At 55.6% G+C, this 280,071-nt stretch overlaps 1 protein-coding gene across 4 annotated transcripts; it reads left to right on the forward strand.

Moving 5' to 3' along the window:
- Positions 1–64,902: 64,902 nt before the first annotated feature.
- CADM1 (cell adhesion molecule 1) lies at positions 64,903–223,350 on the forward strand. Of its 4 annotated transcripts, XM_082493718.1 has the most exons (12): positions 64,903–65,031; positions 170,307–170,453; positions 171,563–171,715; positions 175,333–175,470; positions 177,284–177,439; positions 187,966–188,065; positions 191,010–191,182; positions 194,968–195,039; positions 205,711–205,743; positions 211,669–211,722; positions 220,636–220,767; positions 222,004–223,350. In XM_082493718.1, exons 1-12 carry the CDS (start codon positions 64,926–64,928, stop codon positions 222,120–222,122), a joined length of 1,383 nt encoding a protein of 460 aa, XP_082349844.1. In that variant the 5' UTR covers positions 64,903–64,925; the 3' UTR covers positions 222,123–223,350. The 4 variants fall into 4 exon arrangements, with proteins under 4 accessions (XP_082349844.1, XP_082349845.1, XP_082349846.1 ...); XM_082493719.1 differs by lacking the exon at positions 211,669–211,722; XM_082493720.1 differs by lacking the exons at positions 205,711–205,743; positions 211,669–211,722.
- Positions 223,351–280,071: the final 56,721 nt, after the last annotated feature.

Raw genomic sequence — 280,071 nt, forward strand, 5'->3', positions numbered from 1 at the left:
TTTATTTATATTCTGTACTTCCATCGCAACTGACGTCCTTGTGTGGCATCTTCAAGCTGATATCTCTTATAATTAGATGGAATTGTCATTTCGTGCCGCTAATCTGAACTGCCTAATTGCTCCATGAATATTTAGCTCCTGGCCTAGGCGGGCTGCGCTGCCCGGGAGCCGGCTCGGCGCGGGGATGAAGGCCGGGCGGGCGCCGGGTCCCGTCCCGCGGGAGGATGCCGAGCCTGCCGGCAGCCCAGGGAGGCGGCGGGCTGCTTTGGCCTCCGACTCTCAGCTGCCCGGAAGACGTCCTCGCGTTAGTACAGCCACAGCGGCAGCCTGGAGAAGGAACCGGAGGGAAGCGGCTTTCTGCCGAACGCCAGAAGCCCGAGGGGAAAATCCCTCGCAGAGACCCTGAGGCGCCCAGACGCTGCTCTGGACCGAGGGTCTGCAGGTCCTGCGGCCTTCGCCGTGCGGTCCCCGTCTCCCGCGGCAGCAGCCCGAGGACAAACCGCCTCTCTGCGGAGCCTGCTACCGCCCTACTCTCATCTCTCCGACGGCTGCTTTTTCTGCTCTGTTTTGGTTTTTCCCCCTTGTTTTCTGGTGTAATCCTGCACGATTCTTCAATTTTTTTTTTTTTTTTTTTTTTTTTAAATCTCTACCCGATAATGTAATCGCTTGAAAACGTTTATTTACTTAAGGGACTCTTTACTGAAAACTCCAGGCTCTTGACTACTAATATCATACATTTACGTAATTGTGTAATTAGAACTCAAATGACAAACGTTTATTTAGGCTGCATTTTTCACTCGTGCTCTTGGTTCGCCCCGTTCCGAGAGCAGCGCGTCGCTCCGGGCTTATTTCTGTCACCCTGTGCTCTGGAGCGCCTGGCCCCGTGCAATGTCACCCTCTCTCCAGCGCAGCGACCTTGCGAGGGCCCGCACTTCATTTCTCCCCGGCCTGTACTCAGGGCCGATGAATTATTACTCGGGCAAAACCTCATTAAAATGACGGAGAATTTGCACAAATGAAACACCCCGGGATCTGGCAGAGTAATCCTGCTCTGTCCTGCAGGGTGGATACTGGAGCCGCATCCCTGGCCCGTGTCCATCGCTGGTGATATAGGCTGCTGGCTCGACGTGACTACCCCCCACCGCATCCCACGTACGCTGCAGCCCTCCTCTATCTCATTTCGTGTGGCGGGATTTTTCCCAGCAGGATTGATAACGATATAGCCTCGTAAATAATGTTCCCCAATGGGATGCTGTACTGGTGTCTGGCTATTAACGGTCGTGTATCCTTCTTCATAATGTTCAGCTGCCGTATTTATGATTAATGGGACTCACTGTCTTTCTAAGGAGTAGTCGAATGGCTATTACTGGCTGGATTGGTGGTTTTTAATATATATTTTTAAATTGTTGTTACCATTATAGGTCTCTACGTGTCCTTAAAGCCAACTGGGAATGCCCGTTTTTCACTCTCTGGCCGTGTGTGAAGTTTATTCCTGCAGAGGTGGGTCCCTCCTCCCGCGTGGCCGCAGCATCCCAGGTTTTTCCCCCTTTGACGCCCAAACGGCGCCGGCTCCGGGGCAGCCCGGGTGCCATAAAGCTTCAGCCTGGGCTCCGCTCTCAGCTTTGCTTCTCGCCACATGAAGGTCTCTGTATCTGGCATTTGATGGCCTCAGCCTTATAAGCAGCCATAAAAATGGAAGGGCAACTACACCTTAAGGTATTGCATCGCCATCGCCTCCCCCCGCTCCGCGCCAGCGCGCTGCCGTGTGCCACCAGCCGCTCCTGCCTGGGGAGAAGTGACGAGGATCAGTTACGAGCAGTGGTACGGAAGGGAGATTTAAAACTCTTCTCTCTACTCTTCATTAGAAGCCACTTTGACAAGCAGCCTCGCTCGCATCATTCGGCGTGGCCGCGCTGGGGTTGCAGCCATCAGAAAGCCTTCGGAGACGGGTGACGGCGCGCGGGTTGGCGCTGCCCAGGCATCCCTCCGGCGCGCAGAGTGGGGAAGAGAGGCAGGTCCCTGGGTATGGACCAAACCCGCCGGGTCCCCGAGGAGCCATTCGGAGAGCCTTAAAGCCGGTGGGTATGTTTGATGTCGGCTTTCATCGTTTCGTGAATCCCACTGAACCTACACCCGTCAGACTTTCAAAGTGCAGGGGAATAAAACTCCTCATTTATAACGGCCCCAAAAATGCCTTTTGGCAGCTTTATTGCCTGTAACACGCCGGGAAAGGAGCAGATGCAGTTTAAGAACCAGCAACGGCTTTGATAATTCCATTAATAACCAACCAAAGGTAAGGCGAGGGGAGCTTTGTTTTCACCACGGAAGCGGGAGCAACCCGGGCTGCCGGAGCTCTCCGGCGGAGCGCTGGCGCGGGTCTCGAGCTGGATCTCAATGCCCCCGCCGGGAGCCACAGGCGCCACCGAGGGGAGCCCGGTGAGGAGGAGGAGGAGGTGTGTACCAGCCAGGAAACCCGGCCCTGCCTGTCTCCGCGGCAGAAATCTCCCGAGCTTGTGCGTTACTCCCAGGAGGGAGGTGTTAGACCCGCGGGTGCGATATCCCCATCGGGGTGCTGTGAACTTCACTGCCAGTCTTCAGGGACACGGGAAAGGGCCTCTGGGTCTGCTGGGCGGTGGGCATAGGCTGGAGGCAGCACAGCAGGTCTCTGCCGGACCTGCCCACGCCGCCAGGATGAGCTGGCATCACCTCCGTCCCCGGGGCTCGGCATCACCCCACCGCCTCACCCGCTTCGCTGCTCCCGCCGGCACAAGGCTTCAGACGGCTCCCTCCAGACCGATGGGTCCGCACCTCATTGCCGTTCCCAAACACTGTGAAAAGAGGCAGGGAACTCACGCCTGGGACGGCAGGCTCGGTGTGCAGGCTGCCGGGGCTGCGGACCCTGCCGGCCCCCCCGGGGCTGCCGGCCCCAGGCTCCAGCAGCGGCCACGTCCCCCTGCCCGGCGGCGGGACCGTGCTGGCAGATGGGCTCCCGGCGTCCAGATGTTGTCACCGGGAAGTCCTGTCAGGGGTTGCTGGCCGGGGTCTCGTTCTCGCCTGTCAGACTTGACATCTTCAGCGTATAATTAAATGCCAGGACGCGAGCAGCAGAGCAGGTGCATGCTAATGAGGAGATCAATTTTAATTATGATTTTAATTAAACACCCAATCCGGTAGGAAATATGACAAGCAGGCTAAAAATGCAAAATTTATAATGGGGGAAAAAGAATGGTGAGAGACAGGGAGGACGGAATCGAGATGTGGGCATAAGCAGGGCAACGGGGAAACCGCTTCGTTAAGCCTACGCAGCTAATGGGCCAGGGCACGGGGCATCCCGCTCGGGCCCCAGGAGCCCGCGGGCTTTCTGCCGGGGCGGGCAGCACGTTGCCAGAGGCTTTACTGGAAATGGGAGATCATAACTTATCCCCCGGTCAACGCAGGGCACGGGCGAAAGCCCGCCGGGTCTTCATTTCCCCTCGGCAGAGCGCTGGCAGCTCCCGCTCCCCGCAGGCCACCCGGCCACCCATGCGTCGGGTGGGAGGAAGGGCGGCTTGGTGGCTACCAGCCAGGGCTGACACGGAGGCCTCTGGGCGGAGGAGGTGGGCCATCCGCGGGAGGGTCAGGGCAGCCCTCCGCCGTGCGCCGCAGGCGGGATGGGGGCTGCCGGGGAATCACTCCTCTCGGCAGGATGCTCTCAGCACAGTCAGAAGACAAAAAAAACCCAGCTGAAAACGTCCTCTCGTTGCCGTAATTTGATGAGGAAAGCTCACCCCCCCTCCCGCCCCCCCTTTAACATTCTGCTGTTGTTTTTTCCAACTCCTGTGTTTTGCAGGCCCTACACAAACACGGTGGTTGGGGCGGCCTGGCAGCGGTGCCGCCAGGAGAGCGCTCGGGCATGGCCCGCGCTGCCGCCTGAGCCCCGCTGCGGGGGCTGGATGCCTCGCGCTGGAAGCCAAAGGCGATGCTCCCGCTCCTCCTCTTACAAACAGATGCGTCGATTTAGAGTCGGTGGCAAAACACAGGAGGAGGGGGAAATCAGCTCGATGGGAGCCAGCTGAGAAAGGAGCAAAACAGGGTGAGGAGAGGCTGCCTGCCAGCGACTCGCATGCTCTTGTAAACCACGGGGTGTGCAGGGTAGAAATCAGCTATAAAAAGAATCACCGCTAAAGGGAGGTCTTTGGCAGGCGGCTTTAGAGAGGCCTGTCTCGCGGGGGGGCTGCGGTTTTGGATCGCGGATCAGAAGGAACCTTTGGGATCCCTCAGTGCTCAGCCCCGGACATTCGGCGGCTGCGGATTAACCCCGTGAACTCGGGCGTGCTTCAAAAGAACAAATCCCTCCCCGATTTACAGTCTCCCCAGAACAGGGAACCCTCTGTCGCTCCCCCCGTGGATGGCTTCCGCTGCGTTCCTCATCCAAGCCTGCCTCTCCAGCTTGTTACCTTTGTGGCATTATGGGATGTTTCTAATGGAAAGACTGGTGAACCATTTACATCATTTTTTTTCTCTTCCCGGCGCAGTTGGACCCAAGGCAGCCTGTGCTCCCGCGCCCCGGGCTGCGGCCGGGCAGCCCAAGCAGGCTGGCGGCGGGAGGGCAGAGGAGCCGAGGATGCTCTGCCGGTCGGAGGCAGTGGGAGAGCTGTGGGAGCGGTGAGTGCGGGCTCTCTCACCAGGACCGACTGCGCAGGGCGCATATTTAAGACGAGCCCGGATGCGGGGAGTGGGGTTTCAAAGCTCATCAGTCATCAGAACTCGCCCCTGGGCCCCCTCCCTCCCCCAGGTCTCCCCCTGCCTCTGCAGAGGTATTGATTTGGCTGTTTTTCACTATTATATATTATAAATTGACTTCAGCAACCCTTTTCCCTAACTAATGAGGCCATTAGCGATAGGGCGTGGGCGGACAGGCAGCTAACCCCGGACAGGCAGCGAGGGGACCTGTCTGCGCAGAGAGACGTTGAGGAGGTGTGGGCCCCCGCAGAAACGCAGCGCACCCCGTCCCCACCGCCTCCGTAATCCCCCTGCGGCGGGGGGCCGGCCCCCGCCAGCCCCGGAGGGATGCTGCAGGCAGCAGCGCAGAGCCCGGGGCCATGGCAGCGAGTGCCAGCCTGGGGAGGACACGGGGCCCGGGGTGGCAGCGAGCCGGGGCAGCAACCATTGGGCTCTGTGGGTAAATGAGGAACCGGAGGCGGGCGTGCGGGGACGTGCCGCTCGCCGGTGCGGCTCTGCCTTTGATGGCACCTTCCCCTGTGGTTCGGCTCCCGGCCTCGGCGCTCGGTGCCAGGGTGAATTGTTCGCGACTGCGAATTGGCTGCCATGAGCACTGCTCCCCACTTTCCCCGAAAGAAGGACGCTCAAAGGAGAAAAGCCGGCGTCCTTCCCGTCCTTCCCGCAGCCCCCTTGCCCCCCCGCTGGGCCAGGCTTTTATTTGCCGCCTTGAAGTTTGCTTTATGGATTTGTCCCTCCCGTTTAATTAGCTGCTTCCAGAGCCCAGGCAGAAACCGAAAAGCCCCGGCCTGTGTTTTTTATAGAGCATGAGATCCTTCCTGCATTTTTACCTTTCACCCTTTGGAAATGTCAGAGCAGCGGGGAATCCGCACCGCTTTGTTGCCTCTACTGTTTTAATAACTTTATGGCTCGCAGTCCTCCGGTGGCCCCTTCTGCCCACCTCCCTCTCGGAAGAGGAGCGCGCGGGGAGATAACAGCCCATCTGATGTAGAGGAGGCAGCGAACAAGAGCACCGCGTATATCTTTAACCCTGGGCAGCGGCGGGGTCATTTCACTTAGGCAGCACGGTGTTTTCTGCCGCCTGAGCAGCAGAGTCCCGCGCACTTTCACACGGCGGCCCAGTAAATCATTCCGGCCAGATAAAAATGAAAAGGATGGTTAGCTACTTATCTGGGGCTCAATTTAAAAGCCGGCGGCGGGGGGGGGCGAGGCTGGCGAGCGCGGGGGCACCGCGGCTCACCTCCGGGAACGGGTGGTTGTTAGAGCTGAGCCACCTCGGGCTGCAGGAAGCAATTTGTCTCCTGGAGGCTGACAGGGGCTCCTTTCTTCTCCACTTACTCCTTGCTCAGAAATAAAAGGGGCATCCGCTCACATGAAAAGCGGGGAAGGCTCCAGGTTTCCCTTGTAAGGTCTCTCCCAAGCTGGCACGGACGGGCAATTTGTACAAATGACACTTCCCCGGGAGGGAAAAAAGCAGCAGCAGCAGCAGCAGCAGCCAGACCCACCCCGGCTTCCAATTTGTGCCTCGTCGCTCCGCTCCCCTTCCTCTTCTCCCCCACTTTCAACCTTATTTGTGATGCTCTGGCTCTGGCCCCCGTCTCCCTGTGGCTGGCTGCCCTCAAAACCGGCCGGCCCTCTTCCCCGGCCAGGGTTGGGGTCCTTGGGGCGAGCGTGGGTCCCGCCGCGTGGTGCCGAGGCCACGCTCCCGCCTGTGCCCCCGCCGGCAGCCGGCTCCCGGTCCAGCGTCAGGGACACGTGGGCCCGTGCATCCAAATTACCTCTCGAAGTGGATTAGTTAAACCTTCGCAGACTCCTCGGTGGGTGTTTTTATTCAGTATTAGAGCGGTTCTAATTCGATTTATCTTAATTCACTTACAATTTGCTTATAATTAAACTACAGCGAACCAAGGGATCTGATTTACCCAGCGCACTGAAATCTGATGAGGATTGTGAATCAGCCATCTCAGTTCACTGCACAGTGTATTAATATAAATTGAAATCAATGGTGGTTTACATTAATGCTTTCTTGAATGTCCATATACGTGCACGTCTGGGAGAGACCACAGAAGACGTTTGTCTTTGGGGAAAAACAGCGTCTCCCGGGCTTTGCGCTCATCCGTGGCACCCAGGAGCAGCTCCGGGCTTCCCGTCCTTTCCCCCTGTTCCCCCGCACCTTCCCAGGGACTGTGCAATCCCCAATTAACCTGAAGTGCAACGAGAACTCCCGCTTGGCTGTCACGCAGATGGCACAGGGTTAGGATGGGGAAACCCGAACCCAGCGGGAAAGGTGCTCTGGGTACCGCCCGTGGCGGCTTCCAGGGAGAGTTGTGGGTGTAGGAGCCTGCCCTCCCTGCCCCACGGCTCCGTTCTGAGCCAGGCACCGGCAAACAGCCTCGAAATCCAGAATTACCGAGTTAGGGAGTGACTGATTTGCATGTAGATGCCCTCTCGCTCCCACCGTGCCGACGCCAAGCCCCAGGCCGTGCAATAGCTCTACCACATGGCAGCACTAACCGGGCAGAGGCGGGGGCAAGGAACAGCATGCTTTGGAAGTGGAATCGCATCCTTTTGCCTCGCAGATGACCCGGGATCTCTTCATTTGCGGGCAGCTGGCTGAGGAGGTGAGTGCAGCATCCCATCCCCATCCCATCCCATCCCCATCCCCATCCCCATCCCTGTGGGGAGGAGCGAGTGGAGGAGCTGCTGCCCCCCCCCCCCCCCCCCCCCGCTGCTCCTGCATCCTCCCCCCAAGGATGCAAACATTGCCTTTGATTTGTAAAGCCACCCGTGTAATCGGACACAGGAGTTAGGCGAAGGATTTATTCCCCCCCAAGTCTCTCCTAATGGCCCCGGCACCTGACAAAAGGGGGGCATTATCACGGCACAATGGACCTTGTCAACATTAAGCTCTCTTAGGACGCAATTCAACACACTCAATTATCTCCTCATCAGGGCCGTTTTGTCAGAGGTTATTGCCCTAAGGAGTCAATTAGATTATATATACGTCATTAATATTTTATGGAAAATCATTCCCACAAAAGTGTTAAATGCCTTCGCAAACTTCCATCCCCCTGCACCCTCCCTCCCCCCCACCCCCGGGGAAAGCACACTCTGAAGTGACTCGGTGTCCCCAAGGCAGGCGGCCTGGGCAGCGGCTGGGCGAGCGGGTGCCCAGGGAAGGCAGCTAGCCCTGCTTGCCCCTGCTGGGCACCCTGCCCGGCCCCCGGGCGACGCTGCCTATCGCCTTCCCCGCCACCGCCCGCAGCCCAGCCGCGTCCCACGCCGGGCCAGGGGTGCCCTCGGCGGGACGCGGGCAGGATGGTGCTGCGGAAGAGCTGCAACGCTGTGCCATCGCCATCCCGCCGCGGCAGAGGTGCCCCGTGAAAGGATGCTCTGGCCTCATCCTGACCCTTCGTATGCAGGTCGGCAGCACCCGAGCACGGCCAAGCGCTCGTCCCTCTCCTGAAAGCCCATTCCCCGCCTGCCCGCAGAGGGGACGCGCAGCACGGCCAAAGCTGACACATCTCGGCAGCGTCGAGCGCGCCCCATCCCCGCCTCAGGGCAGCTGGGGTGCTGCCGGCAGGGCCCTGTCTCCGGTCCCGGGCAGGACGTGAGCGTCGGAGGTGTCCTCGCACACCCCTACCCTGCCGGCCCCCTGTACGGGTGCGCTGGAGTTATTTTCATGCTCCGAGTTATATTTAACTCGAGCCATAATAGTTTGGCACTTAGAACCCTCTCTGTTTTATTAAGTGAGGCATTTGGATACTTGCAAGCAGAGCTGCTTGGAAAATGGAATGCGGAAAATTGCAGAGAAAGTGATTTATTTTCGTGACCATTTTTTTTCCCAAAAAAAACTTGTTCCCTGCCACCTGGCCGTTACCCCCTTCCTCCTGGACGTCTTCTCTTCCGGAGTGGAAGGTGGTGGAGGCAAAGCCTGCTGCTCGTTGCGTGGGGGCATATCACCTGCCGTAATGGGGCTGTGGCTCAGTAAAGGCTTCTAAAATGTACCTCAGTGGACCCGTTACAATAATGATAATGATCGTAGAGGGTGCCAAATGTCCTTAACATCCACAGAGTTCAGCTCTTGAGCAACAGCCATTAAAATTAATGCCTTTGGGAGGCTTTTTTCCAAACATTTCCTTGGTGGGCTCATGCTGTCACCATTCTCTCAGGTGGATTTTCACGCTGCAAGAACACAATGAAAAGAGTGAACTTAATAGAGGAAAAATATGTACAAAAAGCTAGTAATGCTACAAAACGTTGTGATATTCCTGCCTCTTCCGAGATTTCTGTGTGCAAATAAAGAATCCGGCTTTGCTCCCTCTGACAGATTGGTCGGAAGCGCCCCCAGAGCAACGCAGCTCCTTACGAGACAGCGCTGCGGCCTCAGGACGAGCCCCGCGAAAGGCGCCCGGGCGCCCCCGGGACATCGCGGAGCACAGCCTTTCCCAGGGCTCGGGGTGCAGAGAACTCCCCCCGCAGCGCCCCGCATCTCCCCGCCTGGCAGCCCGTCTCGTAGAGGCACAAGGCAAGTGTTTCACATTAATGGGGATTGACATATGGTAGGGTGTGGGTTTTTTTTTTTCTAAAAAGTAGTTCTCCTCGTTCCCTAGGCAGTTTTGATGTGAATATTAATATTAACATAATTTCATGATGATTAGAGAACACAATTAGGGGCTATTAATAATGACACAAATAATGACATTTAAGGCCTCATTTTCATGTGAGTAATACTCTGTCTGGTGGTATTTAAGCAGCTCTGTCTGGCACAATTACTGCGGTGCCACGGTGCAACGGCATAATCGCGGTATCAATCGCGCGGCTCCTTGCCAGCGCCTGCCCCCTGCGAAAGGCACTGGGGGCTCGGGGTCTCCCGGCACCTGGGGGGGACGGGGGCTGCAGCGAGCGGGGATGCTGCAGCAGGAGAGGCTGGAGAGAGTCGGGGAGTGCCCCGAAGTCAGCCCACCGGTTCAGCGAGCCGCTGCCGGGCGGCATCGAGGGCATCGCCCTCTCACTGCAGCAATACGGGTTATCGCCAACCTCCGCTCCCGAGAGCGCAGCCGAAACACGAGCGACCTGGCAGGGCACAAGCGGAATCGAAGGAGAAACGATAGGGCAGCGCTGAGGGTTGATGGGGCGATGGGGACGCTCAGGGGAGGGTCTCGGTGGCCGTTTTCCCGCTCGAGGAGCTGACTCCCCTTTGCAGGGCACCCCTGGCCAGCCCCCAGCGCCCTGTGCCTTTGTCTCCTCAGCCGCAGGGATGCAGAAGGGAAAAGCTGCCCTAGTATTAGCCGAGCACTGTCCCGGTGAGCGGTTGATCTTCTCCCCGCTCTCCAGAGGCCGTCTCCCACGCCCCACGGTAAAAGCAGCCTAATGGGGTTGCTCCAGCTTAACTCCGCTGAAGCCGGGCATTGAAAACGCCCCATTTCTTTCACAACACGCTCACCGCCAAGCTCAGCCCTTGAAAGTGGCCGTGCTGTGCTAATGTGACTTAATGGAAACCTCGGAATCAATTTTTCGCTCCCCGAAGAAAATCCCCCTGGTTTATGCAGCCAAAGCTGTAATACTGAAAATGGCTTCAGATTCTTTTGGGAAAAAAAAAAAAAAAAAGAAACCAAAAAAGAAGAAGAAGGGGAAAGAGAAGAAAGGTGTATTGTAGTTCCACAAAAAGGGGGTCAAGTGAAACTTTGCCGGGTGAGCGACGGGGTCCGTGTGCGCTGCCCCGGGGCGGTACAGGGCTGCGCCGTGCTGCGGGCTGTCCCCAGGGCTCTGCAGGGAGGTGGCACGTCCCCCCCGGCAGCAGGAGGGGGATCTCTGTGGTAGCTCCCCATTACAAACCCCCATTTACCTGAACCCCCCGAATCCTGGTGAGCCGTCCTGTGCCACGGAGAGGCAGATGCCGGGGCAGAGGCGGGGGGTGTTATCGCAGCCCGGGACACGCGCGGTGCCCAGCCTGCGGCCCCTTGCCCCCCGCCACCCCCAGGGACCCCCCCCGCAGCACTCAGAGCATCCCTCCTGGACACGGTCGCTCATTTTACATGGAGGAGGCGGGCGGCTGCACAGCCAGAGCCCTCCTCAGTCCCACCTATGCACCAAGGTGCTCTGGAGGTCTCCCGGGAACAGCCAGGAGAAGGTCTCCCGACCCTGAGGATCACCTCCAGTGACCAAAGATTGCTGTGCTGCTGCGGAGCTCAGACTGTGTTTTACCCGGCTCCCGCCTTTACTGTCATCGCTACCAGTAGGTGTGAGCGGTACCCCGCAGGCAGCGGACACAGAAGGGCGCTCCATTTGTCAGGCATTGCGTACACCTATAATTCACCCCTACAACACTCCGCAATAAACAAAGCGTTTTCATTAAATTCTTCAGACAAACAGCTTCGGGCCATTCCGCGTTCCAATGCACATGCAAACGCCTCGGCGAAGCTCTGCTCATTCAGACTTAACGTTTACCTTCCCAGCATCCGATGGGGCCTCCGCGGTGTGCGCGGAGGCTGCGCGGGCGCGGAGGCGCAGGGATGCACCCGGGAAGGTGCCCCTGCCCGCCGGCAGCCTGGTTTGCAGGCAGACATCACGGAATGGCGGAATCGCGGCTGACAATGGCCACCAAGAAGGGAAAGGACTTTGCCAGCAGGGCTTTCAGAGCCCTGGCAGTTTGCAGGCACTGCCAGAGAGCCATTCCCGTGGTCCCGCTGGAGCCGGGGGGTGTTGGGGCAAGAGGATGAGCACGACCCTTCCCAGGAGAGCCGGCCGGAGCCGGCGCGGATGAAGCAGGCAGGGGAGCATCCTGGAGACAGGCAGCCCCCGGGGGTCCCTCAGACCTCTGCAAACCTGCCGCCTCCTACCCCAGAGCCCCCCAAGGCCGCCTGCCCCCCCGGTGAAGGCAGGGCTGCAGGCAGGAGGGGGCAAGGCTCCGCCTCTGGTGGAAAAAGCCACCAAACAAGTTATTAAACTTTAATCAAAGAATGCAGAAGGCTACAGAGATAATAGTAAAATTTAATGAGCCGGTCTCGTTGGCTTCCCAGAAGAACCACACGACAGTACAAGCGTGGCTCCTGAAGGGTGCCTGACTTCCAGAGACTGTCCACAAACCCTCCGCACTCTTTGTTCACCAGAAGAAACGATGTGTGAAGTAGTTCATTAGGGCCGGTTAAATGAGGGTTTGGTTTTTTCCCCTCCTCCCGCAGGCCAGATAGTGATTTGTTTTTTTCTTTCGCTTTCTCATCTTGCCACAATTTATTTGTTCTGGAATCTTGTCTCTTTCTTCAGAGCCCAGGAGCAGAAAGGCTTCGCGGTCCAGCACAACGCGGACGCTCTGACTAGCGGGGACGTTACACGGGTGTGTGTCCCCCCCCGGCCTGCAGCGATCCTGGCTCCGGGTGCCCCCGGCTCCCCCCGCGCTCCGCTCCCCGGTCCCCCGTGCCCAGCACCCTTACTGCCGTCGGACCACCCGACGCCCCGTGCCCGGCAGGTTCACGGCGGCTGACGGGGGGCTGTCGCTCAGCGCCGCTGCGCTGGGCTCTCCCAAAAGCACGTGGCCCGCTCCCGCAGCCGCGCCACCCTTCGCTCCCTCCCTCGCAGCCTGCGGGGTGCACAGACACCCCCTGCCTTCGCCCCACGCTGCTGGACAACGGGCAAAGCAATCTGTACTGCGGCTGCGGCCAACATCACAGCCGGGCTCCTGGGGGGCTGGAGGCTACAGGGTAGGGCATTCCCTCCCCAGGACCTTTCATCCCCCCGCCCGTGCCTCCTTTGCCCCCACGGCTGCCGAGCCCGGCCTCCTCCCGCCACGCGTCACCGAGAAGCAGCACGCAGGTTCTGCACGGGCAGAAAGGACAAAACCAAACCAAGACTGGTTTTTTCAGCTGAGAAGATGCTCCACCTCCCAGTTTAGGATGCAGGCAGCATAGCGCCCAGAACTGCACAGCTGCATGGAGCAATTCAAAAATTGTCTTGTTGGACTACAATGTGCCAATTTTTCAAATTTACAGCCATTTTCAGTATTACAGCTTGTGGCACTGGAGCCAGGAGGCTTTTCTTCAGGGAGCAGGAATCGCTGCTGAGGTTACCATTACTGCACAGTACCGCAGCACGGCCTCTCCTCCGGCTGCCGTGGGGCGGGGGGCTCGTGGGCGAGGGCAGGGGGGGCTTCAGCGGCCAGATTTCATCGGACCGTGGAGCAGCGGGATGGCGCCCGGCTCCCGCAGGAAAGGGGAGCGCCCCACGCCAGGTCGGAGCGCCCCATCTAGACCAGGGGGTTGGCAGCGGTTCCCGCGCCGTTTTAATATGCCTGGTTGAACTCCAGGCTTCCCAAAGTAAATTAGCCCCTGGGCTGGAGCCAGGGCCGCGGTTCTCGCTTGCGGCTCGCAGAAACACGGTTAATTGAGGGGCTGTCTGCAGCGATGCTTCGGGGTACACGGCAGGGGTGACGGGGAGGTGGGGTCCCGGGGGCACTTGCAGCCGCGTTGCTCCGGGGGGGTCGGCCGGGGGTGTTTGGGGAACAGCTACACCTGCGGCAGTTCCACGTGCATCTCTGCGTGGGTTGATTTATACGATAGGAAAATGCCATTCACTGTGAAGGCGGGCTTTCCCAAAAATCCCTGTGGACAGCATTTCCAGGCAGTACCTGGCCCAGAGCTGCTGTCATTACCCGCGACACCCACTGCAGCTAACGGCTGCGTCTGGCACAAACCAACACCGCGGCAGCGCCCGGTGCGAAACCTGGCACGGTGGTGGGGTTTTCCATTCCCCTCCCCAGCCAGTCCCACTCCCCAGCTCCACGAGTGCCCCGCAGCCCTGCCTTGCCTTTACTACTAATTATTTAGCGAGTATTTATTTTTACTTGCAAACTCTGTTAGTATTCCTCAAAAAACCCCAAGCCCCCCAAAGAGCCCTGCGTGCTGTAGAGCGGCTTTCCGATGCGCCGGGGGGCAGGTGGGGCGGGGGGGTTGATTGGGTGGGCAGGGAGGGCTGATGGCAATGGCCGGCAGCTGTGGGGCAGCCGGAGGGGCTTTATAAGGGGGTGGCCGAGGTGGGGCCAACTCTTTCCCTGGGAGCTGATGGCCGTGAGCGCTGTGGGGAGCTGCGGTGAGTGCGGGGCAGGCGGCTGGGCTGGGCTGGGGGGGGGCTTGTACCACTAAGTGCTGACAGGACGTCGCTGTCAACACAATGTTCCGCCTTGATGAACCTTCATCTATAAAGATATTTAATGAATTAGTTAATTAATGAGCGGCGTTTGATTGATGGATCATAGGGAGTTCTCAGCAGGGTGAGCCTGACCCTGGGATATTGCTGCTGTTGCTTAAATGCATCCCCTCGCTGGTCCGAAGCACTCTGTGTTCTGGCAATTTGCATGCATTAAATGTAGCTCCTTAATAGGATGTAATGTTAGCGAAAAGCCAAAAGCATAGCAGCTGTAACTTAAAAGACAGCCCCATTACTGCAAGCCTTATAATTAGGGTAAGAGGGAGACTTGTGCTGCCATATGTTAAACTCTTTTGAGGTTAATAGCTCTGTAAGATTTTGCAATTTAAAAAAATTAGTCTTGAGGAACGATGACAAGGCTCGTCAATGAGACCGCTCAAACGGGGGGCCGGGGACGCTGTGCCCTGCCGCAGCCTCGCCACGCGACTCGCCGGGCTCGGGAGACGGAGATGCTCGCGGGCATCCTGTGCGCTGGGTCACCGCTGTCCTGCCCTCCTCTTCCCCAGCCTTTCTGCAGAGATCTTTATTTCTGTCCTCTCTTCCCCTCGCCTGCCCTCCGTGCCGCCCCGGCTGCGCCCAGGAGGTGCTGGCGCCTCGGCCCTTCCGGCAGCGGACACGGTGTGCGCGGCCCTTCTCCCTCCGCCCTGCTCTTTTGAAGGCAGCTCGTTTAAATGAGGGGAAGCAGCCGATGCCTCTGGGCCCCGGCCCCCTGTCTGGCTGATACGCTGCTGCAGGAAAAAATGACCCCTGCGCAATACTTGTTCGTTAAAGCCCTTTTCCCACGCAATCGCTGCAAAGTGCCCTCTTGCTCCTCGTAAGGCAGACCCCGGGTGCGCGGGGGCTGGCGAGCGGGCAGGGCTGCTCGGGGCTCTCGGGGCTCGCGGCTGCAGAGGGGGGGGCGCCCTGTGCCCCCCTGGCAGCGAGGCGGCTCCCGCAGCCTTGTCCTGGGGCGGGGGGGGCTGAGACACAGCTCTTGGCTTTTTCCTTCCTCGCCGCCGCCGCTGCTGCTTTTCTTCCTTGCCGCTGTCACGCGGGCAAATTATTCCACCTTCCTACCCTCGATTTCCTCATCCATAAAACTGAGACTAAAAACGTACTTGTTAGGGGTGTCACAGGGCCTTCTGAATCTCCAAGGGCTTTGAAGTCCTCTTGTTAGAAGTACCGTGGAAGTGCAAGTCGTTTGTTATTATCATTACGTGCGGTGGGTGGCTATCAGGCGGCAGCCGGGCTGTGCGCTGGGCTGTCCCCCGGGACCCCCCGGGACGCTCCGGGGGCGCACGTGCTGCTGCAGCCCCTCGCGGTGGCCCCGGCACGGGCTGCTCTGGGCGCTGCCTCCTTTTCTCCTGTTGCCAAATGATGAGTAAACAGTCTTTATAAGTAGCCAGGAGGAAAAAAGATGGGATTTGTGGGTTTGGGGAAGGTCCTGCGTGCCACTGGGGCGCAGAGAGCACGGCGAGGCTGTTGGGGGCTCTGCCCACCTCTGTAGGGCCCCCCGGGCGCGCTGGGTGCAGGGTGGGGGTGGGCGCCGGTGCTGTGATCAAGTCAGCCCGACTTGCTAAATGTTAATGCTCTCAGCTACAATAGTGGAAGGCTTTAAGGTCATGCTGAAATCACTTGAATAGTTTCCTTCCTGCCCCCTCCCCCCCTTATTACAGTGTTTAATTGCTTTCTTATTTAAATGCATCAAGATTCCCTGATATGCTGGTCCATTTGGCACACTTGTTCTCTTTAGGGAGGCTGGAGGAACTGAAAAGAGAAAATTAACTTGAAACTCCGGGTTATTGGAGGGGGGAGGGGAGGGGGTACAAGATTGTTAAATCCTCTCTGCCAGAGCTGGAGTATCGTGAAGTTTAGGGACTATTTTGATATTGAACCGAGTTTCAGCTTTGCAAGTTCATGATTTTTTCTTTTGCTACGTGGAGAAAGAGGCCTCAGCTCCCTGAGCAGTTTGAGCTGCTCAGTTACTGTTGCTCCTGGGATGGTTCTTGTGTGTTTTCCGAGGAGTCTGGGTGCCACAGCTGTGGAGATGCACTTGGGAGATGCGGTTTCAGGGACGAAGAACCCGAAGCGGTCTGACATCTCGGCAGGGCTTGGTTCAGTCTGGTGTGGTAGCGGGCACGGCAGAGCCCGGGTCTGCTGCGGGGTGGTGGCTCGTGCGAACCCACAGCGGCAGCTGATGGACGTGGTGCTGGGCAGCCAAGCCCTGGGGAACGGGCTGCGAGCTGCCTCTTTCCTTTTCCCTTCGCATGCTCCGATGTCAAAGGCAAAATCACCATCTTCGGATCAATAGCAAAGCCATTAAAGTGCATCTTCAATTTCTGTGCGGGATGCGGCTCTGTTCATCACTGCATTGGCAACTGTTTTATAACAAGTTCATCTCTTCTTGTAGAGGGAAATACTTCACTGTCCTGTCCTCCCTTCTGCAGGCTGACCGTGAGATGGTTGATCCCTTAGCAGGGAGAAGCGGGGCGAGAGAGATTTTTGGAGCCCCGTAGCTACACGGCTGCGGATTTCCAACATGAAGGAGGAGCTGCCAGCCTACAGCTCGCTCGCACTTCAAAATATAGCTGCACTCGGGGCACGAGCTGTGCCAACGCATGAATAACTTGCTTAGACTGCTTTTGCTCAAGGGGACTTACGCGTTTGCAAGCATATTCTAGAGCACGACTCTCCTACGTGGGAGCACGAAAAGCCCTTCGCTGCCCTCTTTCGCGTTCCTTTTGGAGACCCGCCTCGCCTGTCACGCCAGCGGGGACCGAGGCGCATTGGCAGGTCCCGGCTCCGGCGGCAGCCTACGGATCCCTTTAGCACCGTTCCGCTGTCGCTCCCCGTTCAGCCTTTGGGATTTGCCGATGCAAAGCGCGTGTTGGCTGCCTGCACAGCAACTGGGGTGTTAGGAGATGCTCGAGGTATTATTTGCCGTAGCCCTCGGCGCCGGGACACTTTTCAGCGCTGTGTCGAGAGCTGTGACAGCTCACCTGTGACTAAACCTCCTCCGGCTTCCTTTGATTGTCTGTGTGGAGTGGGCAGGTGGGGACGATGTGGTCCTGCCCTCCCCTTGTCCCCTCTTGCTGGGAGCAAAGCTGACCCAGCAGCTTGCTTGGGTTTCATCTGCTGCTTCCACGCTGGAGGAGAATGGTATCTTAGTTATCTGAGGAGAGACTACTTTTTAATCATTTCTGGTCTGCCTGGGGTTTGGGCCTCGTTGCCAGCTAGCAGGAAAAATCAATAATGTTTAAATTATTCAATTAAAAGCACTGGCTGCCAGTTCCTCTTCCTCCGATGCAGCCGGCTCCTGCTGGAGGGAGCGTCTGCTGCGTGCGTGCCCCTGGGTGCTGCCGGGGGGCGCTGGGGACCGTCCCCCTTCCCGGGGGGGCTGGTAGGGCCCCCTGCCCGCAGCCCTCTGCCCAGGCAGCACCTGGCCACCGGTGCCCTCCTGCCCTGTGGGATGTCCTGTTTGGGCTCCAAGGGGATTTTGGCAGTTGAGGAGAGCTGAGCTCCGGGGAAATGTCTGGGGAGAGACGCCAGTGTGCAAGGATGCTCCCTCCGGTCGTGCCTCGTCTTCCTCTGCTGAAGAGGTTTTGGAGGGGTGTGAGCGTGGGATGGCCTTCCAGTAAGGCTCAACAAAGATAGTGGAGTAGGGGTACGGGGTACCCACCTGCTGCTGACGCTGACGTGCGTCAGCTCTGTCCCCACTGCTGCTCTCCGGGGTCGGGTGTAACAGCCGGTCACGGGGGGATATAGATCTTACCCCGATCCTGCTCTGACGGATGGGAAAACTCGTTTCGGGAGCGCGGGACTCGCAGCCGGCACAGCGAGGGGCTGACGGGTGTGTGATGAGTGAGGACAGTGAGTGTAACAGGAGGAAACACAACGGAGATCCATCTTCCGGCACTGGCTAAATAATGATGGTGGTGTTCGGACAGCAAAGAAATATCCTTTGGAGAGCGTGACAGAAAACCTTCTGGAGGCTGTCAAACATGCCCTTAGCTCCTCTGAGCACATTGTTGATCTAGTTGCTCTGCGAGGTGAGACAAATAACCTCTGTGGCGAGTGCAGGTCCAGTATCCTCCGTCCCTCTCCCAGCGCCACGGCAGATGCTGAAGCAAACGGGGTTGGCAGAATTCCTGTTGGGAATGGGGGCTGGGCCGGGACAGGAGGGCCCCGGGCAGCTGCCGAAGACCCGGGCTCTTGTTGCAGAGACGGGTGTTGTCATCCCAGCTGTCCCATCGCCCCGTGACGTGCCAAGGGCCCCTTAATCTCCTCCATGTGCCTCTCTAAAAATAGGGGACGGGGCACTTGGCTAAGCTGCTCCCGGAGGGACAGATGTGCAGGGGCCGTGCTGCCAGCGATGGTGGCCCTGGGCGGGGGGGTGGCAAGCTGCGCGGGGTTTCCCAGCTAGCGGTAGCTCCCGCTCGCTGTTTTTCGTTCGTGCCCTCCCCCAACCAGCGGTGTCCTGGCATTGCTGAACGCTGATGAGGTGTAAATCCAGGTCTGACCTCAAATTCCATCTACATTTCCTCAGATACGCTATTCTGAGCAGCGGTTTGGCTCTCCGTTCCCCCAGCAAGTGGGAGGGGGTGGGGGGGGTTGAATGACGCTTTTCACTATTTGACTCCTCTTTGCACCGGGAGGTTTCCAAGCCCTTTGCAAACATGAACGAAGGTGGCAGGTGAGGATTAGTGTTCCTGCTTCACAGACGGCCGTAAACCCAACGCTGCGCAGAGCCAATCCAAGGTCACGCAGCGCGCGCACCGGGATTCGGGCCCTGCAGCACTCCTTCCCGCGCCTCAGCCCGCTCCCGCTCCATGGGCGCCGGGTTTTCGGGCAGCGTGTTGCCTGGCGGCTGCCCCGCGAGCAGGGACGGGGCTTCCAGGGGTCCCGGAGGCCGGCGGCGCCCCAGCCATCAGCTCGCAGGCGAGCCCAGCCTCCCAGCTATCTCCTGCCTCTCGGAGCAAAGCATCGGCACCGAGAATCCTAAACACAGGACAACCTGTTGTGTTGCGTTCCCCGAGGTTTTATTGCACTGTTTAAATTATTTAATTGACGAGCCCTTTCTTTTTATACATCCACGTTAAGCTGGTTTCCACAGTAACAACCAAACCTGGAACCCAAAGCTTGAAGTCCTGTCTGAGTAAATAATGCCAAAACCAATCTTTGAATATTGAATTAAATTCACCGTCGTGCCCCTTCTATCTTTATTTTTTGTGGCTCTTCCGTAAACAGTTTTCACGGAAACACGGACTTTAAATAAAATAGCAGAGGACACACTTCAGGGGAGATGCCCAGAAGTGGGCGCAGAGCCCCTCGCGGCCTCGGCTCTGCTGCCGATGTCGTTCCAGGGCAGAACGGCTCCTTCGTGCCTTGCAAAGCGCGTGTCGGGACAGGCATCCCGCGAGCATGCCTTTGTGCAGCGCCGTGGTGCTCCTCGCTCGTGTTCAGTGTGCGACTCGCGGTAACCCCGGGCTCCTTCCGCGGTCTTGTTTTTCAAGCCGTACCTTAAAAGTTCATTAGCTTCCCTGGATTTTCAGATTGTATTTCCAGCTTCAGATCCCTATCGATCCTAAACTCATCCTCTGATGTACTGCCACTCCTCGCGCAGCGTTGTCTGCAAATCTCATAATTCTTTCTACCCCGTCATTTTGGTCATGAATGAAAATACTGAGTAGTGCTAGACCTCGGACCTCGGCAGTGTCCCCGGCAAATACATCCTTCGGGTTTGACAGCAGACCATTAATAAGTACTCTGCATACAGTAATTCATCCCATGACATAAATGCATTCTCCGGTCAGAGCCTGAATGACATGCTTTTGTACCTAGAGCTTCGTCGCAATGAGTCGCTCCTCCCAAAAGGCTTCTCCAAGCAGCGGTCAGCCCCACGGAGCTCTTCGCCAGGAGCTCCCTTGCTGCCAGGAGGCTGGCGCACCTACGGGGTGGCTCCCGCCAGGAAACACCTCTGTGGGACTGCCCGTCCTTTGGGGTGGGCGGATGCAGGTGGGCTTTCTGATGCTAGTCCCGGGCTGCTGACTTGAGTCACCGGGGATGTGCCTTGAAGGCACGTGGAACAAATTGGAGCAGCAGCATCACAGGCGTTGGCTGCAGCGGTTAGAGCCGAAGGGAATTCCTCCCCACTAAATCCTCCGCTGCAGGGAGAAGGAGGATGGCAAGACCTGCACCTTTGGAGGGGGAGGCTTAAGAAATAGCGAGGTGTGTTCTGTCCCAGATTTACCTTCCCACGCACGGGTCAGCGGATGCTGCTGCAGATATGACGTCAGAACAAAGAACAGCGGTTGGATTTGGTTGCTCGGGGCTAAATGTTCAAAGATGCTGGTGGGTGTGTAAATACCTGGCCCCAAACTCTCCAAAGTAAAGGTGATTAGTCGCAGCATCTGGCCTGGTAGGAATGATTCACAGCCAGCTGAAAAAGCCTGGTTTGTTCTTCCCCCGCCCCCAAAGGTGAAAGAATTGCAGGGATTTATTTTTAGAGAACCTCAAATCAGCTGTTCTTGAACAGCACTTTGAGCAGAAGTAAAGGTTTGAGAACGGGGGAGAAGATCAACAAGGACTCAGGGGCTTTGTTTCAGGTCAGATGAACGGCGAGGTTGTTTCAATAGTACCACGTACCAGGTCTGAAACACAGGACTGTCCTGGGGCACGTTTCTAGCCTCTTTTAGCCCCCCCCCCCCCCCCTTTTTTTTTAATTTTCCTCCCCCTGATGCTGCTGCATGGAGCAAGAGGTTCAGAGTTGACAGCGTTGTCAACTTGCAGTAATTATCTTGGTTAACCTCTAGGCAGATCAATTATCCCTTCTGACAAGGAATATAATATTAATACCCAGTTGTGTTGGTTTACTTACAATAGCTCTTTGGTGCTTTTCCATGGTATCACAACACATCTTAATCAGATGGTGAGTGGGCTTAATTAGCCGAAGTATAGGTTTTATTTTTGATTTCTATGACTACTTAATCTAATGGAAACACATTATCTGCTCCGAGGTCTGCAGTTTTCCATTTGTAATTATTGCTGCTCTTAATTGATAGTGCATCAGGGGTTGCGGCTGCAATATGGGAGTCGAAATATGTCTCCTTTCTTGAGTACGGCTCCTAATCTGTTGCCGCGAAAGTGTCTGTGCCCCGATGTGCTCGAGCAGATGGACTCCCGGGTTTGAGTCGCTGGATACCTGGCTTCTGTCAGAGGAAGGAGGAAGTTCTTTGGAACTGCGAAATATTCGGCGTCTGTGGTGCGGGAGCTACGTATCGTGCAGCTTATCGTGCCATTTCGCGGCGGAGTTCAGAGAATGAGAATGCCTGGCTATAGTATCTGGAAGCTGTTCAGGTAATGGAAGCAAAACAGCTTATACATTTCCAAAATGAGGCCTGGCATTTATGACTAAAACCTCACATTTCAGGACGTGCAGATGGTTCGGAAGGAACAGCTTGGAGGGATGGGCTAATATAAAATCATTAATTGTAGCGATTTTTGCACCTTTTTTTTCAACCGAGGGCTATGGGCGCCTGTCGGTGCGGTTTGAGGTGGCCAGAGCGAAGGGTCGGGGGCCTGGGGGGCATGGTGAGGCTGACTCCGCGTCGCTGAGCCGGGCCGGCCATCCTGAATGCTTTTCATGGACAGAGCTCACAAGGTGATGCGGTTATCCTCGCGCATCTTCCCTGGAGGGAAGGGACCAGGCGCGGTGCTGGTGGGCACCGGCAGTGCCCACATGGCCACGAGCAGCCCGTGTGTGCTGCTGCGCTGGGCAGCTCCAGGGGTACATGGATGTATATATTTGTAGATGTTTTTTCACAAGTCCCAGCATCTTCAGGAGGCTTTTGGGTGGTGCCTTTTCCAGCTTCTGCCAGCAGAGGGAATATACATAAATGCGCCAAATGCTTTTTTGTCTCTATTTGCTTCCATTAGGAGGACCCTGCTTAGCTGGAGAGCAGATGCTCGGCACCCTGTCGTCATCTCCTGGGGCGGCTGCGCCTTGTTCTGGGCCATGCCAGCCGGGGCTCGGGACCCTACCGAGGGCCTTCCCGTGTGCAGTGTGTTTTACAGGGTACTTGCATGGATTCCCTTGTGCCCGACCCGCTTCGGTGGCAGGGAGGAGCTGAAGCCTCTTCCCCAGCCTCTCGCGGGGTGACTGATCAGATAATGTTCTCTAAGCAAATGCACAAATAACATGAATTGGGGTTGGCACTGAGCAGTGAGGTGTAAAAAAAGCAATTTGAGGTGTTCTAAGAAAATGCCAGAGCCTCCAAGATGTGATTGCTTGTCGGAAAGCCGTGCCCACGGCGCGGAACTGCGGCGGGCGCCGGGAGTGCCGCTGGCGAGGCATCGGCCGCGGGGAGATCGGGAGGGCGAGCTGCGGGGACAGCGCCGGAGCCGCCCCGGGAGACCCAGTGTACAGACTCCCTCTGTGATCCTGAGCTCATCATTTCACCTCCTTCGGCTGTGGCGCCGCGGCAATTTGTTGCTGGACATTGTAAAGTGCTGAGGGCCGGGAGAGCCGGTGCCGCAGCCGCTGGCGCGATGGGGGATGCAGAGCAGGGAGGGGACGCGGGCAGGGCTGGCGGGACGCCGGGGTGAGAGCCGGGATTCCTCCTCCCCGGCGGAGAGCAAACAAAAGGCACCGGCGGAGCTCAGCAGAGCCAGTATCGCCCGCTGCTTTCCAGTCAGGAGTGTTGCCGAACACGGATTCCTCGGCGTGCGGCTCTGAGTCTGGGACCGTCCCTTTCGGGTGCCCGCTCTGGCCGGTTCTTCCCCGGCCCCTGCTCCAGCCGAGCCCCGGTGCTGCGGGTGCTGCTGTGCCGCCATGGCCGTGCGAGCCTGTCTGGGGAGAGGCAGACGATATCTGAGATGGCAGCCTTAATTTCTGCTCCATTTCCCTCCAGCCTCTGCCTCCTCCCTCTCCTCCTGTAGCATTCATTAGCCGCAGAGAGCGCGAGGCTGAAGCTCTGCACAGAGCCGGTGTGCAGCCTCCCCGTCACCTCGCTGCCCGCGCCCCCGCCATCTCCTCTCCCTGGTGGAGCAAGGCCTCGCCCCCGTGCCCCGGCCGCCCCGTGTAATACCGGTGTTGCTCGTTAGCGCACCAGAATCGACATCTGTCTCCTTTATGGTGCCTGTTTACACTGGGTAACTTCTGGGGGAAGCTCGCTATTGTTCAAAGTAAAAGCAGGGTTACAGGACCCGGGAATTCCGTATTATTTAGAAATTGCGCATCTTCCAAGTGTAAGAGCTGAGCTGCTTGCCACCTTCAGGGCGTTACGGGCACCGGAGTGGCCATTCACGTCAATGGCCGTGTTATGTGGGGCCCCCGGGGTGCAGAGCGCTGGGGCATTTTGGGGTGACCTCCCTGCTCCGCTGACCCCGGTGCAGATCCAGGAGGGTGCCACAGCTCGGGGCTGTTACTGATGAGAGTTAGACTGTGGCTGCAGACCCTGCAACTGGCTTGACTGGTTAGTGTGGCTGTGAGGGATTGGCTTTTGGTGCCATGCTCTTTGTTTGGCTGCAAAACTGAAGGTGCCGGTGAGGTTTCAGGTGAGCAGCTGAAAAGGTGCCTTCCTCTCCATCCCCTCCTGAAGGCTCCCGGTGCCTTCCCTGCATGTCTCTGCTGCCGCTTGAGCGCGATGCCAGGGCAGGAGCTAAAATACTCTTGCAGATAAGGATGCGAGGGAGTTATCTGGAAGCCCGCAGATACTGTATGTGAGGGGGAAGGTCACGGGAAAGAGGGCGGTGGTGGAGATGGAGATTAGGTGATTTGGAGATGGCTTGAGGGATTTAGTGGAGAGGCAGAGCTCCCGCGGAGCCCAAATGGGCAGCAGCACCTCTGGATTACAGAGAGCCTTGTTCAGAGGCTTTCCGTGCCGCTGCAGACACCAGGAGGGAAGAGACGGGGAAATCTTGCACTGAGAGGGGGCTGCAGAGCTCCAGATAGCGACACCCCTTGCGATGTCCCTCCCCACCCCGACAGCACGCTGTCGCGCAGGCAGAGCAGCAGCAGCCGCCTCGCGGCGTGCCAGCGGGTGCTGCGCCTGCCGGCTCGGCACGGCGAGTCCCCGGGGCAGAAGCGTGGCCGCGGGAGGCAGGGAGGGGAAAAAAGGCCTTTTCTTGCCTCTAAGAGCTCGTGGTGGGATGCTCCTCCCGCGGCAGGGTCCCTGCAGGGGACTGAGCCCCGGTCCTCCATGCCTCGCCGTGTTCATCTCCGAGCAGCTCGCGTCCGTGAGCTTGTTCCCGGCTCCACGGAGAAACTGCAGCCTCTCACCTCCTCTTGCTGTGCCTGCGCTCGGGATTTGCCCCTTCCTATCCTATTTCAAACCCTTTTCTTTGAATGAAAGCACGGTTTACAGTGATGCCCCTACGGGCAATGTCTTGATTATATTGTACCGGGGCTTTTCCATGCCCCTTCGCTGCCACAGAAAATACGCGGCAAGCTGATACTGCTGTGCAATTGCTGCGGGGGATGTGAACCTCAGGTAATCAGCAACGAGATGGTATCTTTCCAGCTGGACGTAAGCAGCGAGATCCCCCCATCACAACTGGGCAAGCTATATCAGACCTTATCCCCTATTGTTAAGGACAAAGAACGGGGATTTGTGTCCCGGACTTGAGCTTTCTCAAATCTCCGTGTACATTCCCCACACGTTTTTCCTGGCTGTTTCCGGAGTGGCTTTTTCTCCCAGTTGCTTTTGTTTTTGACCGATGTTGCACTTTGTCATATGTATTTAGTAAATACCGTCAGTATCTGCTGCAACTTGGCACCTGTGCTTCTGTTCCCGAGTGAGTGCCTCCCCTGGGATGCTCTGCCCTCCCCCGGGGGAGGGGGGCAGCCTGGGGGCCCCACGGCACCCACTCCCCGCGCTGCGAGCCCCCGGGCTGCTGCCGGCCTGGGCTCCCGCCGCCTCTGCGTGCGGGAGGTGCCTGTATCCTGGAGAGCGTGTTAACATTTAAATCAGTGCAATGGTCTGGGAATAGCACCGAGTTAAAAGGACCTCTCCTGAAAAGAGCACAGCAGGGACTTGGCTGAAGAGTTCTCTTAGCCCTTTAAGCGTCCCCGGCTGCACGGATTTTCATCAGCAGCCGGCTTCACGCCGCTCCATTAGGGCTTGATTTAGCCGCTTGGGGGTGGGGAGGGACGGGGGAGGAGCGGGCATCTCCCCCTGCCGCGGGGCGGAGGGTGCGGGGGCTCCCACACCCGCAGGGTCCCTTCCGCTCCCCCGCCAGCCTGGGCCACGTTCTCGGGCCCCTTCCCGCTCGGCAGGATCGCCCGCGCGGTTTCCAGTGGGCTTTGGGCCGCTTTTGCGGTCACCGTTACACTTCTGTCGTGAAACTCGAGGCCAAGTTAATAAATGTGTAATTATCTGCCCCGTGCAGGAGGCTTCGTCCTGGTCTCTTAGCAGTCCAAGGTGCTCTTCAGCGTGAAAGAGGCGGTTAAAATGCTTCTCGGCAGCGTTTTGCCATGTGTTTCAATGAGCCGGGGTGCTGCCGGTGGCCGTGCGAGCAGGCCGTCCCCCCCGGAGTCCTGCTAAGCTTTTGTCCTTATTTCCTGTGGCAATAACGTCAGCAACTTAATTACCCTACTGGAGAAGTATTTCTTTTTATCAGCTTGGACTTTCTTCCCGTCCGACTTTATTGAAAGCCCCGGTTCTCGCATCTTGCGAGACGGTGGAGAAGTCCCAGTTTCCCTCTTATGGATCATCCATTGCCCTTTTCTGGCCTCCTCTTACCCGTTGCCATCCCAAAGCCGGAATCTCGCTTGTTTTAAACCTGTCTTAATTTCCGAGTTGCCCAGGGCCTTCACGCTCTCCCCTGAAGGCGCCCGTCTCTTTGGTCCCCATTTTGCGGTGGGGAGAGCAGGCAGGGTGCGGTACCGCCGGCGGGGTGCGGGATGCGGGAGCCATGCCCGCGGCACGGCCGTCCCAGCCGCAGGAGCCTTCCTCCCCTTCGCCGCCGAGCAAGAGCTTTCAGCGAGCTGTCTGTAAGGGTGGCAGCCCCTTTGGCTGAGCTGACAGGATTAATTTAAAATCCCATATGGTGGAAGAGTTGGCTTTTCCTCCCAGATTGCTCCCCGCGTGCATGGCAATCCACACCGGCGCCTCGTTGCCACCTCACCTGAGCGTCTGCCGGTGGCTGAAGCGCCTCGGTCTCCCCCGGCCCCGGCGCACGGCAGCAGCTGTCCTGCCCACGTGGCGCTGCCGTTCTCGCCTCCTCCTGGGGGTAATAAACCCCATCAAAGCCTGCGATCGGACACTCTGGGCGTGTATGGGGTGTCACGAGCCTCCACGTAACGGGTGGAGTGATTTCGGGAGTTTGAAGGAAGGGGGAAACTTCCGTCTCTGACCCGAGACCTGACAACAGCGGCTAAAAACATCAATAATGGCGCGGCTGGGTAAAATGTGCAGGGCAATGCTCTGTTCTAAGGGGGGGCAGCCGTGGTGGGGGCTGCGTTCCCGCAGGCGGTGGGGCTGCCGTGTCTGGGGCTGGCAGCACCGGGCAGGGGCGCGGGAACGGCTGCGGCTTGCAGCGGGGGAGCCGAGACCGGGATTCCGCTCCCGAGTTTGGCTTGATTTAATATAACTTGGGGCGAGCGAATCAATCTTGCTGCATTTGTTGCTTTCGCAGCTCCCAGCGCTGAGGTTTTGTTGGTTACTGTTTATAAAGTCTTTTGAAATGTGGCTGTTGGCGTGCGGGTCCAACAAAGAGAAGCAATTGTGAACAATAAAAGAATATTTTTCCAAAATACAGTGTAGTAAAAGCAACCGAGATAAGGTCTGCTCTCATTAATTTAAAAAATGATATTTTCCTCCTTCTTTCAATAAAAACTGTCTGCACGATAAACTGACATCTTTAACAATTGTTTAAGCTGCGCAGGTTTAAATATATATTTCCTGCATAGGCTGCTGATGAGTCACTAGTCAAAATTATTTATCAGAAGTGATCGCTCCGTGCTAGACGGCGCAAGACTGAGCTCTTTCTTTTCTTGCCAGAGCTACGTGGTTGCCGGGGACGGTTACCAGGGCTCTAAAGTTCTGCCCGCAATTAAATGCTTTTGAGTCCATTTTAGCGTCTTTGGGAAGCTGGAGGGGTTCTAGAGAAGGGCGGAAGGCCGCCGAGAACGCGGCATTTTCCACAGTCTGAAGGACCAGGCGAAGCTTTAAGCCATTCTCGGGAAATGCCATTAGAAATGCATTTTGGGAATCTCAGACGCTCAGAGCTCTGCTGTCAATTTCTGAACACTTACAATCCTATTTCTTTTGATTGCAAACACATAAACACTCTTCAGCTAATGTAAGAGTAACTCGCTACGTGAGAAAAGAACAAACAGACCGTACCGGGGGCTGACAATGTATACGGTGAGAAAACAGATTTAATAAATGCATATAGACACGCACACTCCCAACAAGCGTTTATTTGTGTCAACGCGGAGCGGTATGTAACGAGTATAAACATCTTCAGGAAGGTGGCCCGTAAGCCACCCACCAAAAGCGAGCTCTGAAGTATTGCTGGGTCGATTTAGGGACTTGAAACGACTCGAGCTGTTGGCATTTGTGATTTGACTTCGCCAGGGCCAATGTTTGTAATTGCGGTGAATCTGGGAGGACATCGGCTTCAAAACCCCCGCAGGCTGCCTTGATGGGGAAAGGGCTCACCCGCGCCCCGGCGGACGCGGCTGAGGCGGGCGGGATGATGCGGAGGGTGCCCGGTCACCATCAGTTGTTTATGCGCGTCCTTTGGCAGAGCGCCGAGAGGAGCTGCGGGGCCAGAGGTGGTGGGCACCGGCCCCGGCGGTGCCTTGAAGCCCTGCCTGCCTCTTGGCTCGGCGTCTGCCGGCGGCGAGCTCCCCGGCGGACCCCCGGCCCTCGCCCGCCGCAGGAGGGGCTGGCTTTCTCCCGGCGTTCGCGGGGCTGCTCTCCCGCACAAACCACCTTTCTTCGCTTTTAATCAAATTGTCACCGGGAGACACATCTGTTCCCGCTCGCCTGCCCGCTTTCATCAGGGGCGAGGATGGAGCCGTCCTTTTGCGCGCGCCGCTGCTTATGCAAAACACTCCAGCCAGGCAGGGCCACTGGGATATCAAAGGCAGAGCGGGGAGAGGTGGCCTGCTGGAATTTGCATATAAAATTGCAAGCTGAAATCCAAACACCGGAAAGATGTGAAGATCAGTGTGAAGGGTGAGCATGAAAAGCAGTGGCAGGACGGGGAGGGGGGAGCGAGGGCAGGTAGGGGGAGAGAAGCGGCGAGATATGAAAGAGGAGGAAAATGAACACACAGAATATTTTAACTAACAGAAAAGTTTCTTGTACTGCAGACAGATGATGAAAGAGAGACAGCGAGGAATTATTAGGACAGAAGATAAGGAAACAGCAGAGATAGGAAATAATTATTTTGTATCTGTCTTTATAAATGAAAATGAAGGGCATTAACTTAAATAGGATTTAGATTTTCAGGGACAGAAGGGGATGAATTAGGAAGTGTTCCGATAACGGCAGAAATGATTATTAAAGGTCGGGGGCTCTTGAAACCGACGCCGCTGCTCGGCCGGCACAGAGCCTGCACCGGAGCGTGCCGGGGGCCACCGGGGTGCCGCAACGGGCCACCACGGGGTGCTGCCCTCCCGGGGGCCGTACCCCCCTCACGGGGGGGTGCCCAGTGCCCACGGGCCGCCCGAATTCCCTGGGAGGGATGGGGGCGGATGCGCGGAGGAAGGCTGTCGATGGCCTTGTGCCGTCCCGCCGCGCAGCGCCGTGGTGCCTGTGCCATACAGCGCCCTGGCAAAGACGCCGGTGTTTAGGATGATGATAATTAGGACCACTCTTTAATATTTCTGTGGGGAGGAAAAGCCCACCAGCCCCAGCGAGAACCTCCCGGAGGCGTGTTTGCACTCCCCTCGCGCCCGGAGAATGAAACTCAGCAAGCCAAGCGTTTTCAGTCCGTTCTTAAGCCAAACAGCCCCGGGCCCTATCACATTTCCAGGCACTTAGACGAGCACTTGCAAAAGTCTTTTCATTTGCACTTAGTTTAATTTCAGATGATGCATTCATAAATCAGCTTCCCCACTTTGCATGCGTGGTTTCGTACCTGCGGTTATTCACAAGCGTAAAGCCTGATGTATGTAACTAAAAATGTTTGTTTGCCTGGTTTAATAGGACAAATGGGCGGCTTTGATTGTGCCGGTAATCGCAGACGTGGAGGTTAGGCTGAACGATTCATTTGAAACTGCAGGTCAAGATTTTGCAAACAGACCAGCAACATCAAGTTTAAGGTCTGAAACGGAGCTATCCGAGCAACGCCCGACCTTCGGGGGCTGCACGCTAACTGCTTTCTAAAAATGCTGTTGGAAGCGCTTTAGTTTGGACGACGAACCTCGTGAGCCACTTGTGAAAATCCCTGCCGCTCCTCCGGCACAGCCTGATACGAACTTTTAACTTTTGCCCCGATAAACAACATGTAATAGGCTTGAAATAAACCAAATAACAGTAATTTCTCTTAACCTCAGACTCTTAATAACGCTTCTCTCTGGAATGGCTCTGACGTACTGAACTTCAGGGGTAATGGGTTTGGGTGTGATGCCGTCACTGTCTGCACGGGATGAGAAGACGTCTCCTTTCAGCGGGTCTATAGGGTTTTCCATGCGGCCCTGCCGGTGGGTCCGCACACTCCGCTTCCCCAGGAGAAGCGGGGGCTGGATTTGGTGGGGGCTTTGCGGGTGGGATTGGGCTGACCTTAAGCTCATCTGCCGACAGCCTCAGGGAACCGACTAGTGCCTCGGTCTGCCACGGCTGGAGAAGTGCAGATGTGCAGCTTGCTGCCGGTTTGTGCCCTGCGAGAACTAACGGAGCCTGTGCCACGCGGGGAGCGAAGGGAGGGCTCTAATCCTCCCGTGAAATCCTGCACGGGGAGAGCTAGAGGAGTTCCGTGTCTCTCTTGCCTAAGAGAGGAGCAGGATCAACCTCTTGAGTGGGCGAGTCGCTTATTTATAACTCTCCCACTGAGCGTGAGTTTGTTTAATTTTCTGGAGCAGCGCAGCGCCGGCGAAGGAGGCTGTATAAATTTGCTAACGGTAGTGTCTCTGCCTATACACAAACCTGAAGACACTGCAGTCCGCGGTGCATCCCAATTAAGGGGGTGATGCATGATATATGGCATCTCTCTGGGACCGCCGCCGGTCTTATCAGGCCTGAAACTCCCTGGGGGTGAGCGTTATGCCTCCCTCCTTTATCTCGCGTCAGAAGAGTTTCAATACCCCCGGTCTCCTCCTCTGCCTTGCGTTGTGGTGCTGCCTGAGGTGTTCAGACCCACACGCCGGGGCTGCCCCTGGCTCTCTCGCATCCAGTTCACTGTTGCGCCCGGTGAGCAGTTGCAGTAAGTCTGTGTGGGACGTCGGCGTGGGTCTGCGCAGCCCCTCGGTGGGGACGGTGACACTGCGACAAGCAGAGGGCGGAGGGCTGCGGGGGAAGAGGGAGATGACACTCGGGGCGAAAGGCAGCGCTTCCAGCCCATCAGCGAGCAAACTGCTCGGGGTGTTCAAACAGACATCACTGGAAAGAGGTGGTTGGGTTTTTTTTTTTTTAAGAGGTGTCCATTATACTGTTAATTGCTAATTGATAAAATCTGACACAGAGTCAAGGCCAGAATCTGCGTGAGGGAAGCTAAGCTTGTCCTGTAAATCACCCGAACGGGGCTCGAGTTTCCTCCTTGGCTATTCTGTCAGCAAGAATAGGTCTAGTCACCTGTTAAAGTGGAAAACCATGATTGAAATGAGATTTACGGCAGGGTTGTGGGAAATAATCAAAACGAGCGGCTGCCTTTTCAAACCAGTAACTCCAGCAGAGAGGCGGCCGCAGGAGCGCGGTGGCGGGAGCTGTGGCCGCTGTGAGCGGGAGGGCCGGGGACAGCACTGCGGTGGCCGGAGCCCGCGGGAAGGGTGGGGTGCCGGGGAGGGACGTGGAGCACGTTATAAGGGTGGGATGTCGGGATGCGGAGCCAGGGCTGTGGGGAGGAGGGGGCGGGTGCACCCCCTGGGGCGGGTCCCGGGCGATGGAGACCCACAGAGCAGCTGAATGCGAAGGGAGTGCTGAGGTGGGGACCTGCCTCGGAAACGTCTGAAGAGCAGCAGAAATACCCACATGGGTGAAGTGCCTGTAACTGCAACGTTACTCCCGCAAGGCCTTCTATAAATCAGGTCAGAAATAAGCACTTGGCCGGAGGGACCCTTCCTCTAGGTCGGTGCGGTGTGTCCGTTCGGTCCGTGTAGCGGAACTGGTTTGAAACACAGCCCGAGCCGCAGCGGAAAGCCTGGGCGAGCAGACTTGCCTAGATGGTCTAAGGACAATTTATACCCTGAATAAGCTCACCGGGCACAGGCGCAGCCTCCGCTCGGAGCGGCTGTGCCGGCTGTTTGGCATGCAGCGGCCATAGCGAGTCCTGCACCGTCTTAATGGAGCAAAGTAAATTCCATCAGCTCCAGAGGCTGTAGACTGGACCTGGGGAGGGGCTGCTCCAACCTCCCGATAAACCCAGTCGCAATATCACCACTTCATGTCATGCAAAACAAAAGGTGCAATTTAAAATACCGTCCTTCAGGTGCATTGAGCAGCGTTTGGTTGTCAGAACAGGAGTTCTTTGAGCCACTGGTCCAGAATAAACTGGTAATGAAGAGTCATTTGACAGCAGGCAAGCTGGAAGCATGTATATGAAAATAATACGCGTCTTTCCAGTTTATCGTACATTTAGCTGACTTATTTTTTTTTCATGTGCCGCTACTTACCGCAGAAAGCGATTCGAGCTAAGGGTGTGTTAGGGAAGGAGAGGCGGAGGCAAGCTGCAGGCATAGAAGGCGCATGAAAGGACATTCCAGCGGCAGCGCACGCCTGTGTCTGCGGCAGAAAGGAGATGCCTGGGCTCAGTTCACTGCAGCACCGCCAGGCTCGTCGAGCTCCTTCTGGGCACAACTTACGCCCCGGTTTATTTCGTATCGGTTGCAGAGCTTGGAAACAAAGGTGTTTTCTTCGATACACAGCTGTGCTTGCGTTGCAGCTGCTACAGAAATGACTTGCATTCCCTTGGCCGGAGGCTGGGCACGGCGTCTTCCATGCCGAGCCAGCGTTCATATTGAGAAATCGCATTTCTCATCTAGCTAGCGTAGAGGATAAATGCCCGATTCCCGATTTTTACATCCTTCCCCTGCAGTCTGGAAGAAGTGGCTGACAAGACCTATTATTTTTCCAGTTATCCAAACTGTCTGCATCTTAACAGCTTCCTACTTCAGTCGAGACAGTCTGAAAAGTTTAATATCATTTCAAATCAGAGCGCCAATAAAACTTGACGTTATTAATATGATGTCAAGGGGTTTTCCAACTGCTTAGGGAAAAACAACGTGTCCCATTAAACCAAGCTCCCTGCATTGTGAAATATTAAGTGACTTTTCAACGAGTGCCAGCTGGAGCTATTAGTTTTCCTTTGGTGCAGTTGATGTGGAGAGGAGGTCTGGTTGAGAACCTTTTATGAAGACATTAGCTGAATCCGTGCAGTCGGAAAGGCTTTTGCTTTCCGAGGGACCGCGCTCTAGCCGGGCTGCATACGCAAGGATGAATTATTAAAGGCGGTAAATACATCTGGCGGGATGTGCTTTCTCCCCCCCTCCTTAATGCACTTGTCAGGCTGGGGAGTCTGGATCGTCTACAGGGAATTTGATCGGAGATTTTAGCCAACCGAACCCACTTCTTAATCTTCTCCAGCATCTTCCGTGGGGAGCTGGAGAGCAAGGGAGCGTTGCGGGCTTTATCTGCCGCGCTCTGACTCATGGCTGAGGGCGGCCGTGCCGGGCGCTGCCGCCGGGCGCTGCCGAATGGCAGTCCCACACCTTGGCCTCCACAGCCTGGCCCGGGGCCGGGCCTTGATTTTCCAGAAGGGACTTCCTCCGGGTAAACCTGCTGCCGCTTTCCCGGCCGGCCTGCTTCCCTCGGGGTGCCGGGGCAGCGCTGGGCAGGCGGGAGGCCCCACGCTGCCGCCATCTTTCCTTTGCCTCCCCCTTTCTGTAAAAGAAAATCGCTTCGTCTCTTTGTCCAGACGAAACATGTTCCGTGCAAAAGAAGTTGAAACCTTTTGATTGTTTTTGTTAGAATGCCTTTGGTAACGCACCCCGGGATTGAGCAGGTATGTGGTGTGCTTAAGGCTTTGTACAGCACATTAAAGCCTCATCTATACTACGTGTTTACAATGGGCATGTGTTTGTGCATGTTCTTAAACACGCCTCTGAAATCTGGTCGTGGCTCTGCCGCCGCCTCTGCTTTCCCCACTCGCACAATAAGTATCGCTTTGATGTCTCACAGGGGAAGTGTAAGTATTTAATTTAACTTTTATGAAGTTCTTTGACAATGTAAAGAGCACTGCGTACAAAGGCGAGTTTCAGGGAAGTCGAGGCAGTGATGTCCCACTTTTGTCTCCGAGAGAGTTCCCGCATCTGAGCCCGGAGCCCCCGACCCCCAGGGCTTCCAGCACGCCGCCCTGTTGCCTTAAGGCCATGACTATTTTTGACGCTTTTGGCCAATGAAGCCATAAACCCCCTTTTCACATTCTAATGCGCCGGGACGGCTTTATTATCCCAGCAGCTAATTCTGCCGCGGTACTGCTTCCGCCGGGCACGGCAGGGATGTTCAGGGCTGGAAAATTCCCGAGGGTACCGCTGTCCCGTGTGTAGACCGGCACCTGTCCCGGAGCACCCCCCCGGGCGTCCCCGGGGGCTCTGATCCCTCCGGCGGCGGCGGCGGCTCTGCCTGGCCCTGGCACCTCTCGGCTCTGGCCAGCTGCCGGGGACCCTCCAGGCAAGAGTGAGGGGCTCCGGGCGCTGCTCGGGCTCCCCGGTAGCCGGGCTCCTGGCAGGCAAGCAGGCAGTTGTTACGCAGCCTTCAAGGAGGAGGAAGCCTGGCGCTGCCTCCTTCCTGCTGCACAACCTTCCTTCACCTTCTTCCTTTGAATGTCTTAATCAAGTGGCTGATAAGAGAAGCGATCCATGAAAAGGACGGGTATCTTGACAAGGCACAGAAGCTTGTGGCAGCACTTTCCCCACAGATCAGCATCCTCCGCGAGAGGGAGAGACAAAAAAGGCAGATTTTTGTACCCTTAAGCTTCCACCACTGCAGTTCAAAAGACCAATCTTTACAGAAAATAAATTTAAAGGAGAATTTTTGATGTATATGATGGTCTCTTGTGGTCGACGGGAGTGCTGCTGGCAGTATATGGAGTTATGCAAAGCCAGAGTTGGGATTACTTAAAAGTGTCTGTAGTTCTTTGATTAACCAGTGTGTATTTTATTTTTTATATGGCACAATCACAGCCCTACATTGATAATGTCTTGCTATTATTGTTCGATACGCAAACCCGCCCTTTTTCCTGCAGCGTGCAGCTGCTTTTTGGGGCACTTTTTAAAGAATTTACTCTCTGCGTATTAAAACTGGAGTTTTGCGGGTGGGTTTGCGCGCTGGGGTGTAACGTTGGCGTGCCCTCGCAAAGGGCGGCTCCGGGCTGGGGAAGCGCGGGAAGGGAAGGGACCGTCTTGTGACAAGCGCGAGGCTGGACCGGGGGGCTTGCGGCATCCTCCTCCCCCGCACCCAGGGCGCAGCGGGAGCCATGCTGAGAATCCTCGGCGCTCTTTTTTTAGGGCCACCCTCTGCCCGTTTGACAAGAAAGGCAGGTGAAGCGCCGAGGGGGGAGCGCCGGCCCGAGACGACGTGTGGGGCCAGCGGCACAGCCAGGGACAGATGCGGGGCCCCTCTTCTCCGAAATGAGTGCGTCGCCTTTGCAGCCCCCCCTCAGCTGCCGTGTTCAGCTGTTTCCTGGCTCCGCGCTAAAGGCGCGCGCGACGTTTGCAAAAGAGGGAGACGGTAATGGCCAACTGCGAGAAGGCAGAAGTGAGCGATCTGAGCCTGGGGTGGCTGGAAGGGGAAGTCGGGCGGCTGCAGCGAGAGAAAGGAGCGGAGCCCGCTCGGCGCGCGTCGGGGCGGGCGGCTGCTGCCTTCTGCTGCCTCCGGCAGCCCGCGGCCTCCACACGTCTGTCCTGCCCGGGGCCGTGCTGGGGAGAAGCGCAGAGCACAGGGAGACCCAGCGGGGCGGGGGGAAGCTTGTCCCTACCCAAAAGTCCTCACCATCTTTGCAGCAAATGCAGAACTTGAAGCGAGGCTACAAACTCAACCCGAAACCAGAGCCAAGCTGCTCTCTTCTGCTTTTATCCCGTGATTTGATTTTTTTTTTTTTTTTTTATTTTTTTGCTTCTGGCCTCTCTGCCGCCTGCAATACCCGTTCCTGAACTGGGACTGAGCTGGTACAGCATTGATCCACACGATCCTGTGTGATCTGTGTGTTCCGTAGGATGCGATGAGGCTCCGGCTCTCCCCTCCGCGGCTGTACTGCCTTTGCAGCACCGATGGCCCTAATGGCTCATTCTTGCCAGTCGGCTGAGCAGACAGGACTCCTGGGGTATGCGCGTAGCCAGAGATGAGCTACATCAAGGTGTCTTATTTCCCCTACAGATTTACCTCCGCCTTCCTTCAGGAAAAAAACTGCAGGAAGGTTATTTAGCCCATTGCTGGGGACCGGAGAGCACTCGGCATCGCTTCGGCTTCAGTGAAGGAAAGGGCACCTTCTGCTCCCGTGTGCTGAATTTACGCAGGGGCCGTGGCGGTGTTAATAAGCCGTGTGTGACGGCCTCGGGTCGCCGCCCTCGGAGCCGTGCCGGGAAGAGCAGCGGTGCCTGTGGGCGCAGCGAGAGGGAGCGGGTGGCTGCGGGGGCGGCAGCCGGTGCGGTGCGGTTCCTTCGGTGCTGTGGAATCAGACACGAAGGGGAAAGGGATGCTCGGCCCTTTGATTATTTTCCTCCTTTGATAAAGCTTTCACTTTAAATAGAAATGAAGGTAGAGAGTAAATTTCACATCCGAAGATGGGTGTCTGCTCCTGAATGGGATCGATTTAGGGTCAGCGCTTCAACAGCGTGCCGGATTTGGGTTTCAAAAGTTCCCAACCATTACTGCAGTCAGGTTTTTCTAAAAGGCCCAGCGTGGTGACATTTACAGCCAGATTTTTCAAAAACAGCGTAGTACTTCAGATGCTGAACTCCTGAAAATCTAGTCATTTAATTTGTTAAATGAGAGCGAAGGTCTCTTCAGATAATCTCCCCGTCATTGTAAGAGTTGAGCTCTTCTGCGGGAAAAGCAGCCTGTTCCTAACTGAAGCTCCTTTCAGGTTCGAAACACATGAGCCTCGAGTCACTTTCAAGTACGCTTTAAAGGCGGAGAGCAGCCTAAAGAGCGCAAAACGCGACCCGATATCAATTAGCTGGAATTTGCATGGCTTGTCACTTAAATTGGGAGATGTTTGGTCTGTGACAATGATGTCTGCGCTCATCAGAGGCGTCTCGCTGGAGTTAAGTGTGGCGTTTTCCACGTGCGTGTCTCTGCCGGAACGGGGAAGGGTACTGCAGAGGGCTGCACGAGTGAGCGATGGGTCTCCGAAGGCAAATAAAAATACTTCTGTGACAATTCACTCCGAAGATTTCGGGCGCTGCTTTTCCTTAAGAGACTCCAGTGGGCTGAGCACCGTCTGGGGATCCACAACTCTGCGTTCATTGCTCCTCCAGCCGCGAACTGTGCGAGCAGGGCAAGACCCTTCGCCCGCCCGCCTGCCCCACGCTGCGGCACGGGGCCGGCGGCTCCGGCAGCCTGCGGGGCGCCGCAATTCCTGCCTTGCCTCCGCGTTCCGGGTCAGATCCCAGCCCTGCGTCCTGCCCGGGGGGGTAGAGGTTCATTCCGGCTGGCGGGGGCAGCTTTCCCTCCACCGCGCTCGTAATCCCACGGGGGTGAAAGAGCGGCCGGTTGCTGCCCTCCTTCCCCCCCCCCCCCCCCCCCCCCAGCCCTGTTTGCTCTGGACCGGGAGCCCCGGGTGGGATGGCGGCGGGATGCTGCGGCCTCTGCGGGCGCAGAGTGAGCGGGTGCTTCCCTGCCCGCCCCTGGTATTTACATCACCGTGCAAACACCGACTGATGGGCTAAACCTCTTATTGACCTTTAACTACTTGGTAACTGATTCTCTCCCATAATAAATATCTCCCGCAATTAATAGCCAATTGGTACTTAATTAATGAAGCAATAACAGTGGAACAGAACATTGTCACAGGATAATGGTCTCCTGCAGCCATTATACTGTAGCTGTCCCACTAAATCAAAATTAAGTGTGGTATTATGCCGGTTTGGAGGGGGAAAGCGGAGCGGCGTGGCGCTGGCTGCCTTCCTGCCGCTGGCCCCGGCCCACGGCTCCCGCAGGGCGCTCCGGGCGCTCGCATCCTTGCGCCGCTGTGAAAGAGGCAGGTAATCGCAGTGAAGGTTAAGAGCACAGAACAAATGGGATATTTAAATAATCTTCCCCGAGGGTTTTGAGTAGCCCCTCGGTACGGCTGCCGCCGCAAGGGGGGCGGGTGCCGGGAGCTGTTGCTGTTGGCTACGTGGGGAGAAAAGGCTCGGCTCGTGCTAAGCCGAGCTGAACAGCATGGACGGCACGGATCCTGTCTCCTCTGCCCTCTCCTTCATGCTGACCTTCTGCTCCGGCTGGCCAGAGCGAGGCGGGATTCTCTGGCACGCGGGGCTTTAGAGAGCGATGCAGGAGCCTGTTCCTCCAGGGATGGGGCTCTCTGGGAAGGGCGCCTGGGCTCGCTGTGCCGCAAAACATCCCCGCACGGGGTGCTGCGCCCCGTCCGTCCCTGACGTGCAGGCTGTGGCGTTAGAGGTGACTCAAAGCATGCGAACACCGGCATCCTTTTCGTTTGTGGTTTTTTTTTTTTTTTTTTAAAGTCCCATTTTTCTGTCTTGTCAGGTCTATTTAAGCATTTAATGAGGTGAGATAGTACCAATAAATTTAACACAGCACAATAACTCTGATGTGGGCCACAGCCTAATAAACTTCCATCCTTGGGACAGGAGGGCGATCCAGCCGGCGCTGGATCGCCTCTGGTGCGACTGCTGCGCTCAGGTGTTCCCGAGGTTGAACAAGGACTGGGAAGGTGCTGCCACGAACCTGCGGGTGTTCACCGAGAGGGGCTGGAGCGGCTTTCCTGAGGGCAAAGCTGGTGGTTGTTAACTGGTAGCGGGGACACAGGGGACAGGACTCATTCTGCCCGTTCCCAGCCCCGCTTTGTCCCGCACCCCTCTCGTCACTGCCCTCGGAGCGGCACGGGGGTCTCTGAGGATGCATCAGCTGATGGTTCTGCTGCATCCAGCCCCAGATGAAACACTGGGAGGTTTCCGCAGTGCGTTGCAGAGCGTAGAGAGATCTGTAGCTTGGCTGTTTTGAATGTCTCCTGAATGAGTAACTTGACAGATTTCCTTCCTTTTTTTTTTTCCCCCCCTCCCTCCCTACTTGCAAATCTGTTTGCAAGCAGCTTGCTTTCTCGGGGGAGGACTTGGAAGCATCAGCTGGCTCCTGCATCCCGTTTACTGAGGCATCCCTTCCTCTGACTGGCTTTGGCAATGCCTTTTCTCTTGATCTCAATGGGTTTTTTTCGGTGGAAAGAACCAGGGAAGCTGAGTTTAAAGCCGTTTCATACAGGGCCATCTGCGAGTTTAAGGCTTATTCTGGCATTTGGCCTGTGCATTTGTGGTTGAAGCAAAGTTATGTTGAAGTCAGAAACAATTGTCTCTGACTCTGAATCTGCCTTGGGATTTTCATTGCATCGGTAGTCTGATATTGCCCATTCAGTAGGGGCCGGAGCTGGAGTATTAGCTGAATTACCCATCTTTACGCGGGTCCTATCCATTACAGCAGTATACAGCAGGAAATTATACGCAGCCCACGATTCTCCTGCTTTTTTCCTAAGGATACCTAAGATGTAAACCAAAAGTCATCGGGCACTGACACCCTCCGCTCCGGGGGAGAGGTGAGAACAGCATCCAGGCTGTCCGTCGGCGGTATCTGGGCACACCAGTGGGCCCTGTTTACGCCGATCCCATACGAAATCACTTTTTCTTCTCTATTTATAGCTTTCCAATGGCAGCCTGTACCAAACCCCATCGTACCCTATAACTGGCCAGACACAAATCTGATTACCCCGAAAGGGGAGGGAGCGGAGAGAAGAACGCGCACAGGAATTTCAGCCCCCAGCCTCGTGGAAACATGCGTGACCCCGACCCCAGAGCCCCGGCTTTGTGGCGCGCGGCTCACCTTGGGAAGCACGGCTTCCTCGAGCACGCTTTTGTTGAGCGGCTTTTCTTTTTCCTGCTCTGTGCGCTGTGCTGAGGGATGTACTGCGAGTAGGTTATTACAGCTTTCTGTTTGGTTCTGCTGCAGTACAGTAGGAATAACGCAATCATGCCTCGGCTCCGTATGGTCTCGGGGGCTGAGAAGCAGAACAACCTTTCGCTTTGTTTGCGTTGCCGGCGCCGGGGAACGCTGCGGGCACGGCCGGCTCTGCCGCTGCCACCCCGTCACCCTGCGCGCTGCCCGCTGGCATCCCCGGGCTCAGCCACTGCCGTGGCTGGAGAGGAAACACTGTGCTTGGAAAACAGCCACCCTGTAGCTAAATATTTGTGTTTGTGTGTGCGGGCTCCATATTGCCGAGCACCGGCGCGATGCTGTAGCCTCTCTGGCGCGGCGGGTCAGAGCATCCCACCCGAGGACGCCTGCCAGGTTCAAACGCGCCAGTGCCTTCCCTCGTGCTGTGGAAAATAGCCTCGTGCTGCCCGCTGGCTTCAGTCGCTGTGGCCTTTGGCGCTGCTCTTACCCCGCAATCTCATCTAGGGCCGTGGGAAATTAGGGGTTGCCGCCCGGCTTCGGCAGCCGTGGGGGCGGTGGGGCCTTAGAGAGGAGCAGTGCGGCGGTGGCCACCGAGGGCCACCGGGCCAGGTCAGGGTTGCATTCGGCGCAAGGGCAGGACACAGAAATTAGGTGCGGGGTGTTGGGTGCGAGCTCTGCGCGGAGCATCCCGGGGTGCGTGCGATGCTTGGGTTTATTATCAGAGCGAGCTGCTCCAAGCAAGCCCAGGGATAGCTCGCTGCTCAGAGCGGGGAATCTGTGTGTCAGCTAAAGAAAGAATAGAGCGGCTCTTTGAGCGAAGCGTTGAAAAGCGCGAGTCCTGTCAGGTAAGAAGCGATTCAGTACACAAAAAATCCCCGCAGTGCTGGGTTTGCTCGGCTGTAGAGGTCGTGAACTCTACTAAATTCTTCCAGCCTCTGGTTCTGGAGCTCCGTGAAACAACCCTGGGGGAGAAGGAAAACATTCCCGGTGCCCCCGTGGCTCCGCAGAGCTGCGGCAGCAAATGTTTCCAATTACTGCGCGGAGTTTGCATGCGCCGGGTGATCCCACCCAGCGCCGGAGGGACTGAATTTCCTCACTACTGTGGATAGAGTCTGTCAGCCAGCATCTACATTCATGTAAAAACATAAACCCCAGCCTTGTCTTTCATCATAAAAATAAACTCTATCCCGCAGAAGAGACGAGCAGGGGGAAAGCGAGCAGTGCAGGGGGGGCGGGATGTGGGGGCGGGATGCTCGGGACACCGACCCCACTGTGGGGCACCTGTGGGGCACCGGGCATGGCGCCGTGCAGCCAGGGATGGGTGCAGGGAGCCGTTCTGAGGCCATAAAGCAGCTTGCCTGACTCGCTGCTCTTGCGAGAAAAACGGGCAGAAAGGCTCGAAGGTTTTCTTAAACCTACCGAAACCCAACTCTGCACGCAGAGTTTTCCTCGAGAGGGTAAAACAGTAAACGGCGCGTGTCAGGTGTCTGTCACATCGTTTAAATACACCGCTGTTGGACACGGGTGTCTGGAGAGACCTCGAGGAAAGGTGTGGGGGAACAGCTTGAAATATCAGGAAGGCTTTTGCACAACGATGGAAAGCAGCATGGGAAACTGGCCGTTGCCCGTGGAGCTGTGCAGGGGGACGAGACCGAGCAGCCCAGCTGCCAGAACGTTATCACGCACGTGAAAAATAAGTGGGCTTCACCCACTGGGACCTGCCAGAGGTGGGAGAGTCTGTCTGAGTGCTTGAGCGGAGCAGTCCCGTCCTTGGGACGCTGCTTGTCTAAACTCTCTGCGACCCACAGCTGGAATGGGGTAGTCGTAACCCTTCCCGACTGCTCTGAGCGCGCTTAAGCTGTCTGTGGGCAGAGCCATCCGTGGGGGCGCGGAGGCGGCTGCTGGGGAGGTACAGCCCCGCGGTGCGGTGCAGCGGCTGCGCTGCGCGCGCAGGTCTGGCCCCGGCGAGCGCGAGCCCCCGGCGGCCCCGGGAGCGGGGAAGGAGCCCCGCAGGGGCTGCGAGCGCTGCTCTCGCAAGCCCGAGCAGGGTCGGACCCGAGACGCGCTGGAACGCGAGACCTGCGCGGGAAACCCGGGGGGAAGGACAGCACTTGCCGCGCACGGAGCGTTTTGTCGGTGGTTCACCAGCGTTGGGTGTGACGTGCAGGACTGAGTCTGTGAGGGTGTCCCTCAGCAGAGCAGCAAAGCTCGCGATGTAAGCACTGAAGTTCCCCAAATCTGTGGCCTCTTGATACCCGAGGGGAGGCTGACGCTTGGAGAACCCTCGTGGCGTTGGTGTCGCAGCAGTTTTCCCCCTCCTGAAGGGGTTCGTGTTTGACTTCCATTGCACTGCCCGGCAAAGCCGGCACAGCCGGGAGCGGGGGGGTCTCCAGGAGAGAGCCAGAGAGAGGAAAAACGGCTGATGGGTGGGGAGAGGGGGTTAAATGATCCTCCACGAGGCGGAGAAGCTTTGGGAGGGTGGCAAAGTGCCGACTCTGTTCCACTGGCTTTGGCGCCCAGCAGAGCGGGAGCGCCGGCTGTGCGGGGACGGCTTCAGAGGAGAGCGAGGTTGCTGGCAACTCGAGGAGCCTGAAACGCCCCGCAAAGCCTGCGCGCCGCTTGTTTGCCTCCAATAACAGCTTCCTGGTGGGCAAATCGATAAAATGCATGTAGTGAGTATGCAGTATTTCACTGCAAAGCGGGAAGACGGGTGAATGGTGGCAAAAGGAACGCTACCGGGCCAAGGAACGGGGCCGGGCTCGGGGTGCCAACCCGCTCCGGCTGCCTCGCTCGGCGCCCGGCACGGGCACCGGTGTTTCTTTAAAGCCTGTACGAGTAAGCAGCAGCAGCAGCAGAGATCCTTGGCTGCCTGACAACCCAAATGTGGTAGAAAACGCCATATGTTTCTGGCTTGAACCCTCCGCGGAGTGCCCCGGTTTCTCCATGTTTTGATTTATTATTTTTTTTTAGCTCCGACTTAAGCAGCTCTTCCCGTCGGCCCTGTGGCTGGCGGGGAGCGCGCTCCTCTCTCGGCTTTTGTTGCTGCGGCAAATGAAGCAGCGCCTCGGCTCCCTTTGCTTCCCCCACGCTGCCAAGTGAATCCCACAACTTTCTTGGGTGACGACATAAATTTGCAATGGCGTTCTACAGAAGCCCCCCCCCCCCCCCCCCCCCCCCCCCCCCCCGAGCTGCCTGGCATCCGTAACAAGCTTATCAAAGGGTTCCTTCGCAGGGAGATCTGAGCCCTCCAGGTTTTGATTCGTAGCAGGTGAAGGCAGGATGTGCTGAAGCCTGATTGAAATGTGCGAGGTCAACAAAATAGAGCAGAGAGTGCACAATAATTGGGGAAGAAGCAGCAGCCTTGCTTTCTGCGTGTGTTCCTATGATCCCTCGACTTTAATCTCCCATTTCCAAAGGGAAGCCTATCTTGCATACTTTATTATAGTGTTCATTTGCACAGGAGGCCTCTTCTTGCAGGAAAGGGAGAAAGCTCCAAACTAAAACCATCGCCGGCTTTATCCCCCCCCCCTTTCTTGCGCAACCCAAAAGGGAGGCAATCTCGAGAAGGGCGGCGGGGAGAGGAGCCGTACCCGGCTGTTGTTTTAAGGCATCTTGCTTCTCCCAGAATTTGAGCCTCTTTTTCTTGCCGCAGCCCTGGCACTCGCTGCAGACCTGAAGATGAGGAGGGGGTTTCTGTGCTCTTTTAAAAGTGAAAAAATCTTCTGAAGGACGAGGCATCAGGGCTGAAACAGCCGGGCTCCTTAGGGCAGACCGCATTTGCTAGCGCAGATTCTTGCCTTGGCACGGGAGAATTTACAGTTTGGGGGACCTCCGGCCTTTCTCAGAGATTTGGGGAAGAGGTAGGAAGAGCTTTATTTTAAGTACTCATTTTCCCCCGAGGCTGTAACACTTTGTTGGAAGTGCTCCGTTCCCCAACATCTGTGCAAAATAAAACCTTCCTTTGCCTTTGACTGTGCATTTGGGGGGTTTCCCTTTTCTTCTGCATTCTCTCTCTGAAAGGGGAATAGATTAAAAACAAAAAAAAAAAAAAAACAAAAAAAAAAAAAAAAAAAAAAAACAACCCACAGCCGGGGAAGGGGGCAGAAATCTGTCCCCTTTTCCCTCCTTCCCATCTGTTGTTTAATCACCAGCTGTTTGTCCTTAAGCTTGGATTACCGCCGCTCACCAGCCGGTGGGTACAGCACCCGGTGCAGCGGGGGCTCTGCGTTACGCATGCGCCGCCGCCGGAAACAGCCGCGGCAACGCAAACCCGGGGCAGGTTTCGAGCCCGTCGCCGTCTCTCCTGCAGGAACGGTGCTGTCTTCTCTCTGCGTGCTCCCGCGCGAGATGTTTCTGTCGGAAATGCCCGTGCGGGGCACGGGTCGCTGGCGGTGTTCAGGGTCACCGTCCTTCCTCCTTGCATTAAGAGTGAGAAGCCGTCAGCCCCTATAGTGGTAGCAGGTACATACGCAGCGTAGTAAATACTGGCTGTTATGGCAGCGCGTTATTTACTCCACACCAGGGAGCGGATAAACAAGGCTGAGGTTTTTTTGGCTGGGAGGCGATGCCTGGCCAGCAGCCGGTGTGGCTAGCAGGAGCCGGAGCGGCGTGCCCTCGCCTGCCTCCCCGGGGCCGGGCTGCGGGAGCTGCGGGGGGCTCTGTGCCACCCCACCGCCTTCCCAGACGGGGCGTCTGACTCCCGGACGGGAGCTGTGACAAGCAGAGGAGCTAATGGTGCTTGATGGAGTAAGAAGCCAAGAGTGACGCCGGGTTTTTAGGACGGGTGCCAGCTCTGCCGCCATCTAGAAGAGCTGTAGGAGAAGTCAGCATAAAACCCGGGGATTGCTTAACAAGCTCTTTAGCGCTGCTGAATGTGCTGAGCTCATCCAGGGAAGCTGTGGGTGCCAAGCCTCTCTTACTGATGGATGTAATGCTGGAGGACAGGGAGCCGTCAGCCCGCTCCCTCTGCGGCCCCGGCCCCGCGGCCAGCCCTGTGCCGGCACAGCCCCTTAGAGAGGGGGAAAGGCGCCGCTTCGCCCCCGGCTCCCGTTCCCGGGGGTGCTGGCTGCTGGATGCGGCACTTCCAGACCCGCTCCGAGCGTGGGGGTGCGGCAGCGCCGTCCCTGGCATCGCCTGCGTGTGCCCAGCTTCGCCGGGTTCGTAGTTCAGGGCCACGGCCGGCGACCGCAGCGGCAGCAAGGAGGCTTCGCTGCCCCACGGTTGCCTGAAGGCGTAGCTGCGGGAGCCTGGTTATCACCAAATCGGATGACTACCTCGTTGCGGCCACCAGCCTGAGTAACAAACGCCCCCCGCCAGAGAGAGCTCCCCACGTAACCTGCGCAGAGACCCTCTGTGCTGCGCAAGAAAGGAGCTGGAGGTCCAAAGAGGCCATGTCTCCCTGGGTGTGCGGCAAAGCGCCAAGTGGCGCCCGCTACGTCGTTAGTAATGATACCGCTAGCAAATGTAAACTATTCTTGTCCTCCCCGATTGACACAGGCATCTAAGAGAAAAACAGAAGTCCAGGGCTGCCAAACACGGCAGCCAAAATATTTTTATAGATTAGCCCGGCTACTTTTTCTTTGCGAGCAGGGAAGGTGCAAGCGGGGCGCGGGAAGCGGGCTGGCGCAGAGTGCTGGGGAGCGATTGATTTAGCTCTGACTTCGTACTCGCGCAAAACAATCGAGGGGGGAGAGGGGGCGAAGGTTTTTGGGACGCAGCTCGCAGCAGAGGTCGGGGAGGGGGTGTTCTTGCCGGCGCAGGTGAAGCAGCTGCTGGAGACGGGATGGACGTTGCTCCTGTGCCCTGTATGGGACACCCGGGCTGTGTTATCACCTGAGGCACTCTTACAGCGAGCACGGTGACTGCCTCCCCGCGCTCCAGGCGAAGCCTGTGAAGGGGGGCTTAAAATATGAGCTTTTCATCTCGGATTTCCTGGGAAACCCGACAATGCAAGGGTGAGGGGCTGTTTGGGGTCAGGAAGGCCATATGTTCGTTGGTTAATGCACCACCAGCGAATCCGAGCTTCATTAGGCGAGGGCTAATCATTTACAGGCTATAGGTTGGGATGTGCGCCTTGAAGCTCCTTGCGTCATGCCCCGAGTATGTGCGCCGGTCCCCTGCCCACAGGGTGGTGTGGGTGCGCGGGCCCTTGTGCCCCCGCGCAGAAGAGGCTGCCCGTGCGGCGCGTGGCAAAGCCTCAAGCCTTGCCGGGCTCGCTGCCCCTCGTCTGGTAACCATCAGCGTCAATCTCTGTCTGGAAAGAAAAATCATACCCCAGTGGCACTGCGAGCGCGGCGACTCTCGGGGCACTTGAGCTTTTAAAAGCTTCTCTCCTTTGGCTTCTGCATTTATGAAAAGGGTGGCAGTGAGCAGGAACCTCAGCCTTTGACTCGGAGCGGGCCCAGGAGAAAGCCTAAAGCTTTAAACTCCAAATAACTCAGAAAGTATGCTTGCGTGCCAGACTCGCGCCTCGAAGCCGCAAAGTTTGCTCGCGACTCCTGAAGCTGTGGGTTTCGGTACAGGGGAACGGTCCGATTGCCTTGGCGGTGCCTGGCGCGGTGGCTGCCGGGCTTCAGTGCCGCAGGCTCGCGCTGGCCGCCGTCGCCGTGGCCCGGCACCGCTCTGCCAGTGCTGCACGGCACGCTGTGCCGCGGGCAGCGGGCGCCCTGCCGGAGGGTCTCTGCCGCCCGGCCCCCCGCCTCGCCTCACCTCCCTTCCCCGCTCCTCTCGGCTCAGTCCCCGCGTTCGCCTCTAAATTTCCCCTTCGAAGCGGCTATTGATTTTCCTGACTAATGCACCGGGCTACATTGTGCACCACACACCAAACAAAACAAAGAGAACTCAATCAGCCACTTAAACAAAAAAAAAAAAAAAAAATCAAACAAAACCCACCGGCTTCCCATTATAGGCTGGGCAGATCATGCAGTTATAACTTGAAAGGGTTCCCATTGACCCATAGCACTCAGTTAAAATGAAGGCAGCAGTGCAAATACAGGCTGGAGATGCAGGCTCAGGAGAGCTCTTTCCTTACATAAAAAAGATGATTTTGCTTTTTTCTTTCTTGTTACCTGCAAATGAGAACGAAATGCTGCTCTCCTCCACTCGATGTAGCATTATTCCAAGCGTACCAACTCTCAGCTCCCGTTTCCCTTAGCTAATAAGTAATCATGGGGAGGTTTGTGGCCTTGTTTATTATATTTGGCCCAGAAAATGCTTCTCTTTTTTTTTTTTTTTTTTTTTTTTCCTCTCCTCCTCCCCCTGTCTCTTTCAGCAAAAAGCTTCCTGAGATTTATTTGTAAGCCTGTAAATACACAGTAAATAGCTTTAATTTAATTTACCGGGCTACTGTAAGAAACTGTATCTGCAAGCAGGAATTCCATCAGCCTCTGCTGAGCGAGGACGTGTCTGTGGCTGCTGGATGGTCAGATCATTCCTGCCCCCCTCCCCCCCCCCCCCTTTTTGCCTCCCCTTCCTAAGGAAGAAACTGTTTCCTTGTCTTCTGCTGCCTTCATCTAGAGGCCCCAGGAGCGCTGCGTGCAGGATGCTCTGAGCGCAGGCCGGGCACTCGGTGCCGGCTGTGGCCAGTCGCCGCTTTGACCCCGAGAACGAGAACTGGGCGGCAGCGCCCTGGTCCTTCGCGAGGCCCACGCGGCTGTTGGCCCGGCTGGCTTTGGATGAGAGAGCCGGAGAGGACATCTTCCCGCCGCCTGCCAGCCCGCGCTCCCAAAGAGATTATTTCCGTGTTTTCTCACGACTCTTGGAGGCTTCCCGGTTTCTGGAAAATACTTGGCAGACAGGGCTTGATGCCTGGCTGTTTCTATAAACGGCGTCTCTACGGAGATGCGAGTGAGGTGCGGAGTTTTATGAATGGGGAATATCGGTGGCATATGGGAAGCAGCACTGAGCCTAAAATCACTGTGAGAAAAAGGGAGATGGCGGGAGCCGCCACTCGCGGGCGGCTGCGATGAGTGGGGCTCCTGCGCGGCTCCGGCCCGGGATGGGCGCCTGCCTGTGACGGGCGGCTCTTTCGGACCAAAGCTTACGCTGGCTGCCACCTAACAGAACCGCTGCCCGAAGCTGTCTCGAGCTTGTGGCTTGTAAAAGGCCAAGGACAGTGCCGAAAGCCGGGTTAGCAGCATCCCTTCCCAGCCCTCCGGTCCCTCCGGAGCCCTTCGCGCTGGGTCCCCGCAGCTGAAACGGGAACAGCAGCCCCGTGCGTCCTCCTCTGCTCATCTCAAGGGGCATAATGGGGAACTGCAACCAAGTCGCGTCCCTTTTTAACCCGCGTTCCCAGCACCAGCATGGGTAATAGCCAGTCAAGGGGGTTCCCGCGTGGCTTGACCAGCTACCTGTCCCTACGCAGGGGCAGCAGCGGCACAATCCCAGCTGCTTTTGGAAAGGCAGCGCTGGTGATGAAATGGGATGGCCGCGCCGCTTTCCCTCCCGACTTCCAGCGCTGTCCTGTCCATCCCGCCTCCCTCCCGGCCCTGGGGAGAAGCTGCTCACCCCCGGGAGCTCCGTAAGGTGGGAGTGCTCCGTGGCCAGGAGCCCGGAGCAGGATGGGTGGGAATACAGGCAAAGCCGGTGGCCTCGGCACCGTAGCTGAGAGCGACCCTGGAGAAATGAGTCACTGAGGCAGGAGGTGTGCTGCGCCCCGTTTCGCCCCCGTAAGGGGGGCTGGCTCCCTCCCAGTTAACGCTGTGCTGCTGCAGGCTGGCTGCTCTGCCGGCGCCGAGCCCGGGCTGAGGGGGAGGCTGAGCCGCGCGTGTGCCCATGTGTGGTTTTACACTTCCAGTTACGAGATTTGCTGGCTGAGCTTCCTTATTTTGCATCGGTTTGTGAGGAGGTTACCCCCCCACGCACCTCTTCTCTTTCGTTGGCTGCCTGGGTTCAGTCTGACACCTTCTTCAGAAGGGGCCGCTGCCCAGAGGTAGAATTTGCAAACAAACAGCTTTCACCTGACAGGAGAGCGCGCGCGAGATGGTGAAAATCCTCGGCGATGCTCGCTGAGGTGACAGTGACAATAGTTTTGTTCCCATTAGTTTGCCCAGCCCAAAGGCTCCCTCCCGGCTCTGCCCGGCCCTCGCCGCAGCGCCGTGGGAAGGGGCCTCCCCACCGCCTCGCTGCTCCCCAACCCGCCGCTGCTGCCGGGGGGCGCGGAGGGCTGCGGACCCCCGGTCCCTGCTCCGCTGGCCCACCCCAGCCTGGCTGCTGCGCCTGCCGGAGGCGGTTTGCCCTGTGTGCAACGGCAATTGGCGCCGGGGGGGATCCACGCCGGGCTCGGGAGGGAGAAGGGAAGGGAGGAGGGCTGCCGTGCCCGTCGCTGCTCGGCGTGGATCTAAGAGCTGCAGCGAGTGGTGTTCTCTTCTGTGGTCATAGCAACTTCTAAATTAATTTTGCTTACTTTTAATCTGAAGTATTTGCAGTTCCCGTGCCAGTTGTCCTCTCCAGAGCTGATCTCAATCCCCTCGTTACGATGGGAGGGTGCGTGGTGGCAGGAGACGAGGAGGAGCACATCCTGCCCCCGCTGGGATGGATGACGGGAGCGCGGGGGCTGATCTGCCTGCCCCCTGGGGGGGGCTGAGCGGGGCGAAGGGGGATGCCGCTGTTTAACACAGCTTGTCTCTTGGGCAGCATGTCCGATGATACCTCTGCCCTCTTACGACCACTTTCCTGATGGAAAATCGAGTTATTCTACCGTTTCATCTCCCTGATTTAAGCCTCGGGGTGTGGCGCTCTCGGGGGACGGGGGAACCCCTTCTCCATCCCTTCCGGCTCCCGAGCTGCAGCACAGGAATGCCTTGGGGGCAGCTGCTGAACGTCCAGGGAGAAAAACCGCCGGTTTCCCTGAGAGCAGGAACTGATGACACTCTTCCGCTGTGGGGTGCGAGCGGGCCACCATTTTTCCTAATTAGTCATGATGTCTTGCCCATCACAGGAATAAATAGCAAGCTTTCCCTAAGGATGTGAGATGAGAAGCGCTATTTATCGTTGCTCTCAGAGGAAGCTGACAACATGACAGGTGAAATATCAGGAATAATTAAGAAAAATAAGGGCTTATGTACTTTATTGCACCGACAGCAGGGCTGCATTGCCAGCGACTCATGCATCCTCATGGATGCCCCAGCCTGACATCAGCCGTAAATATTGTGTTGTCTGCGCCGCGCTCCTGTGTGTGTGCGGCGCCTCTCGCCCGGGGCCACCGCCGACCGTGCCGGCAGGCACCCGGTGCTGCTCGTGGCGCCCGGGCTGAGCGGCTCAAAGGCGCCGCAGGCACCGCTCGCTGCCTCGGTGGTGGGCTTCGACCTGCCGTCGGAGGTCCCGCCTCTGAGATGCGAACGCGTTGGGTATAAATGGCTGTTTAGGAAATACCACTTTCCAGTGAGCTCTTTGTCCAGGAGAGAGGAAGGAAAAAAACCTCAGTAACCTGTGTACGACGTGGGGATTTCAGACTCGATACAAATTGCTGACTTGAGGAGAGCGGCTGGGAAGCAGATCCCCCCCCGGGATGTGCCGTCTGAAGGCGCTCAGCCCCCGCCTTCTGCCGGGCGCTGCAAGCTCCTGGCCGCGCCGGGGAGAGCATCTCCTGGCTGCGACCCAGAGCTTGTTGTGCCGTCCCCGCCGGAATCGATGATGGATGACGCGCCGGGGAAGGGGAGCAGCTCCGGCCACCCGGTTTTCCATTACAGCGTTAGCCTCGGCCCCGGGGCGCGCCTGGCTCTGCTGGGCTCACGCCGGGCTCCGCGGCCTCCTGGGGAACGAAGTTAAAGCCGCGGCGGTGGGAGACGTGTTCGCTTATGAGGCAGGACAGCCGGGGAGCTCAGGAACTGTATCTACTCAAACAATGTGGAAATCTGATTCCAGCAAGTGTCACTGGGCATCACCTACCTCCTCCTCTGCAGGCGCGGCCCCGCCTGACAGGCATAATAGATCTCCCGCATGCGTCTTGCGCTGAAATGAAACGCCTAGTCAAAAGCGCTTAAAGCCCCTCAAGTTTGGAGCCTGCTCACCGCGCCGCTCGTCGGCTGGCCCCGCGTGTGCGCGGAGCCACCGGCCCGCGCTGAGCCTCACGAGGGCTGCGCAGCAGCGTTCCCACACCCGGTCAGTAAAACGCGTCTTTTTTTAGGCACTTGGGAGAAAAGCCATTGTGCGTCGCGGTCCTCATCTCGTCCCCTTTGACCAGGCGCTCCGAGTGCTCGGTGGCACTTTTTAGGAGGCGCGTGAAAGGGTCCCTTTGTCGGGGGGAGGAGGAAGGCGGCAGCAAACAACTCCCGGACGGGCAAAGGCGGCTCTTGGGGCGCTTATATTTAGCTCGCTTGCAGCACTGTCCCTTCAATTTACACTCACCCTTTTGTTCCCGTTAACCACCAGCGCAGAGGGTCTGAAAGAGAAGGATGCCAGCGAGGAACAGGCAGCAGCTCCTCGCGCAGCTGAAGGTATTTTTAACACAATGCCCGAGAAAAAGGAATTTGTTTCCTCCAGCCTTCAGTCAAAATCAGTGCTGTGAAGGATCTCTGAAGGAAAGCAGAGCCCGGGCGCTTCCAGCGCGTGCAGCAGCGGAGGCCAAATCACATAGAAAAGCTGAAGAGGTGCGTTGAGAAGCAAAGGCAGAGGTTCACCCCTGCTTCGTGGCCTGCGGTGACTCCCTCTCGAGCGCGAGGTGCTGCGCGGGGGGCAGGCGAGCCACGTGCGTCGATTTAAAACGTGCAGGGTGGCCAGATCCCAGCCCGGCAGGAGGAGAGGATGGTGGCTGAGCTGCAAGGAGAGCCAGGTCCCTGCCACAATCGAGACCGGGTTTTGTTCTCCGAAGTATTTATGGAGCGCGGTAGTGCCTTGTGCTACAGCCTGTGTTCCCCGAGGCTTTGGAATAGGAAGAAATGCCCAGAGCAGGCTTTGCGTCTTCCGCGAGCTGCGGCTTCAGAGCCCGACCTTGAGGGTTCCTCACCGCCCTCCTCTTGATTCGCGGACCGACGGGTCTCGCCTCTGCGCCCGTACCCCCCCGCGCCCTGGGGGGCAGGCTGGGAGGCCGTGGCCAGTGGGGGCCTCCGCTCAGCCCGGAGGCTCGCCGTCGGGTGAGGAGCAGGGCTTGCGAGGTGTGCGGCATGCTTCCGCCGGGCAAAGGACAGCAGCGGGGTGCGGGACGCACGTTCCCCATGGAGCGCACCCAGCTTTGCCCCTCCGCTCCCGGAGATGGTCCGGCACGAGCCGCTCCCGGAGCATCTCTCTGAGCAGCGTCACTCGCCAGCTCTTCTTCACCAGTGCTCTGCCCGGTTCTGGGCTTGTTCTTGCCCATCTTTGCCGAGCAAAAGGTTTTTTCCCCACAATTCCCCGTTTTTAAAATATTTGCTTCCTTTACCAGTAGCCGGCTGGTATCAAGCCCGACAAGTCTCGGCTTTAACTGCCTGATTCCTCAAGTCTCCAAGCAAATAAGCCCAGATAAAACCCAGACCTTTGAAGCCAATTGTAATTTAATACAGCTTAAATTGTAAACATCGAACAGTTGCAAAGGAAATATGATCAAAGCCATCGATTTTTTTGTAGCGACACGATGTCTTTTTGAATAATTCCCAATAATGAGAAAATCTGAGAAAATTGAAACCTGTTTGCAGATATTATAAGCCTAAATGGTCAAATAAATAATTAGCGAGCTAGTCATTTAAGCTCCACACATGAAAAAGCAAGAATATCCTTACTTTTGAGTAGAAATACTAGACTAAGCATCTTTTTTGAGTAAAATGGAAAAAAAAAACAAAACAAAACCAATCACTCTGGGCAGAGCGGAAGATGGATTTCTTGCACTGGAAGAGCAGGATGCCCACTGTGGAGAACAAACAGCTTTTTCCAAACTGCGTCAATATTGTCCTATACATTTTCCATTGCGCGGCTTACATTTCTCTTCTGGTCTGCCGACTAATTGGAGGGCGCTAATGAGCTGGGCTGCCACAGCATCTGAGCCTAGAGGAGGACTGGGGTGTTGTCGAGAGTAGTTACGCGTCCAGTGTGCGTTTGGAGGTGGGAAAAACAAGAATATGAAAATATTATCGTCCCTGCCTGGCGAGAGCCCGGCGGGGCGGCACGGCGGGTTTCCAGATGTCCGGCGGGTCGGTGCTGCCCCCGGTCCCCGCGTGAAGGGGGCTGCCCGTGGCCGGCCCCCCGCGGCGTGCCGTCCCTCCCTGGCGCTGCTCTGCCACGCGCCGTGGGGATCGGCCCTCGGGGAGCAAAAGTCAGTGCGGCGCTGGTGGCAAACAGCGCGCTTTGAAATATTTCTCGCTAATGAACGCGTCCTGGGAAGCGAGTATTGGGCCATTGCTGTTAAGGAACGCGTTTGTAGTTGCATTTGTTTAATATGGGCTGTCTGTGATGCCACAACAGAGGATAGTTTTAAAGCGCTGTTAGTGCTGCGCTGACTCCCCCTTTACATTTCCAAAGGGCAAAGTCCACCAGTGAAGAGGTTTAAAGAAATAGAAGCGATTTGTTACCGCTTCCCTCTGAGCGCGTGGGGAGGAGATGCTCCTGCTCAGGCCGAGCTTTGCGCCGTTCCTGCCCTTTCCTGCCCGGGCTGGAAGCGGCCGGCGGCTGTCGTTGCCGTGGCCAGCTCTACCGACACCGTCCAGCCCGCCGAGCCACCCCCCGTCCCCTCGCAGGCAGCCTGCGCTGGCCGGCCTTCTGCCAGGGCACACGTGTTCTTCTCTGCACGGCGAGGTTCCCTTTTTCTGCCCCCGTGCGTAATCGAACCTTTGCTTTCCGTAAGGAAAAACCCGTCCCAGGGGGTCCTGCCCGGAGGGCACGCAGACCCCGAGCCCCGCGCCCGCCTCCCTCCCGGCTGCCCTCCCTCCGCCACGGCGCTGTGCCGCACCGCGTACGGCTCCTCTGGCACAGCACCTCCTGCTCTGCGGTCGGAGCACTGATCCCGCCTGTTAACGTTTCACTGGGAGAAAATGGTTTCTGTTTTAATGTCTGCTCGGTCTAGGAGAGTGACTTTTGCTTCTAACCTAGAAAGCGGGGGCACAGGGCATGGGATGCCATTGCGCTTGTGTAATTCACGGTACGATGCTCTGTAACGCGGTGGACGTGGGATTTCAATGGTGCATCTGAGAATTATATACTGGAGGGCGAGAAAGGGAGGCTTCTAGTTTCCCCAGTACACAGAATACCTGCCCGATGACGGCCCCGCAAAGGCTGCTAGGCTTTCAAAGCCGCGTCTTTCCCACCAGGCACGTTCAGTGGGATGCTTGCCTATCCCCTGCAGAGACGCCCCAGCTCGCAAAATTCAGGTTTGTCTGGATTTTCACATGCGGCCGCGCCGGCTTTCAGTGCCAGGACTTCACTTGGATCTCGCGGCTGCTCTTCAGAGCACAAAAATAGGGTGGCCAAAAAATCAGGATGCGGCAGATAATGCTGCCGGTCGCATTGGGGCGACACTGCTGCTCAGGGCACGAAGCCACCGGGTACGGCTAATGCCAGGAGCAGGCTCAAAGTAGATGTCCTCAAAACACAGCCGCGCTCTTCCCCGGCCCTGCAGACAGAAATGAAAAGGCTTTCATGTTCTGCGGGGGTGGAGAGCACAATTTGTGATGACCTGGCTCTGGCTGGTATTCGAAAGGTCACTTTGAGTACGACGCTATCTAAGCCCATTGATTTTTTTTTTTTTTTTTTTTAAAAAAAAAAAAAAGCCCCAGCGCTGGAGAGAGGGGGAAAGCGGGGGAGAGGAAGCAAAAATAGCTCTGGCAACAGTCGTTGTCTAAAACCAACAAAGAGGCACTGAAAGGCTCCCCGCTCGCCGCTGTCAATAGCCATGGCAAGGGCACTGGCTGGCACGGCTCGGCCCCGGTGCTGCGGGCAAGCTGGCGGAGGAGCCGGGCTGGCGGGGAGGCTGCGGAGGGCACGGGAAAACTACGGCTCCCTCCTGATGGCCAGGGGCCGGTACCCAGCCCTGCTCCGGGGACGTGGGGCTGTCCCATGGGCGATACCGCCGGTTAAATCGAAAGGGATATATATATTCGCGGATGGGCAGTGCTGGCGTGTACCCGCCTCGTGCCACGGGTCCTGCTACCGGGGTGCCGAGAGCCCGGCAGCAGCGCGTCCCTCTCCCGCGCTGCAGCCATCGGGGGACCAAGCTGTCCTACAACCCAAACGTGGTCGGAGGGGCCTCACCCCCCAGCCGGGGCCCGATGGCTGCCTTGCGAGCATCCGAGGCCGGGAAGGAAACGATTTGCCCTACAGAGCTCGGCCAGCTGTCAGCGGGGTCGGGAGCATTAGTGAATCATAAGGAGAGAGCGCAGCCTTAGCCCCGCATCCCTGCAGTCATCTGTCATGTAACAAGAAAAGTATTGGCACGTTGTCATGTTTCAAACACTGCTGATCGATGTTTTAAAAATAATAATAATCATAATACGGGAGCCGTGCCCGGCGTGTGCCCAGAGGCGCGCTGTGCTCGCCGGGCAGCGGGGAGCCCGGGGCAGTTCCTGCCGGCGCAGCGGGGCTGTACGGTGTGGGCAGCCACGGAGACGGGGACCCTGCTCGCCCCCCCGAGCCTGCGTGGCGTGCGGGTTTGCAGTTTGTTGCGGCCAGCGCGGGGGCCAAGGGCGAGCTCTGAGCGGCTGCCCTGCGAGAGGGCTGGTCCGCCCGCTGCGCGGCGGGGAAACCCCAGAAAGGGCCCTTCCTGCTCTCCCTGTGGGGCGTAGGAGAGGATATCTCCTTTTCCCTGTGGGCACTGGGCCGGTGTTCGCAAGGGGAGGACAATCTTGCATCAAATACATTCTTCCTTAACGGAGGTCCCAGTCTTTGCACTGGAAAAACTGGGACGAGTTGAGGGTAAAAGCGTGGATGCTCCGGAGACGGGGAAGTTTCAGCGAGGGAGATGCAGCTGCCACGTGTTGTATTGCCGTAATTTCTATTTGGGTTGGACAAACTGCCCCCCAGCTCGGTGCCCTGCCGGTGAAGTGGGGATGACAGCATCTCCGAGGCGCTCCGGGGGCGGTACGCGCCTGTGACGGTGGCGGGCGGCTCAGCTGCTGCCATCCCGGGGGCGCCGAGAGCAGGGGGTGGGGGAAGCCTAGCAACTGCCGCCGCCTTCACTTCTGCCTCCGGTAATGGATTGCAGGAGACGTGTCGGTGGTTGAGAGGGGAAAGGCAAGACTCAAACTTGTAGCTAGATGAGTCGGGAGAGAAGAGCTGGTTTTTGGCCTGGCCAGCGGTGAGAGAAGGCGGGCTGCGGGGGGGGCAGCATCTCCCAGAGGGAGAATAACCGGAGAGCAGAGGTGCCTCTTCCAGCGGGCTCACGCTGGCAGGCGTTTGGGAAAATGGTACCTTCTCCGTGCCTCGGTAGGGGGAGAACAAAAGGATCTCCGCCATTAAAGCGAGTGACGGGACCCCCTTTGCTCCGGGCACGAGCCCCGGTGGGGGCCGTGTTCCGAGGGAGGCGAAGCTCTGCGCTGGCAGAAGGGGACTCGGCAAAACCGCTTAATGGGTTTATTCTTCCGGTTTCCCTCTGCTCTTCCAAGCCTTGGGTATAAGCAAGGAGAGGAATTGAGGCACCGATTATAAAAGCGATGGGTCTGGAGAAAAAGGAGAGGTTTGAAGGGCTGAAATTTACTGCAAAGCCTGGCCCAGGAATGACCCTCTTCCTCCTCCTCCTCTGGATTTTTCCGTCTCGTGCAGGAAAATGCAGCTGGTCAGCTTGACAAGTGGAAACTGCAGCTTTGTCATTAACGTGCAATGCCGAAACAATGATGTATGGCCGGCGATAGATCATGTTGGGTTTCCGGAGAGCAGGGAAGACGAAGGCATGAGACTAATTCATGATGCATGAACGCATTGATCTTCCTGGCTCTGAAAATACAATGTAATGAACCCCCGCTAACACATCATTTTTATGCCACTGCACCTCACTAATATCTAATGATTTCACCTTGCTCTGAGATAAAATATAATTGTATGGGAGTTCCAGCTTTGTTCTGTAATACTCGAGTAGAGTTAACGAATTATGTTTTGCTCTGTAGCTGTCGGCAGGTTGAGACAAGCTTACAAAAGCCCCGCAATTATTGGGCTAAGGTGCGCGTTTAAAACACTGTGTGTGCGTACAGGTGTGCGCGTGTACCTCCTGGGGACATCACGACTGCGTGCGCAGAGCGTCCGCGTGTGCGCTGCCGGGAGCCGCAGCAGGTCAGCAGGATGCTGTCGGGAGGCTGAGGAGCCGGTGCCCGGGCACTCCTGCCTCCCGGCCGGCCGGCGCCCGGGGCAGGGCGGCAGCTCGGCGGTGGAGACCGCCTGCGTCCCAGCCGGGGGCTTGACAGCACAGCGGTCCTCTCGATATTTCCAGAGTCCCCAGCCCTTTTGAAGCTCGGGCCGCCCCGGTTTGCCCTCCCCCAGCCGCGGCCGGGCCCTGTTGCCTCCCCAGCCAGGCGCAGCCTTCTGCTTAACAGAATTAGGTTGGGCTCCTTTTGCTGACGCTCTCCCGAGCTCTTTGTACTGCAGCCCGATGAAGGTGCACACCGGGATTTTTCCTGCTTATTATTTGTCCGTAAGCAAAGGCTGTCTCCCTTCCAAGCCTGCTCCAGCGCCCGCGGTCTGGAGCTGTTTCTGATGATGAAAAGAAGGGTGCTTCTCGCTGGAAGCCAGGGCTGGCGGAAGGGAGCGGGCGGGTAAGGGCTGCGAGCTTGGCGGAGCTGCGTGGCGCTGGTTCGCGGGGCTGCGCGAGCCGGCGCGTGTCCCGGCACCGGCGGTACGGGCGATTCGGGCCCGTCTGCCTGGGCGCCTTACCTGCGCTCCCCCGCTGCCTGCGCCGTCCTCAGCGATGGGAAGCGCTCTGGGGGCGAGCGAGGGGCAGAGTCCGGCTCGTAGCGCAGCGGTGGCCGCAGATGGGGTGTCGCGGCCGCAGATGGGGTGTCCCGGCCCCCGGCGGCGGCTTCGGAAGCGCTGTGGCGGTGCGAAAGAGGAGCGGGCGCTAGCAAGCGTCAGCTGAAGGTGAAGATGTTTGTGGAGCCTTCAAAGGCGAGCCCCGCTCTTACAAAGGGAGTCAATGGGAATCTAACCACTCTTGACAGTGAAAGCTGAAGTAATGTTGTACCTAATTTGAAATTCCCTCTAGGCGAAGTAAGACTCTTCCTTTCATGTGCGATGTTTGTCTCCCTTCTGGGAGCCCTTTCCTCTGTACCTGCTTGGCTACATGCGGTGTTGACAGATGATTAAGACATGAAGTCTCTCAAATCAGAGGAACAGCCAAAGTTTTGCGTTGTGTGCTCAGGTGTTTACCCACAGCGGTTTCAGCCTCTCGGCCTGACCTGGAGCTGTGGGACTGGCCGCCTCTCGCAGCCGAGGTGTCCCTGGCGAGGGCCATGCTGAAGGGAACAGCAGCCGGGCTCGTCCGAGCGAGGCACCAGGGGGAAACGCTCCTTTAGCGGCAGCAGCGTGTTTATAGTGGATGATCCTACTGGATCTGCTGGTGTGCCTAGAAGTTACCCGACTGGCTTCGCTTTGTGGAGACGAGGAGCAGAAGCTGCGACAGGACTCCGGTCCCTGTCCCCACCGAGCGAGCCTTGCGGGGGGACTTGGGGACACTCTGGTTCCTGCCCAGGGAAACGGTGCCTCTGCATCTTCTGGATGCTTCCAAAACCCACGGCTCGCCAGCGCCGCTGTGACGGGCTGCTGCTCTGGAGCCCGGCCACCGGCATCCACGCTGGGTTTTTGGGTGTTCAGGTGGGGCAGACGACACCCACGAGGCTCCTTGTTGTGGGGAAGATGCTGCTTTTGATGGGATCAGAAGGGCGCTTTTCCCAGCGGCTCGTCTGAAACAGACAAACAGAAAACCCCAAACCCCAACTCATTTGCCATGGTGCCTGTGTGGAGCGTGCTGGCCGGGTGGGAGCTGCCCAGTGCCTCCCGGCAGAACCCGAACCCTCGGCTGCTGCCGCGACACCCACCAGCGTGCCGGGCCGGGAGCGGGAGCAGCGCGGGCGGACCGAGCGCAGCCCATGGCAGCGGTTCCCGCAGCGCCGGAGCCGTCGCCCGCGGCAGGGCCGCGCTTGCCCATGGCACTTGTTTTGACGGTTGCTTCCCCCCCTCCTCCTCCCCGTGATCTCCCTGTCTTGACTTTTGCAGGCACTTTTCTCCTATAAGAATATTAAACATATTTAAAAAACACTTAAATGCTAATGCGAAACCTGAAAAGAGGATGTCAAATGCGAGAGGCGCTCTGAAGACATGATGTCTCTGTGGAAGGGTTTGACCCCGGTAATCTAATTTGCTTTACATTTAAAATGATACTTCATTCTCTTATTATAAGGCTCTGTGTCATTGGCTCATAAAGATTACAATTTCTTGTCTTCCAATTGTAATAAATCCAATTCAAGCACCCTCTTGATTTGAAATTTGTCACAACAACATGCAGAGGGCACAGTTCCTGAGTTTTATGGCGCGGGTGCATTAGAGACTCATCTGCAGGAAAGATGATGCAAGACTATAAAATGATTTGTCCCCTTCCTTTCTCAATTGGATCTGTGTTTAAAAAAAAAAATAAATAAAATCTAAATTATAGCTTATTTCTCATTACCCAGTAGTAAAAAGGTTAGACCGGCAGGGGAGCCAGGCTGGCTAGATTTTTCGTGCTTTATCCTTACGCTCGGGAATAATGGGGTTTCTTTAAAACCATCTGAAAATATTTCATCTTGTTTCAGCAGACTCGGGCGCTTCACCTTTCCGGTTGTACTTATCGCAGATGATAGAAAACCGATCCACATTTTGCGCGTACATCTTAACAGGCGCTAAATAATACCGCCTGAGCGGCTGATGCGCGCAGCAGCGCGCGGGCCGGGCGCACCCCTCCCAGTGGAGGGGCAGAAGCACGCCGTTCCCCTAAAATTAGGTTTGTATTTGTACTGCAGTCGTGCCGAGGTGCTGCGGCGGCCGCAGCTTCGCTGGGCGCTGCGCTAAGCACAGGGTGACGTTGGGTCGGTGCCCACAGTGTGTCCCTCAGCAGCGGCGGCGCGCCGGGCTTGCGGCGGGGAGGAGACCCCGGTGCGGCGGGGCAGAGCGTGCCGGCAGCGGGCACAGGGCGGTGATGGCCCCGTTGCCATCATTGGTGCCACGGAAATGCTTTTTTCTTTTTTTCTTTTTTTTTGGACAGTCTCGAATAACTGCATGCGAGAGACTTTGCTCAGAGAGAACTCTTATACTTTTAGTGTCTGTTGTTCCTCAGGGTTTGTGTGTGTTTTTTGGTTTTTTTTTTTTTTAACAAAGGTTTTAGCCCAGCAAAAATCCCATCTGTATGGCTTTTTTATTAAAAGATAAAACGCCGGAGTTCACAGGAGTTAGCATTAAGTCACAGTCCGCAGCAATCTGAGGTATTCACTGGCTGGGGACTCTCTCTGTTTATTTCAAATACCCCTTTATCATTTTGTTGAAAGAGCGGTGTTCTCTGTAAAGCTCTGCCAATTGAAAAAAGAATCAGATAATGAAGACTGATGCTGCACTGATGACAGCCCTTCAGATCCTCAATAGGATTTCTCCAAAATCAAAAGACTTTTTTGTTTTATTGTCACACTTGTGGCTTAAAAATAATTAAATTTAATCTTTTAGCTCTCGAAACAAAAATGAAAATTTAAAAACAGCCCCCCCCCCCCCTTACCCCCCCCCCCCCCCCCCCCTTGCATGCAGGAAAAAGACAAAGCAAATGCAAATATCCAGTGGGTGCTGGAGAAAATTTTGTAAATTATAAATGAAAATATTGTATTTACAGCGGGTGCCCAGCATACGCGCTTTGCAAAGACTACACTATTGCTCTCAGCAAGCGCTCGTGGTCTCTGTGAGTGCCCGCGGTGTTTGTCCCAGGGGGATTAAAGTCAACATATTATACTCTGCTATAAACGTTGCTTTCGTTTATTACTTTGGCACCAGTATTTTTTTTTTTTTTTTGAATCATTGTGAAATGTACCGTCTTTTCAATACGAACCCCGAACAGCCAGAGGTGCCGGCAGGCTGCAGGGAAACCCGTGGGGTGCCGGCGCAGCCTGCGCTTGGGTGCCTGCCGCCCTGGCGCCGCGGTTCCCGCCCCGTCGCGGGGGCTGGGGGGGACGGCCGCTCCGCTCGGCGGTGCCAGCGCGCGCTCTCAAGTGGCTGCGGCACCTCGGCCACGCTTGTGCTTCTCCGCTTCCTTGCCTGCACGCTGTGCTCCCCTCCTCCGGGGCCCTGGGGATCACCCAATGGTTTGGGCTGCAAGGGACCTCGAAGACCACCCAGTGCCCCCCCCCTGCCCCGGGCAGGGCCACCTCCCCCCAGCCCAGGTTGCCCCGAGCCCCGTCCAACCCGGCCTTGGACACCTCCAGGGATGGGAGATGCCGTGCGTTGGCCGTTTGGGACGCGTGTGGCTTTGTGGCAGGGCAGCCCCTTCCAGGGGTGGGGGTTTTGCTGCGGGTGGGTTACCGCTTTGCCAGGGGGGTGTGCGGTGTGCATGGGGAGCGCGCAGCCGCCTGTCCCCAGGAGCGCGCTCGGCGCGCCCCGTGACGTGTCCCTGCAGGGCGCGAGGGCCGGGGCGGCGCTCGGCGTGGCTGCCTGCGCCTTCCGCGTCCCCCCAAAACGCGCAGCGGGAGCGGGGTGCCCCGGCGCCGGGCCGCGACGGGGCTGGGCGGCAAGGCGCTCCCTCTGTGCTCGGCGGCGGTGGCGGCAGCCGTTCTGCGGGGTGCTCCGGCAGCCGTTTCACACCTTTCACAATTTTGGACAAATCTGTTCTTCGCGGCAGTGGAAGGCAGATAAATAAATATATTGGGAGCTATTTGTACTGTAACTAAAGCCCTAAATTTATAGAGGGAGAGCGTAGCAAATGACAACTTTGTCACAGTACATGAAAGACTGGAAATTAGGCTTTGCATTTTTACCCGATCTTTAAGGAGAGCGCGGGGGTCCTGCCGGCTGGGGACAGGTATGGGGCGACGCTGGCGGGGGGAACGCAGCCCACCCGGGACGTGCCGGAACCTCTCAGGCGAGCCCTTAAATCTGCAATGCTATAACTCGATTATTCCTCCTCCAGATTCCCTTTGACAAACTCCTCCGTTTTCAAAGAGTTACACAGGATTTCGCCCCACGCTGGCTTTAGTGTGAATTGTGTGGCTCAAATCGCATGCGGCTCTTTGAAAATTTCAGAGCCGCCGCTTTCCCCGAGATCGACAACTGTTTTATTTCTCTTGACAGAATACGTAGCACGAACAAACACTGCCATTCGTGCAGGAAACTTTTTGGTCTCAGTCTCGATACCACCTTTAATCTGAGGCTCAAAGAGCTGCATAAGAACAGAAAGTCCCACAGTACCCGCAAAAGTTAGATGCCTTCTGTGTTACCGTCCCTTTCTAGGGCGGCACACTCGGGCTTCTTTAGGTTCTCTTTCTGCCTTTATGTTTGCGGAGGGAGCGAATGGCAAAGCTAGGGGACTCGGTGGAAGGCCATTGTGGCTAGTGAGTCATCTTGGCTCCCTTTGCCCCTCTGCGAAACTAAGAGGAGGCAACTGATGGTTGGGCTTGTAAACCCGTCTGAAAACAGCCTCCACTGCAGCTGCTTCTGCGATGGACGTCGCTGATGTCAGTTCCTTACGTTTAGCCGAAAGTCGGGTGTCGTGGCACCCTCTAAGGCCGTTCCCAGCAGCGGGAACAGCAGGAGCGGCGCTGAAGCGCGCCGGGACCCTTCCCGCGCCCGGCCTGCTGCGGCGGCAGCGGCTGCAGCTCGTCCGTCCGTCCGCGCGCCCGGGGCTGGCTTCTGCCGCCGCGCGGGGCACCACCGCCCCACGGCTGCGCCATGGGAAGGCAGAGGAGAAGCACGATCGGGCGTTCCGCACACACCTCTCGAGTGTGGTTACATCCGTGGGGCTCGGCTCTGTCTCTGCAGCTATACCACAGATTGGAGTTCTCGTTTTTAAGTTCATTTCTGCTCTACCACAGATTGGAGTTCTCGTTTTTAAGTTCATTTCTGCTCCCGAATTTAAAAGCTGCATTAGCAAACAATTGATTATCGGTTTTAAAATGCAAAAACACCATCTGGTCTTTGAGATGTGCTAAACTGCGGCTGGGGGGGAGAGGGAATGACACATCTGAAGGATCTCCGCAAGTGGCGCGGGCGATGGCTCCTGGGAGAAATTCCTGCCGCTCGTGACCCCCGTCAGAGCCGAGGAGGAAACTCGATCTTTCCCGGGGGGGCCACGTGAAACAAATCCGCAGCCGGCGGCATGCCGCTGGGTCCCGGGACGGGCCGGCTGAGAGGGTGCTGTGGCATTCCAGCCCGGCGCGCCAGCAGCACGGACCGGAGCACGGGGCACACCGGGGCTCCTCGGTCCCCGCCGCCGGCGCTGGAGAGGCGGCTGTAGGTGTCGATGGCCCTCAGGCTTTGCCAGGGCTGCCGTCAGCCTCATCGCCCGACGGCATCCCTCGAGGGACGGGGCATGGCCACCCTCGGCAACGAGTGGCCGCTTGTCAGCGGGACGTGTTGCTCGGGGAGCAACCTTGTCGTGTAATGCCCGCCGTCGTATCAGCCGTGTTTGTGGGTCAGGTCAGCCCTCGCTGCCCCCCGGACCCTCCTTCCCCCCGCCGCTCCCGTGTTAGCGGCTGTCCCTGGCTGCCTGTGACTTGATTTAATGCAGCCTTCAATCACTGCCAACGGGGCTCGCGCTTCCATATCATAACTGCTAAACACGCTGTGACAAATAATCTGAGGCTAAGCTTCCAGGACAGAGGAAATCGTTTTCCTCTCGAAATTAAAGTTGATGCATAATGGAATGCAATAAGATGTTTCCAGCAGGAACCTAGCCAGTTTTAGTACATCTCGAGTCCCTTTTTGTCTGCCGAACGCGGCGGAGGAGGTTAGGGAAGTCATTTCCTAGAGTTCAGGATTTGCAATTTGCATTCTATAATCTCCTGGTCATTTAGCGGCAGATAATTTGTCATGGTTTGTTTTAGCTGTTGTGATATTGATATTTATTATGCAAATTGTATTTCCTACTACTTATTGTTTTGCACCCTATGAATACTTAAATTATTATAAACCTTTTTAGTTAATACGGGTTGTCTTTCAATGCGATGTTTGAGCCACAGTGGGTCATAACGTACGATATTGCACAAAAGGGCCTCACCCACGTAATTAAAAAGAGACGAAGAGGGCAGCCGGGTGCCCAGCGCCGCAGCGCCAAACGGCGCTTCGCTGCAGAGCCGCTCCAGCCCGAGCGAGGTGATGTTTCGCCACACTCGGGTCCTTCCGCAGAGACGGGAATTTGGTGTCCCGGGCAAAGAGATGCTTTCTCACAACCCCGGGGGTAAATCCGGCTTAGTTAGGGAATCGTGAGGATTACAGTGGCCCAAAACACTTGTTGGTCGGGAAGGAAGGAGTCGTTCGGCGTCTCTGTGGGGCGGCGAGGCTTGCTGTCCTGGGAGCGTGCCGCGCTCCGGCGCGGAGGGTCCTGCGGGAGGTGGGGGTACGGGGCGGGAGCGGGAACACCCCGCACCCAGCGCGAAGGAGCAGTGTTTGACGTTCTCTCGGGAGCCGTTGGTGTGAAACCGGCCCGGTTTCGCCATCCGGTGAGCAAGAGCTCTTCCCAACCGGGCGATGTGACTCAACGCTCGCCCGGAGCGGTTTTAACTTCAGGCTTGGCAGGAGCAGGATGATAAGTTAAACTGACGACTCACCTGCCTCAGGTTAACTCCGAATAACCTAATTAATAACCTTAGAAATATGTGACATCCTCAGCGTTTCCTCTGCTGGCGCTGGTGCGGGCCCCCGGTGTTTCTGGCGCGCTGGGTGGGAGGGAGGGAGGCGGGGGGGCTCTCCCCGCTGGGATAACCCCCGGCCCCCCCCCGGCCCCCCCTGCTCCCCACGCCTTGTGGCTCGGCTCGGCAGTCGGGGGAGCCATTGGGCTTTACCGGGTAATTCTCTCAGTTTAAACCCTGTCAAAACCATTGCACGGACCAAAATCAGCAGAGAAGGTTGATTTTTTTTTTTTTTTTTTTAATTTTTTTTCTTTTTTTTTCCGGGCTGCGGTTAATGAGCCCCCCGCGCTCCCGCTGGCCGCCGCCCCCGCGCCCGGGGAAGGCTCAACACCGCCTCCAGCGGCCCGGGGGCCGCCCGAGCGGGCGGGGGGGCACCCCGAGAAGGGGGATGCTTGGCGGGGTGCTGCTCGGGGGGACCCCGAGAGGGAGGACGCTGGGGGGGAGGCCGGGAGGAGGATGCTGGAGAGGGGACCCGGGAAGGACGGAGGGAGGATGCTGGGGGGACAAGACGGGACACACAGCCCCCGGGGGGAAGGATGCTGGGGGGGGGTGCCGTGGGACAGGCACCGAGCGGCTGATGCGCGCATCCTCCGCGGTGGCCGTGGGAAATGTGGCTGGTTTGGGTTTGTTTTTCTGAGGCGGTTGGTATTTTTTGGTTGGGTTTTTTTTTTTTTTTTTTTTGGCTTTTCTGCTGAAGCGCCGTCTCTCCCCTCTCCCCCCAAGCCTCAGCGCCGCTGCTCGGTGGGGTGCCCTGTCCCGGTCCGTCCCGTCCCCTCCCGCCCCGCCGCGGTGCGGGGTCCCCCCCCGCCGCGCCCCTGCGCCCCGCGCCGCGCCCGGCACTTTGCCCCCGGCCCCTGGCGCCGCGGCGGGGAGGGGCGGGGCGGAGACTGGGGGAGGCGTGCCCCGAGCGTGGCCCCGCCCCCGCCGCGCTGACGCGCGCGCATCTCATTAGCGGCGCGCGCGGCGGCGGGCGGCGGGCAGAGCCGAGCAGGTGCCGGCGATGGCGGGTCGCGCCCAGCCCAGCGGCCCCGCGGCCAGCGGCGGCGCCCCGGGCCTCCTCCCGCTCCTCCTGCTGCTCCTCTCCGCCGCCGCCATCATCCCTAGAGGTAGGAGGCGGCCGCCCCACCCGCGGGGGGGCGCCCCGCAGCCACGGGGGGGGTGGGGGGGGCGGCTGGGGGACCCTCGTGGCGGGGGGGGACGCGGCGGGAGCGGCGCGGCGGGGTCCGGGCTGTGCACCCCCCCCCCCCCCCGCCGCCGCCGCCGCCGCCGCCGCCGCCGGACGGTGGTCCCGGGGAGCGCGGCGGGGGCCGGGGCGCGGCGAGCCCGGGGCGAGCGGGCGGCGGGGAGCGGAGGGGAGCGGAGCGGCGGGCGGGCTCAGCCGCGCGTGTCGGGGCGGCGCGGGCGGTCGGCTGCCGGTTGCCATGGAAGCGGCTTCTTCCCGCTGCCCGCGGGCTCATCAAGCGGCCTCCCAATTAAAAAGTAATTGCTCTGCGCGCCCCCTCCTCCCCCTCCCCCCCCGCTCCCCCCACCCCGGTGTTTCCCTGCGCGGCGGCTGCCCCGGGCGGCGGTGCTGGAGCGGGGCGGGGGGGCGACGCCGGAGCGCGGGGAGCTGCGCCGCCGCCCGCGGGAGCGGGGAACCTGTTGGAATCCGAGTGCAACTTGCCCGGCGCTCGCATCGCCTCCCTCCCCGCGGTGGCTAACGGGCGCCTCGCCCGAGTCGCCTCCAGCCCCGGCGCCCCCGGAGGCGAGCGCTCGGCTGGGCGGCTTCGGCCGCAGCGAGCGTTAACGAGCGGCGGTGCGCGGCGCCCTCCGCAGCCCCGGGCGAGCCCGGGCGCCCCTCGGGCCGGCGCGGCTCCCGCGGGCGGCGGGCGCTGCCGTGTGCTGCGGGGGGACCGCGGCCCTCCGCACCGCCGCCGCGCTGTGTGCGCGGTGCGTCGCGGCGGGGGGGGGGGGGGGGGGGGGGGGGGGGCTGCGCGGGGCGGCGCGGCCGCGGGAGCCGGCGGTGTCTGCCCGCGCCGCTTCGGGAAGAACAAGAGGGCCATTGAGCCGCGCGTTGAGTGTCGCTAATAGGGGAAGGGGGGATAAAGGAGCAGGCGGCCCGGCCGAACAAAGAGCTTTATTCACGGGCGGGCTGGACGCGCTTTCCCCGGGCTTCCCCAGTGCCCCTTCTGGTGGGATGGTGGCGGAGGGGGGGGACGGACGGGGACCGGTGACATTTCCAGCTCGGTGTCCCTCTGCGAGAGATCGGCATCCTCCCACCGGTCGGGAGGGCGGCCCCCGGGCTCGGCCCTCGACGGCAGCCGGGAGCCGCGGAGGGCGGCCGTGGGGCTTGGGTGCCGCTCGCCGGCGCCCAGATGTGCGTGCGCTCGATGCGTTCCCTCCCGGGGCTCCAGATGTTTCCTCGCAAGGTGCTTTCTGTGGAGTTCCCGGCGGGCGTAGCGATCGGCCCCCCGCTTTGGACCCGCGCCCCCCGCCGCTTAAAGACGCCCGGATTGAAAATAAAAGCCCCGTTGCGGGAGAGCCGCCTTCCTCCTTTGTTTTGCTGTCTGCCTCTTGCTACCTCGCCTGGCGGGTCCGGTCCTTTTCTCCAGCAGCGGTTTTTAACTCAAGGCTGGTCCGGTCCTCCGGTAGGGTGAGCCTGTAAATCGCCCTCCGGCTGACGGGCAGGACCAGGCGACGCGGCACAGCGAAGCGGCTGAAGAGAAACAAAAGCAGGGTTGGATGCTGAATTCGAGCGACTGTGCCTGACCCCTGCAGTTGAAGTTTTCCAAGGGTGGAAAGCACTGCACGGTGTGAATTGAGATTGCGACGGCGGTGGTGGAAGATAACTATCTCGTGGCTTTGGTGCTCTGTCGTGAATCACAGGATACAATCCCAGACCTCCTGCTTTCGTGCCTTTTAGACGAGATTTCATTAAGGCTGAAGAACTCTTCTTTTTTTTTTTTTTTTTTTTTTTCTTTTTTCTCCCCCCATCTTTCCAAAGCTATCAATTTGTTAGCTCCGTCGTCTTGGAAGAGAAAAGGAGGGTTGTGGCAGTAACATCTGGTGGTGATGGCAGCGCCTTCAGTTTGCCACCCGAGGCACGCCGGTGCAAGTGCCGTATCGCTGCCCTGGCGGCATCCCGCGGCCCAGAGCGTGGTTTGGAGCCGGTCGTGGGGTTAATTGGAACAGGGAGGGGCAACGCCTGGACTCGGTTTCGACTGAGACGGTAACTCGAGATGAATCTGTGCGTTTCTGTGGCACCTTTTTATCTGATCTCAATGCTTTACGGTTAATTACGCTTCATAACACCCCTGCGAAGTCGGGGGAGAGCCGAGCAACGCTTTCGGCTGATACTGAGGGGCGGTCAGCGCTGGGGTGGAACGCAGCATCTGCCTAACGGTGCAGAGCAGCGTCGCCCGGCAGTTTAGAAAGAATAACTTTCCCGGGGAGCCGCGGGAGAGGCGTTCCGAGACGGCGTGGGGCTGCGGCGCGGCCGAGGCACGGAGGTGCGAGGGGCCGGCCGAGTGGTGGTGGCGGCGGCGGCTGCCGTCCCCCCCACGCGCCGACAGCAAAGCAGCCCCGTGCGGCAGAGACGGGCCCTCCCGAGGGCGGCGAGCGCTCCCACCGAGGCTGCGTGAGCCCGGGCTCCTTTGTCGACGCGGAGCGAGTTTCCAAGGAGCGCCGGTATGCGAGCGCGAGAAGGCTTCTGATCGGCGGCGGCTGCGCTCGGGCTCGGCTCAGCTCTTGCCTTGAAAAACGCCGGGTCGCGTTCTGCGCACAACGCAGACGCCGGAGGAGCGTTGCAGGGAAGGGGCTGGTAAATAAAGTAATCCGTCTGGGTGGCAGCTTGGGCTCATTTGTCTTGCGTGTAGGCAGTTGAGCGCAGGTTTGTAAGCACGGCAATCTGGCCGGGAAACCACTGCCAAGGAGGCTCCCGCCGTCCCGGGGATGGGGAGACCGGGAAGCAGCCGGGCTCCGCGCACGCTCTGCACGGGGGGGGCGGCCGCCAGCACCCCTGGTGGGACGGACACCGCCACCCTGCGCTGCCCGCCGGGATGCTCCTTGCCACGGGCGGCCGCCGCTTGCCTCGCGGAGGTGGCCGGAGAAGGGAGGCTCCCCCGGGAGCCCCGGCCTCGTCAGCGGCTGCTGCGCCGATGCTGCCTTGCCGTTGGCTTTGTTTGCCTTGCGCTGTCTGTCCTGGGTGTGCAAATAAAGCGGGCTTTGTCACGGCGCAGCTCTGCCTCGGTAACCCCCGGTGGCTTGGCGCGCCGCACCAGAGCTAAAGACACGTTGGTGGGGCGATGGCACGCGGAGCCGGCGCTGCCCCACGGCCGGGCTGGAAATGGGTCAGCGCTTTAACCCTGCCTCCGCCTGAGGCCAGCCGGAACAAAACCTGTCTCTCAGCCTGGATGTGCCCTCTGTTTGCAGTGACCGCCTAAATGCTCCTCAGAATGCGTTTGCTTAAAAAAAAAAAAAAAAAAAAAAAAATTGCTTCCCGACATTGCACGTAGGCAGATTTTTCTGGATGTTTCTGTTTAATCTCTAGAAAAGCCGGCATTATTGTCATACTTTTAAAAGGGGCTTTGGCAACCTGTACCTCTTCTGGTTTTTTTTGGTAGCATCTGGCTGCGCTTCTGTCCTGCCTGTACCCAGCAAGCGGAGTTGCCGTGGCTCCGGGAGCCGGCATTCCGGCACGCTCCGCAGGCTGCCCCTCCGCAGCCTTCCCCGCGGCTGGAACCCGGCCAGGACCTAAATACTTCTGCCCTGGTTTAAGAGCACAGGCAAAGCTGGACGTGCAATCTGTATCTCCTCTGAGAAATTGGATGCTACAGGGAGGGGGGGCGGGGGGGAAGGGGGAAGGAAAAAAAAAAAAAAAAAAAGTTGTGTTTGTTTCTCCAGGGAATATTGTGTGCCGTTCTCTGGTGGTGCAAACCCACCAGCGCTAAGTAAAGAGGCTGTGTTTGGAAACCTGCAATGAAGGAGAGACCCTAGGTGGAATGTTGTAATTAGGAGTGGTATGTACTTGTTTAAGTTTCATAAATCAGCTGCTTTCCTGGGGATTTAATTGCAGGCTGCAGCCAGCAGCTGCTGTTGCGGTTAATGGGGAGCTCCGCCGCAGAAGGCTTTGAAGGTCGCCCGGTGCTGGCTCGGGGGCTCCGCTGCGCGCGGCCTGGAGGGGAGCGGGCTGCTGAAAGAGGAGGCTTTTTGCATGTGTGGCAGGCGGTTTTGGAAGGAGAACCCACGAGGCTTCAATCAAAACTTTGGCAGTTGGGTGCGTGGTGGCTGGCCCATGCGGCTCCGCGATGAGCTGGCGGTTGCGGTTGAGCCATGGGCTGAATTTAGATATTGCAGTTTTTAATTTGCGAGCGCAGAGGGAGCGCCGGCCGCGGGTGGCGTGGGCTGGCTCAGCCAACGACCCCCCCCCCCCCGCGGGCAACTAGTAGCCGCCCGCTTTCACTCAGCCCTTTTCGCCATAATAGCAGTTTTCCTCCCTCCTCGCGTGCTCGTTACCCGTTGAACTTGGTTCTCCTGCCCTGTTGCGCAGCGGGCTCCTGCCCGAGGCGGCCGTGCGGCAGGGGAGGTGGCTGCGCAGAGCCCTGCAGGCTGTGCCGCGCGGCGCTACGGGGCGGCTGGAAACCCGAATTGCAGGTCAATCCCATTCTCCCATCCCAAATGCATTACTGTGAGTGATAGAAATACGGGAGGAGCGGCGGTGGTTCTCGCGGTTGGTGCTGCGCGCCTGCCGCCTGCTCGCCCGCCCTACGCGGTCGGGTCGCTGCTTTCTTGTTGGATTTAAAACGCCGGACTGGGTTGTGCCGGGAGCTGTTATTGGCCTGCACGCCTAGTTATTTTAAATCAATGATGTCCCCTCATAGGGTTGGGCCAGAGGGCTATTTTTACCCTATGGTTTGGTTTTAATTGATTACGTTTGTCTGTGGTTTCAAGGCTTGAGTATTAAAACCATTCTGACCTTGCTGGATTCTCAAGGTGAGTCTATTATAAGACTCGAGACCCCATTAAGATGCCGGTATAAAGGATCAAAGTGACACTTAAGCACATCTCTCTGCTCAGAAATGTAAAACTTTTGTGGGCCGTAGCTGAACTGTAAAAATCTCGAGTCTTGATTTTTTTGGAGTGTTTTTTTTTCGTCAGGATAAATGCTGGCAGCCTCTCGGTGTTGTCCGTGTGCCGGCAGTCTCCCGTGTAGGTGCTGCCTTCTGGCAGGTTCGTGATGGGTTTGGCTTGGTTTTTTTCCGTCTGAAGTAGCGCTGCCTATTTTTGTGGCTCCTGCCTCGACAGCGCATCGCTCCCTCCCCTCCCTTCCCCTCCTCTTCCCTTCCCTCCCCTCCCCTCAGCAGCAATGCCGCTCAAGTGCAAATATTGAAGAGGAAATCGGCCCGTGGCCGGTGCGTGGTGGCGAGCGCTTTGTAAAACCCAGGTGTACGTTTGGCAGCGGGGAATAGTTGTGCGAGAAGCGTGCTTTGGCCGCCACGGCCAGCTGTGAGGTGTGCCCCAGGCGGTGGCATCGCTGGCTTCCTCCTTCGGTAGGACGGCACAGCTGCGGCGCCTGTCCCCCGTTGCCTGGAGCGCTCGGCCGAGCGTGGGAGCGGTGGGGGACGGCCGCCTCTGCCGGCGGGGCCGGGGAGATGCCAGCCGAGCTGTCGCAGCCAGGGACGGCCGCGGGGCCGGCGTTGCCTCCGACAGTTTCAGCTGGGCTCGACAAGCGCTGGGTCCCCGAAGCCCTGGGTTCAGGTCACGGCTGCCAAGGAACCCCCTTCGTCTTGTTGGGCCCTTCTTTAGGGGGGTTAGTAAGCGCTTGAACCTGCCTTACCATCTCTTCAAAGGTCTGCTGCCAGAAGGGAAATGTCATCGCCTTCCCCAAGCCATCAGCAGGTCTCTGGGCTTGGTCCCCTCCGGCAGTGGTCTCCCCATTCCCAAAGGTGCCCTCACGGGCTGATCCAAAACGTGACGACGCTGGTGAGCTTGGACCTAAGGCGCCTCAAAATGTGATGCAGGAACACACTGTTTCGTAGCGCAGTAGTGCTCTTTATGGCTGTGATCTCTTCATGGGCAGCGTGAGACCAGATCGGGACGCGGCGAGCTTCGGCGAGAGCAGTCGGAGGCCCCCGTCGCTGCGGGCGGTGGCTGCCGGGGCCCTCGGTACCGCCAGCCTGCGTGACGTCTCCACCCGGGAGGTGGCTGCATCCCGGACCTCTCCTCCGCCTTATCCCAGCACTCCACAGTGTGTATCCCTTCTCCGAAGCGTGACAGGGAAGAAAGACATATCAAGCGGCAAAGTGACATTCCTCTCCCTCCCCTGCTCCCCCCCGCAGTAATAGAAGTACGAGTTGGAGTCTGCGGCATCAAAAGAGAGATCAGAGTAATCGGATCAAGCATGAGAAACTGCTTGTTGCCGCTTTTCTGTTTTTAAATGAGGCTGCCTGGCAGCTCCCCTCGCAGAGCACTGTCGAGTATTGGTGATGCTGAGCTTCGGCGCGGGGCTGCGGCAAAGCCGGGCTCTGCTCCACTGGGGCCGGGAAGAAAACTTTCTTTGCACAGCCTGAGCCGTACGTGTCGCCTCTGGGCTAATACAGCCAAATAAAGGCGTCTCGTGCCCTCCTGGCCCTTATTTTCTATCTGAGAAGAGGAACGTTCGTCCCTAGCGAACTGCAGAGAGCGCACTCTCGCTTTGTGCCTTTTATCGCAGTAATACTTCTCCGAAATGCGCTCCGTGACACTGGTGCATCCTTGACCTTGGGAAGGCACGGTGGCTTTCTGGGAAGCCGTTGCCCACCCCGCTGCCCCGGCGTGGGATACCTTTGGGGCAAAAGCTGCCCGTTGTCCATTGACTCGTACGGCTGGGTCAGACCGGGGGGAAGAGCCGCCGCTCTGGTTGGTGACTCGACCCCAAAGACTTCTCCTCGTCGCGCAGGGACGTCCCTGCGGTGGCTGGAGGCGCCTGGGTGCCCACCCCGGCTGGTCCTCGATGCTTGCGGCGCTCCGTAGCATCGGAACAGGCGCTTGCCCCCACGGCCGCCACGCTGCAGTGCCTTTGTGTTTGCTCAGGCGTTGGGCATGGGCTCGCTCAGTCGGTTGAGGTTTGGAGAAGAACGGCAAGTATTTTCTTTGCTTGCCTCAAGCAGGAGGCGATGCCGAACTTGTTGCTGGGCACTGCAGATAAGATGGCTCGCTTGCAGCAGTACCGCCCCGGGAGGTGCTAAACCGCGTCTTTTACAGCACTGCTTCAGGTGAGGGGGTTTGTTATGCCACAGACGGCCGTGGACGCGGCGAGGCTGATGTTGGACAAAGACAAACCCCAGCTGCTTCAGCGCACAGGAGAGATGCCGAAACCTTTATCGCTCCCTGGAGTTAGCCCATGAGGTCGGCCAGCTAATTCTGACCGGTTTCATTGTCATGAAGACCTGAAATACATTTAGAAAGCTGCCGTTGGAGCTTAGTTTGGTTCGGATTTGCATTCTGAGCTATTTTGCTTGAAAACGTGATTTGGGCTATCAGTTAGCGCTCCCGTTACCTGCCTCTTTGGTACCTTCTTCCACATCAGCTAGCGTGGACGGAGGTTCCCACACTGGAAGCTCGGTAGGAGCAGGGAAGCTCCCAAGGGTTGCCCCTCCTGCTTCCCCCAGCCCGTACAGAATGAGCTGCTGTCTTCGGCTGGTTTGGGGACAGGCGCTGCCACGCGCCGCACAGGCACTTTTTAACGCGAAAGGATGCCGCCGTGTGTCGGGTGTCAGCAGCTCCTTACGCGCATTGGTGCCCGGATCGCCTTTCCTGCCGCGCTCGGGGCACGGCTTCTGGCTGGCGCGCTATCTGGTTGGTGCCGAGATCCCGAGCGATGCCGCCTTTCGTTATCGTTTCCCGATGACAGCCTGACCGGGCTTCGTGGCGTTGGGTGGAAGGCCGTGACTGCCTGTCATCGAGCGAGCGTCAGCTCTGTCAAACGCCGCCCGTGGAGGACGGCTGGCGTTCCTCAGCGCTGCCCAGAGCGAGCCGCCCTTCCGGGAGGGGTGCAGCGGGAACGAAACGACGCCAAGCCCTGCTTGCCGTGGTGTCGGGGAGGGTCTCGCTCGGCTCGACAGCAGCTCCCGCTCTCGAGGCAGAGGAAGTTTTTGGCCGTCCTCATTTTTTACGGTGCTGCGCAGAGTCCGGAGGAACTTTGGGCGGTTCCTTGGCGCCTCTCGGCCAAGGGGGGCTGGAATGAAATCGATGGGTGGGAGCGCTTGGGTTCGTGGAGGAGGAGGAGGAGGAGGAGGACGCCCGTGCTCGGGGCCGGGGGGAAGCGCAGGTCCCTGCCCGGGGCAGGGTGGTTGGTCTGGCAGCGTGGCCTCCCCGGCCCGTGCCGATGCTTACAGCGCCTCATGGTAGGGAGGGGGCAGGACCCATCCGACCGGCTCCTGCTTCTTGGCCGTAGTCGCCACTGGAGCGTGGATGCACGGAAAGGTTCTTCTGGGTGCATAAAAACTGAGCGTTCCTTCTGCTTTCTCGCTTAAGTTTTCGATTCCGACCTTTGATTCCGAACAGTTTACCCGCTGCTCCAAATGAAGGCTTGTGCTGTGTCGTTAGGAGAGCGTATCTGTAGGGTCGTGTACGCGACCGCTGTTTTCTGCCCTGTGGCAGTTAAGGACCGTTTTTCCTCCTCCTTGCTCAGCTTCTGCTCTGAAAGCGGCTCCAAAGCGACGTTACTCATTAACCTGGTAGACAGAACTACTAAAAGTGACTCCCACGCTGAGGTTTCTGAGCTCTGTCCACATTAACAGCTTCCCCTCCGATTTACGGGTCTTAGGCACTTAATCGTTCCATATAAGCTGTAAGAGAACGCAGACGTTTAATCAACTCTCCCTGAATCCGTAACTGCCAGGTATCGCTGCTTCAGCAGGTGAAGCGCAGTCGCATCTTTTCTCGGTAAGAGCAAAGATTAAAGCGGGATAGATGGGAGATTAACACTCTTCCCTTTGGACATCTTCAGGGAAAGGGGGAGAAACGTGTAGACAAGGTATAGAGAAAATACGTGGAGGCAATTCATGTATTGCTGTGTAGGAACATACAGAGCCTTGTAAACAGAGGGTTTATAGCAAACCCAACGATGTCGCTTTTAAATCACTCTGGGAGAATTTCGGATGCGCGATTACACGATGACTCTCTCCTCCAGGCTCCCTTTGCTAAACGGGACCTCCGGTTTTCAAGTACGCTAACGTGACGTGACATTTGTGAGTGCGGCTCTGGGGGGCGGGGTGGCGTCTCGGATAAAGCTGTCTCTTTCGGGGGTACTTTTTCGATTTTGCCTTGAGGTCAGATAGAGCTATCCATCCCATTCCTCTTTTGAGGTGGGGGAGGTTGTCTTCGGTGAGGTCTCCCCGTAAGCATGATGTCAGTGTTTCCTGGACGATGCCCTTTTTTAATTCCTTGCGAGAATAAATATTTCGCGGGCTGCCCGTTGTGTTCGCCCGCCGCCGTTTCTTCCGTTGTGCCTCCGCCCCTCCCCCCCCGCGCGCCGCCCCCCAAAGCTCTGAGCTGTTTGGCGTTCTGGGCAGGGCTGGACCCACATAGGCGAATCCCTGCCTGAAGGGGGGAGCGGCTGAAGCGATCCCGCGGTAAATAAACAAGGATCACTAAGCTATTTTTAGCCTGGTCATCTGGCGCCTTACCCATGCCATCCAAACAGTGTGAAAGTTTTAATAACTCCGTGGTTTTGTTGTGCCCAAACAATCAGATTGCTTACGGAATAGCTTTTCCCTGCTCAGCTGATTTATAAACGTCTAGGAAATTGTTTGCCTAAACCTCGGCAGAAGTTACCTTTGAAGGAACCAACTAAAGAGTCATTTTTGGCAGTTTCATAAGCACAATAAAGGGGTAAATCTTAGGCAGAAAAAAAGCACCTCTGAAAGTGGTCTCTCTTCGTTTTACATCGGTTCCTAGGATTATAAGGAATTCCAAAGGCAGGTAGAGCGTGAAGAGCCCTGGGTAGGTATTGAAGCAACTCGTCCCTCTTTTTCTGGAAGAGGCGGGGATCCCGAGGCAGAGGGGCCGGGTGCAGGGCAGCTGCCGTGCGCGCGCGGCGCGGCGTGGCGTGGGGCGCGGAGTGGGGCAGGGCGGCCCGCGGCGCCTCCTTCGGCTCCGCCGGCGCTGGGCTTTCGCGCTGCCGTCGCCGGTTCCGGAGTGCTCTCCGCACTCCTTTCGCACCTCACGTGATTTTGTGTGTTTAGCCGCCTCTTGGAGTGGCTTTTTTCTCAGCCTTCACTTGTCCGGATTATCAGCATGCGGAGGAGAGCTGACTTGTATTTACATGATTTAGTTGTAAATATGTAAGTGTTGATAGATATTGTTGTCATAAGTGCTTACAGCTACTGGACTGATTACTGAGTTTCTTCTGTGAGAGTCTGTACAAGCTACGCGCGCGAGCGGCTTCCCGGGGGAGCGCGTGCGGCGAGCCCGTGGCTGCCGCGCACACGCCAAGCCCCCGCTGGCGGGCGAATTTCTCGGGGAAGGATTGTCTGGCGACAACTGGGGTTCCCGTCACGGAGCGAAGGAAACAGAAAAGGTGGTTCTTCCCTTTTTTGAGGGGGGGAGACAGATGCCGGTGCGTGGAAAAGGCCGTTGGGGATGGTGCGCGTGGGAAACAGCTGTGGGGTTATACACCGGGGGCCGGGGATGGGAATCGCTGCCACTGGGGTCGAGGGAGCAAACGCGTTGTTATTTGCTCCTCGTTTCTTTTTAATTGACTAATACGCTCTGCTTGAACTGCCGTTGTTTAACAGCACCGCTTCCCGAACGCTTCGCGTACCTGCCTAGACCCCTCGCATTTGCAAGCGACTATTTCTAGGCAACGTCTCTCCGGGTGCGAAACGCCGGGATTTGGCCAACCCCTCTGCGGGGGGGGCATTGCTGAGGGCTCTCCACAGCCTTCGGGCACGTCTTCGCCGTGCTCGGCATCCGCGGGTCTCGCACATTCGACTGATGGAAATGAAAATTTGGGGGAGTGTACTTTGAAGTTTTAAGGTACTTTAAGGTGATAATGGGTTATTGCGTGAAAAAGCCCCGGGGAGGGGGGAGCGGGTCGCGTGGTGTGTGGACCTGCGGGCAGTGGCTCGAGGTTCCCGCGCACCTCGCCGTGCCGAGGGGGTGTGCGGCCACCAGCCACGCGCGGTGCACTCGATGCTGAATTTAGGGCACAGATTAAAAGCCTCTCTTCTGCTTTTCTGTGTAATGCTAACATTTAAAGCCCTCTACATCTCGCTGGGGCTTAGGCTAAGTGAGGAATACCCGGGAGTTGCGTCCCAGTTCTTACGGCGCTGGTTTCTCCAAACAGCACGGTACGCGTGAACTGGGAAGCGGCGCTCCCACGCCCGCTGCTCGGTGGGTGTATTTCTGGGTTTGGAGCCGCTTCGGGGGGAGTATGGAGAAGTTGGAAGGAATATCTGTTCCCTCCCAGGCAAAAGCTGTCCCTCTGGTGGGAGGCGGAGTGGCTGGTCTGGATTTGCAGCGCAGTTTGGCAGTCCGTTTGCCTTTCAGCCCCTTGATTCAGGAGTGTTTTGCCTTAAGGGGGGGAAAACCCCCCCCAAAAATCTTCACTCGTGGGGCCGGGAGAGGAGGGAGAATAGGAACTCCCAGTACTTAGTATGGGCCGTGGAAGCTTTGCAGAGTCACACGTCCAGATGGATTACATGAGGAACTTGACATCTTGTTTAAAAACAAATCATTCATTATGTAGCAATGAATAATCAAGCATTACAGTTTCATCTCTGGAGGTTCCTTTTTTGGTTGGAATTTTGATAGTTCAGTAATTAAAAGCTGAAAGCTATTACACTGTCTACATGTTGATCAATTGGTAATTAAAAAGTTGATGATAGATACGGTATTTCACGGGACTGGTTTGTTACGATCAGATCTCCTTAGTGTGTTTTGAGTGTTGTCATCTAACTTGGCACTTGAGTGTTTTTTCAATATTCATGGACTCTTTTACTGGAATTTAGTAAAAGCCTTTAAATTATCACAATTTGCATACAGTAATTTGAGGTCCTAACGATCACAGGATTGCAACGCGATCCAAAAGGTTGGCTTTCTCCCTGTCTACTGCCGCGCGTTTCAAGCCCGTGTCCACCCACGTTCCTCCTCTGGTCACCGTCTCGTTCTTGGGCTGCTGTAGCGTTAATTTGCGGTGGCAGATGGCTGCGGTGGGCTTCATCAGCCTCAATCCAGGGCAAAGACCTAAGCGCTCTTCAGGTACGGCCCTCGTCGCAGGGTCCGTGCCTTGTAGGAGTCATTCAGCTTTCCTGCCGGCTCCTTAGTCTGCACCTGCTGTGACGGTGCTAATTGGGGCAGGAGGGACTCGGGCTCCTGAGCTCGTCCTAGACCGCCCGCAGCTCCCTGCAGCGATGGTCCCTCCGGCCGGGGCGTAGGTGGGGATGCGGCACGAGCATCACGGCTCAAGCACAGCCCCGGTGCCGTCTCTTCTCCAGGGTGCTCCTCTCGAATGCACGGCTGGGGTTCTGCCAGGGTTCAGGGGTTTTAAGTGGAACAGCTTTCAAAATGCAGCATAGTTCTTGTCGGTGAGCCCCCGGCGCAGGCTGCCCAGCGGAGCTGCGGCTGCCCCATCCCTGGGGGTGCTCAAGGCCGGGTAGGACGGGGCTGGGAGCAGCCTGGGCTGGGGGGAGGTGGCCCTGCCCGGGGCAGGGGGGGGCACTGGGGGGGCTTCAAGGCCCCTTCCAACCCAAACCGTTCCCTGAATCTATGAATTTAAATTGGAGAGACCTGTCAAATTCATTAGCAAAGGGACAAATAATACGGACAAGTACCGTACCAAAGAAAGCAGAGTACGGTGGCGCAGGGCGAGAGCGGCGGGTTGCGTAGGACAGCTTGCCCGGCCGTGGCAGCTCCCGCTTGCTGAGCTGGGGCTTCGCTGGGCGGCAGCGGTGAATACTGGAAAAGGCCGGAGGTCTGCTGCAGCCGGGGGAGGTGGGAGATGAGTTTGATAATACAATCAGGGGTGAAGCAGCCCAAAATGAAGGAAAACTGTGTTGGTAATGGCCTCGGTGATGGAAGATTCATTGCTTCGGGAGTCTAATCGGAGACCAAGATGAAGCCTGAACCTGACACTCTTCAGAGCATAATGCAAGATTTACTGCTCTGCCACACTCCAGAGATTAAAAAAAACCCAACCCCCACCCTCCGAACCACCCTTCCTTTGCCTGCAAAACTTAGGGAAAAACAAGGATTTTTTTTCTCCTCTTGTGAGTTTAAAAAAAAAAAAAAGGATGTTTTTGCAAAGGCGCGCGGAGTCCTTGTTCTGGCGCTTGCGGCCCCGCGGCTGGCGGGGCGCTGGTGGGGCGGCCTCCCCGGGGCGGCTGCGGTGCGTGAGGCCCTGCGGGCGGCGGGGCCGCTCGCCCGAGGGCTGCTGCTGCCGGGGGTTGGGCTGGGGTGGCCGTCCTTCGGGAGCAGTCCCGGGCCGGGCTGGCGGCCTGCCCCTCCGCAGCCGCAGGCCTGGCACCCGCTCGCCGCGTTTGGCTCGGAAGGAGAGCGCCGCTCGAGATCCCTGCCAGCCTTGTCTAGTGGAAAATACCTTCCCACCGCTTCCTCTGGCAGTCTGGAACGAGCTTGGGCAGGCGGGCCAGGCTGCCCTAACGGGGCACCGGCGAAGATGCCCCGTTCAGGTCGTCCTTCACAGTGCTGCATCTTCAGCGCCGGGATGCTTCCGAGGGGCGGGAAGGGGAAGGCCCGGAGGCTGCATCCTGCAGCAGGGCGAACCCTCCCCGGCTCTCGCCTCTGCCCATGGGACGTCCTTCTGCGCTCCCGGACGGAGCGATCTGCGTCCTCACGATGGCGGCGGGAACGCCGGCGGTGGCTTCGCCCCTCCTCCGGGACAGGGGCGGCGCGTGAAATGGCTGCGTTCGGCGGGAGACGGAGACGTGCCGTCGGTGCTAACGCTGACGCCTTGGACGCGCTGTGGCAAGCCCCAGGTTTAAGAAGCGCTCTGTCCTTCGACACTTGTTGCTTTGTGACAGCTGGTTCCAGTAATTTGTTTTTATGGGGCAGTTTGTAGTAAATGAATGACACGTTGAATATTTTACTGAGATTTTAGATTATCTAAAGAATACTTTCCGGTTTACTAATTGGTAGATAATGCCGAATACATTGATGTTGACATGAGCAAATGGATTTAAAATGGTTTTGAAGTGAGCCTCGTTAAAAGATGCTTTAATTCAGTCAACAGGAAATGTCAACTAATGTGTCGGCGCGCTCAGACCGGGCTGTGGCAGCCTTGGAGTTTTACAGGTCCCTGTTAATTACGGGCAAACACACCGCTGCGAGCGGCTGTTGGTGAGTCTTGTTAAATTCCGGATGACAAATTCTCTGAGTCGCATTCCTTAGAAGGCGGTAAGTGTGAAAGCCGAGTAATTAGTGATCTTACAGAGTTCCTTGTGGCCTTTGATGAGCCAGCCTCAACCAGGCGAGGGGGGGGAGACTTCTTTTGATGGGTCTCTTTCTGAAAAATACCGCAGACGAACGAACCCGGCTGCAAGCGTAGGTAACTGGAAGGCGTGCTCAGGTCGATGTGGTGTGCGGTTGGGTTTCCTGAAGTTCTGGGGGCAGGCAGCGGTTCCGGAGGGGTCTCTAAAAGCTGTGTTTCGGCGCTGTTAGGTGGGGGGAGAGGCGGGCTGGCCGCCCTCCCCCGGCGCAGCCCTGGCGGGGGGCAACCCGGGGGGCAACCCCGTGTTCCCACCCGAGCTGTGGCCCAGGCGGAGTGCGCTGCTTCGCCCGTGGGATACTTATCCGTAGCGGAGAGAAAAGAAAGCAGGAATCCCCTAAGAGGGCCAGCTAGCGTTTGTATTTTGCCACGACGTACAGGGCTTTTGTTGGCAAAGGCGATGGCATCTTCAGAGTAGCTTCTGATGAGCAGTGACAGTCCAAAAGCGTCTTGGATGTAATCCGAAGGAAGGAGGTGGATTTCGTTGTCTCCTCAGGTTTGTAATAAATCACTGTAGTGCCACAGTACTGCAGGTCCCATTTGTTGTAGACAAAGAGAGTTGTTTTTTACTCGGCCAGATTAGGATCTGCCTTTTTGGGGCCTTCCATCAAAAAAATTACCTTTACCCTCTGTCTGTGAATCTGTGGAGGATGTTGCTTTGCTGTCTGGCGAGTGGCGTCTGAAGTTTTGAATTCATAAAACCGGATTTGCTTAAATCTCTTGTTTTCATTTCCTCGGGACAAATGGGGAAATTAGTGCACGTGTAGCTCTGGCCCAGCGTTAACCCTTTTGTCTTTCGGGGAGAACGAGCTTCTCTGAAGCTTGGGAGAGGGAGGAAGGAATGCTTTGGAGACATGACTAACATATCAAATATGCACTGTGTTGCATAAACCTATTATGGGTGTAATGTAATGTTCTCTCTAAAGAGATTCATGGCCGTTGGGGGGAGCGAGGAAGCGATCCTTTTCAGTGAATTGTGGCTGGATGGATGCATTTTTAAAGAAAAAGAGAAACCGAAATGTCTCCTCCAGCATCCTTGTGCTGCTCTGCCGTTGAGTCCCTCTGGTCGCGGCTGCCTGGCGCGCTCCGGGAGCGCGGTGTTGGCTGAGGCAGGGCTCATGGTGAGACATTTGACTGTGCTAACTGGTTCAGTGTGAAGGGAAAGGTTGGCTATAGCCATGGTCAGCAGTCTTTAGATCGGGGCGACGGAGGAGCGGCGCACTGCGGGTGACTCGAGAAATCGCAGCTCCTTCTCAAGCGCGAGGTGCCTGCAGGAGCAGCGCCCGGGGTCGGTGTCCGCTGCCGCTTTTCCAAGCGGGTTGAAACCACTGTGGCGTTGGGACGAAGCTCCTGTGCTCCCTCCCGTGGAGCCCGGTGCGGCGCAGCGCTCGTGCTTGCCGAGCCTCCTGCCTGCCGGGCCGCTCCAGAGCAACGCCATCCCTGCTCCCGCGGGGAAAGCCTGCCCGACCCAGCCTGAGTGGGGCAGCGACGTGAAACGGCGGGGATGGAGCGGCTGCCTCCGTGTTTCTCTGCTGCCTCCTTCTCTTCTGGCACCCCCCGGCCAACTGTCGGGAATTCCGGGTGGGGGTGTCGGAGGATATGAAAATACATTTGTATGCCAAATACCACATCTTGGCTAGGAGGGAGGGTTTATCAAAGATGATAATTCGGGGAGGGGGGGGGGGGGGGGATCTACCTCAGCTCTGGTGTCTTTGGAAATACCGAAACATTAAGGGATTCCTGATTCGTTCTGAAAAGATATTGAATGCAGCAAAGTATAGGCATGGAGATGAGGGGAACTGTAGGAATAATTGACAAAAAAACCAATCCAACCACGCGAAACCAACCAAGCAAAACATATGTCTGACTTTTCTAAGTGGAAACGGAGCAGTTTTGGGTTAACTTCTTTGGGAGTAACTCTTCAACCTCCAAAGCTGATCTCTGCAGGCACACAGCGGATAAAAGCTGTGGATGAGCTATAGGAGTCCTTCACTCTCATCGCCTTCCCAGGCGAGGGGCGATCACGAAGAGCTCTTCTAAAGGGGGAGAAAACTTCAAAACACCCCAGAAGATCAGCTTTCGGCTTTTCACCGTCATCGTGGGCTCGCCAGGGTGCTCAGATGGTGGCCTGAGCCCCTCTGAATTCTCATTCCGGTCTAAAACTAATAAATAGGAACGTTATCCCTTTAGTGCGTAATCCCTTCTGTAGATTGCATGTAGGCATCATCAAAGGGCGCTTAGTGTATTACATTACCTGGGATGTTTGGGGATATTTTTATTATACTCTGAAAGTAATCTGCGGGATCTGATACGAAGAGACACAAAAGGTTAGTTGAAAGCAGACAAGAACTGAATCATTGAATTGAACAGGAACCGCATTGTGCGAGCTGTAATGCTCCTTTCCGTTCATTACCGCAATTATAATTATGGAACCCGAAGTATTTAATTGGCCTCACAGACTCTTCACTCTGAATAGATTGCATTGTTGCCATTTAAAAAAAACATCCTCTTATGCATTGCAAATACATGTACGTGTTGCTCTCTGGTTCTCAAGAGGTTTCTTTGTTTATATGATGAGTGATTAACTGAATTATGGATCTTTCCCGTGTTGTGCCAAGCTAAAATCGAATGGACGAGGAATTCTTCCCGTGCATCAGATGAAATTAGATAGAAGTTTTAAAAATATACCTTCGTGCGTTAAAACCACCAAACCCCAGTGTAACCTGCGCCACTAGAAGTGTTTCCAAAGCGGGAAAGCTGGTGGTCAGCAGGTGGGGCTGGGTGGCCCGGCCTCCTCCCGCCGCTGCCGGTACGTGCCGTGCCCACCGAACCTCTCCGGTGCGCCCGGCGTTCCCAGCCGCGGCGGGGGAGGGCTGGCTGGCGGGCTCTGCTCCCGCTTCAGTCGCCTCCAGAGGGTGTCCCCGCCGGGGATGGCCGGTCGGCGCGCCGGTCTGGGAAACCAGTAGTTTTGTCCTCCTCCCCCTCCCCTGCTTAAAGCTCTATCGAGATTTTCAAAGTATCGGCGTTTCCAGCCGGCGGTGGCGGTGGGCTCTCGGCAGAGCTTCCCCCTGTTTGCTGGCGGGGGCAGTGCTCCGGGGGGGGCTGGGGACCCCGCCGCGCTTCCTCCAGGGTACGCTGCCTCGGCCGCTCTCGCGTTCTGCAGCTTCGCTCTTTGAGTACTGCCTGGGAAACAAGCGGCCGAGTTTAATTACAGGGCGGTAGTTCCATCAGCGGGGCTCTGGTGAGCCCCTCACCTGTAGGGAGGGGCTCTTTGTTCTCCATTAACAGCGGAAAGGTGCGGAAAGGTTCGGTTTTCCGCCCCCGTTGCGGCATCCCTGTCTGCTGCCAGGCAGTATTTGTTGCCCTTTCCCGATCTTTTAATGTTTCCACAAATGGAAGGACAGTGGGTTCCGATATAGCCAGATCGTAACTTCCCATTTAAATGGCTTTTTAGGGGGAGCGTTCTTTCTGAATTGCCGTTTCTTCTCGTTGGCTGCTCTCCGCGGAGGGGCGGTGGGGGACGAGGGCTGGAATCGTCATACACAGAGATGCTGTGTGTAACACTTGGCAGAAGGACTTGAAATTGGATTACAAGCTACTATTCCAGCAAGTAAATGTCCGTGGTGTTTTTATAGCTTATCTCTATTCATCTATGTTTGCAGGGCTTTGCTTGCCAAGCGTTAATGTAAACACTCTATTTTGAGACATCGGTCCATTTGCCTTCTGGAAATCCTTCTTTTATAAGGTGGCAGTAAACCTCTGTACATAAAACCAAACCAGCCCTGCGGCCATAGCCGCACACAGACCAATGCCGCCGAGGCAAAGCGTCTGACGGCACTTACCACCCGGGTCAGCAGTGCGGTGCCCTCTCGCCGCTGTCTGGGTTCGGTAGGACACTCTTGCCGTGGGCGCCAGGGCTCGCCGTGGTGGCTCACCAGCGTCTCCCGGCCGTGGCGCTGCAGCCCACGCCGCCCGTGTCCAGGCTCTCGGCCCCACGAGCGGGTCCCCACAGTGATGCTGGCGGCCCCGTGTGTGATTTTCCCGGCGGTTGGCACTTCAGCAGCACATCGCTCCTGCCTCCGCAGGTTCTTCAGCCTTTGCACGAGGAGCTCCTGAGGCCCCTCTCCTCTCCTAACGGTCTCTCTTAATACCTTTGAACTTTCTGTCTGCCTCAGAGCTTGAGCCTGACCAGTGAATCTACAGACCATATAAACGTCGCCGTTGAGTTGTACTAATTGGTCGTCATCTTCTGTCTAAGTGCAACCGAGGGTCCTCCTGGATTAAGGATGAACCTCCTTTGAAACAGGAGCAACCTGGGGAGATACATACATATATACGCTTACATGTATTTATTCTTCCCTCTCCCCCCAGTGAGGCTGGAGATTTCTTGTAGTTGAGTTTGGAAGAATTAAGTTGACTTTCCACAGAGTTGCTTCTGATAGACTCTCCTAGAACGAGGTTTCTGGAGTTGATGCTCAGTGTGAAGCGGATAATAGTTCAAACTCTTAAGGGGATTTAGGAAATGGTTTTATTGTTGGTTTGGCTGAAAAAATCGCGTAGAAACATCACCTGAAACTTGGACAGAAAAGAGAAAATGAGCAAATCTTGTGTGTCCAGCCAAGCAGTTGATTATTTCGGTGGTATAATGTGTGGCACAATATTTTGGAATAAACTGTGCAAACGCTTGGAAATGTGGCCTGGAAAATGTGCGAAGAATTACAGTGCTCTGTGAATGTGCAATCTGGGTAGTTCTTAGAGGGAACTTAATGTCAAGTACTTAAGAATATTTTGTCGTTCAGAGCCTTCTCATGTTTATTTTGGGATGCTTTGTGATTGGAAAAAAAAAGAAGTCAGCGTTCACCATACCTCCTCGCCTCCTTTGAGAGCGCAGAGAGAGGCGCATGAGGAGATAAAGGCGTAACTTCCCAGCGGAGAGCTGTCGTTGCTGTATTTGTGTGGGAACGAAATAAAAAAGTGCCTTCACAGCATAGGGAAATCTGCACATAAACCCGGTCGTTTTCTTCCCCTCCCTTCGCTCCAGTCCCCTGAGAACTTGTTTACGTGTTAGAAGGCGTTAACTGACCTTCTTTGGTGTCACGTCTTAGACGTGGGCTCAAGCGATGGGGCCGGGTGCCTGGAATCCCCGCGTCGGGGAACGGGGCTCGGCCCGGGCGAGTCTCCGGGAATTCGCTCGGCAAGAAAAAGGAAAGAGTCTGCATGTGTTCTGGCGTTGCCCCGGGGTCAGGGAAGGAAGGGATGGGACACGCCGAGTCCGGGGGCGAGCGTTGAGCGGGGCGCCCTCCGCTGCGGTGAGCTCGCAGAGCCCGCCCAGGCGTGGCTCTGGGGCTGTTACCGGTGGCGCTGTAGCAGTGGCGGCGGCGGGAGAAGCTCCTTCTGGTTCTAACATGGCATTTTCCCCCATCGGCCGCAAGAAAAGAGGGATGAAGGGAGAGATGCGGTAAAACCATGAAACGGCATGAAGTTTGGGAAACCGTTCTGGTGCCTTCTGAGAAGGGGAAGGGTCGGGCGAGAGCCTGCGACGAGTGTGCGACGGGGGTGTCCAGAGCGGGATGCAAACCACACAGCTCCGTCGTACCTGGTCTAGTAAACACCTTTGTACTGGGGTATAATAAAATACTTTTATACTACATTATTCTTACAATTAAGACGTGTATTCCGCAGTGCCTTTTTCGGGAGGGGGGAACGGAGGATCAGCTGTGCGCTGCATGGTTTTATGAGAAATGTGTGTGATCGGCTTCCGTGGTGACAAATGGCAACTGTCGCTTAATTTTTATCCCCAGTTATGTAGCTCCAGGACCCATTTTTCAGGTGGGATGTTGGAGCCATTAAAAAGAAATAAGTAAACTATACTGTATTCCATCATTTTTGGCAGCTACCCAGCGGTCTGTAGCCTTAATGTGTGCGTTTCTGTAAGGTATTTTTCGTCAGGCTTCTGCGCGGTGGCTGTTTACGGCTTTGCTAGTTGACTTAGGGAAGGTGCCCGTGTTAGGAGAACGTTGGGCCAGGCTGCCCCGTGGCTCTGTGCCAGCGCTCCCGCACTTGCGGGTACCTCGGCGGTGGGTACGTCTTGTACTTCCAGCTGCAATGTTTCCAGCCCCAAGTAAGGCAAACTCTTCTCCGAACCGTGGAAGTTGAAGGGAAGTGACGTGGTGTTGCCCTGCTTGCTTTGCTTATCGGATTAGAGCTAGGTAGGCCGGCGTGGGCTCCTCGCTGTTTGGCGGCGCGGCGGTTTCTGCCACGCGGCTGCGGTTTAAAGGCTGGCAGACCCTCGGCTTCGTTGCAAGCGTTAACACAGCGCGCAGCGGCTTAAGCATTATCAAGCTTTGCCAGCTGCTCTTAGCGTTTTCCTTAGAAAGCAGTAAAGGTCGTGGCTTTGGGTCGCTACAACATTCAACTAAGTCTTCGTAAGTGTTCTTGCCCCCTCTGTTACGGGGACGAAAGTCCTGTGCCGCCTGAGGATGGGGGGTTCCCAGCCGTTAGCTTGATTTCCGCGAGCAAGCGTGACGGTGTGGTGCGGGTGGTCGGGCCTTTGTGCGGTTGTTTGAGGGAACCTTAGGAGAAGTTGACAGTCCCCTCTTGGCGCGGGCTTGGCTCTTGAAGGCCCTTTGGCTTTGCCGGGAGATCTGCCCTCGCGCAGGCGGAGGCCGTTTCCTCACGAAGCTGCGCATGATCGTAAGAGCGTATGATCTGTGAGCGCAGCGATCTCGTGCTCGTCGCATTCTGCCTTTTCCTCGGACGGTTCATCAGCTGTTTCGGGAAGGGAGTTCAGGTATTTTTATCGCGAGCGACTAAGCTTTACATTCGGTACGCCGCTCTTCAGTGGCTTATATGTATTTTTTTATGACCTTGCTCAGTTGCAGGAACTGTTTATCTGTTTCTTCGGCAGGTTGATACGTGTATATGCATATAAATACATATGAAAAGGGGAGCTGCTTAGCAGCTGCAGCGCTGGACGCCTGCTAGGCTGGTTGGAGACGCGTGCCTTGCTTGCTGCTGTTGACATGATGAAGATGCTCCAGTTGGCTAAGGCAGCTCCTTCAGAAGAAACACTGGAGATGAACATGCCTTAAATTTTGCTCCCGGAGGGGATTTTTTCACGAACTTGCTATCTCCTTTAAAGCAGGGTGAATATTCTTAGCACGCTGTTGTCTGTTGAGCGTCTCCCTTTGCGTGCTTCTGCCCGTGCCAGCGTCCTGGCTTGCCCCTGCTTGCGCACAGGGGAGGAGGAGATGAAATGTGGGGTTCGGAGTCCGTCTCGGAGCACAGTGACGTTCCCGAGCATCTTCTGGCTTTGTAGATCTTGGTTCTTCCCCGCGTTCTCCTAGGATGCGGATATTCCTTAATTTCAGTGGGAAATCTGGTGGGGTGGTAGCTCTTCAACGGCTTTCTGCGTGGGTAATGGAGGGGTAAACTGGGGGGGGTGGGCAGAAACCCACCCCAAACCAAACATCCCAGGTGTGTCCTCCTCATTCACAAACAATGTGGTACCACGCGGTCGAGATGCAGTTCCAGGTTCGGGATAATGATATTTACAATCCCTGAAGCTGCTGAAATTGCTATTTAGGAGAAAGCCCTGGCATGAAGTTGGAGAAGGATTATTAAAATATATGCACTTTTCAGTGAAGGTGCGGTAGGATTTATTTCAGTGCATCGAATTTTCCTTAGTGCTTATTAGTCACTGGGGTTAGAAGAGGTGCCCGCTGGGCCCGTTCCACGGCGGGTGCCGGTGCCCACGGTGTCCGGGTGCGTTCAGCACAGCTCCGCTGCCCGCGTCGCTCTGCAGGCAGCAACATACAGCTCCTGTTCCCTGGGAAAATTGGACCCCTTGAAAAACGGCAGAAAAAATGATCAAAACACTTGCAAGGTTAATACCAGTTATAAACTGGCTTTTAGAACTGGGCGAGCTTAGCGGGTGGCATTTTTGGAATAAAATACACTTATGCCTTTGAAAAAATCCATCTGAACAAATGAAATTCCTTCTGGTATAAGCACCCGAGGTAATAGAAAGGGAGCCGAAAACTATTATCTTTATTTCTGAGATAGGACCAGGCGTATTTCAGATAATTTCTAATTTAGTTTTGAAAATCCTCCGCTCGCAGGGACCCCGAAGCGTTCCTTGGCAGCCTTTGCAGGTGCTCAGCTGTCCCGAGCAGGTTTTGTATTTTTAAGTTTTGCAGCTCTTAGGTTTAAACCTTCCTTGCCGCAGAGGCGCCCGCTGCAAAGTTGCTGGGTGGGATTTGAGGGGATGTGCCTGTCCCTCCCTTCCAGAGACCTCGGCCAGTGAGGCGAAGGAGTTCAGCAAATACCGGCCCAAATAATGCGATTTGCTGGAAAAGGATATATTTTTAGGATGTTTACTACAGAGGCCTAAAATCACATGGACAGTGTGCCACCCTCAGCAAGAAAATAAATCTCTCTGGTTAAATTTCATAGCGACAGCAATCTTCTGATAGACCTCTTCCTTAAAAGCTGAAGTGTTGTAATGTCATTGGCTTCGCTGTGGATCAAACCACTTGTTGCCCTGTGGCCACAGAGTCGGACTCGGGCCACCGTTTCTTTTGTCCTGGCGAGCAGTTCTGACACCCTACCTCTGACTGGTTCCATTGTTTTCTTTGAGTGCAGTGCATTGTCTGCCGAGGATAACTCCCCCAGCGTCAGGCTGTGGGCCCCCCGGGGCGGCCGCGTTGGCCCTCTGCTCCCTAAATGACTGGCCGTGCAAAGCTTTGCCTCCCGGCCTCCTCCGCGCCCCGGCCAGGTGTTGTGGTAGCCCCGTGGCCAGCACGCCGTCCCCGGCATGGCCGGACCCTGCTCCCCCTGCCCCGGCCCGCGTCTCCGGGTCGGCGGTGCTTTTGCCGTGGGCCGGGTGCCGGAGCACAGGAACGGGCTTTCACGTCCCAGGGGCTCGCAGCGACAGCGAGCGTGCTGGAAGACGTTTGCTTGGCAGTCGGAGGCATTAATAGTGGGTTTTGTTGACCACCTGTTCAGGGGGAGGTTTTTAATTACCTTTTTGGTTGCGGGCCAGCGGGATAATGCCTGTGCATGTTTCTTCTCCTCCGTTTGGTTCCCCCAGCTTGAGCACAAAGCGAGCATTAAATTGCCTCTCCAGGAGCGCCGCAGCCTTTGGAAGGGGTGGCCTGCTTTCCCCCTCTCTTGGTTGTGTCTCGCAACCCGGGGTGCCGGGAAGCGGCGTTTCGAGGGGAGAAAGCTCAGAAGAGGCTTCAGGAGCAGCTGGCAGCCTTGCTGCTGCTGGCGTTGCTCAGAACGTTGGCGTGACAGAGGGTGGCCTGGGAGAGGCGCTCCCTTACCCCCGGGAGGCGCCGGGGCTGCCGCTGCCCGCGGCAGTCTTTGGACGCGGGCTTCTCATCCGCAAGGTGGGAGCTGTGGGGCCGGAGGCCCGCAGCGCGGTTATGGCAGTGTGGGTCGTGGGCCCGCGTGTCTTTGAACTGGGGGTGGTCCGGGGCAGTTAGGAAGGTCCGGTGGTAGAGGGGGGGTGATGTACGGTGAGCAGGGGCGGCCGGAGCCGCTGTGCCACCGTCGGCACCGGCGTCAAAGGTTTCTTTGATGCAGAAAGAGGACAACGCTGTGCCCCCCTCGGAGCGCTGGTAAGGTCAATGTTTGCACAGGGCTTTGCGTGTGTCAAGCTTTATGTAAACAACGGTTAGGACTTTTTTATTAATTCCCTTCCCCCCTCGACTAAACAACCTGACTCTGCAAGAATGAGCGCGTCCCTCTGCAGTGCCACTTCTGGGTCTAAACGTACGGCCGCGTTGTGCCGTACTTTGTGCCATTTCTTGCGCAGAGGAGCTGCACTAGTCCCTGTCACTTTGGACTCCGCGTTCCGTTAGTTTATGACTCGGTTTACTCTTACCGTGGGACGTTTAAAGGGGGAGGACTAATCTGCGGTTTTCAGCCCCTCTGCCCTTGTGTTTGTGTGTCTGTAACGGGCAAAACGGTTGTTGGAAGGGGTACGCAGGGCAGGGTAGAGGTGCGAGGCGGCGTTAGGCATTTTACTGCTGAGTTCGGGAACTCGTTTCCAAAAGTTAGCGTTGCGCCTAAAACTGTGGAGGGTGGGAGTTGACTCTCTGCCAGTTACTTACTTAAACTTACGAGGTCTTTGCGTTCACATTACTTACCCGGAGTGCTGGCGGGCTAATAAATCCAAGGGACTCTTCTAAACATTGTCAATCTCAAACGTAATCCTATTAAAATAATGGAGTGTTTTCAGGGGAAAGAATTCGCGCACCCCCTGTCCCCGGCAGGGAGGAGACGACGCCAAAGGCCGGCCGGAGTGTCCTCTGCGCATCCTTGAGCCGCGTTCGCGTTGCCGGCGGCCGGGGCTTGGCCGGCTGCAGCGTGGCGGAGGGGCAGGAGGAGGTTCCTCACGGAGCGCTGGTTCAGCGCCGTCCGTGTTTCCGTACTGTGCCTTTCTCGTGGCCGTGAGCGGGTCCTGTCCTTGCTCCGCGTTTGGATTGGGCTAGCGCACCTTGATTACGACTGGAGACCGCCGCTCTCCTCCGGGCTGTGTTCCCGGGATGCGCGCAGTGCCAGAGCTGACCCAGCGGGCTCTGCCCAGGCTCTCCCGTGCCATCCCGGCTGCGGCGCGGTGCCTTTAGCGCAAACAGGAGGCTGCTGGGCCCGCAGCACACGGCTTTTCTTTCCCTTCCCGTCCTCTCCAGGTGCCAGCGATCCCCGCCGCCTCTGGTTTTCCCCCTTTGCGAGGCAGATCGTCAGTGCTTTGCTTTGTGTTGTCTGAGCAGAGCGGGGACAATGGACTCTCCTGGTGGTGGTGCTGGCGGTGAAGCCCCCAGGACATGAAAGCGTCGCCTCTGCCGCTTTTGTAGAGAAGACGGTTTCTCCAGTTTGCCTTTTGATAATCTTCAAATGCAGGCATGACCTGAATTTACAACGCGGAGAAAGAAAACGAGAGGAGAAATCTCTCTGAAAGCTTTTAAGGTGTCTTTGACAGCAGTAAACTAGAGAAAATAAGCACAAGTTCTTCCCTCTCCCCTTTGCTTTTGCAGGTCACTTCAGGGGAAATCTGAGCAAATCAGAGAACTTCAAAACAACCTCCAGCCCCATCACTTCCACCAGCTACCCGAAAAAATCTCCTGCCGCACGACCCATAACCCACAAACCTCAAATTCTCTTTGACAGGCTCGTGTGAAAACCATCTTTGAATAGCTCGCCGCAAAGAGGACATGACGTTCCCTTGATTTGGGAAAGTAAACAGATTCGCTTTCGTTTGCGGCAGCTTCGAGGTGGCACAGGGCTGTGGCGCAGGCGGCTGGCTGGTGTCTCCTCCTTGCTGGGATCGACCTTTGGAGCCAGCAAGCGCGGAGGACGAGGTCGCTTGGCCGGAGAGGGCAGGGTGGGCCGCGTGGGTGACTCCTGCCGCCCGTGCCCTCCTGACCGTAGGGCGCCCACCCCGCTTTCTCCTGTGGCGAGCGGTCCGTAGCACGTGCCCGTCTCGCCTCGTAGCTCCATTTCCCCCCGAGCTTGCGTTACCTTCAGTCGAATTGGTTTATGGCACGCCGTGCGCGGCGAGGCGGGAGGAGGAACGGTCACATAACTCGGCAGGGCTTGCCCTTGGAGTGATTTAGTTAGGCTGGATGACGGCCGAGGAGCCGTATTGATTCGGAGCTCCCGCTGGAGCTGAATTCGGAAAGCGCTGCGGCACCTGCGAGGCGCTCGCCTGAATAGAGCCACTGAGAAAAGCGCTTCAGCTATTGGCATCGCTCCTAATGCGTTTTGTATGTGTCTGTACCACAGGGAGGAATGTGTGCTTATTGTTGAAATATTATCTACATGGGTTTCCAGAAGATGAAGAAAAGGCACTTTGCTGCAATAACTGTTGTGGACACGCTATTGTGATAATGCTTTGGTGTTTTTATATTGAGATGCGGCTCGGTATATTTTCTCTTCGCTCTATACGTTTCTCAAAGCACCGGGCAGATCTATCTGACACACGGTACTCTGAAGGCTGCTTTCGGGTGTCCGGTGAATTTTGGCTTGAAACGTTTATCTGCTCGAATCATTATTTTAGTTTAATCTGCTCGGATCTAGCTGGTAATAGGTATCGGCGGTTGTAGTAGCTGCGCCGTGTATTGGGTATGAAATAGTGTTGGTCATAGGAATACAAAGGAATAAATGAGCCTCCCCGAATTGCTTGAAATTGATGCGTTTGTCGAGGTGAACTTGTGGGAACAGATTTTGTTGTGCCACGCTTTGCAGTGTATGTTGCAGTCTGCTGGAAATAGCTCTACATGACCGTCCTGTCGTAGCCACCCGATTCCTGGTGGGAAATACCCTTTGCGTGCCATGACTTTGCAGGAAGGTGCTGTGACCGTCCTCCGCAACTGCGCAGATCCTGGGGCTTTTGCTCTAAAGCCATTTCAAATAAAAAAACCCAACCGTTTTCGGCGCGGGGGGCCTTTGTGCGAAAGGCATTTCGGGACCGCTGGCCTGGGGGCGGGTGTGCGCGGGGTGGGAGAAGCCGCCGGGGAGAGAGGGAAGGGGAGGGATGCTCCGTCTCACCGCTTCCGTCGCGTTCGCTCAGCTTCCCGCATCTTTTGTCCTTACGAAGCAAAATGGGGTTTACTCTCTAATCGCCCGAGTTGCAGAGTAAGTGCTTGTGTCCAGGGTGATAGCTGTCAGTGCCAAGAAACAGAATTGAGCAAAATTAAGCCCAAACCTGGTTGGTGACCTACTTCGAGGGTGCCGAAGGCGCTGGGGTTCCAGCTTCAGCAAACTCAATCCCCCTATGTAAGTTGTTTTTCCTTGATTAGTAACGCGCAAGTGAAACATCAGTCGAGATTTTTAAAACAAGGAAGCAACTTTAAAACGTTACGGGCATTTTACCTCGGGAGAACTTAATTAGCCGTCAGCAGCACGACACGTGAATGGTGACTCTTGAATGAAATTATGAAATCTCTGCTCCCGAGGCGTTTTTCTCCCTCCTTCTGAGGCAGAGGGGAACTCGGCAGATTTGTTTAGATAGAAGCAAAGTAATTTTTGGAAAATGGTTTTGCCCGTGCAGTTTTCTTATGTTAATTACAGAAGCGTATAACCCTCCGGTTCTTATTGGAAAGCCAGCAACTAACACAAAGAGGTTATTAAATCAGGTTGGAAGTGCACTTCCAAGCAAATCCGAGATTGTGGTCTTGTGGTTCTCCGTTTAATGGGCTAATTTCTTAAGTGATTGAACTTCTATCATTCAACTGGATACCATGGTAATTTACCTATTTTACAAATGCAATAAATAAAACACAGCCAGCAAATCACTCGAACGGCCCTAATTTAGAGCTCCTAGCTTTTGCTGACACGTGATGGAAGCGTGGCACGCTTTTCAGGGACATTGATGCACCGGGCGGGCGCCGCGAAGAGAGCTGAGGATGTAGCGGCGAAGCGAAGGAGAGCAAGGCGGTTTGAAGTATTAAAATATCTTAATGTTTTGATGGGTTTGCAGTGATGTGAGTTGGTGAGACGGTGCGCCAGTATAAACAGCTTTGCTGGAGCATTAACGTTATATTTAACTTCCCTGTTTCACCCAAGGTTGTCTCATGACAGGATTGAGCGTACTATCCAAAGGAAGCCTCTGAACCTGGGTCTCCAAGACCAGCCTTTAGACCTGATGACATTCTTTAATGTGCTTGGGGTTTTTTTTCCAGAAGTCTTCTCTTAATACCCTCTTTAAAAAGGTGGCAAACAAAACCCAAAGCAAAAAAAACCATCGTTACAGTGGGGATAGCTGAGTCTGCTTGGGAAATTTGGTGCACGGCTACCTTGATAACCAAAGAGCCTTGATTAAGGAAGGAAGGCGGATGGATGTAGGTGGAGGGAACATCTGCCAAGAGGACCGTCGGATGATTTGTCAAGCTCTGTGGTAGTGCCCCCTTGAGCTTGGGCTTCGCGAAGAGGCGAGGTGACGTGGCGCTCCGCGGTGGCTTTCTCCAAAGCTCAAGAATACGCCTTGAGGTGCGTTCGGTTGGTGAGGCACCGAGGGGCTTTCTCCGTGTGGTATTCTGTGTCTTCTACGAAATACCTTCTGTCACGGTGATGCGTTTAGTTGTTGCTTGGCACTGCGTTGTAATCCGTCCATGGGTAGCGATGCTTCCGCTTTGCGGGACACCTCTGCTGGAGCCCCACCAGCGGCCGCCCCCCGCAGCGAAGGCAGTCGGTGCCTCTGAGGGCACGGATAAAAGCCCGTCCTGACTTCGTCCCCGTAGTCGCCAAGTCAGCTTTGAGCAGCTGAAGCCGTAAGAGGGTTTTCGCACCGGATTCCCGTTAACTTGGTGGTGGTCCCTCGCGGGAACTGGCGCCTCTGCAGGCGGCCGGAGTTGGGCCAGGACTCCCCCGCGGCCTCAGGGGGACGCCGGCCTGCCGAGCAGTGTGCTTGCTGCTTTAATACATCTGCAAATTCTTCCGAATCTGCAAAGAAGTGATTGTGTCTTAGATCGGATTGGTAAAAAAGTATTGTTAAATGACCACAGAAGACTGTAATATACGTATTTGTCCTCCCTGGAGCTTATTCCAGGGGGCTTTTCGTCTGATTTTATATATGGAATTGGAGTTCCTGAGTGTAAGATTATTAATTTTTTTTTTTTTTAACAAAACAAGAGGCAAGCACGTCAGTTATTTAATTATGAGGTATTACGGGTATTGCAAAAAGCCGGTGTGTGCCGCCTGGTGAAGGCAGAGGCTTCGCTCTGGGGGGGCTGGCGGCGGGCGAGAGGCCAGCCTCCCCTGCCTTTTTTGGGTGGTTTCTCCCTGATTAAAATTTGGTTTGACTTGAAGACGAGTTGGCTTCTTACTGCCGCGGTAGCAGTGCTTCTGGCTGGGGTAGGAACGGGGGCAGTTGGATGTGGCTGCCGGTGGCCGGGGTTTCGGAGCCGGCGCTGGGGCTCCTCGCCTGCACCTCTGCGTTGTCGGCCAACGGGCGGCCGTTTCCAGTGCGGCGCGGAACGGTGTGCCGGCACTGCCGCCGCTCCTCGGGGCGTCCCACGGTGAGGGGGCAGCTCCGTCCGCGGCGCGGCTGCCCCCGTAGGACACGTCGCGCACCGTCCCTGCCACCGCGCGTTTCACTGGGGTGCGCCGGCGCCACCATCCGTGGGGACAGACGTTTGTTTGCCCTGCTTGGAGACGGGGACAGGCGAGACGGAAAGTAGGATTGTTCTGGCAAAACCTTTAATATATAATGTCAGAGCTGTTTTTTTCAGTCCAGATCTGACCTTCAGCTTCCCCGTCCCCGGTCGCTGTAGACTTTGGACAGAGACTCCCCGCTTCCCGAGGTGACATGGCAAGAAGAGGTGAAGCGCTCCCCACCTATTTGTGGCAACTTGTGACAAACAATTTCAAATTTGGCAGATGCGACGAAATTGTTAGCTGTATCCTGACACCACTTCTGGGGCTCAGGAATGTGTTTTTGTAGCAGATGGAGCCATTAGTTAGCTGTGCTATCTTGAAGAATTGCTTTCCCAGGTAATCAGCTCTGCTCATTTAGGATGTCGTTTCCCCACCTCGATATGTCAGCCGAGGAAGCAGGAATGATTAATCACTGCGGCTTGGACACTGCACAAGAAGAACTGCGTGGAGGGAATCGTTCTGCGGAGCGCCAATGCCACCGGGAGTTTAAAGTGCTCTGATGCAAAGCAAACAAGATGGCCAAGATGACCGTGATGCTTCCCGACGGCCGCCCGTCGGTCGGCCCGCGGAGCTGCTGGGGCAGCCTGGAGATTTGCGATTCACGGGCAACCGGGCGCGAGGCGGGACCCGGGAGGCCCGGCCATGCTGCCGGGGGAGGGCTGCCACCCGCACCGGCAGGCTCCCGCGGCCGCCCGCCTTCCGCGCCGGCGGGGCGACTGGCGGGAGAGCGGCACGCGCGGTAAACCCTGCCCCCGGTGCCCGCGCCTGCCGCGCTGCCCGGGAGTGTGTACTAAAGGGAGTTAAAGGTTTGTGAGAGCTACGTTAAAAATGAGCTATTGATCCTAGCTGCAGGCTGTTGTCGGAAAGGCTTTGGTGGACGGAGCGACAAAAGTACTGTACGAGAAGCACAGTTTTATTCCTCCCGGGTTAAAGGCTGAAAATGAGATTTTGTTTTTTTCAATTACTACTATTCTTAAATTGCCAATGAAGAGGGTTAATCCTTCTTTTTTATTTTTCTCTGGCAGATCCCGGGCTTAAGTCTCCCGGTGGCTGTCTCTATTTTCATTTTACCCCTCTGAAAGCAATTTGGAATATTTTGCAAGACTTAGTGTTGCCTTGTACCATATAAACACCGGGTGCAGAACAGGGCAGCCGGGAATTTGTGATACGAAAGGCTACCGGCTTTAGCTCTGAAGTACGGCCAAGCAGTTTAAACTTGTTAGGCGGCCTCGTCTTGTGACGAACGTGGAGGACTTTCAGCCTCATCCCCTCTCGTAACGGCCTCCACCGCCCGCGCTGCCCTTGTGCTGAGCGGGTCGGGGCGCTGGGCTCCTCCGGGCCTTCGGCCGCGGGTGGGGGTTCTCCCGAGCCGGGATGTCTGACACAGGAGGAGAAAGCCAAAGGGACTTGTGGTGCCCCAGAGCTTAATGCTGGAGAAAATAACAGGAAAGGCTTTTGCTTTGTGCTGGAGCGAGTCAGACCAGCTCGCGTGGGTGGGAACCGCTCCGCCAGAGCTGCAGTAGCCCGTGCTGAGCTTTCCATCGCTTGCAAAGCTGCCCCGAAACACGGCCATTGGAAGCTTATTGGGAGGACTGTGGTTTTTAACCATTGGGCTTCATCTTCATTTCGGATTGGGTTGTACAGCAGCCGGCGAGCTTTGACGGTAAACATTACAGCAGCGTTAAACCTTATGGCGAGAGTTTTATGGAAGGTGAGTAGTCTGGTGTCAAACCTAAGGGAATGCCTTGTCCGAGCTCGCCAGGGGCATTCCGTACAACCAAAGCAGCTGGAGCCGTCTCGGTGGACATCGAGCGTGTTGCTCAAAGTGCTTCCGTAGCGCTATGGCTTTAGTACGAAAGCCTCCTCGGCGGGGGGGCTGCCCGGCGGGACGCGAGCGTCGCGGGGGCGGTGCAGTCCGTCTCCGGGCCGGGCTTCGGGCGCTCCGTGGCACCGGCGCCGTTCCGGGGCTGCCCCCGTGTCTCGGCGGTGGTGCCCGCGCTGCCGGGGGGGGAAGGGAGGGCGTTCCTCGGCAGAGCTGGAGTGCCGAGGCGTGCTCTGCGGTCCCTGCGCCCCGTCCCAGGTGCTTCCAGAGTTGAGTATAAGGTCCCGTGTGTTTTATGCACCTGACATAACTGCGCCGTTCCGCACCCACATAAAGCCGGGCGGAGCGAGCGACTGCAGGCGGCGTAACGAGGATGACCAGCGGCCACAGGCGGGTGGTGTGCCGGAGCGTGTGCCGGAGCGTGTGCCGGAGCGTGTGCCGGAGCGTGCGCTGCCCCGGCGAAGGGCTGAGGGCAGCGTCGGCAGCGCCGCCGGGATATTTGCCTTTGATCCTGTTTGTGAACTCCTCCCCTCCTCACCTGCCTTAGTCGTGTCTGTTTCTGAACGTGTATTTGTTTATTTTCAAAGCGGCTAATGCCTGTAGCAAAATCCTGAAGGTAATTGCCTGGATGCGTACTGCGGGGAAGACAAAGCGTTCCGCAAAGATAGCTGTAGACAGAGGCTGCGAGAATAACCTCGGGGCATCTGCCTATGAGCAGGCATGTAAAAATATTAATTTTTGAACTTGTGACTTCAAATGGTTTGTGTAAAAAATGTTGGAGTGGTTTTTTTTTCTATCAGATTTGATCTTTTTGAGTCACCAGGCCTTTTTGCGGTTGGCAGGGCTCTTGCAACATGTTTCTTTTTAAAGGATCTCTGAAGTCGTCAAGTACGTCGGTATGAAAGTGCTTGATGGGAAGCTGCACGATTTGTTCAGGCAGGAGCATCGAATGAGGTTTTTTGAGCGGAATCCGGCTCGGCTTTCTGAAGCGCCGCTCGTCGGGTCGCAGAGGCGGTTTGGCGTGCGAGGGCTGGCAGGGCCGGCGGCGGCGCTGCCCCTCGGCCGGCTCTCCCCGGCGCGCCTGGGAACCTCCCGAGGTGGAAGCGCGCGCGGGGCTGCGCGCTCGCGGGTCTCGTTTGGGACAGGGGGCTCCTTCTGCAAACGGGGACGGCTCCCCTGAAGTACAGAATAAAAAACGCGGGGACGCGGGCCTCGTCGTTGGAAAGGTCTCCACGCCAACTTGAATAGTGTGCCTGTGCCGTCATCGTGGCGGAGGGGTTTCTTGGCTCCCGGTTCCCTGCTTGTTTTGACTGAGTAGGAGCATCCTGACACACGGAGCCGTACCAGCCTGCAGCTGAGTCAGAAACGATTGAACTAGTTAGATTATCACTTCCTACACGCGCTCGCGGAAACCGTCCCCAGAATCCAAATGAAGGGAACCTCCGCTGGCGGGGGAAGAGCTCTGAAGACTTTTAGGCAAGCGTATAGCAGAAGCAGCCCCGAATCGCTGACCGTTATGTCTAAATGTCAGAGAACCGAGAACCCACGCGGCCCGAGCCAGCCTCCCTTGGGGGTGACCTGGCAAACCTTCCGTGGGTGGCAGAGCTTGTGTTTCCCGAGCGTTGGAGGCGGCTTTGAGGACCACGTACTTCCCGCTGCGACTCCAGTGGTGTCTTGAAACAGGTAGCCGAGTGCTGCTCGAAGCTCAGTCTGCCGCGAGCAAGCAGCGTTCCTCCTCACCATCCCCCCTTTCGCTGGGAATAACTCGGAGCTAAGAAACACAGCCTTAAGAAAAGCATGTTTTCATAAACCCAGAAATACCTCCCGGCATATTTCATAAACCCGGGAGGAGCGGACCCCTCCCGTGGCGCTCCTGCGTTTCGGCCTGGAGGCTCGTTCCCCGGGAAATAGCAGCGTATGCCAAAGCATCCTTCCCTCGTCCCGAGTCTGGGTTTGACCTTAATAAGGCAAATGGACAAGGAAAAAAGAGCAGCAGGGACGTGTGTCATCTGAAAAATTAAATGTTTTGAAATTGATTATGCTCTGCAGAAACACGGTCGTCTTTCTGGTAGGAAGCTGTAAACAAAACAGATTGGATCAATTATCCCTTTCTTTGCAACAGCCATTGCAATTAGCGAGCGTCTGAGGGGCGAAGCGCGTTTCCCGGGTGCAGGCGGTGAACTGCGGGGCAGTGCAGACCTCGGGGTGCCGGGGGGTGCCGGGGCGCAGATCCGCCACGGAGCGGGGGCGGCGGGTTGCCCGCTCGGGATGCGTGGGTGGAAGAGGGATTTCGTGCGTGGGACCTTGCGGGCTCCCCCCGTCCTCAGCGCGTTCCTGCGGCGTTCTCCGGGCTCTCGTGGTGAGGCTGAGCACGTGGCAAAATGTTGTGGTAGTCGAGGGCTTCCCGAGGTGCCGCGCTGGGAACGGAGCTGTGCTCGCGGACCGGAGTTCATGCTGGAGCGTACCTTTAATGTGAAGTGACACTTGTCAAAATAAATGAGCAAGATTTTTATTGCATGTTCACTCGCTTGTAAAATTTGCTAGTCTGCAGTGGCTCTTAATCATTGATGTGAATTAGCCAGGTTCTCCTGCAGTTTAATTACTGGTATGTCATGTTTAAATTCTCCCCTGATGAACTAATGGCTGCATTATACGCGCGGTTTCATCATAGGCAAAACACAAACACGGGAGGTGAGGGTAGATGGTGTAAAGCGCTTCATCTGCCGCGGACGGAGGTGTCGTTGCCATTGCCGTTGGGAGCAGAAGGCCCAGTGGGATCTGGGTCGTCACCACCAGCCCGGCCGACTCTCCGCGTCGGGTTTGGGGCATGGGCCCGTCCGGGACACGCTTCACCCTTCTCCGGGAGTTGCGTCTTGCTACAATAAAAGGGGCAAACGCTTCGGGTCCCCTCCGCTCTCCACTCAGGTCCATCGCTGGCTTTGGACTCCTCTTTCTGCCGACATGGTGCTGCTTCACGTCGCCGTCTGAGGGTGTTCCTTCCGCCTTCACAGCCGGTTTCGTAGCGAGGTCCAGTTATTTTGGTAGGCACGGCAGGAATGCTTGGTAGCGTTCCATACGTCTTTGTTCCGGGGGGATTAATGAGGAACGGGCGGAGGATTGACCAAAGATGCAGACTTCGGGAAGGATTTTCTCCTCCTGGGCTGCTACTTGCAGCTTTTCGATAACGGAGAGCGCTCCCGAGCCGTGCTGTTTGTGGAGATGTTGCCTGCTAATTGTTTGACCGGGTTCTCAGAAGACGGCTGGGCTACAGTGTTTAAACAGGCGGGCAGGTGGAGCGATAGATAACATTAAAGTGAAATTCTCCGCGAGAGATGTACTCCCGCAGACCGTCTGAAATTCAGCGGTGGCTCTCCTCGTCGCCGTAGCTAAAGGAAGGAGCACGCTCCGGTCGGGCCGGGGGCGCGCAGCCTGGCCGGGCGCTGTGGGCTGCTGCGAGCTGGTCCTGCTGGGGGCAGAAATTGTCCCTGCCTTGTCCTGACCTCTTGCTCAAAATGAACTTCTTAATTGCTAAGGAACGTGATGACTGAGGCGTACCGCGTGTTGTCAAGGAGACAGATAAAGCCTGTTGAACCCGTAGAAATCCTACTGCGGAAACTGGCACGTTTCCTCTTAGTCCTGGGAGCGCTTTGAGGCAGTGAAGTTCTCCAGATGCTACGTACAGCTGTTGCCTTTACAATATAGGTTTCAGAATTACATAGCGGCATACAAAAAAGCCAACTCATTCTGCCGCCTCTTACCTGTGCTGCTGGGAAACTCTCTGTTTACCTCGAGAACGCGGTTTTCTAAGTAGCCACGCTTGATAATGACTAGGGAAGATGAGACGAGATGTGCAGAGGTTGTACCTGGAAAGGAAATAACATTTAAGAAGTGAGAAATCGAGGATGCTTTCCGTATGGAAGAATATATAATCAGCCTTTTAAATCCCAGGGCCGCCTAACTGCTTTCTTTGGGGGGAGCATCGCCTGTAAATCACCTGCGGTCCACTGGAATAGGAGGTCTTGTTATAACTACAGAGGAAATTTGGCTTCGCTTCCAGCGTTGATTTACGGCTTTTACCTTTTCCCTTATGTTGCAGCTGCGAGGGTAAAGGGAGCCGAGGGGACGGTGGTGTAAGAGCAGTTCTGTGCCCTTTCCCGCGGTGCTGAGGACGAGCAGAGGTCCGTGGCCGCGCGGAGCGGCGGTCCCCAGCTTTGCGGAGGTGGGACGCCAGCAAGTGCAGGGGCGTACCACCTCCGGAGAATCGCTGCTGCTGGATTTCCTCGCTTCAGAGGATCTAAAGGGTTTCCACCACGCTGCCTTTGGAAATCCCAGCGCGCGAGCAGTTCGTACTGCTCTTCAGCGGAAGAGAGCCTGCCGTAAAAGCGGTGGATGGCGACGCGGCCCCTGGTCCCGCCGCCCTTGCGGGCGGGCTCTGCCGTCCCCACCTCCTCTTACGGCATCATTGCCCTCCAGAGAAAATTGCGATTGAGGGCGTTAACTCCGGGGCCGTCAACTTCACGCCAAGGCGCTGCGAGCGAGGCGAATCCGGGGCTCGGGTGGGTGTTGCCCGTCGCCCCGGGCAAAGGACGGTCAAACCACTGCAGGTGTTCAGCCCTTCTGCCGCAGTTTGCTGGGACTGCGCGGGAGACGCCTTCCCGCGCGTGGCTCTGCCTCCTGGCTCGTGGCTCGGAAGGATCCCGGTGCGTGCCCGTCAGCGCGGCTGCCTAAATTAGCGGTGACAAATTATTGATAATTAGCACTGCTTTTTGTTTTACCGTTGCGAAAAGCAAATTTATAAAAGCCAATTTATTTTTATCTTTGGCCTCGGGAACTCCAAAGCAGTTGTACTTATTCTTAATTGCTTGTTTTATGGGTGAAAACGAAGCCGTAATGTAAACGGCGGCGCGAGGAGGCTGGGGTAGAACCGCTGCGGCGTTCGCACGGCGAGGAGAAAAATTGGCGCTGAGGATTGCCTAATACTTCGCAAATTCCAATTTTTATTAAGTTTAACAATGCAACCATTTCCAAGCGTTCTATAACTAAATATAGTAATGAAATTTTATTTGAAGTCAGGAACATTATCCAGATATGACTGGATGTGTGTAAGATACTGCACATCAACGGAGTGGTACAGATTGTGTTAAATGGGCCTGAAATAATCTTCAGGAAAGAAAATCGTTTTCTATTCTTCTTGACACAAAGTGTTTGTCACAGATATGCATTCTTATCCACGTCTTGTTAGTGAAATCATTATACTTTGCGTTACAACTTTTATGCAAATACGCCGGTTTTCCTTGATTAGGTTTACACGAAGAAGTCGTAATTACAGGCTGAGGTGTTATTAATGCGCAGCAATTAAATATGTAATTACTATGTGTAATTGCGGCGCGAGAAACGAAACGCGTGGCAGCAGCCCGCGGGCCGTCGGCGTCGCTGCGGCGGTGCCGCGGGGCGGGGGGTTGGGCGCTCCCGCGGGGCGGGCGGCAGGCCCAGGCTCACCGCGCCGGCGAACGCGGGGTGCCAGGAGGAGCTTGGTGCTGGGCCCCCCCGGAGCTCCTGCTGAGCCTTTCTCTGCCGCCGCCGCTCGGAGCTTTGCCGGAGGGAGTGACTTGGGGTGGCCGTTACCTGGCGCTGAGGACGGCCGGGGGCGGGCTGCTTACGGGTATCTGGAGGTGAGATCTGTTTTCCTCTTGGTGTGTTTTCCCTCTGCTGCCGCGCGGATGAGTTTGCTTTAGCTCCTTGCCGTTGAAGTGTGGGGCGGGCAACAGGGATGCCCGGAGGGCACCTCCGGAGGAGGGCTGCCGGGAGGCGGATGAAGGGGTAATACTGGGTGCGCTGGAGGCGTACCGGTGAGGGGCTGCGGGGACCACCGCGACTTAGCTTTGCCCTCCGCTAAAGAAGCGCCTGAGGAAGGATGCAGGTGGCGCAGAGGTACAACAACCCGCTGTCTGCGTGGCCCTGAGGACACGGGCTACGGCGCCGGCGGTACCCCAGGTGCGGGAAGGAAGGAGGCGCGAGGCCGCGGGCTCGCAGCGTCCCGGGGCTGCCCGGCGCGAAGCCCTGCAGGGGCGCGACGGAGAGGTGGCGCGGGGGCTGTTCCCCCGGCGGGCAGAGTTGGAACCGACCTCCGGGGCGATTTCTCTACAAGGAAAGCGAGAGGAAGCATCATCCCAGCATCCTCCCAAAAGCACCAACGCGTTGCGCCCTGTCCCTCAGCGTCCGCAACTCCCCCCATAGGTGTTTCGTCAGCCTTCCGACTGCTGGAAGGGTGAGAATATCCTCCCGGTGAGGGGGCTTGGGCTGGACACGCGCCTGCCCTGTCCCTCCCTCCGCGTAGCCTTAATGAACGCAGCGCCTTCGCTTCGGGGTTGGCCTTGGTTTGCTGTCCATGCAGTCGGGTGATTGCCAGTCGTCCCGCTCGCCTTCCTCCTCTCGCCCGCTGAAACACACGTGGCCTTTGAAGTATTATATTTAAGGAAACTTTTGTCCAGGCAGCTTTTTATATCTGCTTTAATTTCTGTTAATCTCTTTGTGCACATGGCTCACAACGCTTAAGCAATGGCAATTTTTCCTCTGCGTGACGCACTTTGCTGCATTTTCCGGTGGTTACTTGCAGAAGGAATGCAAAAAACCCCAAAACCAAAGCTCCAAAGGAGGAGACCTCAAGGTACCTGCCAAAGTTCTCCTCTTGGCTAAAGGTCAAACAAGCTTTGCCAAGAGAGAACGCATCTAATGGATGAGGTATTGAGACGTTTTCCGATACTGAGGATATCCGAGTCTTGCTCTGGGAGCGTTTCGCAGGGTTCGTTACCGTTCGCCAGCGTCCCCGTGGCGGGAGAGGGGTCTCAGTGTCACCAGCCATGGAGACGCGCTTTTGGAGGTGATTGCGAGTGACGAGAAGGTGTGTTGGCAAAGGCATCTATTTAAACGTCTTGGCGTTTTTCAGAGTGTCCTTAGCCGAGAGCTCCCATAACTGTAATTCCTTTATTTCTGGTTTTGAGTGGATTTTTCTGCGGGCCGTGAGGCAGCGAGCCCTCCCCGGGTGGCTCCGCTGCGGTGGGGGGCGCAGCCTCTGCCTGCGGAGCCGCCTGCCGGGGCTTGGGGCGGGCGGGCGTTCCGAAGGCGGGGGCGCAGCTCGCGCTCGGCGCCTTGACGCGCGAGTTATTGTGCCGGTAAGAATTGTTAGAAGAATTAAAATTGACCCGTTTCCTTCAGGCACAGAGAAGTTAATACTCCGGAGCGTTAACTTCGTAGGAGCGATTTGAGAAGTATTATTCATCAAATCCCTGTGCTAATATGTATGTAGGTATAAATAAAAAGGCCTCAAAGGTTGTTTCAGTATTTATTAACCTCTCCTCTTCTTCAGGGGCTTACCTTGGCTGCAAAAGCTTGGTCCTCAGCGCTTTAAGCAGTTAGTTGTCCGCTTCCGAATTCGTGGAGCTGGAGCAGCAGGAGAAGGGCTGCCGACTCGTGCCGCAAAACCCCCTCGCCCTCTCGGCGGCCGCTGCTACCGTCCCCTTCCCTTGGGAGGAGGTGTCCGGTCCTGAGCGCGTACGGGGAGGAGCTGTCGTTCGCCTTCCTCCGGCTGCTCCTCGCGCAGCCGCGCGGCAGGGAAACTGCCTTCCTCCAGGCTTTTGTGCCCAAGTTGCTACGTCTGTACTAATTTTCTGTTTTCCCTGCTTGCTTTAGGTAAGTGAACCCGCTCAGACACGTAGTTTGAATGCTGATGTTCTGCATCGGAGAGCTGCCGGGCGCGGACGCTGGAAATCAGTCGTAAGCCTGTAGTGAGCCGAGCGGTGCTTCGTTAGTAAGTGGGAAAGGACGGAGGCGCGAGCGAGCGGCAGGGTGCGACGGCGAGGACGGGGACACGGGCTCGGGGGCGCCCGGCTCCTGCGTCTCCGTCACCTTGCCTCTCGCCGCAAAGTGCCCATCACCTACTACGGCCACTTGCCGTTTGAAAAAACAAAAACAAAACCAAACCCATGAAAAATACACTTGGACGGCTTTGGGAGGTCTTCTGGGAGTCTCCCATCCGGGGGCAGGGACAGGAGGAGGACTCAACCACTTCCCCTCCCAACCCTGTGCTGAAAACCCACACGGCCGTTCCCCTTCTGTGATTTTTGTTTCTGAGTTTCTGGCGTATATTTAGAAGTGTTACGCTCCAAAGAGTAATTTTTAAATACAGCGTGATTCCTTGGCTCGGGAGCGTTCTCCGGTTCCGCATTGATTGGGGGCAGGAGGCAGGAAGGGGTGTTTCTTTAAAATAATGCTTAATCTAGAATTCAATTCAGAGGAGTGCCTGGAGAAAAATAAGATCTCACTGATCAGATTCTCCAAATACTTTTTGTCTTATCTGCTAAGCAAGAAAAGTTAGTAGAGGGAATTATATGCCGGAAGGGGAATTTTCATAGCAACAGATATGCAAAGAGGAAAGTATCTCGAGTGAGTCAAGACTGCAGGCTGGCAAACGACGGATCCTTTCCCTGCTTGAAGAATGCAACGTTTTGCGGCACAGACACAAAACCTGCCCTTCCCCGGCGCGGTGGGGGGGGGTGCGCCAGCTCCCCGAGCTCCTGGGGCTGCGAGCACCGTCGTCCCTGCCCGGTGGTGGGAGAGCCTCCCCCCAGAAATCAGCAGGACAGAGGAGCGGTCCCCGGAGCCCTCTCGGGGTGTCCCTTCCCGTTGTACGGCCGCTGGGCGCCCGGACGTGTTCTGCAGCTCCGCCGCCCGGCGCCCCACTCCCTTCACTGGAGAGTCTCGGTAACCCCGCGGGTGCCCTGTGTGACAGACTTCCCGAGCTGTAGTTAGGGGAGAGGGTGCTGCATTTCGGTGGGGGCGCAGAGGTGAACCTCCTCCTTTGACGAAGGCTACGGGAAAGCGTAAGCAGCTCGTAGTGCGTGCCAGACGCTCCCGGAATCTTTTTGTCTAAGAATCCGGTGAAGTACCGCAGGATTTTGTTGTGGGTGCCGTTCTGGGTCAGTTATTTGGTGGCACTGCAACTAATTCTGGTTAAAGCAGAAAGCCTTTCGCATCTTCCTAAAAAACAACAACGTTAAAAGCTTTAGTTTCCTGCGGTGAGCTGCGGTCGTGGTCCAGGCTGGGTGCAGGCGTGCAGGACAGGTTCCTTACGGCCCTGGGGCACGGGCAGCTCCACCGTGTGCCGGGGCCGGTGGTCCCCGCGGGCGCTGGGCTCCCCATTCCCGCGAGGAGCCGCGCCTGCGGCCGGGGGGCGCGTAAGGAGAAGAGGGGAAAGACGGGAACGGGAGCCAGATAAATTACCCTTCCGGGAGGACCCGTGTAGTCAAAAATACTCGTGCGATGTGTTAGAATCCCGTTTTTTCAGCAGTAACACCCTCATCGTTGTGTTCAAACACTGAGATAAATGCATCAATCTAAATTCATGATTTGGAGTTTTTTCATGGAGTTGCTAATTATCGAACATAACTAGCTTATTCATAATTTCTTTTCTCCTTCTGCTCGATAGCCGTAATCCTGCATTTGTGCGGCTCATTCCCATGGTAACAGACTGGTGTCTGAAGCAGGAGATTATTAAATACAGAATAGTACATTAAAATAATGTTAAGGTTCTGACTTAGAGACTTTCACATGGGGGCAAACTTCAAAAAAAAGGAGAACGTTTTTACAAAAAGCAATTTACTTTGCCAGTAATGTTCTCTATTCCCACAGCTATTACCGAGGAGATTTGTTTGAGCAGCAGCCCGCTGCCTCGCAGCCCGTCTTCTGCTCCTCCCGCTTTGCGGAGAAACCCTAATCTGATGTTGATGTCGTCAGTCTGTTGCCATGGAAACTTTGTCACAAATGTATCGTGACCTCACGACGGGGTGGCAAAGGAGGAGAATGTGGGCTGAAAGACGGTATTAGAAATGATTATCAAAAGGAGGAAAACAACCCCGAGCCGCAGGAGATGTAGCGAAACAAAAGGCAGAAGAGGAGGAGGGGCTGCGGCGTGTGTCTGTGGTAGCCGGTGCGTGGCCGCGTGCCACCGCGCTCCTCCTGTCTCCTCCTCTCGCTGCGCTGAGACTTGGCTACCACGCCGCCCTGAAGCCGTAACTTTGCGGTTCAGCCCGCGGGGCGGGCAGCGGAGTCAGCCCTCGCAGGCGGGGGCGCGGGACGGAGGGCTGGGTGGTCGCACCGCCTCCCGAGGCTGCCGCGAGCTGGTCTCGGAGCTTCTGGAGTCTCTTCTTCTCCGCCACGTGTCGTGTATGGGCGAGGAGGGAGCCCTGTGGTTCTGCTGCGGCTCGGTTTCCCGCTAGAAGGCGAGTTCACGGTGATCCGGAATCACGCGTTTCAAGACGATGATTTTTTTGACGCTTTTAAGGCATTAGACTTTCATTAACGAGAGCCGCAGCTAAAATTTCAAAGAGGATTAAGCAAGGATTAATAAAGGATAGGTAGGGAGGAGGTTTGATTATCTGTGACGGAGATATCAGCCGAGTAATGTGTCGTTGGAGTGAGATGAAACAGAGAATTCTTGCGTACCTGGGGCATATTGATCGGTCGATGTTGCAGCTTAGGATGCTTTTTGCCTCTCTGTGCTGACCAGACCGATGCAATAAATTTCCCGGAGAGAGGGATCTGCCCCATAAGCGCTGACGCCCTTTCCCTGGGTGCGCAGGCGAGCCGGGCTCCGCTGCAGGGTGAGGTGGGACCTGCGCCGGCACTGCCCGTGCCAGGACGGGTCTGTGTCTCCCTTAGGGAGGAGGGACGTGGCGGGGGGGTGGTTTGGGTGAGCCGCTCGCCGGGGGACTGCGGAGGGTGTACTTGAAAGCGTCTCCCAAAGGCTTTCCTCTGCACAGCACCCCAGAGCGGTGGGGGTCGGGAGGGCCCTCTGGAGCTCCCCCAGTCCCACCCCCCGCCAGAGCAGGGGCACCTCCAGCAGTGGCACAGGACACGTCCAGGCGGATTTGGAATGGCTCCGGAGTGGGAGACTCCCCCCCTCTCTGGGCAGCTGTGCCAGTGCTCTGCCGCCCCCACAGGAGAGAAGTCCCTCCTCAGGCTGAGATGGAACTTTCTATGGTCACATTTGTGCCCGTTCCCTCTTGTCCTGTCACTGGGCACCACTGGAACAAGACTGTTCCCACCCCCGGCACCCACCCTTGAAGGAGTGATAAGTGTTGATAAGACCCCCCCTCAGTCTTCTCTTCTCCAGACTGAACAGCCCCACGGCCCTCAACCTGTCCTCAGCAGAGAGATGCTCCAGTCCCTCCTCATCTCCGCAGCCCTTTGCTGGACCCTCTCCAGCAGCTCCCTGTCCTCCTTGACCCGGGGAGCCCCGAACTGGACACAGTGCTCCAGATGTGGCCTCCCCGGGGCAGAGCAGAGGGGGAGGATGACCTCCCTCCACCTGCTGGCCACACATCTGCTTGATGCCTTCTTGGCCACCAGGGCACATTGCTGGCTGGTGGCTCTCTCGCGGCCAGCGTGAGGTGACGGTGCCTGCTGGCCCGGGTCACCTTCCTCTGGCCGTGCTCCCGAAGCGGGCGGCAGCACGGAAATGGCCTTACGAGTTTGACGGGCGTTTCCCTGATCCTTTCCAGCGCCGTCAGTTAAGACGTGGCGTTGGGAATGTGGCGTTTGTCGAAGCAGCGTGGCTGGCGGCACGGAGGCCGGGCCCCAGAGGGAAGGTCTGGGTCTCGCCCGCTGTGCCGGGTCGGTGCCGGAGGCTGAGCAAGCCGCCCAGCAGGGCTGAGGAGGACCCAGGCGCGCTGCCGCTGATGTGTAGGAGTGGAACTTGGAGCGAGTGCTTGTGTTACACCGCCTTGCAGCTCCACCGGTCCCTAAACATCAAGCCCGTCGCAAGCCAAGGCGATAAAAAGAGAGACCCGCATACAGAAAGTTGCTTCTGCTCAAATGTTATCTCCATTCGCAGGTGCTTAAAGCAGTGACGCCACATAGAAAAAGTGCGATTGCCTGCATATTTCATGTATTTTTAATGCAATCCTTTATAGCACTAATAAGATCTTTGAGCGGCCGGAACTGCAGCGGGTGCCAGCGGCCGTAGCAGTATCATCGTGGATAAGTGCGGCTCACACGTCGCAGAGAGCTGCGCACCTCTCTGCGCGCACTCCGCGGGGACGCGGCACGTGGGCATCACCTCTGCCCACCACCTTCCCCCGCCGGGCGGCTCGTGGCCCGAGGGGCCAGCAGGCGGGCAAGCGCGGGAGCGGGGCCGGCCGGCGGCAAGGGCAGGGCGAGTTTGCCGGCGTGAAAAAACCCGGCTGGGGGCATTCCTGGTGGCGTGCTGGGATGGTGCTCGCCAGACCGGCCTGCCCTCACCGCTTTGTCCCGTGGGGGGTTGCTGGGAATAAAATGAGGGTCTCGGCTGATTTGTGGAGCGTGTGCTTCGGCGTTGCCTTTCTCTTTGAAGCGGTTTCCCTGTCCTCTTGCTTCTAAAGAGCTTAAGCATCATTTTCCACTTGCAGTTGGTAATGCGAGAAGAGATGAGTAAGTACAGATTTCTGCGATCCATAAACCATAAAGTCCTGCCTGCAACTTAAACCTTTGCCTCTTTATTTGCTTTGTTATGGCTTTTCACATGTGTTAGGTTTTAACAAACAAGAGTTTTCCCTCTGGAGGCAGACTTAAAGAAGAGGCTATAAGGCAAAGTATTGTTATCAGAGCATCTTGTCTCATGCTTAGCCTTAAGAAATCTGTGACTTCAAAAGAAAAATAGCAGCAGGTCCGCTTGGCTTTTCCGACTCTTCCTTTGTTGGGTTTGCAGTGTGTGCCGTCGCCGTTTGGTTGAGACTACAGCCTACGGTGGCTCTACACGACGGCTTTGTGGAGTCGTAGCGCCGTTAACCCGTTCTGCAGGAGACTTGGGTGTTTCTTCCCGCGGCTGCCCGAGAGGGTTCCCGCGGCTCGGAAACTTCTCCCGCTTCTTGCGGGGGTGCGCATCCGCTCTGAGAATCCTTCACCGGTGCGCTGCGGGCGAGGGGAATGGCAAAGTTAGCGGGACAATAGGCTTTGACAGCAGGGCATCCTGGCGGCGGCGGCTGCTGGTGTGTAAGTGCGGTCCGGACCCTCCCTCCCCAGCCCGCTGCCTCCCGGGGATTCGTGACCGAGGTCACGCCAATTCTGTATCGGGCTGATATATTGAAAAACACATTTGCTATCGATGAGTTCCTTTAATGTAAAAGGAAGTAGGTTTATGGGAAGAGGAGCGCTGGCATCACACGTACCCTTTGTCTTCCGTCGGTTTGCCTCTGCCCTGGGTCTGTTTGGAGCTGGAGTGTTGTTCAGGAGGATTCAGATGGGAATCTGTGAGCATACCGTGGACTTCCAGCTCCGGGGAGACAGCCCGAGGACGCGGGGCTGCACCTACAGAAAACACTGAGATGTATTCCTTTCTGCGCTCTTCCCGTTTGTAATCTTTTCTTGAGCTTTTCCAATGGAAGATGGAGGGGGAAATGAAAAGAAACGCGAACTGGGAAGCAGTGATTTTTGCTTTGAACTTGACTCCTTTCCTGCTTGTGCCCGAAAGTGTGACGGTGCTTTGAAGTGGTGCAATAAGTGCCTTTTTTTGAAGGAGGTGATCCAAAGTTAGCGGAAGTCACGGTTACGTCCTCGGAACAGCAGAGGTGCTTGGGGCGCGTTCGCGTTGTGAGGAGCGGCCCGGAGGGGGGCTGCTGGCGGCGAGGGGCTGAGCACAGCCCCGGGAAGGATGTCGATGTCCTGGCAGCCCCGGCCCGGACACTGCCAAGGGGCCATCCTCAGGTCACCTCCTCTGCCGGCCTCGTCAGCTGGGTGGCCTGGCCGGGCGCCGGGGGAGGGCGGGGGGCTGCGGAGCAGCGCGGCAGGGCGAAATCGGGGCTGGGCACGGGAGATCCGCCTTTGCTCAGTCATTTGACTTCTAGAACAAATGAGCTGTAGGGAACAATCTTTCTAGAAAAAAGGGGTAGAAAAGCACTGAGGTTTGCAGCGGAGTGCTCGGTCTAAAAGCATCGCAGTGGGTTTTGTGGGAAGATCGCTTCCCACGCCAAACGACGTGCAGTTTGGCTCAAAAATGATGCGGCTGCGAAGCGCCTGAGGCGGCTGGTTTGCAGGGCGGCCCGGGAGCCGACTCCGCTTATTTTCCAAAGTCCGGGGAGCGCAGAGGTGAGGTAGGTGCTGCTCAGATGGAACGTCCGTGCTGAAGTCTGTCCTGGCAAGCGACCTGCGACTGTGTGCCGTGGAGCGCGGGGCACAGGGGGACACGGTGCCGGTGGCCGCAGGAGGTGGACCGGTGGGAGGGGGTGGGCAATGAGCTCGGTGGGTCATGACTTACTGGGCGCAAGAAGCGCGATCCGAGCTGCCGCGCTGGGCTTGGCTTCAGGAGAGCGCGAACTGTATCGTGCTGCAGACGGGTGGGCGCAGCGGATTCTCAGGCTCTCATGATGAAAACGCGCAGGCAATGGCCGACAACGGCGATGGATCATTACCTGCCAGTCTGGTTTTAAGTCGGGGTACGTCAGCTGCTCGCCGGTGTGTGTCCACGCGGCTCCTCGCACCCGGCGGTGGAAGCGGCGTTTCAGAACCGTCAGTCTGCGGCAGGAGCCGGTGGTTGACTCGTCTCGGAGGGGCGCCGAGGAGGCTCGGCGTTTGGCAGGGAGCTCTGTCTCCGCGCGCCGCTTCACTCGCGGTCCTTTGTAATCCCTTCGCTGATAAAGGCCTTGAACACGGGCAAGAAATGGCGAAACGCGAGGCTGCGGTAAAGGCGATGTCCTTCTGAAAAGGAACGAGAAGTAAATGGAAAATGCCTTTATTTTTGTTCATTTTGATGAATTCTCTGAATTGTATGTCTAATTGTGCTCAATTATTACAGCCTAGCGCAGATAGGTTAATAGTTTCTCGGCAGTGATGTACATTGATTTCTTCCGCAGGCTTTGAGACAATAGTCAATTTAGAAAGAGCGCCTAACTTTGGGTTACTGTCAATCGCGGGGGGTTTTGCATTTCTGCTGCCGTGTTATTGGCAGCCTTTAAATTGATTCAATTTGAAAAGTGAATGAGAAATTAGTGTGTTTTCCTGTGGACGTGTCTCAACTAAATTATTAAATGACGTGGTTGACTCTTCTATCTGAATTAAACCAGTAGAAAAACTATAATTAACTATTTCATTGACTGGGGAGAAGCTGCAAAATTGATGCAAGACATTGACCCGATGGATTTTCTTCCCTGCACTGTGGAAGCGAGGATGAGCTTTTAGGGGGATGAGAGGGGAGAGCGGTCTATCTGCTTTGTTCCCAGAAACAGCAACATTTTTGTTTCGTTCTTGCAGCCCTCTCTTGCTTTATTTCTCCTTCCCCTCGGAAACGTTGCCCGGCGGTTCCCGATGCTTGCCAGCGCGATGGTCCTTGCCGCTCGGCGTCGTATCGCTCACCCTCGTGACGAGGTGCCTTTGGGCGTCCCCGGGGCACGGGCTCCTTGCGAGGTTTGTGGCACAAGCGGGTCTTCCCGTTTTTCTGTATTTCAGCCTCGTGTCCGCCCTTCCAAAGGAAGAGGGCGATGGTGGCGGGGGGCAGCAGCCCCGTGCCCGGAGGTGCCGTGCCCGGCGAGCGCGGCTGAGACGGTGGCATCTCCGGTGAGGGGCATCCCCCTGCTTCGGGCACGAGCCTGCGCGTGGCGCTCGCCGCCGAGGCGGGGGGAATCCCGGGGCTGGGGGTACCCTCAGCTCTTTTCCGGAGGGTGACGTCATCGTGGTCTCAGTAGCGGGAGTTTTCCTTGGCTTTTTTGCATGTGAAATAACATGCGCTTGGTGAAAGCCGGGAAGGTGAGAAAGGAAGGGTTGCATTTCTGCAGTGGCGGGGGCTCGCGTACCGCGGTGCTCTGAGCCCCTTTGAGACGGGAAAATACATGCTTTTCATCAAGAATATCCAAGTCACACTCCTAATAGAAAATTACATTGGCTACATGAAAGCGCGCTTCCGGGCAACGTGTGGCATTATTAATGGGTTTGTCGGTTCAAATGTAATGCTTTTTTGCTATCCAAATTTTGCATCTAAATACATAAAACAGTGTTATTACCTCTACTAACTTCGTACTTAAGGTTTCGTTAGGAATTGCTCAGGACTTTGTGGGGTGTGTTGTAGTTTGTCACAAGGCGGGTGTGAGAGGGGCGTTTGTATTTGCCTGATTTGAGGAGTAAACAGAGAACGCTCTTTTATTTAATGTCATTCCCCCCCTCCCCCTTTAAGGCAGCCCAACATACCGAGATGCTGGGGACCTGCTGAAGGTCCTTCGCTGTAATGGGCCTACTGCCAGCACCGAGGGGGAGCCCTGGGGAGCCCTGGGTGAAAGTCTCCATGACGTGGGGTCTGTTAAGCGCGTTCACGTATCCCTGTCTTGTGGCAGCTCCTTTATCTATTTTTAATCGTATAATACTGTAATAAGTACATACGATGGCTAGCTTGGTAGGAGAGGCTAAAATCACCGTGAACGCTGGTTTTCTTTCTGTAAGGTTTCTGAGAGCACCGCGAGGACGCGTTTGAGGCGTACTGCTCAAAGAAGGTGAGCTATCCATCAAACGCGCAATCTTGGGTTTGAGTCTTCTATTTAGATTAAGCACGTTAAGAAAGATGGATGGTAAATGTATTTCAGCAGCATTGTCCCCAAACCAGAACGGAATATAAAGGCTCTCGAAGAAGGATTCAATTACGTTGGCAAATGGCTTGAACAAGAACTGGGCAAGAAGGGAGCTCGGAGGGCAGTGGGATGCCAGTTGTGGATTTATATAGTTTTAAGATAAAAACAGTATTTTCCTTAAACCCTCCCATTCACGTAACGTCCCTACAGGCTGCCTGCTTGTTGGGTGTGTTTTACAGAGGGGTACCTGTAAGTTCCTTTAGGTAGTGGGCGTTACGCTACTTGACGCCTGCTGGTACGTAGGCAACAGTTTATGGCGCGCCTAATTAATACTCGTACGAAACTCGAGAATTTTGTTTGAATGCCTTTTTGTCGGGAATCACTTCTGTGCTGGCGCCTTTTGGGTGGTGTCCCAGCATTTGGCATGCTTGGAGCCGGGGGACGCGTCCTGCGGGCGCTGCTGGCCGCGTCCCCGAGGCTGCCGGTGCCTGCTCTGCGTAGCGCTGGCACGCGCGGCACCGAGGAGCCGGGGCTGCGGGCAGCTGCTTCCAGTGGTTGGCTTTCCTTAAAATGACAAAACCATCTGCCCGTTTAACGCAAGCTCCGCTTGTTCTTTTGTCTTTGAATATTCTTTTCCTAAAGCGAGATTAGGTCAACAGCGGGGAAGGTGCTGTAACCGGTGACTGAAAGGTGATGCCCGCGCTCAGAAGGGCGGGTGAGCAAAATCAGGAGAGCTGGAAAGCTGACTGAGGCCTTGGATAATCCCAGCGATCGCTCAAGGGCTGTGTTCCTGGGATGCTTTAATGCACCCAGAAGGGGGAGGGTGGCTTTGCTGCTTCTGCCCGGAGGGCAACAAGAGAAAGAAGTGACTCCCCCTCCGGAGGTGCAAAGGACGTGCTTTGAAAGGCAAAGGCAGGAGAAGCAGCTGTGTTATATTGTTTGCTTGTAAAACTAACGAGTGCCCAAGACCAATGTTAACAAGAAACTGTGCGTTCTGCCACCACCGAAGGTTCGGGGCAGTGAGAGAACTCGCCGCGGTGGCATTGCGAGCTCCCTTTCCTACAGCTTTGGCCGGGGAGCGGGAGTACAGCTAGCGCTCGCGGGTGACATGTTTTCCCCCTCTCGGCGTAACCGCAGCAGCTGAAACTTTGTTCTTTTCCTCCCAGTCTAGCACTGGGCAATTAGGGAAGCCGGATGATGCCTCTACTTTGATCTTCTGTACCTGTTGCTAAAATCTCTAGCGCTGCTGTGGTTTGCAAGAGGGAAGGTATCAACCGTTGCTCAGACCAAAAGCCAGCGTGGCATTCCCTTGTCAGGACAGTGTTTGGAATCGTTGCGTCTGTTCTTTTACTCCACGTGCGCCGAATTTGCAAAATAAATAACTCCCAAAGCCCACTCAGGTCGACCTCCCGTCTTCAAGAGACTCGATTTCTCTGCTGACGCGCCCCTCGGAGCGGGATATCTCCTCTATCTGCCCTATCCTCTCCCTTCCATACACCTGTCCAGTTTGGTAGTCTTTCTCCAAGATGGAATTTCTCGTGTCTTCCAGAGGTGGGGTTGTGTTTTAATTTCCTTACAGCTTTGGATGACCTACGAGCCGAACATCCAGCGGAGCTGCGTGTGTGCGTTCGGGTTTCAGCAAACCTTCCCGTGTTCCTTTGGGTTGTGGGAATACCCAACATAAGTACCATCTCTTCTAAGCAAAAAGTTTTAATTCCAGTCGCGCGGGTTTTCAATGTCGCTTTTCCAACCCGTGCTTTGGTGGTCGTTACTCTGCACGTCGCAGACTCATGGAGGTCGGGAGGGGCCTCTCGATCCGCTCCCGCAGCTTGAGGCGGCCTTTGCAGCCGCGGTAGAGATGGTAAAGTCCGGTTGATCGTGTAGCAGTGGGAACTGGAAAAACTCTTCCTGCCTTTTTTCCGTCTGTGGCTTGTCAACCATTCAGACTTTCTTTCTTTCCCCAGGTTCCGTGGGCAGCTAATGTCCAAGATGTTTTTTCCCTTCATTGCCCAAATCTTTTTAGTTAGTACTGTTCCTGGTGTGATTTAGGAATGTGTTGGAGTGCGGGGGACACTTCTGCTGTCGAGACGCGGTCCGTGCCGCGAGCCAGGTCCCACGCCTTCCCTCCTGCTTCTTGGAAGGGGTAGGGAAAGTTGTGTAGGTCAGCTTGGAATCATCAAGCTTGCAAGGAAAAAAATGAAAACTGACTTCAAAGGACAACTCTGACACGGTCAATTAATAATTAAAACAGTTTTTTAATGAGCTATGCAATTACCTGTGTGTCCCTGGAGATGATAGTTTATGGTATTATTGCTCAGTGCCCTTTCTTTAGTCATGGCAGATGACATCTGTAATTTAAAGCAGGCTAGACATTAAAGTGACAGAACTTTCATTAACCTTGTCTAAAGTTTGTTAATGACAAATGTCTCATAAAAAAGCGATTGTCAAAACACCAGCTTAGCAAAGAGAGAAGCCTCTGATCCTGCGGCTTGGGGGGTTCTTCCCCGCTGATGGGCGTGCGTGAGCCCTCCTGATGTCCCGAGGGCGTACGGGCATGGAGGAGACACGGGGTTCCCGCCCCCTTCCAAAATCTGTGAATGGAGCGTCTCTGCGTTGGGGTGCGGTGGCGGTTACGTGCGTGTTCTCCCTTGTGGTTTTGACTCAAGTGTTGTACTCGAGTGGCTGTGATTAATTCAGGCATAAAACGTGACGTGTAACTGGGTTTGGTTTATCAAACGTAAAACCGCGGTGTCCTGAGCGCAGTGGAAAGACCCTTTTAAGAGCGGGACCGTGGGGGCCGCCTTGCGGTGCGGGTCGGTGCCACGCGGTGCTCGGTGCCACGCGGATCGCCCGGTTCTGCGGGTCTCGGGCGCTGGTGTCAGCGGCGGGGCAGCGGCGGAGCGGTGCGGTGCGGTCCCTGCGCGGCAGGCGGCCCGGCCGGGAGCGGCGGGTGCTCCCGTCAACACCTGCTTAGCAGAGATCGGTGAATGTGACCACCTTAACTCCTCGACCGCGCGCCCTCGGACGCAGGGCTTCCCGGTTTTGAGGCACTGAGAGGCTAATTGGGTTTCCACTGGAGTCTAGATTAAAGATGGAAATTGTCTGCTTGAATCACGAGCGACTTTGTAGGGGAAGGGATCAGCCCCAGGGAAGGCCGGTGGGAGCGACGCATTAGCGAGGAGATGGCTTTGAAAGGGGTAAGTCGGATCTTAACATCTCAGCATTGAACGTCAGGCTGCTCGGAAATGGAATTTTTGCGGCACCGCATCGGTGAAGACACTACAGAAGAAAAACATTTTGTTTGGCATTCTCGTAGTCTCCAGTACGGAACAGGTAGGAAGTGCCTTGTTAAATTATTTGTTACCTTCAGATGAACTTGGAAGGGTTTACAGCAGCACACTATGGCCTCAGACTTTGTTAAACTGGATTAATTTTTGCTTCCAATCCTGGGAGACTTAAAGACCTATTAATATTGACTGCAGTAGTTAGGAAGCGTCTTTCATGCGGAGCCACCTCTACTTCCACCGTATTTCGGGACCGCGAGACCTCTGTTTCATCTGCCAGACGGAATTGTTGTTTCCCTTTTTAAACTAACAATAAGGACTGTAAATGTCTGAGTGAGGGTGTCGATGTCTTTCGTGCCTTTGTTTGTCGTGGCAGATTGGATTTTGAAAACTTGCTCCTGCAAGAGGGTTTTATTTGCCCTGAAGAAGGGATTTGCCATACTTGCCGGGGCCCTCCGCTGTTGGAATAAGTGTCTCTCTCTGTACACATGTGTGTATGGGCATGTTTGTGCATCGGGACAGAGACGACAAGCGCAAGCGTTTGCTTGTTGTTATGTCGCAGGTGTGTCGGGCTTTAGAATCCCAGAACGGTGTGGGTTGGGAGGGACCTTGAAGACCATCTCGTTCCACCCCCCGCCCTGGGCAGGGCCACCTCCCACCAGCCCAGGTCGCCCCGAGCCCCGTCCAGCCCGGCCTTTGAGCTGCAGGTTGCCGGAGCGGGAGTCATTGCCAGTTCCAGCGTCTCCTCCTGGTCTTCTCGGTGTGGGTTTCCGGTTGGTGTCTCATTGGCGTGAGATGGACATCAGACCTAATTTGGGAAGGAGACAAACATCTCAGTATTCATAACGTAGTTATAGCAGATGTAGCATTCTTTCTATATTCACTTCAATTTCGCTGTCAATAATTATCCAATAGAAAAAGTCCGTTTCTTGGATGAAGGCTGTTCTCTGAGGAGGGCGATTACTGTGCAGCTTTTTACTAATTTACTAAAGCAATCTACGGAAGCCTAAGGATTGCCGTAGCGGTGCGAGCTGCTCTTGTCAACTGCTGCTTCTTAATAAAGACAAGACAAAATGAAACCGATCCTATGGATTACTGTCATGGAAATGCAGAGAAAAAGGGCAGAGGGGATGCTGAGGGCGGCATTATTATTAGTGGATTTTGAAGGCAACTCAGATTACTTACAGCCTCGTACGTGTGCCTGGTGTAGCCCGAAAGACTGTCGAAAGCCTCTGTACGCGAAAAGGTGAAACACCGTTTCCCGCGCGGCCGGTCTGACCTTCCTCCCCGAGAAGGCAGCGAACCTCTGCGGTTATTAGTCAGTTCAGCTGGTAATGGAGGCGCCGAAGAGGGATGGGGAATAGCTATTATGTATGTTTATCGAAGTAAGACATAATGCGTATTCCCCGGATAAATGTATCATGTTGCCAAATTTTTGTCTACAAATTGCTAAAACTGGTTAAGCAAGCACGTTTGCAAATGCACATGACTCCAGGGAACGTGCTTTTGTATAAAATAGCCCATTAATTTGAACAAAACGTTTTAAATAGTTTTAGATGATTTATTTCTAAAAGCTCGGTTGCTCTGACGTAACCGGCAGCAGGTGAGCAGATGTGCCGGTGCTCGTTCCCGCAGGCGGTAGACGGGCTTGAGAGGAGACTCGGCTTCCACCGACGTCGTTCCGCGTCGCGTCCGTCTCCGGAGCGGAGGTGCGGAGCCGCGTGGTGTGAGCAGCACGCTTTCCAGCGCGTTCCGTTGCCGCTTGGCTAGCGATGTGCAGAAAGGTTGGAGAACGCCTATGGCTTGACAGTCGGAGTTTCTCAGCCTACTTGTATCAGCTGCTAAAGGAAAGTACGCTCTGCGAGCGCGCGCCCCGTCGCGCTGGGGCCGGGGTGGGGAGCCGGGCTCTGCCGAGCCGTGCAGGTGACGGCCGCTACTCGGCGGTCTTGAAGTCGGAAGGTGCATAAGCCGCTCGGTTCACGGGCTACGCCGCAGCAGCTCCTAACCTCCGCTCTGAAGTACGTCTGGGCGAATGGCGTACTGAGCCGACGGTGACTCTTGGGTCTCCGGGAGCCGCCCGGTCCCTGCCCTTGCTGCCTCGTCCATTCCTACAGGCATCGGCTGCCTCTGAAGCAGCCGGGAGTGCCTTAAGCCATCTATTTCGGCGTTTCGCTTCTTTCTGCTTGCATAAACCTTCCGTGCCGGGGCTTAACCTGCTGCAGCTTGCCAGGTCTGCGCTCTATGTGCAGAACGATGGAAGTCCCTTTCCCTGGCAGCTGCCTCTTAGCTGTTTGCGGAGCTTTCTCTTTTCCCACGTCCTCTCCCGAGCGAGCAAGCTCGGTGTGCTCAGTCTTTGTGCACAGGTAGTGTCTCCCCGGGGGCGCGGGGAGCCGCACCACGGCACGGACCCGGCCGGGACGGGCGCCTGGGCCGGCAGCTCTCGCCGGGCTGGTCCTCCGCCGCGGCGCCGCGCCGAGCGCTGGGGCCGAGGCACGAGCAGGAGAGACGGGTGACCAGTTCTCGTCAGTTTAGCCAGTCTCGTGACTGGTGGGCATAGCCAGAACAGCCATTCCAGGACCCTTTGGTTAACGAAGACGACGTAATTTGGGGGGTGAAGGAGTGGCAGGTACAGGCTGGCTTGGCGCGTTGCTCACTGGGTGCCTCCTCCTAACTGCTGCTGGCGATCGCGTGGCTTTATGGTTCAGCTCTTGCCAGGCTTGAAGAAGGCTAAAATAAGAACAAACTTGGTTTTAAAGACACCGAACTAGCTGGTGCGTAGCTAACTTGTGATTATCGCAGCTCTCGGTGTTTTATAACCACAAAAATATCAAATGCTGTACAGTTCAAGACTTATGATGTTGGGGGGAAGCAAGGTTAAATAGCATCTCGCACCTTTCACTTCACATCTCATTATTCACTGCTAATAGAAGCCTAGACCATCTGTCTCCGCACAGAACATTTGGATGTGACAGGCATAGTAGATGTTACAAAACTTTCTCCCCGAGATGTTTATTTCTGGCGTGTTCTGCGCTCGGCGCCCCTCTTTCTCCTGCCGCTCCCCGGCTCGCGGGGACGCGGGACCCAGGAGCCTCGGGCTGCCGCGGCTTCGCTGCATGCTCTCGGGGCTAGCAAGAGCTGTGGACGTTGCTTCCTTTCCTCTTATGTTCTCTTGACTTGCAAACCATCTCCCAGAAAGCCTGGTGAATTTCTGCCGCCCGTTAGAAGTGTGCGTTGGGCAACGGGGGGTGTCTTTTCGCCGGGAGCGGGCGGGCAGTGTGGTTTCGCCCCCTGAAGGCGTTTCACCCCTCGGCGCTGGGTCTCTGCCCGAGGCTTCGGGATGGGAAGCAGAAGACCCTGTCAGGTTGCAGTAGCGTCCTGGTCGTTAGCCGCCGTTAGCGCCCGTTCCAGCCCCTGCCTTTGTCGGGGGTCCCCCGGCGTGTGGATGCCCGCATGGGGGCAGCCGGGGCGGAGGGCTTCCCTGGGAGTGCCGCCGCCCTGTTTTCCTAAAGTCTTCCTGTGGAATTACGTAGAATACCAAATGCCCGTCTTCCCTGGAGAGAAGGAGCTGCTGTGGGATTGTTCTATTCTTTTATGCTTTTTTCTGCAGCGGTGAGGAAGAGTATCTGCTTGGGTCTGTCAGTTAAACTGATGCTCGTAAAAGATTTAACAAATACCTTCTTTCCAGAGGTTTATCAGGCTTCCGGATCTAAGCAGTAATTGGAAAACAAAACGCAAAGGGGCACGTCGAGTAAAACATCCCTTCTGTTCAGGTTTCGGTCTTCGTGGTGGTCGTGGCGCAATTCAGTTATTTTGGCGGTTGTTTGCAGCTCTCTTCCCCCTCCTCTCCCAAGAAGAAAAGAAAGGGGAGCAAAGCTGACTTTTTTGTGGGGCTGGGTAATAACTGCAACACCTAAATCTGGATGCCTTGTGTTAGACGCCGGCCGAAGCCCCGAGGCACGGTGCTGCTGCCAGCAGGAAGGGGGTGCGCGGGGCGGCTGAGCGGGGTCCGGCCGCGGTGCGCGGCATCCCCGGGGATGCAGCGGAGGACCAGCGGAGCTGCTGGAAGCGGCACATCTGCTGCCGGGAGCGAGCGCCGAGCATCACCGCCGGGATCCGCATCGCTGGGCACCACGCGTCTCAGCGTGCGCAGTTCTTGCGAAGGACGGGGATCAATTTAACTGCTGAATAATTTAAGGCGAGAGTGCAGCGGGCTGGGCGCTGAGGCTGGCTGCCTAAGTAGGAGATGATGGATTCCTGCAGAATCCCTTTTTCTCACTTTCTGAAGGCATTTTAGGGAGACGGTCTTCCTGAGGGGATTGAGGTCATCGCTCTCTCCTTTTTAAGACCTGGTGAATTGCCTCTCGCGCACTTTGTCTTACGAATGACATGGTGTTCAGTCAGGGGGTTCTGCTGACGGCAGGAACCGCACCAGCACGGCGCAGTTTGTGAACATCAGCAGAATCTGAGATTGAAATACCACCGTAGCCTTTATGATTTAGTCATGGAGCGTAAAGAATTTTCAACAGTAAAGGCATCGGGTTTTGAAGTATTTTTATCCTCTGCAGAGTTTTAACTTAGATGGCGATGGGATATCAGTATTCATTTTATAGAATTTTTCCCGGAAGATATTTTTCCTATTTTTTTTGCCAGTCTGACGCTGTTCGCATTCGGTTTTTCTGTTATCAATAACTGTAGAAGCAGCCCTAGCAGCGTTTCCAGAAATTGCTTGTCTGTGCTTTACTCCTCCGGTATTTATTGGTTGACTCTGTAATATGATTATTTTCCTGTGTCCCTGTTAAAGATGCGGCTTTGAAAGGTACTATCCCAAGGTGCAAAATCTGCAGTTTTCTTCTACTGATGAATTTGTCGGAGAAGAACTGTTTTTATTACGGGTAGCTGATTTGAAAATTACTCCTTTGGAAGTCAACGGTTGAGGAGCGTTGAACATTTTTTTATATTTATGCAAGGTAGGTCTCAGATACGTGGGGAAACAGTAGTAATATTTCCTCTGAGGTAAGGTATGCGATCAAGACTCTGTATTTCGGGCTGAGCAGGAGCAGCGGCGCCGCGAAGCTGGACTTGCAGCGCTCTGTCTCCGTTGCTGCCGAGTTCCCTGGGAGCGCTGCCTGGGTCTCTGGAGCACCGCTCGTTCCCTTGCTCGGCAGGAGGCTGAGCCGGTGCGTCGTTTTTCTTCCCGGAGAAGAGTTCCGTAATAGACCTAGCACACCGTCGTGCCGGCCTGCGGCATCGCCCCAGGTGGACAATGCGCCTGGAGGTCCCGCCACGCGCGGCCTCGCTCCGCGCAGCAGGAGGGCGTCCCGGCCGGAGGGAAGGGCTCGCCTCTGAGGAGGACCTCGAGGGGCCTTATGCGATCAGGCGAAGTTCCGGAGTGGGCTTTCGGGTGGGATTTGAAATCCCGGAGTCCTTTACTTCGGTGACGCTCACACAAGACGGTAGGAGAGAGAAGTTTTAATAGGACAAGAAACGAGTGGCTTAGCTTGCCGTCTGCCGTGAGTCTCTATTGGCAATACATGCCTTTGAGCAGTATATTTGGCCACTGAGCTGGAAAATTGTTATCATTTGCGGAAAGGCTATTTTTAGTCAGTAACATCTGTGGAACACCATTTCCTCAAACTTTCGCTATCTTTTGACAAGTCAGCCAGATGTGACTCACTTGAGCATATTGGATGGAGAGGGAAAAACAAAGTGTTGTGTTTACCAGAAATGCAAACATGACCTTTTTCGGATGAAGGCAGCCTTTATTCCCATCCCGTGGAGGAGGCAATAAGGAAAGATTGATTTTCATCATCAGTATTAAACGTCCTTACTGTTTAGTATTTTGGTGTCACGCTCGCGCGGAAGTCGTGTTGAACAGACTTCTGCAAAAATGCAATTTTCTCTCTCCTGATGTCAAAACTGAAAAGGGAAGGAGGTGGCTGACAACCGTGTCCCTGGTCTCCCCTTCCGTCAGGAGGGGAGCACTTTGGCTGTGCCGTGGGGAGCTGCTCTCGCCTCGGCGGTGGGTCCTGCCTCCCCCCAGCGCCCGCCCCGGGAGCAGAGCGTTTCCTCTCGCCTCGGAGTCGCCGAGGGCCCCTGCCCTGAATGAGATGGAGGGGTTGGTTTTCTGGCCGTGTCGTGGATGCCTCGCTACGGAGAGGCCCCTCTCCTCGCCAGGCAGGGAGCGAGGAAGCTGCTGGGCGTTGCTGGCTTCTTGGGAGTGACGAGCGCATCTTCTCTTGCCTGCAGCCGCTTGCCCGTCCCCAGCTGGGAGGCTCTTCCCCTTTCCCAGGGCAGTAACGTCACCCACCGAAGCTGGCGCGTGGCCGGCACCTGCAGCGCCTCGGCTCCCGGCCCGGGGGGCCCTGCGGTCGCCACACGGGCTCTGCACGGAACAGAATCGCACGGGAGGAGGTCAGCGTGGAGCCTGAGGTGCCAGCGAGCGAGAGCGGCTCCTCGACGGCAGGCCTCGAACCATCTCTGGCTTAAACTCAGGTGCTAACCGCTATAATCGCAAGCAGATTTGTTTAAGCAACTTTCACAATTTGATGGTGTGAGTTAACTTGCAGCAATCTGTTCCTCGCGTGCGTCTGCTGGTGGGCAGGTGCCCAAAGAGGAGAGCGGAGCCTGAGGCTCGTGGCAGCTCGTTGAGAAGGTTCGGTGGAGCTCTGGTGGTGCCGGTGCTGTCTCTGAACCATGGCGAGCCGAAACGGAGTCACCGGGGTGGGCTACGCGAAGTTCACGGCGCGTTCTACTGGGTGGGAGCACGTGCTGAATTAAGGGCATCTTCTCCTTTAACGCGGCTTCGCCAAAGCAAATGACCCCGGGGAGGTCTCACCTGCGGGCTGCCGGCTGGGCTGTGAGAACAGGAGTCAGACCTTGACATTTCATGTCTCCGAAACAGGTTTTGGCTTAAATTCAGTTGTTTACTACTGCAGTCAGGAGCAGATCTGTTAGACGGGGCTAATTATATGTGCGTGTTCCAAAATCGTTTGGAAGCTGTAACATTTGTTGCTTTTCAAACACTTTAAAATATGCAAATATTTCACGCGATGAAGAGGACCGATTTTTGCAAGAATCGGCAAACGGCGTTAAGGCAAAAACGTGATTTTAGAGGTGGCCCAAAGGGAATGCGTTCCCGCCCCGGGCTGCGTGCGGCGGGGGGACGTGGTCCCAGCTGGCACGCGAGCCTCTGCGTACTCCCCTCGGTCGGAATTTGTTAAACAAGTAGCGGGGGATGACCAAGAGCCGAGAGCACGGGGGGATGAGGCGGCGTGCGGCGCGGTGCGGCGCGGCGGCTGCGGGGGAGGCTGTCCCGCCGGGAGGGGGCAGGGCGCCGGGGCCGCCTTCAGCAGACCCCGCGGTTCCTCAAATCGCGGTATTTTAAATGTTTGCGGCTGGCTGCTTGCCGCGTTCAGCCGCTGCCGGGCGGGCGCTGCCTGTGTTGGGGGAAGCACCCCGAGCGTCTCCGGCGCGCGGGAGCACGCAGCCTGCCGACCCCCTCCCTCCACCTCGGAAACCTGCGGATTTGGGCCTTCCGAATGTTCGGCTGAAGGTGCCTTCCCAAACCTTCCCGAACCACCAGCCGAGAAAAGACCGGTGTCGTCCCGCGGGTGTTGGGGTCCACAGTGTTTGCTGTGGGGCAGGAGCGAACCTCCTGAGGAGCTGTCGCTGCGGCCGGAGCCACCGATGCCTTGCGTGTTTTAAGTCTGGCAAATTTTTGTAAAAGCCTACTTACTTTGTTTGTTTCTTTGCTGGAAACCATGTCTATCCGCCAACCTTTCCAAAATGTCACGATGTAATTATTTTAACAGGCAGCCTGTGCTCCTTTGTTTGGGGGATATTAACCTTTCTAAACAAAAGAAATGTTAATATACGTTGGAGACGCAGCTAATGGGATTTCATTTTTCTTATTAGAACAGACTTGAGTTCTCTTTTTAAATTATTGCAAAAGAATTCAACAAGTCAAGTAATTGCCTTCAGCTAATCCGCGATAGCAAATTTGAACGTGAATATCCAGATCATTCTGTACGGATTGGAAAAAGTAATGTGATTTCCTTGTTTTTTATTTGCTTTGGCTGAACGGCGTTGAAGGGTGATATAAATTCATTGAATTCGAAACAAAGCAAATGCTAATTATTAATGCGCCAAGTTCGGATACGCTGTAAACCGCGCTGTGTAAGTGGCAGAGCCTGTTGTGGCCTGTTTGTGTTTCATTGCGCGTTGGTTGAAGGTTGGCGTTTGTATTGGGTTCGGCATCTTTCCCCCGTAGCCCTGAAACCTCCGCTGGCTTTGTGGGCTTCTCCCTGGGGCTGGGGCGGTCCGGCGACGGCTCTGCCGCCGGCGGGCACGGCTGCGTTGGGTCCCCGGGACATCGGGAGAGGTGCCCGTTGCCTCCGGCACTGGGGAGCAGAGACGCCGGCAGAGCGCGGCGCGGGTCGGCTCCGCGGGTCTGGCTGCGTTTGTGCGCCGCTGGATGATGTTCTCCAGAGCCTGGCTGAAGCTGACTGCATTAATTAGAAGTTTATATATGTGCAATCTATACTTAAAGCCGTTTGCTGCGTACCGAAGAGCCATTTGGCTTGCAGTGTTATTTTCGGTGCAAACACTATTGCTTTTATGAGCTGAGGCTGCATTTAAAGTCGTTCTTCTTTCCCCATGGTGCCTTGCGGTTGCAACGCGTGGAGATAAATATCCCGGACTCTAAAGGATTTATCTTTCAATCTTGATTTTAAACGAATATTTCCAAGCGCTCTAATCACCTTGCCTTATCTGCACGAACCTAATGTATTTTGCAGTGCTGTAACTGCTTCAGCACCTCTGCTGCAGCTATAAAGGAGGGATGCTTACGGTTAACAAAATACGTAATAGAATTTAATATAACCCCTCGATGCGTAAAGGAGGATAAGTGGAAAGCAAAGTTGATTGCATGTCTGGAAGAATGTTGGTGCCTGATTTATGTTCTAATTTTAGTATTGGGTTTTCTTCGCGATAGTAAAATGTCACATTAGCATGGCCCTTTCCATCTAGTGCACCGAAAACAAATACGGGCGCCGAGGCGCTCGTTTGGGCTTCCCTGAACTTCGTCGGCCGATGACTTTCTTGCCACGTAGTCTCGGTTAAAGCAATCTTTCGCCGTACGTGGTTTTAAGAGATAGCTGGCAGCGTTCTCCCGTGCCCTCGGCAGCCCCAGGAGCGCCCCGCCATCGCCGGCCCCTTCTCAGCTGCGCGGGGGGAGCGCCCGCGGCGGTGGGTCCTGGCGCTCCTCACAGCACCCTCCCCAGCTCCCACCGTACAGCGCTGCGCGAATACGCTCGGCGCTTGGCATGCGCGTCGCCGCCTTTCTGCTGTAGATGAAGCCGTGCAAGTAAAGCCGGCGTGGTGGCCTCCTGGGTGCCGCGACCCGCGACTGGGAGCTCCGGCCGTGCCCGGCGGCGCAGCCCCGGTGCCTCCCCCTGCCAGAGCTGCTGAGGGGAACCGCCGGGGATCCGACGGGCCGCGGCATTGCTGAACTAACTCTGAGACGCAGGAACTGGTGATTTATCTTGTGTCTGTAGCAGGAAAATGAGTGTTACATGTGATTAGTAAATGACGGGTTTCGGCCTGGTAATTTGCAGTCTTTATTAACAAACTTGTAAAACTTATCAATAGCACTAGAAACCTCTTCATTTGGGCAACTTTATTGCAGCTGGTATCGCTTTTCCGGGAAAAGAGGTGCTGGTATTCTTATCTAGAGGGAAGCTCATTAAGGCTCTAGGATCCATTTCACTTTTACAGGCTGCCTTTCTCTCGTTATATGCCGCAGATGAGTCACGAGCCTGTTCTGATTCCCGGTGGCTCTCTGGGTGCTGTGCCAAGTCCCCCAGGATTTCTTTCTGAGATGGTACTCGGTGGTTAACCACGACTTCGAGCCCGGCCGCAGATTTTAGGTGGGATTTTTGGGTTTCTATCAGGCGGCGGTACGAAGCATGCCACGAAGAAAATAGCAGCCGTATGTAGGAGACTTGTCAAAAGTTGGGCGAAGCTGCGGAGCGAAGATTTCCCAAGTCCCGTTCAGGTTCGCTTGGACCAAAAGCCAAAAGTGCCGCAGCGAGCCGCTCACGGCGAGCTTTCCCCGGCGCGGCACGGCTGCGGGGCAGTTTGTTGCCGGCGTGCCTCTGGACCGTGCCGGGAGGTGACGACGTGACCCCTCATCAGACGGCGAAGTCACTGGATTGGGCAGGGTCGGACGCGCGCTGGGTGCCGGGAGGATTCCCGCGAGAAGAGCCGCGCCGGGCACGCCTGGCAGAGGCGGGGAGGCTGTGGTTGCTGCCGCCCTGCCAGAGGCTCGCGCAGAGAATGCGGAGATTTATTATGCAAATTTGCAGTTCCGAGCTGTGTCGCGCTCGCTTGGGATGATGCTGTTAAAAGTTGTGCTGCTTTTGTAGATAAACACTGAGACATCCGCTTTCAACTTCACATTCTTTAACCTTGTTTTATTCCTTGCTGAGTGCTGACACTTTCAAGGCAGATGAAAATCAGACTAAATTTAGCAGTGAGCGAAGCCCCCTGTTCCCCCCCTCCCCGCCGCCCCTTCCAGGCGCAGCGTCTGCATCCTTTTGATTAGTTTTGCCCTTGGTTTCCGCTTCAGATGTGAAGTTTTGCAAAGCGCTGCCGACAAGCAGCCCGATGTTTGGCTGCGACGAGCCCTTGGCAGACCCAGCGCGGCTGCCCGGTGGCTAGCCCGGGGCCGGCTTGGGAAGCCACGCTGCTCGTGGCCCCGCGCCAACGGCTCGGCACCGCACGGTGGGACCGCAGCGTGCCCGGCAGAGGGGTTACCCTCTGCTCCGGGTCTTCAGCCATCGGAGTTCACCATCCCGCGCTGTACTCCGTAGCGGGGTGTTTGGGAAGGGTCCCAGGTGGGGACGGGACACTCGAGGTCGTCTTCAGTCCTGTCCAAGTGTGACTCTGGGGACAAACCGCTGCGCCCCCCTCTCTGCCTCGCCTCCCCTGGGGACTTCTGCTTGGTTTCTGCTTTAGAGAGGTGGTTTTTGTGTACAGCGCGGGGCAGGACGGAGCCGCCGATCTCGGGAACGGTGGTAACCAGGACGTGCGAGCATCAGGCGCTTGGCTGCGGTGTTGCCGGGCTGTGTGCACGCGGGTCTCCGCCGCTCCTTGGAGAACCCTTCCTCAGATCTTCCCCAACCAGCTCAGTCCCACGGTTGGTCGTTTGAGCAGAGATTAATTATTTTGCCGTGCTGTGATGGCTACTCAAACTTGGGCCCTCAGGGGAAGGAATTTTTTAAAGCAGTCGAGCCTCAAGATGGAATTTGAGCTCTTGTCTTTCCATTTGGACAAGCGAACGGATTGCCGCTTGCTCGTTGCAAGCTCTGCTCCGGGCAGGGAGGTCTCGGCTGGATGCGGGCAGGTGAGCCGGGGGATGTGCGAAGCGGGCTACCCAACTTCCCCCTTGGACCACTGCGACGGCGAGCCCGGGGGTCTTGAGATGAGTGCTCGTCTCGAGATGAGTCTGGTTGTCTCGTTCCACCCCAGAGAGGTTTTGTTCACAGCCGGCGGGGCCTTTCCAAAGCCCGGTGAAGAGCCGTCTCCGCTCCCGGCCCTCCCGTCTCTGCTGCCACTTGATTGTTGGTTGTTCTCCAGCCTTCCGCCGGGCACCAGTGGGTTTGCATTTCTCATAAGGAGAAATTGGTGACATCTCGGGATTCAATAGCCCCCGTGGGTTGTGAAATCAAGCCCTCTTGAGTGTTCAGATGCTGCTTAGATGGCAAGCCTGCCGGTCCGTTAATGGGCTTAGAAGGGGCGCTGAAGAGTGAGTCCTCCTGCCTCCTTCTGTAGCCACTTGAGCTTGCACGCATCTGCCTTGCGATGAACGCACCTGTGCAAATACCGTCCCTTTCACGCGCGCAAGGCCACGGCTGGCACGGAGCCACCCTGCCGGGGACCCGCCGTGCCGGTGCCAGCACGGTCCTCGGGCGAGCGAGGAGCACACCCGCGGCCGTTGCCATTTCAAAGTATATTCCCCCTGTTAAAAAGAAGGATTGAAACTCGAATTTCCCCCACCCAAATCTCATTTCCTTATTACTATTTAGAAGAAAATTGTGACTTCGGTAAATTCTCCTACGCGATTGGTATGTTTTTTAGCTACTGCACTGGTAACAGTCTTAAGCAAAGCATAGCAGTGGCTCTCCAGCGTGATAAATTGGCACTCGTTTTTAGGTCCTCTATTAACTTTGTTCCCGAGTAATCAAATTAAAGTAATCTTCTCTTATAGCGTGGTCGAACCTGCGCATACAGCTATTTTTTATGGTAGCCGTAGTTCCTAAGGTAAGTTAAAGTTATTTCATTTGTTACTTATCTTTGGAATGACGGTCGTGACAAATGGCTGGTGTAATTTCTTTCCTTAGTAGATGGATATAAAGTGAAGATATTACATGGGCTTCTCGCTGAATTCATAAATTTTTCGATTGGGAACATTGAGTTAGATATTGCAACGTTTAACTTGACAAGAAGATGGAGAATTGTTTTCTGATCTTGTTGGTGCCATAAAGTGAAACTCGGCTGACGAACTTTATGTCGGCAGCTTTTGGATGCTGGGCGGTTTAGGTGGGAGGAGAGATCATAATAATAGTAATCCGAGAGGCAAAGATTGCTTTGTGGCGTTGCCCTTCCTGCCCCGCGAGTGGGCCGTGGGTGACGGGGGGGGATCTCGCGGGGGGAGCGGAGGGGCTGATCCCCCCGAGCGATCCCCCTCGGAGCGGGGACCGCGGCTGCCGGCCCTGGCAGGGACGGTCCCTCTGGCCTGGCACGGGCTGCGCCGGCCGCTCGCTGTGCCGGGACGAGCCGTGTGCCGGCACGGTGGGGCCTGCGGGATGCCTCCCTATAGAAAGCAAAGAGCAAAATGCTATCTGAGCATCTTTTCGAGCCGTATCTGTTTTAGCTACGTGTCCGCTGGCAGAGAAGGATAGCGATGTTTGGTCTGAAGCCCAGCCGGCAGGAGGAGGCGAGCTGTCGGCTGGCTGGTGCGGACGGCAGCAGCACGAGGGGCGCCCAGCAACCGAAGCGACTTGGCCTGGAGCTGCAGAGCGGCGTCTTGAGCAATGCCAGCGGCGGTGCCGGGCTCAGACCCCTGCCCTGCCTGCCGGGCTGGCTGCGCGCTCTCCGCACCAGCTCCTCTCCTCGTTTCCCGAGGTACTAGTGGATGCGCTCAGCACGGAGCTGCGGGTGCGGATCCAGCCTCTCCCCCTCTCCCACGCTATTAATTACTGTTTGGATTCTTCTGGCTTGGTTTTGCGCCAGGCAGTATCCGTGCGAGGTCCGTGAGGTTTGCTGATGTGCACCTTTTTTTCTGCACGAAGTGAAGTTCTATTTAGCATGATGTTAATTGGGAACTGCCCTTCAAAATACGTCGTGTGATCCTTTGAGTTTGCGAGATGGGTGAGGAAGGAGCGACTCGGCTGAAATGCCGAACGGGCGCTTGTGGCTCCCTGACTGCCTCTACCGCACTTATACACTTTGGTTTGTAAGAGGGAGGGAAGACTTGGCTGCGGGTTTTGCCAGCTGTAGGGAAAATATTTTGATATGAGCTCGTGAGTCATGGGAGATAAAAGGGAGGAATCCTGAGCGCTGGAGCTGCCGGTGGTTTCCCCAGCAGCAGAGGGAGAGGCCGAGGGTGAAACTGGGGGCCGCAGAGCAGCTGGGGGGACCCGGGGAGATGCGGCTCCGTGTCGCTGCCCGTCCCCTTCCCAGCGAGCGGGGCTGTGGTTTCTGCCGTGCATCGCGCCGCGCTGTCCGCATCGATGCGAGCGTCGCTCCGTTGTGCCCCGGTACAGACTCCTTTCCTGGACAAAGGCACAACGCGGATGCATTGTCCGGAGAGGACGGGTGACCCCCTGCGGTCCCCTCTGCGGTACCGGCGTCGGTACAGGCGTTGCGCTCAGAAGACACGGCCCATCAGCTCCTCTGGAACTGGAGGGGGATTGCAGTGGGACGGGCGACTGGCAACGGGCACGGGCCGCAGTACGGCCGTGGGGACCGCTCCCCGGCAGCGCTGGCGCGGGGATGCTCCGCCGCAGCTCGGGAGGAGCATCAGGGGAAGGGGCTCCGCCGCTGACAGCGCTTCCGTGCCCCTCTGTCTTATTTTGAAAGAGCCGGCGGCGGGGAATGACGCCCGTGAGCGCCTTTATTTCCCCCTTTGAAATGATGGGCTGCTGCTGAGCCACCGCGCTCCTTGCAGGGCCCGCTTTCCCGTCGGCCCCGTGTGAGCACCCGGGCGGGCGGCAGGACTGCTGCCCCGGGGATAGCTTTTTGGCGCCTTTTATTTTATTTCTCTCCCCTAGGAGGTGGGTTTCCTTTGAACCCCGAAAGGCTAACCCGTCCGCTTGCAGGAAATGATGGAAATTTGCATGTTTTGCAGTGCTCCCTAAGGGATTGCGTGTCTGAACTCGAGTAAAACTTGGTATTTTTATCCCGTCGTACTCCAAATTGGCTGGAGACGGGATCTTATTACCCAGACTGAAAAACAGATTGGCATGACGTGAAACCAGAATTTATGATACGCGGAGGGAGGAGGCGGTGAGGTGCTGTGGGCATTGCTGTTGAAGTAGCTCGTTAATAAAGGTTCTGGGAAGAAGAGGGAAGCGCCGGGGGAGCGGCTCGTTAGTGCTGGGGGGGTTGTTGGGGAGGTGCCGGTGTGCGGGAGAGCGGCAGGGTGACACGGTGTACGAGGGATGCTGAACAAGCAGAAAGGAAATTCCACGACCTGGCGATGCTGTAGTGACTCCGCCTCGGGAATATTGACCGACTCCTTTCCCGGAGAGAGTGGGAAAGGGTGCTGGGCTGGCAGGCGGCGAGGCTGCAGAGCACGAGATGTCTCTGCCGCTTCTATTCTCGATGTGCCTAGTTTTTAAGCTATGCTAATTTACTGTTCGTCTTTCATTTGTTGGGGAGCTAGTTCAGAAAAGGTGATTTTTTGCCTTTTTCCTGTGCTCCTGGATGGTGACCATCACAAAAACAAGCTGCGTGCCTCGTGAGATGGTTGCAGGAAAAGTGGCTCTTAGAATAAACACAATAAATACGTGTACATCTGAGGCGGTTCAGTAGAGGAGGAAAGGAAGGAAGGGCTGTCGCGTGCAAAGCAGGTAGTACGCGTCTCCTAATGTGTCCCTTAAAGGTGGTATCTACTACATACGGAAAGGCAAACGCACGCGCACGCGTAACACCACTTATTTTCTTCGGTACAGAATTCTGAATATTAATTTGAAACCATATCGGTGTGCTAGTTATGTGGTGACGTGCAAAGGAGTGGAATACTTTGGTCTTGTGGTGACTGTTTGTTCAGTATAATTGCGGCTTTAAACAAATTCGGTGGCCAGAAAGCTGTAAAACATTTGCAGGCAAGAGCATGCTTTTAATATTCATCTTCTTTAAGTGTCACCGAGTGACATCTAAGACTAACTGGGCAGAGACGGGTGCCAGGCAAAACAGAGAGCGGGGAGTCTCGCTTGCTCATTTGTATTCTCGATGTAAATCTTAAATTAGTTTGAGATTTTAAAATGGGTTTTTAAATGCCAGGCACATCAGAGGCGGAATCGATATTAATATTAATAGGCTTAAAAAGATATTTAGTGAAATATTTGTGTAATTTAATTTTCTTCATAATCAAGTCGGAAGAGCCTCGGCTGACCAGGGGGCTCCGAAACCCCGGTTGCGCGGTGCCGCCGGTACGCCTTGCCGTGCTGAACGCTAGCGGGGAGCGCCCAGCCCTCCCTCCCTGTCACAAGGGTGAGCCGCGCCGGCAGCCGCACTGGCACCCGCGCACCTCGCGTCTCCCTGGCTCCTCACACGTTGAAGCGCCCACAGAGGCAGAGGCGCCCGGTCGGCCCCGCTGGTGTCGGGGCAGCAGTTCTCCCTGTGCCGGAGGAGGGAGGCGGCACCGGGCGGGAAGCGGTCCCTCCCCGGCACTGGGAGCCACGCACCCAGCGGGGCGGCCGCGGCGGGTCCGTGGTACGCCTCTTAATGGGGCGAGGAGCAATTAGCACAGCTTACCCCAGATGGGGGGGGGTTGCTTCCTCGAGAGCGGGCAGTCCCGTGGCCGGGAGCGTTTCTCCGAGCAAAGTAGAACTCGGAAGAAGTAAGAGCGATATCCTGCGGATATAAATAAAACGAGGACAGTTGCAGGAGGAGGAGGAGATGGGAGAAACTGAAATATTAATGAAGATATAAAGCACTGCACCTACACCGAGAGCACTCTGATGTTCTCGCTCATCTATTCATGTTGAGCTAGCTGGAGCTTTAAATTTTAAAGCCTGGGTGGAGAAGAGGGGCAAGGTTAGGCGGCTCGTTAGAGTGCTGGAGTTGCGCTCGCAGCCGGCTTAATCGCTCCACGGGGGAAGAAGCCTTCGGCGCCGGGGATTTGGCCGTAGCCACGCGCCCAAGCCTTGGCTGTTAAGCATCAGTTCCCCCAGTGCCGCGGCTCTGATGCAGCTCCGCCTGGTCGGAGGATGGGGCTGGTGGATGGGACATCTCTGCTGCCACAAGCCCGTCCATGCCGGGGCCCATCCATGCCGCGGCGGCGAGGGCAGGACGCCCCGAAGCGAAAGGGGCAGAGCTCATCGGGCTCCGAGGTCTCGGGGAGACAGAATATGTTACTGGCGGTGGGGTGAGCGGGGAAACGGTGTCCGCCCGGGTGGCGTGATGGCCCATGGGCTTGTGAGGCAAACCCACCATTTCGGGTCTTCTGCAGCGCGTGCTGGGGGGGAGCTGCCCGGCGGACCGCGCCGCGGGGGCACCGGGGAGGATGCTCTTCGGCACGAGATGTCGTCGGGGCACAAGGGGCTGCGCTGGCGCTTCTCCCACAGCTGCTGCAGGTACCTCTCAGCTCTGCCTTCGGCACGTCCTCCTCTTTTCAGCAAGGAGTTTGCCTCCACCTACAGGAAGCAGAAAGCAAGAAAAAAAGCCCCCATAATCACACAAGACCATCTGTTAGTCCTCGTCTCTCAGAGAAGCTCCATAAAGCCGCTCATCAGTCTCCGTTGCTGCGTAAAGCCTCAGATGCGCCCCTGAAAGGCGCCGTGGCAGTCTGAAGGCTTCTTACCCATTAGACAGGTTTTAATTCACCTTTCCTTGTAACCCAAGCCTCGGAAAGGAAACGCGGAAAAGCTGACAAGCTAGTAATTGAATTTGGGTTGGCATTAGCGAGGCCTCCGCTGGGGTTCATGGTTGAAAGACAAAGCAGAGATTTCCGAGGAGAGCAGTGATGGTGCTGGAAGGTTTTGCAAAACAGCAGCTTTGGGGCAGGCGGGGTGTTGCGCGTGGTCCGGCGGGAGCCGTCGGCAGGCGAGCGGCGCGGGAGCGGCTCCCTCCGCGCGGGGAGAAGAAGGTCGGGGTCGGTTATTCGCATCTGTCACCCCGGGCAGACTGGTGGGGCCGCCAGAGGAACGAATGTGCTAGAAACCTCTTTTGTCATAGAAACGATGACCGGAGGGGAAGATGGCCCCTCTCCTGTCAGTCCCGGCGGCAGCGCTGAGCCGGACCCGGGGACGCCATGGCGCCTGCCGGTGCCGCGCCACGCTATTTCAGTGGCGTTCCCTATTTACGGTTCTCTTTCCCCTTTGCACGCGGAGGCAGAAGCAGCAGTGAGGAAGCGCAGGCGACTGCTCCGTGGCCTCTCTGCCGGGAGCCTCTCGGTCCCCGTTCTGTTCCCGCAGCGCTGAGTGCTCGGAGCGCTTCCACCCGCCCCCGCCGCTGCGGTTGAGCGGCCGTTCGGGCACATGCCCGGTGTTCCAATGGGAATGTCGGGATGGTTTTTCAGCATCACAGAGGATATTGAAAAGTCCTCTGGAGAGAGGGCTGGTAGGACATAGCGGGCTGAAGTGCTTGGCAACTTTGACATCTCAGTGGGACAGCCCAAAGCTCTCGGTAGGACGTTGTGGATAGGCACCGTCTTTGGTCCCGGTGTTCCGGGTCCTTGTGCCGGTGCTCTCCGGCTGCTGGGAGCCCGAGCGAGGGGGGTGGTGCCCGCCATAGCCCCGCCGAAGGAGCGAGCGACGTCTCGGGCATCGCCATCCATCTGTTCCCGCTGTCAGTCCAGAAGTGACACCGTCCCCCCAGCGTCGCGCTGCTGGAGTGCTGCGTCCGTGTGTCGGGCGGGTGGCGCGGTGTGTGAGGGGCGGCTGGGCGAAAGAAGCTCCAGCCTCCCGTTTTATATACAGGCTACCTGACAGTGAAGCGGCGTGATGACCTTTATCTTTATGAGCTGTGAGAATTAAGGAGTTCTGTATTTTAGTTTAATTAAGCAATAAGGCATAACAGATGGTGCTTTTCTGGGTGATTATTGACTGTCTCTGGTTTGACTGAGAAGTGCAGTAACACCGCGGCCGTGAGCGTATTGTGATTTGAGATATTTGAGATCTCGGAGAACGCGTGTCTGTAGCTAGATAGCTGTCGTCAGTCGTGCCATCAACCGGGCGCCTGCGCCTCTCGGCTTCCCGCAGCGCTTCCCGAAGCGGGTGCCAGTGCTTTCAGTCCTGTTTGGCCGCGGTGTGTGGGCGACGCTGGACAAACTGCCGGCTCAGCCCCCGTCCGGACCGGCCGAGTCATCTGCTTCCCCATCCCCTTCACCCGCAACGCTTCAGTATGACATTCCACGGGGGAAATACCCGTGTTTGATTAACTGCCCTGAGCGAGGCGAGTCTTTGATGTGCTCTTCTAATAAAACAGACAACTAAATTACCCTCGAATTTTTAGAACGATACAGATGCAAGTAAACCCCCCAGCTCTCAGCCTTTAGAAAGATGTTGCCGTCGGAATTCCCAGCCTGCCGAGATGCCCTGTTACCAGCACAGCGAGGAGAGGCCAGGACAGCCAAATTGGCCGTTTGGCAGTCTCTGTGGATCAGGTACACCTGGAGCGTCGAAGACTCTGTTATTGCAATATCTGCGTACCTCACCCGGGTCAGACGTGAAAGATTCATCCTCACGCGGTGGGAACTGGGACGCGGGAAACCAGAAGAGCTCAATTCGTAGCAGGTTGATTTACCGTCTGATTTCATTATTTTTTTTTTCCCAACTGCGTGTTGTGGTTTGGGCTGGGCTGGCCCCTAAACTGGGAACTCGGCACGACATTTTCTGCGCTAGGTGTTTCTCTGCACGCTTGCAGCTGCCATATTTGCTCCAGAGGATGGTAAAAAGCAGCAGAAGCGAGGGGGAGCCTGGAATTGCTGGGCGGGACGTGGCCGGCCCGTGGCTCCCGGAGCAGGGTGCCAGTCGTGGTTCCTCCCGCTGGCGGGTCGTAACCGGCCCCTTGTCTTGCCCCCCACGCCACCGGGGATGTGAATTGCTTCCAACCTGGCACTGGGCTCGCACTTGCCCATACTTTAGATCACTGACTAATATGCCTCAATTTTTCTCATTAATGGAGTATTTGAAAAGATCAAAATGAAAGAGATTCACTTACTGGCTGTAAAGTTGTTGTAAGGATGATGTATGAGGAGTTTTTAACATAGCTGTAGTCTTTTCACAGAAAATCACCCGCTTGTCTCAGTCTCCCGCTGTTCTGAGGAGCTCCGGGATCGCCCTTTAGATCGTGAAAACCAACAGTTGCGCCAGAGAGCTTTAAGTTCGGGTTTCGGAGGGCCTTTGTCCCTCCTTGACCTTTCTGCTCGTTTGATGAGCCGTTCCCTCGTTAGCCCTTGTCACGCGGTGGTCGCCGGCGGCGGGACGCGGTGTCCCATGGCGGGCTCTGACCCCGGCGCGCAGGGGGAGCGCTCCCCCCCACCCCCCGGAGCTGCCGTTTTGGGTGCGCATTTCGGAACCATGCAACGCCACTGAAGCAGATTTTTGGTTGTAGATGAGTTGGCTTTACGCCATTTTTGGAGACAATATCCCACTTAAATAGCCTGGATCGGGCTGAGAAGAGTAATTGCTGCTACGAAATAATTTTGCAATTACGGCTGTAATTAAGGGCAGTTTGTTAATGAAAGTGCTTGGTGAATAATGGCTGCGGGGCGCTGCGTCCTGCGGCGTCGCACCAGAGGATGGGTGCGGGCGGTGGCGGGGGACTCGGCGACACAGCTGTCACCCTGGCAGGACGGATGCGGGTACCCGCCGCTGCCGGTGATGAAGTGCCGTCATTAGCCCTCTGCCCTGGGGGAACTGGTCAGACAAGGAAAAACAAACTTAAAATATGATGGGGAGCGCTACTGCTTGTGGCTGCGGAAGGGCCCTTCTTTCCCCGGCGCTGGTGGTGTGCCATGCAGATGCCCTCGCCCGGCCGAGCCCCCGCCCCGCTCTGAGCCTCCCGAGCCGTTTCGCAGGACCGCGAGCTTATTCGGGCTGTGTTTTTGTAGCTTTGCTCGTTCGGAGCTTGCTTTTCCGCGCCGTGTTTCCCTTCTAGAACACGAACCGTTACAGTTTTTTCCTTTGTGTAGGTTAAAAGCAAAGCATTGGAAGGCATTGCCGTGTTCGGGTGTTTTGGTGTACGCGTCGCTGTTGGCTGTGAAGCCTGGCCCGGCGTGTCCGCAGGTGAGCAGTCCGGGAGATGCTTCCCTGTCTTCAGGGGCAAGAGCAACCTAACGCGGCGCTGTAAAGCACTGGGGGGGGACGGCCGGGGATGGACCGTCATCCACGGGCTGGGGATGGGTGTACGGTAAATACAGCGCCTTCAGGAGCCTCCGGCGTTCTTTCTGTGTGACCCAAGAGCCTGTTATTTATTACTCTTGGCTCTTCGCGGGGCTGCCGAGCAGATTTTCCAGCATGCGAGAAGGGTCGGGGTTGGGGGGGTCTCAGTGTCCCCAGCACAGGGGTGGCTTTCCCGAGAACTCCGGTACCAGGTCGCTCTCCTGGTGTTCCAGATTCCGGATGGCAACAAGAAAGCCAAATTCCCGGGGGGTACTGCTTTATGGACAGCCCTTAAAGTACTTCTTCCCCGGAGGTCAGGATGGTCGCCTCTTCCTGCGGGGAGGAAAAGTGGGGACCTTGTGGGGAGATGGGAACGGGACGGGTTTCGGATGTCCTGAAGAGCAAAGCTGAAAGGGGGCGGCTTGGCTCGCGGGATGCGGTCCTCAGTGCCCACGGCAAGCCCAGCGGCACGCGGCGTGCCGTTCAGGGTTTGACTACGAGGTAGGAGGAAAAGCGGGGCTTTGCCCCATTCCTTTACTGCCCGGCAATCTGGGCAGGAGAGGGCTTCCGCGCCGAAAGCAGTCCTCCTGCAGGGCAGGGACACTTTTGCTGGTGGATTTTAGGGGACTGGGGCGACCGGGCAGCGCTTGAATGTCAGCCTTGGTGTTTAAAGGCACTCGGCACTGGAGAGTCCTTTTCCCGACTGCATCGCCGTATAGCTGTGCCTTTTGTTTTAATCGGGTCCTGAAGAGGCGTGATTTACAAGGCCTGCTTGCGTGTGCACGGCAAGGTCCGTGGAACTGCTGAGGCCTTCGTTTGGCCACCAGCGGGAAGGGAACCGGTTCCGGCCCCGCAGGCTGGGTTTGCTCCGGCAGAGCGGGGGCGTGCGGCCGCGGGGCTCGGAGGGGAACCGTCCTGCCCTGCCGCCCCCCGGCGCCCCTGGCCGCGCGGGGAAACAGCCCGTCCGCCTCTCCACCAGCCGCCGCCAGGGTTTCGTGCGTCTCCATAATGAAGATGGATCAGGTTCATCCTCATTGCCAGTCGCTCTATCAAAATAGTACTAATTACCGCGGGCGCACGTGTTGCGTGCTGCCATCTTCTTCCTTAAAGCTTAAAAGCACGTTTTGTACCACTTACAAAAGATAAAATTGAGGCAACTTTTCCCGTTCTATTTTTGGAAAAGTAGTTAGTAAAGGAGAAGGAAATTGATTTTGGTGTCAGAAAGGACATTTCTGACAGGAGCACACTTTGAAATGATTCAAGGCATCTGTTTCTGTTGCAGACACCCAGCGCTGCTAAAAGCTGTACCTAAATTAAACTGTTTAAGATGTCAGCTCTGGGTACGAATGCAATTTACATCCCGGTAGCACGGTTGGAATTTTTATCGTTTAATGAACTTTCTCGCTCGATTTACGAACAGTCTCTCCCACGGCAACTATTTTTGTAGCGTGTGTAGACGTGCAGGTGCGGCGTCGGCGCTGGTGGGACGGACGGATGGATGGATGGATGGATGGATGGATGGATGGATGGATGGGGCAGGGCTTGAAGGTGCAGGCAGGCTTGCGGGCGCTTCGGGCGGGCTGCCGGAATGATGGCTGGCTTCGGGGGGCGATTTTGTTTCCCTTCTCTTAAAATCGGGATTGTTGTGCAGTTGAGCGTTGGGAAAAAGCTGTGCCACTTCCCTGAAGGTGGTCCCCCCGTCCCCCGCGCTCTGCTGAGGGGCTGAGGAAAGCTGGCGTTTCAAGGTGAACGTTAAATTAATATGAAAGGCTTGTAGAGCTCTACAATTAAAAGGTCTTTTACTTCCCCCACTTCAGAAGGGATCCGATGGTTTATTGCCGGAGCCTTGGCGCCGAGCCTGGCTGACCTTGGATCCGTGCCGGTTCAGTGTCAGCGGGGTTTCTGGTGCGCTGTTGCGGCCCTTGCGCGAAGAACAAGCCGCTATTGTGGCTACCGGCTTTGCAGGAGAATTCCTGGTACGGGGTGGATGTTGGGGGAGGCGGATACTTGATCTTCCCTTTCGCACGCGTCTCGCAGTTGGTGCTTTTTGTGAGGTATTTGCGAATGTAGATGTTTTCTATTTAGATAGTTATCTTCCTGAGCTCTCCTAAATGGCTCTGGGCAGATGAGGACTCCAGGGAAGCGCAGGCTGCCGTTGCCTCTTACAAGCCTGGAAATTCCGTGTCCGGTCGCTGCGGTGCCCTTCGCGTTTCCAGCTCTGACACACCTTTGGCAAACGGTCCGGAAAGGGCAATCAAGCTGATCCGATCCCCTGGAAATCAGCTTTCCCTGTCCCTGCTCCGCGTGCTTGAGTTACAGCCGGGGCTGCTAAAGCCAAGCGTTCCGTTTGCATTGAAAATCCCAGCATATAATCTTAAAATGGGGCGTTAAACCCGCTTCTGCTGTTTGGGGCATGTCCGGAGGATTGCACTAATGCGGTTGAGGTATTCCTTTGCCCAAAGTAAATTTTCACTCGACTTGAGTCATCTGCTTGAAGGGGAGAATAAATATTAGCCTGCTAACATAAGGAGCGTACTTAAGAGGTCACGGGTGACATGTCATTATCATTTGTATTAGTTTATATTGGCTGAAAGGATGAAAGGGGAAACAAGAATATTGACTTATGTTACTTCAGATTGAGTTAGCGTCCCTTTGCAAAGGGTCTCCGGCTTAAGTCGCAGCCATAAATAGTTTCCCTTCCAACAGGCGTGGGGCGGTCTCGGGGCAGGGATGCGTTCGTCCCTTCCGACTGTGTCTTTCTGCCTTCCACCATCGCACCGAGTATCTTGAAATTTGTAAGAGCTCGCGGTGCTGTAACTGAAGGGGAGTTTGTTTAAGCTCGGACTTCAAACAGTGGATTACCTTTTATCATATTATATAATGAATTATTGATCCACCGATTGTGAATATTTCAGCAAAGGCGCACTGACAAAGGCTGGCGCTGGCAAATCCCGCTCCTGCTCTGCCCTTGTCCTCCCTGCCGGCAGATGCGCAGACTCTCGCCAGGTCCCGCCATGCACAGAATCACCGAATGGTTCCGGTTGGAAGGGATCCTCAAGACCATCTCGTTCCACCCCCCTGCCCCGGGCAGGGCCACCTCCCCCCAGCCCAGGTTGCTCCCAGCCCCGTCCAACCTGGCCTTGAACACCTCCAGGGATGGGGCAGCCACAGCTTCTCGGGGCACCCTGCGCCAGGGGCTCACCGCCCTCAGAGTGAAGAATTTCTTCCTCATATCTCATCTAAGTCTCCCCTCTTTCAGTGTCAACCGTTCCCCCTCATCCCATCGCTCCCTTCCCTGACCCAGAGTCCCCCCCCAGCTCTCTGGAGCCCCTTTAGGCACTGGAAGGGGCTCTGAGGTCTCCCCGGAGCCTTCTCTTCTCCAGGCTGACCCCCCCACCTCTCCCAGCCTGTCCTCCCAGCAGAGGGGCTCCAGCCCTCCCAGCAGCTCCGGGGCCTCCTCTGGCCCCGCTCCAAGAGCGCAGACCGCCCGGGTCTCAGACCAGCGGCAGGTCGGTGTGCACCGTCCCTTCAGACACAGCTCCACACGCACGGCAGATCCTCAGCCACCCGTCAGGCGGTGGCAGCTTTCCCTGAAATACAGCATCACTTTGTCACTGAGAAGGGAAAGATAAGATGGTCAAACCGGGCAGCTGATGAAGACGTCGGCGGGCAGGGTGGCAGCGCGGAGGGGGAGACAGCTCCACAGGACGGCGGCCTGGGTCAGTCCCAGAGCATCCTAGGGCTTTTTCTCCTTGTAAACGCAGCTTTTGTCTGTGCTCGCTTGTGTCACAGGGACCATAATTTGTGCTTATTGAGTTGCTGACTTTGAGGCGATACCGGTGCAAATGTGTGCTATTCTGAATCTCGGCTTCATTAGGTACGTGTAGGTAAACGGCGCCCTTGAGGGACCAGTTCCCATTTCAGCACGCCTTTCCGGGGGCACTGAGGGAGCCGGCAAGCGACTGGAACGCACATTTCCATTGTCCTCCCTATAGCAATATGGAAGAAAGAGATAAAGCAAAAAACCATACGTATTTCTGGCTTAAAGCTGCCCAGACGAGATGTTCAGGAGCTGTTTGCACTGAAACTAAGGTGTACCGTGCATGCAAGAAGAGGTCTGGCGTCCGCTCCCCATCTGCAAACGCAGAAGATGGTATCGCTGGAAACAAAAGGATTTCAGGTCTTTGAGATGAGTTTCTGATTGTTTTGCTTCGTGCATGCTCCGCAGGTCTTTCGGCGCACCGGTGCGGTGCCGGGGCCGTCGTTGGCATTCCGGCGGCACGGCGCTCGCTGCGTGGATCGATGGCAGCCGCGGCCCTGCCCGCCGTATTGACAGACAACTTCAATAGTTCTCATTTTAAGAAGTGCAGCATGGATAATTAAGCAATGCACTCCACAAGTTGGTGATCAGCTTCTTGTGGAGGACCAATAATGAATAAAAAGTACATTAACTAAATTAAACTCGCAGCGCCTGTAGGTCTGTAACCGTAGAGTTGCCTTTATGAAATTCATTACAGTTTATAAGGGTTCTGTTAATCAAAAGACTCCTGCAGAAAACATTCCGGGGTTTAAAGTTTATTTTAATGCTGTATTGTTTAGAACAGAGAGGTTGTCAGTCGTCGCTGTTCAGACTGAATACCGAACCCTGCCCTGACTGTGGGCCCATCCAATGGGGAGGAACCGAATGCAGACAATTAAATGGTCTCGCCCTCCCCCCCCAAATCTGCATAACAAGAGTTTATGCCGTTTCCTAATGACGTCTTGTCTTTGAACGCAAGTGCTGTGCTTACTTGTGTGTTTAGTGCAAGGAAAGGGGCACCCGGGCGGACTGTCCCAGCGCCTGCAAGCCAACGGCCGCGTGTGCGCCACGACGCGGCGGTTCCGTGGTGCGCGCCACGTGAGTACACCGGCTCTGGCAAACGGCGGGAATTCGTCCCGCGCTTGATGGACATACAGTTATCTGGTGGTTCATTAGATTTCTTTCTCCGGAGTGCTGACTTTGCGTTGCTTTCCGTACGTTAAATATAGAAGTTGGGTCTCTTGCTGGACCGAGCAGGGCCGGGGCACGCGTGTGCTTCCCGGGCCGACGGGGTGCCGAGCCCCGGCGCTGGGTTTCAGGCATTCTTCTTCGTGCTTGAGAAAACAGCTGGATAATTCTTAAACGTCTTTGAAAAAATGCACGTAGGGCAGCCAAGGTGCAGGAGTGACGAACAGACGCAGGAGGTGTGCCTGCGGCTGGGGTTTTGCAGCCGAAGGGCGCGGGAGCAGGGGCACGTGCGGGATTCGCCCCCTCTGGCAGCTTCGCCGCTCCTCGGGGTGCTCAGCCCCTGGTCCAGTCCTGCCCATCTCCCGGCGATGCTGCGCGATGATAATCGCACGTAAGCGCGTGCTTGCCGTGTCCCTCTCGGTGCCCTGGAAGCTCGTTATCTGCAGACCCCTCGGCCGAGCAGATGCTCCTCTTGCCGTCCGGATGCAGAAATGTTTTCGACCAACAGGACCGTACTGCAGAATCCGTGTTTGCTCTCCCAACTTTTCTCTGTGAGAGGCTGCCAACTGCAGGCTTGGATGGGAGCCATTTATTTGTAGCGCAGTCAATCTTCCCTTAAAGAAAACCACCAGTGAATTAGCTTTTGCATAGTGTTTCAATCAAAGCATTTGATCCTTGTTTCTGCGAGATAATCCTAAGAACTTCTTATTTGGAGAATAGAAGACCGTGATGGATTTAATTCATAAAGGGAAGCAGCCGTAAGGAATGTAAATGTAAGAGGCAGATAAGGTAGGATTTCCTCGTTGCTATGACAACCCCTGGGTCATGAGCCTGAGAAAATATAAAGTAAGTCCTGGAGCTGTGAAGATGATTATAAAATTTAACTGTCATTCTTCATTTGGAGTTGATGGCAAACATTATTTACTTAAGTTTATCTGCAGGCAGGCGAGGATCCTTTCTTCCCCCTTTAAATCGGAGGCTTGGATCACGAGTGAACGCGTTGTGCGCGTCCGACATCACACAGCGAACCCGCTAGTGGTTATTACAGCCGGGCCATTTGCACGCAACGTCCCCGCCGGTCCGGGCGGTCTCCTGGCGAAAGCGGAGGTGTTACCGGCGTATCCCTCCCGAAAGCATCCCTGACGGTGCAGGGGGGCTCCCCCGCCCCGGGCATGCCCTTATTCCTGCTTTCTTACCCCGCAGTCCAGCTTTTGGCTTCCCTAGGGGCAGGAGTGGGCAGACCCAGTGGCGAGCGAAGGGGCCGGCGGCGGCATCCGCCCTCGCCTCGCCTGCGGAGAGTCGGGCTGGTTCGGTGGTGGTGTCCTCCAGTTCGAAACGGGCAGATGATTCCTCTTCCAGCCCGTAAACGTTTCGGGGGTTGAGGGCTGAAAGAGCAGTCGCAGCTGGAATAGAAGAAAGCATCAAATATTTCCCGCGGAGCTGCTGACGTTGCCGGGATTAACCGCGCCGGAGCTGGGCATCGCCCGGGCGCGCGGCAGTGGCGCAACAGCCTCGTGCCGGCCTGGCCCGGCCGCGCCGGCGGCTGCGTAAGCGCAGATCGGTTTGTACAAGCGTGCCTCAGAGCTCTCCGCCAGGTGGAAATCGGGACTCCCTGGCTTTCTAAAGGACCTTCTGCCCATACAGCTAGGTTTCAAGCGTTTCTGGCGTTGTACAACAAGAAAACCCCGTATCTGATGAGCAGTGGCGGTGTGTGTAGCTTGAGGACTGCCTCTGGCCGTTTCGGGAAGGCGGGAGCCGGTGCTGCAGGGAAATACAGAAAGTAAATTGTCCTCTATGTAGCATTAACCCTTCTACTGTTAGGATCGCCGCCTTGCTTCTGCCTTCTTTTGAAAAAGAAAGGAAAAACTTGCAATTACTTTAAGGGTGTTCCGGCTCGGGTGACGGAACATCTGACCCAAATGAAGAGCGCTAAAAATCATCCAGAATCTCACTCTGAACTTTTTTTACTGCATTTGAAAAATTTTTCTATTGCTGCTCAGTCTTACTTGAGGTGATAAAACGTGAAGTCATTTGATGTTCACATAAACTAAATTCCTTTTAAGGCTTTTCACTGACTACCGGAGTTAACGCGATGCTATTTTTGAGGCCGGTCTTACAATTTCAGTTGGGAAACTCTTTCACCTTTGCGGCTTTCATCCTGAAATGAAGCTGGTGCGGGTGAGCCAGCGAATTCTGCTAAAGATCAGAGTTTATAGCCGTTACTAAACAGAAAGTAGCTCTTGTGGAAATGGAGCAGAGAATTATCGCTGTACTAAGAAAACCAGAATTGAGTATTGCTTTTCCTCGGATGGAAACTTTCTAAAGGCGCGTGCCTGAGTGGAAATTGAAGCAATGTGAAGTTCTACTGGGTGCCCAGTTTTTTTGTATCGGCCCTTAATCCGCATGACCCCGGCACTGCTAACGCCATCTCTCGCTGCGTACGTTGTGGGGGGTGGGGGTTAAACACCGATTTTGTTCGTTATCCTGCTGCGCTCTGGTGAGAGCGCGAGTATCTGCAAGCAGAGCGAGGGAAGGGTCTGGGCGACGGCCGGGCGAGGAGGCGGCAGCGCTCATGCCGCGTCGCCGGTGCTTTGGGGTGTCCTCCGTTTGCTCCGTGCTGCCGGCGGGACGGGCTCGGGGTCGGGGGCGCCGGTGCGGGATGCCATCGCTCAGCTGCGCCGGCCTGGGGCTGCCTCGCTCCATCCGTGCCCGGGCCCTGCTCCGAGAAGCGCCGCGGCTGCGAGCGGGTTCTGGGCGCGATGGCAACGTGTGCAGGTGTCCTCGACGTGGGAGCTGGCCTCGTGCCCTGCAGGGCCACACGGGCGCCGCGGGACTAGGCGTGGGTGGTCAGAACATTACGGTAGCTCGTTAAAGGCGGAATCTTTATTCCGAGAGAAGTTTTTTCCAGTCTTGTACCGCCGCATCTTGGCCTTTTCAAGATAGTGTTTAGCTGTGCCGTGAAAAAATGCATCTTCACTCTTTCCATCACTCAGGGGGTGCACAGCACCCTGCGGACGGGAGGCGCCTCGGGATGCCGACTCTGCTGGCTCCGTACCTCCTGCCGCGCTCTTCCTCCAAGGGGGCCCCGTGGAAGCGATCGCTTCGGCTCTCTGCGGGTTCCCAACAGCCATCGCCTGTTCTCGCCGCTCTCCGGCCTGCCGGCTGTGGTCCTTAGCTGTAAGTCAGCGGTTAGCGGGGGCAGGGGCTTTTATTCCCACCACCTACGCTGTGTTTGCTTCCAGCAAGGACGGCCTGTGGCGATGTGGGTCCTCCCCGCGCCTTCGGGCATCCATCCGAGCAGGGGCGGCTGCGGCCCTGCCTCCCCCCGGCAGCCGGCTTGCCGCTTTCACCGTAAATCTGCCTAGAAAGGGTTTCCGATGAGCGCGGAGCGGCGCGGCAGGCGGGAGCTTGGCCTGCCGACACACGGCGCGTGCGGGAGATCGGCATCGCCCCCCTCGCGCTGAGGCCGGTGTTACGGATTGCTCTCACCCGGTGTTTTAAGGGGGAGAGTCTGCGCTGTGGTAGCTGCGGGGTGGGCTTTGCGGCTGAGACGTCTCGGCCGGAGAATTGGGGTGGAAAGCGATGGGACACTGGAGAAGGAGATCTGGTTGCCTTAGCTGTTGCTATCCGTGCTTTTAACGTTTGCTCTGGGGGTTGAAGACTGTTCTACTGAGCGTCAGAACAGTCTCTGCAAACGCCTGTGAGCCGCCTCCTCCGGTCAGGCCAGAACAGAAATCCCCAATTTATTCCCTGTGCCCGAGCGCTGGACCGTCTTCTCCCCGCCCCGGCTCTCAGGTGCTCCGGGCCTCCCGGTCAGCGCTCCTCCCGTGTACGCCGGTGCGTGTCTGCCTCTCCACCGTCCCCCCCCGTTACCATCCTGAGGGCAGGAACATCCTAGGGAGAACCGGGACGTCGCAGGTGCTGAACGGGGGAACGCTTGTTAAGCAGCTCTCTTCGGCGAATACATCCTGGCCAAAAAATTATCAAACGTAAACCATGTCACCCATCTTTTTATGTGTGGAAGAATATGTTCAGGCGGGGAAGAATACTACCGCGCACGCTTGTGTTTCGGTTTGGAGTCCGGTACAGCTTCCTGCAATAACATGTTTTCAGAAATTTTTACTCGATACAAAACGGGTACTTTCCTCCCTGGAGCAGTTGAGGTGTTAGTTTCCCCCCGACCTCCTTTGCACAGGCGTGGGCGAGCGGTCCTGTTTCTCTCGGCTGTGTTTAGGCATTCAAGGCCACGGTTTGGGGAGGTACATCAAAAAGCGTCGTCCAAAAGGCGTCGGCGGGACAGGGTGTTGTGCTGGAGCTCGCCAGCGCAAAAGAGAATCGAAACGTCGGAGCGTACCGGGTCTGAACACAAAAGAGCATTTTTATTTAGTTTCTCATCAGTTCTCCTTAAGCTTCGCGATGTCTCGGAACTGGTTGGAGGTTTAGGTCTACCGCCCTGGTTTAAGAGGGAAAATACTTTTTTTGCAACTGCGAAGGCGAAAGCCTTTTGAGTTAATTAAATCTGCAAAGAAGCGAGCCGTGAGCTGAGCGCCGCGGTGATTAGCCCCGTCCCACGGCAGCCGGGGCCGCCCCGGCGCTGGCACAGCCCGACCGGCCAGCGGGCAGGCAACATCAGCTCCCTCCGTAAAATGGAGGTCTCGAGCCGTACGCGGGAGGCTGCGCATGTAAATCCGCGGCAGAAATAGCTGCTCGTGCAAAGACTGACAGGTACATGCCATTCTCTTCATCTGGCACGTGCTGTCTGCGCTGCCGCCGCGGGAGCTGGCAGCAGCCTGGCGGCGGTGGGTGGCGAACAAAGGCTCTTCTCAGAAATATTTTCCAGACAAAGTTAGAATTAGAAGCGCGGCGCTGATACAAAATAACAGCGATAAAGATATGGATGGAGGGAGTTGCTGGCAATAGGCAACTGAACTGAAATTTGTGAAACGAGACTTTTTCTCTCCTTGCGCCGAGTTCTGCGGTGTTGCTATCTCCTCCTTGCGAAGCGCGGATTGCTTGTGATCTGCTTTGCCCGCCTGTTATCGACACAGCAGCAGAGATCAATAATTCATGAACACGTGGAAGGGAATTAGCTCTCGAGGTGAGGTCGCTCGTTGAGTCAGGACAGAAGGTTTTGCCGGTGCATCCCAGCCGAGTGCGGTCCTTAGGCGGGATGCTCCCCTCTGACTGAAGCCTTTGACTCATCCTTGGCTCGCCTCCGAAGCCCGGGGGTGGTGAGAAACACAGTCATCTGCCAGATCTCTTTCGAGAGCTCGCAAAACTTGATGCGAATGCATCCCACAGCCCCCCACGCGCTGCCTTGAGCTCTAATCTCGTCGCTCATAAACAGGCGGATAGTGTTGGTCCTGATAGCTCAGCAGAGCCCACTCACCGCCCGCCGCTGCCAGGAGGACCGAGGGAGGGCTGCTACTAGTTCCCCATTTTTGGTAATAGGAGGAATACGGGATATTTTTACGGGATCCGCTTGTCGGCAGAGCGGGAAGAGACGCAACCTGCCGGTCAGCGCTGTTTTGCACAATCTCTGCTGGTTTTGTATCTCTTACCCCGTTTTTCTTGGATGAAAATTTTGCTGGAGGCGGAAGCGGCCAGGAGCAATCAGGATGGGTGCTTAGGGCTCCGTTACATCAACCCGCAAAGGGCCCAAGCGACCCTTCCATGCCATCGTGGAACAGAACGTTTGTCTGTCTGTCTGCCTCCCATTCCTTGGGCCGGTGCCTGCGATCGTAGGTGGGTCTGCCTGTGCCCCCTGCTCTCGGCAGGCCCTCCAGCGGGGGGTCCAGTGGGACACCCGCAGAAGCTCATTCATTGACCGTGACTCTTCGTTCGTTGGAGTACTTGGGAACTTCTCACTCTCGTTACTGCAGCACTCGGGTTTTCATAGCCGGGGCCCAGCAGAGACGCAGGCGGCTGGCTCAAGCGGGTCTCCCGTTCCTCCAACTCTGTGAAAGGTTTCCCTTACGGAATGTAGGCTGAGGGACTCTTTCTGGAGTTTTGCATGGTAGAGAGGATCTGACTCAGCTCCCGGGAAGCCAATTGACCTCGTGGCTAGTAGTCAAATCCCGTTGTCACGCTAGTGGCAGTCATCAGAAGGCAGCAGCCCTGCGTACTGCTGCCGCGATGCCTTATAAATTGGCAAATCGTACTGGCGTTAGTCGGGCGATGACGGTACGTGTCAGAGAGGGGAAGAGCACGCGTAATGCTCAGAACAGACCTGCGAGAGCAGCAGGGGAGCGTGACAGGTACTCTTCACTTCGGTCTCCCTTACAAGCGTGCGAGATGAACGGTGTACTTCACTTCGGTACTCCACCGGTGTCCAGCCTGGGACGCGCTGACCTGGCGTGGCACGTTTGCCGGGGGACGGGGAAGGTTATGCCGTCCCTCGGGGACCCACCTTTGATCACCTCCACGCCGCGGGACGGTTTCTAGGACGGTGCGAGCTCCTTTGCAGGCCGACGTGTCGGGCGGGAGGAATCGCGAGGCCGGGTGGAGACGCGTGAGGGTTTCTGGCCAAAGCGAAGTTGGGCAGCAGCGGGTGTGGGTGGAATCCCATGCTGACATTTCGGATACCTTCAGCTAAAATAAGAGGTAATTGCAAAACAGCAGTGGTAAATGTCGTCTGCTCTGCTCCCGTAAAAGAGATGAAGCAGTGCAAACAAGTAGGCAAAGATCACACAAGCAATAAAGATCATTATGAGTAAGCGCAGAAGTAGAAGATCAACCTATATTCGTTTTGCCAACTTTTTTAGCTGCCAAAATGTAACGATTATGTTAAACGTGTGGCTTTCCAAGCAAATCACATAAAGCCTGTTTGTGGGTGTACTGCATTGTAGGAGGCGATACCTCTGTTCCTTTGCCTCCTTGGATGGGAACGCGGGTTAGCACCCCCACCCCAAAAGGGACTCCGGCTTTTTGGGCTGCTTCTGCTTTGGGGTCTGCAGTCTGGAGTGGTTAAAATCGACCAAGGTTGAAAAAAAGCATGCTGCCATCTCCCCGGGGGCTCCGTTTTGTCCTCCAGATGGTACTCAGCTCCGCTTCCATGTATTTTCCAGCTTGACTCTGGTTTTGATTTGCGTTTTTTATAGATGTTGAGCAACTGAGAGGTTTCGAGAGGACAGGTATTGTTCTCGTCGGGAAGTTTCCTTGCTTTGTACCGTCTTCATAGATACCGGGTACCATTAAAAATTCCCATTCGGAGAAGCCCGTAGCATCCTGAAAGCATGTTAACAAACGCGCAAGGAGGATTGGGGCGGCGTCCAGGACTCTGTGGTTACCCACAGAAAAGCGCACGTTTATACTAAGGCACCTGCCTGTTGCCCATGCTACGTTAAACCTCTGGGCAGGTAATTGTCAGGGTTTTGCCCACAAACTTTGTGCGTCTGCATTTTTTGTTGCAGTTTGGCTTTTTTCTGCTTGCCCGGGATTGTATGGGCTCAATACCCTCAGCAATCGCCAAAACCGAAGCGGCTTGTGGAAACTTGCGGGGGACCGCTGGAAAAGCGTGTTCTGATGGTATCAAGACTCTGTTTAATTTATGGAAAAGAAGGGAGGTTAACACATGAGAGACAGAAATCCGCTGTTCTCTTTGTAAGTGAAAGGTCATGTTACTGAGCACTGCAGGGTGGATTTGTGAAAAACGAGCTCCTGTTTGCAAGGAATTAGAATGAGTCTCTGATTTTTTTTATTTTTTTTTTTTCCACTTGTGACCTTTAAAGATGCTGCTCTTAGATTGATGAGCAGACCGATGCTTTTAGCAACCCAGTCCAAAATTTCGTTCTCGTAGAAAGACTGTCGTTGAAAGGCCGCGGGCGCTAGTGCCAGCAAACGTTCCTTTCTGTAACCCCCTCCGGGGAAGGGGGTGCCGGGAAGGCGTCTTCGCTGGCAAGCACAAGGAGAACTCGCATTTGTGTCAAATGAATAAAAAGGTAAACTTCCTGTGGTCCAGAGCCTCAGCCCTAAGGACTTTCCATACCTCCTTTTTTTTTTTTTGGCACTTCTACTTTATCCTGTTCTCATTTCGTTGCCGGCCTTGAAGTGCTCCTGGTGGGATGGTAGATGAAGCTCAGAGGGAGGTGGACTCTGCACCCTGAGCCAGGAGATGCTCTCTTCCCTCCCGAGGTCGCCGAGGAGGTGCGTTTTGCGGCCGGTGAGAGGGGGAGCGGGGAGCCCGGGCCGGTTGCCGGTGGCATGCTGTGCCTGTGACGCATGGGCGGGTTTCACGTGGGTTGTGTGGGTTCATGCTAGCTGGCGGAGTGCTTCCGCTCCTCGCTGTGAGTATTGCTGTGAGCATCCGTGCGTTCTCTCGGCTTCCGAAGCCTCGCAGCGCTACCCTACGGGGTTTTTTTTGCCAAATCCACAGCTGCACATTGTTTTTTCTGCTGCCCGCTCGCAGCTCTGGTGGGCAGCGGGACTCCGGGAGCAGGGGATTTCGGGATGCTGCAGCGTGAGGGGCAAAGATAACGGCGGCAGCAGATGCGCTGAACTACGAAAAATCCTTCCGTTGGTGGTGGGCAGCGGTTCCGTGCCCGTCAGGTGCGCTGCTGCGTCCCGCAGGTGTGCAGAGGCAGCTCCCGCTGCTGCGCGGCGCCGTTCCTTAGGCGGAGGGCTGGCTTCTCCAGCGTGGCGGTCTCGCTGAGAGGCGTTCGCTGGCTGTATTTTATCTTCCCAGAGCGCTTTTGGCACCGAAGCGATGCCACTGTAGACACCCCTAGTGTTTAAATTCCCGTAGCGGGGCTCGCCCGTGCTGTGCGTTCCGCCGCGTGTACCGCACGGTCGGTCCGTGGCTGCCCTGGACGCTCCGGCGGGAGCCTCTTGCCTACAGGGCCCACCCGTGGGGCAGGGAATAGGCGCTTGTCTGGCCGTGTCTCCTCTCCTTGCCCTGGCTCGTCCCTCATCGTCCAGTTCGGGCAGAAACTGGAAGATGTGTCTTCTCCCCAGACTCTGCTCTCATCCACAGGAGAGCAATTAATTCGGTGGGTAATTCCACCGCGTTGCTTTCTTTCCCGTGGCTGGGGGGCTGCCGATGGGCGAGTAGCTCTCGCCGCAGTTCTGAGACCGTCCTCTCGCCTGTTTCCCTGTTTCTCAGCCTTCACATTCATACTCGTGCAAAATTTTAGCAGTAGAGGTGCCGAGTTTCTTTGTGGTTGCTATAGGGGTTGTGAGACAGCAAAGGCTGCGTGCAGAAATCTGAAAACGGTAAAAACGCATTTGGAGACCAACGCTCGGAGCGTTGCCTTCAGCTAAATGCTGCGCTGAGGTCTGATCCATCCAAGCGACGTTATAGAATCATAGAATGGTTTAGGTTGGAAGGGACCTTGAAGACCATCGAGTTCCCACCCCCTGCCGTGGGCAGGGACACCTCCCCCCAGCCCAGGTCGCCCAAGGCCACGTCCAGCCTGGCCTTGAACGCCTCCAGGGATGGGGCCTCAACAGCCTCTCTGGGCAAAAGAGGCGTGAGCGTGTGCATCCCGTGAGCTGTGCCTTTCCCGAAGAAGGTGAGGTATGGATGACGCGTACGGCCTCACCTGCAGAAAGCCGCAGTTGGGCGCTGGTCAGAGGCCGTTGCCCAAAGCCGAACGGCGGAGCTGGCAGAACGCGGCAGCCATCGCGCTTTGTTCCACAGTATTCCTGTGTGAGTGCCGCCCTCGCAGGAGCGCGACGCTGCGGCAGCACGGTGCCAGCGCGATGGAAACCTCTTTGGGCCAGCCAAGTTCCCTGGTTTGGGGCCAGGCATCTGGCTTTGGGGTTTTCACGGCTTTCTTCAGTAGCGTTCGGAGACCTCATAAAGCAGCCTCTCCGGGGTATTGTGCGAGAACCACATTCCCAACCAATTACAGAACTGCTCTACATCAGTAATGAGCCCTCGCTTTGGGAAGGGGCGGCAGGAAGACAAAAGCAGAACTTTCAATGGAAGCTGCAAAACCTTTTCCCGTGAATAGACGTGGGCTTGTTAATTGGGTTCTCCATTCGAAACGTTCCCTCTCGCTCTGGCTGCGTGTCCCCAGCTCCAGCCCGGGGGGAGAGCGCCGTTCGCAAGGGAAAACGGCTGAGAAGCTGTGGCTCTTTGGATTTCGCCGTTAATGGTTTTTGGCGATGGCGATGAGGCACGATTGAGCGTTTTTCAGACCAGAAAAGTACGCCAGGTCGTTTTCTCAGCTGGGTGGGTCTCATCAGAGCAAAAAGATCACACAGTCCTTGGGAAGAAGGTTTGCTTTCTCTGCCTTCGGCCCCGTCCTCATTAGCTGTGACGTGGTGGGAGATGGAGGAGCTGCTCCGGCCGAGCTGGTTGCTCCCTAACGCCCCCGCCGCGGCGGGGCTGCGGGCAACGAGCAGAGGCTGGACGCTGGCGATGGGCGCTGCGTCACGTAGGCTGGTGGCCGTCCTCCATGCCTCGTGGCAGAGTTCCCGCTCCGCTTCTTGCCGTGCACAAAGGCAGCAGCTCTCCGGCCTTGCCGGGAGGTGTTGGGACAGGGCTCCCCAGGAGCCGAGCCGAGCCGTGCCGTGGGTGCTGCTCGCGGTGGGAGCCCGGTCCCGAAGCACCAAAACCTCCTTGTTTCAGATCGGTCAGGAGCGGCTGGGAAAACCTCGGAGTAAGGCGGGAGCTTCGCACGTGGGTGGGCGCGCGGTTCCCGGGTCGCGCTGCCCTTCGCAGAGTCCCAGGCAGAAGGGCAAAGCTGATGTCAGCGTGTGGCGGTGCCATAGCGGAGCACCTCCACATGAGAAAGCGTATTAAAACGTACATTTCATAAATGAACCACCCCCCTCTTCTGTATAGGCGTTGGTGGCCCGGGGTTTGTACTGGGGGGGGTTCCAGTTTGCTGCTTCTGAATGTTTTCTTTAGAGTTTGGGAGGTGCCAAACAAGAAGTGAAGCTTGAATAAGGACTAGATGATCTCTAGAGGTCCCTTCCAACTCCGATAATTCTGTGAAAAATCTCTTTGGCTTCTGCAGTGAATTATTGCAGGTCTGCTCAGAGACGGCCGTCCTTGTGTCTACGCGGGTCACTTGCCGATCAGCATATGTTTTGCTGATGTTTCGTTAGAAAAAAACCCAAAAAACGCTCTGAGCCAGCATGAAGACCTCATCCCGCTGGGATTTTGCATCAGATGAGAGGTGCAGGGTATACAGGGGGTCAGTCTGACACAGAGCAGCAGTGCGGCTCCCGTACCAGCGCCGGGCGTCCCCGCAGCTCAACGGGCCGCTGCACGTTTGGGGTGAGCGAATGCAGACTCGCAGTCGTGAGCTGGAGGTGTCTGGTCGGAGGTTCGGGGGGATGAGGGTTTCCCGTCCTGCAGTCCAGCGCTCGCAAAGCGCCGGTCGGCGGTGCCATGGCCGAGCCGGCGGCGGGGAGGGAGCCACGGGCTCGCGGTGCCGGTGCTGTGCCGGGCGGGCGCCGAGGGGCCGCCCCAGCTGCAAGTTGGCCGCATCGCCCGGCAGCGGCAGCCGCCGGCTGAGGAGTGACAAGGTTAGTTCCTTACGTCGCGTTTCGGATTAAAACAAAGAGTGTGGCAGCTGAATTTCCTTCTTTTCCAATTCCCTGCCCCCGTTTGATGACGCTATTGTTTCTTTGGGCGTATTAAAATGGAATTTGACTTCAGTCATTATCCGTTGTCCCCCGCGCTGCCGCCCTGTAATCGGCTTGCTGTGTGCTCTCACAACCCTCCCCTCTGCGCAGAAAGGTTTGCTAATGAGCAGAATGTAATTTGGGGTTGTTTTTTAGGAAATTACATGAAACAGCAAACCCATAAAACCTTATGATTCATGATGGTTTGTTTTGTTCTCGTAACGCAAGCCAAACGGAAGAGCCGTTCGTCCGCCGGCGACGGCTGCTGGTGGCCGTCCCCGCGGCAGGCGACGGGTAGCTCACCCCGCCGGAGGAGAGCGCGGCTCGCTGGGCGCTCCGCCTTCCGGCTGCGCACGGGAGGACGAGCGGCTGCCAAAGCAGAGGGCTGCGGTAGGAAAACGGCGTTTTCCTGGTTGAAGTCACCGAGCTCACTTTCAGTACAGTGACTGTGTCAAAGTGTTTTTCCACAAAACCCGAGTGTTTTAGCCCATCCGATGAGCTTAATTAAGCGCCCCCCACGGGATGGGTACTCCACGGCGCGGAATTTCCTTCCAGCAGCAGCCCCCGGAGGTGAGAGGGGCACTCGCTGCGGAGGGGATGGTGTTCCCGGGGTCTGGGGGAGGTACGGACCTAACGGTGGAGGTGGAACCTCGCCAGCGCCTCGCAGGGATTAAAGGATTTATGGTACCTGCAAAGTGGTGTCACTCTTTCAGCCCTGCTGAAATCGGTTCAGTAATGTACAGCCCTGGCAGGTTTAAAAAAAAAAAAAGGGAAACCAAAAGCACCTTCCGTATGGCAACCACCCAAGTGGCATTTCAGCAAAAGCCCTTTCAAAGTTTATAAACTGCTTTTAAAAGGCAGATTGAGCCGGGCTGCCATTTCAGTGGCTCGCTGTAGAAATACCCGCGATGAATTGCACTTAATGTTTGTAGCTCTGAAACGTGGGGCATCGTATAGGTCGTTGACAGCAGCGCTATTGAAAGGTCGGGGTTTCTGGGCTTTAAGGAAGGGGATTTTTGACAGACCTCACTGTAAATTACAGGAGTTTATATACAGTGTTGTTAAAAGCAAGTGAATGAGGGGGGGAACTTCTTGCTCTCCGACGCCAGCGCGGCTCCCGAATAAAGCGGTCAGCTGCTGAAAACTCCAACTGCCACGGCTGTGCTGCCGAGCTATTTATTGTAGAGTACTTCCTTTAAAAATGAGTCTTGTTTTTAAGTATTCTGCCCTTGATGCGCTGAGCACGAGAGCGAGAGGGCCGGTCTTACAGTTCCTGAAAAGCTGGCAAAACTAAGCAGACCTCTTCAAACTGTCGGGGTTTGGGGAAAGAATGGTGAAGAATGTGTATAATTTAAATTGTTCTTTCAAGAAATGCTAAGCAAATGTCTAGCAGATTTTCAGCTGCCGTCGGCAACATCTGTAGAAGGTCTCGTGTCTCTGGTGTGACGCGTCAGCGGAACGATGGGACTGTGCTCGGCTTTGAGAAGAGGAACAGAAGGAGAAGCTGCGCGAGGGTGTGATTTTGAAATACCATTACTGCCTTTACGAATAAGAAGAGGGGAGGCCGTGTACACACGGGCGGTCTGCTTGCGTCCCGGGGAAGGCTGCTAGCCCTTGTTCTCCCCAACCCCGCCGCCGGTGCGGGCTGCCCGCCACGCGAGCCTCGTGCTGCCCGAGCGCAGCCGTCTGCCCTGGGGAGTCACGGAACCGGCAGCACCGAGGGGCTGCTCCCTCTTGGGCGCTCCCACCACGAACGCCCCGTTTTGCGCGAAACCGCAGCAAAAAAGCGGTTTGTCGGATTCCTCTGGCTTGCGCCGGAGAGCCGGTGGGCCGTGGCGGGGAGGGAGGGAGGGGACAGTGGGACGGCAGCGTGGCCCGGGCTGGGACGCCGGTGTTGGGACGGGAGCGAACGGTGGCTCCCTCCGGCCGAGCATCCCTCCCTGGTCCCCGCGCTGCTCTTCCCGGGGGTGTCTTGGAGAGCTCATCCGCGGCACCAACCGGCTTTGGGTGGCACCGAGCGCATACACGTGTCTTCTCGCGTCGAGGAGCCTTGTCGCTAATCGCCGCGATCGTCTAATCCTGGCTCAAAGAAGTAAACCCCACCGTGAAGCCGGGCGCGGCGAGAAGCTGCGGGCTTTTGGAGGTCGCTTTGTAATGCCGGCCACATTGGCGCTGCGTGCAGGAAGGGGAGGCTTTATTTAATTCTAATAATGGCAGAGATAATGTTGGCTTTGTGATAGTCCCGGGCACCGCTGTTCCGTAATATCCACGGCGGCACGCGGTATGAATGGCTAGCAAGGTATCAAGCCTCTAGGATGTTTTCCTTGCTTTTCGGCGCTTGAATGGATTGCCTTGGTTTATTGGAATAGCTCTGACTTTGTGCTGGCAGTAATTAATTCCCTTTTCCGGGCTGGGGGGGAAGGTTGGTTATAATTTCCTGCATTCTTTTATCATAAGGCCAAAGGAGAAACTCGGAATAGCAAACAGATAGAAGCGCTGCGTTACACGCATTTGAAATTCAGCTTCGAGCAGTTAGGAAGATAGATTTTTAGTGAAGTGGTCTCTGTATTTGCACACAATTTTAAAACAAGGTGACCCAGAGGACTGGTGCGAGGATGTAGTGTGCCTTTCCGAGATCACGGGCGGTACTTCCAGCTGGCCGCAGCTGTAAATCTGTCCCCCCTCCCCTTTTTAAGGGCGGTTTACCGGGCTGGAAGACAGGAGTTTAATCTACGAGTGGTTTTCGTGCTGCGGGGTGGGCAGGAGGAGGATCGTTGGGAGGGAGCACAAATTTATACACCGCGAACTCCTTTCATCTCTGAAGCCTGGGCTCCGAGCGTCGAAGCGCAGCGAGTGAGCGGCACGGAGAGCGCGCGCTCCCGCGGCCCTCCCTGCCCGCGCCGTGCTTCGGGACAGCCCTCCCAGGGCCCCCCGCAGGCTCGGGCTGCAGGGAAAACGCTGCCCTAAGCGGTGGGGAAAACTCACTTGAGAACCAGAAACTGGGGCGAGAATGAGTTTCTTGGATGTTTTCGCTGATTTGGGTTTGGTTTGTTTTTTTTTTTCCTCCAAAGATGGGAAGCACCTCGCGGCTCTCAGGTCCTCTCTAGTAACGCTTTTGCTTTGCGGCCGTTGCCATCCGCAGGGCGCGTTCCCATCGGAAACGGGGTTGTCTAAAGACAGGCAGCGCGGGCAAAGGCATAAGCCAAGTGGCCGGGGTGGTCATTGCTGGCAAGAGCCGGATTGTCGTTCCAGCATTTGGGATTTCCCCTGAGCACTGCCAAGGGCTTCCCGGAGCCGCTCGGAACGGTCCCCGGCCACCAGCTCGTTCCCTGTGAGCGTTGTGGCAGCCCCGTGCCGGGAACGGCTTGGGACCTTTCAGTCAGGGTAGGAATGCAGAGGGGAGGACAGGCGGGTGGCGAAGGCGCTGCCTGGCGGCTGCGGTCCTTCCCGGCTCCCCTCGCCGCAGCCTTCACGCCTGTTGCCTTGCCAACGCTGTGCGGAGGAGACGGCGCTTCTGCTGCAGAGCTGCAACGCCGGGCGCACCGGGGCGGCGGGGGGAGGAGAGCCGCGACCCTTGGAAACGCGCATTTACACGGGGGCGGGAAGGGGGGGTTCACAAACACTGGCAGAAACACGCAGCATTCTCTCCGTGCTGCTGCTGGAACTGCAGCAGCGTAATGGTTTAGTGATGGGTAACGATGAAACGTCAGCTTCAGATCTGGGGGGGTTTTGCCTTTTCGTCTGTCTAAGGCGGCGAAGTCGGGGAGCTCGGCGCAGCTCGCAGCCGGCCGGGTGCCCGCCAGCCGCGTCGATGGAGCCGATACCTGCTGGTGTTTACCGTGCCGGTGTCAAGGAGGAGCAGTCAATTGAAAATTGCTTCTCGTGGGCTCAGTTCGCACGTTTTAATGTTTCTCCGGAGAAAACAAGAAACGTTGAGATTTTAAAATAGAACAGGCACAGCAGCATCTGGTGATGCGCGTTGCTCATGTTTGCCTTTCTTTACACTTCCCGTCCCTTTTGCGGTAGCTCGCACGCCCCCTTCACCGGAAAGCAGACGCCCAAATGCCATTGTACGTCCAGCGGCAGCGCCGCGTGTAGGGACGCGGTGGGGACCCCTCCGCAGCTCTCCCCCAGCCCGGGCAGCGCGCGCGGTCCCGGAGCAGCCTGCGTTCACGTGGGTGCCGTCGGGAGCGTTGTGGGGATGCTGCTCGTCCTGCCCCCGCGGTTGGGGCTCCTCGGGGGTCCCTGTCCCGGCGTTAGTCAGCCCCACGCAGGAGCGCCGCAAAAAATTCACATTTCGGTCCGAAAGATGAAAATGTGAAATGTGAAGGCTTTTCTTGCTGCGGTTGTGCCTGGGAGCGCGCTGCTTCCCCGACAGCAGCGAGTTGAAGTCAGTAGCTGTAGCTGTCTCGTTCTTTCTTCAGGCAGTGTTTTGATAAATGTTGATGAGTTTAACTGTAAAACTAAATGACATTTATAGCACGATGTATGCTTTACCCATTGCTTAATTATATCTAATGGTGTTGCGTGTAAAAGGCATTTACCATTTTACTTTTGTGTAAAACGACGATCTAAACCTCAAGGCCTATGGGTTTTTGTACGAAGATGAAGACTTAATTAAAAAACAAATACAATCCATTTTTAAAAGGCAACTGCAACTTTAAGAAGTATGTGATGTAATTTGCCGAGCGCTTGCTAAGAGAGAGGGGCGCTCTCCGAGGGGTCGGGCTCCCGTGGCTCGGCTGGTTTGGCGAGCCGGGCGAGCGGCAACCTTGGCCCTTTGCCCCCTCGCTCCGGGTGCCGCCGAGCCCCCGGTCCCCCCCGGCCACCCTGGGCCCCCCCAGGCTGGGCAGCCGGCCCCGCTCCAGGGACCTGCCTTGGGATGGATGGAGCCTTGGGGCACAAAGTCATTTGAGCAAGGTGGGATGAGGACCACATCCAAAAATGTCCTTTTTTCTCATCGTTTCTGTATGTGTTTTGTGGCCTCGTTGCTGGAACCGCAGAGGCAGTCGGGGGCACTGGGCTAACGCAGCGCGTGAAATCGTGGCCCTACGCCATTCCTCTTGCCCTCCTTCCGAGTTTGCCTTTGCCTTGTTGGGCCGCAGACAGACACGGCTTCTCGCGGAGGGCAAGGCAGGAGGAGGAGGTGTACCCAGCCCGCTGCGTCTTTAAAAATAAACACTGGGTCAGAGCTTTGTGCCTTCCCCTCAGCTGGCAGCGCTGACAGCGGGCGGTAATGCGCGCCCAGCATCTGCCCGTTCTCCGCTTCTCGGGGGTTTAGTCAAAGCAAATCCCGCAGATGGGGGGGAGGAGGGGGGAATAGTACAAAACTGCGTTTTCTTTCCCCCCGCCTGCAAGAACTGCCGGGCGGAGGCGGAAGGGGGACGCGCAGAGTCTGCAGCAGTAGATTAATGCTTAAAGACATTAGCGCCGGTCTCTTACGAACATTTATAAATCCGATGGGTGGCAGATTGAGGGCCGGTTCCACATTTTTTCTTCCTCTTCTGGAAAATAAAAAATATGGTAAAACAGCTCTCAGAACTGCCTTTATCGCGGGGATGAATCAGGGCAGTTGGTGTTGCGAGAGACTTAAAACTTACAAATACGTTGCCCTTTAGGCTAGCATTCATCACGCTGTCTGATCTGGGCTCTAGACTAAAGGCTTTTGTTAGAACACACCTTTTCATCCCTTCTTGGAAGTAGAAATTGGAAGGAGTTCTCGCTTTGATCATTCTGCTGCTGCTGAGATGGGGTCCGACCCCCCCCTCCCCCCCCGCCCCTTTTTTCTGGGGGAACGCCTAATCCTCACTGGTGGGGTTTGTCATTCTCCCTTTGACAAAAGATAGTACCTCTGAAAGAAAACTAAAAAGGGGGTGAGGGGGGGCTTAAAAGAAGGAAGGACGGGAGAAGACCCCTGAAGGCAGTGCCCCCTCCTCGCGGATGGTGCGCGATGGTGAAGTGCGGCGTCTGCTCCGGCCGGCTCTCCCCACCGCGGCAGCGCGGCTCCGGCAGAGCCGCAAACTGGGAACTTTCTCGGCTCTCTCATGGCAGCCGGCGGGTGTTCAGAGCCGGCGAGCGGCGCCGGCGCTGCCCGAGCGTCCCGCCGCGGCCGCCCAGCTCTGCCCTTCGCCCCCCCGCCGACGGGCGCTTTGCGGCAGAAGTGCCCCATCTGCGAGGGCCCGATGCGCAGGAAGGCTCGGGGTTATACGAACGCCTCATTGGAGGCGTGAACCGCGCCGTGGCCCCGGGGGCTCGCGGGGGGGTGAACCTTCCCGTCGTCCGCCCGCCGGGGAGTGGGCTGGGGGGCAGAGTTAGGCTGCGCGTTCGGGAAGATGGAGCACTTCGTGACTGTATTTTGCTTTTTGCGCTGTTTCCGCCGTGTGGGGGTGTCTTTGGCTTCGCGTTATTGAGCCTACTTGTACGTGCCGTTTCGGGGAAGCCCCCAGCAACTGCCATCGCTGCCTTCCGTTAGGAACCCGGCTCCTCCTGTAAAAGATAGCGGCGGCATTTTTTGCCCTATCGTGGGGGAAAAGGGCCTGGAAAATGTTAAATGCATGAATTCTAGGGGCTGGCAAAGCAGGAGGCCCATCGCCGCTTACTCTGCGGCGTTGCCCCCCGTCGCCGCCCCGCAGCACAGCAGGCATCTGCTCCGCGCCGGGGAGCCGGGAAAGCGGCTGGGATGGGCCGGAACCGGGAATCCCTTAACTTGCCTTAATCCTCGTGCGTTCGGTGTTCCGTGGGGCCGCGCGCGGAAGGGGGGGTCAGATCTACAAGCTCTCGGCTGCGGGAGCTGGTGGGTATTTTGCCCTCTCGTTTTAGGTAACGGTAAACGCTTTGGATAAAAGTTCTGCGGGTGTTTTATTGAAGGCTTACGAAATAACTTCTGTGTATAATGCGGCAAGTAAAGCGTTGTCATTTAAAGCTGACTGCACGCTGTCTTAGCCAAAGAATGGGAATTGGCCAGAATACCCCAAGAAAAATAGGTATTCCAATTTATTATCTATTATCCCATGGTGCTTCGGGACATTTTCTACAGGTTGGCACATTTGTTATTGACTCTGTCGGTTACTCCTTGCCTGCTGCAGTGGCAGAACTGAAGATTTCAGAAGGGCTCTAACTTGCACGTGCGGGCGGTTAAGGGAGATCCTGTCTTTAGGAAAGAGATCAGGCTGGTGTTGATCAACATTCATCCCGGGTGCTTTATGCACATAAAGATTTCTTGGGTTTAAAAGAGATTATTAAGCTGCACGTTGTGACAGATGCTACTGACAGTGAAAAAAAAAATATGTCTTAGAGTAACATGAAACCCATCAGCTGACACGAAACGGTGTCCCTCGCTGGTGGAGGATCCCATCGCTCTGACTAATCCATACTGGCGTTTTTGGGGGGCCCAGAGCAGGGGCCGTAGGCTCTGGGAACTGAGTGTATACCAAAACGAACTTTATTAGGAACGGCGTCTTCACCCAACCCTTGGACATCCCCAGGGGCGTCTCGGAGGTGAGGGACGGGGCGGTTCGTGTCCCTGCAGGTGCTCCCCGCTGGCGGCCGTGGGCGGAGGATGCCGAGGGACCGTCCCCCGCCGCGGTACCCGATCTATGCCCGTGGCAGTGCGGGTTTGGCGGCCGCAGGGAGAGGTGGAGGGAGAGCAGATGGGTGAGTTTCCTGCAAAGGTAACGCTTGCCAATTCAGAGCGTGACCAGTGCCGTGCTAAATCCGGAGCACGTGGCTGCTGCCAGCCTCTACGGTGCACAAATAGAGGCGACAGTGCAGGTGACAAACCCGCAAACACGTAAATCCTCTCCTTCCGTGCCGCGGGTTGCGGCAGAGGCTGCCGCGGCTTTGCCCCCGTGGCAGAGAGAGAAGCGCCTGTCAGGCAGCCGGCGCTGTTAAATAACGGTGCTCCGATAACGTACATGTACCGAATGCACTCATTGCCTGTGAAAGCGGAATATTTCATCGACGCTCCCTCCTCTGACCTGCAGCAGCCTGCCGTGCATCGGACTTCAGCTCCCGATGGAACGCGTCAGGACAGAGAGAAGGAATTCCACCTGCGTTTTACACTCCAGATTGATCGCGGTCTCCTTCCTTAGATCCGGGCTGCGTGTGTCCTCGCTGGCGAGGTAGCTGCAAGATAAAGTGCAGATAAGGAATTCTGTATTAGGGAGACGTTAATAATAGATGAGTGTTGATCCTAATTGAGTGTTATTTAACCACAGCGAAGGGAGGCAGCAGCCTGCTGGGACCCTCCCGCGTCGTCACGCTGCTTCTCCCCGGCTGTGCTGTTCCGAGCGACCGCCTGCGGCGGGGAGACCTGGCCGCTGGGTTTTGGGCGGTGTCCGCGACGGGTGACGGCTTGCGGTGCCGGCCGGCTGTAAGGAGGAGCACGAGGGGAAGGTACCCGCCTTGTAGTCCTTCCGAGGCTGTGCCCTTCCTTCACTGCGCTGCTGCTCGCTCCTCCACGCTCCTCCTCGCTTCTCCCTTCGCGAGTGCCCCGTCAGAGCCCACAGGCGTCTCCCGGGGGCGGCGTCCTCCTCCTGCCTCCCTTTCTCCACCCTGCCACAAAGAAATCTTCTGTCTCTCCTGTGTGCAGCGGCCGAGGAGCGATGCTCACCCAGATCTCCTCTGGATGATGCTCCGATAAACCTCTGACCTTATGAGAGCAAGACAGTCTATTTGTAAGTGACCTTTTATCGTCTCACAATGGACCATCACCTTCCAGAATAAACGCGAGAGATCAGCTGCTTCGTCTCTTGAAAGCTGCTGTTCTGGAAAGTTTGTTAAACTGTTTGAGCATCCCTTCGTAGACAGATATATAGATATAAATAAAATAAAAAGCTGCAGTAGCACCATCTTTTATTTAAGAATTGTCAGACGGGTTAAGAAATTAGTTCTAAACTAGGAAAAACATACAGCACACAGCTTTCCGACTTAGCTGCGGCAGCAAAACGTGTAAATTTGCTTTTAGACCTCAGAAGCTCCATTGTGGTGAGCGTGACTCGTAGGATTTCTGCTTCAAGTGGTCCGAACCCATTAGCTTGAAATATGGCCGTCCTCTGAAAGACTAAATTTCTGGCGATTGGTATGAATCGCTTTCTGTCACAAGATTTGGTTAGAAATGGGGAATAAAAGCCGGAGACCTGCCGCAGAACGGGCTGCGTTGCAAAGCGCGGCACTGGGGCTGCGAGCGCTGCCAGATCCTGCCCGGTTCCCGGGAGCCTCGTTTGCCGTGTGCCCCCCGGCAGGGACAGGGGAGGCGGGTATCGATCCTCGGCACCCGCCGGCGGCAACCTTTGAAGGGACAGGCCGTGTATGGCCCTGGAATTTTATCTATCAATATCTGGGTAGATATTGATATAGAATAGAAAGACAAGCGTGACACCTCGTCCCAGCAGAGGTGACAGATCGTAAATCTGGGCGGCTGTGGTTACTGGGAACGGCGGGAACGGCAGGGGACGGGGGGCGGCGGCGGTGAGGGACTCCGGGAAGTCAGGAAACGCTCCCGGCTGGAAAAGTGCCGAAGGTTTTTGTTCTGAAGAGCAAAAGAAACATTTTCATTCCATCATTCAGTGGGATATGGGTTAACTGGTTCGTTCTTGTCAAGTGCTGTGCCGGATGCGTGCGGAGCCCCGTCAGTGCTCTGCTCAATTAGCTCTCCGCTCAATTAGCGCTTTGTGGTGGGGAGGGCTGCCGCTCCGGAGGGCTCCGCTGGAAGTGGGGCGCTCCCGGCAGCCTCCGGCGTCAGGAACGCCGAGCATCTTCCGAATTGAGGGGAGCGTGATTCAGCCGAGGCGCTGCTGCCCCTCGGACCCGGCGCCCGTAGCCGGCTGCGGCGCTGCCGCAGTGTTTCACGTCAGTTTTCTGTCTCTGCCATCTTGGTTACAAACCAGTAGAAAGAATTCCCCGGTGCCACTTCATCACGCAGAACTCCACAGACGTTTAAAGTAAATACAGCCTCTGGTGTCAGTTCGGAGCTATTGTCATCTTTTACTCGAACTCTTTAAGCAAGGAAAGCTGTAAAGGCGTTTTTTCTCTCTGCAAATTTAAAAGCTGTGCACGACTTGCTTGAATTTGCAGTATATTTTTCCGAAGTGCGTTTCATAACGTAAACACGCTGCCTGCAAATAAGTGGTGTTTAGCACCGTGTCGCACGTTCTCTCTGCACGGCGGGGTGATTCGGCGGGAAGGGGGAGCCGGGGCTGTGCCGGGGAGAGGGGCCGGCCGGGCACGGCGCTGCCGAGAGGTGCCGGGGCCGTTCACGCGCTAAAGTATGTCCTGAGAGAGAGGGGAGACAGGTGCCTGCAATGGCAGAGCTGAGTGAAGCGTGTGACCAGGCGACGAGACAGCCGGCGCTGGGGACGCGGGGCGGCGGGAGCGGGTCTGTCCCCGCTGAGGGCGTCGGGGGACCGCGCGGCAGTTGGCCAGAAGGAGCCGGGGCCTCGTGGTGGCCAGTCCCGGCCATGGGCTCGCTGCTGGGCACCCGCTGGGATCGCGTGGTGGGTCGTCCAAAGCTGCGTCCGGGCGCTTCAGCACGGCTTTGACGGTTCTGGGGACACGTGGCGAGGCCGGTGGCGGTCTTGGCGGCAGTGGTGATGGCGTGAAGCTGTAGTCTGGCACCTCCGTCCCTTTTGCCATCCCCTCTTCGGAGAAACGCTGAGCCTTTGCGCAGGATTGGTCTCTGCTGTGAAAGCTGAAGGCGTTGCACCTCGCGAAGGAGTAGTTCCTCCCTTGGCAACAACGCGCTTCATTAGCCATCAGCAGTACCTGTGTTTTTGCAGATCCACAGTACTGATGTTTTGGGAATCGCTTCTGGGAAGGTTGATTCCCCCCACCCCATCTTTTTTTCCCCAAACGGAAACTGATGCTTTTAGCATCGTCAGGTGATACCGGAATCGGTAGCAACAGTCTCCTTTCTCAAAGCAGTTCTTTTAAGCCTAGCTGTAGCGGCACGGGAAGGAGAGCACGCGCTAAATTTGAAAGTAAAAGTATTAGTACGAGGTGAGCATGACCCTATCAGTCAGCTGCAGTCTAAGCTTCGGAGAGCAAGGTGGAGCTGTGGGTTGGAGTTGCGTTTTGGCCACGCCGAGTCGGTTGCTGGCCGCGGAGGAGGTGCCGAAGAGGGAATACGAGCTACTGGCGTGCAGGAGAGCCTCGGGGGTGCTTGGCTCAGGGGCACAGAACGGGTAACTACGTCTTATTCGAAGCGAAGGTTGCCGTTTCGAAACATGAGTTGTAAATCTTGGTGGAAACCAAAGTTTTCCTCTGCGGATGAGGACCAACTGAAAAGCGCGTTGTTCGGGGAAGGCCCCGCGTGGCTCCGGCCCGGGAGGGATTCCCTTGGCGGCTGCGCGGGGGTGCCCGCAGCAGCAGGCTGCCTCCGCCCCGGCCCTCCCCTCGCCCTAAACTTTTCACAGTAAGCTTTGCTTACGCAGGTGGGTGACAGCGTCCCTCCTTCTGTAGGCTTCAACACGCGTTGAGGGATGCGGACTGGTTTTTACTGCGTGTTTTTGAGCATTGCTCTCCAGACCCCATCCTTTTCATCGCCGCTGCAGGACCGTGTCGTGCGCCGGCATTTTGTGGGCAATCTCATCCGAAATTGTTATCGCCCTGTCGTGTCTGAAAAGATGTCATGAAATTAACTCTGTAGAAAGCAATTGCCTTTTCTCGCCGGCACAATTAGCGTGGGTTGTCCGTTCTTCTCAAAAGTGAGCGTGAGGCCCGCGGCTCTGTGGGACGCTCTCTCGGGACCCCCCCAGCAGCCGCAGCAGCTCCAGCACCGCCTCCCAGCACCGCGTTCTCCAGGCGCTTCTCCCTGCTTGAAGCAAATCTGCAGAGAAATTACATAGCGATGTGGTTTCCTCCTTTTTCCTGCTCTGAAGGGTTCCCGTATCTGATCACGGCAAAAAGTCTCTCTGGTCGCTGCAGCGTTCCCGCGCGGCGGTCGGCGCTGTTCCTTCCCAGGGGCTGCCGTCTCCGGGGCGGACGGCGAGCGGGGGGAGCTGCTGGGTGAAGAGAAGCGGCGGCAGGGAGCCGAAGCTGGTGGAGCAGGTGGATTGCGGGGTGTTTATCAAACCTGCTTGGTGTTTGTCTCAACTTTGGCTGGTTATTTAACCACCCCGTTCCTTTCAGGTAGCTGGAATTGATAGATGAGTTTTGACATTCAAATTACATTAATTCTGCGGATTGATCATCGTGTCATTTTTTCCTCGAGCGCATGAACAAATGGTTTGTGTAGCCGTGTGGGTTGTTTCCTTTGACTCAATTTATTAAGAGGAATTTTGTTTAAGTTTATGGGCTTCCATAGTTCGGGTACCGTGAAAATTACTCTTCCGTGGAAAGCGCTGCTGTCAGTATCCTGTAGACTGAATCGGCAGTGCTGCTGCTCCTGATGGAGTACCCGGGGCTCGTGTTTTGTTAGAGATTGAAGAATCGTGCGCACGAGCACGTATTTTTAATCTTCCCCTCTTTTCTCCCTGACGCTTCACTCCATCCTGGTGTGCCACAAGCGGAGAAAGAATTGATTTTGAATGTGACCGCTGCATGTGAGCCAAGGTCCCTGGGCTGTGTCCAGCTAAGAGGAACTTGTTTGAAACACAATTTGCCCGTCTACGTCTTACTTTGCAGCCTTAAAAGCAAATACTGCAGTGGTCTCAGGCAGAAAGACAAGTGCGAAACTTAATTGTCTAGGCTCTAGCCAAAGCCGTTCCGCAGGCGTCGCGCCCCGCCGCCGTGCTCCCCCTTCCAGATAAGGATAAAACGTTTTTGGCGTTGCGTGGAGAGGCTCGGCAAATGAGGCCGCAGCATTGCTTTGGGTAATAAAGGAAACCGGCATAGCATTTCCTCCTCCCCATCTATCTCGGCTGTCTGTAGTCGCTCCCCACTGTCGTGGACGTGCGTTGCGGCGGTTCGGCCCGAAGGCGCCTCGCGGGCTGTGCGCTGCCCTGACCGGCGAGAAGCTGTCGTCCGTGCGAGCACGACGCGGGGGGCTTCTGCGGCCCGTTGACAGGTGGCAGGTGAAAACCTGCCCCGGGTCATTCTGCCGCCGGGGTTTGCCCGGGGGCCCTACTCCTGCCCTGTCCCCCGCAGCGTGGCCGATGGGCGGGTGATTGCCGCTGGGTTTCAGTCGCAGCCTTCCCTGGCTGCTCCCAACCTCCGGGGTTCTCTGTTGGGTCCTGACGCTTTGTTTGCCCCCTGCATCTTTCCTTTCCTCTTACAACATCGTATCGTAGTGCTGTCAACGCGTCTGCCCTAACGCTCCTCAACATACTTACATGCTGCCAGGAAATATTTGCCAAGAAACTTCCACTTAGATGGGTCTAACGAGTTCGCCTTGCGTTTTCATTTAATTTAGAGTTTGTAATTGAGGCCGTTGTCGGAAATAACTTTCTTGTCCTGGTAAGCGGGAGCAGGCGTGAATGCAGATACCCAAAAGCGTTAACCTGTACGGTCTGGTGCTTTTACTTGAGCAAGCAAATTTAGGTCAGCAGAGCGGGAGGAGCTCTGCGGACAGCGGCCGGATTAGACGCCCTTTGGTTCGGGATAAACAGGCGCAGAGCGGGAGGCTGGAGCTGCTGGCTGCTCCGGGCCGTGCGTTCCCCGTGCCCCTGCGCGCACCCTGCCCGTCGGTAGCCCCGGGCCCGCGGGGAGAAGAAACGCCGTCTCGAGAGGGGTGCTGGTGCCAGCCCGGGCCGGGATGCTGGACTTGTAAAGCCGTCAGTCAGCGGGCTTAACGCAGCGGCGTCCCGGCATGAAAGGCTTCAGTGGCTTGAACTTCAAATAATTTATTTCTAAATTACTTCTACTGTAATTCTTATTAATTCAAATAGGCTTCTAAGCTGATGTAAAATTCAGTAAACGCAAGGAACAGTTTAATGAATTGAAAATAGGATTGAGTCTTTTAAAGTAAATGTAAAAAAATATGCTAGCAATAATTGCTTAGATGGAAATCGAATCTTAATAGCTTTGTTAATGATTTGTAGTGAATATTGCGTTTATGAGAACATATCAAGCTGATCCTTGTGCAAGAGCCTTGTTTTGAATGGGTTTGATAGAATTATTCCCCAGAAGCAGTTAGTAACGTTTAATAATTTTGCTTGCGCTGCTTTTGAGATATTTGAATGTTGTTTACGCCGGAGCCCGTGGCTGTTAGGCATCGCCTCGGCGCTGCTGGACACGTCCGGGGTTTCTCTCTGGCACGGCGAGACGTGGCACCGGCGCCGGCTGTGCCCTGGGGGTCTGCGCGGTGGGCTGGGGACCGGTCCCCGAGTGCGGGAGGGGACGTGTGTGCCCACAGCCCCGGTGCTCCGTGCGCCAGGTCCAGCGCCACGGAACGGGCACGGCGACGTACGGTCATCCCGCTGTGGGTTGCCCTGCCCGCCACTGACCGCTTCCGCTGCAAACCCCCTGGGGCGCGTATGAAGCTGTGGAGCGCGCAGACGGTACCTCTGTTTTGATAAGCAGCACAGTTGCATCCCTCACCTCTGGTCATGTAGATTAGGAAAGACACGGAGCTGTCGGAGCGGGGCCAGAGGAGGCCCCGGAGATGCTGGGAGGGCTGGAGCCCCTCTGCTGGGAGGACAGGCTGGGAGAGGTGGGGAGGGTCAACCTGGAGAAGGCTCTGGGGAGACCTCAGAGCCCCTTCCAGTGCCTAAAGGGCTCCGGGAGAGCTGGGGGGGGACTCTGGGTCAGGGAGGGGAGCCATGGGATGAGGGGGAACGGCTCTACATGGGAAGAGGGGAGATTGAGACTAGATAGAAGGAAGAAATTCTCTCCTGTGGGGGCGGTGAGCCCCTGGCCCAGGTTGCCCAGAGGAGCTGCGGCTGCCCCATCCCTGGAGGTGCTCAAGGCCGGGTTGGACGGGGCTTGGGGCAACCTGGGCTGGGGGGAGGGGGCCCTGCCCAGGGCAGGGGGGTGGAACGAGATGACCTTTAAGTTCCCTCCCAACCTAAACCATTCTATGATTCTGTTATATTACTTGACAAACTCATGTATTGTGGTGGTTAGAGATGTTGAGGGACACTGCTGAGGGTACCGATAGCGTGGCGGGACGGCTGGACGCTCGCCTGCAGTCCTGAGGGCTTCGAGCACAGTTGGCTCGTGGGAGGTGGAGCAGGAGCCAGAAAATATCCGTGACGGGCTCTTTGCGCCCCTTGCGATGGGTCTGGGGGGCTCTTCTCTGGCACGGGTGTTATTCTGTTCGGTAACAACTTTTCCTGTTGCTGTTTAAACTTCATCAATCTGGAGAAATTAAATTTATACCGAGAGGGCAGAAAAATGTGCCGAGATGTCAACTCAGCGCCGCCAGGCGTGGAAAGGTGTCTGGCGGTTTATCAATCTCTTTTTTTTTTTCCAAACGATGCAAACTTTTTGTCAAACACTTATTTCCAAGGCATGTCAAATACGAAACGCAAGTCAGAAGAAAACCAAAGAAAAATGGAGAGAATGCAAGACGAAAGAAAAATGTGCCCAGATTCACTGCTTGCAACCTTCATCAAAAACTTGCATTTTTGCGTTTTTCGTGGCCGCCTGGGGAGCGGGCCTGTCTCCCCGCCGCTCCCCGTGCCGTTCGTGGCAGAGGGCTCCTCCTGCCGCCCACCCTGGGCCGCGTACCTCCACCCCGTCTGGCAAATGGGCAGGCAAAGGTTCCGACTTTCTCCCGCCTTGCCGTGCTTCCTTCTCCGTAAGGCCGGTGTGGTCTGAAAGCAAACCGAAGGCGTTACCCAAAGGGACTGCAATTAGCGTTCCCCGGGCTGGAGCCCCTGGGTGGCGTGTCCCGGTCCTGCCTGGGCTCCGCGCTCCTCCGGCTCCCTTCCTCACCCGACGGACGCTCGGTAGTTATGAAAAATTGAAATGCAGAGCGCTGTTTTCCAGTCCCCGTCCTCTGCATTCTTTACCATGTGAAGCAAATTTCTCGGTGCGCATGTGATGGAATGATTCGATTCATTAGGAGGAGAGTTTTCGAGGTGATGACCTGTAAATGATTACAAGGCTCCCGCAGCATAATTGCATCGAATTCTTTTTTTCCTGCCTCTGGACATTAATAGCGCCTACTGATTACACGGAGTGAGTAAAAACTGGTTCCCTAACGTCTCTCTGCTCAAGTCAAAGGATAAATGCTTCTTAGAGCGAATTGTTCTTTCAAGGTAATTTAACAAAATCCATCTTTTGAGAGAGGAAGGGAATTTGCACGGTTTCCATGCGTGGCACTTGCTCCCCTGAGGCCGGTGCGAGTACCAAAGCGTGGAGGGGCGGGTGGCATCCGGCGAGACCCTTCCCTCGTCCCCTGCCGTTGGCGACGCCGTGAAGCGCGGCAGAGCGACGGTACCGGCAGCAGTGGCTCCCGTGCACTGAGAAGCGTGCTCCGTGCCGAGGTCGTTCTACCAACAGCTAGCCCCGGAGCGGTGCTTTTCCCGGGATCCCCCTGCAGAGCTCCCTTCCAGTTACTCCTCTTTAACGTGGTGGTGGCCAGTACAGGTCCGGGGGGGGTCGGTCGGTGTTTGTATTCGCTGGCGTTGCTGTTTGGAGCCTTTGTCGTGCGGGTAATTGCGGAATTACTATCGGCCCCAGCAAAGCCCGGATGTGGCTGGGCAAGGGATGCGTGCTTGGTTACTGGTGGGGTCCCGCTTCGTTACAACCCCGCCGGCCGGGGGACCCGGGGTGAATGCCTCCCCGCTGCCCGCCCGAGGCTCCTCCTGCGGAAAACACAAGTTTTCCCTCACTTCAGCTGGTGGGTTATAAATCCAGGAGCGCTTTGGCGGAGCGGCCCCTGGGTCGTGCCCTGGGCAGGTTTCGCAGGAGCGCCGAGCCTGCGGCGGTGGCGGGGCTGTTCATCGCCAAACGGAGCCCGCGGAGGTCATTTCTGCTCCGACTGCTTCATCTTTGCTCTCTCTTTAAGGTGATGGCCAGAATCTGGTTACCGAAGACGTGACGGTGGTCGAGGGAGACGTCGCCACCATCAGCTGCCGCGTCAAGAACAGCGATGACTCCGTGATTCAGCTCCTGAATCCCAACAGACAAACGATCTATTTCCGAGATTTCAGGCGTAAGTTTGATCTTCCCTTGTGCGATGAAAACTTTCCCCGCGCCTCGCTCGCACTCGGGAGAGAGCGTTTGCCGAGATCTCTTCTTTTAATGCAATACTAGACACTAGACACAAGTTTAGGCAGTTCTTTAGAGGGTGGATGAGACAGGCAATCATAATCTTTCTCCTTAATGGAAACCTTGATGGTCCCCTTTAAAAGCCAGACCGGCTTACTTTGCAGTAGGAATTGATTGTAGTAATTCAGGGTGAATTGCAATTGAGTGCCAAATATTTAGCTGACACAAACAAATTGAATAGGGCAACGCCGAGACAGTGCAATGTTCTCAGAGGTAATCTGTTTGGTTTGAAGACTGAACATTTCGAGACAATCTGTGCTTCTTTATAACCAAAACAGAACCTCCCGTCACTGCCGTGTCCAGTGAACGCGTCTGGCTGTGTCCCCTGTTGTCACACTGCCACGGAGCATGCTAGCGGCAACCAAACGCCTGAAATTGTCCGCATTAACGCCACCGCGGGGACGGGACGCGTTGTGCCCTGTGTTGCGGAGACGCACGGCGCGCCCCGCTCCCTTCCCGGCACGGTGCGGTCTAACGGTGTGCGGGGCGGCTCGCTCCACGTGTGCCGCTCTTCCAGGCCCTGGTGTTCCGCTGGTAAGATTGAAAACGCTCGGTTTCCACGTTCTTGAAAAGAATTTGGGCAGCTGTTACTGGTCAGGAAAGGGATTTTAAGCTCTATTTTCCCCGATTCTTTTCCCTTTCACGCTGTCCCTAGCCCATCGACTGCATGCAGTCGGAAGCGGGTCCCTGTAGAAGTGTATTTTCACAATAAGCACTACACGACCCTCAGACATGTGATAATAAAACCGTGTCCAAAGACGTGATGCTGTGCCCGGTGATTTGCTTATCGTGATTCTTTGTAATGATCCGAGAACAGAAATATTTTGTCCGCCCAGACTTAGAAGCGAGAAGCAGGTTGGGGGCTGCAGACGGGAACCCGTGGGTGCTTGTGGAGACGCTGCGGGTGTTTTGGCAGACCTTTGCCTATGCGGTGTGGTGGGAGGGGACGCTGCATCTCCCATCGCGGTCACTAAGGGTGTGCTTGCTCCGCAGCGCTGAAGGACAGCAGGTTCCAGCTGGTGAACTTCTCCAACAGCGAGCTCCGCGTGTCCTTGACGAACGTCTCCATTTCTGATGAAGGAAGGTACTTCTGCCAGCTCTACACTGATCCCCCCCAGGAAATTTATACCACGATTACAGTGCTCGGTAAGGAGCGAACGGGTGCTCGCGGTGAAGTTTGTAATCCCTGGACGCACGGGCTCAGCGGGCCGGGGCGCCGCTCGGTGCTCGGAGAGCTCCGGCCACCCAGGGATAAAGCACAGCCCGGCTCTGCGCGCCGACTGCTCTCCCTGGAGAGCAGCGCGGCTCCTCAGTAGCTGCAAGGGCAGGCACGCGATTTGCCAGCAAACGCCGAGCGGGCTGTCCGGTGGCGCGCCGTCGCCCTTGCCTCACCTTCCGGCCTCGCCAGGCCGCCCTGGTCGCGCCCGCGGCCTCTCCTTGTAGGTTACGTCCTATTTGGTGGGGTTCTCGGGTCTTCTCCTTTTTGTTCTCGGCCTTTTTGTGGCTTCGGAGGATAAGCAGAGGTATAAGCGTGAGGTCTTCTCCACTTCCAAGCCTCTCTTTTACTCGGGCAGGTCGCTTGGAAAGGCGGCGAGGTTTTCCTGCCCTCTGTGGAGTGGGGCTTCACACCAGCCTTCCTTTGCAGACAGCCCGCGAGGGTTACTTCTTTGTGCTGTCACTGCTCTGTAGAGCGCCCGAGTGAATCGTTTGGCTTTTCGGGCAGGTCTGGACCTGCTAAGAGCCCGGAAGGAGTGTCTGTCCGGCGCAAGGCTGGGCAGAGCGGCAGGGGCTGCGCGCGACGAGCCCTCCCCCGGCTCCTGCCTGTCTTCTCCAGGGCGAGTGAAGGCACGTTTCGTAGGAAGAAGGGCAGATAAGCCGCAGTGGTTGCGTCTCGTTTGGTGAAGTGAGAAAGAAGTCAGCCAGAAAGTAAAAGCTGTAGAAAATGTCTCTCGATAATTATCCGATACGCGGAGGGAAAATAAATTAACGATGACTGCTTCGTAGCGCGGTGGAAGCGTTCAGTTTATGAATTGTGTGTTTTCCGTAATCAGACTCCTCTGATCACATACTGAATCTTTTCTTCCAAAACTTGGTGATTTGAGAGATTACATTTTAATGACAAACGACAGCGTCTTTGCCCATCGATGAGATTCCTTGAGGGCAGACACTACTACCGGCGTCGCTGGTGAGCCTCCTGCCCTTGTGAAGATGCGTAAGTTTTCGCGTGTTTGTCAGTTGACTTATATATTCCGTGAAATCTTGCGTTCCCCTAATGGAAAGTGATAGCTTCCTATTAATTTTAGCGAAAACTTGTTTCATATGTGAGAGACTGTGAGATCTCTCATTTGACATCGTCAGCTTGCTCATTTGCTTAGGAACGGCTGTTTGCAGAGCTAATTCTGCCCCCTCCCCTCCGTCCCCGTCCCCCCCCCGAGATCTGCCGAGGAGCTCCTGCCTTCCCTTGGCTCCCCGGGGCTTTGCCCCACCGCGGTGACGTGCAGCCGCGAGACCGGGGCGGTTGCCATACGAGCAGCTCCTGCTATCACCGCTGTTCCTGCTGATTAGCGGCAGCTTTTAAGACCCTATTAATAGGAGAACCTGAATCACAGAGGGTGACTTAATGCAAGATCTCGCTCGCTGATTAGTTTAAATCTTCATTCTCTTATTTAATGAGATTTCGTTCTTAGGTTTTTATACGTTGTTTAAATAATGTTTATAAGCAGTTCTACCGTAGCTCTTGCGCTTATCAACATCTTCAAAGTTTTAATGCACTTTCTGATATTCGTACGAGTTGGAAGCTCTCTTCCAGCTCTTCTCTCTAATCATACGCACGCAAAAAGAGTTTGTTGGATTTCGTTTCACTGCTAACAATGCTGAGAAGGTCTTTGAAATAATAGTACTTACTTTATTCACCTATAAGCCAGCACTGCGTCTCTTTCAAGTGGGAGACAAAATGCAGCTGTTTGTTTATTTTTTTAGACAAGAATCCTGCTTCAGAAGTCGGGAAAAGTCTGTTTTCTTCTTCACTTGTTCTTGAGAAGGTCTTGCAGCACGGCCGGTGCGTGCCGGCCCCGACGTCCATAGAGCAGCGGACCTTCATCGCTCGCTCGGGCCAAACCAGAGTCCACCGCGCAGGCAGCGAACAGGGACGCTTCTTGTTAGAAGGCTGAGGAGGGGAGTGCTTACCTTAGCCAGCGCTGGGACGGAGCGCTGGGGTGCCGTGGCACCAGGCTAACACGTCTTCCCTGCCTTCCCTATCATCGCCTCCCTAATTAGGAGAAAAAATGAGCCGGGGTGGGGGAGTGCTTCTCCGCGTCAGCACGCGGCTGGCCCCCACCGAAGACCCCGTGCTCATCGCTCAGACTTTGATATATCTTACGTTCTATCGAAGAGCAGTTTTGCTGCTCTGCTTCTAGTGATCCGCGCTTCCGAGAGCGGAGCGACGTTTCGGGGCATCCTTCTTTGCGGTCACTGTTCGGAGAGAGCTTCGCGCTCGCTTTCTTCAGCAGTGTGCTTCCCCCTGCTCTCCCGTGTACTTCGGTGTCTTCTGCGGCACGATATGTAGATTTATTCATGCTTAATTGGAACATGTGAAAATCTCAAATATGTAGCCCGTTCTGTTCTTTTTAGAGAAAAGCCACAAGTGACTAATTAGTCCATTTGATCATCTGGATGGTATTTATACATATTTGTTCTTCATTAGCTCGGAAACATGTTAGTCACATTTGGACTATGCAGTTGCTTAATCATATGGAGCAGAGCAAAGTTGCGTTTCCTTTGGAAGTTGTGGGGCTCTCCGCAACTGCAGCCCTGTGCGGCACGAGCTCTTGATGTTCCTTTTTTTCCTGGTTTCGCCTCGCTGGCTACGGGTGCTTTCACGGCGAAGAGACTCCTCGTTCCCGTGTTGTGATGTTTAAGCCTGTTGGTCGCATCTCTGGGTTGCGCTGCAGTGGCCGTTATCCCCCAGAAGCTCTGTCCTGTTTCTGAATGTCCCTGGGTTAGTTTTCATGAGGTGTGGCCTTCTGCTTTGTGTTTTGCACGGAGAGGTGTCTGGGGAGAAGGGCAAATTGCCGTCCGAAGGCACAGCAAGTGCCTGTGCTGCCGCGTGGGGCGCTGGGCGCTGGCTCTCCCCTCCCGGGGATGGGTTTCTGTTCGGTTTACGGCGGTGCGAGGGGGCACGCGGCGTCGGCCCGAAGGCAACGGCGTTCCACTCTGGCCTCGCACTCGGTGGCTTTGCGGGCGTCTTAAACGAGCCCGATGTCTGCTGGCCCGCTTCCGCTGCCCACGGTGAGGCTTGGAGCCGAACAGCGGGAGAGAAAAATTGCCTCGCAAGGTTAGAGGCGCGGTAAGTAATGCACTGCCAAATGTCAGCGTCTGTGTTTCCTCGCCTTGTCAGGAGAAGTCAAGAAATGTGCACGGAGTCAAGCTGTATTTTAAATAGCCGCGCACACAACCGGTAGCGCGGAAGCCTGAAGCTCTGCCCGGGAACGGTGCCTGCCTGGGAGAGAGAACAGAAAGTTACAAATTTGATAAGCAATAATTTGCGAAACCACGATGATGATTAGGTGGAGAGTGAAAGCGCTTACTCTGATGACTGTGAAACCGCCTATCAAAGGATTTGATCGATTGGAAGATCAAATAAATGCTGGGGGCTACTTTCCTCTGCTAGGTTTGACGGTCTCTCCCGAAGGTGCTCTCTCGCGGTAGTGATCGAACGATGTTTCTTTCATCGAGTGTGCGTTGTGTTGTTTTCTTCATTGCAGTCCCACCGCGCAATTTGGTAATTGATATCCAGAAGGAAGTCGCCGTTGAGGGAGAAGAGATTGAGCTGAACTGCACCGCCATGGCCAGCAGACCAGCCACCACCATCAGATGGTTCAAAGGCAACAAGGAGCTAACCGGTAGATGTGTCCTCTCGGTCACTTGCTTTTCTCAGAGAGCTGAAACGACTTACGTAACGCTGGGTATTTGTTCTCTGTTGCCAGTGGAAGGGGGAGGAGGAGGAGGGGAAGGAAAAAGAAAGGAAAAAAAAGTCGAGCGAGCTGCTTTAAACGCCAGCTCAGGAACAAAGGAGCATGTGGGCAGACAGATCGTTCCCTAACACAGAAGGACTGAACTCCATTTGGTCCTCTGCCTACCTGCCAGGCTCGAGCGCAGGGCTCAGGAGTCGTGCCGTAACTGCAGGTGACCTTGAGGAGCCCCAGAGCTGCGCGTGGAATTTATTTCTGCGGTGCTTTATGGAGCTTTCCGCCCTGGTTTGGGTACGAGTAGGATCATCCGCGCTTCGGGCTGTAAAGATTTTCAGTTCACCTTCACGTCTCGCTCTCTTGTTTATAGAGCGTTTTCTCCGTGTTCAGCTGAATATTCATATAAGATGGGTTTCTCCCACTCCCTGAAGCCCAGTTGCTCCCGGTATTTGCACATTCCAGTCCCTGACTCTGATTGCATGTGACGTGCTGTTAGTTTAAGTCTGCCCGTAGATGTGAGCTCGGTTGACACCACCTTTGTGCTTTACCCAGTCTGAGACGCTGAAGGGCTCTCTACCGAAGTCCACACTCGTTACTTCAAACCCACCCCCCCAAAGGGCGAGAGAAAATCCTCTCGTTAAGTCCAACACCTGCGAGCGCCCGAGTAGGACGCACGCTGAGCGTACGCTGGTGAAGGTGGAAGGCAGACCCGCGGCCGCGCCAAGTGGTGCTCTGCTGATTGCCGGCACCGGTTGTCGTCGGCGCGGCGTGCCCGTCCTCCAGCGACCCCTCTCCGGGGCTCCTTCCCCGTTCCGGCGGGCGGCAGGGCAGTAGCCTCCCACCCTTCGCGCTTGACCTGTCCGGCCCCTTGGTTGAGCCTCCCTGTGTGGGCAGAGGGGTCCCAGCTTTCCTCCCGCGGTGACGACCGCTGAGACGAGTAGTCGCTTCTTGCAGTACCAGCTCAGCCTGCCGATTCTGAGGACTTTTATTTAAACAGAAGCAGAGAAAAGGAAATGCTTGCAGGTTGTGAACAGCGGGACAGCGTAGCTCCCCCGATCAGAAGCCCTCTCCTCTAAATATCAGTGGGTGTCGCTTTCTGCAGCTGTCCTCTGTTTCGCTGTAATATATCACACAGAAATATTTTGTGTTTGAAAGACCTCTGCTAGGAAAGTTACTCTTAACGTTTTGACGGTGAATTCTTAAGTGAAAAGCCCCAGATAAGAGTATCTGCAAAGGAAGCGGAGGCGCGTTGTCAGCAAGCGCTTGCCGAGTTATGGAAAAATCCTTTTTCTCCCCTCTCGTCTTTTTTTCTTCCTCGTTCCCGTGCGCTGAGCTGCGCGCGGCTCCAACCACCGCCACTTTTCTCTCCTTCCAGCGGAGCGCTGCGGAAAGGGTTCAGCCTATCGATACTACTTTTAATTAAGTTAATCTGTTTAATCACTTTTCTAGCTAATTTGTTGATTCAAGAGTGGGAGGGGATTTGTAGCTCATCGATTTCGGAGTTTGGGGATTTGGGGACGGTGTAAGGGGATTGTTAATCATTGCGGTACGGCAGTGTGGATGTTAATTGGCAACAACCTGAGGGAGAGGTGCGCCGCTTCCCTCACGCGGACCCCCCACCCCTAAAGCTCAGCGGGCGCAGAGCGGGGCCGGTGGGGGGGGAGGGAGGGGGGGAGGGAGGTGCCCTGGGCGCAGGGGGTCCTCCCTCCGTGGTCACTCTCCGCTCTGCCCACCCTCTCCCCGGCAGGCAAGTCGGAGGTGGAGCAGTGGTCCGACATGTACACGGTGACCAGCCAGCTGGTGCTGAAGGTGGGACGGGAGGACGACGGGGTCCCTGTCATCTGCCTGGTGGATCACCCTGCTGTCAAAGACTTGCAGACACAGCGCTACCTGGAAGTCATGTGTGAGTAGCAGAACTTTTCATTCTCTTAACGTGGAAAATTGCTCGCTTGAGACTTCAGGAACCGTTCGCTACGTGATAAAGTTACAGCGTAGGTGGGGTTTATATCCTCTTACTTAAAAACTGAGATCAAGATGTTGGGTACCACTTTGCGGCTTAAGCCGCGACTTTTCCTGCCCCTTCTGTGATATAACAAATACCTTTCTTCTCTTAATAAATAACTTTCTGTACATAGAATGTACACCGTCAAAGGTTCCTGGCTGGGCTTTAGGATTGTCAGAACAGATTAAATCCGAGTGTCCCTGCCCGTGGCAGGGGGGTTGGAACTCGATGATCTTCAAGGTCCTTTCCAAACTAAACCACTCCTCTATGATTCTATGATTTTTCTTTTAGCAACCTACTTACCTCTTTGAAGAGCGTCTCTCTGCTGCCACACCAACGCCCCTGGCCGCCATGGCGAGTTCCCTGGCAAAAGCTCGGTACTGTGCCGAAGAAACGCAGTACTGTGCGCTCTGAGCATACGGCGCCGACTGGTTTTCTAAATGAGAGTGACGTGAATTATGTGGAATGCGTAGTAACACCGCAGACTAAGGCCAACCTATTTTCTCTAATGCTCTTAACGTGTTCAGTGCTAACAACGCCGTTCCCTTCCTTTAGGAACTGCTCTGCTGTATTTGCCGTGAACGAGGTTTATGAGCAGGTACCTGGAAATGCCTGCGGGCCCAAGCGCAGCCGTGCCTGCCTGTCCGCGGGGGGAGGCGCCGGCGCGGCCGCACGCGCGCACCTCTGCCCAGGGAATGGCTCCCAAAAGCGGAGTCGGAGAGTCCCCGCAGCACGGCTGGGGCGCCTCCGGGCTGCGAGGTCCCTTCAGAGGGCTCGTTCCTGGAGCTTTGCTTCAACGGTAACGTCGCGTTAAAAGGGGAAGAGGAAGTTTTGTATTAATTTATTTCATCTGCTTCATTATGTAGTTTCATTATGAACATCTTGGTTACAATTCTCGTATCTCTGAAACTAGCGGGAAGTACTGTTCCTGTAATGAGGAAAACAGAAATGATCAGATACTACCTCAATTGGCAGATACTAGATTTCTTGCGACTGTGCTAATGTGTAATTCATTTATGCAAACTTAATGTCCATTAACATTTCTTGTAGAGCTCCATTAGCTTTAATAATACATTAGCACCTTTGTGAGGCTTGATCAAATACATAACGGGGAAAAACTAGAATCCAATCTCCCCGATCACGCGGAGGTATTGAAGTCTTGCCGGGTTTCTTCCCCTTGGTTGAAAGAGCATCAGGATTACCTTTAGGCTTCCTTTCAGAAGTTCCCGTGAAATCCCGATCATTTGGTGGGGTCGGAGAGGGCCCCTGTTTCTGGAAAAAAAACCTAACGTTTTTTCTGTCCTTCCTCAAATAATTCCATTCTTGACCGCTTTTGTTGGCAGCCTTTTTAGGGTTCCCTGTGGAATGACGGCAAAGCGCGTGTGACTGTGGTTATTTGTCCGTCCTGCGGGACACGCGTGGTCCTCAGCTGACACGGGGGACACTGCCGGCACATCCGTGTCGGGCTCTGGAGCCGTTTGTTGGAATGGAGCTAGCGCAGAGCCTCCTCGGAAGGGAGCGGGGATGAGGAGACGAAGGACTTGCGGGCTGGTTTGGGTTTATGTTCTGGTCTGAATTAAGCTCTGAGCCGGTTAAAAGTAATTACGTGTGGATATGGGGCCTTGACCCACGCGAGTCCAGTCAGTTCCTTCGCTGGGCAGCAGCAGATGGCTTGAGAGAGGAGCACCAGCAGAAGAACATGTCGTGCATCACAACCTTGCGGCTCCCAGCAATTAGCGGCTTCGGGACTCCGTGTGCTGGAATGCGTCCAGACATTTGCATTTAATACCTGCTGTTGGACCTGAACTTAGGGCAGGAAAGGCAGTTGCGGAGCAAACTTTTACCCTTGAGCTTTTCCTGCTCCAAGCTGGGGCCTCGTTGGCCAAGGGGAGAGCGGGAGCGGGAGGAACGTCCTCTTGTCTTTGCGGATGGGCAGCTCCATCGGAGCTCCCGTGGACGTGGGCTTGGCCCCTTGGGGAGCTTAGGCTCCAACAACCAGGCCGAACTGATACGGTCTCAATTGCGTTTTCATCACGGTTTGGGGGTTTGCAGCCGGAGGAAGGGACTCCTCCCCACTGCTGTGGGTGGGCTTCCACCGACGGCGGTGTTACCTTCCAGGCACGCCAACTGCCGCACCGCCGCACCGCCGCAGCGCTCGCTGCTCGTCCTGCGCCCGTGGGCGCTGCTGCTTCTGGCGCAGCCGGAGAGGCGTCGCTCCGGGCCGGTTCCCCGTGTGGCATGCGCAAGTCTCTGCTCTTGGGTTCTCTGCCCGTAAGTCCTGCCCGGTCCCACCGAGGGCACGGCGGATCTGCCTCTTGGGAACATCAGCAGGGCACGGGAGAACGTTTTTCTCAGCAGACGTTGTATTTCTCTGCGCTTCATGTATCCAACTCGAGCATGAAATGCGTGGGGGAAGGACAGGAGGATGATGGATGGAGCCTTCTCAGATAATGAGGTATTTTTTTGTCTGACTAAATTCCAGAGCGTGGAGAGATTTTTTTTTTTTGTAAGATGCAACTTAAAAGTTTGTGGGCTTTGTTTAAAGGGAAAAAAAAAAAAAAAAAAAAACCCAAGCAGAAAACTGCATGGTTGGGAAGGTGGGGGTGGGAGGGACGCTTGTCCTGGCAGGAAAGCGGTGGAAATGCAGCCCGCAAAGGGGGCAGCGCCGGAGCCGGGGGGGCGGTGCCCTCTGGGGTGGGCGACCTTGCTCTCCCACGTGCGGAGCGGCTGTTTTCCGGGAAGGATCCGCCGCTGCCGCTGCGCGCACGCTGCGCGGGGGTGGTTCGGTAGCGCTCCCCGGAGAGCTGGGCGCAGGCTGGGGGTGCCCGGGGAGGAGAGGAGGAGGAGGAGGAGAGGCGTTGCTCCCCACGGGGCTCCTTCGTTCTGCCTTCAAAATGTTTACCTTTTCTCTATTTAAGGTGATTTGCTTAAAGCTGGCCATGTCAAATGTCTGTCCGTCAATGAGCACCTTAAGTGTCATTGACAATCTGGAGTGTTTGTGCTTCTGCTCGTTTGGAGGTCTGGTTTTTTTATTGAGATGGCCTCCTCTTCTGAAAAAAGGAAGAAAGGTGCAGAAATTTAAGTCTGCAAAGTGACCTACTTCGCTCTGGTTTAAAAACAATTCTTTTGACCATTTTCTTCTGTGCTGTAGTTCAAAGAGAATTGCAGACTTCGGGGTTTCGGCTTGTTTCAGTTTCCCAATAACTTGGGGCAGGCGTTTCTAAATGGCCGTTGTCCTCCTCGCCCCGGGCTGGGCTGGTCCCACCTTTCCCAGGCCGGGAGGAAGGGAGCAGACGGTGCTCGTGGAGGGGGACAGGTGGAGCGGTTCCAGACTCTTCAGAGGGGGAAGGCGTGGGGTTCCTCGTGAGGCTGAGCCCGGCAGCGCCGGCGCGCCCGGCACGGCACCCGGCCCTCCGCCGCCTCGGCGGGCTGCGGGGAGGCAGTCGCTCCCGTCCTGCACCTGAGCTGTCGGGCTGCTGCCGTCTTCCCTCCCGGGTTGTTCCTTCCCGAGCATCCTCCTGGGTGCTGGGGCTGGCAGGTCTCTGGCCGAGAGCGAGGAGCCGCCCTCCTGCAGGAGGGGGCTTCTGCTACGGCCAAAGCATAGACATACGGCGTTATCTGACGCGCTTTCGTAGCGCGTGCTGATCGCTTGTTACTATACTCCAAGCTAAACTTTGAAAACGAAACTAGTTTGCAAACTGGTTTTGTTATTATACCCTAAGCTAAACTTTTAGGACAGGGAACTGCGTCCCCCCCCTCTGGAGCCATTCCAAACCCGCCTGGAGGTGTCCTGTGCCACTGCTGGAGGTGCCCCTGCTCCGGCGGGGGGTGGCACCGGGGGAGCTCCAGAGGGCCCTCCCGACCCCACCGCTCTGGGGTGCTGTGGAAATAAAGAGAGAGTTGAGAGCGGCTGCGCTGGGGCTGCTTTGCTGTGGTCAGCAGAACTGGGGGTAAGACTGATTGGTGCTGTTCCCTCGTCCGACCCGTGGAGTAGGCGATTTGCTGCGCGTGTAGCGTGGCACAGCCTGGCACTTATCTCAAAACTTCACAAGCGTGGGGCCTGTTACTAAACAGAAGTCTCTGCAAAGACCCTCCTGGTAACGCTTCTCACGAGCAAACAGAGCTTGGCAAATGGTGCCGTGTCCTCACAGTAGCGCCGCCGCCTCCCTGCGTGGGTAATGGCCGCGCCAGCGCACGTGGAGCCCCGCGCCCTGGCAGCCACGATCCGTTGCGTGGCGTTGGCTTGAAAACATCCCCCGATTCTGGCCGGGTTGCTTTCTTTTTGCGATTCGGATCCGTCAGTGAGGGATGGAAGGCCAGTGCGTTGAGTGTAATTTTAGAAAGGAAATGAGGCAACAAAATGCATTAAAATATCATTAAGGAATCGAATGGAACCAGATATTCTCGGAGACATTTAAGTTCAGCCCTCGTGGTACTTTTCCTTGTCTCGTTACGTGACACTGGAAGCGAACACGTCAAAGTCTTGATCTGGCATTTTCTCTGGGTTGGTTTTTTTTTGCTTTTCTGAAGTTATAATTAAGTGCACATTCATTTTTTATAATATCTACACGTGTACTTTTAAAATATGCACCGATGGAATCTGTTTCAGCCTCTGCCGTTGCGATGGGAGAATTCTTTGCGCCCAATTATGGCAAAAATCGGCCACATACGTATGCTGTCACATCTCCGGTAATCCTTATATTTCTATCGAGTACAAGTATTAATTGTGTAGTATGCAGTGAAGTGATTAACATCAATGTAATTTATCATCTGGAGATTTCTAAAAACGAATAAATGAGTTGTTTTGTTCAGCGAGGTGTTGACCCCTTCAGAAACTTAGATTTAAAGCTTTTTCTTTTTTTTTTTTTTTTTTTCTTTTAGTAAATATGAAAAGCACCACAATCAGCCAAGTGTTCGGTTATTTGATTTTCTGGGGCATTAGCCGCTCTTGTTTGTGACATTTCCCAGTTGGGTGCTCGTTTGCAAGCTCATTAATAAGGTTTTCTCGGAGGAATGCTGTTGGGAGCGAGGAGCGCACAGTGCAGCCTGGACTCTGCCTTTCGCGAGCGTTAAGCAGCAGCGTGAGCTTAAATATTCAAAAGGGCGGTGTGTGCACCCCCGTACCGGCCCGGCGTTGGCTTGCCCCTCCTGCCACAAGCCAAGTCTCTCGGTTCCGCTGGTCGAGGGCGAGTTTTGCAACGCCGGGGGTGGGGGTCGAAAGGCCGTTCCAGGCAAGCTGGGAACTGCCAGTCACGGGCTTGTTCGGTATTTTAAACACGGGGTCTATTTATTTAACAGGTTTCTGTATTTTGGCTGAAAATCAGCGGTGCGGGCTCTTGTCGTCTTGTCGCCTTGCGAAGCGTCCGCCTCCTCTCTCCTCGTAGCGCGGCAGCGGGGCGAGGTGCAGAACGGCCAGAAACGAGCGGGTTTGGGGCGCAGAGCAGAGCCGAGGTGCGGAGCTGGGTGCGGCGGTGCCCGTCCGGAGAAAGATGTATGAAGTATTATTATCTGGGTGACTTTGAAGCTGGAGTTACCGAAAGCGGGCAGGAACTCGGCTCGACCTGCGGCGGCCTTCTCCCGAGGATGCCATCTGTCACCGTTTCTGCCAAGAGGTGCACATCAGGAATTAATACAGTAATCGTAAAATGGATTTTAAAACTTGGATTCGGTACCTAATTTCCCAGCGCAGGCCAGAGAATTTTGGGCGGAGTCACGGCGTCGTGGTTTGGGCTGGGCTGGCCACTAAACGAAGGGCGGGCGCTCTCTTTACCTCTCTCCCGTGGAAAGAATCCACGTTGTCGTTTTCTCCATGGGCGAACGGTCCGGCGCTGCCGGAGATGCCGGCCGGGAAGGGTCGGCTGGCGTGTTGCTGGTGGTGGCTGGCGAGGCTTAGGGGTCACCCGGGCTTCGGAAAAGAGGTAGCGTTTCCCCGAGCGGTTTTAGCGTGTTCTCGATGACTGTTTCGGTGCGGGTTTTGTGCGCAGAGCGGGCAGATTGCTGCCTTGTAGGAGCCGTGCCGCTTGCGGGGAGGTTGCTGAGGACCGGGAGCTGCTGGGCTGTGATGATTCAACACTGCTCCCACTGGCACGGCCCCAAGGAACACGTGCGTCCCGTGCAACGCGGCTTCGCTACAGCAGCTTCTGGCAGCTCTTGTGCACAGTGAAATTGCTGGATACGACCACAGAGCTAAAGTTCTTGCTCACAGTTTCCTCATTGTGCGTGTTCTGACTGTATTTCAGGGCAGAGGCATGAGGGCGAGAACCTAACCGCCTCTCACGTGCCTTCCCCAAGAAAACCAGCCTTTTCTTTAAGTACGTGGTCATACTCCCCGATAAGGCATCCCTACAGTGTGTTAGCATCCTGGCGGGCTGCGACCTCTGAGAATGTAGCCACAGGGTGGGAGAAACCCGTCCCGCTGCCACCTCCGGGCGCTTGCTGCCCGCCTCTAGGAGCTCCAAAGGTCCCCCCACCCACCTGGAGAGGGGCGCGCGGGGGCTGGCCTCCCGTTGAGATCGTCGGTTGGCCTGATGAAAGGAAATGGGTAGAAATAATAGGCTTAGGCTTTTGTGAGGCACCAAACTCGGTATGACGTGGTATCTTGGTTGATGAATGAGATCTAAGCGTTATCGATGGAGCGCGCATTTAAATGGATTAAGAAATCACTAACTGGCAGATCTCAAAGGATGGTCATTAGGGAGTAATCAGCCAGCACTGGGTTTTTTTAGAGTGAATGCGCTGGCCTGGGTGCGTGGCCCGATGCTGTTCAGCACTCCCATGAATCATTTGAAGTTCTCAAGAAGTCACTGTTGTTAATCTCTGCTGACGGCGCAAAAACTGGGCGAGCAGCTAATAAGAGGAAGAACTGGGACAAATGCGGAATAACTTGGAGGGCCAGGAAGATGCTCGGAGGGCTGGAGCACCCGGATTCTTGGCTGTGCGGGCGGTGAGCCCCCGGCGCAGGGTGCCCAGAGGAGCTGTGGCTGCCCCATCCCTGGAGGTGCTCAAGGCCGGGTTGGACGGGGCTTGGGGCAACCTGGGCTGGGGGGAGGTGGCCCTGCCCAGGGCAGAGGGTGGCACTGGATGGGCTTCAAGGTCCCTTCCAACCCAAACCATTCTGTGATTCTATGAGTGTTTTGGTAACTTCCAACCCACAGATCTTCACAACTGGAGAACGTCAGTGGGTGCAGCTCAGGACACAGGGCCATCCAGCGCCGGCTGCTCCGCACCGCGTGGCAGCCGGAGGAGCCTTCCATGACTCCGTCACTCGAGAAATGAAAATGCCAGTTGTTGGGCGGGGAGGGGGGAAGGAGCATTTCTCGGCGCGGGGTCGGGCTGGACGCACCGAGGCCGGGCGGCGGGGCGCGGAGCGACGCGGGGCGGGCTGTCCCCTCCGGCGCGGCCGCGGTCCCCCCGCTCGCAGGCACCCGGTGCGCCCGTTGTGAAAGAAATCTCATCAAACGCAGAATGGGTTTGTAATAAGTTTTTCAAATTGGTTGCTGCTACAGCGTAACCTTTAGACTACTCCTGTTTAACCTTGTATATCACTCTTAGCTTTTGAATGAATTTAGCTTAATAAAGGTGCCTTATTAAATTACTGGGCTGGTTTTTTAAGCCGCTAGAAATAGGCGTACTAGGAAATAGCTTTGGGTTGTTAGATCTAATTGGCTGCCAGTGGAGTATGTAGCGGCTTAGATGCATAGATGCAAGCGTTTATTTTTGTGTAGTAATCCAGCGGTGTGAAATTATGAAGTTCCAAGCTGAGGATTTCGGGCGGCCTGGAACGCACTTGGTGGTAAAAACTCTGCTGGTGCCCGCCTTGCGCCCTCGGTCGCCATCCGAGATAGTCGTTGCCCCGATTATACAGCCACAGATGCCGCCACTGGAAGACGGCCTTTTTAATAAAGGGGGCTAATAGGTGGCAACGTGCTAGCCCAGGCCGTGGGAGCCGGCGCAGGCCGCTAAATGCCGCGGTCCCGTGTAGGAACGGTGCTCGGGATCCCAGTGTGCTCCGCCTTTTGCAGAGCTTCGCTAACAGAGGCCGTCATCTGCAGAAAATAGACACGGACTTTGAGCCGGGACGCTTAGCAAGAGAAGTAGAACTTAAGATTGTTGAAATGCGTGTCCTTAAAAAAAGGAAAAAAGGCACCACCCCCCAAAGTCTTGGTTGAAGCCAGTGAAATTGTGTTGTGTAGCAGGAGCCTAATTAAAATGTGGGTTCTCCTGAGCGCCCAGCCGTCCTTCGGAATCCTTCAGACTGCTGAAGCGTTTTCACAAGTGCCCGCTGTAATTGCTGGCGTGCTGGCGAGTCCCGCGCAGGAGAGAGGTGCGCTGTGATAACTCTATCGGGAATGCTCTCGTCTTCACGAGTGCGTGCACGTGTGCGACTAGAGCCCAGATTGCCAGCGCAGGTGACGTCTCCGCGGTGCCCGGATCGGAACGGTACAGGGTCACTGCCGCTGCCTCTGCTTGTTTGATGCAGACTATGGGGCTGGAGAGCTGAAGCGCCGGGGCTCGCCTCCCGCGGTTCCGGGAGAGCTCACGCGGTGTGCGGTTCGTGCTCGGTACAGCAAGGCTTCCGTGCGTTCCTCTTGATTTCCATAAGTAATTGTCAGCTGGTAAACAGCTCATCAGAAATACTAAAATTTGTCTGATGAAAACGGGATGGGAGCAACAGGAGAGGCGAGCTGCAGAAGATGTTGTGCGGCGCTTTCTCGGCACCGGGTGCTGTAGTCTCTGTTCCCGTGTAAATTGGGCTGAAAGGTGTTAAGCTCTTCCTACGGCACCGCGTACAATAGCATCCCTGTTTCTGGCATGGGCTCCTAGGTACTGCCGCAAAGCAAATAATAAATAGCGAGCAGATGGCCGGGGGGGTGGGAATTGTGAACGAGAGTGGTGAGCGTGAGCACAGCGTTTAGGATGCTGCTTGTGATTTACTTGCTGCATAATCCTCGCTTTAACTCGTCTTGCCCTGTTGACGCATTGTGTGAGCGCTGACGGCGCGGACCAAGCCTGGTACGGTATTTCAGCCCCGCTTTGTGCTTTTCTGGTGGCCGCTGCTTCTGCTTGCCCCTCCCGGGGCTCCGAGGCCGGGACCGCACTGGCCGTACCCCATGGGGACCCCGGCGCGCCGGGGACGGGTCCCCGCTCCGGGGTCAGGCTCAGGGGCTCCATCGGAGGCTCCTTCACCCTCCTGCACAGCACCTTTTCTTCCTCAGCTCGTGCCTGGAACGTTCCGGTCGCTTCCACGTCTTTATTTGGCACGTGCGAAGCGCTAAGCTTGTTTTCAGGCACCAACGTCGCCCCGTTTCCAGCGGAACTGGGATGCGCAGCTGGGGCGCGGGACGGCCCCGAAGCATCGCCGTGCCCCCGCGCTGCCGCCCCTCCGGCCGGCAGGGACGCCCGGCGGTGGTTGCTGCGAGAAGCATCTGTAACGCGGATTAGTTTATAAAATGTTTGTGGTATAGTCATCTCAGGAGAGGATTTACTCGTGTAGCTTATTCCATTACTGAAAATTATGAGAGTTTAAATTGGTTAAATCCTGACGCGGATTTTTTTTTCCTAATCTCTATTATTCCATAGGAAGCATGTTAATGAGTTAAACACAGTTAATAAAATGCGGCAAGCCAATATTTTTGGTAGCAGTTACTCTCAGGGGAAATAGAAACATTTAAATGGTTTCAACCTTTATGCATACTGATTTTTTGCCTTCCTTTGTTCCTTACAGTTGAGTAAACTCCTGAAAAATATATATGGCTTAATGGCATTTGTAGCATTGAATTGATTTCTTGCACTGATAACATTTTAGCTACAGCTTAGATTGCGTTTTTAATCTGTGTTTCAGTTGTAAGAGGTAATGAATTTTTTAATTGTGGACTCCAGGTCTGCGGTTTGGCTTTTTGGGTTGGTTTTTTTTTCCTGCAGGGTCTTACTGAAGTGTTTTCGAGCTGGCTCCCTAACTATAAATGCTTTAATTCTCCGTGTTTATTTTAGGATTTAGAAGAGCTTCATTTGGACGAAATAAGATCTTCTGTTCTTTAAACAAAAGCAGCAGTGGCTGTGGCTTCTTTCCGTGTTTCTAACGAGCATCTCTTGTAAAGCCCAACGTATTAACATGCGCAGAGGCCGAGTGTTGTCATACAGTAATATATGACACGCGATAAAACCTATCAGTTCTGAGCACCGCAAATATCTCTGGTTTCACCTCAGCGCAAAGGCAAATGAGCTCCTTTTAGCTTGAGCGAGTTCGGAGATAAACTCGGTGCAGCAAAGCGTGTTTCCCGGGGCAGCGCGGCGCTTCGGTCGCCGTGCCGCGTGCCGCCGGCTCCCCTGGTCCTGCTGCGGCTGCGGGGAGAGCGGCGCCGGGCACCGCCGCCGGCTTTGGGCTGGTTTGACGCGGCGGTTCACGAAATGATGTTTTTGTCCTGCAGATAAGCCTCAAGTGCGGGTTTCGCAGAATTACCCGGTGCAAGGCCTGACGAGAGAAGGGGAGCCGCTGGAACTGACGTGCGCAGCTTTTGGCAAACCACAGTAAGTTGGCCGCTTCCCAGGAGGGACCAGGTTGTCCGGGGGTGACGGGGCCGTGCTGCGGGAGCCGCGGACCTGGTTCGGCCTCTGTGGCTGTCGCAGACACTCGCTACGCCATTCTCTGCTGCGAAGACGGTGTAACAGTGGGCGAGAGAGACGCTCTCTGCACCTGAGCATCTGCTGCGTGCCCAAGACATCTATTGGGATGTGCGCTATTTCCCTGTAACCGGTGGCCGAGGGATGTCTGCTGGAGGAGCTCCCAGGAGAGCTCTTCCCGGCCACCCTGCCGCGAGCCCCCGGGTGCAGAAGGGCCCCCCCCGGCTGTACGCCCCTTCCCGCAGGGAATGGCTCGGGTGGCAGTCGGGCGCAGTTAATCTGCAAAAGCGAGGTCGGGGCCCGCGGGCTGGATGCCGGTGGGGTGCCGGCACGCAGAAGTGAGACTGGCACCAAAGAGTCGGGCACTAGCAAAAGCGGACCGGATCGCTAAGGTAAGGCAGTCTGTCTTTCTGCTTGTATTGACTGGGGAGGTGATTTTCCTCCCTCTCGGTGCCCTGTGTGGTTTTTATGAAGTGCCAGTTCTGTTCTTTCTCCTCTTTTTGCCCATGCCCTTGAGGCTGTCTTATGTAGTCGGAGACATTTATGCATCAGGAGAATCCTGGCAAGGGAGGGTAGATTTTCTTCCACACTTTCATTGTTGTTCTAATTTAAGTTTTGTCGACTTTATTTTTATTTTTTTTTATAAATACTTTCTCTTCCACTTGGGTTTATGGCTGTCTAGTATTTACTCTCCTTTTTGATTTTTGTCACGTTCATGAGATTTCTGCAACCATCCCTGAAACCTGTCAGCGTCTCCCTGGTAGCGTGCCCAGAGCTGAGGAGTTCCTGCAGGTGTAGGCGAACTGGACGCCCTCCAGTTTGGCAGCTGGGCCGCTGTGGGCAGCGGCAGGCACGGGGTGTCGGCGCTCAGCACCGAGGAGGCTCGGGGTACCGTCCTCCGCCACGGCGGCGTACCTCCTCTCCCAGAGTCACCTCTTGGCTCCTGCTTCCCAGTGTGCCCTGCTGGGCACCGGGCTGATTCCTTCCCCATGCATTAGAGACCGGCACGTCCCCTGCCAAATTCCACTTTAATATCGATTCCCTGCTCAGAGTCTGTCAGAGCCCCTTTGCGTTCCTCCTCTGGTGGATAACCGCAGTTCCTCCCATTTGCTGTCATCTGGGAATTTAATGACTGGGCTGCTTTGCTTTTTCTTCTTCCAGGCTATGAATAAGGCATGCACATGTTAAATAAGACAGACACATCTCCCGGCAGAATGCCACTTAACGTTACGCTGATGCCCGTAATGTGCTAGGAATTCGCTTATGTAGGTCACCTCACCTGTGTCGCAAAGCGTCAGAAAATATACAGTAAGATAATGGGCTGTGTTTAGCTCTACGTTTTTAAGAGAAAGAGATTTCTTCAAATCCTTTACAGAGGTTTAAGATCAACAGGGATGTTTCTCCAGTGAAACCAAATCGTTTCTCTGCAAGACTGGGCAACCATAAACACTGGGGGAGGGAAGCTCAGAGGAAAACAAAAGACCAGAGCGTAGAAAATGTCTATTTTGGTATCGACACAGGTATTTTGTTAGGTTAGACACCAAAACCCCGAGGCTATGACAAAAGTGGGAAGATACTGAAACGGTCACTTTTGGGACATGCGGGGCGAGAAGCCGGCTGCTGCGTAGCGCACGCAGTGGGGGGAGCCTTGGGACTCCAAAATCAGGAGTAGCCTTTTGAAAACCGTAGCCAGGAGCACCAAACCCTTTCTGCCCACGCGGAGGTGAAGCTGCAGTTCTGCTCTCTCAGGAGCTGCTGCCGCCCGTGCCGTGGTGCCCGTGCCGTGGTGCCCGTGCCGTGGTGCCCGTGCCGTGGCGCCCGTGCCGGCGGCGCAGAGGGGAGCGCCGAGCCCCTGCCCCAGACCAGACGTCGGCTCGGCAGCGGGCAGCCCCTACCCCGTGGGTTTGGCTCAGGCTGTGCCCGTCCCGGCCGCGTGGCTGGGACGGTGACGCTCCAGGAGCTTCTACATCAGGGCAGTCGTCTACTGTGTGGACGCTGGGAAGAGCCCGAGCTGAGACACCTGCAGCAGCGACCCCCCCGCTGCAGCCCTCTGGGACCAGGCAGGATGGGACCGCCGTGCACCGCGGCTCCCCTCGTTGGAGCGCGCTGTGGGATCGCCCCGAGAGATGCTGTGCTCTCCCTGCTGGGGAAGGCTGTCTCGGGAGCAGCTCATCTGTCCCCTCACTGCTGCTTAAAGACTATAATAACTTTTTTTTTTTTTTTTTTTTTAAAAAGACACCCCCCGTAAGCCCCGCAGCGCTCGCTTTCTTCACTAGCTCTAACGAAACAGCCTGATTGGACTCGCTGAGGCGGCAGCCCTGCCGCTCGGGGGGCTCTGTTAGCGCAGGGGCGCAGGAGGAGGCGGGACGGGGGCAGGGGAGAAGGGCGACCTCTCCGCTCGCAGCCAAAACCGGGGCCTTTCACGGCACGGCGGCCGCGGAGCTGGTGGCTCTGTGGACGGGCTCAAACTCGACCAAAACGTACCTGTTCTGCCACACGCTGTCCAGATCTGCGCTCAGAGCGCCCCGTGGATGCACACGTAGTCCGTAGCCTCAAAGACTGCAGGTTTTCTGAATAAGCGAATGATTAACCACTAATGACCTTTCTTCCTGCTTGCATTAGTGTTTTCCGAAAATTTAAGGTCTGGATACGGTTTCCCGTTGGGTTAAAATAAATTTAAATAGAGGAAGCCCGGCAGCATCTGGGCTTGAGTAGTGCAAAAAAGTATGTGTTATTTCTTTACAGTTTTTTCTTGGTTTGGGCTTTCTGTCTGTGGATGAACTATTGAAGATGCCATCTTTACCATAGGAAAATAGTAATGTGATTGTTTCTTTTTCTCCCTCCTCTGTAGGCCTACGGACATGAGGTGGTTAAGAGTAGATGATGAGATGCCTCAACACGTTGTAGTGTCTGGTTCAAACCTTCTCATTAGTAACCTAAACAAAACAGATAATGGTACATACCGCTGTGAGGCTTCAAACGCGGTGGGGAAATCACATGCGGATTACATGCTGTTTGTATACGGTACGTGAGAAAAACCACCGTTCTTCTAGACTCATTTACACGTAATTGCAACATACCGCGCTCTGAAAGCTTTGACGGAAGTTAACGTTTTGCCTAATGCAAGATTTACGGAGAGCTCCCGACACGGCTGCCTCGCACCGGGCTGGGGTAGGGGCTGGAAACCCCTTTCCTTTTGCTTCTGTGACTCTCGGGGTCGGGCGTCGGGTGCAGAGCCCCTTCCGTGCCCGCTGCGCTCCCTCCTCCGCAGCCGCGCTCGCGGGCCTGCCCGGCGCTCCGTGCTGCCGGGAGAAGCCCGGGGAGAGGCCCGAGCAGGGGCACGGGGAGAACTGGGAAAGTTCTCTGGCCTGGGAATGCCTTTTCCTTTTGGTAATTCCTTCTCCAGTGCCTTCAGCAGTTGTCCAGGGGACGGCGGGGGGCGGGAGGGGGGCGGTCCAGGTCTGTCATTAGCAAGCGAAATTACCGAAGATCAGCCAGTGTCCCCAGATAATTACAAACCAGTAAACAAACTGGAGGAATGAGGCGCCTGAAGCCTAGGTGTGGCGGCTGAGCGGGCACTAAAACGCGCCTCAGCATCTTTTGAAAGTGCTGTTAAGTACCTCCTTTAATTCTCCAGTTCCTCTGCGTTATTTTCCCATTGCTTTAAGCCTCCTGCTGGCGCTCCTGTCACGAGGCGCTGCACATAGTGAAGCTTCAGTAGGTGCTTGAAGAGCGTCCCCCAGTTTCATGCTGAGCACCTCCCTGGGGCTGCGTATTTACAGCTGATGTGTCGCACGTGGGCATTGCGTGGGCATTGCGTGGCTATTGTGTGGCTATTGCGTGGCTATTGCGTGGCTGGGCTGAGCTCGTGGCGGGGTCGCCTGGGCCTCCCCTGGGACGGGCACCGGCTTTGCTTTGAAGCTCGTTCCATCCACGCAGCAGCCGCTGGAAGCTCTGCAGCCCAAATTCTCTTGTACTCCTTTGATCCAGATAAACAGTTGACATCGCCTATCCGAATGCCGCTCGCGCGTAGGCCGTTTTAAGCCCAGTCTTAGAAACTTGCCCAAAGAGCGAAGGCAATCCCGAAACTCTAGCTTTGAGCTGAAATTGAACTCGTCTGCCACATCGTGCGGGTAGTTTTCTAGGGCCTCTAGCTCCAAAGCCTCCAGTTTCCAAAATGAAGTCAGAAGCGTGTTAACAATGGACTAATTTGTATACTCGTGAAAAAAAATCCCTTGTTTACACCGGTGTTTAAAGAGGCAACTACTGCTGTGGGGAAGCAATAAAGAAGTTGAAAGGACGCAGGCAGTTCCCCGTGAGATGAAAACTATGGAGAGCTACTGCCGTAAAGCGGCTGTGGACGAGCTAATTTCATTCCTGGTGTATTTTTACGTACCTGTTTTGGCCCCAGTGAGTGCTAGATCGGCCCTCGCCGATGCTAGTGACCCGGGATTTAGAGCTCGCACGAAGTCTCGCGCTTGGTAATTATCCTGCCTTTCGGATGCAGGCAAGAGCTGCAGCGCGCAGGTCTTCCCCAGTGCTGCTCCCCCTCAGGATTCAGTCCACGGCAGGAGGCCCGAGGCAGTCCTACGCTAAAGGAGATGCGGGTTCCCAGGGGAAGTAAACCCGCGGACTCCAGGCATCTGGCAGATGTTTTGGCCGTGCGGGGCAGGGGGGTGGGGGGGTTGTGGTCAGTCAGGAGCTCACGGGCAGATAACGGGTTTACATCTCATCACGTCCAGTTTCTGCACGTTTGGGAGCGTCCCGCTAGGATCCGGCACTCTGGATGCCGTAGAGAATCCTTTTAACCCTGAGTTTAAAAGGGAGAACTCCAGAGCTGCTGGTGTGGAAGAAGCGGTTGGGCTGTGGCCACCGTCTGAAGCCTCCTGGCGCAGAAGCAGCCGGCGCTGTGCCGGCAGGGCGCGGGTGCTGCTCGCGGGAGCGGTGGAAAGCCTCTTCGCCCCCAGCCCTTGGCACCTTTCCCCACGGCGCGGCAGCAGACACTCCGGAGGCTCTGGAGTCTGTGTCCGTCCCTGTAGGCGCAGGGTGGAAGCTGGTGGGAGGCCGTGCCCGGCCGCAGCCGGGGCCGGCTCTCACCGCGTCTCGCTGCGGAGCTCCCCCGGGTCACGTTAACGGGAACTGGGGCGTTACGGACGCGGTCCCTCCGCACCCGGGGTGCCGTCGGGGAGCAGCCGTCGGCACGGCGGTGGTCCGGCACACCTCCGGGAGAGGCAGGGTTGCCGTAGCCTCTCTCCCAAAGGGACGCATCTGCAGCTCGCTGGGTTTACGTGCCAACGGCCTCCTTTATTTTTGCTTTTATCGAGGAAGAGTCTGCTGCACAGCATCGTCCCCGGTGAAGGGCCGGAGACTTTCTTGCCCGGGCTCTGCTGTGCTCCAGCTGTTCGGGTCCCCGCTGCTCCCGGGGAGATGCGAGCGAGGAGCGCCCTGGGGAGGTGTAGGGACGGGGATGCTGCGGGTGTAGGGGAAGGAGAATAACCGCTTAGAATAGTACCGTCAGTAAGCGCTCCACAGCGAAGCAAACTCCGAGGTAATGGTTCTTAACTTTTGGGAAGTTGTATGGGATATAATAAAGGTGCAGCGTATAATTAAAGTTCAGCTGTATTTAATTAGGGAGTCTGAGAGCTCGCTTGGAGATAAAAGAGTAGCAGATGTGTTAGCGATGAAGAGTTGACATGCTATAGAGGAGACCTAAAATCAAAAGCCCGTGAAATGTTTCATGCTCTATTATTGCCGAATGAATCTGTAGTTCAAAGTCTCCCCGACTACTTAGCGCATTCAGTTTGATCATCTGGGCATTGATACATATTTTTTCTTTTACATCTTCTCACATCTACCTTCTCCTGCCCAATAATTTTGATGAGGACGTGCCCCTGTACGTAACAGAAATACCGTGAAGAGCGGCAGTGTTTGAGTCTCAACAGGTCAAGTACGTCTGAGAAATGGTTATCGGTCACGAGGAGAAACATCCCCGTATCTGTGTTTCTCATTAACGATGCCCTAGTAGCAAAACCGGCAGCCTTCAACTGAAATTGTCGGAAAAATATTAACATTTTTTTACTAAAAGATCTCGGTGAAATTCTTCATACCTTGAAATTGATATTTAGTAATGATGTTCTCATCTCTTTGTGTTTATTGCTGTCTTTGAAGTAGTTCCTAACATCCTGCTGACGTGTATTCGTAGCGGAAGAATAGTGGAGTTAAGGGCCCCGGGAAGAAAGTGGGATGTATCGGGTGCTGTTGATGTTTAGCCTGTTCAGCGCAGCAGGGCCCTCACCCAAACCTCCCACCGGATTTGCAAATCCTATTTCCTATACGTAGGAAACCAACGAAGCACCGCTGTGTCTCTCTTTGTACATGTCAACTGTTCTTTTTGTTGTGGAAAGCGTGCAGTTTATTTTTCTTATGCCTCTCCCATTCCATTTCTCTCTCTCTCATTGACTAATTTATGCTGGGTTTTATTTGTTTTGGTTTTTGGTTTTTTTTTTTAGCACTGTAGAAGACCCGGGGGGGGGGGGGGGGGGGGGGAGGAGTTTCAGGGCCAGATTCTCCAGCTGGAGCAAGCCTGCGCGCAGCTCCCGAGACGGGGGGCGAGCTGCTGAGGATCTGGCCCGCCGTCCCTAAAGCCAGCTGGGCAGCCACCGCCTGGCTTTAGCGGAGGGAGGGCACCCGACAGCCGTGCTGCTTCTTAGCGTCCTTGTTTTTCTCTGATCACGATTGACCGCTGTTGTGTTCTGCTTGTTTTTTCTTAATTTGCTTTTTTATTATTTTCCTTTTTATATTTTATCCAGATCCCCCCACAACTATCCCTCCTCCCACAACAACCACCACCACTACCACCACCATCCCTACCACCATCACAGGTACGGTACCTTCATAACCATTGGAAATGTCCTGAATGTTTATTGTCTTTTATGTATATAAGCAGAGCGTGAAGCCTGGGGAAACACAACAAACGAATCGCTCGAAATTTTCTTTTTTTTTTTTTTTTTTTTTTTTTAATCAAATACACCCACCGTACTGTGCGAGTCCTGGTCCAGCGGTTTGACGAGTTGGATAGTCCTGACTGCCGGTGTTTGAGACGCGGGAATTGCCGTGGCAGAAAAAGCTATTAATTCAGTTACTGGTGGCTAATATTGGGTGCTTTCAAACGAAGGATACAAACAGCCTTAGAGCTCAGTTAATACGGGCAGTTGTTTCAGCCTCGACCCCATCAGCATCAATTTCTGAGCAATTTATACTTGAAAGCAGAAACTTTGGTCTTGTAGCGATTTAATTCACCTCCTGTGACTCGAGATGCTTTTTCTCACGCCTAGGTGTTCGGTCTGTCTCTGCCCTCCGCCTCGCTCTCCCAGAAGAGTGAATCCCACCAGTCGTTTTTTATTGAGTCCAACACCGTCCCCGTGACCCTTTTTGAGGAGCTGGCTTTTAGCGTTTTGAGTTTGTCCCGGTCTTGCGAGAAGGGATGGGTAAACCCAACCAGCCGATCACGAGACACCTCTCTCTGTTACACGCATCCGTCACACTTCCTCACTAGCCCCGACTCTCTCCACCCACGGGGAAGGCCTTTCTGCTTTCTTTGTCACCATTTGCATTGTCATTTCGCTGAGCTTTTCTGTTTCAACTGCTGCTTTTGCTTGCCTTTTGGTTTTGGTTTGGTTTTTTTGAGGTAGAGGTGACAAACGGAAGGTGAGAACGGACCGTTGAATAGCTAACGGCACCGCGTTTATTGTTGCTGTAAACCATCCCCTGTGTAAACGCCTTCACATTTTATTTGCTTCTCTGACATTGCTGGGCTGAGTCTAACTGTCCTGCTCGGGGCGTTCTGTGGCTTCTTTCCTTCTGAGGTTTTTGCAACCGAGTCAGACTCCGCTGGCATGGACGAGCCGTTGAAGTCTTTCTTCCGACGTGCCTTAACGCGCACTGCGTGTGCGCCGTCTGCCATCCACCATCGTGTCGTCCAGCCCTTGCCATTCTCTGTCTTCCTCCTTCCAGGTGGTTATCGATAGCGCCCAGCTCCAGGCACCCGCCTTCGGCTGCTTGGCACCCTCTGCCGCCGACGCTTTCCCGTGCTGCCATTCGTTCACTCTATTTCTGTTTTTAATTTCTTAACCCGCTTTCATTTCAGAGTAGGTTTCAGACTTGATTAAAAGTCTCCTTAAGAGCCCTTGGCAGAGAAGCTCGATCCCGCGTGTCTCGGTGTAAGTGGGGCAATACGCTTTTCTTTGGGGTTACGGTAATTTGTTAATGCTTTCAGTGAATTTTGGAAGGCCGAAAGGAAGAATTTGTCTTTGACGCTTGATCGACCCCGTTAGGCTGATGTCGGTGCCTGCGAACATTAATGGCTGTCCTTTTCCCGGGAGCGGGATTGTTACCAGCCTGGCCTTTTAGGGATCGCCCTGGGAGCGGCTTCCGAAGGGCGCGCTGTCCTGGCCCGCCGCCTCGGCCGCCGGAGCAGCAGCTCTTCGTAACAGAGAGCAGTTTTGCTGTCCGCTCTTCCGCCGCAAGCAGTGCGACTTGTTAGGGAATTTTCGGTAGCCTCTGGGCTTCCGGGCTCTCCTCCGCGGGAGTTTTTGAGCTTTTTCCTATTGAAAAGCAGAAGGGGGAGGTGGGTGGTTCTCAAGTGGGAAAGGGCTGTCACCGGGACCGCTGGATGATGCCCAGGAGGTGCTCAGCACCCCCCAGCGACGGCTGGGGAGGCTCCAGCTGTAAGGAATCGCTCCTGCCGTGCTCCCCCAGGCTTGCTTTGAAGGCGGGGAGGAAGGGCTGATGGTCTTCCAGGACAGGAGGGCCTTCTGGCGAGACATGTCCCCGGCCATTCCTTCTCGGTAGCTTCCCACTGGAGCGGAGCGGAGCAGAGCCGTGCCCCGAGGGTCAGCGCTGCCCGCTGCGAGGGTGCTGCTGCTCTCCGGGCAGGTCCGGCCGCAGGGAGAAGCCGTTAGACGCGCACAGAGGTGCACTGACCGGCAGCTCGTCATTGCCTGCGCAAGCAGAACCGCGGCTTGCTTTTGGATGGGCCCGGCAGAAGGACCTCGGCACCAGGAGCGCGTGGCTGTCCTGCGTTTTCCTCGCGCCTTTATTTGCAGTGATGGAGGACCTGAAACTCAAAGGTTGCTGAGATCCTGTTGGCAAAACCCAGAGGGTCTCCATCGCCTCCTCAGGGCCATTCCGATTGGGCTTTGAGCTGCCGAAGAGGCTGGAAACGTGATGAAGATGTAATATCGTTCGCTGATTCCGGCAGTTGCTGCTCACAGGATGTAGCGATAAGATGAGCTAATGCCGATACGAAAAATTTTTATATTCTTCCCTGACACCGAGCTAACGCTGAATTTTCTTGAAGTGTGTCTTCCCGTCTTCTGCCCACGAGCTCCACGTGCTTTTCCCACAAAGAGCAGCCCAGGCCTCGCCTCCCGTCTCCGCAGAGACGTGCACGCGTCCGCGTCCTGCTTTGAGGTTTCCCAGCCGGCAGCCGGGCGGTATGAAGCCGCAGAACTTCTGCTCTTCAATAGTTAAGAGACTCTGTAGCTGGAAAAAATTAGGTCAAATTAACATAATCTCTAGAATTACATAGCATAGTAGTGTTGAAACACTTTTTAAAGCCTCAAGAGACAATTGATACCTTAATTCCCATCATCACCCCAGCGTCGAGCTCCTCTTCGGGTGCGACGCCAGTGCTTTGGTAGCAGACGGGGTGTTCCTGCTCTGCGCTGGCGGATGGGCTGCGAGTCCTCTGCCAGCCAGCCGGGCCGAAAGCCGCTCCTTAGGATGAGGGGGACTGCGAATCTGCTTTATTTCGCCTTTTCCCCCCTCCTCCTTGTATAACGCTGGCCTAGTGCGTGTCCCCTGAATCCACAGAGTAGTGCTGAGAAACAATTGTCTTGTCTTAATTAAAAAAAAAAAAAAATAAGGGAGAGAGAGACCTGCACAGAAACCGTTTCCGCGCCCAAAGCGGTGCTGTAGGCGTGCTGTCACCTCCAGCAGCTGCCCTAGCAAATTAGGTTCTTGGAAGTACTCCGTGTGAGTTACTGGAGGTGAGGACTTCTTCTGGGCTCATTTTCCCCCGCTGAGACTATCCGAGAGAACGGTGTAAAAGCACTGCGTTTGCCTCTCCACGGCAAGTTACCCCTTTAGTGCAGGTTCCGATGACAGACGCCGTTTGTGCTTGCTTACGTGCGGTACTTCTACCCTAAACGTGTTCCAGCGTGACGCGGACGTGCAGCCCTGCCTCGAGGAGTTCATCTCGCAGCGATGGCAGCCGCTGCTCAGCCGGAGCCGCGGGCGCAGCAGCAGGAGGAGGACGGGCGGGCGATGGATGTGCGGGCGTACGATGGAGCCCGGCCGTGGCTCCCCGCGCGTGCGGGGTGCAGGGTGCGCCCCCTGCGCCCCCGGTCCCTCCCCGAGCCCTGCCACGTCCGTGCCGGGAGCGAAGGGTCCCTTATGAGCCCCTCTTGCTTGGCAGGGCCACATCCGCTGTCGCTGCTGCTGGACGCTTGACCTACAAAGGCGTGCTGAGCCCGTGAAGTGGTTTTCCGGCAGGGAGGTTTTGGGGCGGATCTCCGCAAAGCCGTCCTGCTGCCTTTTTCCAGGAGAAGGAAGAGCTGAGCAGTGGTGAAGTTTCCAAAACAGCACGACCTTTAAAGCTTTTCCTCTGTCACCGGCGCTTGGCTGCAGTGTCGGTGCTTGAGAAGATTTCCTGCGTGACAGTTTGATCTCTTTCGTATATCCTCCAACTGCATTGATATTCCGACCGTCCTTCGGTGGTTCAGCCGTTATCGCCGGCGAGCCCTTCTTTATCAGCTGAAATTGTCCTTGTGGCTTTGTTCATTAAGATGTACAATACGATACAGCAGAGCAAACTGCATAATTTGAATTACCCCAAGAGTCGTTCCTTGAAATCCTGGGTTTGGACAGCTGTTGTTTCCTGGGAGATAAAGGTTCTTAATAATAGCAAAGCCCTCATCTTCGGGCGCGGCACGGCGCGGTTTAGCCGGCCTTTCCAAGCACCGTTTTGCTGCCTTCTGGTCTCACTTAGCGGGCGCACCGCCGCACCCCGGGATCTACAGCATTCTTTGTTCAGGCCAATTTGCATTTCTCACGCTTTCTCCGCGGATGGATCACGCAGGTGTCTTGGCAGCAGTTTCGGTGGAGACTTGGGGGTGCGACACGTGTGCACGTTACCGGGCTTCAAGCCTTGCGCTGGGTGCTGCTGGTTCCGCAAAGCCCCCGCTGCCCGTCTTGCAGCAGAATTAACAGCAAGCTGGTGGATTCCACTGTGGCCTCTCTTTAATGCTGCCTTAGACCATCTTTTAAATCCCACCGATCCTTTAGGGTGTCCGGTGGGGGGGGGGGGAGGTGTTCAGGGGCTGGGACATCACAGGCAGTGCTGTTCGCTTCGGAATTCCCAGGGATGCTCGTCGGAACTTGGTCGGAAAGCCCTGAGCCTGTGCTGTGGCCGGGTCGTTGGGGTTTTATTATACGGAGAAGCAAGCCAGCTCTCTCTGACTGGAAGCTGTTCAGAAGTCGGTGAGCTCCACGGCGGGAGCCGCTAATTGATGCTGAGTGTGAATATCCGGTGGCGACCAGGGCCACGTGGTAGGTGAGCTCTGCTTTCTGCCCGGCGCTGAAGGAGGGCAGCGGCTGCGGTGCCCGTGGAGGGAGGCCGGCTGGATGGCAGCTCTCTGCGCTCCGTTAAAAACCCCGGCTTTGGGTCATCGTAGCTACCGAGGAAATAATAGCGCACGGAAACCTGAAGTCCTTGAGAAGAAACGGTTTTCAAAGCGTGAATTCACACACTCAGGAAACTTCCTCGGAATGAGGAAAACGGTGATTTTATCCACAGGAGAAGTTTGTTCTTTTCTGATTGCAGCTGGTTGTGTGAAAATCTACAGTTGCACGGGGCTTATTCCAACAGAAATCCTAAAAGGTGGTGGGCGAGAGGAATGCAGTCGAAGTCATTCTTTGCTCAAATTACCGTGCAGTGGGTCTGTGGGAGGTGAGGAGGCAGCGGGGGGATTACCGAGGTACGTAAGTACCCGCGGAATCGCAGGCTTTGCGTCTCATCGGGAATGGTCGCTTGTGCCTGATGCTGCCGGCGGCGGCGTTCCCGTGGCATTGAATCCTAACTCGGAAACGCTCCGTGTGTTCCCCAGCCAAACCCAACACCGGGATGGGGGGCAGGGGGGGGGGTTGGTCGGCTCCAGCCCACCCCTCCGGGCTCTTTCACCGCGTTCTCTCCCGGGCGGGCGGCCCTTGGGCGATGCCCGCGCAGCCAAGAGGGAGCGCGGCCGCTCGGCCGGCACCACCGGGTGCTCCTGCGTCGCCCCGGCCGGCAGCGTGTCCGGGCGCTTGGTGCCACCGTGCAGCGACTCAGCCCGCTGATCTGTTCCCCCATATTTATTATTTAACTTTTGCTTTCCGTTGAAGCTTCTGCATGTCCCCGCTAAAATGTCAAGTTAATTTAAAGATGATGCTCCGCTCTCCTGACATTTTCATCCAGGATGTGACCGCATTAAAGGGAATAAAGGCAGAGAGAGCAGCTGACAGAGCTGTTACAGAAAATAAAATGAAATAAAATGCAGTCAGTCTTTTAGGACTGCGTCCAGTCAGTAGCAGACACAGTGCTGTCACGTCTGGTGTCATGGGGGCTGGTGCAGCGTAAGCGCTGCAGAAACCGTCGCTTTGCCGGGCAGAACGGCTGCGTGTTCAGGCAGAGGGAGCTGGGCAGAGGACCTGTCCCCTCCCGGGGGAGCCGGGCTGGCTGCGGGCAGAGCAGAGAAGGGGTCGGGGCTTGCCCGGGGTTTGTACGACGCCTGGCAGCGTGGCGGGTCACCCCCTGGCGCCGAGGGCTCCGCGGTTGCAGCAGGGTGCCGGCAGCCAGCGCTGTGCCTGCACCGCGGGAACCGGGGGCAGGTACGGTGTTCACAAGGTTGGGATTTAGATAAAACCAAAATCTTGGCAGGTCCTTACGGAAAAACACGCAAAGGCGTAGCCGGAGCCGCAGCACTGATTTTGGAATATTTTTGTTCTTGTCGCACACAACTTCCATACAGATTGCGATTATTTTTGTGAAACATCTGGTCCGCGACTCAAACCGTCTCTGGGGTGCATTGCAACATGCCCGTGCGCAAAAGCTTCCAGCGCAGGCTGGAACCGCCGTACAGGGGCTCGTCGTGGAGTATCGGAACGCGAGGAGCATTGTCACCCACCCTGCCGAGGAGCACTTAGCGGGGGAGAGGGCTGCCGGGCTGTTGCGCCGGGGCTTGTGGAGCCCCTTTGGCCGCGGTGGTACTGACGCGCAGCACCACTGCCGCCGGCGGTGGCGGGCGCATGTGCAGCGGGGAGGACGGGGAGTCGCGTAGGGCTTTTCAGGAGCCATACGGACCTGCAACAAAGTGGAAATCCCGTTTATAATGCTGCAGGCTGGTCCCTGAGGCTGCTGCGCACACAGCAACGCGAGGGAATTCGTGCTCCCCCTGGTCAGTAGACGTGAAGGAGTCAGGAAAACCAGAAAGGATAAGGGCTCCACAAGTCAGCCACCGGATTGGCCTTTGTTTTCGGTTCAGAAAGCATCTCAAAGAGCAATATATTGAATGGATATCTGTACTTATTAACACCGCTCTAAATTTTTTTTTAAAAGTGTGTTTTGCCATTCTTTGGATGATGTGCCGTTGAAATTCTCTTTACAGCAGCTGCGTGTTTTTAAGCTCCATTGTACGGTGTGCTGCTGTAAGGCTGCAGCACTGCGGCTCAGGCACTCGAGTTGGCGAATTTAATTTGGCTGCCGGGGTTTTAATATTCCTCCATCGTGCTCGTTCTGTTTGAGGCTGTGGACTAATTACGGGCGAGTTTAAAGGGCCCAGTCTGTCACACTCCGCAAACAGCTTAAAGTTGGAGAGAATCCATTTGAAAAAATGAGGAGGCATAGCGATGGCGCTCGTAACTCTGCTAAACGTCGCCCAGATGCCTTCGTGCAGTAATTTTATAAATATGTGTATATACGTGTGTGCGCGCGCTTGTGTAGCTACCTAATGAAGTGGTGAGTGCCTAAAACTTGGGTGTCGTCCGAGTTGCGTTAGCCGGCAGAGAACACCATCTGTATCGCCAGACGATGTGTGTTAGTGTCTTCACTGGAGGGCTGGCCACACTACACACTCTTCTTAGGACCAACGCTAAAAAGGAATCACGATTAAGTGAACCGCACAGCTTTAGGGAGGCCAGCGGTTCCTTTCTTGGAGACCTTCTTTAATTATAAACCAGTCCTCTGGTGAATCTACGTACACGTAGATTTTGAAGGACCATTGCAATGTTTTACTTCTGCCCGTACAGCGTGTTCTGTTGCGTTACTGATTAACATCAGAAGGGAAGCCTTTATCTTTATCTTAAGGTGGAAGGTACCACGCAGAGCCTCTTTGTTCCCGTGCTTTCTGTGTCCTCTGCTTTGCCGCATCTTGTAAAACAGCCCTTCGCTCTGCACCGGCTGATTGCGTGAAGGATAACCATCGGCTGCGTGCGACTGCTGCTCACAGCTGGGGCGCGGGACCAGGGCAGGGCTTTTGGGTGATGGCAGAGCCTTGCGTTGGCTTTGTTCAACCGTAGTGAAGTCAGAAGCAGATCGAGGACTTTCTTGTCAGCCCCCATTGGAGGAGAAGTGATGATTTTTCTTCTGGGACGTGGGGCAGAAGGCTGATCTCTGGGTGCCGTCGGCCTCCTCCGGCATCTAAACACAGCTGTTCTCGAAAGTGAAGTAGAAGTCAACGGCACGTACCTGGAATTCGGGGAAGCGCGTTTAAAGTTAGCCGGTCCGTCTTCAAATTCTGGGCTGTGGCAGCAGCGGCGTTGCGGGACGGGGGACGTTCCTTGCTGTGCAGGGCAGAGCGGCGGTGGGTACGTGCGCGGTGTTACACGTGTTCGTGAGTTCCACACCAAAGCACCGGTGACGATTTTTCTCTCCTCTGCCATGCAACCGCTGTAGTGGTGTGCCTGTGTCGGGGGCGCTCCTGGCCTTGCTTTAACATGAGATTATTCCTCTCCGGAGCACCGTGTGTATGCCATCCTTCTTCTCAAAGAAGACTCTGGGATTGAACTGGACTTCCAGAAAATTCATTCTAAACTTTAACTGGTCTGTGTTTCCTATTGCAACCATCCAAACCATTTGCTAATCATAACTTTGTCATTCCAGCTGCAGCCAACATGTTGTTTGACTTGGATCTTTGTTCGCACTTACAACCGCTTGAGAACTTTATTTTTTGTAACCTGTTGGTCTCTGTCCCCAGACGGGGAAGCGAGCTGCACTGTCCAGTTTGCACTGTTTCTTGACTAATATCTCTTCCAGCACGTGAATACAAGTTTGCTTTCAGCAGATTCTCTATTTAGCGTAAAAGCTGACGTAACATTTTTTATTACAGGAAGACAGTAAATTGAGACTATTTCTAGATGCCGAGATGCTATCTCAGGAGTTAATACCCAGTTTTACAACCCTCTCTAAACAACAACTTTCCCCCCACCTTCACCGCCATTTTCCCCGTCACCATCTGCTCGGTTAAAACGAGGCCTCGTTTGGGGATTGCCACCCGAAAACAAAGAGCAGCCCCGCGCTTGTTCTCCGCTGGGCTTTGGACGGCGTGCCTTGCAGCCTCCGCCGGAGCTCCCAGCGGGGGAACAAGCGCTAGCGTATCCAAGCGTGCGTTAGATCTGGTGGCCGAGACGAGAACAGGACACGTTGGCAGTGGGAACAGGCTAATGACGGCTTGATAACCTGCCTCGCAAACCTTGGTGCAGTTTGTTAAATTGTGCAGGGTTTCTCTGTTTTGCTTTCATAATTAAAGCATGTAGACCTTGTATCTGTAAGTATTGTGTGTTCCTCGTGTGATTCTTGTCACTGGTGCTTCAGAAAGCCAGACCCGGGCTGTCCTCAGCTAAATGGCAAAGGAGCGGGTCCTGCTTGCTCCCCCGCATGCGCAGGAGGACGGCCGCGCCGCCCCGGGCTTCTGCGGGCAGCGCGGGGAAGCGGGGGAACGCCGACGCGAGTTGTCTCTCCTCGCAACAACAGAACTCAAGCTCCGGGCTGCCTCGCAGAACTACGCCGTAGAGCGCTTCTCTGCACGTCCTCGTACCATTTTATTCATTTAAACATTGCCTGCATCGAACCGAGGGGGGTTGTGCGGAAGCTGTCAGCGCGGAGCCACCGGTGGGGACCTGCAGGGCGACGGGCGGGCTGTGAGCAGCCGGCCCACCACGGCGAGCAACCGGTGTCGCAGGACACCTGGAACCAGAGGAGAAGTAAATGAGCTTCACCAACCAAATGAGTCAGTAATTTGGCTAATGGGAACAAACATGTCGTGATAGGACGAGGGGAAATGGCTTTAAACTGGAAGAAGTTTTTCACTGTGAGGGCGGTGCGGCGCTGGCACAGGTTGCCCAGAGAGGCTGTTGAGGCCCCATCCCTGGAGGCGTTCAAGGCCAGGCTGGACGTGCCCTTGGGCAACCTGGGCTGGGGGGAGGTGTTCCTGCCCACGGCAGGGGGGTGGGAACTCGATGGTCTTCAAGGTCCCTTCCAACCTAAACCATTCTATGATTCTATGATTTAGACCTATTGGCGTAGAGGAGAGAACCTAGGGCACTGTCAGCAAAAGCCTTGAGATTTGGGTTGGTCTCCCCAATTGCCAGCTCCAGACGCCTGTGAGGAGGTGAAGCATCCCTCAGCTGGCGAGGCACAGCCCCCAAGAGATTTCCCATGGCAAGGAATACATACGGAGTGCAGTCAGCTTCAGGCGGACGACCCGAAAACTCTAATATGTTTTGATTACCAACAACTGTTAACCAGTTAACTGTTGCGATAGAGGAACCGGTCGTTTCCGCCTGCATTTGCCCATTCTAGAGCATCGGGTTTTACACTGAAAAAACCGTGCACCTTACAGGCGCGTGGCTCGCTGCAGCCGGGGCAGAAGCCACCCGCACCTTCCGAACCAGACCTGGGGTTTCTGGGAGCCTCTCCCCTGCTAGCATTCGCTTGCCACCTCTGAAGCGGTGCGGGTCGCGAGGCCGTGCCCTGCACTGCCGCGCTCGGGGGCTCGCCGCCTGCGGGGGCCGGCGGGGGAGAAGCCGTGGGCGCAGATCAGGCTTTGGTGAAGGCAATGTTTAAATGCATAAAAGCGGTTTCCCGGGCGTCGGCCCTTCGTCCCGGGCTTGAGCTTCTGTTTTGGTCCTTGCCAACGAAAGCGTTGGTGTCGGTGCTCTCCCCCGCCTCCTGTTCCCCTGACTTTGCAACCACCAGTAATTGTTCTGGCAAGGTCCTGGAAAAAGAGAAAAATTTACTGTTTTCCTCAGGCTCATAGCTTTTGAACTGGAGGCATGTCTTCTAAACAGTGCAACTCACTTCAAATGCTTTTTGCCTTTCATTTTATTATTGCTTGTCACGCAATGTTCTTTGAAAGCTTGCTCATATATTATCTGTTCCATTTTTTCCATTTTCCCTTTTTTTGCATGCTGTTCCTCCTGTTTCTTCCCTTCCTCCAATCCTCTGTTCCCGTGTGTAGACACAACGGCGACGACAGAACCGGCAGTTCACGGTTGGTATCACATTCCTGTTTTCTCTTATTTCTCAGCGCTGCTGAGTGGCAAGACAAGCCTGGGAAGGGGAAGCCGAAAAGGGAAACGTAGTCTTCAGGGGAAAACCGTCTTCCAGGTGGACGGATCTCATAAATATAACAGAGGTTTTAAGGCTGGAAAGTCTGACTGGTCTTGTCATTTCTGTTGTGAGCTTCGCAGCCGGTCGTTCCGGAGCCGGGCGAGCACCGATCCCCCACGCCCCGCAGGAACGGCGTACGTGTGCGAGCGGCGATTCTCCGCTCGTCGTGATTCCCGGGGTCACCGCTTCGCACACGGAAGAGAAATGTGGCTTCTGAAAACAGGGATCCAGATGTCATTTTTTAGGAAGTCTCGAGCGTTTGTCTTTCGTTTGGAGTTTGTAAGAGAGCGCGTCCGGCGGGTCCGCCGGCCTGGGGCAGCCTGTGGCGCGCCGGGGATGCTCCGCGGGGGAGCGCGCGCCTCGGAGGTCAGCGGTGCAGTGTGCGTTATTACACTGCAGAAGGAGGTTTGGAAAACAAGTAGCAGCACTCTGCTATCAGCATAGCAGTCTAGCAGACTAACCCTTCTCGGCTGCTCCCGGCAGTCTAGCTAACAGCTTGACAGCTTCCGTAGCTTCCTACGGTTTTAAAGCGAGCCTAAACGGTGGCTTCAGATGGGAAGCTGAGCGTACCCGTTTTTGGCACGAGCTCGCTTTTCAGCTACAGCACCAAAACCTCTGACAATTTTAATTAAGGCTAATCCATATTTGAGTTTGCTATTTTAGTTTCTTTTAACTCTGATAAATCGAGTGTTTCTTTTATTGACAGAACCCCGTAATGCAGAGCAACCTCTTTGTCCTGCCTCCCGCCGCCCAGGCGGCGCTGGGAGAGGGAGCACGGAGCGAAGGCACGGTTCAGTAGCGATGCCCCGTATCGAGCGGAGGGCCGTGCGGTTCTCGTCCCGGATAACTTACCTACTTGGATGCGTTTTCCCACTTGACCTGAAAATTGGAAGCCTTCAGGCATGGTTCTGCTTTCTCTGGGGTGCCCCTCTCCCCGTGTATGTTTAATGTCAAGATCCAACACGGGCGAGTTCGTAGCTACCGTGACGGAATTCACGGCGAGGCAATAACTACGCTGACACTCGTGAAAGTCAGATGAAGGCAAAACGTTAATCACCCGATCGTTAAGCCCGGGGGGGGGGGGGGGGGGGGGGCTTGCAGAGCTGCCTCTGCAGCTGGCAGCCCACTTTAATTACCTGCCGCTCTGCTCAGTGGCTCTGGCTCAGGTGGGGGTGGGGGGTCCCACTGCTCCTTTGAAGGACCAGCCGGGCGCTTCGCTTTCTTAGAAGCGTCTGAGAGCGGTCGGGAAGGGCGGCGGGGGCTGAAGGGAAGCCGCTCCGTCCCCACCGCTCTCCCGCCCCGCGGCTGCGGGCTCTGCGGCGGCCGGCGCGGTGGCAGGGCGTCCCGCTGCAGCAGCGCCGGCGGGCAGGGCGCAGGGAGAGGGGTCGGCGCCGAGCTCGCAGCGCTGCTCCGGCTCGGCCAAGGCGCTCTGCCTTTAGTACTCGGGTTCGCTGAGAAAAGGTGGAGGCATGCAGGCAAAAGAACAAAGTGCCCCGCAAGGTCAGAAAATAGAACCATTTTTGGGGGGGTTGTCTCAGACAGCCCTGGCACTGCGCAGGCGCAGATGCTGCCGCTGCGTTTGGGCGAGATCAGGCAGCCCCGAGACTAGCGAGACTTCCAGCGTCGTTTCTGGATGTCCTGGCGAGCCGTTCCTGAGGCGCAGGTCGCTCCTCTCCGGGGCGAAGGCAAGCCGGGCAGGCCGAGCATCGGCGCGCAGCACCGAGCTGCGAGGCTGCGGCGCGGGGGCTGGTGCAGGAAGGGGCGCGGGAGGGCACCCGCAGCCTTTGCAGCCCGCGCCCGTTTCTTTAATGCAATTCCCGACAGCTTTCGTCAGTTTTACCTGCGTTGGGGAAAGCCACAAGAAGCGTGTTTTTAGGTCCAGGAGTCCCTCTGAGTGCTTCCAGCTGTAGGGGGAGGACGGCTGCTGCCGGGAGGCTGACAGCCGAAATGACAAGCAAGCCCAGTCCGATGAGCTGCCACAAACTTTCCTGCCTTAAAACCCTGCCGGTTCGCCCCGAGCCCCCCGCGCTTGGCCCGGGGGTGCTGTTCCCCTGGAGACTCCGGGGTTTCTTTCCACGCTTGTGTTGCTGGAGTGTGTATGGAGTACACCAGGTGTTTCTGTATGTTGGCCATTTGTTCTTACCGATGTCCGATGGGAGTGAGCATGTCTGTGAATGACTAGAAATGCATGGGCATGAACTACAGCCAAATGGATTTTCTCCAAAAACCGTTCTAAATGAATTGGGGGAAGAAAAAATAAAACAAAAACCAAACCAAAAAAGAACCCGAAAAAGAGATTGCTAGCAAAGAAAACGAAATGTAAGGCTAGTGTGGAACCAGCACAATACTTCAATCTGGGAAAGGATCTTTGAGTCATTTAATTTTTTGGAGTGTATCCTAGAGGACTGGGGGGGGAAGGAGTCCTGTATGTGTGTGCATGTAACAGCGGTAGCAAAGCCCCTGCCATTCCTGTTTCCTCCTGGAACGGAGTTGACGGCAGCGATGCATGAGTGACTTAAAGCACGAACATTGTTAACTCTTTTGTTTAAAAATGAGAGCTTAACTGTAAATTTTCTGATGCACTTTCTCCTTTCTCTGCACTGTTCATTGCCAGAACTCCAATAACAGCATGGTCATGGCCGGCAGGAAGGCTTGTGCTTCTGCTGCACCGCGCTAAGCCGGGTGTCCCGAGCTTAAGCCCTCCTTCCCTCTCTCTCTCGTTGTGCCCCTCCTGGTGCCAGGGCGCCAGCGGGGCTGAAAGCGCAGGTGCTGCCTGCGAGCGGCCCCAGCCGGGGCACACCGCGGCGCAGCCGGGAGAGTAACGTCTCTGCGAGGCTGCCAGCGCCGAGCCTGGAAGGAAAGCCCTTTCTCTGCCGTGCCCTTTCTCCTCTGCCCCTCTCCCCCTCAAAGTCCACGTGCCAGATGTTAATTTCTGCCGGGCTGCTGCCCTTTGGGGAGCACTGCGGGCGAGGTGCCCGGCTCCCCTTGTGCCCCCCGCAGGGGCGGGACATGTATAAGCAGCCATGACCTTATACATGGTGGCCCTTTGCTGCGGCAGAAGTAATTTCGCCAATTTTTCCCAAATTTGGACCTCTCCTTCTTGTAAGGGAAGAGCTTTAAGAGCTCCTGAACAGTTTTCCCAGGCCACGCCGGCGCCCGTCGCGCGGAGCGGCCGTCCCCGGGCGGCGCTGGCCGGCCGCGGGTGCGCGGCGAGGGGGATGCTCCGGGCTGCGTTTCAGCCCCCCCCGCCCCGAGGCAGAGAGACGGCGCTGCTGCCGCAGCACGGGCAGCGCTTCTGCTCGTCCTCGTGGAAAGGTAGGGCGAAAAAAAATCTCTTCTGAAGCTGGCAAAGCAGGAAGTCTGGAGCGGAGGTTAAAATTGCGAAAACAGCCCAATCGTGAATGAAGAGTGACGAGAAAATACCTTGCCCATAATATAGCAGGTAAATTATTTTGTAAGCTGCAAATTCTTCCCCGAAGGCCCGTATGAGTTTTTAATAACGGCCTTAGAAGGGTTTTGTACAAGAACATTTAACACTGCCGCGTTAAGCTCTTGTCGCTTTTTCCGATAGCGCTCAGTGTCAGGGAATGAGTTTTACTTGTCCGAAGCCAAAACTCGGCCGTGCCAGAGCGCTCGTCGCCTCGCAGAGCTCGCCAAACGCAGCGGCACGCGAGGAAAAAGCCGCGGTGCTTTCTGCATGAACGTTATCAAGCGGCTCTGCCCGTCCAACCGCCTTTCCTTTGGAAAACGCCCTACTTAAAAGCGCAGCTAATAGCAAATACACTCCTAAATATATTTTACAGCTCCGGTCCTTGGGGCGATTGAATAAAAGATCACAAAGCTCTCCGCACATGCTACGGGTTCCGTGCAGTGCCCCGGAACGCGCAGCATAAAACAGAATCCCTAATGGCTTATTTACAGCTTGATGCAAAAGAGAAGTTGTCTTTTCCTTGAGAACCCGAGGTAGCTTAGGAAGCAGCCCAAGGCAGCGCCCTGCCGACGGGAACCCCTCCGTACCCGCTGCGCTCAGGTCCTCGTCCCGGCGCCCGGTGAGGCTGCGGAGCCGCTGCGCCCGCGGCAGAGTTCCCGCGGCACGGGGAGAGGGCGGCCGAGCGACGCGCCGGCTGTCCCGCAGGGAACAGGAGCCGCGGCAGGCTCGGAATCCATTCTCATCACAAGCGAGAGGAAGGGGCTCTAATAGCCGGTATGAAAGTTTAATGAGGAAAATCAAGAAGTAATTTGCCGCATGTTGAAAATGCCTCACAACAGGTTTTAAGGCTGTTCGGTGGCATTTTTAAGTATACCAGGTGCAGGCAGAAACGGAATTGTTGAATTGTTACATTTTCTTTTGAAAAAGCCTTTTTTTGGCTTCATAAAAAATGCAACGTTGCCCTTTTTCATTATTGAGAAAATGTGGTTCCTTTTAAGTGAAAGGGAAGACTCTACAGAAGCAATTTTGGAGAGATAGAAGTTGAATGGCTGCTCTTCAGAGCCCGGATTTGCATGTCCAATGCTTCTGTGAGTCAACTGTAATTATATTTATAAATTGTATTATAGTGAAAAAGAGGAGCCTCCCTGAAATCCAAGAGCGGCGCGCAAACAAAATTCTTGCTATTAATCTGAACGGCTTCCCGCTTTGGAAGATGATTCCGACCGTGGCTTCCAGGTGACTTGATGTATTTTAAACATCGTCACTGTAAAGGAGGTTTATTTTTAATGAGAGAGAGAGAGAGAGACAGATTGCCTGCTGCTTTCCGATGGGGGACAGCCTGCACATGGACTATACCGCATTACCATCTCGGCTATTTAAAAGAAAGTCAGCGGTTTTAGCGGTCGGCAGGCCGCCGCCGCCGGCTTTCCCCTTGACCGGTGGCGGTGGTGTCTCTTCAGGGGAAATATTTTATTTTTTTTCTTTGATAATGCATTTGCCGTTGGAGCTTTAGCAGCCGGCGGCAAGAGTAGGTCATCGCCAGTACCAGCCTTCGTTAGGAACGCTGGGCTTTCCCAGATTTCAGTAGGTCTCGGTGAGCTCCAGCCCCCGGTTCGCCCCGGGAGCGGCGCCGAGGAGCCGCGGCGCAGAGGGGCTCGCTCAGCTGCGCCCTCCCTCCCCCCGCCGACCCCCCCGCCTTTTCTCCAATTCTCAATCCAAGCAGCACATAGCGGCTTTGCAGACAGCGTTAGCTGCCTTTTGTGCTCACGAGAGCGTGTCTCGCCTAACTGCTTTATCAGCTTTGAGGAAGATACTTTTTTCCATAAATGCATCAAATTTGGGAAACTAAAAAGAGAGGGTTCGTCAGCTGGTTTTGCGGAAGACATAGCCTGCAGTCTGCCCGTACAGGTGCCTTACGGTACTGAAATGCCACCCGCACTGTTCACTAATTGATAACGTTGCCAGGCTTGTCAACATTCACCAAAAAAAAAGATTGAATTGGCAGAAAATTTTACATTGCTCTATGTATACAAAACCTAATTCGAACTTGCCTAAATTGGGAAATTGCCCTCCCCCCCCGATGACTAAAAGACAGAGTTTGGGGGTCTTTGCATGCTGTTATGAATGAGTGACTTTGAGTCCATGTTTTGTGTGCCAACAGTGTAGACTGAGGAATGTTTCTGTCTGTAATAAAGGAAATTATTGCAATTCTGTCATACGAGTTACTCTGCCCAAACCGGCAGAGGATGGCAAGTGATTGACGCATTATCTCCCCCCCCCCCCCCCCGCAAGAAATTCGTCCTCAGTTGTTAAGTGTGTTGTTTTTTTTGTCACTCGAGAAACGCAGAGAAAAACGAGTTTGTTTTTACTTGTAAGGCTTTACTCAGTTGCCCAATTCCGCAGAGGAGCTGGACTATGGGGATCTCTCAGGTAAGGGTAGTCCGTAGGTAAACCGCTGCTCTTCTACGCTAGATACTGGTTCCACGCTGATTTCTGCATCTTGGCCATGTCGCATTGTATAGTCGCTGTGCTGTAGCCATTCCTCCAACGCACGGTCTCGCAGCTTGGATGTACGCTGGGTTCTCTCGGGGTTTCCCTCCCTCTTTTTGATTTTGCCACCCGTTTCTGCGCGGCAGCCTTGCAGAGGGGCGGGCGGCGCGCGGCACGGTGCGGGGAGCCTCGCCGTGTCACGCTCCCTCCCAGCTGCCCTGCCGCGATTTTTTTGAAGGCTGATTTGGAGACCGGTTGAGTTGAAACTTTATGTTGGTAAAACGCTCGACTCTGCCGCGTTGTGTGAAACCCTCTGTAAAAAATGCAGCCGGCGCTACAGCTCGGCGGCTGGGCGGTTTCTCATAGTAGGAGTATCAGACTGGGGATAAAAAGGAGGCAATTGCTTTACCGGCGGAGGCTAAGCCGAGTAAATGGTTTGGACCTCTTTATCCACGCTGGACTGAAAGTTATGTAAATACATCTTTATAGTTGGTCCTTGCGAATTAGCGCTAATCCAGATAAGAAATAAAAGCATCTTTAGCGGATGCAGTCGGTATATTCCAAACAGGGGTTGTACCAGTGCTGCAAACGTCATCTAAACCTCCGATCTTCCTGTTCTGTCAGAGTCTTCCTAAGCGTTTTTAGAAGTTCACCCAGCTTTTTTTGCTCCCGCTTCTCAGAGCATCTCTGCAGACGCGGGCTCCGGGGGCGGCGGCGTGGCCCCGCACGGGCAGCGCCGCGGGGCCGGGAGAGCCCTGCCAGGCGGGTCCTCCTCCCGCCACGTCCCCTGCGGGGGTGACGCGGAGCAAAAACGCAGCCCAAAGCAGCCCGGCCCCAAGTCCCCCTCTCCCTCTGTCAAATGCTTTCCCTTGACCTGATCGAACCAGCGGCATCTCTTCCTGTAAGCCACTATAGGTATGCTTTGGCCAAGAGGTCAGAAACGATCGATGAATTCGGGATGTCTTCTAACACCTGAGCCGTACTAATCATTATTGTTGCAGGCCTGGGCCACACCTCCTGGGTAAGGAGCACCAGCTCCCTGTCCCGTGTCATCACTGGCCGGATGGGAAATAGGTGTTCTGCTCTGATAAGCCGTGTTACTATTTTAATTTGCATTTTTTAAAGAAAAACGCACCTTTTGGTGAATGAAGAGAGGAACGGGAAGCTATTCCACGACAGAATTCCTCGAAAGGGGTGTCTGCTGGCAGCCCGGCCTTCCCCTCGGCTGCCGCGGTGCGGGGGCGCTGCCGGCTGCGGCGGCGCTGGGGCTGTGCCGAATGGCCAGCGCCTTCCCCGCAGCGTACGGCTCAGCGGGCCCTTAGTTCTGAACCTTGAACGCGAGTCAAAATTTGCCCCAAACGTTGCGGGGGAAGCGGCGCAGGCACAGCCGGCAGCGGAGCGGGCGCCCTGTGTGCGCTGCCAGACACCCGTTCTGCAGCACCCGTTTTGACTACTGATTTTTTTTCTTCCCCTACGAATGTCAAAATTTTGCTTGTTGCTCTCTTGGTGACTTGTGGACGCCCGGAGGGTAGTCACGCCAAGCCAAATGTGCGGTGCCCCTAGAGAAAGGGCCCCGGGCCGCTCTGTCCCGCCAGCAGAGCTTCGTCCCGGCCCGGCCCCCCCCTGCCCGGCCCCGGCACACCGCCGGGAGAGCCCCTTTGGGGCGGGGGCTGTCGGACGGGTGGTCCAGGTGAGTGCCGGAGCCGAGCTCTCCGCTGGGAACGCTCTCCCCGCTCCGGCGGGACCAGGCACCCTCGGGACCGGCCGGGGAGCGCGGGGGGTGCCGGGGTGCGTGCCCGCGCCCCGGGCGGATGGTGGCGTGGCGAACGCGGCGGTGCTGCTGCGGTGTTTGCTCAGTCTGCTGTTCCTTGCAGGTACTCCTGTCCCGCTAAACGCTTCACCGGAGGCTCTGCCAACTGTGCAATTAAGTAACGCATCCCTTGCCGTCCGCCCAGGTAGCCGGTTCCCAGAGCTCCACTCGCTTCCCCTGGTCGAGCTGTGTGTGTCCGTGCCCCTCACAAACCTCCTCTGGTTCCTACCGCGCAGAGAGCGCAGGCTGCGGGCAGGGCCGGCCGTGCACCGCGCAGCACGGCGCTGCTTGTCCGGCTGCGGCATCTCCGCGCCCGGCGCGGGGGGCGCAAGGGCGAGCTGCCGCGTGCTCGTGTGCGCGGGTACCCGGTAAAAGAGGGAGCCGCCAGGAGGCACCCGTGGAGCCCGCGCCGCAGGTTTGATGAACTGACCCAAAGCTGATTAGCACCTTTGTTCGAGGGGGCGGCTGATGAGTCAGTGGCCATCGATCGCGAGAGGGGCTCCGTTTGCTCGCAGAGAGGAGTCTGCAGGAACAGCCGATAAGCATTGAGCACCCGTCATAGGCACTGAATTTATTAAAACAGAGCGCGTTATTTTTTATGAAGCGATCTTGAAATGGGTCACTGAAGGGGAGCTTTTATTGATTGAAGAAGGATGAACTCCTCGAATTTCTCTGGCTTAAATTAGCCCAAATTCAATTACAATACGACAAACAGGTTAACACTACTCTTTAGCAGTCCATCAATAAATTAGAGTAGGGGTAGCAGGCTTAATGCCGCGCTACAGTAGTGCTCATCCTGCCACGTACGGGCAGTGATTTCCATCCTCCCACGTGGCGGAGAAGCGTTTGAGAGTGTTTCTGGAGTGACAGGAGCCCGTTGTTCTCCTGGCCCTGCCACCAGCACCCCCAACAACCATCCAGTGCTGCTCCATCGTTGGGAGAACTTCATCCCACCCACCAAAGAACTAGCCACGAACGCAGTGGGAAGCTGTTAGTGCTGCCTTTAACTTCCCTACCTCGTAGCAAAGCGGAATCGTTGGCTTGCCAGGTCCTCAGAAGCACGCCAGTGACGTGAGGCCGTTCGCACCCACAACGTGACCAGCAGTGGCCTCTGGGAGCTTCAGTCACAGTGGTGTGTTAGTTGTTTAATTGACTAAACTTTAAGAGGAAGGAAAGATCTCTCCGTTCAGAGTTCTTCAAAAATACTGATTTAGGGTTTTCTTTTCCCTACCGTGATGCAGATGTTAAGTGAACATCTGGGAAGCACGGTAGCCATCAGTGGAGTTAGTGTGTATAAACTTACATACGCACACCCACAAATTCAGGCCACGTTCCCCTACATCAATAGCTTGAAATCAATTTTCACCCAGGAAAGGAAGATAAATTTTTGTGGGAGTGCAGCAGTAAATCCAAATATGCCAAAATTGAGGTCTAGACTGTGTTTTGGCAGAGATCTCCATCAATTTTCTGCTTTTACAGCACAAATGTGCGTAGAACAAGTGCAGGGCTGTTCGGAGATGCCCCAAAAAAGGTCACGGAAGGTTGGTGAAGCGGGAAGGAAGGCAAGGAGCCAGGAGAGGAGGCAGAGGAGCACCCAGGCAGCGGGGTCCGAGCAGAACACGCGCCTTCCAGAGTGACGGTGGGGCACGCCACGTCCGCGGGGGCTGCGCTGCCTTCCCGGCTCTGCTACCGGGGCACGGAGAGCCTCGGTGGGAAGGGGCTCCGCAGCCCCCAGGGCAGGCGGTGGGGGACGCTGTCGGAAGCCACAGTGACCCCGGGAACGGTGCTGGGTGCCGGGTCAGCCGCGGGCGCTGGCTGGGAAGGAGCCGGTGCCTGCGGGCACGCGCGGATGCTTCTGCATGCGGAGGGCTCCCTGCATGAAGGAGACCCCAAACCTCTTTTTTGGCGCTTCGCAGCACCCCCCCTCCAAAAACTCAGGGAGCGCTGAAGCTAAAAATAAAGTGGTTTGACCCTAATAGGTCCGCAGCGTTTAGGGTGGGTATAATTGAGATTTAAAACACCAGCTAGTGCAGTCAGCCGGGTCCAATCTAGGCTTAAGCCTGAGTAGCTGCGGCTTACAAAAAGAGTGGAATTAGAATATGTGTAGATACGTACCTATAGAGATATATATGTATTTTAAAGCCTCATTAAAAAGAGAATGGAATGGAACCTTTTTATTGAGTAGCTGGGAGGAGAAAAGTCTTCCATCTGCTAAACCTTGCTGTAAGCACTTGACCCACATTGTTGGGATGTCGCTGTTAAAACCTGCCAGCTTTTCGCATGCTCTTGAGACAGTCCACAGAAAGCTATTTTTAAGCAATTACAACAGCAAAAATGTTGGAAAACTTGAGATCGTTAAGACATTTATTTTTTAAAAAGTGTCTCCCCCCCCCAAAAAAAAGAACCCATAACTAAGAACCGGGAGGTTTAAAACGCAGCTGTGAGTTGGGAATACTTCCAGGGCTGATAACCAGCCGACCGTCCCTTCGGGTCGCCCCGACTCCCGCAGTACGCTGGGTTAGCGTGGGGTTAGTGGGGTGACGAGGAGGAACCAGTCACAACTGCCTTTCCCTTCTGCCTGCCCACCCTTTCACGAGCCGCGCTTTGTGTTGAAAGGAAAACTCCAGCGCCCAAGTGGTACAATCTCTTTGTTGTTGATTACGTGAGCATTTGATTACAATAATAAGCAAAACCCAGTTTAAAGCTGCCCAAGTCTGTCATTGGCCACCACTTGAAACGGGACTGCGGTGCTCTCTGCTGCTGTCTCTGGGGCCGCCTCTCGCAGACGAGCTCAGAGCTACGTCGGAGCAAGCGGTGATGTCCCTCCAACGCAGGGCAGAGCCCTGCCGTTCTCGCGGGGGTGGCATCGCAGCAGTTTAAAAGAAAAATTAATATTTTTTTTCTGCATCGCTGTGGTTATTTGGAGCGGATTGTACCATGGTCGCTGCGGTTTTCCTTTAGGGTGCTTTGGTACCAGGCAAAGCACCCCCCGCCCCGCGGGGTGCCGCCGGGGTGCAGAGCAGCGGCAGAGCGGCCCCGTAGGCGCGCGTGTTGCCGGCAACATGCGGCGGTGTCCGCACCGTGCCCTGCTCTCCCCTCCCGCCTTCCGCTCCCGCCCGCAAAACACCACCAGCAAAGCAGAAACAAAACCGCCACAGAAAAAGTCTGCCTGTTCGATTCAAAGGCCAGCATGCTCCTATGTATATTAACATCTTAATGGGGAAGCTCTGCATGTATACATTTACTACTCTCTGACAAGAGGGAATTAAATGTCAGAAGGATTTGTAGCATCTGTAATTGAATTGGTGCTGAGAAAAGCAAATCTTAAGGAAGAATAACATATTAGGATTAGCAAATAATGTGGCATTTTGTCAGTTCCTGCCATCTCGTCTGTTCCCTCTTCAGTAATAAAGTTGTGATTTCTTTTTTAATCATAGATATGAAGCGGGAATGGCTTTTGTCAATCGCAGACAGCATTTTGAAGCGGAATACGGTTTTTAAGGTCAAGGCCCTCTTTCTCGGCACAAATTTGGGGAATTACTCCTTGCTTCATAGACCTGACACTTCTTTTTTTATTACCAAAGAAGTGCCGAGTGACAGAAGATGAGAGCGCCGCTCTCGTGCTGGTGGGGTGCGGAGCGATTGGCGCGGAGCGGTGCCCGGAGCTGCCGGGGTGGGGGCTGTGGGGCGGCAGCCCCGGCTCGGCCCGGCCCTCCGTGCCGGCGGCACGACGGGGACCTGCTCCCGAGCGTACGGGCTTTGAGGAGGTGGCGAAGCTGAGGTGGAGAGGAGCTCTCGAAGGAGTGCGTGGCAAAGGGAGTGGCGTCACACCGGAGTAGCTTGTGTAGGGAAGATCCGTCACTGGAGAGTTTGATTTAGGAGTTGGAGGATGACAGCAGCGTTAGCGGTGCCGTGGGCATCGCTGGCTGTGCCGCGGGGACGGCGGTCCCTGCCCTTCGTGGTGTCTCGGCTTTACTTCCCTGTTTAGAAAGAAGGCAGACTACGTGACGGGCCTGAAAAATTTAAAGAAAATGTGAATTTTTCTTTAAAATGGCAAGTAGTTTCTCTTTGGAGAGCAAATCTCTGCAGCGTGGCAAAGACGCGAGCGGATTTTATTTCGATAAGTGTTTCAATGCCTCTAACCGCGGCGTCTTTGTCGGAGGACAGACCGTCCGCCAGCGTCACCGCTGGGTCGGGAACGGGGACGAGTGAGAGCGGGCGTGGGAATCGGCCTCGCCGGTGGGTAGTGCTGCCGTGACCGCTAATGCGGGTGGCGCTGCCGGGGGATGCACGTCCCGCGCAGCTGCACGGGGACCACGAGAGCCCTTCCCGTCACCTGCTAATGTCAGAGGAACAGAGCACCGTGTAAGTTGGGGGTGCGCTGTGACTGCCTCGCAGACTTGGTGTTAGATGGTTCGCAAGCAGCAGGCATCCGCAGAAGATACTTAATCTTTGCGAGGTGTGTAAGCTGGAAGAGGAACTATTTAGCCGCGCACGTAATAAAATAAACTTGTGCCTGGCGCTGCGCAGAGCTCTTCTTTAACAGAAATAATCGAGAACTATGGCCCTGCCTGTCCCAGTAGACGCAGTCATACTGAATAAACTGTCCTGGGCAGAAGCGTGTGCCACGCTTTACGGAGAAGTCCCTTCTCAGGGAGAGGCTGTCTCCCCGCTCTCGTTGGCCGCCCGTCGTGGGGACGCCGGGAGGCTTCGGCTTGGAGCACTGGGAGGAGCGCACCAACCCCTGGTCAGACCTTGTCTTTCCAGAGCTTTAATTTATGGTGATTAAGAGAAAATGCCTCTTGATGCAAAATCCTGCTCCGAGCACATTATAGAGCCGTAACTCAGCGTGTTTATTCTCCTCGGCTGTTCCAGATGTCAGCGAGACATTCATCCTCCCAGGCTGGGATGCTGCTGTCTCCTCCTTAGCGCAGCCGGGCGGAACTGGGAGCTAAGTTTCAAAAAACAAACAAACAAAGAAGTTAAAAAAAACGGAGTGGATCTTGCCTAAGGCGGCAGCTCCAGCGGATGAGCCGGCTCTGGTTGCTTTGCAGAGAGTCAGTCCGTTAAGGCCCGGAGTAGGCGAGCTGAAAGCCGCCGTGAGAGGGCTGTGTTTGGGCAGCAGCCACCCGGAACGCCCAGGATTGCCCAACTTCCCCAGCGGCTGTCCCGGGCAGGCGGCAGAGCCTTCGCCCAGGCGAGGCGGTCTGCTGGAGACCAGACAAAAAGCGTCCCCCTTTAACGCGCTCTCGGATTCCTCCGGCACGCTCAACCCACCGGGAAGGGACTGGGATTTAGACTGCGAGGCAGCGAATGCTTTTGGAACTGTTTTCTGCCGCGGGTTTTAGCTTGCCAGATGAGCTGCCGACGCGGGTCCCCCGGGCTGCTCGGTGGCGTGTCCCCGAACGGCCGCCTCGCCCTGTCCCAGCGCAGCCCCGCGTCCCGCTGCCCGTGCCCCAGCGCCTCCTCAGAAGTTACTCGAAGAAACGCTCGACGGGGTGTTTTTTCTTAAATTGTTTTAATTAAAAGGCGCTTTATGGCGCTCTCGGTCACGAGTTATTTACCTAGGTCCCTCAGTCCTTAATCTTGGAGCAGAATTGGAAATATCGATAGAAAGCGTAAATCCCGGGCTGCTGCTGGAAAGCTTTGTATCAGGTTTCAGCTCAAAAGAGCACCATTACCTTTAGCTGTCACGGATCTGTACGCTTGATCGATAAACTTCAAATATTATTAGAGGTGGAGGCTTCAGAGATTTGCTCTGTTCTGTGGAGGGAGACGGAGATAAATCTTTCTTAAAAATTGACTCGCATTTGCACTCTCAGTCTTCCTGGTAAAATGCATTTCTCTTAGGTGTCGGGGCGACTGCATGCAGGACAGATTTATAGGCCATGTGCTTCTTGTAGTGAAAGATTTAAATGGTAAATCCTTCACATATGACTTCACAAATCATGTAAAGTTAAAAGATTTTTACCGTTTCTGTTGCTGCTGTGCTTAAATTGTAAGGTACGGCCAGTAAATCATTTTAATGGAGGTGTCGCGCTTGACTCAATAAAAAAAAAGAGACAATGGTTTAGCTTCTATTCCAAAATGTTAATGTATTAATCAAGGGGAGAATAATTGTTTTTTACTACATTATAAATCTCGGTTGCCATTAGGATTGCAGCGAGGGTTGATGTAGCTGCGTTCCTAAATTAAAATTGTTTACACTGCTATACATTCATTTTACACGGCCATAGCTCATTCTGGGTTCATTGCGGAGTTGTTCCTCTGCCAAAGAAGTCATTCCTCTCCCGGGTGACGGCATCCTAAGGGAGAGGCGCTTAGAAAAGAAAACTAATTGCGTGCTGAGGAGTTAAATAAATGAAATAAAGCAGTTGGAGGCATGGTACAACTATTGCCCGCTCTCCGCTTTTGAAGAGGCTCTCGCAGGTTGAGTTAGGAGTTCCGTGTCTTCGGACATCGTGAACCGCACCAAAGAGCAGAGGTTGTGTTTCCCGACGTAATCTTCTTGGGCTGGGGGGGAGGGTGGTGGGAGACGCGCTTACCGTGCTGGGCTGCTTGGGGTTCGGTCGAGGAGGTTTGGGGCTGAAGTTGGAATGTTTCCAGCAGGGCACTTGTTAATGATGTTTCTCCCGAGCTAACAATTAATACTCCCGAATCGAGCTGCTCTTCCCTGTGCCCCCGTCCCCCGGGGAGGTTGAAATTTGGGGAGCATTCTAGGGAAATTTGCCAAAATACGCACCCACCGCCAACTCCATCTCTCCTCTCCTCTCCTCTGCCTCTCCCAGCTGTCTTCCACGTGCGTAGTCGTAGTGCTGCTGCTTAGAGCGGAGAACACCTCGCGAGTCGAGCCGCCAGATCAGTTCGGCTTTGGGCAAAGGCCCTCTGCCCGAACTCATCTGTCTCGAGAGCTCCGCGCTTCACCCCTTTTCCTCCTGAGAGCACGAGGGTGGCTTTTCCCATCCTGAGAGCAGCTGCAGCCAAACCCTTCAGAGTGCATCGTAATAAGTCCCGAATTCTTATTCCTCTTCTGATCTCAACAGATTCTCGTGCAGGTGAGGAAGGGGCAATACGGAGCGTGGACCATGCGGTGGTTGGTGGCGTCGTGGCCGTGGTCGTGTTTGCGATGCTTTGCCTGCTCATCATTTTAGGGCGATATTTTGCCAGACATAAAGGTAAGACAAAGGCCGAAAGTGGGAAACGAGAGGACGTGGCGCGCGTTCCCCCTTGCTCGCGGCGTCCTGTCCGGCGCGGGAGACCCCTGGGTGGCTCCTGAAGGGTGTCTCCTGAAGGGCCTTTGGAAATGGGGAAAAGGAGGAAGGCTGGAGCAGCCCATCCGTGTTCTGGGCACCGGGGGCGGAGGGCGGGAGGACAGCGGTTTACCCCAGACTGCCTTTACCCGGCACGCCGGCGCCGAGGCTTGCGGCTGCTGGTGCCGGGGGGGGCACCGTCCCCTCCAAGGCATCGTAGCAGCAGGACGCCGGACAAACGAGGTGCGTCTTCTGTCTGGAGCCACGTTTCACATCATGGGGCACGCTGAGCTCTTCTCAAAGAGCCCGCGGTACCTCCTGTTCCAGTCCCAGGTATTAGAGATAATTACCGTGCGTAACGATGCGCAGGGCTGCCCCAGCTCGGCTCGTCCCCGAAGCTTGCCGCTCTCACGTCGGCACGCGGGTAACAACTGAAATTTGGCAGTCCCTCCAGAAAACCCCATTGGCCCGAGCTGCTACACGCGTGCCACGTTATCTTGGTTTGGTGTAAAACGGTGCAGTTTGGGAACTTGTTACTCCTTCCAGAGCAAATCGAAACCCGCACGCAGAATTGAGACCCTTCCCCCGTATATACGTTTGTGCGAAAGGAGTTAATGTCAACTGGGGTTTATTTAGTATATGTGGAAAGGCTGACAGAGGATGAGAGGCTGGTTACGACCGTGCCCGGGTGGAGTGAATAATGTTGAGAAGAGAGAAAAGGGGGGGAAAAAAAACCGAAAGCACATTAGGGGAGAGAGAAAAGTGGAGATGAAAGATTTCTCTCCTTAAAGTAAAGCGTATAACATGCAATTTTACCAATATTTGTGTGCTTCTGAGAGGGGGAAACAGCGGTGACCTAATTTCTTCTCTGAGTAAGAGAGTGTAGAACACGACACGCTGTCGCGTTTCGGAGCGGGGACGGGGGTGCCCACAGCGCGGTCGCCCCCGGGGGTCTCCCCCCGGCCACTCCTGGAGGAGCCGGAGCGGGGAGCTCCGTGCTGGGCGGCATCAGCCCCGCTCCTGGCCGCCACCGGGGTTTTGTGCCGGTACTGTCACGGTTTACGTGGTTTGTCCCCTTTCCGCTCGCGGCCTCGTCGCTGGCTGTCTCGGCGCCTTGCGGAGGCCTCCGGCGAGGCGCACAACCTGCCGCTTGCCTTGCAGGTACATACTTCACCCACGAAGCCAAAGGAGCAGATGATGCGGCCGACGCAGACACAGCCATCATCAATGCAGAAGGAGGACAGAACAACTCCGAAGAAAAGAAAGAGTACTTCATCTAGAGCAGCCTTGGTTTCTATGAGGTGTCCAACCGTGGACGGTTACTACTGGCCCTATTTAAACGCTAAAGAGACAGTGATATTGGAAGTTGCAACCAGCTTGTGTCTTTTTTTTTTTTTTTTAAGAGAAAAAAAAAAAAAGCAAATGGGTGGAGAGCGGTGAGGCTGGGAGGGTCCGGGATTTGCTGTGTAAAAATATTCCTCGTAAAGTACACTCTGCTGTTCGACACCTCAGTTTGTTTGGGTTTTCTTTTTTTGGCCAAGTCCAGCTTGGATTTAGTTTAGTGAAGTCATTTGCAGAAGATTCTGTGCCTTGTTTAATTTCTGTTCGTTGGGGTCGGGGGGAGGCTGGGAAGAAGAGGGGCTTCTGTGCGTTAGTTCCCTTCGGGTTTCTGTGGCTCTTCGTTTCCCCTTCCCCGTCCCGTTCCTGGAGTTGCCTGCCGGGACCCCTTGGAGTAGGTGGCTTTCTTGGAAGGTGTTTCTCTTTCTTTTTCTCTTCACCGTTTCCGTTCCGAACTCGAGCTCATCGGAGGAGAACCAGCACATTTTAGATTCCGTAGTTTGCAGTTCAGTGTGCCCATGTCCCATTCCCTCTATCGTCGTCGAGGCTTGGATTAAACGAACGACGAGAACCCGTTTGTGGCTGCCCGTGTCCCAGGTGCCTGCCATGGTGGCGACTAGGAAAGGGGCTGGAGCTCGGCAGAGGCGCTGCTCGGCCGCGGGGGAGGCAGGACGGGGGGGTTCTCCTCCGGGGAGGGATGCCGAGCCTGGGGACCGCTCCGTCCCGCTCCCCGGCTGGCCGACGGCTGCGGGGCGCTGGAGGAGGCAGAGCCCCCCCGGGGCGCGGGAGGCTGCGGGTCCCCGGCTCGGGCCGTCCTCTCCCCTCCCGCTGCGGCCGCGGGAGGCGGTGGGTGACACGTGTCCCCCCACCCCCAGCGTGCCGGAGCCGAGAGCGGGCGAGCAGCCGGCCTCGCCAAACTGCCTTTTTTCTACCCGCGAAGTAACACGTGGCAATTCGCGTTACGACCACAGTGCTAACGGACTTACAAAGCCATAGGTGAAAAGGAGAATCTAGGGAAATTGGAATCCCAAGCGACAGGTAGCGGACCGCGAGGAAAAGACGGTATTAAAGGTATATATGCTGAATTATTTTTTTTTGGTGAGTAATCTTGGATTTTGAGCGATACTTTATTTTTACTGTGTTTCTGTGGAAGATGTATGCTGATTTATTTAAGGGGAACATTAATCTTAGGGTCAGGTTGGGGTTTTTTTAGGGGTTTCGGGGGGAGCGTTTTTGTGCGTGTTTTTTTTTTTAACTGTTGTTTTTGGCAGAACCATTACAATGCGGGAGTCCTTTGGGAGCGGGATGGCCTGACGGCAGAGAGCACGGCCGTTCTCCGGCACTATTCTGTCTTTCCCCTTTTCACGAGAAGAACCTCGCCGAAATACCCTGTTTTTCCGAGCAAATTTTGTCGAGCGCAGCTCTTTTCTGAGCCTTCAGCACCATTTGCCACACCACGTCATGGTGAGGAGCAGTCAGCATGGTGGAGTTTGGGGGGCTTTTTTACCCATCATCGGTCGCGGGATTGGCATCCTGGTTTTGAGCAGCCCATCTTTGTTTTGGAAGTGTACAGTAGTGCAGTGTTACCGATGTAACTTTGACTTACGATGTTGACATGTCTCAGGTTCATGTGTTTTGATTGGTGTTTTCCGTCTCAGGTAGATTGCAAAATTTCGGCCCCACACATTGGAAAAAAAAAAAAAAAAAAAAAACAACAAAAAAACAGGAGAAAAAACAGGAAATTACGAATTTTAGTTGTATATCGGTTTATGTATTTTTTCTTCAGTATACAGTGCACTGTTTGAAATGTATTGTTGAGTATTACTTTGTACAGCTTTAGATCATTAGGATTTTGAAGCGTGAAGAAAGAACAACCTTGTTTAAAGGAGTATTACAAATGAAGGAGGGCGGAACCGATGCTAAACAACCTTGTTCTTTATTCACCCGGCCTTTTTATTTTTTCCCCTTAGGCCAGTTCTGTTTTAAGGTGTCCATGGAAGATGTGACAATGTAAGAAAATACATATCCATCTGTTCCCATTCACATTTTGTATCGGTTCATGTATACCATTTTTACAAAGGAAAAGAAGTACTATAAAATATCTGTCTTCTTAATAAAAAAAAATTAATGTTACAAAACTACATCTCACTTTGCACTCTTTATGCCCTGCCCCGACGGAGACGGCGATGGCAGCGCTCCTCTCCCTGGGCTCGCCCGCCGGCGCGGTGCCCGGAGGAGGGGACGCGGGCGCTGTGCCCTCCCTGCCCGCGCTGCCCGTCCGGCGGGTCTGCTCCGGGAGCGGTGAAATGCCGTGCCCCCGCGTATCCCGGTGCCGAAACCTTGCGTCTCGTCTCCCCCAAGGGAGAGCGTCTCGGGCGAACGTATCTCCCGGCCGGACCTTGCCGCGGGCAGCTGGCAGTCCAGCCTTAAGTTGGCCATGCTCCGATCACACCTTCCCGTGCTGTTTATCCCGCTTGGCTGTCTACTGAAGGAGAAAATCGATCTGTGGGTGATATTTCAGCCTTCCCGAGCTGCTGGGGGGGCAGCCCGGTACACAAGCTTTTATCAGCAGACAAGTATTTAAATCCTGTAATGGTAGGTGAGCGTTGGGATATGTGACCCCCTTCGCCCCATTCCTGCCTCCGGGTCCATCCTGGCTGTTGTCAGATCTTCTTGCGTCTCCCTTTAAAGCGCTGTGGATTCCAGAACCGTCACGTGCGACGCCTGTTCGCCTCTGACCACCGAACCCCCACCAAAAGTGCTGCCGGGAAGAATCCATTTCGCCACTGCTCACCCTCGGCGCAGCTATCAGCGGACCCGGCGCTCGTCCCTCCTCCGGCATTTCCCTTCGCCGCAGCTCCTGAAATCGGGTTACGAGGCAGCTGCAGCGCTGAAATTAGAAGCATCAATCTTTTATGTTTTGGACAAAGGAGAGGAGGAGAACAACAACTGCCTTCTGCTGAGGAGGAACTACCGAGAGACGTGGCCGTAGTGCCGGTGTGTAAACAGACTGCGAGGAGCCGTACGTGTCTGGGCGCGCGTGCCCAGCGCTGCGGCTGGTGGTGCTGGGGACGGTGTTCAGCGCTCTCCCGCACTTGGTGCTTTTAATAGAGGTGCTTGAGAAGCAACGTTTTTCTTAGGAGACATCACGACGCCGAGGAAAAAGCTGCAGGGCAAACCCGCGCAAGCAGCCGTTCTGACACGGAGTGGGTATGGGCGTACGTTCTTTCGCTGTTAAGATGGCTATTTTTTGATTCTTGAAATTCACGAGAGATTCTCAACCGCAGGTGCTGGCTCGTGATGCTTTGTTCCGCTTGGAGCCAGAGCAGATTGTGTCACAGACTTGCGGTGTCGACAGCAAGGATACAGCGTCGGATGCGCAGCGGGATTCCTTCCCCACCGCATCCTTGTTCCCCTTGCCCCGAACCCTTTATGGCCATGATAATTCAGGTGGTGACATTCCCATGCGGCACAGCTCAGAGTTACTGCTTAGATTAATTACGGTTCAGCCGCATTCAGCAATGGCATGTGATGTGTTTTGCCCGGCAGCCACACCGGTCGGGGGCACAGGGGCGGCGCGGTGTGCCAGACGGGGTCCCTCGCAGGCGGCAGGCGTGCAGGCCCTGGGCTGGGGCTGCCCCGACGTTCTCGCAGGGCGGAGAGGTGAAGCGGCTGAGGTGTTAACCTCCCGTCCTCAAATCTGCCTGGGACCTCCGGCTTCTGAGCCGCATTGCGCGAAAAGGCTGGTCCCCACCGCGCGTCACCGCAGGGCGCACGCACGGAGCATCTCCCGGCTGTGGGGGGTACAGCCGGTCCACATCTCCAGGTGACACACACCAACATCACAGCGCTGAGTACGCCGTGAATGCCACAACCTGATTGATTCCACGCTCGTTTTGTCATGAGGCGCCTTCAGTATCCCTCGCTGGATGTTGCGATGGGGAGAGGCTCGCCGTGATTCCCAATTCGACGCGTTGCGTTGCCCGAGTCGGCGCTCCTCCCCGAGGGCTTCGAGTGGGGATTAGCGCTGCGGTGCGTCTCCAAACGCAGTCCTGCGGCTGCTGCTCAGTGGCAGTAATTTTCAATAATGTGGAGTGCTGAGGGGCGCCACGCTGAGCACCGTGGCGAAGCGCAGCCTGCCGGGGCACGGCGCGGCCGCCGCAGGAGCTGGGGCCAGCACAGAGCACCGTCGGTTACGGCCGCTTCTCCTTCCCCGAGCTAAACCCGTGAAAGTGTGATGGAACATTAATCGCCTCTTAGGAATCCAGTTGTAGATGTCGCTCGGTGAAACTGCTGCCAGCCGCGGCTTTTCTGAGAACCCGCCGGCTGCGTGTCGGAGGGCTCATGATTTATTTATGGCCACGTGCGGCTCGCGCATCCCGCCCCGGGTCTGGCCGTTCCCCGGGACCTGCGGCTGCGCCAGCGGCTGTGCCGCGAAGGCAGCGCGGCCGCTTCACTCTCGGGCTGTTTACCTTCGGCAAGCGCTGAGCGGGGCCTCTGCCAAGGCTTTGGATCCCCGTCCTTGAGTGGCCCGGCCGGTTCCCCGGACGTCTGCGTTAAACCGCTGCTGCCTTTAATCTCGGCGATTTCACACCGCAGCATCCATCTGTTTGGGAAAGAAACCCAAACGGGGAGTGCTGCTCGCACACATCACAGAAACCACGACGGCTTAGCTGCAGCTTCAAAAGGGTCTTATTTCTGCCTCGTGAGGTCCCTGGGAATGAGCAGGGCTGCGTGGACGGCCGCAGCTTAACCCGTCCTCTCGGGCAGCTCTGACTTCTGCCGCCATCCTGCGCCCGCCTGCGCGGCCGCCCTGCAGGGGACCGCGTTAGTCACTTGGCCGGCCGTTTAGTGGCATGCAGAGAACGGAATCTGCTCAGAAACCTCCTCGCGTTTGTTTGCTCGGGCTCGAGACGTTGCAGCGGATTTCCCCGTGTCCCGGATCGCACACCCCATGTCCCTCCTCGGGTCCTCTGCCACGCGGAGCTTGCCGGCCGAACGGGCTTGGCGTTGAGCGTCCCAGCGGGTCGCGGCTTCTGACGAGCTTCCGTGGCCTCGCTGGTTCTCAGAGAGCAAAGTAACTGTAATTATCCTCTCAGTGGTCCACATCTTTCCGCTTTTTAAAGTTATTTAGTAGCACTTTTATTCCCATTTCCTATTTGTACCTAAACACTGCGGTTCGTTGCCCTTATGGCCCTACGTAGGCAATACACGTAGATGAAAAGAAACTGTAAATCACTTTCTTGATTAAATGCTTTTCATTAACTTTTCAGACATCGAGATACAGAAACGCTGCAGGGGAAAGCTGAAAAGAGTAACATTAAAAAACTAGACTTGGTGAATCTAAAATCCCCAGTGGCCGACTGCCGAAACGCACCGCCTGCGGACGTGACCCTACGGCTGTTGAGCTGTTGTCATTTAAAAGAGCTGAGGACGCTTCGAGGTTTTTATGAAACTGGAGAAAATGATTATTGCTTAAAGTAAGAATGTAGGGTTTGCCCTGAACTTAACATTTTCACAAGTTGCCTAATTCATTTGGTCCTAATGGCACAATTATTTTATTGGGTAATACAATTCTTAATTTTAAATTTTTTTTAACCAAATACAGGGAGGAATTATTTTCAGTCGGTAGCCGAGTCTGCCTTGCACGATCGCCGCCTCTTCTGCCAGGCCCATGTTGCTAAAAGCGCAGGCTTTGAACGCTGATGCCACGGCAAGTAATTAGCGATAAATGACACTTTAAACTACAGCAGGTGGAAAGCAGCGGAGCTGTGAGTGATTGCAACGCGCCGGCTGCCCAGGGAAGCCGCGGGGAGCCGGGGAGAGGGGCGCGCGGGCGGCTGGCAGCATCGATCCGCGCTGGCCGGGCCGTTCTCATCAGAGCAGCCTGACAACGGGCTAATAGCTTTTTCTGAAGCTGCGATCCCATTTTCCCGGCAGCGGCTGGCGGCGTGCCGCCTGGGCTAACACCCGCTGGGGCGGCAGCAGCGACGGGGGGCGATGCCGGAGCCGGTCCCGTCCCGCTCCCCAAACACCAGCGCCGTCCGGGCTGCGCCTCGGCTCTGGCAGAGTACCGTCCCCGTGAGCAGCGTGCTGCGAGGGCAGCGCTCCGGTTGGAATGGGCTTGGCTGGAGGGCGGCTCAGCCCTCCGCGCTCAGCAGGGCCATAGCTCCGGTGGGTCCCGTTTGCTGAGCATTTGCAGCAGATTATCATCTCCCTCGCACACGTTTCCCTCTCCGGAGTTTAAATGGACGCTGCTTTATCTGGGTGTGTAATTTCAGTGAAGGGGAAAAACCAAATTCCATCTCAAAAGCAACACTCGGGCTAATACTTTAACGTCTGAATTAGTACAACCGAGAGAAGAATTTCAGTCTAATGGCCAACAAAAGTTTAAACTGGCCTTGTCCTGTTTCAAAAGGCAGCCGTGGAGGCATTCCCTGCTGCTGTCCAGGGTCTCTCCCGAAAAATGAGAATATACAGTCAGCAGGGCGGTGGGTTTTTCACCGATGCCTGTAGGGAAGGTACAGGGAAGGGGATTCTGCAGAGGGGCAAAGCTCCGCCAGCCGTGCTGCTGGCCTGCAAGCCGCAGACGCCCCTTGGTCAACCTCAGTTAAACACACAAACTTTAGGGAAATAAATAAACTTTGGGGAGAAAAACAAACTTTGGGGAGAAAAACAAACTTTAGGGAGATAAACAAACTTTAGAGAAATAAACAAACTTTAGGGAAATACATAAACTTTAGGGAGATAAACAAACTTTAAAGAAATAAACAAACTTTAGGGAAATACATAAACTTTAGGGAAATAAACAAACTTTAGCGAAATAAACAAACTTAAGTCACTGAATAAAGGCAGAGAAAGGGGTCTGTGCCAGCAGCCCGCGGCCCAGCCCCCCCAAGCCCCCCCAGCGCTCGGTGAGCTGCCACGGAGGCAGGAGCCCGGGCTGGCATCCATCGGCCGTGGCTGTGTGCCGGCGCAGGGGCGAGCGGGGCTGGTGCTCCATCGATGGCAGCGGTGGCCCCTCCAGGCAGTGACCCGGCTTCCCCGCCCCCTGGGGAGATCCCAGCGGGGTTTTGGGTGCCGCGCAGCCCAGGGAGGAGGCGCGGGGGCTGCCCCGCTGCCCGGGGAGCCGTGCCGTCGGTGCTCAGCTCCCGGCAAAGCCGCCCCGGTGCCCGCAGCGTGGGAAGCCGGGGAGACCGGGAACGGCTCGGTCGGGGAGGGCTGCAACCGGAGGGGCCGTTGCTTCGAGTTTGGAGGCTTGGCTGGTACAAAATCAGCACGGCTGCCCCGGCCCAGAGGCAGGTGTCGGTGTTTACACTGGGGGAGGGCCAGCTTCGCTGCTAGAACTTGCAAAACCCACAAGCAGCAAGGTAAGAGCGGAGCAATCCCTCGCTGTGAAGGCTGTCCCGGAGAGAAACCCCTCGGAGTCGCCGCGGGACGGGGACCATCGCCGACCTCTGCTGCCGGAGGGGTGCTGGGCAGGCGGACCCCACGCTCGCTCCGGTCAGGATGTCTTCCCGTCCCGTGTAAGGTCCGCTCCTTACTCAGCCCTCCTGGCTGGTCCTCGCCCCTTCTTTACGCCGTTTCACTCCCGCTCGATGGCTCGGATGTGGCCAGACGGAAGGACTGCCTCACTCGGCTCCCAAGAACCTGTCAGCGCCTCATGCAGACGGGCAGGCGCGGACCGCGGAGCTCTGCCATCCCTTCTCCCTGTCAGCTAAGGCCCAGCTAATTAATATCGGGTTTAACCCATGTGCCTCTGCCCGTCTGCCCCACAGCCCGTGCTCTCCCGCCTCACTTTCCTACCCTGCTCCGCAGGAGAGCAGCGGGGGTACTGTAAGTCATAGACCCAGAGCAGTGCAGGCAGAATAGGAACGCAGAATAGGAACGCAGAATATGGAACAGGAACGCGGAATATAGATAGAGGGGGTCTGGACAGATGCAATTCAGCCGTTCCTCGTCCAGCAGCAGCAGACAATCAAAGGCAGGCGGGATCTGCGGGCGCCCGGCAGCCTGCGCGCAGCGTGGGGGGACTCTGACCCCCCATGAAGAGGGAACTGAGCCCCTTCAGAAGAGGGAGGGAATTCGGCAGCCCCATGCGGTTCCGTTCCTGTCGTAGGACTGCGCTGTGAGCGAGACCCACTTCTGCCTCCCCCTTTCCCTCCTCGCTAAGGGCCGTGTAGAGCCGCTTGAGGCCGCCCCGTGCCCTGGCCCCGGGGAGGAGGTGAGCCCCGCTGCCGCTGAAGCAGCTCCGCGCTCAGAGACCCTCCGGCCCTTCAGCACTTTGCTGGGCTGCAGTCTTTCTTTTCTGCTTCCACTTCGCTCCCTGCGAGGTAAGGAAGGTTTTCTCCACCTCGGAGTACAAAGGGGGAAGGAGTCCCCGGTGTTTAAAAAGATCCTGAGACACAAAGTGTCGGGGAAGAGCGGGGACTGCTTTGAAGACCCGCTGGCGGTCTCCGATGCTCCGTTTGACCTCGAGTGCTTTCTGGAAATCCCACTTTCCTCTGAGTGGCTTAAACAAAGGCTCACTTCATGTCCTGACAGGAGCAGTGCCGTCCTCCTCCTCTCCCGCAGGTCCCCGCCCGCTCGCTCTCAGCATCCTTCGGGGCGAGAGCGGTTCCCTCCCCGCCATTGCTCCTCTGCGACGGCCCCTGTGCAGCCTGGATGTTGACGGCTGGTTGTTAACGGTTCGTGTCTGGGATATAGAGCCTTCTGCTTGCACGCCCTGGGTTAAGCATCCCTCCCGGCAGCACCATCCCTCCCCGGGGAGCCCTTGCCTCTGCCTCCTTGCGACAAGCAGGGCGAGCAGCACCGGCGTCACCTCGCCCGCCGCAGCGCGCCCGGAGCAGGCACGCGTGAAACGAACAAGCGGGAGACGTGAAGGCCGCTGGGAGTAAAGGGAATATTTGATCAGGCGCTCTCCCCTCTCCTCTGTACTCCGCTCCCCAGCCTCCCCCGGGGCCGGCCCCTCGCCGCCCGCCAGCCCCCGGCCCCGCTCCCCTCCGCGCGACAGGTTGGCGGCAGCTCCTCACAATGGCAGCTGCAGAGGAATTTCAATAAGATGGAGAAGGTAATCTCCAGCCTGCGACTCTCGGCGTGCTCGCCGTCCTCTGCTCCTTTGCACCCTCCCTCCGCTCCCGTCCCCTCTCCGCTGGGTTTCTGTGCCCGTGGTCGGCTCTCCCTTTCCCCGTCCCCGGAGGCAGTGCCTGGCCCCTGTGCCTGTCTCCGGAACAGGGGGTGCTGCCCAGAGCCCCCCTCGCTGGGCCAAAAGCTTTCTTCAGACATGCCCCGCCTTCATGCCGTGCCTCAGGCATTACTGTTTTGCAGGCTCTTCCACGCTTCCCAGCCCAGACCCCGGCATCAACACCTCTTCCTAGCGCCCTTTCAACCAGTCTGGCGGAGCCACGAGTCCAGTGTGAGACTTCACACAGTCTGGGATGATTTCTTTTTTCCCAGTGTCGGACAACAGCCTTTTAACACAGGAGGGAGCCGCACCCCGGTCAGTGCGTCCATCCCAGGTACCCCATCCATCCCAGGTACCCCATCCCCCCCCGAGCTCCATCCCAGTGCCCAGGGCCAGGGGTGGAGCTGGTGGTGTTCCCGAAACAGCTCCCATGTCACCCACCACAGGTAACTCGCTCCCAGCTGGGGGGGGGACGCAGTGCCCGGAGCATCGCTCCGAGGGTGACCGGGAGCTGCCGAGGAGCCAGGCTCCTGCCCGCACCCGCCGGGCCGGCAGCCCCCGGAGCTTTCCTGCCCCCGGCCGCTCCCTGTCTGTAGTCGGCCCGATTATGTCTGGGTAATTTTCCCTTCTCTGGGTAATGCTGCTGTTGAGCAGGAGCAAGGAGAATGGCAGTGTTTTTCTGTGACTAAGAAAAGGTGTACGTGGCCTTGATTGCAAATGAAAAATTAAGGCCCCGTGTCTTGCATTCATTCCTACTTGATTACACACCGGTACGTAAACAAATCTTCACCTTGTTGCCTGAGGGGTGTCAATGATCCACCTTTTCTTTCGCTCGCCTCTCTTTCAGCAAATCTATAATGCATTTAATCTTCACCAGTCACTCTCCTCAGTTTTTAAATGTCTAATTTGCTGCCGAGCGCAGCTCCAATTCTCTCTTTGCCGCCGCTTTAACTCTCTGGCTCGTGTTTGCCCGATGCTTGCCTGCTTGGATGGCGAGCGCGGTGAGGATTGAGGATCGGCTGCTCTGGGGAGAGGGACCGGCGGAGGGGCAGAGGCTCCCCAGCATCGCTGCCCCACTGAGCACCCCTGGGCGCTGGGAGCCGACCTGTCTGGCTCGTGCCGCGAGCAGGCTGCTTTCCAGCACGGTCGGCGAAACTTCACGGGTTTGCCTGCAAGTCCTCAGACTCGCGCTGACTTGACTATTGAACTTATGAGCATTAAAATCTGGGGCGCTTAGAACTAAATGGAGCTGGAGCCGGTGCTCTTCCATCAATGGCGTGAGCTGAGCAGCGCTTAGAAAGAGGGGTGAGGGAGAGGTGTAGTCCCACCGCAGGAACGCAGGGTCCCATGCTGCTGCTGCGATGGCGCCTGCACGGCTGCCCCCGGCCTGCCAAGCCCCGGTGTGGGGCAGCCGCCACGCGCCTTTCTGCCTTGTGTGCGGGCAGCACGTGGTTTGCAGTGGTTAGCGGGGCAGGCAGGTTCTTTTCTGCACAAATGGGTGGCTTTTCTCCCCACCCCAGTGCCCCCAGCTCTCCTTCTCGCCCGGGAAAATGCGCGCACTGAAGGCGAACCGGCAGGATTGGTACGAGGGGTGGAAAATAGGGTTTCACACGGGATGCACGGCGCTTCCCGGGGGCAGCAAGCGCTGCTGGTCTTCCCTGGCATGGGAAAAGCCTCTCCAGCATCGCCTCAGCGGTGTCCGCCAGGGCGATGGGGATGCTGGAGCAGTGCTGTGCCTGCCTGCCCTGCCCCTGCCCCTGTCCCTGTCCCTGTCCCAGCTCCCGCCCCTGCCCCTGCCCCTGCCCCAGCGCAGCTGCGGCCAATTCCCACCCACACCTGCGGCTACTTAGATCCCGGCCCCAGTGGCCAATGGGACATGCAGCAGGGGATGCAGGAGGGGGCTCTGCAGGTAAGAGGGGTTTTGGGGGGTTGGGGTGTACCTGGATGTGCTGCTTTTTGGGTTGAGGGGGTCTGTGAAGCTGGGGGAAGAACCCCCCCACCCCCCCTCCTGTTTATTGGGTACGTGTGGCCCTTTGGGCACTGTGTTTGCACGTGGCTGTGTCGCAGCAGGGGCTGGTGCGGTGCTTGCCTGGTTATATGTATAAAAGCAAACCTGGGACCTACATAATTTGGAAAACCAGTAAGTAGCGGGAGGGGAAATTAAATCTGCGGTAACCTGGCAAGCGGCGAATGCAACAGCTGGGTCACCGGTGTGCCTTAGCAGAGGGTTATGCGGTGATGTGAGGGGAGATGAGGAGGAGGGAGAAGGAGCTGCTGAGGATCTTCCACCTTTTGCGTGTTTAATAGAGACTCCTTATGTTTCTATCAGTCCAGCCGGCAGCTTCCCCTGCTGGCACCAGGGGGGTTGAAAGCAGCTCGTGCAAAGCATGCCCATCAAAAGTCCTTGAGGTCTGGAGGAGCTGTTATTACCCAGCACCGCCATAGGAAATGCATTCGCACCGTCTGCCTCAGCCTGTTTGTACCATGTATGAGTTATGATTATTTGTGCATGGGCCTCTCTGCGATGGAGGCCGTGTCCTGGCTCCGCCTGAGGAGAGCCGTTTGCTGCCTCCTTGAAGCTCTTTCAGCCGGTGGGTTGTCTCTGGGGCATCTCCTTCCCCACCACGGAGCACTGCCCGTCTCCAGCCGTGGCTCTGGGCAGGCTGTGGGGCAGAGGGGGGCACATCATGGCATCTAAACCCAAAGCCTGTCCTGGGGTGAAAAGAAGAATATGTAATGTGATTATTTCCTGTATGCTCTGTGCCCGCTTTCCTGGTCAAGCACGAGCCGTGCTCTCCTCTCGCCCCCGCATACGTGCGGCTCACTCGGAGCTGCTGGGCAGCCGCAGGGGCTCGCCCCCGCCGCAGCGAGGGGCTTCTCTCCCGGGGAGCTACCCCCCGCCTCGGGTCCCCTCTAGCAGGCGGGAGCGCAGCCAGACGATAGCGGTTTTTCCCCTCCTTCCACAGTTTGTGCCTTTGGCTGTACATAGGGGGGCGAAGCGGGGACCCTGCCGCGGGCGCTGCCGGAGCGGGGGACCTGCGCGGTGCGGCTGCGGGGGCAGAACTGCCACCTCCCAGGGCCGGGTCACGCCATGGTAGGGCTCAGCTTCTCGCTCGCTTCCCTGAGATCCGAGATGTGTGTCTGAGATGCACTTGTGAGGCAAATCTGCTCGGAGCAAAACATATTCAGATTATCAAACTCTCCATAAAACTTGCAAGATGTCTGCTTGCGCCTGGGTGTGTGTGTATATATATGCTGCGCTTCTTTTTGTACTCTACTGAGGTCTGAGGCTTTTCCTTCCACAAGCTTTTTATCTAGTCATGACTCCTACAATATTTAATCTTTATCAGAAACTGTAAGCCTTGTATTTATTTTATGGGTCAGTTGCTCACCCTTTTCCCTTGATGTTCTTGCTGGCGCTGGATAGTGTGGAGGGGAAAAAAAAAAAAAAAAAAAGAAAAAGGGAGGGGGGAAAAGAAAGCCCTGCTTGTTTCTGCCCGTCAACATTTGTCCAAATGACAGGCAAACAAATCAGAGCTCTGAAGGCTAATAGCAGGGAGATAAATGTGGCAGAGAGTAAGCAGTAGCATGAAAGGGACGTTGGAAATTTCCGTCGCCAGCCAGCGTGTCTGGGGAGGACGGGAAGGTGGGAGGACGGGAAGGTGGCAGCCCGTGGCTCGGGCCAGGTGGCACACTCCTCCCTGCAGAGCCCATTTCTCCCAGGGAGAGATGAGGGTACCGCAGGAGCTCCAGCTCGACACCCGCATCGTTATCGGTGCAGCCACAACCTCCCGAGTCTGAGTCGGGTCTCGTGCGGGTGGGAGGCTGCGGGTGGGATGCGGGGAGCCTGGGCGTCCAAAAAAAGCCTGGCACTTCAAATGTCCCAATATCTGACTGAAAGGCGAAATACCCGCTGCTCTCATTGTCATCTTTACTATCGAGAGAGTCTTCACTCAAAATGGAGATGAATAAAAGATCAGCGTTACAGGGGAGAGACGGTGCCGAAGGTAAAGGTGATCCACTGAATGTACTATATATGCCGCAGAGGCAGAAATCGGGAGGAGATAAGCGGTACTGAGCGTCCCAAATCTGTTGTTAAGATCCCCCGTGCAGCCTCTAGCCCTTCTTGGGGCGCAGAGGAAGAAGCGGGTGGAGGAGCATCCTTCAGAGGGTGGTGGGCAGCCCAGGCATGATGGGGTATGAGGGAAGCAAGACCTCAGAGCTGCTGCTGGAGTGGGGATGCGGAAGGAACACCGATGTATTATTCAGGGATATAGAAGGGCTTACTGGTTTTTTAGACCCTACATGGTTGAAAGACAATGAATATTTCATGTCTAAAGCACTATCTGAAGCGTGGGCAGGCAGAGACTCTTTTCCGTCTTCCCCCCCACCACCCTTTGCTCTTTTTTTTTTTTTTTTTTTTCCCCAATGTCAGGAAAATCTGTCAAAACATTTATCAGAAATCTGTATAAACTGGCAAAGCGCTGCGGAGAGCTAATCTGTGCAGAGCTAATACAAACGAACAAAGTCACCACAGACTTGCCACGGGCACTCCCGATAAGGATTTATCACAGGGAATTCAGGTGAAGCACGGACCGCCTCTGGAAAGCGGGATGCAAATGCCTTCCTCTAAAACGGGTTCGCCCAGGGGAGCCATCCGAGCGCCCGGGAAGGGGAGAGCGGGGCTCCCCACCAAGGTCACGGGCGCCCTGCCGTGCCTGCCCGCCGGCGCAAAGCATCTTCTCTGGAGCACGCCACGGAGCCGGGTGGTGAAGGGAGATAAAAGAGAGGAGTGGGAGAGGGACACTGTGTGTGTACGCACTGGGTGGTGCGGGGTGCTATTGCTGTTTCCTTCACCAGTAACTATTCCGGTCGTGGTTCCTGTGCACAGCAGGTCCGGGCGCTGCTGCTGTGTCCCGCTGTGTGCCGGGGAAGGGAGCAGAGGGTCCGCAGCGCCCGCAGCACGAGTCAGCCTGAAGGTGTTTCTTTGGGCATCACAGTAAATGAAATATAAGCACCGAGAGAGTGATGTAAGTGCTCCAGCCCACATCTTTATGGGCAAGTTTATTACAAACCTGTTGTGGTTTTGTGCCTCTTAAAAGTAGTAGTGTTTCCATCTCTCTGCTGAAACACGTCCGACCGAGCACCCCCGCTAGCAGCCGGGGCGCTCTCTAGCCCTTCCCTTCGGCTGAGCGCCGCCGGCTCCCCGGCTTTGACACAGATCCGCTTGTAAGTCACATCATCTGCCTTTAGGAGGCTCGGGGAACCTCTGGGTGATTTCATACCTGACTCAAAATGTAAATAGCCTAATTGGACTGTTGGACCTGGCTCGAAACCCCATGCTCGGGAGAAGTCGTCTCTCGCTCCCCCGTCAATTAATCTTGGGCTGCGGCAGTCTGGGGCTCACCTGCCAATGACACTGGCAGCCTGTAAGACGGCATGAAGGAAAATGAGTGAAGCGACCAGGCTGGGGGAAAGTTGTGCTGTAGAGAGGTTGGACCTGGGGTGGTCCAAGCCCCCTTCCCTGCCTGGCCGTGCCGGCAGCACCGTAACGCCCTCCCCAACCGTCCCCCGCTCTCCTGCCATTCCCCCGACGCGGAGCTCGGGGCGATGCGGTGCTGCAGTTTCCACACCGTTTCAGCCACCGTATAGATAAGTGTAGCGTACGCGAGCGGCTCGGTGCTGCTGCCTAAAGGCGGGAGAGCTGAAGGGAGCTTTGCTGCGCCATGTGCAGTACATTTCTTTCTCTTTCCTCCTGTAATCTGTGGACTTCTGCTGTTATTACTGACCGCCGAGGGGATGGGGTCCGCGCGTTGCTCTGCTCTCCCGTGGGCCACTCTGCCGGGGATGGCTGGCAGCGGCCCGGCTGCTGGAGGGGGCTCCGGGCTCTGCCGGGTTGGCGTGCTCCTGCCGCGGTGCCCGGCGGGGGCGGCTGAACCGGGCTGGTCCCAGGGCTGCCGGACCCGACGGGAACGGTAAAGCAAGCCCAGGAGCCCGGCGCACCGCAGGCTCTCCCTGCGGCCTCGGGCACCAACGCAGAGAACTTTGCTTTCCAGAATCGGGGCTCCCTCGGGAGCACGGTGTGCTGCTGGCTTCACTAGACATTGAATTAGAGGGAAGATATTTCCTCTGCATCAGGTGAAATTTGGACACAGAGAAGCACACAGGCTGGAGCACACTGTGCATTGCTCTTTGTGTGTAATAGAATCATAGAACAGCCGCATCCCTTCTTGTGGTGTTGCTTGAGGTCACCTCTCTGCATCCTCCCTCTCCGAAGGTGGAGAGCTTGTTTGTCTGCTTTGTTCCCTTCCTTTTATTTTGGAGGGGTAAACGCTGAGTTCTCCTGTCAGCTGTCACCCTTCGCCGCCTTTGTGCTTGACCCGCGTGGAGAAACAGGCAGGCGTCTCGGGGAAAATGGCAGGTTGGAACGCCGCGTTTCACAGGCTGTTGATTTACTGATTTGCATGGGGCGCGGAGCTGCGGTCCAGGTTGGTGGCGCTGGCAGCGGGCAGAGGCAGTGCGCACGCACGGCGCTTCTCGCCCATCATCGTCACTCGCAGCGCGGGCCAGCCCGGTCCTCTCCCGGCTGCTGCATCCCCTCTGCCATGCTTCCAGCCGGGCTTTGGAGTCTTCTGCAGCTCTCTCCTTGCTCTTCGTCCTCATCTTCAGCTCGCCCGCTTGCTGTCGCCTTCTGACCGGGCAACACCTCGCATGCGCAGCGTCCTCTGGTTGTGCCGATGCTGAGTCAAGCACATGAGGATGGGCGAGTTGAGTGGAGGCTGTCGGCATCCCGGGATCTTGGTAGGCTGAGCGGATCCTCTCCAGAAGATGTGAGTTGCCCACATCTGCCCTAAGCTTTACTCTTAACATCCTCCAAAGCAGAGAGCGGGCTGGCCCCGCGCGCTTCCTTTGCCTTTAAGGGAACCGGGGTGCTGTAGCACGAGCTGGAATAACAGCCCAAGTGCTGTCTGGAGACAGCTAGCCCAGATACTGCGGAGAGACAACAGTTTAAAACCTCATTTAAGCGAACACAATGAGAGGGCTCTTGGGTAGAAGGAGAATTAATTAATCTCATTCCTACGTAGATACTTTTAATTAATGTAAGTGCGTGGTCTTTCTAAAAGGAAGTATATGGAAAAGAGCCCGTGCCTTTGTACAAGTTTGCTGGGGAGGAAGGGGGTAGTGAGATTCTTCTTATTTTTCTCAGTGTTTTCAAGAGCAATGTGCATCACAGCAGGAGAGGTCCATTTTGTGAGAGCGTGCGCTGAACTCCTCCATCCTTTCATCCCCTCTCTGTGCGATGCAGCCCAACGCACGGAGCACGGTGACAGACACGGGAGGCTCCCTGTGCGCGCCAGAGGATGCGGAGGAGTAAGGGCATCTTCCTTCTGCGGTGTCTGGGCAGGAGCACCTCCCAGGCGAGGTCTCCAGAGACACGAGGGAGAAAGGCAGCGACTCAGTTTCCCCATCTGTGCCGTGGAGATGGCCCTGAGAGCACTGACCGGCTGGAAGCACAGCCCGTCACCTGAAAACTCTGCCACAAACCCCTTTTGGTCACTTATGTTTCAGGTAATTGCTACCTGAAACACCGGAGGAAAGCAGAACAAAAAGGTCCATTTTATTTTACTGGCTGAGACTGAATTTCTCGCTGCATCCCAAGACCCCGGAGCTCCTGGCTCCTTGAGAGCAGTCTGGATCCTCGGGGCAGTAATATTAAGGAAGGCGAAGCTTTACCTCCTGCTTATTACTGAGCTCCCTGAAGAAGTTAGTGATGATTCCCCGACTCCTGGAAACCCAAAACACCAGCAGGTGATAGATAGGCACAATTACATATTTATGAAGTGTTGGGGTTTGACAGGCACGGGGAATTCAGCCAAATATTACTCCATTTTCCCCAGCCCTTGCTTAAAATATGAAGCAGATAAACAAGGAAGGGGAGTTCTGTTTGCTCGTTCGTGAGAGAGCGTTTCCCCACAGCCCTCTCCAGGTGAAGTAGCTCTTATCAAATACAGTCTGTATATTTTTTTTATATTTTTTTTTCCCTCTTAGGTTTAACAGGGGAAAAAATAAAGGTGGAAAAGCTGCTGTGATTTGCTAGGCTGCGTGCAGCGTTGCTGGAGCAGCAGGCTCTGCTCTCAAATGTGAAATGAAAAGCCGTTCCCCGGCGCGCTGGGGGCTGTGGTGCTGGGCTGCATCACGCTCCGGCCATGGCACTGGGGAGGACCGTGCTGTGCTGGACCCGCCACGAGGGTGGTCAGACCCTCTGCGGGGCAGGAGAGGCATCTCTCCTGTGAGCTTCTCGAGGCGGTTTCTCTCCCTGCCGGAGGGCTCCGTGCCTGCCGGGAGAGCGGACGCTGGTGTGCGGGGATGAGACCCCCAGGCGGGTCTCGGCACGGTCCTGTCTCCGAAACGGGCTGGCTTTATGGACGCCCTCCTGCTTTCCCGCGTGCTTTCTTGCCTTCTCCGCATCTCACTCCTTCTTCCTCTCCCTCTGGCACTTCCTTACCCTGGTAGATTGCCCCCACTCATCTGCGAAACCTATTTAACATCAGGAAACGCTGTCAACCATGGCGAGCTGACAAAATCGGGGACGGTTCAGGCAGCAGCAGCTCGATGTGCTGACTGCATTTTCACAGCTCAAATTAGACTGTGCTGCAGCTGCGGCGGCGAGGGCGGCGAGGCGGGATCCAAGGGAGAGGCAGGGAGGTTTACTCTGAGAAGCACGAGGTCTCCGGGAGCAGCGTGCGGGGAGTCACAGGCGCTGCCAACACTCGCCCGTCCCGCTCCGCCACGGAGCTGGTGCCTGCGCGGGGGCCCTTACCAGTGACCACGTTGCGCGGGAGCCCTTGCAACTGGTAGTAGGGAAGGAGGCAACGGGATTTCTTCGGGAAAGGGGAAGCTGCTGTGGCCAGGCACCCCCCGGCTGCTCGGTCACACCGGCATCTGCCAAACCTACCTCGCAGAAAGCAGATGCTGCCGTTCGAACACGGCCGTATCGTTCCACCGTCCAAAAGTGTAATTTAATTTTCCTAACCAGAACGCTCCATGTTGTGGACATATGGGTTCCAGGGCGCCGAGCTGCGTTGCTGCTCCAGCAGGCTTGGTCTGCTTCCTAAGGGCCCCGTCATGCCAGGAGGGCTCTGCGTTATCTTCCCGACTGCAGCAGCCCCTCAGAGTCTCTGAAAAATCGCATTTGAGGAGGGTGAGCGCCTTTGCTCTGCCGCAGCGGGTGAGAAACGGCTCATTCCCCACCTGCCGAGGGCCACGGAGCCGGGTGAAAACAAGCCCCGGACTGAAAATCGGGTTACTCCTTCCCAATGTCTGCAAATGCACCTCTTTGCCCGTTTTACAGGTCTGCCCCAAACCCGTCGGGCAGTTTCGGGGGTGGATGGGGTTTGTTTCACAAAGCATTGGTGCCGGCTGTTTGCTGCCCGCAGCTCCGCAGCCGGCGATGGCTTCGGCTGCGCTGCTGCTATTTCCCGGCCGGGTGATGAAAACGCTGTCAAGTGAACGGAGATCAGCAAAAACTGTGTCTCCACAGATTTAGTGAACACTGGCACGAGCTTCACGGCTCATCTGAATATATTCGCTCGTAACATATGGCACCCGATCAGAACATAGAAGTTGAGTTTAGCTATCGTGGTGATAGAAATAGTACAGAAACCTGAACCCTGCGAAGCAGGATAATGCAGTTGTGTTAAAAAACCCGGCTTGTCTATTATCACATTAACTCGGGAGCCCATCAGATGGTTCAGAGAACTGTATTTCCCAACCTAAAAGCTGGTTATGGCATACTCCATCTTGTCTGAGACCGTGGCGTTATTGCCCGCTCCCGTTTCAGCAGTGAAATGGGCTTGTTTATTATGTCGAGCTGCTGGAATAAATCTGCCCCGCCGAAGAGGTAGTGTTGGCCGCGCACGATGTGGAGCACCTACATTAGGAGACATTGGCCTTCATCTGGTCAGTGGAGAGTGGCCTGGACCTTCAGAGAGCTGTTAACGCGCGTGACCTGCCCGGCTGCGGTGTCGCCCGCATTAAGGTACTCAGCGGTTTTATAAAACACAGAACCAGCAGCATCAGTGCTTGCAGTTGCTCTAGGTTTGATGGGGTTTTCCTTAATGGATAAGGCGAAAACATCGGGTGCTTCTGGTCACACAGAGGGTTCATGAGATGCGGGACACCCTACCAGGCAGCAACTAGAAAAAGGCAGCTGATTATTTTCTGCATAACTCACGACGTTGGGTAGCTAACAGGGGAAATGCTGAAAGGCTCCCGTCGTGCGGTGCTGCCCCTTCTCTTTTCTGTGTCTTTGCTGTTGAATAAAGCGCTTCCGCTGGTGCGAGGGCACCGGCCTCTGCCAGGCGCTGTCCCACACGTCAGCCTCTGGGATCTGTCCCACTTTTGGCCGCCCACGCGGATTCTCAGGCTCGTTCCATACACTTACCTGTTCATCGCTGCGGGTACAGCGGTGCTTTGCACCGAGGACTGTGGCCGCTGGACCCTGTCTGCGGGCAAGCAGGGATGCAAGACGATTCTCTGTCATTGCTCGCTTGGGCGCTGGGGTTTTGTTCCATTTTATTGACTTTCATTTTTGCCATTTGTTGTACCAACCACTGAGCTTAAGGAATGCGTTCGTCTTTTCCCCAGGACTGAAAATAGCACCGCTTTATTACCCTGTCATGTTTTGGTGAAAGGTGGGAACGCAGATCTCCGCGGTCGCCCCTCGGAGTGACAGGATGCTAATGAATTGAGAAATGGCCGCCGACGCTGCTGCCCACATCACATCTTCATTAGCATCCTTCTCCTGCAGACCTCTGTGATTAACGTTGTTGCCACAAACAGGAAACGAATGAATAATAATTGCCCGTCTGTTGGAAAGCGGTGCCGGTGCCTCTACAGCCACTGCACCTTTTGCTCAGCAGCAGAGCAGGGACCCCGTGGAGAACTTCCAGCCGCAGGTTAGATCCTTCCAGGTCGCCTTTATTAGCGTTTATTAACCAGCTGTTGGCTCGCTCTCTATGGCTGGAAGGTCCTTTTTGGCTCGCGGTGAAGCGAGGGGGAGTTAATGGCCGCTGTGCTGGAAAAGACTCAGTTGGGAACTTGGAGCTGCTTTGTCCACCCAGTGAGCGGTCCTGTAAAACATCTGCACTACCCCAGATGTGCTCTTGGGCTGAGCGCCCCTAAATTGAACCAGCTGGGTTACAGGAAGGTTGTCCCAAAGTCTGTTAGAGACTCTCTTTGTCTATAGAGGGGGGGAAATGCCGTTACACTGTGAATGCCGAACGGACGGGGTTTGCTGATGCTCTGCAGAGAAAAGACACTTTGGGGACGCGCATCGTCTCGTTCTGGTGCAGGCACACGGAATACAGCAGGGGCGTTTCTCTGTTGACTACAAAGTAGCTTCGAGCACTTGCTCAGACGTGGGTGTTGGGGCTGCGGTTCAAAATAAACCCGCCGCGATTTGTAAGAGAAGGCGGCTCCGGCGTCGGGCTGCGGGTCCCCCCGTCCCCAGCACGTCCTGCTCCTCCTGCAGCCTGGCCGTCCCGCCGAGGGACTCCTCACCAGTCTCTCGCTTTCACAAGGAGATCTTTATGTGGCGGCTGAGTGAAAAGCTCCCACTTGTACGGTGTGGCATCTGTGTGACGTGTGGTGAGCGAGTCGAGAGGCGAAGGGAACGGAGTCGCTTTTAATGCGCCAGCACCTGCCGCTTTGAAGCGCAGTGAGTAGGGAAAAATCCCGTTGTAGGAAGGAGGCTGAAGTTGCATAAAACCGATAAACTTGCAGAGGTCAAAAGAATAAATTACTATAATTTTTAGGCTTTTGTGGGTTGTTTATCTCTCCTGTTTTCAAGTCGATCTAATCAAATGCGGGTTTGCCACAATCACAGCTCATGCTAACCTTCACCTGGAGGTTATTAATATGCATGACGCTTGTTAAGTGTTTGTTTAATTTTTATTTATGGAAACTAGAATCTGCTAAGTGTAGCTGAGCTGGATGTGAGAGCATGTGCGAAAGGCGTGCTGGAACGGGAAGCCGGAGCCACAAGCGGATGGTTGCGTGGGTCCTGGCCAGGGAAGCAGCCCCTCGGTGCAGAAGATGCCGTCAGCCCGTGGGATTCAGGTTGTGTGCCCAGTCACCCCGCAGCCGGTGGTATAGGCAGGCGTGGAAAACTCCCTAATCCGACAGCCCCGCGCAGAGAAAGAGACCTCAAGCGCGGTCATTGCTCTCTGGGTAGCATTATTGGGCCCCAGAATCAGCTCAGAGCCTCCCTGCTCCGTGCACGAGCATCACCAGGACCGTCCTGTCCAAAAGCTTACTGTTTCAAAAGGCAATTAGAAACCTGGTCACCCTCATCATACAGGAGGCGAGCCAAGATGCCGAGGAACGAAGTGGCTTGCTTCAAACGCACCTCAGACGTTAAACCAGTCCCGATTCCCTGCGCCAGCATCGTCCTTAGCCCAAGCACGCGGTGCTCGCCGAGGGAGTCCGGGGGGGTGTCTCTCTGCCATGCAAAGCCGCAGAGCCGGCTGGCAGAGCCGGGCAGCATCGGGCAGGGGCGGCTGCCAATGGCACGCTCCCAGCCGCGGCGGATCAACAGTTTGCCTCCATATGGCCCAGGCGGGGGCTGCGGGCGGCTCGGGGTGGCGCGCAGGCTCTGCTGCGTCCGCTGGCGCTCCCGGTCGCTTGCTCGGGGAGAAGCTGCTGCTTGTGTGAACCGCAGCTGAGCTGGAAGGGGAAAAAAGGTTTGTTCTTGGCCGGCTGCTGTTCGTTAGGGTGTCCTGGGAGAACAGCATCGTGCGGGGAGGATGGCGTGTGTTGGCGCGGGAGAAGCCCGGAGGTGCCGCCTCTCCGTCGGTTGTGGTGGTGGATCCCCCAGCGAGTGAGTGCTTCGGATGCTTTGTTTGGGCTCCGTGAATCTCGCAGGCTCTGCTCTTTCATTTGGCAAAAAAACCACACCGATGTCAGCAGCCTGAGGGCCCGATCCTGCACTGGAGGTACAGGATCCTTTTCCTCCCTTTTTCTCACAGTGAGGATGGGAGTCCCAAAGTTTGTTTCTATGAGTAAACTTTTTGGGAGATACAAGCATAGTTACCCTCATCTTTGGGTGGGACACTGAAGTGTCAAGCCAGGAAAAACTGGAGTCCCTTTCGGAGCCCGGCGGTGGCAGAGGCGGAGTTCCAGCTCCGACGGGAGCTGTGGGAACCCCCGCACCGAGGCGATGTTCCCCCACAGCAGGTCCAGGTTCGGGCGCTGGCGTTTCGTTTAGGTGAAAGCACATCTCTTTGGCTTGGACCGACTGCGATGTGAGGCTTGGGGATGGATGAGCAGTTGCTCTCTGCATCTCTTTGGCCTCCAAAAACAAGCAGAAGCTGGAACACCCTCCTTCACGGTCAGAGCCAAAGGAAATATTTTTCTAAAGGCACGCAAAGGAAAGCGGTGGGGTTTTCCCCAGCCCCTTCTCTGGGCACGGTGGATCCCAGGGCTGCAGGGGAGAAGAGGGACCGCCAGACAAACACTAACAGAACACCTCCGCCGTCAGAAGCGGAGTTTGCACTGATCTCTCAGCAGGCTAAAGAGTTGGCAACTGGAGCATGCTGTTAAATAGAAATGCTTGACCCCCCAGCCCTGGATTACTGTTTAATGATCTGAACCCTGTGTGCCATTCTTCTAATCTATTGAAGATGTGCTCACAGCTCACTTAAACGGCAATAACATTGTGTTCCTGGGAGAGAGAGAGAGAGAGAGGAGCTGTTGTGATGGGGGATTTTCCTGCAAATGGGTCTTATCTTTAGAACTGGTGTTTGGGAAGGGAAAAGGGAAGTAAAGGACAGTATTCGTTTTCAGCTTATATTCTTACCAAAGCTGCTATTCAGGCTGGAGGACAAGTTTCTCTGAGGCCCCATTCCTCAGAGACCTCCCATGCTGGGATGCCATAAGCATTGCATCTGCGCTGATGGCACCGCAGCCCCGTGGACGCCTCTCAGGAAGGGTCTGTTGAGATAACGCAGGTCTCGTGTCACTAAGAGGCCACCGCTGGCTTTGGAGGTTCCCCGGCTGCTGCGATGCTCGGGGCGGTGGGGAAGGGCACATGCTGTGCTGGCTGTCACCTTCCTCTGACGACGAGTCCCCCAGGGGGTGCAGACTGTGAGAACAAGCCGTGGTGGCCGGGAGGAGGGATGCTGGCACTCGGCTCTCATTCTCCCCCTCGGTACCTCTGTGCTCTGGGATGGGCACAGCAGTCCCCCTCCATGTGACCACCAAACCCCGGCGTGGGCACTTGGCTCCCCATGATGCCCCCCAGGAGCCATCCCGTGCAACCTGAGCACAGTGAGCTGGCCGAGCAAGGCAGCGCTCCAGGGGGGCAGAGGGGCTCCTCTAGTGTCCCGTTCCGGGCACACGGAGGACGTCTATCAAGGCAGGGTTCAGTTTCAACGTGGCGGTGCTGGTCCTGTGCCCACAAGCAGCGTCAGTGGGGTTCAGGGTGGTCAGAGCCCATCGCAGGGGATGCTGGAAAGTGTTTGAATACTCAATAAACTGCGAGGAGTCTCAATAAGCACAGGCTTATCCCTCGAGCTGAAAAACAGGCAAGAAATCAGATTATTGAAAATGATCCACTCTGCTCCACCTATTACTGGTTCTTTTACGGATGAAGGGTTCTGCTGCCCCGTTATTTAAATCAAAGAGACATCTTCCTAAAGCCTGCCCCAACGCGTGCGTCGCGACCGGCTCTTGGCGTGTGAAGGGATTAATCTAAACTGTAATGGACTCCCTCTCCTCCTTACTTTGCAGCGGGTCTATAAATAATAATTTATCGTTGACCTCTAATCCATAGGCTTTATTGAAAGCTACGGAATTGAATGTTTTTACAGCGACCTGGGTGCGTTTCAGCAGTCGATCCTAATCTTGCAATTGATTATAGAGTCAATATTTGCCCGGGTTTTCTTTTGATCTCTCTGGTACAGCCCGTGGGTGGCGGTTCTGCCTGGCGCATCCCGCTTGCGCCGGGATCCAGCACTTCGGTCCTCGCACAATAGCAGCTGATGGTAATGCTGCCGATAGCAGCAAATCCACGGAGCTGTCTCCTGGAAACCCTTAACGCATTCATAATGCGAGTATTTATGTATCTGAATTAAAAAAGAAAGGGAGAAAAGCTTTAACCTTGGGGAGGGGGGGGCTCGGGGAAGGGAGAAAGGTTGCGGTGATTAAAGAAAGCTCTGTTCATTTGAGCAATATTAAATACGACGGGCATAATGACGACTGTGAGATCTGATAGAATAGAGAGAAGGCTGAAAATAAAGGGCTTGTATTTTTCCCTGATGTAACATAATGGTCACATTTTTCTTTCACAATGGTTTTTCTGAGATAAAGAACAAATTATACTGATTTGATTGCTACTTAGAAATACTTAAAATTGAAAAAGACAGCAGGTGGGCATGGTTAGGAAGGATGGTTATTTTAGCATAACAGATGCATGCATAAAGCATTGCAGAGCCAATTTTTTAATCGTGAGACCCAAAAAAAAAAAAAAAATTCCTTCAGAGTCTTTCTGTGCGAGCTGGGGAGGCGAGGAGGAGTGCGGGAGACACGGGGGGACGGAGGAGGACGGCTCCTCTGGCAGTGGGGCTGCTGCCGGCGCTCGCCGCGGGATCGCATCCCGCATTGTCTGCGGGAACGGCCCTTGTGCAGACCAAGGGATGTCACGGTGGGAAATAAATCCGAGTGACTCAGTGTCTCGCAGTCAAGAAGTCGGTAAGCTGAGGGGACAACTTTACAGGGAGATGAGGTACCATCACCTGGGATCACTAAAAGGGGATGTGGCACAGCCCGGGGGGCCAGGCAGGGAGGGACAAAGCCGCCTAAACGGCAGCCCTGGCTGGTATTCTCTTGCATACAAGTGCGTGGTAGTTTTTAATTATTCCCACAATTAAAAATAACTTGTTTACTCAGATTTACGCAGTGCTAATAAATATGCCTTGGAAATTACTTAGTAAACCTTAGTTACTTCATAAAAACACCATATATAAAGCAAGTGCATCACTTGGAAAATCAATTAATTCACATTTAATTACTGGAAATTACTGTCAGTGACTGGCCGTGGCTCCAATTTGCTCCCAGAATGGACATGCTTGTTTACAGCTCCAGATAAATCATTTTGGGGAGGGCTGAGGTGTGGCAAGGCTGGGGGCTGGTGCCGTGGGGATGGAGGCGTCAGGAGGGCTCCCGTCCCAAGGAAAACCGGTGGCTGCTTCACCTGCAGGCTCAGGGTGGGCAACCAGGGCAGGATGGACCTCTCGCAGCCTGGAAATAGCATCTGGGCACTTCCAGCGCCTGCCAAAGCAAGGCGGGGGAGTTGCTGCTTCGAAGCAAAGCGTGGAACAGTGGGAGAGCAAAGCCAGCAGAGCCAAAAAAAAAAAAAAAAAAAGGCAGCTACAGTCGGAGCCAAAAATGTGAGCAGCCGGTCGCAAATAACAAAAGACAGCTGAGTTTTTCCTTCCCCCTCCCCAAAGGGGCTTTCTTACAATACAGAAAGCACCAGGCACGGGAAGCGCTGCCAAGTAGCCGAGAGCAGGCTGCTCTGCGGCGCTGGGACCCTTGCTTACGCTGCAAAAGCATTTTGGGGATTTGCATGGATAACCCAGATACACGGCAGAACTGGCACAGCCTCACTCGCGTACCGCAGCGCTCGTCCCAGCGCTGCCGGAGGAGCGGCGCGGTGCTTTGGCTCGGGGCAGAGCTGGCCGAGCACCTCCCAGTACCGCAGCGAGGGAGCCGTGCTCCCTGCGGACCGTGTCCACCGTCCCCCGAGCCCCGGCCGGGGTGACCGCACCGCCGCGGCACGCAGCAACGGTGGCCACTGGGGCAGGTGGAACGGTATAAGGCTCGTGTCGATCTGATTGATTTTTAGGACTCTATGACCAAATCAGGATTTGCTGTACGGATATTTCTTTCAGTCTGTCAGAGCAAATGCTCTGTTTCTTTATGTTTCTTATTTTAAAATTGAAAAAGGATTCAGACCGGGATGTCCATTTTCAGCAGTTTCCAAATGAAATTCCCATTGCTCATTTTGATAGTCCTACGAATGGTGTGAGACAAGGAGCTAAGATAGAAGCAGAACTCTTAGTTCCAAAATTTTGTTTCTATAAAATCTCAGCAGTGTTTCGTTTAGTGATAACGTATGTTTTATGTTTCTTTTCTAATGGTATTTTAAAAACATCTCAGATTCTCCTGGGATAGTAAATCAGATTCTTATCTCCTTGTTGTAATGAACTCCTTGCTGAAGCCTGCCTTCCGTAACCATTATTGCAAAGGAAAGAAATAAACCTACCTTGCCTTTGCGGAAAGGCTTTGCAGGCTCGGGACCGGCCGCTGTATTGGTGCGTATTCATACCCGGGTCCCGGTGAGGGCAGCGGAGTGGCCGGAGCAGGGGCCCCCCCGGCCGGGGTCCCCGATTGCCGGCACCGCGGGGGAATGCTTCTCTTGGGGAGGTTTCCATAAAAGCAAAACCAGAGAGCAAATATCTTGCGTTAACCTGTGGAAAACTATATACGTATCATTTTAAGGCAGAAGGGACTATTTGATTATCTAAGCAGGCCCCCATTAAATACTAAACACCCAGTTCGATCAGCCATGCTTGTTTCGAGCTTCTATTTGCCTAAGGACAGTGTTTGATAAACTCAGAGTTTTGTTTTAAAATAACAAACTTTACCCCCTGGAATTGCTGAGCCGCTGCTGCAGGCTGGCCAGCCCACCAGCCCCGCTAGTTATTGTTGTCTCCTGCCGAGCGCATGGAGACCGGCGCACTCCTGCGCGAGGCGCTGCATTAGCCGGTGCCGTCCGGGAGAGGGGATAAACTGGGAAAAGTGGGGTGAGCTGGAACAGCGAGCAGCACCCTGGCCCGGGAGGGGGACCCCGTCCCCATGGGGCCGGGAGGAGCGCGGCAGAGAGCTCGGGCTCTGCTCCGGCCGGGGCAGCAAACTCCTGGCACCAGCAGAAGCAGACGGATTTCGCATACGTCTTTCTCTTCTTCCCTCTTCTCTTTTCCTTTTTCTTTTCCTAATCCCGCCTGTCCTCCTGCATCCGCCGGGGCCCCTTATGAACGTATGGACTGTCTGGCTCTTGTGTTTAATCCCAAATCTGTCAAACCGTGTTAAATTTGATGGCGCCTGAAAGGTCTAGTGTTAAGCAAATACGCGGTGACCAGAGCCTTTGATGGGAGTCAGACGGAAGCCTAATCCTGAAGTAATGGCTTTTGCCGTACAGCAGGAAGGCCGTGGGGTAAGCGGGAGGAGGAGAGCTCAGAGCAATGCTGCGTTGCTGCTCACCTCCACCCTGGGATGTCGTGCCCCTTCTTTGGGAGGGACATCTTGCAGCCCTGTGCTGCGGGGGGTTAATTACCACCTCTGCCCTGGCCGGGGAGGGGACGTTTGCCACTCCATCCCGCCGGCACAGCGGTACCCAGCCTGGGATGGAGGCACGGGGCGCAGGCTGGCAGCACGCCCGGCACGCTGGGTCTCCATCCCCAACGCTTCCCTCTGCCCCCGTCCCCCAGCCCAGCAGGGGGGCTCCATGTCTCACAGGCTGGGCAGTGGCCGAGGGCTCTGCGTTGAGGGCAAATTCTCCTCTCCCATTCAGTGAAACCTTCCCAACAGAGCAGGCGGGAGCTGTCGCTCCAGTTGCTTCCCAGGGAAAGGTGGGGGGAGGAGGGAGAGGGGATCTGATTAGACCTTCACGCACAAAGTTATAAACACTCTGTGAAGAGATGCTTAAGCAATCAGAGGCCGGAGGAGGTGAGATGCTGCATGCCAGCAACACCCCCGGGGGGCAAAAAGGCACTGAAGGCTGCCCAGTGCCCCCGCAGCCAGCCCTCGTGGGGGAACTCGGCTCCCTTTTCTCCCTTTTTTGGGGTCTCCTCTGGTTTTGTCGGTACTTTCTCTTTTTTTTTTTTTTTTTTTTTGAATCCTCTTCCCCTGTTTTGTTTTGTTGCAGGATGCTGCGTGCAGCCGTTACCACCGGCTTCATGTGCGAGGTGCCCGAGTCTATTAGCTGCTGACTTTCACTGTCTGGGTTCAAACAGCCTGGAGTATTCAGAAATGGAGCAGAGACCTTCGCGTTGCTGTAGGACAGCCTTTCTTTCAAAGGGAGGGATCAGACCAGAGCTGGTAGCAGCCTGGTACTCGTACTTCGGGCCCTCGTTGTCATCCTTGAGGTTTACATCCACGCCAGTCTCTTTGCTCGCAGCAGGTTTGTAAAGGGCTGAGTGCTGTGGTATTTCTTTCTGTAGCGGTTTCAGCCATGGCCAAAGGGGAGCTCCGTTATTCCAGCTGCTTTTTTCTCCCCTTCTGAAAGAAGGAGAAAAAAAAAAAAGGAAGTCAGTGCCCCAAGAATATGATGCTGCTTGAGACAACTCTGCAGTGAGCAAAAACAACTGCCGGGGCAGCTCCTGGGCGGTGAGGGATAGAGGAGCAACAGCCAGATTGTGCTGGTGCGCTCTGAGTGCCCACCTCCTCCAGTTGTATCATCCCCAGCAAGATTCGGGGGGGCCCTGCCTGGGACAGGTGACCCCAGCGCTGGCTCAGCATCCCGGGAGCGAGGGGGGCATCGGGGCACGGGCGGGGGAGGCTCCTTTCTCACAGGAGTGATGCCGAATCCTTCTTTGGACTCTCCTCCCTTCCGGCGGGAGCCCACCCGGCTAGGATGATGCTTTGAATTCAGGGAATATTACCAGTCGTGTAACTGAAATTCAATGGTAAATGTTGAACTCAAAAGCGATGAGCCTTGAAGGAAACAGCGATGCTCACCGGAGCTCCTGCCTTGTTTCCGCCCCCTGAGCGAGGAGGAGTCCCGTGCCCCAGGAGGAGCCCTCTCCGCGGCTTGGTCTCCAAGCCTGCTACCCCCTTCTGACTCTCATCCGAAGTCTCGGTGTGGGAACAGACAGAGGGTGTCGGTGTCTGTCAGTGGGTACGGCACTTTCTGGCAAAACCGGGGACGGGGCTGGGGGGGCGGACCCTCGCCTCCCTCCTCGGCTGCCACTGCCGTTCACAAATGAGGGCAGAAATGAAGATGTATCTTTTCCCATCCTCAGATAAAGCAGGCTTTTTTTGTAAATTAAAGTAATTCATTGTGCATCTCCAGACAAATATGTGCTTGTGCATTGTTATTAATATGGTCTCTGTTTTTAATTTGCGTTTTTTTTTTCTGCAGCTAATTACCTGTCAGATAAAGAGTTATCTACTATTTCATGTGCATTGAGTAGCTGTTTAGGCAACAGGCAGAAGGGAGGGGAGATGCAGGCAGTTTCCAGACTGGTCTGGATGGAGTCAGGTACAAGGGTGAGGCAGGCAAGGAAGGGGAGAAGCTGCTGGGCTCGAACGGGGGAACTGGGATGTCCCGGATGGCCCAGCCAGCTCCACGCAAACACCGGTACCTCGGCAAAACCCAGGCACAGCGCTGACGCCATCCGCCGTGGAAATGCTATCGGTGCTCCCAGGCACAGGGCAGACTGCTCCACAGCCCTGGTTTTGGTAGCGGCGGCTGTAGGAAGCCCCACTGCTCTGATTATGGCAGCGTGATTTGTGTGCTTTACAAGAAACGGTATTATCTCTAATAGCAGGGGATGTATCTCGCCGGCCATCAGTAATTCCTTGATTCAGGATAAAATTATTAATCTCCCAGACGTTTTAATGTGGGGAGTGTTGCAGGGAGAAGGGGATGACCACGGGTGGACGATAGGTGCAGCAGAACCGGGTCTGGTAATGCCACACCTATCTCTCGGGCTCATCTTGGTGATGAATGAGACTCATATAGTGCCTGCGTTTAATGACCTCACGATCCCTCACGTGGATAAAACCCTGTGTGTGGAGCTGGTAGAGCTAATTTTAATGCTTTGTATGGACCTCACGGGGGTCTTCCCTAAACGGCAGGGAACGCAAATGCAGCTGGGAGCTGGCATCTCCCAAAAGCCCAGTTTGGCGGGGGGGGAGTAGACGTGGAGAAGGTGGGAAGAGGTGTCCCAGGGCCTGCCATGGCGATGGAGAAGGGTTGGGTTTGCGTCGCTGAGCTGCTCCCTGGCTGGAGAAGACATCGGCCGCTCGTTGCTGACATCTTCATAAGGGAGATATATTGAGGTCCGCTATTTTTAACGAGTTTTCTGTTTTCTTGCGGTAAACCTGCTCGCTCGGCTGGGCCTTGGCATGGATTCGAAAGTGTCCTTTATGTTTGTTTTCTCTGTCATATTTGGGTTTACGTGGGGCTGATAAATGACTGAATAGCTGTTGCGAGATATAAGTGGGTGCGTGTTGGATGATTATAAGCACATTAGCGGAATGAATTATGTATACAGTTATGAGAAATTATCGATCTGTTGGGTTCTAATCATGCAATTACTCATCAAATGATCTATTTCTCACGTGTTAACCCTTTGCAACCTGCTACAAAGGGATCTCGTGTGGAACTTGCAACAAGTAGCACTAAATGGCTTTCATGGGGGTTGTGCTCGCTCTCTGGGGTCTCGTGATAACCGTGGTGGGAACCTGCAAATCCTGCAGGTGTGCAAATGCCGACAGGTGAATAATTAGCATCTATAAGGTAATAAAGCCTTCTGGCGTGTGAAATGGCTGGATCTGAACGCTGCCGGGTCAGCGGGACGGTGTGAGCGCCCGGTGAGGCCTGCACCTTCTGCCTTGCCCTCCCCGCTCCATGAGGATCCCCGGCCGATGTGCCGCGCCGTGCCGAGCTCGATCGGAGTTTGCTGATGGAAACGGCTCCGGAGCCAGCCTCCGGGGAGCCCACCAGGTTTGTGTTTCTTTCAGCAGAATAATGCAATTCCTCATATTTTATTAACCGTAATAACCACCAGTCTCTAGCCGTTAATATATCCCCATCCAGATTTTTTCTGACTTTCCAATTATTTCAGCTCCTTGTACGGCGCTGACAGAAAATACATTTCAGCGTAGTTTGTTCGGGGCGCCGTGAGCCTGCCGGCGCATGAAATAGCGGGCACGGCGAGGAACGGGCCACCGGCGCTCCCCGTGCCCGCAGCCCCCGGGCCACGCCGGCAGCCCCGCAGCTCGCGCTGAGCCACCCCCTGCGGGCAGAAGGGTCCCAGCCCGGACGCGGCCCTCGCACCCACCTGAGGCCACATCAGAAACTGCAGAAACTATCAGAGAGATTTATTCTCCATAAAAAATGTGTGACTGTTATGCCAAGTCGTTGTGTTTTTCTGTCTTTTGCTTTAATGGGTGATAAAACTGATTGACTCACCAGCTTTAGATGACTCCACAGAATATTAGTTGGGGTGGGATTGATTTTCTTTTTATCCCCCCCCCCCCAACTTTTTTCATGCAGCAGGCACCTGACAACTTGAAGTTACGAACTTTGAGTTAAATTATGAACCTTTTAGTTTTGCATTACGAGGAGTATCTGAAACCTGATTTGCTACATCAAACCACATTAGTTGTGTTATGTTATTTTCTAAAAACACATTTTGGAGAAATAACTCCAATCTGTGTTGCATTTTATAGAGCAAAATAATTGAATGGCGGCTGTTTGTAATTTTAGCAATCTCTTAACCTTAATCATATTTAATGGCTTTTCTCTTCAGGCTAACAGGAGGGAAAAAAACATATTTCAGCTCCATTATATAGTGGCACTACAGTAATGCACTCCCGGCTCTGGCAGGCACTGTAAATTCCTGCTTTCTGAATTGTTGGTTCAGGACAATCATTCAGCAGGGAATTACTTTCTCATCTACGAAATAAATGAGATGTTAAACTAGTTTTCTGCTTCCTGCGGTAGGAACGTGGCGGCGTGCAGACCCGCGGAAGGCGAAAACAAGCACCCAGCCCCCGGCCTGTCAATGGGGAGGGCGGAAAGGCACCCGGGGCGAGGGGATCAATGGCATCGCCGGGCAAAAGAAATAAATCGGGTGAAATCCAAGAAGGCAGAGAGAGACGCGCTTGCAGGCGCGGCGTCAGTGTGCCGGGGTGCTGTGCCGGGGCCGGGTGTCTCCGCCAGCATCCCTCACGGCAGCGATGCCGGGACGCTGGCAGCTGAAGCTCTGGGAGCAGCTCCGCCGGAGGGGTGATGCTGCTGGGAAACCTCCTCGTCTCCCCTTGCAAAAGGCGGTGGACTGTACTGGTCCTGCCGAGATGAAGGCTTCTACGTCTGGGGGCATTGTGCCCCGGAGGTGTAGCCCCCGCACTCGCCGTGCCGGACTTTGCCCAGCAGGGAAAATCAAAGTCATTCATGATGGAGTTGCTCCTTGCCGCCGGGCTTAGAAGCCGGTGTGTCTTGGACAGCCTTCTCAAAACTTCCTCTGCTCTCCTGGCTTTTTAAGGCGGTACCTGTTGGAGCGACGAGGGGTTTCATCTTTGGTTTGTTTGTATGTTTTTTTACACAGCTGACTGAGTCAGAAACACTTCCGTGGCGTTACTAATTAAAATTTCAATTGCTTTGGTAATTGAAATATGTTTCATGGATGAGCGTGTGGAACTTCTTAGTAGCACGTGGCCATTGTCCGGTTGGTTTTAGGCAGTTGCGCTTCAAAATACGTCGAGGAGCAGACAGTGCATGTGCAAGGGGTGAAGGTCACGGCGTCTGCAAAACGGACGGCTCCCCTTTGCACAGTGACCCGTGGAAGTCACCATGGTGGTATCCATAGGTGCAGTCTGTTGCATTTATTTAGGTCCTCTGAGTATCCGGATGGTCCAGAAAGCGGGAGCGAGGGAATGGGAATATTTGGAGCACAAAGCAGCCAAAGTCCCTCTTCTCCTGTGGCCACTGCCGCCTGGTAAAATATCTGGCTGTCATTTCGGGGCCTGCGTAAGGCTGGAAAAGGAATGAACTTAATAGCTGGTATGCGTGGGCCGCATCCCCCCGCCCTTTGCTTGCACCTTGTATTACTCTTGTTCTGCGGGCAGTTCTGCTGAGAATTACGGTGCCGCCTGGAGGAATAAACAGCCATTCTATCTCGGCGCAAGTAAGGCGGTTAATTTTTCCCCGTCGGAGCTCTGTTCCTCCGGAACTCTCTCCCATTGTACTCGTGAAAAATATGTTAGTATAATTATGGATACCGGTCCAGGCAGCAAGGGAAGGGCACGATGGTGATTAACTCGGTGCGTGTGGGAGAGGTCACCTTCCCTCACCCTGGCACAGAAAAAAATCCCTCTTTCCCCCCCCGCTCCCCCCCCAAGCCATGCTGGAACTACATGAGTGACAGGGTAACATCGGTGACAATAGGCAGTTTTGTATGAGATGGCAAACCTGCAAAGAGTGAAAGAAATTCCCCTGAATTTTTGGCTTCCCGCAGTTGGAATATTAATGCTGTTTTAACAGAGCCCTTTATAGTCCATTTCTACAGATGGATTATTATTTATTTTTTTTTTAACGATGGTGTTAAAAAGGAAGACTCTCCCCCTGCTAACCCTGGTTCCTGGTTCCCATCAGAGCAAGCTGCTAAGAGGTCTTTGATACATCATACGCAGTAATGGCTCCTGAAATCAATCCTTACCACGGAGAAGTCAATGGTTGGACCGGGCACGACACGGTGCCCTGTTAGGCTCTGACAGGCGCCTTGCAGACCAAGGCCGAGGTCGGGGGCCACTGGGAGCAGCAGCCTGGGAGGGATGGAGAGTGTCCCAGCCAGATGCAGCCAGCTGTGCTTCAGCTGGGGGTGTTCTGCTCCCCTAAGCCTTCTGAGTGCATCGCTCATGGGAGGTTCAGCCTTAAACGTGCCCGAGTGACTTAGGTAAGGGCTAGCAAGAAAAAACAGCCTAAACTTCTAGTTTTCTTCTTTTCCTAAGAGACTGAAATTTTGGAAGGTGGCTCGAGTATATGAAAATCTCCTTTGAAGAAAACACTTCCTTGCAAAGGAAAAATCCTTTCGCGGTGCACTGCGTGCCAAAAACCAAGTTCTGGTTTGCTAAAGGGAGATGCAGGGAGTCGGATGTGCACCACAATAGGATTTCTTATTTCTTTTTCTTCTTGTACAGCGCAGGGTACAAGGGAGCCCGAGTTGGGCTCAGCTGCTGGGGACGAGTCAAGCGTGATGGTCCCCGACAAAGGAACCTGCGCCCCTTCGCGCTCGGCAGCATCTGAGGCTTTGCTGGAGGGAAACGATAATTGCCTTTTTATTCATTTCAATAGCATCATGAAACATTAAAATCGGGTTTGGTTGGTCACATGGGAGTGTCATCCATCAGTAACTCGGTGCGCAAGAGCGCGCCGGAGAGTTTCTCCCACTGCAGGCAGAAGGCATTATTAAAGCAACTAATCATTAAAAAAAATAGTACAAAGAACCTAGTTGTCTGGTGAGCCTAATGGCTTTATTTTCCCATTCTCCAGCATAATGAGAGCAGTCTGGGCTGCTTGAATCTGCCTCTCTAAGAGCCTAATTGTTTTTAAATGTCTTTGCGAACCACTTCACATAGAGCCCATAAATCTGGGTTTGGGTAACTGAGAGCCAGGCTTCCGAGCTCCCTTTTAGGATGACACAGTTGTGCGGTAATTAAAAACATGCTTAGGAAGATGTAATCCTTCAGTCTTTAAACGTGCGGGCGTTGGCTGTGCCAGAGCGGGGTCTGGGCGCTGGGTTGCTGCCGGCGGCCACCGAGAGCCATGCGGATGATCCCCATCAGCAGTGACCGCCTGCGGGGCCTCAGCATGACAAACGTCCCCCAAAAAACACCGAGACGTCGGGTTCCTGGCCATCGTGTTCTGCCCTTGTGTTGGAGAAGCCTTGGGAGATTCGGTGCTCGCTGATTGTTTTCCTCCTGAGTCGTTCCATCATGATTATGACGACAGAGAGGTGGTTTTATTTAATGGTGCCCTACAGCACCATCACAGGGCTCCTCCGGCTCCTCGCTGTTCCCAGAAAGGCTCTTTCCTAGAAGGTAAATTCTTTGAAGCTAAATGGCACAGAAAACCTGAAGGGGGTGAGATGAAGGGTATATATATTCAGACTTGGAACAGTGGAATGGCAGAAAGTGAAGCAACAGAGGTAAATAGCGAGGAGGAGGTTCAGCCCATTGCCTGATTATCTCTGGAAAATGCCAAAGCCTTTCTGTGCGCTCTACCACTGAGGACTTTGTCCACATTAATTTCAAGTGATTTAAATACTTGCAGTCTGTAATGAGAGCTGGCTGGAAAACAAGGATGCTTTTCATGGAAATGTCAGCGTTTCTATAGAAAATCAGGAGTATTTTGATGTGGAAATGCCACCGTGGTTCTTCCTGGGAGCTGTTGAGCTCTCGGTTGTTAGGCTGAACTTCTCTGTCGGACCATGAGTGCCGTGGCAGAGCACCATAGCAGTTGCAAAGCTGAGGTGCCTCAGCTGCATCGCCTCAGCTGCATCACCTGAGAAGCATCAGCCCGTTGCCTGAAGGCCAGTATAAAAAGCCTTCTCCTGGTTTAAGTTCCTTTCCATCAGGTCTTCCCCGTGGTGTCACCCCAAGCGTTGCTGTCTCTTCCTCATGGCCTTTGCATGTGGTTGAATGTTACCATGGTGTGCCTGTCACCTCGCCAAGCAGGTAGGTCTTCTCCTCCTCCCTGCGGGCAGCCTCTTCTCCATCCTTGCTGTGCTGTGCGAGGCTCCTTCCCAAGCCTCCCCACCTTTTTGGTGCCATCACCTCTGCATATGGGCTCTGGGGCGTATGTCACACCCGGTCCTTTAGCCTGAGGGATGTGCGCAGCTTAGAGGTTGGGCATGCCAACAGCAGCAGGCGTCCCAAAGGAAGCCTGGGACCGGTGAGGGCAGCAGTAGCAGGCAGAGCCATGAGCTGAGAGTGCCTCTGAGGGACAAGATGTGCCTGGTGGCTCCAGGCGGCCTTGGAGAGACCCTGGGCAGCAGGAGGGTGAAGCGGGAGAAGGTTTTGCCTGTACCCAAGGAGTGGTGAAACTGCATCGGAGGTTCGGAGCACCAGGCTCCTGCGTTTCCCTCTGTGAAGGGCATCTTGAGAGAATGACAAATTTGCCATGCGGAGCTGTTGGATGGGGAAGTGATGACCCCTGCCCCGGCGAGGGCTCGAGGGGAGCTGAGGAGGAGATGCACAAGGGGCAAACAGGACATCATCATAGGTCATAACGAAGGGCGGCTTCAAGAGAGGGTGCTCTCTCTCTTTTTGTGTTTTGTTTTGGGTTTTGTTTGTTTTTTTAGCACAGTGCCTCAGATTGCTTTTGGGTTTGGGATTTTTGTGTTCTTCCAAAAGCATTGCATTATTTTCTCAGGAGATTGCGTATTGCTTGCCAGTATCCAAAGCATGGGGCTGGGTCACTCAGCTCCCCAGTGTGCCGCGGGAAAATGCACAGCCAGACCCAGCTACACTGGTGACTTTATACAGGAAAAACACCAGAGAGACCAAAATGGACAAAGGTCTTATTGGGGTGGAGACCCACAGCTGGGCACTGCCGGTGTGGCTTTCCAGCCTTGCTCATGAACCGGCCGGGGCAATAACCCACTCTGGCTACAAGAGCAAGAAAATTTGGGCTGTTTTGGTGAGCAGAAACAGTACTGACACGGAGAGAGAGCAGCCGATTAGTTTGGGCTGCTCCAGTAACCCTCCACATCCCTTTAAAAACCGCAGATACATCCCTTAATTAAATGTAGCCTGTGTTTTCCCCTGTTAAATGAAATGATGTCTGAAATGTGTTATGACCTTGACCCTTGGACTGCGTTTAACCTCAAGCAGCGTGGAAACATCACGTTTCTTTCGATCTCCATACTGGGCTTTCTTCTTCTCGGAAGGCGACATATTAACTGTGTCTGCTTTGACGCAATTTTGATTCAATTGGCCCTCTACCTGAACTGCGAGATGAAGCTAATGCAAAGGGATAGAAGTCAGGCACGACTCCCAAACAGTTTTCTTTTGAGCAGCCCATTACACATTAACCTGCGAGATGGTATGTTTTAAGAGAGCCTTGTTCGTCACCTCTGAAAAGTCAAATTAACATAATTTCTGGAAAAGAACAATGGGGATGGAAACTGTTAGTCATTGTTGATTGAACAGGTAAGTTTCACTGGCGTGATCTGCTGAATATTCATACTATATTGTTTTTGACATTTAAGAACTCAATTATCAGTTGACTAATCAGTCTTTTACAGTACGTTATTTCTGTGATGGAAAATGAAGCACTGGTAAGCCTCAAGGGGAATACTATTCAGATAGATTTCTTTGATTTTTGGCTTTTTCTTTAGGGCAGGGTTTTTCTTTATTAAACGGATTAATTTAGCACTTCTACTAGCAAGTGACTAAGAGCCCTCTGGCAGGGTGGGTAGCTTTTATCCAGGCTTTCCAGCACAGCTCGATCGAGCTTCGCAGCATCCTTCCAGTTGAGGCCCAGGGGCCGGGCCGGCGGGCGGGTGCTTGGGGGTGCCCAGAGATTGTCGAATCATTATGGCTGGAGAAGACCTTTCATATCATCACCTCCAACCATTACCTAACTCTACCGGCCCCACTTCTAAATCGTCTCCCTGCAGTGCTCGGAGGGGAAGGGCACCAGCCCCGCCGTCCGCTCGGGAGCCTGCCGGCCCTTCGGCGGGGTGCAGCACCCGGCGCAACGGGGCTCCCGCGTGCTCTGCAGCCCCTGGGGTGTGCCGCAGGGCTAAGCGACAGTAACGATGATTGAGACTGGGGACGCGGTGGCTAATGACCTCCCTGCTGCGTTCTGCTCGGGGAGGAATCCCAGCTCTCAGAGAGGAAGGGTCGCTTGCTTCCTCTCAGGAGGGACAGGATTGCACCATCTCACGGCACACATGGCACCGTGTCCGTACTGGTCTTTGCTCGGCTTTGAAGAAGTCGACATGCCGCGGTCCGTGCTCCTCTGGTGGCTGCGGCAGGGAAGGAGAGGAATGAAAGGCAGGGGTCCGGTATAGCTTGGAGCTCTAAAAAAGTGGAAAAAGGCTGGGAACCTCAGCCAGTAATGCCGGTTTCCAAACGCATTGCAAAGCAAGAAAGGGATGGGAACTGTCTAAGCGTTAGTAAGGAATCCCAAACCTTGTCCTTTTCCCTTCTTTCTCTCTTTTTGGAATATATTTTGGAAATCTAGTAATAATCTTTGTGTAATTTACTTCTTCCATTGAACAGCTCGGGGACTAGCTTTCCACTTGATAGATTATTTTGACATATTTACTCATAGCTATGTCTGTCTCGGCAGCATCCATATGAAACTCTCAAACTTTAAATGAACGTGTAGGGACTGAGAGTTTTTGCCTGCAGCCGAACACTCTCTTAAACACACTCTCCTGTCTCTGCTTTTAGTTATATTTAGGTCTAAAACTGTAACTACAACAGAAGAGTAAGTGCATATTTACTTTTTCTTTCGAGCAGAAACGGAGGCATCGTTACAGAGCGTTAGTCATCAGGGGGCGAGTCCTGTCTCTTGCGGACAGGCAGGTTCGGGTGAAGGCAGCGGGGCTTGGCAGTCCCAAAGGAGCACCGTGCCGACACGGCATTCCGCGGGCGCGCTCGCTCCGCTGTTCCACCGCGCTGCCGTCGGGATGCAAAGGGTGGGGGTGGGAGGACTCGGACCATTCCCTATTCCCTGCAGGTTTATTTTAATCTATGAAAGAAAGCAAGCACATTATTTCACCTTCTTGGAATGTGACAGTTATTAATAACCCCATTAAGAGCAACGCGGTTCGGCTCTATTCGAGCAGGCAATGCCCGAATGATTGCTGCGAAGCAGGAAGTCTCCCCCGACTTACAAAGTTAACAAGATGTTGTGTTGCTAAACATTGTTTTTCTCTTTCTGTTTTTTTAACGAGCTCTGCTAGGGGTGTCGCAGGTCAGATCAATAAGAACACAGGCCTCCTCCATCACCCCCGAGGAGAGGGGAAAAGGACAGCAGCAAAAGGATTTCTCACTGTTGTTTAGAATAAGCTCTTTCCTTTACGCTCTTGTTTATCGTGCTCTCTTAGAAGTATTCTGGTTTTTCTTATTTTTTTAATGACGAGCAGCCTGGCTAGTGGAGGGGCTGGAGTGGGGTGCTGTGGTCCCCGCTGCCAGGTGGGGGACCTCGGGGTGCTGTGGCTGTCCCCTGCGGTTTGCTGGGTCGGCACTGTGACGGCATTTATCTGCTTGTCTTTTGTAGGGTTGCCGGCATGCCGTGCTGCCTTGTTATCCCGGGGGGGGGGTTGCTCGTGGCACGGCGGATCCCGCATCTCACAGCTGAGCTGCAGCGACCGATCGAGGAGGGGGACAAAGCAGCGGCGCAGAGCTCGGGGACAGAGCCGGGAGCCGCCGCAGAGCCCTGGGCAGCCCCTCCGCAGCTTGCGCAGGGTTGCATTTCTCTCTGCGGTTGTTGGCAGGGGGTTATTATTTAGGGTTGCTGACGAGCCATGCGGGTGGACGAGGGGTTATCGTTACCATCGGCCGACTACGCATGGCACAGCGGCGTGTGATTATAAGCGTGCTTGGCAGGCCTTGGCATTCCCTTCTTTGCTTCTCTTTTTTCTTCTTTTTTTTTTTTTTTTTTTCCAAAGAGCATTGTGTCTCGGGGTTTTTTGTTTGGGAGGAGAATACCAAGAATTGTAATTCTTTTTAAAGCCGGTATTATATCTACATCCATGTATATGTGCAACCGCTCCTTTATCTCACATGAGAATAATGATGTCTCATTTTACAGAACTTGAATAATTCATCAGCGTAAACACTTTGTGCCGGGCACACGACGGCACTCTGTAAAACGGAAACAAACCCAGAAAAATGTTAACGAATAGTTAGATTTCTCAGGTTGCTGGACAATTTTTGGAAGCTGTTTCCAAAGGCTTCAGGCTGTGGAGAGACAGGGGCAGCTGCGGCAGGATCGGGCCCTCTGTCACCCACCGCAGGGCGAGCTGCCCCTGCTGGGCTCGCCACTTTTTTATCACTAGTTAATTTTTGGGTATTTTTCACAGCAGCTGAGTGACCACCGTCCCTCGCCCGCGCAGAGAGCGGATATAGGACAGGTAACCGGTGTAAGGGTGCTCCGGCCGGTTGCGCTCTGCACTGGACCGTGGGATTTGTGTTTTGATTTCTCCTCTCTCAGATAACTTTTCAAAACATACGTGTGCTTTATTTTGAATACGCAATGCATTGCTTAGGCCCAGCTAGCTTTTCTCTTTCCAGAGAAGAAAATAGGCACCTTTTCCCCCGCAAATACATTTATTGTGCGGTAAGGAATCAAAACACCATTAAATCCTGAAGATTAAAACCTCGTGTTGTCAGGGGATTCTTATGTGGAGCACTTATTTTCTTTGCACTTATTTTCTTTTTCTTCTCTGATGGATACAGCTGTCTGTTTTTCTTGTCACCAGCCAGACCCCTTCATACCGATCCCAGGGCTATTACTCCATCACGTCACCACTCTGCAGAAAGAAGGTATTAAGCAAGGTAGCGTTCTCACAAGCAGGAATTGCTATTGTTAGCAAAACAATACCTGCCGAATAATTTCCTCTCCACCAAAGCCTCGTTTCTCCCAGCAGCCAGATGGGAGGGACGGTTTATTAACTGCTGGTCATACTGGCTGCTGCTTCTGACCCCAGAGTGACGCCTCCTGCTGGGGGCTGACGGGGGAGGTAAGGGAGCTGCGTCCCGAGTCGCTCTCATAGCTGGGCACGACGCTCTGATGTAGGGCGTTTTTTCCCCAGTATTGGCAGTTTAGAGGTAACTTTGCCTGAAACAAGTCACAAAGTGCCAGTTTGCATCCACGAGCAGCCCTAAATGTTCCTGTGTATTGAAATTATGCAAGAAAAAAAGGAGGGAAAATATGCGGGTTCGTTGGGGAATATTTTCCTGAGTGCCGAAGAAGAGGATGCCGTGCCTCGCAGTAAACAAGCCCGGGTTCCTGGGGTGGCAGAGCGCCAGGCCTGGAGCTTCACTGCTCTTTTTTTTTTTTTTTTTCCAACGACAACAATTAGCTGCTTGAGCTAATGAGAGGTTTCATAAGCAACCATGAATAACAGTGCTTAGGGACTCTTGGCATAAAAACGGTGGTTTGAGTCACACAGACACCGTGTCGGTAAAACCCGAGCAGAGACTCCTTGCGTGGCAGTTTCCTCCCCGGTCCGTTCCCCCGGCAGAGCAGCGGCCGTCAGGCGGGGAGACGGAGCGGCTGCCGCAGGAGCAGCAGCAGCCCGGTGCCCGCGGGGTTTGCGTGCCGAGGCTCGGGCGGTTTGGTGACAGCATCCCCGAGGAGCCCCTGGAGGAAGCCACGATGCGGCTCTGCAGAGGCAGTGGAGCTATCGGAATACGATGGCCGCATTAGGAGACGCAGAGAGACCCTTCGACTCCATCGATGGGAAGGGGAGGGATATCAATTCTATCTCTTTGAATTAAGGAACTATAGCTTGAGACTTGCAGCCGGCTTAAAAACTTTATAGATTTTGCCCGCTTGCAGCTGTAAGAGGATTTCTGTCCCCCCCACGCCGTCGGCAGGCGGCCGGGCTTGCTGTAGCCCTGCTCTTCTCTGCGCCCACACGTGTCGGGAGGAGCGTCCCATCCTCCCCTCGGCTGCGTTCAGCTGCTGCATGCATGGGGCTGCTCGGGGGGTCCCTGCAGCTTCGCCCAGAGGTGCAAGCCAACGAAGGCATCTCCCTCGGAAAGCGCTCCTTGTCCCCACGTCCCGGAGCCCCTCACCACCACCCAGGCACGGCATGGTCAGGCTGCTGCCAACCTGTCCCCTGCGCCGCAGCCGGCTCCTAAAAAGATTCAGCTACACCTTAAAATCATCAACTCGCCATTTGCTGTGGGTCGTTAAGCCGCGCGGTGCCCTGGCAGGCTCGGACCCAGCCAGAGCCGCCGTGAAAGGCAGCAAGCAGAGAGGCGTTCCTCGCACGAGGGCTGTCCGGAGGAGCCGGCCACCACCAGCTGCAGTGTGGCCTTCACTCCACAGCATCTCCCCAAGCGCGAGGCAGCATCGGCTCTCTGATTTTAATTGTATTCATAGAGCCGCTATTACTCCATCTGGATCACGCGGGATGAATACTAATGGCCCTTCGGGTTGTTTTAAGTGCAGATCTGAACCAGATACTTGCTTTCATTTTGTCAGGAGCTGTCGCTTTGCACAGAGATTTGTGGAGTTTTCCTTCTAATGGGTCCCACTCAGCTCCGGTGCCAAACCCTGGGGGGGCGGCGGGGGGGTGTGTGTCAGGGGAGAGCAAACCTGCCAATGCCAGGGAAAGGGAGATGCGGGAAACCCTCCTCCCTAGACCGGTAATTATTAACTCTGACATGTAATGAGAGGGGAAGAAAGGCTGCTGGAGGAGGGGGGCTGAGGCTGCGGTGTTAGCTGGGATCAGGGGACCCTGCCCGCACCTCCAGCCCCCGTGTGGTGATGCCACTGCTCCTCCTTTGCTCCTGCGCCCACCCGACCCGTGGGGTCTGCAGGGCAGGGACCTCCTCTGGCGCTGCAGGGCTCAGGGCGACCTTAGCCCAGCGGTGCTTGGTACTCCTGTGACGCTAATAGCGATTAGCAGCAACGAACCGCTCTTCATGTAGACTTCCCCGCTTACTCTCCTGTCTCTGTTTCCTCTGAAGGGTGATCTGTGCCCCTCTAACCACTCTGGCCACCCTTGCTGAGGATGCACCAGGGAGCATCTTGACCTCTCCGCCAGGTCCCCGCTCTCCTCCCAGAGCGCACGGGCTCCCCTTTCCTTCCGCAACTGCGCTGCGCCAGAGGATGCCCCCGGCTCTGCTCCGAGGGCGCTCCGGGCTCCACGCTGCATCCGAGGTGGGAATTATTCCATTTAGCAAAGAGGATTAATGTTTCATAACAAAAGGTAATTTATTCAATTGTATGCAAAAAAGGTAGCAGTAACAGCACGTACGCAGCTCGCTTTATTTTTGGCTATTGTATTATAAGTTTAAATCCTGTGAAAACATTGGTAAGTCCTTTGTGCACCTTTGGGGAGAACTTGACCAGTCCCAGGCTGAATTGGATTACCTTAATTAAACGCACTTGACTCAGACAGAAGAAGACCATGGCAGGCTTGCAGGCTTTCACTCTCCTCCTGAGCAGAGGTCGAAGCACTGATCTCCCCAGAGAGCACCGTGATCTCCTTCCCCGCACCTAGAGGAGACCCTCGAGGTGAGCTGTGGGGATCTTCTTCCTTTGGCAGCCCCGTTAACCAGTGACTGGTGCGCACGTCCCGGCACCCGACGTGATCCACCCCAGCATCCGTGTGGATGCAAGGCTTAATCCCAAGGAGGGACCTGGCCCCACAGCACGGCCGAGCCCAGACGTGTCCGCATTGCTACTGGGGAAACAGCAGTCACATTGCTGTAACCACAACGGACTTGGGAAGTAAGTACGGGCAAGTTTAGGAACGTGTAGGAAAAGCTGAGGTTGTCTAGTGGATGAAATTATGGGGAAAAAAAGTAGACAGACCTTTGGGTACCCAAGGTCATCTTGTGCTTAAAAGCTCGCCTCTCCATTCCAACCGCAGTAGTGGTCCTGCTGAGAGATGACTGCTCATCACGCTGCGCTGCCATAGCTAACACTGCTACGCAACTCAAACTGCTTCTCCACCCTGGTCTTATTGAGGTTACGGGATGTTATCAGATCAAGACAGGCTGGCTACTGTCAGTATAGCCCTCTCTCCTGGTGATAATATGGAAAGAAGTACAGAAGGAAACTTGATTTTCCAGACCTTTACTAACTCGTGCATTGGTTTTTGGAGAAACCTTCTGTTCTTTGATGTGCGAACCAGCCATTCTTAGCCTGGAAGGTATCAAGACAGTAGGCACAGGAGCTGGCCTCTCTCTTCTGAGTCGCACTCTTGGCAGTAATCATCACTCAAAAGGAAGAAAAAAAAAAAGGTGCGTTTTTTTCCCCAGTCGTCGTGTGTGTGAGTCGCTGCTCAAGTTCGGTGGCACCTCCTGCGCGATGGTTTCTGCAGGCCTGGTACATCGAGAGGGGAGGAAGGCTGTGAACCGATAGCAGAGGCACAAAGACAGTGAACGGGCTGTGCATCGGTCCCTGCCGCACAAGAATCCCTTGTTTTGGGAGAACCGCCTCTTCCCTGTGCTTTCACCACTTTGCTGCATTTGCCTGCGGTTTGCCTTCAGTAAGCAAGAACAGTAATAATAGCAATCAAGAACGTCCTTGCCTACAGGACTCTTTCCTTCTCGCTGCTTTGCTGTGGCTCTAAAATTGCCTCCTGTCGCACGCGCTGATCTCTCCTACACGGCCCAGTCCAAGGTCAGCTGCACCACTGGCTGCTTTATGGCCCTTAAAGGCACCTCAGCTGGGTCTCGCGGCCGTATCCATCACCTTCGTAGGACACACACGCATCCTCCTTCTGCACCCAGGCTGGCTACGGCTCCGGACATTCACCATGAGCTCTTTGTGGGATTCACTCTAGCTCAGTGCCTATAGCCCACATCTGACAGAAAGCGACGGTGTGGTTGGGTCTGAAGAAACACCTTTGTTGGTTTTATTTTTTAATCTAGACCAAAAGAAACATGGAGAAAACCTGTCCCCTGTCCCTGTGCAGAGGCTTTGCAGGTCTGAATTCCTGTTGCAAGTTTTCCACGTCGTGCTGACGGCATCGCGTGCCTCTCCAGTGTCTCGAGAGGTATTTATAGCATTTCAAGATCTTTTTGTGTGGTGTGAACTCTTGAAATAAGCAAACCGGTAAGTGCTTTTTACCTTCTGGGGGAGACTGTAAAAGCCTCAGTATCTGCATTGATCCAGCCCTGGGGATTTGCATTAATTACTTGCTCCTCCGGTGACTTTCAGCTCCCGATTCAATTGCTAGCGAAGATACCTGCAGCACACACGATCCTCACATCGTAAACCCTGGCAGCGCCGTGCGCCCGTATCGTCTGTCCCCACGCACGCTGCGCAGCGACGGAGGGGCGTCTGCCGCGGGAAAGGTTTGGAGCCGGGAGGGATAACGCCGCATGGAAATGCTGGTGCCAAGGATGAATGCGGCAGAGGCTGGCCTCGCTCTGCGGAGGTCGGGATGGACCCTAGTGGGGAAGGACTGCCACTTGGGTCCTCTTCAGGCAGGTGGCACTGGCCAAACGCTGCGGCTTGTGAGCGGAGGAGGGGGTCACTGGAGGCTACCGGCCGTCCCCAGCGCTGTCGCAAACCAGCTGCCTCCATGTCCTCCCAGAGCATCTCTCAATCTCTCCTCCCTTTTCCTTCTCTCTGCTCCGCTAAGGAAGCTCTCTGGGCCTCCTGCGCTGAACGCGCTTTAATCTGCGGGCAAAACTCAGCCCGCAAGGAAAGGGAGATGTTCGGGGGTTGCGAAAGCATTTGTAAGCGAGACAGCGATTCCTCCAGAGCTGTCATGTCACCTGCACCGGATAGTGAGTGCAGAGCAGGTCGATAATCTACACTAGAGTGAGAGACATGAGGTATTACTCCTGCCAGAAAATCGGGTTTAAAAAAAAAAAAAGAAATCATTGCACCATATTGCTTGCTGATGTTTTTGCCAAAGTCAAAAATAGAGGTGAAAGGAATTTTAGTTTTGCCCCCCCGCCCCGTTCTGTTTTCACAGAAAAATTCTTCCCCTGGGCTAAAGACCCATCTGGCAAAGTTGCGTTTAGAGGGAATTGCTAAGAAAGGATATATGAGGGAAACCTTGAAAGTCCCTTTGCTCGAGGAACCAGAGGGCTCCTTCCTCGCTGCCTCCCAGCCTGCGGCTCCCCAGGGAGCCCTGCTCCGGCCGCCCTCGCAAGCGGGAGCTCCAGTTCGTGCTTAAGGCCACGCTGTGGAAAAGCCATTAAAAATCCATATAAAAACGTGGGCTGGTATTAACCATATTGGAAACTGAATCTTGTTTTTTGCAGAACCAGTCAAGAAACAAGAGCGGTGTCGTGCGACCGGCCAGCGCAATTAAACACGCCACTCGGGGCTGATGGTGGCTTGGAAAGGGTCTGCGGAGCCGGCAACGATGGCGAGGGGCTAACTGGTGGAGGGTGCCACGCTCTGTGGCATGGAGAACGCGGTAAAACAGTTCTGGGCTCCCCGTATCAGAGAACTTTTGCCCTGGTCTGCAGACCACAAGCAAAAAAGCAAAAGTTTGGGAAACTGGGAACCTTTGTGCAGAGCCCCTGACGGCTCCTCGCAGGTGGCGAGGGTGAAGTCGGGCTGCTGATGCCACCACCGACCCTTCAGAGCAGCCTTTGGCACTTGCTGGCGTTCCTCGTGTTTCAAAGCCTCTTTCTGCTGCGCCCCCTGAAAGCAGCCGCCCCCCCTCTCGCCAGAGGGTGTTGTGGGGAATGCGGCGGTTGTGGCAGTGCGCTGCTCCCGCAGCTCGCCGCCAGCCTGGGGAAGGGCCCTCTGTTGGGATGCTGCTTCTGTCGCTGCTGGGCTCGCCATGGCATCAGAGAGAATAGCTGAGAAATTGTGGCCGGAGACAATTAAGGGTAGCGTGCCTCTGGGATTCGTAGCTGATCCAGGACTGTGCCATACAGTCATTAACGGTCTAGAAAAGCAATAAGCTGTGAAGGAACAGAATTTGCAGATGACACACGGCTGTTTGGAAAAAGCAAGTTTAAAGAAGGCAGAGAAATTTTAAGGACATCCACCAACGCCTGGTGAACAAGCGCCTGGCTTGGAGATGACATCCGGTGTGCCTGAAATGGCGAAGAGGGACTGCAATTATCTGAGCTATTTGCACGCGTTTCTGTGTTCTGCATTAACCCTGTCACCTCAGGAAGAATATATACATTTATGTTAGAGAAAACACCTGCATCTATAATCCAAAAAGCCAAGAGAGATAGTACTCTCTAAAGCATATGGCAGGGGGAAAAAAAACAACCACCCTGGAATTATGGTGTTTTAATGCAATGGCTTATTCTCACCCAGAGACATGTGGCGAGTTCTGACTGAGAGAATGATGCAGAAGAAATAAAAAATGATAGTAATACTTTCCTGAATAAAATATAATTGCTCTGTGAGATTCCCTGCAACAAGTTATTACTGATTTCAAAGTACTTGGCAGAATTCATAGAAAAACAGATGAGAAGATACTGTCCTGGGCTCACAGTTCAGTCTGCTGCGCTCACCAGCGCCTTTGGTATAAAGGCTTTTGTGGGTTTTCTGCCTCCCGGCCTTGAGAGTCTCTGCTTAAGATAAATTGCATAAAGAATGCAAACCTTTGTTCGTCAGGCTAAAATGATAACCTCATGCTTATGGGACTCCTGATTTCATAAACGCCCCTTTGGAGGCGTTGTGCCGCCGCAGCAGCTGGCAGGCGCTGGTTGCGGCCGGGATGCTGAAGGATGGGCAGCGCCTGGTCACACAGGGGTGCCGGCTGCGCCGAACTGCCTTTGGCTTCCTCGACGTGTGCTTTCCTCCAGCTGATGTTCTCAATGAACAGGTAAAAAAAATACTCCAGAGGCTGCTGGAATTCCAGGACATCTTCTGGTAGAAGCCTCCTCTTCGGACCAGGTTAGTTCTCCGCTCCCGTGCTGGTTTGGTTAGTGACAAAGCCCATCCCTGCGTCATTGCGTCTTGCCCGACTGCAAACTGTGCAGCCTGGAATCTCACTTCTGGTGTAGAGAAACGGGACGAGAAAGCGAGAGAGGAGACTGGCAAACTGGAGCATCGCAACAGGTGAACGGAGTCTCAGTCCACCCGCCTTGAGCTCCGCTTCCCTTGATGTTCCCAACTGGTGACGTTGCCCCTTCCTCCCCCGCAATGGCCGTGCCCCCAATTAAACCTCCGCACCGTGTCCCCGCAGCGTGCCGCGGGGATGAGTTACCAGCTGGCAAGATTCATGGCGCTGCGGCTCCCCCCAATAACTAATAATTCCAGAGCAACGTTCTGCATTGCAATTTATTCTGGTTGTAAAACACTGGGAAGGTAAATCACAGAGAGTGCAATCATTTCTTTTCTTTCTTATAAATCAAGCCACGTCTGCAAAACTCGTCCTCTGCCTTCCCAGATGGACTGTTTCATCTCGGGGGTGGGCAGCACAGGGGAGGGCTGAACTCTGGTGCGGGCACACGCGAGGGTCTGGCGGCAGCCAGAGGCAGGGGGAGTCTGCTCGGGGGCTCGCTGAAGTTTTAGCATGTTTCCCCGGCCCATGGGCCGCTCCGCTCCAGCTCCCACCGTGGTCTGTGCCGTTTGCTTTCTCCCTGCCTTGCAGCAGTCAGGTTTTGCGGTCCCCGCTCCCTCGTACCCCGGGTTGCAGAGAGGGACGCGGGAAGCTGGGTGGCTTTAGGGACACGCGGTGAGCCGCCGGCAGAGCCGAGGGCGACGCTTCGAGGAGAGCTCGCGCGTGGCAGTTTTGCAGTCGAGTACGGCAGAGGTGCTGCTCCACGCACGGAGCTGGGGGTCTGCAACCGCGTGTGTTGAAATTGCAGCTCTGAAAATGATTCCTTTTCTGGTGCGGGCAAGTCTCCCTGCCCCCGTCACCATCTGTGCCGCCGAGATAATTGTCGGGGCGTTGCTCATGGGACAGGACGGGATTAGTACGTTGAAAAGCACTCTCTGTTGGATTAGCTCTCCTTCCCTTTGAGGCGATGGCAAAGCTTGCCTCACCTTCTGCAGAGGCAGTCGCGCTGCCACAGTGGTTTTGAAAAGCATACCCGCGCTGCGGGCACGGCGCTTGGCGGGTGGCCGGAGCGACACGGGAGCCTGCTTTTTTGCCACTGCTATTCATGTCTTCTCCCTCAGCTCACGGTCTTCTCTTTTGTAGGGAAAAAAAGTCCTTCTGTTAGAGCCTTTTTGGAAAAAAAAAAAAAAAAAACAACCCAGAAAAAACCAAATGCAAGTTGCTTTTTTCCACGTTTCCAGCTGATCTCTTAAAACAGCTACTCGAATTCCCAAGGTTGTGGTGGAATTCAGCAAAGAAAGTATCCGCATCTCTTATTAAATGAGTGTGGATTTACTACAGAAAGACCTTCAGTGGGTGGGATTTTTCAAAGGAAGCCATTGGGAAAGCCCTCGTGCATACGCCCCTCGTCTGCGGGCAGAGCCCGGCCTGCGGTGGCCGAGGTCTGGCCCCTCGCCGAGGCGTTGGCGAAGCCGGGAAAGCCCACTCGCTTCTTAGTGGCAACGCCTGGTGATCTCCGCCTGGTTGGAGACGTCCCTCGGCGGTCACCACTTCCTCCCAGGAGCTGGCCCCGCGCCCGGGGCGGTGGGAGGGGGTGTGGGAAGGTCCCGAGGCCGAGCGGGGCTCTCCATGGGCTCAGCCCTGCTGAGCAAACCCCCAGGCGGGAGGCAGTGATGAATGGTAATTCTCCGAGCCCGGCATTGCTCTATTTTTTCCCCTTAACAACTGAACTGATTAGAGTGAAACTTTGACTTGATTAGTGATTATTGTCTCGGTATGGCGGTTGCTTGCAGCCCTCTCATTTTCTTGGTTTGTTTTTAAAAAAACATTGGCAGGCATTTCATCCCCTGATTTAATGCTTGGGCTCTCTGCTCCATATTCATTTCTCTCTCCCTTCTTTCCCCCCTCTTTGTGCTTAGAAGAATCCAGTTACTCTTTTATTTTTGTTTACGTGCACAAAGCAGGGACGTGTGGGGTGGCTGTTGCCCTCCATCTGTATCACCAGAGGGAAAACGGGTGGGCTCCCTCGCGCAGGGGACGGGGACAAAGCTGCAGCAAGCCCTAATTACGGGATAACATGCAAGAGCAGCTCCATATTTCTTTCTCCTGGGTTCCAGCTCAGCGAACTCTTTACTCCTCGAGCTCCAACGCGTCGGAGGCTTATTCAGCATTATTTCTGTTAATTATTGGCATTAGAGCCGTTTCTGGCAGCCCTGAATGAGCTCAGGGCTGTTACTATTTTACGATTTATTGCCTTCATTCGTCCTCCCAGGGCTCCAGCCCAGGTCAGGCCTCGTGGCCGTTGCTTCGTGGGCAGAAAACGTGAGGCGGCCGCGACCCACAGCGTGCCCAGGCTGGGACGTGGCAGGAGCCGGCCCGGGGGGGAGAGCAAGCGGCGAGGTAAGGGCTGACCGAAACACTACATACGGCACCGGCGTGCGAGTCGGATGTGACGATGACCATCGCGGCTGCCCGTCGCATCGGTGCGGGCGGACATCCCAGGAGAGGCAGCGGGACTCTGCCGGCCTCCCAGTGCCCCCCTTTCCTGGAGAGCCCCTCGGCAGGGGAGCGGGGGGGAGCGGGAGCCTCCGCTGCTCCTCTTCCTCTGCTGAAGGAGCCCCGGGCACCTGGTGGTGCCGGCGCTGGCACTAAATCACCCTCCCACCTGGCAAACGCCGGGCAAAATATTGATAGCAGGGAGAGGCCAGACCCCAGCTCCCGCTGGGAATGCAGCTCACGTGCCGCATATTTCAATAACAATGACTTATTAAATAATAACTGACATTTACCTAGCTGCTGCTTGTCCTCAGAGCCCCCAAGACTTGGCAAACTTTAATTAATAGTTGTTTTAATAGTTAAATAACCTTTATAACTGCATTTCATTTATTCCGGGCCCATCAGAAATAAAGTCATAATGATCTGAGTCAAGCGATAAAACACAACATCTGGTTTAACGTTTGCGGGTTATTTAATGAACTGAGGAACCTGGCAGAAGAACGATATATTTATTTCTTTTTCTTCTTGTAAGAACACACGTTTTGGAGAGAAACACGCTTGGGTGCTTGTGTTTTGCCTCCTGGTTTTGACTCGGTGTTGTCCAGCTGTGGTTTCCACCTCGGGGACCCCGTGCGCTCGTCCCCCGGGGCAGTCGGGTGCTGGGGAGCCCTGCTGCGTCGGGCACGTCCATGGACACGGTGCTGGAAGCGCCGTTGATTTATCTCTGGGTGCGCTCTTTGCCATCTGTTTTTATATAGCTCGCGGCACAGGATGAGTAGTTCCCATATAGTGCGTGCGCTTCACCGACTGCGGCGTTCCTGCGTCCGTGGGATTTATGAGGAGGCGGACGATTGCCTTAGCGCATCCTTCCCGCCAGCGGGGCCCCGGACAAGCGGTGCCGTCGCCAGATGCTGCTGTCCCTTGGGGAGGTGGCCGGCCAGCCCCTCGCACCCGCCGGAGCCTGAAGTGCGGCTCCCGCCTCATCGCGTCAGCCCAGCGCTGCCCGCTCGCCCTCCAGCTCCTGGCTTGGGCTTCCTCCTCTTCCTCGGCAGCCTGGTAAGAGCATCCATGCTAACGTTGCTTAACACGGCTCCCGCTCCGTGGTTCCCAGAGCACCGTCTGCACAATAAAATTAGCTTCCTCGGGCACATTTTGGGTACTCGTGCTCCCCCCGCAACGTTACCTATTAATTGCGCAGAGAAAATATTCTAGAAGTTTACTTATGCCCTTGAGCTATATTCGTGTTTATTTCCATAGCTCTTTGATACAATATTTGTCTTTGCCTGCAATAGTTTGCCAAAAGGAAAGGGAGAAGGAGGAGAAGCATATGAGGGATTTGGATTGCCTCACATCTGCCTTTCTTTAAGCAGCCCATATGGGAAAACATATTCTTCTGCACAGAATTTGTTAAAGGTTTTGTAAAACGCATTGCATACACAGTTAACGCAGAACCTAGCAATATTTATATTTAAAATGGGTCCAAACAGATCCATTTGGAGAGCGTTTGGAAGACGTGGGGTGGCAGCGCACATTGCGAATGTAATAGTCTCGTTAGCTGGCTCAGCTCGTGGGATCTGCTCGCGCCGGAGGTTTGAGGGGAGGAGAGGAAGGTATCCAGCCTGTCAAGTACAAAAATCATAACGTACGCAATGTTATGAGCATATTTCATCCGTGAAGCTCAGAAAAGGCGACGCTATCCTTGGTCCCCTCTAAGATAGAGTAGCTGAGTCAATGGGAATCGACATCAGTGGATACTTCATCTGGTTCCTCTGTGTTGGTGTAAATCACGAGAGGCAGCTGGCGAACTCCTGCCGGAGCGCAGTCACTCCCAGGGCTGGTCCCACTGCAATAACTGGTGGAAGCCACGATTGATGGGGTGACCCGAACCCATCAGTCCCCTGGGGTGAGCAGGGGAGCCGGGAGCGGGCACTGGATCCAGCCCCTCTGCGTTGTCCAGGAGGGCTGGCGCGAGCCCGGAGCATCTCCTCCGGAGCTGGCACAGACGTGAAGCCGGTGGAAAGGGGAGCAGAGGTGTAGGTATCTCGCTGCTCGGCCACAGAAAGAGCGGAGTCATGCACATCTCCCCCATGATTTCAATGGGGCTGTTGGTCCAGCTGTAGGATTCTTTTATAGCAACGCGATTTAAAGCTGCATTGCTCTCTCCCCCCGCCGCCTGTGCGTTCCGTTAGGTGTGCAGCCCCAGCACCCACGCAAGGATGGATGGACGCTGGTCCCGCGGGTGGCAGGTAAAAGCGGAGGCTGACGAGCGCTAATCACATCCCGTTAGATGGTTTCAGACTTCGCCAGGTTTTGTCTGGTCTGGTTTATCTGAAACTTTATTAGATAAGCTCGAATTGGCAAGAGGGTGTATGATGCAACAGCCTACGTGATCTCCATCCGAAGAGGCGGGAGGGCAGCTCCCAGCCCCGCAGCCGTCCTCCGGAGCGCGCGCAGCCAGCCCTGCCTGCCTGCCGGCGGATAATTTTATTTAATCTTGGCAATCTTCTGCTATATACTTAAGTAAACAAAGATCAAGCTACTCACAGCCTTAATTAGGCTACACATAAATAATAGATTACTGGATTAGCCAGGAGTATACATGGGAGAGTAACAATAACAACAAAAAATCCTGCTACCAGCGCTTTCCTTGCAGCGTAACCCCACGGATCAGCCCTCTCCCCGGCCCCTTCCCACCCCGTACATCTCCTTTGCTCGCTCGCAAAACGGAGGGAATGATGTGAGCGTTGCGGAGCAACGGGAGGATGGGTCGCATCGAGAAGGGGCGGTGGCCGGTCCCGCAGCCGTGCCGGGAGGAGAGGCTCGGTGACAGCCCCGCGCTGTTCCCTCGGGATCCGCGATGTGTCCTGCTCCGCTGGGGCTTGTTGCTTTGAAGTTCAGCCATGGCGATGTCTAGGGCAAGTCTTGCAAAAGGCGGGCTGCTTCGCTGCTAGCACCCAAGGAGACCCTCTGGGTGTCATGCAAAGATCTCCTTTGCTTCCACCAGACCCTGCGGGGCTCCGACGTGCGGCATCCTGGACAGCCCAGCAGCTCTCCAGCAGATGCAATTCCTGCCGCGGGCCGCGACTCACCAAGGCAGCAGTGATTTGGAGACATCAGCTCCTTTGGGCAGAGCGTTGGCCGTCGGCGAGGACAAAGGAAGGGAGCCCAGGCTCCCCCGTGGCACCGACGGCGGGCAGGATTGATCGCGTCCCCAGGCGTGTTACTCACCGGCACCGTCTGTCGTGAAATGATGGAGCGCTTCAGCCCCGTCAAAAATAACTCCCTGGCTGTGGTAGTTCATCCTGGATCAGCAGTCCATGTGGTCTCTATCTATCAACGTGTGTCCTATCCTAATGATGTGATAGCTGTGAAAAGTTGAGCTATTTACGCAAGGTCACTTTATTAGTAGGGAAATCGCTCTTATGATAAATGAGTGCTCCGCAGCCTGTCACGGGCGCTCTCCCGTCCCGCTCAGCCCCGCTGCCACTCAGCTCTGCAGCCTGAGCAACAAAACATGCCTTCGGTCAGAAAACGTGGCAGAAAAATAGTGTGTTTCTCTGCTTTCTCTTTTCCTTGGCACAGCACGGGATGGATGGAAGGAGGGATAGATGGAGGGAGGGAGGGGAACATCCCAGCTCTTTACCGAGCGGAGTTGACTGCTGCTCTGCGCTGCCTCATTCCACACTTGCGGTGACGTATGGTAACTGGGATACGTTACCAAAAGGCATAAAATATTGCAAGAAGGTATTTTTTCAGCCAATGTGCTGACACAGCACCATCTTTGTTCCTTAACCGGGAGTGATGTATGAATTATCTCAACCTAAAGCCTGAAATATACATTATAGGCTGTATCTTTCTGTGTTTTATTTGAGCTGTAAAGTGATACCTTATTATTTCTTCCTCCTGGGCATCCTTTAATGAATCTAGATTTGAAAGTGAAATATTTATTATATTTCGGGAGCTTAACCACGGAAGGAGAGGAGGAGGGATATGCAAATTTGCAAGAAAGCAGTAAAAAAAAAAAAAAAAAAACTCCTCTCTATTAGGAAAAGATGTGGAAGTGTGCATCTGTCGAGGCACCGAATGGCTGCCCTTCAAAGGGATTTAATGGGGATGTGGGGAGTGGGCTTCTCCCTGGGAAACTACTCTGTACACGAGCCCCAGCCCAGGGTGGCTTTTGGTGTGAGGTCTAAAACCGCCCAAAAGGGTGAGGCTTCCCCAAAAGCCAGGGCAGGCAGGAGCGCGGCACGCCGGCATGGTGGACGCGGCCGCGGGAGCCGCTGCCCGGCATACATCCCGCAGGTGGTGAAGTGGCGTCTTCGGCTTCGACGCATCCCGCGGCCCGAGGGGCTGCAGGGAAACGCAGAGGAATTGGGAGCTGGAGATGTGTCTCCTTGTTTTCAGTCTTCGGTCTGGTCAATGCGGTGGCTTAGGAAAGTGCAGAAGAAAATATTTCTCCTGCAAATAAACCAGTGATTTGTAAACAAATAGATGACCCCAGGTTTCTCCACACAGTTAAACGTTATCAAAAGTTGTCAGCAGCTCCCCCCTAACTGAACTCCGAGTTTCCAAACCACAGCGGAGAACGAGCTCCGCAGCTGCAGTTGTATCAAGATGAGCCCTGGCTTCATTAGAATGAATGCCATTTGTTTAAAAATAGAAATATTCTGCCATCTTCCAGCAGCAAAAATGAAGCAAGCTATTACAGGATTATGATTCTGTGACTTCAGACCTATTGTAGTCTTAATATTTCATGGTGCATTGACACAGAGTACATAATATGCTGAACAGCACTGTTGGCTTCAGCTGTTGCAAACAGTATGGTGCAGAAATAATTGAACTAAAAAGAAATTACAGCTATTCGCGGAGGTGGCAACTCTGCTTTGTAGATGTGAGGTTGCAGGCGCTGACTCAAATGTGCACTTTAGAGGAAAAAAAAAAAAAAAAAAGCCAAAGCCCTCACCCGTTTTGATGCTGGAAGGATTTTTGGTGGCATCTCCTTTTGCGGGCGCTGAGGCTTGGGGCAGGAGCAGGCAGGGGCCGGGCTCTGCACTGCTGCCCCCGGGGAGGGATGTGCAGTTTGTCACCGTTCCACAAAGGCAACGAGGACGGAAAACGAGGCCTCCTCTATATGGGGAATTGCGGTCGGTTCAGGCAAGCTGGTGTGAATCTCTGTTTATGCTTTTAAGTCTCAGATGTATCATGCAGTTACCGCAGCTTAACAAGTCGCTGTTTGTCAGCCGCGCTGTAAGTAACAGTGGGCGTGCTCGCAGCCCAGCGTGGGGATGGCTCAAAACACAGTGGGTTACGCCTTTCATCTATTCCCATTTCGGGTCTTTTAACGTAAACTAGTCTCTAATCATTAAACAAGACCCAAACGAGGCTGGTTTGCAGCAAAATAGCTGTCTGCACAGAGCCGTCTTGCATCTTCACCCAGCGGTACCCTCAGTCGAGGCGGCCACGCGTGCGCAGGCGACTCCTCGGCTGCGGCGCACAGTGGGGAGCCCCCTCCTGCCCTCCGGACGGGCAGAGGTGTGGGGGGAGGCTGTGGCTGAGGGACCCTCAGCTTCCCTCGCCACAGCAGCCCCCGTACGACAGAAGGGGGTAACGATAATCGTGACACGTCAGACAGGCCCGCGACGGCCTGTGGCGCGAGGGAAGAGAAATGTGGGTCTTTGTGCTGCGAGTGACGGGCTTGGCGCTCCTGTCGTCTCCACTCCAGTCCCTGCACTGTTCCTGCATGAGCGAACCTGTTCCTCCATCCGTCCCTGCAAAAAACATGGGACATAACCCTCAACTGCAGCGTTTGCAGGTATTCCCGTCCCATCCGACCCTTTCCTCGCACCCTGGCCGGACTCCGTCAGCGCTCTGCCACAGCTCCTCTGCTGCTCTGCCTCTCAGACAGCTTTCCCCGGCGTCGCATCCTTCATCCCACAGTGCGGCTCGTGGTACCCTCGCACCAGCCCTCCTGCCGCGGCAGCATCGGCTTCCCCGGCTGTCCCTGAGGCCGGCGGTGCTGCCGCCCCTGGAGCCGGTGCGTCAGGCCCGATGGACCTCAGGTCTGAGCGGGAACGCCGCTCGCTGCGGTCCTCTTGTTTCTTTGATTGTTTCATGTTAAGCAAAGAATAGGAGAGGAAGAAGAAGTGTTGCAGCAGTATTGAAACGTTTCAGCGCTGCTGGATTGTGGCGTGGCAATATTTCATTCCGAAATAGATTTTTCACTTGAAATTTGTTAAATGGTGGATGTCAGCCGGGAAACTCCGGGTTTTGATAGCTGGCAGGCGCCTGTTGGAAGGGGAACTTTTTTCACAGCGCATTTTGAAGTGTCTGATTTCCAGCTCGGAACAAAGAGACGTTTCAGCGTGGGGGCATTGCTCCTAACACCTGTCCCTGCTGAAACTGCCTGTGCCGAAGGCAGGACGCCCTTTTACCCCCTGCGACCTTGAGGGACATGAAATAATGTTGAATTTCTCTGGTCCCTAAACACCCTAACGAGATGCTGCTGTTGGTAAGGAAACGCTAGTGCTAGTCGTAATGAATCAGTCTTTGCTGGGTGAGGTGTTGCTCTGTGTGTGCATATACATACGTAAGTAAAAATAGATAAATAATATATCCATATCATATCTAATACATGTACTTATGTACACGTAAAATTTTTCCCTGTGAACCGAGCTCCCTTTGCAATGAAGGGGGCCGCCCACAGCCCAGATTTGAAGGGAGCAGTCTACGATCTAGAAAGACCAAGCTCTTTTAGGGACAGATGAAATGCTGATACCAGTGGAGCAAGCCCCAGCCCTTCCTCCCGGTACCGCTCCGGCGTGCCACGTGTGGAGGATGTGTTTGCAGCCATTCCGGGTCCCGCTCCAAGAGCACGACCCCGGAGCATCCCGTGCCAGCACCGGCGACGTGTGTCGCTCCACGGTCCTTCGCTCCTCCAAAGCAGAATTTGAACGGATGTGTTTGTAACTGTTTGCATTTAGATCAAATGGAAATTTTCTGCTTTTCTGAAAGATATTCAGCTGGCTCTGGCCGTTTGCCTCCCCCCGGAGTGATGCAATTTCACAGCAAATCCATCGCTGCAGCAGTCACTTGGCACCGTCCCCGCTCCAGCTCCTGGCAGCCCTTGTCATCCCGCCCTCCGCCTCCGCCAACGCCACCTGTGAGACCCGTCCTCTGCTCTGAGCCAATTTCTTTCCGTCTAGGGGGGGACACTCTTCCAGCAGAGGGTGGAACAATAGGAAACAAAACTCAAAACAAAACTTCTCAAAATGCTATTTTGAAAAACACATATCCCAAAAGTGGGCACGTTGCTAGCAGGATCTGCCTGCACAAGGTCTTGCAGGTGAGAAAGTTCTGAATCCAGCGCAGTTGTATGGGATGCAGAAAGCGGTTCCCGGGCTCCAGCGGTAAATGATGGTGGAAGTCGATGCGCCCACTTGTCATCCGGCCAGAGGACTTTCCTGGGCACTTTGCAATCTTAATAGACCTGCTGCGCACCAGTCTCATGGTGATATTTTGCAATTAAAAATCAAAACTAAAATGCAGGTCCTACAGAAAGCCGATGGAGCTATTACTGAAATGCAGCCACCTGTGGCAGCAGAGACACTGGCTGCTTAATCTGTGTCCAAAACCTCCACGTGGCAGTTTTGAAGAAGAGGGAAAGAATTGAGTATTCTCTTTGTGTGGATGACAAAACAAACCCCCCGGAGGCTCAGGAGGTAATTC

This window comes from Vanellus vanellus (genome assembly GCF_965231255.1).
Source record: "Vanellus vanellus genome assembly, chromosome: 21".
Lineage (NCBI taxonomy): Eukaryota > Metazoa > Chordata > Aves > Charadriiformes > Charadriidae > Vanellus > Vanellus vanellus.

Bases quoted from the DNA above. Each gene is read 5' to 3' on its own strand.
- CADM1 (XM_082493718.1), top strand. From the start codon at position 64,926: ATGGCGGGTCGCGCCCAGCCCAGCGGCCCCGCGGCCAGCGGCGGCGCC. The intron at 188,066-191,009 runs GTAAGTTGGCCG...CCTCCTCTGTAG, and splicing joins GCAGCTTTTGGCAAACCACA to GCCTACGGACATGAGGTGGT. The intron at 195,040-205,710 runs GTACGGTACCTT...TCCCGTGTGTAG, and splicing joins CATCCCTACCACCATCACAG to ACACAACGGCGACGACAGAA.